The 288,358-nt window shown below is 38.6% G+C and overlaps 1 protein-coding gene across 2 annotated transcripts; it reads left to right on the top strand.

Annotated features, from left to right (window-relative positions):
• Positions 1-143,649: 143,649 nt before the first annotated feature.
• CHRM3 (cholinergic receptor muscarinic 3) lies at positions 143,650-274,318 on the top strand. Of its 2 annotated transcripts, none has more exons than XM_068409416.1 (2): positions 143,650-143,747; positions 272,497-274,318. In XM_068409416.1, the coding sequence occupies exons 1-2, from the start codon at positions 143,650-143,652 to the stop codon at positions 274,316-274,318; spliced, it is 1,920 nt and encodes a 639-aa protein (XP_068265517.1). The 2 variants fall into 2 exon arrangements, with proteins under 2 accessions (XP_068265517.1, XP_068265525.1); XM_068409424.1 differs by having other exon boundaries at positions 143,681-143,751.
• The last annotated feature ends 14,040 nt before the right edge of the window (positions 274,319-288,358 follow it).

Here is a 288,358-nt window from a genome sequence, read left to right as displayed (position 1 = left end):
GCATGACTGAAGGAGCTCTGCAGTTCCATAATAGCTATATTACCACCTCAGAAAATTTTTAAACTCTTTAGCTTAGACAGCAGATGGACACAATACTGTCTAATTTTCACAGAGTTAGTGCTATGGGATTTCCCATTTGCTGTTCCTATTAATCTGCTCTCTTTAGTTAAAATTCAGAGAAAGGAGACAAGTACAGTTATCTGACCGCAGAGACAGGCTGGCCACCCAAGAGAGTTTAAACCTTATAATAACTCTACTCAATGGGGATGAATTGGGGAAGTTTTAAGTTTCTGTCATTCATGGATTTGAAGCGGCAGTGCTTTAAAACTTTGGCATTACCATTATGCCGTGAAAATCTAGATAGATATTATTTTCAGTTTCCACAAGACAGTAGAAGTTGTATGATAGTGAGGGACTGGGAGCCTGGAGGCAATGGCAGATGTGAGATAATGAGAAGTGGTGTTGAAGTAGTTCACTATCATGTATTCCTGACTTGGACATGTGTAAGCATTCACACAGGCACCTCTCAAAGAGGGAGAAATACCAAGATTTGGCTCCTGGAAGTCTTTGTATATAATCTTAATATGAGGCCGTCATGGTAGGCCAGAGATGTATCTCAATGCACTTGTGAGTTTGTAAACTGCTGACTACTAATGAATCATTTATGCAAAGGGTTTCATCTTTTGCCCTCTGAAAAATGGAGCCGCTGAACTGCTTCAGCGCACCCCGCCTCCCCCCCCCTCCCTCTCCCTGCCCAGCCAAGAATTTGCTTTATTCTGTGACAGTTTATTCCATGGGGTGTTGATCACAAGGTAGGTCAAGTGATGATATTGTTTTCTGGGTGTTCAGCCAGAGGAAGTAGTTTGGAAGTGGGTTTCCAGTTTCCCAGCCATCTGTTAAAGCTTTTTTCTTGAAGCTGTTTGTTATTTCTGAGGCTGCAGTGTATTTCTCACTCAGCTATAAGGCTGTAGTAGTCAAAGATTTCCCCAAGCCAGGTTGCTGAAAAATTCTTCAGTGACAAATTCAAGTCACAGTGACACACTGCTATGTGTCAGTACAGCAGGTGTTTCACCATTAATGTGATCTGCAGTCAGTACCACAAGTATGTCACAGGAGAGAAGTGAATCATGTAGGTTGGAGAAAAAATGAGTGAGCATGGGTGACTGTGGACTAAGGCATTTGGGAGCTCTTGTACAGGGGAAGAAAGGCAAAATCAGGGTTGATATTGGAATATTATAGACTTTCTTTATACAAAGACATGGTATTTTTAATCACATAACAGATCAGAAGTGAAATGTTTTCTCCCTTACAGTCAGGGATAGTACATTAGCAGGCAATTTTCTAGGTCATGTTGATCGTAGTGACAGGGCAGTTTTGAATTAGGTAGATTTGCCAGTGCTCTTCTGCCCAATAGCGTTGCCATAATCAGGGTGGAAAGAATTCCTCCATATGCTCACACAAATTGGGTCCATTTTTTTTGTCTGTTTATGAGTCTGCTCTGTGCAAAAGGGATTCCTGTGCTCTGCCTCAGTTGCAGACCACTTCTCCACCAGCAGCGCAGTAGTCTGGCAAGCCAGCAGAAAGGGTGAGAACGTGGGCAGCAATTGCCAGACCATCGCGGTCCATTAATTTTACCTTGATTATACTTTGGCCCATGATTAATACAGGTCATTGCTGCCTGGTCACATTGTAGATCATGCTGAATATTGTACAATGTCAAGTACAACTCCTCTGAGTCATTTTGACTCCATGGCTTAAACAATCATTGTTTAAACAGGGTAAGGAAACTGTTTATTTTAAAAATGTTTCCAAGAAGTCCTAATCCCCTTTTGGGGTAAATGGAAGAGTTTCTGCTATGAGATTACTTTTAGCTGTAGCAAGCAGTCAGGTTGAATACTGAAAAGGAAACAGAAAATATAATTTAAGAGCTGTTCTTCTTTCTCAGCATGTAAAGTGACAAAATTTCTTTGGATTGGGTAGATTTGCTCTTTAACCCAAGGGCTGGGTGAAACATATTTGCGGGTCAAGAGATGAGTTGATCAGACAGAAAATGTTTTCTCAGGAGAAGACTTTGGACCACGAGTGCTTAGAAGCAGCCTAGCTCAATGCCTGCACATCCACAAAACTTGTCACTGTGGTAGGAGCATCACTGGGTAAGAAGGGGGAAATCTTTAGCTTAGGATAGATCATCCATTCACCATACAAGGTAGCACCACATGCTTTGTTCTAGGGAGTTTTGAACATTGTTGAGGTCATTTCCCTGGAGACTGTCCCAACCATCCATCTCTTCTGGTTTGCGTTGCTTCCAGATCATGGTTACACCTTGTGTAACCAGCTAGCATCCACCTGAGCAAGAACTGTAGCCTTGCTGTCACATCCTTTTTCCTTCCTTAGCAAGCATCCCTCTTTCTGTCCTAATTGCAAGTCAGATGTTTTCTTTCTCCATATGTTTGGTATCACATGGTATAGCTTCAATGGGAGGGTCCAGTGCTTGTGTCTCACAAAAGGAAGAGTTGCATGTGAGTGACTTGGGAGATGTCTGTCCTGTAGCTGTGCCCTCTGCTGTCACCACGCGGACCACTGAGCAGCCCTCCAAGTGTTATGCTTTGTCCTGGGGTTTTCAGGGGAACTGAAGTTACCTCTGCTTTGCCTGAAAGCATTTGACTATAAAATGCAGAAACCCTGGAGCTACCTCAGGAATAGCTGGGCCGTCTGTGCAGCAAGGGCAGGAGCACAGCCGGGAGCAACAGTCTCTGTGTACCTTGTTCCTGTTCATGATTCAAAGCCTTTGGAAAAAAACCCTGCCAAGGAGAACATTATAGTCTCAAGCTTAAATGTGTTCTTGGGAAGTCAGAAATTGAACCCACAGGTTCAGTTCCTTGCTGCCTCTGAGGAATACTGTTTGGCCTGACTGACAATTATAAACCCTGTGCATGCATTTTTCTTTCAAACCTAAGTCTGTATTTACATGCCTTTTCCTACTTGATTGAGTATAATGTATTTGTTTGACAGAAGATGATTCAGTTTGGTCTTTGTTTTGTCAGAAGAAAAATCTTGAACAATAGTAATTCAGGTTAAACCCCCCAAAATTAATTAAATCTGTTGGCTTCACAATTTTATTTAAAAGACAAAAGATTTATAATTCTGAGCTTTTGTGTTTATATAAGAAACAATGCAAGAGGATTGAAAGCTGAGTCACTTCAAGACATAAAGCAAATAAAATTATTTGCTCACAAAGTCACAACAAATAATATTAAAAAACAAAACAAAACAAAAAAACCAAAAAACAACCAAAACCAAACCCAACCCAAAACCCTTCGTGTGTAATCTTAGTAGAGGTTATATTCTTGAGAGTTGTTTGTTTACTGGCACCTTCTTTCAGGAGTAATGACATAAATGTATGTGTATGTAAGTACAGTTCTGCAACCCCTACTTCTTGTTCCAGGATTGCAGGAGTCTGACAGGAGCTTCCATAAATGGTGACTGCTCTTCTCATCAGTTTTAAGTACATGTGCATAGATGTAACATGTCTTCAGAAGCTGAAAATTCCCTTCTTGTTGTCATGTGCAGTTATGTGAGAGGCTTTTTAGTCATAGGACCAGATAATAGCTTTCTTGCAGTGGTGAGCAAGTGGGAGTAGGAGCAACAGATCTCCTTTCACTGCAAGTGCTGCATAATTACATTTAAAATGATGGAATGAGTAAAGGCTAAGTTGTCTGGGCATATATGCATATGTATAGGTTAATATTGGTACAGTAGTTGCACTTCTTAGATCTTTATTCTTTTTATATGTGTTTGCAAGAATACGAAAATTGCATTCATTAATTTGTCAATAATTACTTTCTACCAATACGCCAAAAAGTAACAATGGAAAGCTCTCCCTGCTGTACCTAATTCTATATACAAAGTACTTGAATAATTTGACCACAGAAGCTGTTCCACTCTCTCATGTACATATATTCTTCATTGCCTTGATATCTCAGGGAATTTTGTTCTTGCGTGGAAGTAAACAAAAATGTTCCGTCTTTGCTATTTTAAGCAACAAGTGGAAACTTTCATGGGTGAAACAAAGAGTTGAAATGTAAACTGAAACAGCTTTCAAGCTGAAGTTCAATTTTGGGGTTATAAACTGCTTTTGTAAGACTTCACTGTAGCTTCATTGCTTCTTTCGGATATGAATATGGTTGCAAAACACTGCTAGCATCTCCCTGAGGTAACAGGAGGGGGTGAATGCTTGTCTAAGACTGAGGAGCTAGAAACCTTCACTCTTTCATTCAAAATCTCTGTTGGCTTCTGTGGTGGGAACAGAATAATGAGAAAAGCATTTGCCTAAAAACTTTAACTGCCTGCTGTGTTCTGCTTCATCTTTCCTTCATCTGCTTTTTGGTCTCTTCTAGCTGCTTTGTACATCTAGTGTCTAGAAAAACTGCTCTCACCCAAACCTCTCTTTAGGTGCTGTTATGTTATAAATGTATCTTTTTGTTTCTGTTTTCAAATTTTTGCAGGATGTTGCCTTTTTACCCACTGTCAAAATATGAATTGTAACTACTGGTATGCCTTTTCTCAACTCTTATTTTTGATTTGCATTTAACTGAGGATAAAGTGCCTGCAATTGCATGTCAAGTTTGGTATCCTGCTCTGCCACAGAGATAACAGCCAACTAGAGATACTAATCGGTGGTAGGAGAGTCGTAAAACAATCATACAAAGCTCATAATGATGCCAATTTGTCACTTTGGATACTGAATAGCCTTTTCTGGGGTGCCAGTGTAGATCTGTGAGAAATAAGTTGAACATCCTTTTGATCATCAGATGCTTAACTGAGATGAATGAAGCTGGAATCGATTCAAATGTTGTGCCCAGTCCTTTCCCAGCAGCATGCTCAAGGAAAATATGTGCTGAATTCTTCCTCTATAGGAGCCAATAGAAATTAATGAATTCACCTCTACAGAAACAGGGTCCAATTAAATTTATTATGTTAGACTGAATTTTTTCCTGGTACCTATATAAAAAAAACGTAAGAGGAAAAGCTAGTGGGTCTTACTATCCAGGTATATGAGCATTGTTAGTGCAGCTCCAGTTGCTTAAATCTTTCAGATTTGCAGCATCTGCACAAGAACTGAGATGGAATGGTGGGGTGTTTGGGGTGTTTCTTCTTTTTCTTTTTTTCCTTTCTTAGCCTCCTGTTAAATTAGTCTTAAGAGAAGTGTTTATCTTTTCTAAAGTAGTCTTTTTCCTTTGCTGTTTTGAACTCTGAAACTATGATTGACTACAAGGCAATAATACCTGGATTAAAGTTCAGTTTATTTTGAGCCTAAGGCTATAGTGTCAGTACTAGAGGAGCCTGAATCAAAACATTCAGTTTTTGGAAGATGCCCCCACTTTAACATGGTTTGAATTTTCTGTGGCATGGACCTTTTATCTTTAATTCTGTTGTTTCTTCAAGTTCTATTTTAATTTATTACCATTTGGAAAAGTGAAAAACTGCACCAGGTGAGCTAAAGATTTATTGGCTTAAATTATTTTTGTGAACAGTGGAATGCTTCCTTTGTCTTGCATAGCTGGTTTAAGCAATGTTTATTTTTATTATTAGCAGAAATCATTTTGAGTTGGAGCAAATATGAAGTACTGTGTAATCTGAGCTATAAACTTACTGTACAGAATGTGTCTCAACAAATACTGACAAATGTTATGTTTTAATAATCCATTCTGATGTGTACTTTAGAAATTATTGACACTATTATCATTTCAATAAGGTTTTTCAATGAAACATGTGACATGGGTAATTCTATGTTTCCATACCTCATTCTAGTTTATGAACTGGGCTAAATTATACTATAAGCGTATTTATGCTAGTCTAATAATATCCATGTATGTTGAGGAGATGAAATGGTAGCAGGCAGGAGGAATGCTGTTGCTGTAAGCAGACTGAGTGTGGTTGAAGCATAAAGCTTGCTGCTACAGCTGAACCTTTTAAGACTGCAAGGATCTCCTCACTCTTGAAGCATAGCAGTCTCTGAGGCAATACATAGGAAATGTAAAAATGTACACATATGCAGTATGACAGTTTAGGATAGGAGGTGATGCATTTAAACTGCAGGCATGATACAGTTGTCAAAAATGAAGTTTTTCTGCTAGTTCAAGGTTAAGGCTCATCCCTACGAATGACATCAGATATCTGGTTACAGATGAACAAAGAACTGGTTTTGAAAGTATAACTCAAAGTTTCCACCTATGTAATGGTTCTTACTAACAGGCTTGTGGCGTTTTGGTGCAGTACTGACACCCATGAATGGTGATTTCCATAAAGATACCATTGCATGTACACTGCTTAGTTCTCTTCACTCAAACACCTATCTAATGCAAACTGTGTCTTCTTGTTGCCCTACCACGGCTTATGTCTATGACATCTGAGAATTTGTCGCACCTTTTGCATGGTGTGGAGTACCTAGCTTAGTTTTACTGTATAATGTTTTACATAATTGCACTTCATCAATGTATGAATTTGTTAAACACTTTGGAATGCTATGAAAGCATTCAAGCTTTCATGTATCTTAAAAAATTCTAGTTTTAAAAGGAATTCACAGGTGAGATATTGTGAAGTCAGTGAGATATTTCCATCCAGTTTATGTATACTATTCTTTCTTCTGAAGACTAGATGACGCTGGCTTCAGATAGGTGGTATCATTTGTTAATACACATTAGAAAAGAGCTTGAGATTTTTCCTCAATATTTCCCCACTCATACACATCTCTCTTGTTACTGTATAGTTATATTGATTGTTGTTTTGCTAGAAAATATTTTTACTTGGCATGACTACCATTGTTTTTCCCCTCCTTGGCTATGGTAGACTATTTTTGTTTATTCTATTAAAAGCATAAACAAAGGTTACATCACTATATGGTAATCTTCTCACATGTACACACATCTATCTTAAAATAAATTGTTAGTGTACCTTGCTTTTAATTTTCAGTGTTTTTTCATGAAAAGCTGGTTAGTTTCAAACTGTGTATTTCCTTAAAAAGATGTATACCCATTAATAGAAAAGGTGATGTAATTTTTGAGAAATAGAATATGGTAAGTTGAAAAGACATATTTCTTATATTTTGGAAAAATATATCAGAAAAAAATAATTTAAGGTTTCTTTTTTTTTTGAAATGTATGCTTTTAACTTATTGAATTAGTTTCCTGTGAAATATTAAATCATTATGCCAGTTTCAGATATTCATGGGAAAACTTGAAAATATTGAGTAGAGTCTCTCTTCAACTGAGACTATGGCCAACATCTGGAACTACCTCCAAAGGTGCTTGTATCAAAAGATAGCAGGTTTGTTTAGTTTACTTGAAATTATGTTGAAATTTAGTGCTCTTAGAAGTAATTTTAAAGTGATACTTTTGATTTATGGATGATCTTTAAAAGATACATTTAGGAGACGTTTCATTTATTGGATAGAATGGAAAGGAGATACTTGCAGGTTTTGCTTGTTTCTTTAGTGCCTCTAATTGTGTTCATGGTCTAATGTAAGTCTAGTCAACTTTTTTTGTCTGAAATATTTCTTGGAATAAATTAAATTTATAACTTATTCTGAAATTTTGTAGAGGAAGAGGGAGGTGTGATTAATCAGGAAAAATTGAAATGAATTATGTCAGTTTAGTTGAGATTGACATTTTAATCTCTATCTGAGTAATTGCGATATATTACGAGTGTTGCTGCTCTGCCTCCTGTACTGGCTTTTATCTGTATAATGCATGGCAATTGTTAGCATGTGTTGTGTCCTGGCTTGTTCAGAAATTAAAGCTGACCCAAACTAAAATGTCTCCACTATTTTCTAAAAAGTGCTTATTTTACAAAAGTTAGTTCTTCTTTGTTTGTTTTTCAAACTCATCCTGGAGGTGAATTCAACTTTAACTAGTTCTGTTAGTCCACTCTGTGCCTATGTAGGGTACTTAAGGTGTACTAATGGAAAGCCTGCAAGATAAGGGGCTTAGCTTTCAGCCAATGGGGGGCGGGGTGGGGGGGTGTGCAGACCCCTAATTCCCGCAATGTTTTTTAATGTTACTGTTTCTTTGAATAATACTGCTTTATGCCACTATTTTCAGTCTCTAGTGAAAGACTGTATGCCATGGAAGTAATGAGCACTTATAGTGCAGCTCGGAAAGAATTCAGGAATCTCTGTCTAAAGAAATTTGTACCTTGCTTATTAAGTGACAGAGGCCTAAAATGTCTTGGTACTCTAATATTTCCACCACTATACACGAAAAAGTGAAACAGCATGTGGAAGGCTCTTTACCCACTAGTGCTAAGTGGTTTGGGAAGGGAGGAATAAAAAACCCCAATGTTGTCTGCAGTGAATGAGTGTGAACTGGAGGGAAAATAAAAGCATTAGGAAGCTTTCTGATTGTTGGCCTTTCTCTGTAAATCGAAGGAGAGCATTTCTTCTGTTGACTCCTTCAGACTTACTGAAGCTCTAGGTGGCCCCAGTCACCCTTGAGATTTCTGACTGCCCTGGTAAAGGCTTAAAAAGAGCTGGCTGAGACTGCCACTGAGAAGTCACCCCAGCCTGTGCAGCCAAGAATGGAAGGAAGGTCATGCAAAGGGAAACCGTGCGAGGAGCCCGAGGATCACATCACCTGCTTGAGGAGGAAAGACATAAGACCAGTCCCCTGTAACAGCCTGAAATGTTGAAAGCTGTTCCTTTGCTGGGAGGTACCTTACCTCTACTGAATGGAAGTCAGCAGAAGCAGCATGACTTTTGCAGTCCATTGGCCCTCATTGGGAAGGGAGAGAGCAGCTTCTGTTCCTTGCTTCCAGGACAGTTTATACGTTATTTCTAGTGAGTCCTAATATAAAATGCGTAAGCAGTCCTGGAAGCAAAGAATGGAAGTTGCTTTGGAATGGAAATGTGCTCATCGCTTTACTGCACTAACTACATTATCAATAAAGCATATGCTAAATGGATTAAGAATAGGCTGCCATCTCAAAAGTGTCTCTTCAAAAAGAAGCCTGTCCATCTCTTCAGAGCTTAAAATAATTTTTGTTAGTGATCTAGAAACAAAGATGAAATCATTGACAATTATGCTGTCTACACATTTTATCAAAACAGTGAACAACTATGACAGTGAAATTAGAGGAATTATACAGTAGAAGCAGCCATTTTCTAAAATCAAGGAAGACAGACCCCAGTCATGGGGCTGGGAATCACAGCCTGAAGCACTTGGACTTTGAAAGGGCCAGTAACTGAATTTGGGTCCCCTAGGTGGTGCTGTAGAAGAAAATGCTAGTCATACTCATATATTCATTTTACATATATATATATATATATATATACACACACACTGGTGCAGATTGGTGAGGCTGACCCTAGACAGTGTACCCTTTTGGTATTCGTATCAAAAATAAGTATTAAGGAAGAAGGAAGAAACGATTGAAAAGAATGCATGAACAAAGAGTTAGGAGAAATGCCCCTGAATAAAAAACTTCAGAGCTCAGTTTGGTAACCAAATCAAAGCTTGGAAGTTGACACAATAATAGTGCAGAGGAATTTTGAGGACAGAAAGCCAAGAATTAAAGCATTCTCTGCTTTAGCACTACAGACAGATGCAGGATGACTGAGAAGGAAGTCCAGATTTTAGCGTCAGGAGGGACAAGTTACCAGAATCTGTGGAGGTTCTCAGCACCCAGCACTCCTCATCCCACCTCCATTTCGTGCTGGCAGGTCTTCTCTGGCAAGCTAACACTAGCAGAGTTAAATACAGCAGCATAAACGATTGAAATGAGATTTGCAAGGTACAGGAGATCAGAAAAAATCTTTGTCTAAATATATAGTATCTTCTGGCCTTAAGTCTGATTAAATGTTCTTATACCTCAAAGGAATGTTCTTGGCGTTTTACAGTTAAATTGACTATTGACCACTGTTGTGATAGGACAAGGGGTAATGGTTTTAAACTAAAACAGGGTAGATTTAGACTAGATTTAAGGAAGCATTTTTTGCGATGAGGGTGGTGAAACACTAGAACAGGTTGCCCAGGGAAGTGGTAGATGTCCCATCCCTGGAGATATTCAAGGTCAGGTTGGACGGGGCTCTGAGCAACCTGATCTAGTTGAAGATGTCCCTGCTTATTGCAGGGGGGTTGGACTAGGTGACCTTTAAAGGTCCCTTCCAACCCAAACTATTATTATGATTAATTTGTCTATGCAGGAATTGTATAACAGCCTTACTAACAAAGTGGTTTTGGTTAAAAATGTAGTTCAGTTGCATTGCATTGGTTAGCATCACTATTGGGCACATTCTTTAGTGCTTCCAGTATCTCTGTCTGATCACAGATCACTTACTTTCTGATTATGTCCTCATGACATATGATTGAGTTCATCTTACAGAACAATTGCTACTACTACCACAAAATAAAAGGAAAAAAATACACCTGCTTCTGGAAAGCTTTGATTCAGTTTAAGTCTATATTTCTTTTTGCCTTGTGTTTATATCTTGGAAATGATACAAAAAATCCTCCTATTTGAGCATTTTTTTAAAAACATTTTTCAGAAAAGGTAAAAATTTGCATTTTTGTCTCTGCACAGTCTATGTATTGAGATGTTTCTAAAAAAGTGATATTACTGGCATTGAGTATTTTTTATAAGCCTTTGAGTACTGCTTGTTAAAGGGAATTACTCAAAGTATTTCTTCTAAACTAGTATCTTCTTGTGGAAATTAAGCTCTCAGAGTTTACTTTGTAGAGTATTTTGGTTTTGTGCTGAAGCTCTACCTTCAACTATTTGAACAGAAATTTGGGAAGTTCTATTTAAAGTGGGGAAACATTTCTTGATGACATTTAAAACTAATAAAATTCATCTTTACAAATCTGTGTGCCCCCTCCCTCCTGCTTTAACAAATTGTGTAGCAGAAATACTTCACCGTAACGTTTGATTTCTCATGGAACGGTAATTCAAAGGAAGACCTGATGAATACCCTAATCTGAACCCTTACTGCCACGGTTCAGAAGAACTGAAGATAATGACACATTAACCTCGGTGTGATAGTTGTTTTGGAGAACTCTGGGGGAATCATTCTTTCACCTTGCACTAATAATCAGAATATGTTTAATTTAAGGTTTCCTTCCAAGAATCTGTGATTAATTTGTATATTAATGGCTAAGTAAGGATTGAAATTGCCTAAGGCTTAAATAATTTCTATTCACTTAAAGAAGATTCAGTCAGGAAAGATTCCCTATGCTTTAAGACCACAAAAATATTTTAAAAATTTAATGAGATTTCATTAAAAATGCTGATGTTTCAGTTGCTTCTGATATTGCCCTAGTAGTAAACTACTTGCCTAAAGAATATTTCAATAATGTTATTAGCAGTAGGTGTGTGGGGTTTTTGGTTGTTTTTCTTAGTTAAACTTCCCAAACCACTGCTGCTTCTTCTCCTCATCACAACAACCTTAAATGGGAGAGGCAGAGCAGAGGGAATCTGTCTTGGTCTGTATCCACTAGCAATGCCTTTTTTCCAACTGCATGTGCACAAATGCTGCCAGGGACTTTTCATTCAACACTGAGCAGCTGAGAATGGCCACTTCCTTACAACTTGTCTGATGAAGGAGCTGGAGTTCTTCAAGAAGAAAACCACTATTTACTTTACCTTCATCAGTTCCCATTCAGCATCTCTGAATAGATGGGTGGCCTCTGGACAATTGAAAAGAAAACGTCAAAATGCAGCTGTCTGTCTGCTTTGTCTCTATTATATCATTCAAGTAATTTTTTAAAAATAAGGACTCAAAAATTAATTCCAGTAACATGAATTCAGTAGCTGTTTTGAGTATGTTAGTAAAAAAGAAATCTTGTTCCACTAAAGGAAAGAAGGTTGAGACTGTTATCTTTCAGCACTGATGACGCTGCAATATTGTTAGTACTCTTCTTTTTATACTCTTCTGACCTGTGGAAGGGAGAAAGATAAAGGGAAGGTAAGGTAAGGCTTGTGTGCTCATGTGTGCCTCATGGTTTGTTCTATCACTATGATATTAATGTCTGTGTGTTTGTGTGGTTTTTTTTTGGTTTTTTTTTTTTTTTTTTTGTCCAGGAAACAATGTTGTATATCTATTGGAAGCAGACTTCCATAGGATTTTGAAATTTATCTTTTTTTTTTTTCTCTTCTACCTCACATGCAGTGCATTTCCGGAGATCTGTACATGTGCGTGATCAAAGAACTTATTTTTGCATTATTTTCTGTTCAACAGTTAAATCTTTCTTGCTGATCATTCTTAGGTCTTTTATGAGCTTTTTTTTCCAGCTGTCTGACTGTCTGCACCATGAATTTCTTAAAGTTCTTGCATGGTGAAATGCTGAGAGAAATCTTGTATCATGAATTTGAATGGTAGTAAGGCAGAACGTCAGAATCCCAGGATTTTCTCTCGAGTACTCTGTGTTGCTCCTAGGAAAAACAGCTCTCAAACTAAAAGTTTCCACTTGAGTTCTGTGGTAGTGCTTTGAACTGCATGCTGCTCTCACCTCCCAGACATTTGCTTCTCCAGTGAACTACTTAGAACCCAGCTGATCTGTGCTTGACTATCTTTGCAAGCCTTATAACTATTTGTGGCTTCAAAATCTTGAGGTCTGTGGCGCTGCTGCAGCTGCTGTCAACAATTTTTTCCCCTATTTTGTTGCATACCTGCAGTTGGCAATCCATGCTGTCACTTTCTCATTTACTCTGTAGTAGGTTCAAAAGAAAAAAAAAAAGAATGGAATATTTTTGGCCTGGTTGTTATGCTAAGTGTCACTTACCTATGGTAACATACTGTCATTTAAAAAAAGAAAAAAAAAGGCAATTCACTCCTTCTTCCGTAGCATAAAAGCTTTTAGTAAATGGAACGTGGGATGGGCTGGAAGCCAGGAGACTGGGTGCACTTGTCTATCTTCTGCTAACTGAGGTTGCTTGTTCTGGGCAGTTCTCAATCCCTATTGACCCAAGCCTCTGGTTTCATTTTTAATGTTGATGTAACTAGCATTTTGTATGTATTTAACTGATGCTGTACTCAATCATTTTAGTGAGTGAGTGAAACACGGTTCAAATCTCAGCTGTTTATCACACATTGATCTCATAATACTTACGGCATGAATATGCAAAATACATATTCAGTGTATATGTTAACATCTGACTTCCTTAGTAGGGCACAGTTTTGCTTCAGAGACGACCAAGTAACTCAGGAACCACAATATTGGACCTGCCATTGTCCTGTGGCAATACAGTGTTATGACTAGTGGCACAGAAAAGTGTGTGCAGAAAGGATGTCGTAAGGAAAAAAAAAAAAAATCCTATGCTAGCTGTTAGCTATGAGTGCCTTCAGGAGCCCATGGTGCAGCCAGCCGTGTTGTCTGTTCCTCTTGCAGCTTCTCCATTACCACGGGAGGCAGAGAGCGATCTAAAAGATCATGTGTTCATATCCTCCTGATCCGCTATGTGAAAGGAATAGTGCAGGATGGGCATTTATTATGAAAACTGTAATAGCATATGCAGTACTTCTGCTCCTGTGCATTATACATTTTCTTATTAGAAATTTGTGAGCGTGTCTCCCCTCTCCTCATCATGCTACTTGCTATATTAAAGATTTCATAGTAATAGAAGTGGTGTAGAAATAGAAGTCTGTACGTATAAACAGATTAGTAATGGATTTTAGTAAAAAAAAATTTTTTTTAAACTTTAGTTCTACTCTTGATCACTTAGTGCTTTCTGCCATATGCTGCTGCATAAAGACAAGTAGAATTACTAAAAGGGAAGATCTGCAGGAAGGTGGTACTTATTTGTGTTTTACTGACCCAGTAGCTGCTTGCTAGCATGCAATTAAGGAAAGAACACCAAATCAGATGTCAGTTTATTACAGAAATATGAGTAATATAGCACTTGAAATATTTGTGCTATTAGCTTCATATAAAAGCTCAAAGATCTGCTTGATTTTATTTATGTACTTGAGACTGATGAAAAATGGGATTGTGAAGCATGTGGGTGCAACCTCTGTAGTGATGCCTGAACACAATGGTGTCTGAGAACCAGTCTGCAACAAGGAAATCCCAGTTTCCATTTAGGGGGGGAAAATACAGTAAGAATATTCTAGATTTCTGACAACAATAATAGATTTCTGACATAATGGCATTATCTAACTTTCAATCCAAAACATGCATAGCATCTAACCCAAAGAAGCAAACAGAAGCAAGGCAAAGGAAAAAGTCTTTGGAGGAATCTCCAAAATGCAAAGTTTGCTTGAAAGGAGCAGTGTGAAGTAGAGGGCAGAGAGGCATGCATACTGGCATAAGTAGTATTTTCTCTTTGGACAGAGAGGCTGGATTTGTAAGATGGTTATGCTTCTCACAAAACAGAGCAGAAAAGAACATAATGTACCTAAAAAAAGAAACAGAAGTATACATAACCTGCAAAATGAAGTGATTTGTTTAATAAACTACATCCCGTAGTTGGAATAATTTCCTTGAACATGATGGAACATGGGTGTTGCTTATATATTTGACACTGAAACATGAATTATTAGAAAGCTGAAGTTGAAGCAGCTGAAGGTAAAAGCTAATCATATGTGTGCACAAGTAAAAGTTATGTGGTATAGTAGCTAAATCGAATTTGTAGTTGACAGAGAAAGCAGTACATTTGATGGCTGAAAGCAGGTGGAGACTACAACAATGTGAGTATATACAGCAGTTTAAGTATAATGCTGGAGAGGACATCAGGAGCCTACTTAGTTCCTCTATTTTCTGGTGACATCTGATTCTGTAAGTAGGGATGTTTTATATAAAAGTAAATTTAAAAACAAACAAACAAAACAAAAATAAATGAATGAATATAAGGGCATTGCACCACAGAAGAAAAAAGAGTAAATATACTGTGACTGAAGATAACATCAGTTAAACCTCATAGCTACAAATGATAATGCACATAATGGTGAAAGAGGGCCATTTCAAAAGCCACCAGTCTTAGACCTTAAGAAGGGGCTGGGGGATGAAAGAGCAACCAAACAGAAAAAGTATTAAGTATCTTCAGCTTCACTGTAGAGGTAAATGTGAATGCTTTAGGATGGTGCTCTGATCAGGAGGAGTTGCACATAAGGTCACATTTTTTTTGTGTCCAGAGGTTTTCCAGAGTTGGTCCCTACTGTGCTGCTGTGGTGAGGCTGACTGGAGGCTGTGTCCTCAGCAGCGCACACAGACCCTTGCCCTCCTTCCTGAGGTTGGTCTTCTCCTATGTGTTGGTTTGGCAGCTGCGTTGCAGTTTCATCCCAAGGGATCCAACTCTGTGTTGCTCTCTGTCACCACTTACTAAAAGTACTATCTGAGACTTGTGGATATAAAACACCAAGCTGTGAATACAACTGCAGTGTCATAAAGAATGTGTATATATACTGTCCGGTAAAGGTTGATGTACAGCTCCATTGGTGTGAATCACAGAAGCACCAGTTATATCAACTTGAGAATACTTTTTCTCCTACTGGAGAGCTGGAAGCTTTGCTACACTGGCAGACTTCCACAAGTTTGCGTTTGTGTTATCTGGGAAAAGGGCAAGGGGCAAACTGCAAGTTCCTTCTGCTTTCCTAAAGTAGCAGGTGAGATACTGACTACATTGGCTATGTCCCAAAGGCCACTAGCAGAAATCAACAGAAAAATAAGGTATCGATCAATTTCATTACTACTTATTTACTGACATTTCACCCTAGGCTGCCTAGGGTTGAGGAAAGGAGGATGCACTTACTATCTGTTTTCTAGAAAAGGCCAAACCAGAGCAATAGCGAGAATCTTTCATAAGAACTGCACCAGGCAAACAGGGTAGGAGTCGGTGGTATCGGGTGCCCAGAAGTGCTTACAACAAGGGAACTCTGCAGTTGATCTGTGCCTGTTGACAACAGGTAAAAGCAATAGTTCAATATAGCTTTCTCTTGGCTTCTTTCTGAGTTTTGTGAAGAGGGGTTCTGAGCTGCATTTGCATTAAATAATAGCTGTTATTTCAAAATTATCTCCCAATTGTAGAAACTGAAACTTATTAAAAAATCCAGATGTTTTTTATTATGGCTTAATCATTTATTATTTCTTATTGATGATAAATCAGAATTCTTAACATGGGTCTTATTTTAGCCTTGTTAAAGGAAAGGAAAATAAAATGTTTTGACCTCAGTTTGTGCGTGGTAACTACTGGGGCTTCTGGGAAGGTTCCTAGCTTTTGCATGTGTATGTGTGTCCTGCTTTCCTGAGGATCACAAAATCAAGGAGTTACTTAAGAGGAAGACTCTTGAGTGTGTATTTCTGGGTGCCTGGTGAGAGAAGCCTGATGTTCATTTTTTGATATTTGGTAGAAGGATCCACACTTCTTCTCCAGGAATATGGTAGCAAGGTCTATTTGGATGTGGTGTGTTTTTTGGGGCGGAGGGAAGGGGGGGCACCAACAACGAAAAACCACGCTCTCAATTGTTGTGTTAAAAATGTGACTCACGGGTTTAACATTGATTTTAAAAATACCTTGAAGGATATGGATTAATTCATTAGTGTTGGTGATTACATCTCCCTAAACCTTTCCAACCAGTTATATACTTCCTGACTAGAGTGAGAAACTTTATTTTCTTGTTGGTCTTCTGATCTAACTGAGCAGATGGCAAAATAACAATGTTGATTAAACAAACAATTCGGTGTTTATAAACTAGGTTTTGCTACACTTTCTTTGTAGGACCCAAATATTTGGCCCAAGGACTGCGCCTTAATGAGTTACTGTAGGTCAGCTGAGCTGCATTTTCCTTTGAGCTCCTTGCAAATTTAAAGTGTGAACCTGGTTAATGACTGTGGGTTACCTAACGTGCAGCATCTGAGTAAGCCAAGAGAGGGAAAATTTATGTCAGAGGTCTTTTGGAATCACTACCCAACCACATCTGACTGCAAATAAAATTTTTTTTCAACTCTGTCACACAGAGTGTTTCTGCCCTGGAGAGCGTGTTGATCCCCTGAGTCACTGATCTTGAATAATTACAAAACAAATCTTTGTCTACTTGATTTAAATAGTTGGAAAGGCCTGTGTCTGTAAAGAAACTTGCTTAAGGTTAAATTTTTAAATCTTTAAAATTTGTGTAGCTTAAAATGCATTTTGTTAGACTAAATATCTTAAACTGTAGGCAGATGAGTGTATGCAGGTGATTCCACAAATTTAATTCAAATCAGTTTTAATTCCTATTTTCAGTAAAAAGGATTTGACTATCTTTTATTGATGAATCTGATGTGTTTATAGCATGCAGGCAGCAGCTGGGTAGTTGGAAATAGGTGAGTAGTTCTCTGTGTTATGTTACAGGTAAAGATTGGAGCTTTTTGCACTCTTCAAACTTTGTCACTAAAATTAAAAACAAAAAACCCTCAAATCTTTCCATTCTGCACTGGAGTGGAAGCAGCAGCTGTTGAAATGTTGAAAGACTTCTGTAATCAGGCATAGGCAAGCATTTGATTGAGCCTCACAGTGCTTACATATGGGAGTCAGGAAACTTTGGTACCTATCCTTGCCTGAGGGACCCTAATGTAGTATCAAGCAATTCCTCTCACCAGGGAGCTATTACTTGAGGGGCAGCGGATGGGGTATCACCATACCACTTCTCTCCCCTTTACCCCCCCCTTTTTTTTTTTTTATTAAAAGAAATATTACTCCGCTCTTGTGAGTCCCCACCTGGAGTATTGTGTTCAGCTCTGGGGCCCCCAGCATAAGAAGGACATGGAGCTGTTGGAATGAGTCCAGAGGAGGGCCACAAAGATGATCAGAGGGCTGGAGCACCTCTCCTATGAAGACAGGCTGAGAGAGTTGGGGCTGTTCAGCCTGAAGAAGAGAAGGCTCCAGGGAGACCTTCTAGCAGCCTTCCAGTACCTAAAGGGGGCCTACAGGAAAGTGGTAGAGGGGCTTTTTACAAGGGCAAGTAGTGATAGGACGAGGGGGAACGGTTTTAAACTGAAAGAGGGTAGATTTAGATTAGATCTTAGGAAGAAATTCTTTACTGTGAGGGTGGTGAGACACTGGAACAGGTTGCCCAGAGAAGTTGTGGCTGCCCCTTCCCTGGCAGTGTTTAAGGCCAGGCTGGATGGGGCTTTGAGCAACCTGGTCTAGTGGAAGGTGTCCCTGCCTGTGGGAGGGGGATTGGAACTAAATGATCTTTAAGGTCCCTTCCAACCCAAACCATTCTATGATTCTGTATATTGGTGGTTATATAAATTGGTGGATATATTGAAGATCTATGAGGAGTTAAGAGAGGAGACTGGTGGTGTTTTGCCATTGTTGGACAACTAAGGTACGTATGGAATCGGAGGTTGGGCATTTAAGAATGTTTGCTTGTGAAAAATCTAAATCCCATAGGGGCTCAGGGACTAGAGAGGATATTTGAAGGCTGCTGCTTTCAACCTATGTACCTAAACTTATTCTAGACCATTTGTTGATCTGGGCCTACCTACCTAATAGGACCAAGCATAAAAACCTTTCCTAAATGATAGGAAAAAAAGATTTGTTTAAACATCTTGCTTAAAACAGGTATCCCTTGTGGAGGAACTCTTAATACAAACCAGTATATCATGACGCTTTTTAAGTGTACTTCAGGATGCAACAATCATACTTCAGTAAAAAAATGTGATGGGTTGCAGAAGCTGGAAATAACAACTCTGTATAACTTGCTAAGGACTTCTTAGGCCTGCACTGTCTGTCCTCCTTACCCCTCAGTTCAGTTTGTACATGTAGATAAAGTCGCCTGAGGGGGGGAGAAAAAAAATCAGTAAAACTTACTATAATTGTTGTTTTTCCAAGGGTTGATTTCATATATATTCATTGAAAATTAAAAATTCAAGCTCTACAGAGGCAGAAAAAAATTACAATATTTAGTGTGAATTCAGGTTACATAGTATTTTTAGAAAAAATGTAAAATAAAAAAAACACACTAACTCTCTAACCTGGGGAACAGGGCTTAATTCACCATCAAGTTCTTTGGATTCATCAGTATGTTAAATTTAATGAATAATTACTTAAATATAAAAAAAATAAATTATTAATTTTAAAACCTATTAAGAGCAGTCTTAATTAAATGTAAATATGCAGACTGACTTTACAAGTGACATATCAAGGTGTGGCAGCATGTAATTGAAAATTTTGTTGTTAACACTGAAACTGAAGATTAAGTTTTTCATAGATTCAGATTACAAAGAACTTTATTCAAAAGTCAGTTTGGAAGAGGACATAATGTTTTAAAGCTAAGTTAAGTTTTTGACTTAAAATTTCCAAAGTATGTAATGCATATCAACATTTTAAAAATAAAATTATTGAAAATAAATGCCAGGTTATGGAGCACTTTAAAATGTATTTTTTTTAATTCTGATTACAAATGAACCCCCACACACACTTCAAAAAGTGTCAAAAAAAGAGATCTTTTGAAATTCAATGCCAGCATGGTGAAAGTGATTTTTGTGAAGCATTTTGATTTCAATAAAGTAGCATTCTTTGGTAGATAATTGTTCAATTGTAGTTTTTTCCAACTAGCTCTTGTATAAAGTGGCTTGTTTTTGCACTTCTTATTTGTGCACGTTTTATTTTTGTACGGCACATTTCCATTTCATCTTAGGACCTTTATAAAGATTAAGCTTTATAGAGCCCTTTTCTGCAGATATTATCCCCGTTACACAGGAAGGTAAGCAAATACAGAGGAAGGTTAATCGAATTGCCCTGCTGCCGTATGTGAGTATTGAAGCTGGAACTACAATTGGGGAATGATCATTCCCAAGTCAGTACTTTAATCTAATATAGCACAGGAGTCTTTCCTCTAGTATTGTAACCTTAGAAAAAAGAAGGGCAGAAAACACAAATTTAATAAGATCTTAAAATTAAGCTCTAAGGTACTGCTTTTCATCCTATTAAAACTGTTTTCCTCTTTATACGTTGTTTCCAATAACAGCCTTCTTTCCTTCATGCCATAGCAGGTAAAATAAATAGGACCAGCTGTGGCAAATAGGAACCTCGCTGTTCATTTTAGGGACCAGAGTTTTAGCTGATCATACATCTTGGTTATGTTTGTCTATGTATTTGAATAAGTGGTAGGGCACAGATTTTTATGGGCCTTTAGAAACTTAGCCTCACAATGAAGACCACTTTAAAACTGTTCATGTGACTAACGAAGGAGGTTGCCTTGTACTGATAGCAATGACTTTGTGGTATTGACTGTTTAAACAAAATGTGTATGGTCGCTGTCCTCATGGAAGTAAATCCCTGACGCTTTGAAAAGCCCTACAAGTGATCTGTGACATGTATGGGTGGTTGACTTCTACCAGAGTAGTTTGGGTATTTGTTATAGCTTTAACTCCTGTTCGGTGTTCTTGTTCTGCTTAAATTAGGATTGAAAGTTGAGATCTGGTCATAAAGTAGATTGCATGATTTTCTGATTCTGGAAGAATTATTTAGTTAAAGCCTTTACTTTCTTACTCTAATTTGAGTTTCTGTGAATCACTTAGTTTGGCGATCCTGTTGGACTTGTAGTGGAGATGGAGGTAAGCAGTGCTGGCATGGGGCTCATTTAATGCCAAACCACTCAAATACAAGGTTGTACAAGGAGAAAGGGGGAGCACAGTAAGGAGGGGGGGCTTTGACCCTTCCTTGGAAGGGATCCTCATGCATGCAGTATAGCAGCCCCAGCCACAGGTACAGTGCTGCCTTTCACGGAGCCTGTTTAAGGGCAGCCTTTGGGCTTTCAGGGAGGGAGGGAAAAACTTGTTAGTGGTTGAGAAAAGGACGTGCTTGAGATATCCTTTCTTCCTGTGCTCGTGGAGCTGCACAGCACTCTCTCTGCTAACGAGAAGCAAGGCTATGGATACGTTGCACCCTTTGCCAGAGTGATTCCTTTGTAATTCTGTGTTTCAGCTGCTCATTATCCTGAGCATTTAGCACAATATGTTTATGGAAAATTTAAGACTTTTATGTGGTAGTGGAGGGGCAACAATCTTTCTTTCTTCAGGAGGGTGTTTTAACAAGAAGCATTTTTTTTGTCAAAGCAAATGTCCAACTCCTTTATTACTTTTCTGGGACTGTTTTTAGATTAGCATAGCTTGGTTTTAAACTGCATGTCAAAAAATTATTTACCACAGCATCTGTAAAATGTTCTGGGGACCTTGGCAAATACCTGATAGTTTAGGTTCGTGTCCAGATACTGGGTCCTATCCCAAAAATAGTTTTGTGATAAATGGATGAAAACTGCTACAGGTAAGCATGCAAAGAAAAAGAATTCAAGTTGAATTGATTTTGTTGGTTTTGAGAAGTGTCTTTTTAGTAGATTTCTTTTATGAAAGATGTTGCCAGAGCTCCTGTTGCAGATAAACTTGTTTATTTGGGACTACAGTTTTAATGCAGGAGCAAAATTTATGTGTTTCCTTTTTCTTCCTAAAACTTTCAGAAATATAACAAAGCTGTAATACTTCTGTCCTTTCTCTAAAAAAACTGAAGAGACAGCGAAGTCCAAATGTATTTGATTACTGTATGGGTATGATAAAGTAGGCTAACTTTTCTCCATGAGAGGGAGGTATCCAGGGCTCTTTTCCTTGCCTCTAAGGAAAAAATAAGGAAAACATCTTTCTATACAAACATGGTGACTCTATGTACTAGGGAATAAGGGAATGTACTTTGCCATTGACAAGCTGCAAGTTCAGGACCTTATTTACGCTATGGTAGTGTGTTTGTCTGTATCTATAATTCCCCTCTAGTCCCAGTGTCTCTTGAAAGTTTGACTTTTTTGTGTAAATATTTGCAATGTCTGCAACCAGGAGCAGCTCTGTTATTCCCTGGCAATGGGAATACTAAACCTCTATGATTTTTTTCTGTTTTGCAGAGGCAAATGATGCACAATACCAGTTGAATGTTCATTGTTAAAGATATAGAAAAATGAAAGTATATTCAGATACTATGAAATACTCTGGGAAGTATTAACTTTTAAAATCATTTTATTGAAACTCCACAGATTATTCCTAACAAGTGCTTTTGAACTGTATTTTGAGGGCTGTGGTAGAGCTGGGCCGCGATGTGAGACTGCAGCTATTAGGCCCTTCTGTTACCTTGGAATACTGGTAACTTTTTCTAGTCTGTAAAAGCCACCTCTGGTTTTAGCTGTGCTTCTCTGGTTTTTGAGAAGCTTCAAGTAAAGGACTGATGTGACAATTCCCTACTCCCCTGCAATATGAGTTTTACTTACCCATGCTGAAGGAGGTGGGGTAAGCAACCTGGTTGTTCCTTGCAAACCATTTGTGGAGTAAAGGCAGGCACTAGTGTTGGTTGTCCTGGGCACTTCAGGCTGAAGCCATACCACCGCACCTGCTGTACATTGATCTCTCTGTAGCAGCTGGTGAACTTTTCTAGTTCAAAGGTTCAGAGAAGAATTTAGGCACTTACATATTCTTTTTACCATTAAGCTGAATATGATCTAGCCAATTTTGTAAAAGTCCAAGGCTCATGTTCGTGTTTGAGGAAAACTTTTCCCTTGCCTCTGCTTTCCTCCTGCAGCGATTCCAGTGGCTGATGTCACTCCCTTCAAAGGGAGGGAGAGAGTTGCACTGAGAAATGTAGCGATCATTTATGTCCTGGGCTGTTTCTCCAAGAAAACACAGACCTATATGTCTTGTACATACTGTACAATAGAGAGAAACTGGGTTGGTGTTACAAACATCTTTGAGTTGCTGGTCAGCACCTCCCATAAATAATACAGAATTTGGAGGGGTGTATAAGTTTCCTGTTCACAAGAGATCACTAACAGCTTGCTATTTTTTGTCTGATCGTTGACTAAAATTTTGCAGTTGTCTCTGAAGAAATATATTGTGGGGAAAAAATATTAATGGAAAACTCCAGAACAAACCTGTCTGACTTTAAAGAATGAGGCACAAAGACCAGGCTACGTGCAATAGCTAGGAGTGCACGAACCATACTTTCTCTGTACTCAAAAGGAGTTATCTGCTGTCAAGAAGGCCATTGTATTTTGAGAATGAAATTGTGAAGTAGTTTAAAAACACAAGACAAATATAAACAAGATAATTGACTCTATTAGGCTATTTGTGAAATAATACTTTGGAGGTATGCTGCTATGCAATTAAAACTGTGTCCTCATAGATATGGAAAAGATGTAAAAGTTGGAGAGGAGAAGCTTTCATTTTCTTCTGCAAGCCCCAGGAGAGGGCTGAGGCACTGATCTCACTTGCGGTTACCTGTCTGGTCTTTGGGCTCAGCCCCAGTTGCAAACTGCTGCAGGATACCTGGGCAGTGAGGAGGGGCTGGGGTATGGAGAAACTCAGCAGGCAGATGGCCCTCTTCTCCATCCGCCCACCTCTGCTACAACCATGATCTTTGCTAGCCAAGCATTCCTGTGGCTTTGGTTTGTTGACAGTGTCTGCTGTAACCGAGAGGGCTGGAGTTACTCCCCACTTTCTGGGCAGCTTGCTTTCTCCCCCCCCACCCTAAGCTGCTATCAGTGGTGCCGTGATCTCCTGGAAGCACCTTCAGGCACATCCAGAAGGGGATGAGACTGACCTTGGGAGGGGGAAAGGCCTTGGAAAAGCTCTGTCAAGCGCAGTGGGAAGGGTGGGAGGGAGGGAGGGAAACACCAACACATGAGCCCCTGCCTGGCACCATGTTGCTTGTTCTTGGTCTCCAGGGCTAGAAATTGGGAAATAATACCTAAAGTTGAAGGATTTGGGCATTTTCATTCACACCAGAGTCTGCTGGACTTCAGTGTTCACTCTCTGGTTTCTTGGAGAAAGCCCCCTTTTGGCTGAGCCTGTCTGTAAATACTGACCTGTTGTCTTTGTTGGGGGGTGGCTGGGTGGGGTGACTGCAGGAGCAGAGCAGAGCTGTGCTGATCAGTGATCTCACCTGAGATGTGTTTACTAAGCAGGCTGGGCATAGCAGGTGGTTAGTGGTTCCTCTCTTGCTCATGACACCCAGCAGCAGATGGGGGGCAGCCACTTGACACCTTGGGGTGCCCAGCTGCAGCCCCTCCCCATTGGCTCAGTGTTCCCCTGCCCAGGCAGTGTGTATGTTCCACATCGTGGCTGCCTTTCTTGGTGTGGCGACTGACACTGCTATTGGCTTTGTCGCTTTTCCTGCCCACCCAAGATCAATCTAGCTGGTCTGAGCCGAGGCCTCAGTGCTCTGAACAGGGCCTGGCCCTCAGGTGGGCTTTGCTCTGAGGTGTGCAGGAGAAAGCCCAACAGTGCAGTAGAAAGTCCTCTGAGCTGCAGGTGCTCCCAGGAGGAGGGGGAAGAAAAAAATCACAGTTTTGAATCCTCTTTGTATTGGGTAGCATTTTCCCCCTCACCCCCTTTGTTCTGTGTCTTCAGGTCACTGTATGTCTGTCAGGTCTCCCTCAGTGTCAGAGCAGAGGCTGCGGGACACGACTGTCCCTCTTACAGGCATCAGGACCAACCCAGTATGAGCTCTGCAGCAGTTCTGTTTGAGCTGGTCTGAGGTGTCTGAATAATAAATCCCAAGAAGAGTCTCATGTACTTGAATGTAAAACACCTGGACATCTTTTTTTTCCCCTCACATTATAATCCCTTTGGCCATGTGCTTTTTCTTTCTCTCTCATCTTTTTTCCTCTCTCTGTTTTTCTCTTTCTTGCTTTTACCTTTGCATGCTGGCAGCAAAACTACTTTTTTTAAAAAAAAAAATATTTCTTAAATGACTGGTTGCAGAGGCTGTGTAGGCACACAGGCCAACAGGGAGCCCTTCGAAGGAGCCTGGCCCCATTGGCTTAGGGTGGGAGGAGATGCCTGTGCCTGGTGTGGAGGCAGAACCTAGTGAAGAGGGCTGTCCTCTCACACTGACACCCTCTGAGCTTTGGCCACTTTGGAGGTGTCTCCCCCAGGCAGGAGCTGGGGGTCACCTAGGAAGAAGCAGGTTGGGGTCTCTGCAGCACCTGCGACTGAGGTGGCACATCCAACAGCAAGGGCAGGTGCGGGTGCTATGGCCTTTCCCTGCTTGCTGTGCCCTGGGAGGTGAGGAACAAGCAACAGCGTGTCCTTATACCTTCACTTCTGTAGCCTTTTTCCTCCTTCCCTGCCTCATGAATTTAATCTGCACCTGTAGGCTCTTTCTGAAGACTGGTGATAGTATACTTCTTGTTTTGAGGGAAGAAAGAAATATTATTTTTTTTTCTTTCAGTTGTGTATAGAAAGCCTAAGCACACATACCTGCTAATTTTGGTGTCCCAGACTCGAAAATTCAGGTGTTCAGCGTGCCAGAAGGGTCACTAACTATAACTGAGGCTGTGCACTCATTATTGTATCAACTACTCCAATATCCTGAATTCTTGGGGCTAGTCTAACATCAGCTATCACTACCAACTTTCTCACAGTTCTTGCCTGAGAATTTAGCTGGTTTTATTTTCTGCTTTTTTCCAAAGCATCACAAATTGAGCTTCTGCAGGCTGATAGGTTTCTTCAGTGGCTTCTTCTGTTGTTCCAGTTTTACAAATGAGGACCTGAAGCACAAAGTGATAAACATCCACAATTTTTAGAGGTCAAATGCATAGGTGCCTTGGTGCTTCTAGTGCTGAGTATTTAAAGGTCTTATTTTATCTGCTATTGAGTGTTGTATGTGTCTGCAAATCCAACAACATAAGGTTTTCAGGGATTGTTTTTCACTTTCTAACTTGTAGAATGCAACAGTATCATAATCAAGCTTAACTTTAGAGTACCTGAACATACACTGACCATTATTGTTTTCTAGGGTTTGCATATAAATGTAACTATTTTTTCTATTATTTTTCTATAGGTTTCACGACCTGTAGAGGCGGTCAAATTTAACTAAACTTACAGCTAATCCATGTTCAAGAGTAAGAATTAAACTGAAACTTTAGGGTATTGATTTTTTTTTTTAAATAATTAAACTAGAATATTACTATAGGTAAACTAAACTATTATTTTCACTAACTGAACTAATTCTAATTTTAGTAACTAAAACTAAAAAGTGAACATTAAAGAGCTAAACAATATGTAAGGCTTGAAAAAAATCAGTGTTGCTACTTTGTATTGGATTTTAACACAAGGGTTCTGTTTGTTATAAGTTTGTTACCATAGAAGTATAAACTGAAAGGTAGCAATGATGACTTAGTGTAATATGTTATGTTAAATAAACTTGTCCTGTTAGCACTGCATGCAAGGCTTCACTTACATTACAGTAAGCTGTTTTCTGCTGCATTTACAATTCTGCCATACAAATAAATTAAGGGATCTCATGACAGTATGATTTACTTTCTCCATGCAAACTGAAAGATGTTAATATTTTTAAGCATATTTACTTGGAAGCAGTTGCATAAAATTTTCTGTTGGGGCACCATCAAACCTACCATCTAAGAAAGGAAGTAGATGAAAGTCAGTCTTATCTTCTTGTTCCTGTACTTAAAGGGTGGGCAAATATTAAATATTGTATTTAGAACTCAGTGCTATTGCAAACAATATTGGATAAGCTTTTAAAATATATTCCTGTCCTGCAATAACAGATGAACAGCCACAAAATGAAATACATTAAAAGAGCCAGTACAATCACACACAAAGCTTTGACTATTTGGTTTTTCTATGTTGTACAAATGTATTCTTTCAGAAATCAGTGAATTTGTTTCAGCTTTGGTTGAGCTGAACAGGTGCAGCTGAGTGAATGATTTGACCTGTGATATTGGTGGTGGTGGTGGTGATAGATAAGCTGTGAGGGGAAAAACTGAGTCTGAACTTCCAGTCCCAGGATAATTTGCAGGGCTGATAAATTGTGGGGTGAGGGCAGGGAAGAAGTATTGCTGTTTAGATAAAGGAGCAGATTTTGTCTGCACTCCAGGTACAAAGGCCATGGAACATCACAGTCCAGTCTGTTTTTATATAATATTTTCATTAAGATACTTATTTCCGACATGATACAGGTATAACTCCTGTGAACATCTGTTCCTTTAAAAAAAAAAAAGCGTGGAGTATTATTTCATTTCATGTAAGGATAGAGCTGGTAGAATGAATTTGAAATATCTTGATGAAAGTGTTTGGAGTTAAGCTCTTCCTCTTTCTACCCTTTTTCACTAAAAGCTGTTTGACAAAACACAGGGTAACCTATTGTTTTTGTAAACACTGCCTCCTTTGGTTGCTCAACCTGATGCAGTTCCCATTCATTAGGACCTGTCAGCCCGGGTCATGGGAGGAGAGGGCTGCTACTCCTGCACACAGCTGACATCCTTCCTCTGCAGTACATCTTATGGCAAAGTCTCCCCCTCCATAAGGGCACGTGCCATCAGGCATTCTGAGCCACCAAATTCAACACCATTTGAAATTATAAACTGCCAAGATAAAACATTTGCAGGATTTCTAGTTATTTATCTGATAAATTAAAAAAATATTTGTAAGTAATGTAACCCTTTTATCTGCAGAAGCTTCCTCACTTACAGAAAATGGTATATACATGGCTTCCATGATGGTATTAAGCATTCATACTTCTATTTCCAGTATGCATAGAAGCACAAGAGAAATGCAAGCTCTGCTGTGCTCAGTTGATTGTGCTGCTTACATCCACACTTAGCTTTTTATGTTCTTCCCAGCTGGACATGTTTCTCGGTTACAACTTTGTGTTTTGTGCATCTGTGGTGTGATGCTGTCGGTTTCAAGGTCCTGTGTGCTGTTCAGTCTTTTTTCAAAGAATTTCCTCTAGTGTTCAGGTTTGTTTTAATGCTGTAGAAGGCAGCAGAGTGGGTGGGACTACTGCCCATGGAAACTAAGTGTTGGTATTTGGAAAAACTAGATATTATGATAGTTTTAAATAATTGGGGGAATGGGAACAGGAGGGGGCACTACTTTTATGCCCTCTAGCAGATCACTGAAAATGTTACTCTTATTAACTATTTGCTTACATTTCTCCTTCTCTCATTTTTAATATTTTTCCTGTGGAGTGGGGGAATAAACTTGCAATTCTGTAAACTACTTCTCTCAACTGTATACCCTACTTAATACTTAAATGCTGATTCTATGTTTTCTTTTTTCCAGAGTGAGACTCCCATTATGTTTCAATGGAACAAAAACTTGCAAAGAATACCGATAAATAAAAATAACCGAATCTCACAAGAAAACTGAGAAATTACTGAAGTGTGATTTAAATGTATCTAACCTAGTGCATCTGCTTTGTCTGAAAGCATGTTAGAAGTATAATAGTTTTGATTACTGTAGCAAAGTTATATTACTATAAATTGTTTTTAAAAGAAATACTTTTTAGTTTATATAAAGGCTCTTATGTAATTAAAAATTGACTATTTGGCTATGGTAAAAAATTTTTTCATTTGATATATCGATTTAGTAGTCATCATTAATATTATGTTGAAGATTTTTTTGGTAGGAAACAAGTCATGCGAAATATGTAGGGCTGAATATCAGGTAATAATCGGGTAAACCAACCCACCAAAAAAACAACCAACAAAAGAAAAAGTAAGCAATGATGTGTAATTGAGAAAGACGCTACATTTTAGTGTTTTGAGCTGGACACAACGATGACTTACCTGGGAAATTACAAGTTATCTGCAAGCAGTTGCTGCAGATTTGAAATTTCACTAGAAAATACTGTTATTTTGCCGTTTCTAGTGAAGGTAAGCTGAAATTACTTGTGTAGTGTGTCTGCAGCTCTGTAAGCTGTAATTCAAATATAAATTGATGTTACCTGATGTCTCTTTATAGTTTCTCTGTCAGTAGAAAACCTAACTGAAAGCAGAACTTGATACTTTATTGCTGTTTGGCAAAATATTAATGAACTTGTAGGAAGCCTTTATGCATTTATCAGATAATGCTTACAAAAATCTCTGAATCTGACAAACATAGAAGACTTTGAAAGAGCAATGTAGACAAATTGGTTTTCTGGAATTGAGTCTGTCTGTCTCGAGTCTATCTCTCTTAAGTCTGTCTGTGTGTCCATGGACTCCTAGGAGGGTGTGGGGCTGCAGGTGGTCCGGGCCATCTCTGAAAGCCCTGGGAGGTGTCTCACTTCACAGAATCACAGAATCAACCAGGTTGGAAGAGACCTCTGGGATCATCAAGTCCAACCGCTGCCCTTACACCACCCTGTCAACTAGACCATGGCACTAAGTGCCATGTCCAGTCTTTTCTTAAACACATCCAGAGATGGTGACTCCACCACCTCCCTGGGCAGCCCATTCCAATGTCTAATGACCCTTTCTGAAAAGAAATTCTTCCTAATGTCCAACCTGAACCTCCCCTGGCGAAGCTTGAAGCTATGTCCTCTTGTCCTATTGCTAGTTGCCCGGGAGAAGAGACCAACTCCCACTCCACTACAACCTCCCTTCAGGTAGTTGTAGACTGCAATAAGGTCACCTCTGAGCCTCCTCTTCTCCAGGCTAAACAACCCCAGCTCCCTCAACCGTTCCTCGTAGGTCAGACCCTCCAGACCCTTCACCAGCTTGGTCGCCCTCCTCTGGACTCGCTCCAACACCTCAACATCTTTCTTGAAGTGCGGGGCCCAGAACTGGACACAGTATTCAAGGTGCAGCCTCACCAGTGCCGAGTACAGAGGGACAATCACTTCCCTAGACTGGCTGGCTACACTATTCCTAATAGAGGCCAGGATGCCATTGGCCTTAGGATCATTGAACAGTTTGGGTTGGAAGGGACCTTTGAAAGGTCATCTAGTCCAACTTCCTCTGCAATGAGCAGGAGTATCTTAGGTAACACCAGGTGCATACAGTCAGGTAACAGAAATGGCTCTTAGATGTCTATCTTATTTAACAGACCTGTAGACACCTAAATATAGGTGTGGGAATCTCAAAGTGGGCCTAGCACCAGGAGCTTGAAATTTTTCATTACAGCGTAAAGCAAGAATATTTTGCTTTTTCTTCTCCTTAAAAACCATTGCACAAGGTCAAGTTTTCTGTCAGTGTTTCTGAATGCGAATACATTTGTATAGATTTATCACTGACATTTTTTCTTGATTTTTTGTTTCCTTTTTTATGAGCAAAATTTGGACTGCAGTTTGTGTCATCAATGTGAAAACACAGAAACTTTGACCCAAGGCATCTCCCACCTAGATCAGAATCCCCCTTATGTACTTTACTTTGACATCTACTTGTGTGAAGTTTTTTCTTTCACTGTTTAGCTTATGATTTTATACTTTCAGAAGAATTAAAGGGGAAAAACTATCATTTTTCATTACTTCATTTAATCTCATTATCACTATTAAACTGTCAGTACTTAATGAAAAGTTTTCTTCTTGCACTGGATGACTTTAGAATATGTGTTCCTTTATCCAAGTTGGGCATATTTCTGTGCATGTGTGGTTTTTTTTTTCCAAAGTAAATTCTTCCATCACCTTGCTCATTTTTGTTGCTCTGACCTATCTGTAGCAGTTTTCCAGCCACATCTCTAATGGAGACAAGCTTCAGCTATCCTAGTATGGGTGGGATCGAAATATACTTATATATGAAGGGTTCCATTTTTAAACTTTATGATGTTTTTGTGGTTTAAAATTATACTGGCTGTTCTGTGGTCCTGTTGCATACCATTCAGGCTTCATTTTGCATTAATTTCCTCCAGGGCTCTTATTACTTTTGCTTTTCAACTTCTCCTTCTATACTAAGTTATTATAAGGACCCTCAGGTAGGAAAGACCTGGTAATGCTAGAAAACAAAAGAGCAGAGAAACAGAGGTCAGCCCTACCTGGGGAGCAAGAAAAGGTTTTTGTTACTGGGGAGCTGTTAAAATCTCTAAGACAGACACACAGGCATGGAGAGCAAGGTTTTTGCTATTGCTGTAGTTTCTTTCATATCTAAGTCACTATTAAAGACTTTATTGTTAAGAAATAGTCTAGTTTTGTAATATTGCCTTTAAGTTTTGCATAAGTACTGAATATGTAAGTATTCAATTTAATTGTTTTTTTTTTTTTTCTGGAAAAGGCCAAATACAAGTACTAGGAAATGTAATAACTTTTTTTTTTTTTGGTAAATATTAGCCAATGGACTTTTTCAGTCCAAACAGTATGCATTAAAAAAAAATCTGTTATTGGTACGTAACTTATTGACATAGTAAATATGTTGTCTGGACAACTACCTAGTGTCAGTGTCTGGACGACCACCTAGTGTCTGGACTACTACAGTGTTCTGGGGCCCCCAACATAAGAAGGACAGGGAGCTGTTGGAATGAGTCCAGAGGAGGGCCACGAAGATGATCAGAGGGCTAGAGCACCTGATCCACCACCTATGAAGAGAGGCTGAGAGAGTTGGGGCTGTTCAGCCTGAAGAGAAGGCTCCAGGGAGACCTTCTAGCAGCCTTCCAGTACCTGAAGGGAGCCTACAGGAAAGTGGGAGAAGGGCTTTTTACAAGGGCATTTAGTGACAGGACGAGGGGGAACAGTTTTAAACTGAAAAAGGGTAGATTTAGATTACATATTAGGAAGAAATTTTTTACTGTGAGGGTGGTGAGACACTGGAACAGGTTACCAAGAGAAGCTGTGGATGCCCCCTCCCTGGCAGTGTTCAAAGCCAGGTTGGATGGTGCTTTGAGCAACCTGGTCTAGTGGAAGTTGTCCCTGCCTGTGGGAGGGGGATTGGAACTAAATGATCTTTAAGGTCCCTTCTAACCCAAACCATTCTATGATTCTATAAAAGTTTTATGGTGTCTATAGATAATGTTAAGATGAAGTGAGATGGTAAGGAATTTACCAGACTTTCATTTCACTGTATAAAGGAACTATAGGTTGTTTTTATTGGGTTTTGTTTTGTGGTTTTTTTTTTTTTTTGGTTGCTTGGTGGTTTTGTTTTTTTGGTGTTTTTTTTTTTTTTTTTTTACACTTTTTAGAAAGTATAACCATTTATTTGTAATATTTTAACCTAGAAAAGAGAATTTTGGTGAATTCCCTAGGGAGATGCTTACTATCTGCATGATTCTTATAACTTTTCAGCCCTTTTCCCTAACTGTTACTTCTGGTAGAATATCGGTACCTGATGAAAAGGTAAGACAGCTACTTAATCTATGTAAAGCTATAAAACTACGTTTCTGTCAAAATATCCAAGGTAATCCATGTCCAGAAGTGATTTTAATTTCTAAATATGGTTTTTACTTTGTTGTTTACAGTTGAATTCGGTGTTGCAGCTGGTGGCAGAATGTTCCATGGAGTTCTGCCTCTTTGTGACTTTCAGTTAATGTTTTGGTTACACATGGAAAATATCCCTGGATTTGGGTTTGGTCCTATAGGGCACGCTGATAGCCCAGGATGCTCCTTTCCTGTGCAGAGAGCAGAAGCAGGGGATATAAGGACTCAAAGAAGAGTGCATGATCTAAACTGGGAATCAGGCAGGGAGAAAACAAAAATAGTAAAAAAGTGTGTTCGTTTGTAAAATTCCTTGATAGATACTGCAGAGGTTTTCGTGTGACTGACTTAAAAATTACTCCTGTGATAGCAGCTCAGCAGAGACAGCCTTTGTGCATGTCTGCTGGGAGGGGGCTGGGGCACACTTTTACCCTCCTACTTATCACTCCTGTCAGGGAAAGTTATCTTGTGCACTGTATTTGAATCACATACAGGTACTGGAGGAAGAAATTTCCTCTGTGGCTTAAGCAGCCTTTTAGATGCTGTTACTCATCCCTGCCTGAGCCAGTGGTAAACTCTTGTTTCTCTTAATTCTGGCTTTGTTTGAATTATAGAGTGTATAACAATACATCTTGTTGAAAAAATAAGTGAGCGTGCATCCAAAATCTTTAGAGGACTCTATTACCCAAAATATAATTTTTACCATGTCAACATCAGGCTAGACAGTTCACTTAGATTTTTTTTTTTTTTAAAAAAATTATTTTTTATTGTTCTTAAAACATCACCTTTCCCATTTCTCCTCAACTGATCATGTGAAGCAGTTTTCAGGAAGGTGCTGCATGTGGGTGCAATCCTCCACAAAGTGCTAGGAGGAACTGTGGGTGACTGCACCACCAGTATCCCACTTCTCGCTGCCCCTGAGGGCACAGGGCTGCTGCTGTCCCTGCAGTTACAGATGGGATGCTTCAGAGTTAGGTGGAAAATGGCTGTAGATGTTAATGATATTTGGCTGCCAGAATCTCTTAGACCACTTCTAAAATTTTAAGCTGTGATTGAAAGTTTTCTTGGGAAGACACTTTCCCTAAATACTCATTTCTTATCAGCTGAAGGAAAGTGGGTCTTCATTGCACTGGTTTTTGAAGCTGAAAGGATCAGATTTGACTGGAAGTATTTGTTCTACATAAAATATGTAATCATAAAATTCTGAAGGATGATGCTGTCTGTATAGTATATACCAGTCTTTTTGAAATTGATTCTGTTGACATATCTGATCTGTTCATAATGCCTTTATTTTGTAATCTTATCAAGTGCTCTGGTGTATTATTTTTATACTTCATACTTCATGTAATATTAGGCTGAAGCATTTACCATAAACTTCTGATCTGATTCAACAACATATATTCCTATTATTTTCTCAATATATTATTTTTGCTTTACATTTACATTCTAGGAAATTGCAGATTGAATGGAAGAAAGCTCTCCTGTTCATCGCTGTGACCTGTGTAAACAGCTAGCAGATAGGCTTTGATATCTGGGTGCAAGTCTAACGTTGCAACAACAACAGGACCAGTTAGCCTTAATCCGAGGTTTCAGGATGGGGAGACGCTGCAGGGAAAGGTGTGTTTTAGACACACGGGCTAGTGGGAGGCAGGGTAGTGTTCACGAAGGACAAGCCCCTTCTCCTGTTCATCCTTTCTGTTAAGTCCACTGGTGATTCAATATAATGAATAAGTAAATACTAAAACTATATAATGACACTCTTTTTATTAATAAACCAAATGCACCCTGTTCAGAAGTCAAATTTCAAAATTACTACTGGAAGAATGATGTCAAATATGACATTCATCTGAAGCAGAACAATTAGGGTTGGGTGTTTTGGTTTTTTTTTCTAATAATTATGTAAATAATATATATTATAAAAGTGGTGAAACAGGGAAAGAACAAAATGGCTGGGTACTGCTTCTGATGATGTGCTAAACTGTTAGCCTGGTGATGAGGGCGGTCATGCTAGACGTAGTAGACTCAGATTCAACTCACTTTTTTTGTCTAAGGATACTTGAACACACAACTCCCCTCTCTGAAGAAAGTGCTCTGTTAACCAGGCTAGAAATAACTCAGAAATAAGGTCAGTTGTGCTGCTCTGTATACAAAATCAAACATTCAGGGGAGCAGGGACTGGAACCAGATGTCTCATTTCCCAAGTGACTAATCTAGCCACCAGGCTAGAGTTCCACTTTCTCTTTACCCCTCCTTTCCTCCATTTACACACAGTTTATACACGGGAGACAGTTCCAGTTGGCCTGTAGCATTAGAAATTATCACATTGGCATATAGTTTTGCACAGGGTATAGTTGGACCATGCCTAATTCAAGTCCAGAAGGGAGTGATTAGCCAAAAGATATTTTGGTAGGTCAAGCACCAGGACCTGCATGGCTTATTATAGAGACAAAGTGTTATTATTTTATTTGCCTTATCTGAGGAATTTTTGTGCCCTTGAGGGTTGCCTCAAGGAGCCAAGAGACCATCAATTCCAGTCTGTACTGAAAAGTATATGAGGAAATGGCCTCCTGAGCTGCATTAGGAGGAGTGTTGTCTGCAGGTTGAAGGAGGTAATCCTTCCCCTCTACTCAGCACTGGTGAGGCTACATCAGCAGTGCTGGGTTCAGTTCTGGGCTCCCCAGTACAAGAGAGATGTGGACATACTGGAGCAAGTCCAGCACAGGGCCACGAAGATGAGTAGGGGACTGTGTGTGGAGAGGGTGAGAGAGCTGGGGACTGTTCACCCTGGAGAAGAGAAGGCTCAGGGGGATCTCATCAATGTATACAAATATCTGAAGGGAGGGAATGAAGAGGAGGGAACAGAGACTCTTTTCAGTGGTGCCCTGTGACAAGAGGCAGTGGGCACAAACTAGAACACCAAAGTTCATCTCTGAACATCAAGAAACATCTTATTACTGTGAGGGTGACTAAGCACTGGCTTCTCTGGTTGCCCAGAGAACTTGTGGAGGCTCCGTCCTTAGAGACATTAAAAATCTTACTGGACACAGTCCTGGACTACTTGCTTTAGCTGACCTTGCTTGAGCAGGGGGGTTGGACTAGGCAATCCCCAGAGGCCTCTTCTGACTTAAGATTTTTCTGTGAAAAGTATGTAGTTCTGTTATCTTTTTACTCGCACATACTCATTGACCATATAAACATCATGTACCTAGGTTTCTTACTTTGTCAGATTAAGATACAGAATCTATAAAAAAACCAAAAAAAACAAACAAACAAAACCCAAAAGAAAACCCCCAAAAACGAAATCCTGAAAAAAGGTAAAACAGAAATGAAGTCTTCCCTTAAATTCATAGGTGACAGAAGCCAATTAGACTGATGATATTAGTATGATTACATAAAGCACAAGGAACTTTTGGACTGTTGATAAACTCTGAAGAGTTGTTTGAAATGAAATTTCTTTAACAAATGCTTATTTTAACTTGTGTTGATTTATACTTTCTTTTGGGATAAGGGATTAGATGGCAGAAGAATCTATCCTTTGAGTCTGAAAACCATATGTGGGTGACTTGAACCATTGTTTTCCTTATCTAGACAGAATAATCCTTGGGAAAAAAAAAATCTTTGTGAGAAAAGGTAAAAAAAAAAAATGTGAAAACAGTAACATTTCAGTGTTAAACTGATGACTTTTGAGTCCCAGAATACTGCAGCAGTAAGGAGCAGCACATAAAGATGTGGTCCTCCATCCCAGCACACAATCACTGGGAATTTTGGTATGTAGTTTGAAGAGGGAAAGCTCTAGTGACTTTTTTTTTTCCTGAACCCACTTATCTCCCTGATGTTGAGTGCTATTAAACCAGCGATTATAAACAAGGCTTCAACAGAGAAAAACATAAATTAATTTTCATTAATATATTCAATGAAAGATAAGATTTTAATAGATTTTCTTAAAAAAATTTAAATGTAAAGCACATCTTGCTAAAATTCTGAGCCTCCTTGTTCCAGTGTGGTGTTGGGAACCCACTTCTACTTTGGAGAGTCTCAGTACGTTCATATCTCCATGATCAGGTCTTCCATGGCTAACTTAAAATGCAACTGGTATCAATGGAAAGCTCTTTGTTTACTTTCAGTTGGAGCTGGATAGTGTCTCTAATGATCATAGGTTTTGCCTGGAAAATAGTAGTACGTATGATATTTCCATATGCATCTATCTATGGTTGAAGTGGCTTGATCCCTCTGACACTGCATGTTCCGTGTTTATGTTCAAAACCAGGCAGGCTGGGGCTGTGCATGTGTTAAAGGTTTGGGGGTCATTCCTCTTGGCAGTTCCTTGGTGGCTCACCTGCACCTACTGCTTGTCCCAGTGCGTGGTTGCCTCAGTTGTGATGGAGAATGGCTCAAGGGACTGTGCAATGAACTATAACAAGGCATGGCTGGAGGCCAAGAACAGACATTGCTTAGGGATATGGTTTAGTGGTGGACTTGGCAGTGTTAGGTTAATGGTTGGACTCGATGATCTTAAAGATCCTTTCCAACCAAAATGATTCTACGATTTTTACAGAGCTGTTTTCAACCTTCGTCACTTCCCTGCCCTGGATCACTGCCTGCCCCCCCCCCCCCCCAGCCCCAGACGCTTGAATTGGCACGAGCGCTGCAGTGGCCGAGCGGCTGGCAGGCAGGGCTGCCTCATGCCCGTGTTGCTTCCAGGGGAAAGGGCTCTGCAGCCTACACATGGAAAGGCAGACACTAGGCCTTGTATGCCATAGGGAATCAAGTGAAGAAATATTGTATTTCTGAATGCAGTTTGAAAGCTGTGTGTATATATTAAGTCTGTATGATCAATAACCGTATTTCTAAAAGTTGTCATTTTAGTCATTTGTACAAAATTTGAAATGTCATGCTGTGGAGCCTTGAGTTTTCTGTGACTCTGAATATGTTCCAACACCTTCCTGTGTAACTGAGCAATTATTTTTGCCTTTCACAATTGTATTTTCCATTCTTCCAGTGGAAATTTCTGTACTTCATAAAACAGCAGGCCGTGGAATTCAGACCAACAACAGAGCAAGGTGTGAGTCCCAAAAATCATCTTTCAAATCCCTTTCTTTTAAAATCTCTTCCTCCCATTTGATTAAAGTGAATCCTTTGCAATTATTAGGTAAGACAGCCTGGGTAAACTTGACATTGTAACTTGCAGAAAAAGTCGGTCATGAAGACATACCTTGAAGGGGTTGGTTAATATTTGATTATAATAGACAGTGCTTGTAAATTTGACTCAATCTGTTAGCCAGTTTATTAGTAAATGAGACAGCACATACTGAAGATCAGAGTGGCAAGTTGTGTCACTTCAAACTTTTTATGACATTTAATATTAATTTGTAAAAAGAAAAAGCTAAATCCTCATTTATACTACATTCCAAAGGAGGAATGTCCTTATGGCTTTTCTTTTTACCTCCTTTCAAAGAATCTGTTCCTTCCTTTATCATGACTGAAGGAAACAAATTGTGTCATTTTAATAGCTATCAACAAGCAGGCTGGGACAGCATAGTTGCTGCTTGTTCACACTTGCTGCTTTCTTTTCAGTCCTTTATGGTGATTATTTTCTTGTGTTCATTAATGATAAACCTAATGAAAAGTTGATTTTTTTAAAAGTTGAACTGAGAAAGGGAAAAATTATGCATTCTGTATTTTATTACAAGAAGTTTAGAAACAGGCAGAAGATGTGCATGAGTATATGGGGAAGAAAGTGAGCACAGGTGCTAAACTGAAGAAAATTACTATATTCACGTATTAATTTTCTACTACCCAGAAGCTGACTATTGAGGGACTCCCAAGCTCTTATGTATCACAGTAAGCAATTTTGATTGCCAACAAAGATTTATTTTGTCAATTGTTTTTAATATCTGTATAAAACAAACAAAAAAGGGAACATTCAAGAGCTGGAATATGTTAGCTAAGTTAGTTAATTTATATTGCCTCAATACGTATAATTCTATTACTACAAAGTAAAATAAAATAGTGGGCAACAGCTGAACAAGCAGCACAAGCATAGAGGAGAGCTTCTCTATGCCTATATTACCTGTTAGTTGCAAAATAAAATAGGATGAACAAAATTAGTAAAATAGCAACATTTGAATTACTGAAGTTTCTCTTTGTAGATTAAGGGAATTGAAAGTGATGGCCCTGTTTGACATCAGTTTGATGAGTCAATGCTTTTGTTTCGAGCTAATTTAATTTCAGTGGTTGAAAATAGTTTAAGACAATTCCATGTTTTCCTTTCCTTTTTTCCTTTTGTTGTTGATTTTCCTGCCTCCATGCTCTTGAGAGCTGTTTAATTATTTCCACTGAAATAATCTGACTAAATATTTTCTTCAATTTTTTTTTTGTTTGATAAGTTTCAACTTTGCTGGAAGGTGTAGATGCAAAACTGAAAATTAGTTTCAGCCTAACCTAATTCAAGATAGTTTCTTCTTTGACTATGTCCACAGAATATTATTATAGTTCAACAAAATATTTGATGATCGCTTCCTGAGATTCATTTCAACTTCCTTGAACTGCATTTTCCATAAGAGAATGTAGCTTGATATTTTGGTTAATTTTCAACAGTAGCTACTTCTGAACTTAATTTTCAGTTAGTTTAACAAATGGAAACTAAACAATTTTATCTGGAATATGAAGGAATATTTATTATTTCAGTCAAAGAATTCAGGTTATTTAAATATTTCTGAATGGTCTTCTGTTGTACAAAATTTTTTTCAACATATAGAAATGTTACCACATTAGAAACAGGAATAGTTATGATTTATTCTGCAACCTTGAATAATTTTACATTTAGCATTCCAGCTAATTTCCTTTCTAACATTTATTTTCCTGGTAAGCTGCTTTGAACATGTTTCTTCAGTGATTTTAATCTTCCCTTAGCAATTGGTAATACCTTAATTCTTCAAGTTGTTCACACATGCGTTTTACTGTCTCTAAGGAGAAAAAGCTGTGCAAGAAGTATCCATTGTTAGTTTTGATGTACCCTGACAAATACAGAAAATTAGTGTCTGCAACTCGTTGGTCCTCCCAAGGGAAGGATTCTTGGAGTTGCTTAACAACTCCCCTGTCCAGCTGTTCCTTTTCAAACCTCTGCAGCTGTTTATCCCTCAGCAGGGCTGCTTGGACTGTTAGGTGATACTGGAAGTGATCATTGCACTGATGGGGTTCATTGTTTATCTGAAAACAGGGAAGCCAGGCAGCAGCAGACTTCTTAAATCCGCTTCTTTTCTGGAACAGGGGGCTTGTGGAGCTTCTCCCCAACGCAAGGTGCAGCCTGACCTCCTGAAATGCTTTGCCTTACTTTCTCTCCCTGAAGTCACTTTCAGTCTCTCCTTTGGCGTTGTCTCTGAGCATACAGATAATTCTTTAAATGAATAATTCCATTGGCTTTGGTAGGATAAGTTGAATATGTAAATCTAGACACACTTGAATACTCTATTGAATCAGGGACCAGATTTTTCATAATCTTCTCTTTATTTTTAATCTGAATGAGTGGGTCAGTCTCAGGAACCAGATGTCTTACTTTCAGAGCTCTGTGCTTTGTCAGTTGTGATCAGCCCATATTTTTTTTTTTACCAACATTTATTTGATGTTTTTTTCTTCTGGTCTGTGGAAAATAATGACATTCTTACTGTGTTAACAGCTCTTTTAAAGAAGGCGTAAGTAATAAACCCACCGAATGAACAATAGGTGTATCTCAGCAGTACAGCTTTGGGAAATTGCAAAGTAATTTTTAAATTTCCTTTGAGATAAAGACAATTAATTCTGAGGCTTTTCTTTGTACGTGCATCTTGTGTAGTGAGGATAAATTACAATAAGTGAGCAAGGTATTTACCATGACTTCTCTGTGTTGTGCATGCCAGGGCTCCTGGTATTACTGGAAAATGACAGGCTGTGTTAAGTGGTGTGTAATGTATTGAAGAAACTCTTTTTAAGCTTAGAGTGGAATATTCTGAGTGTACATGTTTCCTTGACCTAAGAGATGTCTAAATCGTAATTACAGGGAAATGCCCTCCAAATGGCATTATTTCCAATTATATGCAAGTTTTGTTTCCTTTCTTACTTTTCTGGAAATTTTTAGAAAGTTTAATATTAGCTTGTTAGCGTTTTGAGGAGGCGTAAGTGTATCCTGGAATAAAGTACATGTTTTCATGTAACTTGGTGTTACATGCAGCCTATACCATGTAAACATACAGAATCCAACCAATCATTTAAAATTATTCTTAATATTTACAGTATCAGCAAAGGTTGGCTAGAAGCTCTTAAGAGTGAAGTAATTGCCTGACTTTCATAATATTAGGTTCTGTTAAGGCTGCCACAGTAAGTTGGCCAATATTGCATAGCCACAATATTTGTATTTAGAAAAGGAAACACTCACTTTTTCAGAGTGAGAACGAAAGTTGATTAATTTAAAGTGGTGCAGTAGCCAGTGGTCCTTTTCTAGTCTTTGGTGCATTTATTTTCACGATGTTATTGGGAGGTCACGGATCCTAGTAGGACTCCAGCTGTAACACAGATATGAGGTACAGTGACCATAGGAAAAATTTAAAGATTAATAGGTGCTTAAAACCTGTTTCAAGAGATGAATACTTTTGAAATCAAGAACTACCATTTTATAACACCTTATTTTTTTTCTCTTCAGTTGTTAAGCAAGTGGTAAAAACCTGGCTTGTTACATCCTGAATTGACAGAGCAAGTTGCAAAAGAAAGAACAAAGAAATGGAAACTTCTGAATACCTGCTAGGACTAATTGCAGGGTATTTTCTGAATTCAGATTTGTAAGCAATTCAGTGAAAGTTGTGATGCTTTTTATATTGTATTAGTGTCCTGGTTTCATGGGGATAAAATTTATAGAATCATGTTTCTGTTACATTTCGTTTCAGTTTGTGGCCAGCCATGGTGATCAAGGCCATTAGCAGTTAAATCCAGGGCAGCTGACCCAGGCTGGCCCATAGGTGTATTCTATAACATTACTAGTCATGTTCCCTATAAATGGGAAAGCTTGCTGGGGATGGTGGGGACTCTTTTTGCTCTGCTCTCTTCTCCCCTCCCTCTTCCTCCTTCGCCTCTCTTCTCAATGATTGCTGTCCCTGGAGTGACTTGCCAGCACTCTGTGGGCTAAGTATAATTTTGTATCTTTTGTATTAGCATTGATATTGGTTTCCTTATTTTATTAAATCTGTTTAAATTTTAACCCATGAGTCTCCTTCCTTTTCCCAGTTCCCTTCCTTGGTCAGGGAAGGGACACTGGGTGATAGAACAACTGCTTTTTGTTTAGCCCTGGGTGTGGGCTAAACAGAGACAACTAGTTTCTTAATCAAGATGCTGTGTTGTACCAAGTCTTAATAAAAACAAGGTTACAGTGGTAATGTACTTAACCAAGTCTGTAATCTTAAGTTTGACAAAAGTAATGTTCCAAAAACTCATATTGAGTAAACATTAATTGTATTAACTTCCATTACCACTTTTGATTAATTTATCACTGTTTCTGTTATTGTCTAGCAAAATCATAATACCTGTAGTTTTTTTTGGTTTGCTCACTAACCTTGCTAAATATTTGTACCATAGCTTTCTGTGAGTCTTCTGGAATTGTTGCTGGAATTCCAAGTGGCAGACTACTTCTTGGCCAGATCTTGTAAAATTTTTGGAAGGTAATAGTTTGAATTTGCTGATGAAAAGTACCAATTTGTAGCTGCTGCTTAACATTCTTCTTACATATTCTCACACTAGCAAATATATATTAAATAAATATTGCCTGACTTTGAGCTACGTATTGGTAACTTTTGCCATTTGTCTCTTACTGATTGTTAAAGTACTAATATTTTATAAAAAAGTAGTTTTACTTTTATTCCACATCGTAAAGAATGCTGGATCATGTGTTGTCACTCAAAAGTTTCTCACTATGTCTGTACTGTATGTACAGTAACCCATATGTACTTCCTGGAGGAGTAGCCCATCATTGGAAAGGTTTTTTCAATTATAAATAAAATATTTTATTAAATTTGGTCCTTTTTAGTAGAATTAGTTTTACTCTTAAAATCGGGCCTGGAATTGGTCACATTCTTAAAGATAAAAATATCCACAAGCACATCCTCTTTTCACAGCTGCATGAAGGAAACTAGTTAACTATTATTTTAACATTTTAATGTATTTATATAGCATTTCACATTTCACAGATTTTCAGGAACAAGTTGTAATGGACAGTTTTCCCAGTGTATTTCATTAACTCATAAATACACCAGCTTATCGTTATCTCTTTCTTCCTTAAGGAGTTAAAGTTCACATCTAAATTTTGTGGAATAATGGGAAAATCTATTTTTTGTGCAACTTTATTTCTTACATTGATTCTTGCATGAGATTTCTGATAAGGGCAGACAGGGTTTTATCCATATAACCAGTCACATACATTTTTGAAAGTGTGTTCTAAGAAAGAGGCCTGCTGTTCAACCTCATCTTTCATTTGCTGTTTCTGTAAAGCACCTCTGAGTGATCTTGAGCTTAAAATGTTTGATCCCATGTGCTGTCCTTTTCTCTCTTTTCTGTCTCTTTTGGGGGTTTCTGATGTCTTTGAGTGTTATTGTATATTTCCATGCATTTCTTCATTTTCCTCTTTCAGATTTGAATCTAGTTCTTTCCTATATCTCTAATTCATGCCTTTCCTTCATGCTTTCCCTGTCATTTTAGTATGTATTTCTCCTGGATTGTTCATTAGATTTTTTTTTTTTTAAGGCACTGTGATCAATCAATCAATGAATTACATTAAATCTTTCTTACAAAAGTCTTTTCCCTTTCTGAATACCTGTCATTAATTCACAAAATGTTCCAAGACATTCTTGCTTATGTATAAACCGTACAATTCTTATTTGTATTTGCAATTCTAATAAGCTTGTCATTGTCCTTTTTATCACCATTTGGGAGTTTTGCTGAAAGAGTATATTCATGTACTAATCTTCTGTCTTTAAAATCTACATTGAATTCTATTATGAGGCAGAATTAAAATAATTTTGGCAATCTTAGTCCAGTCTTTTCTTGAATTTCTGTCCCATAATAAAGCATAATGCAGAATAATTGTCCTATTCTGCTTCAGTTGATTTGAGTGTCAGGGATATACAGGGTGTCAGGGTCGAGGCTGAAGTGCATAAAAGCTTGCTCAGCACATCACTACTGTTTGTCTTACTATATTAAATTACTTTAATATATTTCTTGAGATCATTTAAAGTAAAAAGGAAACATTAAGCTAAACTCTTCATGATGAGAAATACAGGCACAAATCATCCCATCTTTATGCTGTCATATAAATCCCCAGAACCATGAAAAACCATTTCCTTGGTTTTCACTATGTATTCATCTTTTTGGACTAGATTCTTAAACTGTAACATTAAACTTGATAACTCATTTTGGTCATTATATGACCTGTTAATGTTTGCATTGTTTCACATTTTTTCATATTATTCAGGACTTATAAGTATAAAATATGTATACATTCTTATAATATGAAATGTAATACTTTACTTACTAAATCTCCTTTGCAATGCAGTAGTCTTGTTTAAATGCCATCATCCTGGGTAAGTATAAAATGATTAGTCTGTATTGGCAATTCATTTAGTTTTACATCTTTATTATGCACTTCTATGTAATGAACCAGTTAAGCATGTCTTGTTATCTGAACTCACAGAGCAAAACAGATCAACCTTTTATTTGTTGGTGACTAATCCTGATGCTTTCTCACTGTTATACTGTACTTACAACATTGTTTTCTAATGATGCAAAGTATAATTATAAATATCAGAAAATGTTGAAGCATGCTGCAGTTGTTAATGATGGAGATACTGAAGTCTTGATAACATTCATATGACAAAGACAAGTATCTACTAAATTACAAAGGGAGAAAATAAAGACCCAAGAGGGTAGATGGCATCTTCCAGGTCCTTCCTGTAAGAGCAGCTGATTCCCACTCCTATGTATGCTGGTGAGCTGGTTACTAAAGGAGGAAATGTTATAAACAGTGTGACAGCGTAAATTGCACTAGTTTTCTTCACAGCTAAAATACAGAAGAGGGAAGTGACACCTGTGCAGAGGACACACTCTTAAAAGCTCCTCTGTTTTATCTCAGGTGACAGAATCTAATCAGAGGAGTTCATTCTTGCATGTATGTTCTCTTTAGCTTCTGTGTCCTGGCTTTTTTCAGCCCACCTGATTTACCCAACTTGCTCATATGGGCTAGAAACCTTGACTTTTCATTCCATTGTCTTCTATTTGAAGTGTGGATTTGGGATTTCTAGGGAAAAAGGTATTGGATTTGGATTCTGCCCCCCCCCCCCAGTAAATTCCAGAGACTGCCCATGCAATTCAGAAATTTCAGTAGCTGAAAAGTAAAACACTCTTTTATTTTCTTCTGTGATATATGCCACTAAAGATTTTTATTACTGTTACGTCCCAAATTATCCTTTTGTTACTCCAAATAGGTATATTTATATGACTAAATAGAAATTAAATGTGATTTTCTCCACAATGAAATCTACTCGGTGACAAATATATTTCTCTGACACTGGTCCAGTGCCATCAAGAGAATGATGTAAATGGATGATTGTAGATGGTTCTGAATGTTACGGTCATTATTAAAGTATTACTGAAGGAAGGGTAGTGTTAAATGGCATTCTGGTAGTAAACTTTATTTTCTGGATATATTTTTCTCTCATCACTAAATGAAGTATTTGAAAGGGCCTACGCCATGGCTGGCAACCTTAACCTTTCATTAACAGGATTTTCAACAGTTTATTTCCTTGCTGATTTTTCTTTTAATCAGAAAGAAAAATACTCGTATTAGTCAGTAGTCAAGTTGGCAGCTATGATTATTATTTTAACTTAATGTGTCTAAGAACAAGCAAAGGGTAACCTGTGACTAAGTAATTCTTTTCCTTAATTTATAATAAAAGAGGTTTTTACGGTCATTCATGGAAGTATGTGGAATATTTTATGATAGAGCTGATCAGAAAACAAATCACATATGTGGAGCGTATTTTAAATGCATGTTGATTATTCTAACGTTAAGCAAAGAAGGGAGGCCTGGTGTGTGCCATGTGGTTGACCCTTTTCATCTCCCCTGTCTACAACCAAGCTCTTGTCTCTTTAAGGAGGCCATTGATATTTTAGAAGAGCTTTTGTGAAGCTAATGTGAATAACTGTCTTTTAGGTTACAAAAAAAGCAACAGAAAAGGAAGGATGTGTTAAGAAAACTGCCACAGATTAAGTAATTGTCTTTTTATAAAATAATTCTGTAACTTGGGATCGGTTCCTTCCTCTGCCTGAAAGGTATTTCCTCCCTGGGACGGTGCAGTGACTGTGAGGCTATAGGAAATTTAGGTGTTTTTAAAGGCTGACTACAGTTGGCAGTCCTCTCAATTTCTGCAGGTCACGCTGTTCCCATTATTGCGCTCTTTGCAAAGGGGAAAGGAAAAATAGGGTTTTTTTTGGGGTACGCAAGTGGGAGGAGCTGTTCCAGGGACATTTGGGCAGGTGTCTCTTGTCTCCCATGATGGCAAGTGGAGCCTGGGTGCTCACAGAGAGCCTATTCCCCATCCCTCCTCCCTGGTGTGTCAGCACACATGTTACAGCAGAGGTGCGCAGGAGGTTGGCAGGCAGCCCCTCTCAGGTTCTTTCCACTGCCTGACCACATTGCATGACACCCCGCACCCCCTTTTTTTTTTCTCTCACTGTCCCATCCCTTTAATCTTTGCTTCTTATCTTCCTGAGTTTGCAGTTTTTCTTTTTGGCTTTTATTGGAATTATTTTTTCCCATCCAGAGGGCTTCTTGGTTTCAATTCTAGCCTGGCTTAGGTTCAGCTAGACCCTAGTTCAGTTTTTTTTTGGCTGCTGGGGTTTCCTGATAACCCCTAGTATAGATAGGGCTGACAGCATGCCCTGTTTCCTATCCTGTCTGCAGACCTGCAGGTGATCTCTGTGGCCTGGCGATCAGCCCTGCCTGCAGAAAGCCGGTGCTTTTTTGATCCCAGGGGTTATACATTAAGTCTGCTCTAAAGGTGTTCAAAGGCAGGACTGCACTCCTGAGTTTGTGCATTTCAAAGACATTAGCTGGATTTGTCAGTCTTAAGAAATACTGCTCAGTTTGCGGGGCTATGTTTTGGTGATAGACAACTTCATATGTGAAACGCTGCAGCTTCCCTGCACTCCGTTGAGGCAGGATACCTGTCACTGCAGAGTGGCTAAATATTGTGGGGTTTGGAGCACTTAAAACTCCATCATTACTTATGGTAGGGATTTGCTGTAAGCCACATAGACAAATACATCTTGCATTCAGAGTTGAGAAAAATTATTCCTAGTTGGGTAGGTACCCTAAATAATAATAATAATAATAATAATAATTAAAATAAATTATTACACATTCTCAGTTCAAACCTGCAGTTTCAGAATTGTGGTCCAACATCACTGCAGTAGATAATGCCTAGGAAAAAATGGCCCAAGTGATTAAAGGCAAATGATTGTCAGAAACTTATAAAGAAGGGAAGAAAAAAAAAAAAAGGAAGCATACTATTTAGACTACAATAATATAAATTTGAACTGCAGCGTGTGGATACATTCCTTCAGACAGCTGGAGCGGACACAATTTTTTATTCTGAAAGAGGTACCACAGCCAAAACCAGGAACAGTTACTTTTTTCTTTTCCCCAGAAAAAGAGGAAAACCAAATTTTTTTTCTCTCCTGGTCAAACTGTTTTCTTTTTACTTATTCCAAACTGTATTTTTAACATACAAATGATGCCAGAACACATATAATATTTATGTATAATACTAAGACTGATTGCGTTATTATTAAGAATTGTCACCAGTAAGAGACGTTCATGATAATCCAGCATGGGTTTAAATGCATGAATCTGTGCCATTCTGTAAGTGTACACACTATGTGAAATGGAGTGCAAATATGATAATGCTGTTATCATTTGTGGCTGTTACTATGCTGTACAGACATATGTGAAAATGAAGTTAGGTCAGAAGTATGATGGTATTAGTAGAAACTGTCTGAGCTTGTCTGAATGTAGACACATTAATCATTTGTGGTTTCTTATTCTGTGCATATTGCATATGAAGAGACTGGGTTTGAAGTTATGTTTCACCTACACTTCTGTTTATAATAATATTATTTGCATTCTCTTTATCAAGGGACTTATTTCAGAAAATGTTAATTCTTAGATGTTCTTCCAAAGCGAGCTGATCATTCTTTGTTCTCTGAAAATACAGATGGAGCAGAAAGACGTACATGGTGCTTATTTAGGTGTTGTTGCATTTTCCCTTAAAAGATACAAATTGTAGCTGTAGATCATTGGTTGTGGTGTGGTGTTTTTTTTGTTTGAGATAAGAAACTGAAAAAGTGTCACTCATATAAAAACAACAGTTCTTTGTGTTTGTTCCATCCACAACAATAAACACAAAGTATTAAAAGATACTGCAGCTCTTATTTAGAGTCTTAGCAGCTACTGTAAACATCCTCTTCACGTTCCATGTTTTTTTTTCTTCTCAAATGTGTAAAGTTTCCTTTTGCAGGAAGAGGGATAATGGCTATCTCATTTTAGCCTAGGACTATCCATATGCTTATCTTTTTGAACTGTTTTCCATAGCATTGTGTTTAAAAAAACCTTTTCCATTTGAATAGCTTGTTGGTTTGTGTGTTGTTTTGTTTCTTTCCCCCAAAAAAGTTTGTTCGTTCTTCTTGAGGAAATTTAGGTTGTCTAGAGTAACTCTTTTCAGTGAACTAGCAATGCACAAAAAAATCTAGTGTCAAGTGCTACCCACACTCATGCCTGGCTCTGCTTTTCTAAAGAGAGCTTTAGCAGTGATGCTGAGGCTAGTACTTTTTTTGGGGCATGTATACACATTATTTTACTTCTAGCAGGCGTTTCGATATCTTGTTCTGGCCACCAAAGGGATTGGATTTTATACAGTATCTGAGAAATTTACATTGGAGAAAGTCTTGTCAAAATGGAAACATTCTTGCCAAATATCCATGCTAACAAATGAGTATTTCTGATTGGAAAGACTTTGACGAGTTATGATTTTTTTCCTCAACAGCTTCCTGCAAGAGTTCAAAACTTTCTGTTCCAGTATGTGCAAAATGTAGTTGCCAGCCCTCTCCTGTGAAGTGCAAATGTGCAAAAACTAATCCTGAGAATAGTACTTCTGCTTCTACATAGTAGGGAACTTTTGGTTTGTTTTAAGAAACTTTTTTCCTCTGCTTTCTTTTTGTGCTTCTTTGTATTTCTGCTCATAGTGGAGTATACTTCTGCAAGTTAAAACAGGGAATGTCCCCCTCCATTCTATTTCATTTGTATATAACGCCTCATGAATTTTAATTTCCTAGTGAAATTTATTTCCAAATGCGACTTGAAAACACATTTCTTCTTTGCCTTTCAACTTAATATTTCTTCTTACCTTTGATGTATTTTTTAATTCTGCAATTTTATTATTTAACACCTGAGATCATGCTGGAGTACAATTTCTGAGAAGCCCATATATAGACATGCACACTGTTTAAAGCTGGTTAGAAATTTTCTCAAAGTGGACAAACAGCAAATATCTTTTGAAAGTGCAAATTGATTGAGCCTAAACATTTTGTTTTAAATACCTGGGTCGAGAGAACTCTGCCAGTTTGAAGGGAGGAGTCTGATGAGAACCCGGTAGCGTCAGGAGCCGTGGCTTTCTTCAAGATAGACAAAAGCAAAGTTTTGGGAAAAAAATTAAAAAAAAAAAAGAGCGTAATTTTATTATTGAATGAACAGTTAATAGTGATAGAAAAAGAAATCACTATTTCTAGCTCCTTGTTCCTGGTTCCTCAGAAATACCATAAAACTGATAAGAAATCCACTCACAATTCTGATTCCACAGACCTGGGCCCTTTAGCTCAAATAGCTCAAGGGACTCGAAAAGTCCAATTTTGTATGTGCTAAGCAACGCACACATGAAACAGAAGAGAGGAGTGAACTCTGTTAAACAAAGATTAATATTTGGCATTGAGCCCATGCTCCTGAAAGCACCGTTTGCCTGATCCGTCTGGGATCAATGGTGAGTACCATTCTAAAGCAGTGGCAAAATATCGATTTAGTCCTAAGATTCTCCGAGCCACAGAAAGGTCTCCAAGAGGAGTTGTGGCTTACAGCTGGCTGAATTTCATTCTTAGGAGTTACTGTATATCAGAACAGATCAGTGTTCATTGCAAATGGGTCCCTTGCTTCTCGAAAATGCCAGCAAATGGTAATTTTGCTATTTATCTGGGATATCTTTTGCCTTCATTGTTTACTAAATATCAGAACTAAAGAAAAAAACCCTTACAATACCTGCTTAGAATATAGTTACAGGAAGTGACACCTGACTTTCTCAAAGGCAGGTAGTAAAAATACTATTGTTGTGGTCCTCCTCCCTGAGAGAGGACTTTTCTGCAGCGCTCCTGATACATCTATATGCACAGTGTTCTGCCATGTGAAAATAATTGAATTAACCGTAAATAAGCAGTGTAGCCTTGTCAGATGTGTTCTCTGCTTAGGTTAAATGCTGCTTCTTAGCAGTCCTAATTGGAGCATTGCACTAATATTAACTGAACTGCCTTCTTCATATTAGTGACCTGGCACTTTCGATTCAACTCAGTTTCGCTGAGTTTAGACCTTTGGGTTTCTGTACAGTTCAGGATATTTTCCAGTTATCTTTCTGTGAGAAATAATTAAACATTCAAAATTATGTCCTCTGTATTTTTTCTATCATTAGGAGTATGCCCTGTATACATCAGTGGGTTTTTGAAGATGCAACAGTATTGCATGCCCGAAAGTAAAACAAACAAACAAAAGGTAATTACACCTTTCCTAGATTTCTTCTTTTGTATTTTTACTATCTACTTCAAATCCTGCTTTAAAATGTATCTTTTTGACCAGTATGAGAAACAGCTGAGGGGCTGTCAGTCAAATGAGGTTACTTCATCTGTCAGAAGACATTAACAAGGGAAATTCAAATATGTAGTTCTGCATATTACATCTTCTGGAAATGTGTAAGTATATATTTGAGTGGATAAAGCTACAGCACATTTTGTGAAACTATATGGGATTTTTAATATATTTACATTGTGTTAATCCTGGATTTATCATCTAGAACCTGAGCCAAGAGACCAAAGACTAAAACTATCTTCCTCAAGAAGATCCAGAACACTGTGAAAACGTAACTTATATTTTATGTGGCTTTGGGACGACTTCCTTAGAAAAGTAGGCTAAAAAGTTGAGCTTTTTTTTTTTCTTTTAAACCTTGGATTTGTTTTAATGTTTCAGTAACTTGCTATAGCTGTAAATATTTCTGTACACATACAAAGTCAATTCTTTAAAGATTCTTATTCATGATTTAGGTTTAATCAGATTTGCCTTCTAGCCATAACTTCAGATGAGAAACCCATCTTTCCTTTCTCAAAATTTATATTTTGTTTTAGCTCTTAACATTTAGAAAGTTGCAAGACAGTTCCAGCTGGCAGGACTTGATGTTGTGGTGCAGCTCAGGAAAATACATCCAGGACTTATCTACCTGATTATCTTCTGTTTAGGTACTGAAAAAGTGCCTTACTTAACTAAGCCATGTGCAGATGTTTATGTACTACGTGACACCCCGGTGATTCCATAAAGTGGCATTCTACACATGGCAATTAGCAACATATCCCTTATAACTGGCAGGTGGTTGAGACAGCGTAGGCTGCCTAATAATCACTTGTCAACGTGCCAGTTGGGGGAATTGTGATCAGGTGCCCTGATAATCTTCATGTGCTGTCAAATTGCAGGGTCAAAGAAAGCTTTTTCTCAGAATTTCCTTCTCTGTCATGGTCCAGAGTTGTGTAGGGACAGCCTCTCTGGAGGAAGAGAGGAAAACTGCTGATTGTTCGCATTACATTATTGTAGTGGACAGAGGACGCCCTCTGAATGTGAAGCAAAACATAGGTTAGGTAAACTGGAGATATTAGGAAAAGATATTTTAGGTGTCCTTTCAGTGTACTAAGGAGTGAGCAATAACTGTATATCCTAGCTTGACAGCAACTAGAAGTAAAAGAGACTTAAAGCAAGATAATTATTTTCCTAAAAGTAGCAGAGAGGCTTGATATCACACCCATGCTTATACCAAAGAATCCTTCATCCTAAAGATGGTCTTGGAGAAACATTAATAGTTGTCGTGCTAGGTATGCAGGGGCCCAATAACAGTACTCTGTGTTCATCCTCTGGGAAGGTATATAATGAAGACCCTAATAGCTTAAGCCAGGCCATAAAAAGGTTGGTAGATCATAAGTCTGTCTTTCCAAATGCTGTATTAAGGGCGCACTAATTTATAGCACGTAACATTATCTAATGGTTCTGCTCATAAATGCAAATCTTTATTATGGTTTCAGTAGCTTCATCATTTTAGACACTAACTTATGCCTCCCTTTGATGCAGCCAGATAATTTGAATTACACCATTAGCAGGAGAAAGTGTTTCTATGCCAAAACCTCTTGCCGATCAGCATTCCTTATATCATCCTTCTACTTTACTGCTGTTCTGCATGACATTTCTGTATGTATTTCTGCTGAATCTCTCTAACTTTTTACTTTCATAATGGCTTACCATTTAATTAAGTTAGCTGGCTGAATATAAACAGAACCAGTGATGATGGATAGCATCTATACAGAAGTTAAAAATATTTTTGCCATAACTCATTAAAGCAGCTACTTAAGTTCATGTTAAGTGTAAGGGGAACGTGGGTGGGAAGGGCTGTGGAAATTGGTTGGCTTACAGGATGGAATGAAATTATTATCCTTCTTCAGAGAAGAACTTTTACAGTAAAGACTACCATTTTGATCTTAAAGGTCCTTTCCAACCAAAACGATTCTATGATTCTATGATTTTGGGCAATTTAGGGAATTTTTGTAATTAATTTCTATTGGAGGGGGAGGGAAAAATTCTTGAAATACTTCATTTACTGAAGATGGTGATGTATATTATTAAAAGGTCCAAAGCGGCTGAAATACTCAATCAGGAAGAAGTGATATTTAAAATCAGGCTTAGCATTGCCCAGTGAGTGTACTTTAGCAAGCTTCACCTTCTTGAGGTCAGTTCTGGTGAAATTAAATTTAGCTTTAGTGCTGCCTTTGTCACATAGAGCTACCCTTGATCAATACAGCGAGGGCTGGACCAGTGTGGGAGTGCCTCTTCAAAATAAAATTCACAGTTCCTTTGGGTACTTGTGCTATGGAACTTTTTTTTTTTTTTTTTTTTTTTTTTTGCTGTGAACAATTAGCTTAAAAATTGTGTGATGCTTCTTTCATCTAGCCTTAGGTCAATACTGATCTGACTTAATTTTGAAACTAATGAGCTTATTAGAGACTACAGTATTTCATAGTTGATCTCTAAAACTATTCATTGTCAAAAAGTTTTGGTTTTTTTTTTTGATTTTGTTTTAATATATGACAATTAACATTTATCAGAAAACTGAAAGAGAGAAGTTCTCTTGTGGAAGGTTTTTCAGTTACTGTGGTATGGTGGATAGCAGGATCTGTGTGATGTGCCCGCTTGAGAGAGAATTAAAGTCCTACGGCTCATCATATGGTGGTAAAATTATTTTAATGAGAGGAAAAGAAACAAAGGAAAAAATAGCGGTTTTTTAGCGTTTCTATCAATTTGCCCCAAGCAGCAGTACTTTCTTATTCCCACATAACTATTTTTAAGAGGCTCTTCTGTGTTTAAAACAACATTTATTTTTGAAAGAATGTTAAGTATTAGACTTCGTTAACACGTGGCATATTTTCCACCTCCTTGCTGTAGTAAACTACTGTAGTAGTACTGTTTAGTGTTTAGCCTTTATTCTGCTTGAATTGATGTGATTACTCTGAAAGGCTTGACAGTTATGAGTCCTTTATTCCAAACTGCAGTTCAGACAAAGTTCATAAATCTTAATGTGTCCCGAATGGTGGAAGGATGGCAATTGTTCATGTGCCAGGATAATTAGGAATAATTTATTTTCCAAGAATCTACCCCCATGTATTCAGTTAAACCCATTCTCTACGAAATTTAAACTGTAAAGCTTCTAGAAGACCTGTACACCAAAAGATGACAATCCTTCTTTAATTGTCAGAGAAAAAACAGAAAGATCATTGGATCACAAACATAAGCATTGTGAAGATCTACGGAAGAGTGTTTTGCTGTGATTAATAAAGTGTCAAGTTGAGCACTAATTGCAATGTTACCAATTTCATGATACAGCAGTTATAGCAGGTTGACAAAGCTGAAAAGACACAATAAAGTTAACAAAGTTAAGAAAAAACAAGTTCAAAGGATAGGGCAAACTCATCTATGTGCGACTTTGATGTTTGATACTATTTCCCTGTGGGAGTGTTCAAAGCCAGTAGCCTTGGGACTGACTTGCTTGAGCCTCGCTCTGTCAGCTCTGCTTTTTTCTTTCCTCATGGAGCAATATTTTGGCTTTGCAAAATAAATTGGCTTAAAAGAATTGTTTATATTTCAAAACTTGTTTAGTAACTAGCAACTTTGCTGAGAAGCAAAGCAGCTCTAAGGAGCCCAGCTATCTTAGAAATCTGGCTGCTTGGGTGGATTGACAAATAGTAATTTTTAGAAGCTGTGCTTAATTGATAGTAGGCAGATTCTTTGTTTACGTAATTCTACATTGATAAAATCTAGTAACAGGTAAAAAGCTAAAAACTGCTTTTATCCAGGTTATATATTTGAATTTCTATGAATAGAATTGCTAATGACTCTTGGATATAATTTCTGTCACTAACAGATCTGCTTTTCGTCCCATGCCTTTCCCTGTTCCACAAAAACAGTCATGCAGCAGGATTCGTGGCATGGTATTTTCTGGTTTTCTCCTCTGCACATAAAAGTGGTTTATAGTTAGAAGGCAATGAGCACAGTGCCAGGCATCTAGCTCCTATTCACATGTGACTAGAAGAAAATAATGAAACTAATTTGATTCCATGTAAATCAGTTTCTTTAAAGAACAAAAGAACATTTATTGCTTTTTGCATGGATTTAACATTTGTCTTTTAATGAAAAAATAATTTTGTTCTGCTTCAATATTTCAGTCCTTTTATCCATCACCAGCTGCGTATGCATTAGTGTTTGTTTCTGATCAGTGGTGTGGTTTTAAAGCAAATTCCCTGTTGGTCCCTACTTACTGTCTACTTAGTGCATGTTGCTTCATTATGTGGTTTTGACAAGCATGAACTGGCTTCTCAGAGGAAGTTAAACCTGAAGTCCTGTTTCAGATCCACACCAATGGAGCTTATCCTGGTCTCTTTTCTACATTGGGTAATTACATGATTTGGATTATAAAATTTTTGCATTCTTAAATCTGGCTTATAATTTTTAAGGCAGGTAAAACAGAAAACATAGTGAATTGTGCTTCATAGTTGTTTTTTTTTCCCGCTTTTAGTAGTTTGCTTTTAAATTCATATTTAAATTAACTGCCTTTTTTTTTTTTTCTTTTTCCTGTTTGGCAATTTTATCTTTTGATTCTTACAACATTTTCCTAGTGCTGAGTTTTGAGGTGTTCCCTCTACGTGGAAAGCATTTCTAAAGAGAATAAAGTTTTCTTTAAAATTCACAATGGTATAGGCAACTATTTATATTTTTAAAAAAGTAAACATATAATTAGTCGGCTGTTTGAAAGTATTCTAAAGGAAATTTTTTTTTTTTCTGTCTATATATTTTGAAAATTGGAAACTGAAGCTTCAGTTTATACTGGTTCAGAAATGGCATAGATATTTAGTCTTTTTTGTTAGCGTTTGATTAGTTGTAAAGCATATGTAAACTTGAAAATTAATTGGTAGGCTAACTGTAGAAGTAAAACTATAACACAGCAATAAAAGAAGTCCTTTAAGAAGACAGAACAAGCATCTTTCTTTCCTTTGATTTATGAAAGCAATTGAAATACGCTACAGTATTATCCTCAACACTTACTATATCTAATAGACAATTAATTTAAACTTGTTTAAGAAAGTGCAGGGAAGGAATGAAAGGGTTGGGCTACCATTAAGGGATGATGTGAGCACCAAGTACAGTGGATCAGAAATGAATCAGCAATTTGCCATTTAAAGGCAAACATCTGATGTGATCTACAGCTTTTATACACTTGGAGCTGATACTTGATATAAACATTGTAAGGGATTATTGCTAGCACTGGTTGAAAACCAAAAAGATTGCTTTTAAGAAAACACTTTCAAAATTGTGGTTTTGTTCCAATGAGGAAACAACAAATGAAAAGTCTCCATTTTGTCTTGATAAAAAAGATAATGGATGAACTTTCTCCCTCCTCCTCCTCCTCCCCATTGGATGTGGCGTGCTGGTTGGGACCCCCAGCTTCACTGAAGTCCTTGTTCTGGGCTTTGTGTGGCGGGTCTTGCTCTTCCCTGCAAGCCTACATTCTTGATCTTTTGAGAAACATTCTTCATGAAAACATGTGTACAGGGACGCTTCCCAGCAAAGAATGTAAGAGTTCAAAAGTATCGTCTCAGCCTTAACGTATTCAGTCATGTGCTTCCTGTCCCGGTCAGTGTTACGTTGGTGTACTTGGTTGTGGTTTACATGAATTACAGATTTGAGAGTCTTCTCCAAATTCCTAGTGGACAAATCTCTACATCAGGAAAAGAGAATGTCATTATAAAGATGTTTCTGTTGGGAATTACTAGGACATGGTTTTTGTGTTTTGTTTTGTTTTTTTTTTTGTTCGTGGACTTATACCTCTTTTCGTCTTCTCTTCTATCCTTGCCGCACTCTGGGTGGAAGAAGCAGTTAGAAAACTTCCACAAGTACCGAAGCAGGAGAGGGCATGGCTTTAACACTTGACGGACTGAGATGGTCTGGTAGTATAAAACAAGCAAACACAAGTGTGTTTTGGGATGATGTGCACATCTGACATGAAATCAAGCAAAAGTAAAATAAAAGTAGATTTTCCAAATAGATTGCAACAGTGTGTTTGACAGGCAATGTTATAAAAAAAAATATGGTTGGTTTGGGGAGGAGATGGGAAATGTCCATACTGTTTCTTCAGAAAGGGTCACCTTGCCATCAGAGCAGGTGGGTAGCCTGTTTGCAGCAGTGCTCTGTGTGCGCGTTACGGTTCAGCAGCTGTAAACTGACAGCTGAAAAGTCACCGTAAGGAAATCCTTCCAGTTCTGACCCGTCTGCTCTCTGTTGAGTGGTGGCATTTTCTAGCACATGAGCAAGTCTCTGGACAATAGCTGGTTTATTAGACTGTGCTTTTAGGGCTTTTACCTGTCATGGCTTGTGTCGGGAGGGAGACAGCACTCTATTTCAATAAGCATCGCATGATTCTTTCTCTCTGCTTTGCAAATATTTTTAAACTGGCTTTGCTAATCTTGCTTATTTCTTTAAGACTGATATATCCTCTGAGTTATTTCTACTTGGCTGCTTTTGTCTGCAGCTTGTTGGTTCTGTTTTTCCCATGATAGACTCGGCGTATCAGTGTGCTCTACTAAATGTGTTTTGTGGCAATATACCATCTGTATGGCCAGCTGGCCTCTCCTGTGTCACGGGGGCACCATGTGCCTATTGCTAAAGCAGTCCCCTACTCAGGCTTCTACTGTGGCTGCTTCTGCTCGCCCCCTCAGGCAGCTTCTCCAGTTTTCCTTCAAAGAAGGGCAACCATGAGTATTTGTTAGTAACACAGACATAGCCTTACACTGTAGGACCTGGGAGAAGTTGTTAGCTTCTGGGTCCATGTGTCACCCTAGCCACGTCCTCTCACTTTATGCACCTCTTGTCCTCTTCTCCCTAGATGCTCAGGCCTAAAGACAACGAAAAAACTTTCTGAGCAGTCCCCTGGCTGGGCAATGAGGTGCCAGGGTGGCCAGGTATGATACCAGGGATGCCTTGCAGATCTGGGACTACCAAGGCTGACAGGGCTTCCTGGGTAGCCATGGGCAGGGCATGGTCCTGGGGAAGGCACTACAAAACAAAGGATCCCTCTCTGGATGTGTGTTGGTGCTGGGTGCCTTTCTGTCCCGTGCAGCGGCAATAAGAGATCACTCCTCGAGCTGCCACTTCAGAACCACGGTTTATGTTCACAAAGGCAAATGTAAACCTGAAGTGAAATGCGTCTTAAAGGTCCAAGATAGGCTCTTTCCTACAAAGAGAGTATGTTTCTAGTACGCTTATCTGAAGACTCGGTTTGGGAATGAGTGGCATGTAGGGCTTGCTTCTGCTGTGAATCCCTCTGCTAATAGTAGTCCTGTTATGCTCTTACCATGTACCACTCTCCTTCTGAATTAAAAAATAAACATACTCATTCTGAGTAGTACAGCAACAGTTAATCGTAGTAATCCTGAGGGGTTCTGTGTTTTACCTGTAAGCTGCACAGTGTGTTGTGACAGTGTCCTTTATTTAGTTACATGGTTACTCCATGCCTCAGCCATGAGCTACTACAAGAAAATACAAGTACAGAATAATTTAAAACATGGTTTGGTGTAGTCCAGGGGATTGACACCAAAGTGAGAGAAAAAGCTCTCTGCATCCCTACCTCTGCTACCAGTTGGTAAGGGGATTTCAAGGAAGTTAATATCTGTTCCTCATTCCCTTCCTGAGATTCACTCCTGAAGATTTTCAGGAAGTGCAATGTAATTTATAGATCTTTTATAAAGGGAAACCCTGCTTGCTGACTTCAGGCTGTAACTTCTAGAGAACAAATAATTTCTGTTGTATGGGATATTGACAGTGTCTTATTATTGAATGGTTAGAGGTTCAAAGAACAATTTTGATGACTGTGGTGTAGCTTGATTTATGACTGTCAGTAGAGTAACTGGAAAACTTCTCATAAATTTAGATTCTTTTCCTATTACTAATATTTTCATATGCAGCATGGAAACAAGTCTATTGGCATAAATCTGTGCAGAAAGAATTATAATGTATTAGACATGACAGAAAATGGGGGAAAAATACAGGGACAAAAGAAGAAAAACTTTCTACAAAGCAACATGATTCAAAATAAAATAGATATGAAATGCAGCATTAAACAGTAAAAATACAGAAAGCTCCATCTGTTATCTTGTATTTGGAAGGCTGAACCCCCTGTCTTGTGTACTGCCGATAACTGTCCATCAAACATTATTGATGGCTCTAGAATGGGTGAAGACTGATTCACTATGTTTAATTGCTACTTTACAAATAGCCGAGTGCAAAGTAATAATAAAAATACTGGTCAGATAATGCAGCAACAAATATGCTATGTGAGATTTTTTGCAAATGAGAAACACTTCTAAGTTCTTATTTTCCTTGGAGACTCAGGAGCTGTTCTGCTTTTTTAATAAGCATTTTTTAAAAATAATTCTGGATTGTCACATCACTTATATTGACACAAATCTGGAGGAAGAGACATGCCTTGGAGCACCTCTCTGCCTTGGTAGGCAGAGACCACAGATTTGCTGAATAAACTTTTTCCCAAATTCAAATTGGTTTTGATTGCAAAATACATATTTTTACCCTTACTTTTAGTCTTTGAATTCTTAACTGTGACTTCAGCTCCTCCAGCATAAATTGTCATGGTTATGCAAAAGCACCTGGAGGTACCATAAGTTCATGCACTGGAATGGAGCAGAGCAGGTTTATGTTTTCTTGGCTTTTTGTCCCTGGAGCTGAGGTCTGTTCCCTGTTGCTTTCGGACAAAAACAGGGAAAGTTGAAGGTGATTCAATACGTGAAGGCTTCCTGTAGCTCTAACATACATCTGCATTTCTGACATGAAAGTGTTGGGTCCCTTCACTCCCTTCCTTTGCCCATCCTTTTTGGTTCATTTCCTTTAGTTCTTTCTGCTATCCTAAACCTAGTTTATTCCAGTTGGACATCAAAGTAATAAAGCAGAAATGAATCATCCATGCATCTGATGAGATAAAGACATCTTAACATGAAGTTTTATTTTAATTGCCTTTTATGGAGCACAAGGGAATTCTAAATAGCCAAATGAGCTTTCTGTAGACATCTGTGATTAGTAAAACTGGCTGTACCCAGACAATGATGAACCAGAGAAAACTTACATTTTGACAATTGAAAAAGGAAAATAATATAAATGAAATCTCGTTTTTCATGTTATTTGGCTACATGCCAAAGCATTTTAAGTGCTTCAGAATTGGTCAACACGTTTACAGCAGGATGCAATAATAAACATTTAAAAATATTAATTTAAATTTCCACCTTTTTCAGAAGCCAAAATACATGTTTAAAAAAAATGGGAATCCCTTTTAGGGAGATTTGATGAATCCGAATCCAGGTACAACCTGATTAAGCCAGGTTCTTGATATAATTGCTATAACCTGATAGGCTCTCACACACCTGAATCCTCTTCAAAGGTGGAGTATGAAGTAGTTAAGGGACTTTATCAGGGCCTTGCAGGAATGGTACGTAGAAGCAAGGAATGGATTGTCTTCCTGGTGAAAGGCAGTCTGGTACCATAATCACTACAGCGTCTGTTGACACTGCTGTCTTTGAAAGCAGATCTCTTCCTGACACTCTCCTGGTATAAACAGGTGACTCCAAGGATGTGATATGTCCAGATTTAATTTAGGTATCTCTAGCCAAGCAATGAACTGAAAAATTGGTAAATTACCTGTGAGACATTAGCAGATTTCAGAGAAAATTGTACAGCTACAGCTGTAGATGAAGGTGGCTTTGTACAGTGATACCTGGTAGGTCCTTTTCACATCTTAAAATCAAAGTTTAAAGGATTTTATAGACCTGTCTGATTCTTTGTCTTTAGGAAACACAGATGACTTTTTTATTTTTTGTTGATATATGGGTATGTGCAACTGGAGTTGTCTGTCCAGCCATAACTTCATAAACCCTTTATGATATGCAGGGTCATTTAAATACTTTTATCTGGAAACCCAGAGTAGCTGTAATAATTGAAGAAGAAAAAAGTTTTTTCAGTGCTCACTACAGAGATACACCTTAGAGAGTGCTTATATTTTAGGGAAGAAAGATTGTAAAAGCTCTACAGTGGAGCAGACAGACATTACTTGTTCAGGCCTAACAATGATGAGGAATGCTTAAGCTGAAAATATGTCTGAGAATCAATCTCTCTTAAGAGGGTGTTATTCTTCCTGCCCGGAGCTGCATCTTAAGTTTGTTTCTTTTCTCTGTGACCATTTCCTTTATCCTTTTCCATACGTGATATCCACGTGCAACCGCTGTGCTTGTACCACTCCTGCCTTCCCTCTGTCTGTATCCTCTTGAGAGCCAGCATTTCAGAAAAAAAGAAACATACAAACTGTTTATTCATTCATTCAGCCCTTTCCTGCCTCATCCATGTTTGCAAAACGAGCAGGAAGCTATTTGTGCCTGGTGACTCACCATCAGATTTTACGAGGGGATTATGCTGAACATCACTGATTCACACACTCTCAGCTTTGTCGGAGGTCAATGTCTTGGCAGCATTCCCCTGTAAATACCATACAAGTACCGAGTTGTTGTTCTTGAGAGCTTTAAGTCATTTCTGCCTTCCATGGTAGCGACTGCGTGTCTTGTTCAGAACAATTGCCAACAGGGGATGAAGTGACAAATTCTGTCTCGGTATTGAATAGAGAAATTTCCTGATATTCAGTTGGTGCACGGGTACCTGGTCAGCAGCAGCCTCCTCCCCTTCACTCTGAAGTGTGCACTGATTTTTACTTTTCTTAATTCAAAGAGCTGTTGAGATGAACACGTAAAATCTGGTTAGATATTGTTCATGGCCTTTCACCTTGTAATTCTCCTCCCCTCTTACCACGTGGTTGCCTTCTGCCCCCTTATAACTATTCTTGCATTTTCTGTTGCCTTCCTTCAGGGTGCTGTTCTTTAAGGTCTCTTAGCTTAAGGAGCTATCAGCTCCTTGAAATCAGGGAGATTCCCATGAATTTAAGAGTTAGGCTACAGAATCCAGCTGGGGATTTGACATTTACTTGTTTGTATTTCTTTACCAATTTCTGCATATTTATGGGCACATACACATGATGCAGCTGTAGTAAGCTGTGTATTCAGTAGCATATGGGGAGGTCCAAGAGGTAGTCCTGCAAGCAGTAACACCACTGCCTAATTAACTTTGTTTTCCTGAGCCGTACCAATGACGTAGTACTTAATTTCTTGCAGAATGAGCCATTGTACAGATTGTACACAAGATCTTGAAAAGGAAAAGGTCAGTTGAAGGCTTACCAGCAATGGAAAACAAGAAAGGTCCCATAGGGTTGATACAAGTTTGAAGATATTCTTCTTTATATTGTAGTCATTTACAGATTTTAAAAGAGTTAACTTGCTTATTTTACTTTTAAAATGCTTTGAGAGTCTTGGAATATTAAGATATATTAAGCCTGTATTTCTGCTTGTGATTGCCCCGACCCATATGCAGGACCTTGTACTTGGCGTTGTTGAACTTCGTGGGGTTTGCACAGGCCCAGCTCTCAAGCCTGTCAAGGTCCCTCTGGATGGCATCCCTTCCCTCCAGCGTGTCGACCACACCGCACAGCTTGGTGTCATCGGCAAACTTGCTGAGGGCGCACTCAGCCCCACTGTCCATGTTGCTGACAAAGATGTTAAACAGGACCAGTCCCAATACCGACCCCTGAGGAACGCCACTTGTCACTGGTGTCCACTTGGACATTGTACCGTTGACTGTAACTCTTTGAGTGCGACCATCCAGCCAATTCTTTATCCACCGAGTGGTCCATCCGTCAAGTCCATGTCTCCAATTTAGAGACAAGGATGTCATGCGGGACAGTGTCAAATGCTTTGCACAAGTCCAGGTAGATGACATCAGTTGCTCTTCCCCTATCCACCAGTGTTGTAACCCCGTCATAGAAGGCCACCAAATTAGTCAGGCATGATTTGCCCTTGGTGAAGCCGTGTTGGCTGTCACCAGTCACCTCCTTGATTTCTGTGTGCCTCAGTATAGTTTCCAGGAGGATCTGCTCCATGATCTTGCCAGGCACAGAGGTGAGACTGACTGGCCTGTAGTTCCTGTCAATAAAGCCTCTGTACATAGGAGAATACTAACAGATGGATCATTCTTCTTCCTTCTTCACAGCAATGGGGTTTTCGCTTTGTGACATGTTTTCTTACAGAGGAATAAAAATGTGCTTTGTAAGCTCTGTTATGTACCCTTCTCACATATATGCAGAGTAAATTTATCCATTATGAAAATATTGCTATTAATTTTGGCTGCTTTATAGACTAGTACATAACATCTTTTTTTCCCTAATACAGGAATGTTCAATTAGATCTGGAATTTAAAACAGTTTGTCCTGTAAGCAAAGAAAATAATTAAGCTTTATTTCTTGTGGATTTGTTTTGTCTTATGCCATCTGCATCTTCCTATCACAAATATATCATTCCTTCTGCCTCTGGTCACATCCTTTATCATGGTCTCATTGGATTATCTTCAGTTCTGATCAGTCTCCCTATTGTACCCCTGGTTTTCCCAGTTTTTCCTTTTTTTCTTTTTTTTTTTTTTTTTTTCCCTTCCCCTTCCCTCTCCTCTCTCTGAGTGGACAGAATTCAGAAAGCATGGTGCTAGAACAGGACTGCAAATGTGCCTGGTGTCAGCAGGTGGAATGGCTGCAAGGCAAAACAGATTAAGGCTGAGTTTTTCTTGCCCTTTTGTTTTTGTAGACATTCTTTCATTGCTAGTGTCTCTTTCCACTGCCTAGTCATCCTGAAACTTGTAGAAACTTCACAACTTGGAGACTCACGTTTGCGTTCCATTTTAGAGAGTTTTCACTGAAAATTGTAAAAAAAAAAAAAAAAAAAAAAAAAAAAAAAAAAAAAGCCCACCTTGTAAAGAGGATGTTTCTTCATTTTATATTATCATGATTTAGTTGTAGCTGATGTTACAAAAATTGATTAACCTGACAGTAGAACTGCTGATTCAGGTGAATATATATTTCATTGCAGAGCATCTGAGTGGCAAGGTTTGATGAAGGTATAAACTTATATGGGATAGTGAGGGAAGCTGTAAAGAATCGTAGGGTGATTTTAGGAGATGGAGATAATACTGTACACAGAAGCCACCACCCCATGTGGCTCAGTGATTTTGTCAAGTTGCTGGAAGCTGAGAAAAAGGTGGCATGTGCTTGGGGATCACTGATATTACTGCCTGGGCGTTTGCTTTTGGCCACTGTTGGAAATGACAGTCTGAGCTCCTTGAACACCTTTCTGAGGCAGTGCCGTACTCTTATGTTCCTACAAGTTTCTGAAAAGACAATGTGTTTAAAAAGCCAGAAGAGCTGTTTCAAGCGTGACAAATAAGTAAGGAAAGGAAAAGCATGAAAGGAAAGAAAAACAAACCACCTATGCATAAATTGTACTTGGGAAGAAACAACTATAATATGGGGAATTTGTGATGTAGTTCATATTTTACATGAAATAAAATGTGTAAGCCTGTCTTTCTTATCAGAAAGTCTTCAGCTGTCTCGCTTCAGTGGCCTGTGCTCTGGTTTATAAAGGAAGATGTTAGCATCTTTGGGAGAAGCAAATGTTTTCAGGTCACTGGGCAGGAAAATCTTTAGTTTGGCTGGATGTACAAAGTGAACTTCAGCACAAATTCCACAAGATGAGATTAAAATAATACATTTACAATTACTGCCTTTAGAATCTTTTGGAGGAACAAAATCTGTTACAAAAATGGTTTGTTTTGCCTGGAAAGAGATGATTGTTAATGTTTGTTGACTTATCGTGGTCACTATCTAAAATATAAACACAATTGCCTGTCACCAGAGTGTCTGAGGAATTGCTGGTTAACTCTACTGGGAGGGAAAAGTCAGTGTGTTTCAGATCTCACCCTGTCAGAATTGTCATTTACTGTTGCAATTACAGATGTGGATAGTATTGATCTTTATTGATTTCATTGGGATATATTGAAAGAAATCTCCACGTAGGTAATCAATATTTCTCTCTCTCTCTCTTTCCACCACGCCCTTTTCTGTCAGCAAGTTCGCTGATGACACAAAACTGGGAGGAGTGGCTGACACAATGGAAGGCTGCGCAGCCATTCAGAGAGACCTGGACAGGCTGGAGAGTTGGGCGGGGAGAAATTTAATGAAATATAACAAGGGCAAGTGTAGAGTCCTGCATCTGGGCAAGAACAACCCCATGTACCAGTACAAGTTGGGGGCAGAGCTGTTGGAGAGCAGCGTAGGGGAAAGGGACCTGGGGGTCCTAGTGGACAGCAGGATGACCATGAGCCAGCAGTGTGCCCTTGTGGCCAAGAAGGCCAATGGCATCCTGGGCTGTATTAGAAGGGGTGTAGTTAGCAGGTCGAGAGAGATTCTCCTCCCCCTCTACTCTGCCCTGGTGAGGCCGCATCTGGAATATTGTGTCCAGTTCTGGGCCCCTCAGTTCAAGAAGGACAGGGAACTGCTAGAGAGAGTCCAGCGCAGAGCCACGAAGATGATTAAGGGAGTGGAACATCTCCCTTATGAGGAGAGGCTGAGGGAGCTGGGTCTCTTTAGCTTGGAGAAGACTGAGGGGTGACCTCATTAATGTTTATAAATATGTAAAGGGCAAGTGTCAAGAGGATGGAGCCAGGCTCTTCTCAGTGACATCCCTTGACAGGACAAGGGGCAATGGGTGCAAGCTGGAACACAGGAGGTTCCACATAAATATGAGGAAAAACTTCTTTACGGTGAGGGTGACCGAACACTGGAACAGGCTGCCCAGAGAGGTTGTGGAGTCTCCTTCTCTGGAGACATTCAAAACCCGCCTGGACGCGTTCCTGTGTGATATGGTCTAGGCAATCCTGCTCCGGCAGGGGGATTGGACTAGATGATCTTTTGAGGTCCCTTCCAATCCCTAACATTCTGTGATTCTTTTTCTTCCCTCCCCAGGCATCTTACCTGTAGAAGCCAGTCTCAGAGGTAACCCTAAGGTTGTAATGGTTCTGGCATGTATTTCCTCATCAGCTTTGTTCAGGATAGTTGAACATCTCATTGTTTTCATTAATCCATGGGTGATTTGCTTTAAAAGCAAATGGGTTTTTTTTAGAAAGGAGCGCCCAGTCTTCAGCTCCTCTGTCTCTCTGTGTATAATTGTTACATTGTTCAATTGGTGAAAATAAGAAATCTACCATCTTGATTTAGCTTTTTCTTCTTTAGAAGACTCCTTGGGATTTTTTTGGTAGTTACAGCAAAATTATCCCTTCTGAGGCAGCAATCGTATCACTCGGACTCATTTTACTTTGTTTACCTCTCATATACTTTCATCTGCCTGATTTTGGACTACAGATTTTAAACCTAAAAAGCTGTCTAGTGAAGTCATGCTTATTACAGTAAAAAGTATTAAGCTTACTCTTAAACTTACTTAATGTAATCTGCATTTCCTCTCAGTCTCTAGTTTTGTCACGTTTACAGTTTATGCCAATAGGATTTGGATGGAGAAAATAGAAGATTTGAACTTAGTACTGTAATTTTCTTACAGCTAGGCATCGGACATTTTGGTTGAAAACTTTATAAGCTTAATGTGATATTTCTATTTTGAATGTCTGAAATTTGCTCCTGAACTTGAAATTTGATAATGTAGCAATGCATGTTCTATGAGTACTTAAAAGATTTATAGGAATTTCAGATGTAGCCTTCTAATTATTTACAGTGGAAAATAGGGTTGAATTTGATGCCCTTCTTCTATATTATCTTATTTTTGCGTTATTGATGTACTGTATGGAATACTGTGGTATTTGAAATCTTAATTTCCTGTAGCTTACGTGACTTTTTTTTTTGAAGCAAATTGCAAAATGAATGGACACAAAGTGCAACAGGCTTTCTGTCAAGACTGTCTGGGAAGAACATCATATTTCTATTAAGAAAAAAAAACAGTGGTAGCAAAATACTAGTGAAAATGAAGCACTTATAGAATCGTTTAGGTTGGAAAAGACCCTTAAGACCAAGTCCAACCATTAACCTAACACTGCCAAGTCCACCACTAAACTATATTCCACATGCTGATCTCTTCAAGCCTGGTTACCAGGCGAGGAAATAAAGTCAGCATTTGGGCAGGGTGTTCTGGAGTTTCCTCAGAGCATAAATTTGCAATGACTAAAACATCCTTTCTGGGTCTTTGAAAGCAGAAAAAGTCAGTTGGCATAGAAATCTGTAGCCCAATTGGTGGAATTAGTGAAGTTATAATCCACTTAAAAAAGAGGTTGAGGAGTTGTTTTATTTTGACAGTACAAATATTGCTGTCTCTTAAGCACAAGCATTTGTACCTGTTTCATCTACAGAAAAGATATGGGATAAAGAGGAATTTCAAAGGAAGGTGTTCTACTGAAGTCTAACAAGACTAAAAAGTATGATTTCTCTTTCCGTTTGTATTTCTAATTCATGATCTAATGAAACAAAAAAAGAATGATACAGTTCTTCAGACATCTACCTGAAGTTTATGAAGTGATTATCCCTCCATATATATAGCATGCTCTTGCTTGCCTTTTGGAAGCTTTTTTTAACTGAAGGTTATCCTTTAGGTCATAGCTTTTATAGGTTTAGTATAAGCCTTTAATCTTTCTTTAATGATTTTTGTGTGTAACTTATTCTCATAATTATTACTAATAAAGCTACCACATAGTGAAAGTCAGTACATCCTTGTAGTATCAGAAATCTTTATCTTATTTGTTTACATCTTATTAGCAGCAAAAATACTGTCTGTCTCTTCTTATTTCCCCAAAAAGGACCCTCCTAGACGGTATAGTAGCACAGAGGAAGAGTAGTATAGAGAAAGAATATTCAGATTTGGCTAACAACATCTTGGTCAGGGAAGCGGTATTAATTTTGAGGGAAAAGGTTGCTGATTTTTTTTTTTCCTCTTGTTTTTTGTTGCCTGGGGTTAACTTACAATAAGAATTATACTAAAACAGTAATAAAAATGGGGTTTTAAACATTGTTTAACACCACTCATAAAAATCAGTAATATAACTTGACTGTCTGGGGTTTGTACAATATGTACTTATGCCTTAATAACAGAAGACATCTGCTGAATTAATTTGCTCAGCAATTTAAAGAGCTACGTATATTGTGAACTGATGGATATTCTCTGTTACCTGAAAGCCTTTTGAACTTCGTACATCTTATTCATTACAGCAAAATTACTTGTTCTTTAGTGATTTTACTATACGATATTTTCACAGGAAAATAAATGTAATGAAACTTTCTAACTCTACTTCTCCGTCTCTTGTGATTTTTCCTCCTGCTTTCAGGATGCTACTTCTAATACAGTTCTAACAATGAGAAGAAAATTTGCTGACTATGCCTCTGGTATTTCCATTATTTTTTTGGTCCTTTGGAGGAAAAAGCTCTGACAAATGGGATAGCTGGCTCCCTTCCCCAAGAGACAGTGATTTTCCTGGTTCCTATATTCCCTGATTTGAGGTTCAAACCTTCCCTCTCCCAAAACCTGCCACTCTAAACGGGCAGCCTGTGAATTGCTTAGAGCATCACTAGCAAGTTTCAGGGTAAAGCAACACTTCAAATGTTCAGTGACTCATCCATGTACAAGGCAGGTAAGGTACAGTATTGATACTTTTTAACTTCTTCTCAACCAGTTTAAAACTGTGTTTTCTCCAGTGCTATCTGCTGCATCCTTTGAGAAGCACCTATATGTTTCTAGCTTAAACCTCTAACTGTAAGTCTTCAGAGCAACAAGTACATGACCATAAGGGAATCACAACTAATGAACACTAGACAAACATGTAACATCAAAAGTTGCCAAGTGAAGACAACTAATATGAAGGCCATGAATGCAAAGGCAGTTGAACAGTTTTATTTATAAGACCATGATTTAACATCAGTCTGTGCACTGCATAATGGTCGATTACTGACTGCTTAAATTACCTTATATAGTGAGACTTCATCCTGTAATCCACAGACTCTGAAATGGCTGCTTGCTTTCTCCCACATCTTAAATTTTATCATTGCTCCCAATAAACTAGGATTATTTCCATATTTTGTAATCTCAATCAGCTTTTATAGTGGGTATTTGCTGCACGAAGTTAGGTGTCCTACATACCAGTGAAGAGAAGGATGAATGACCCTTCTGAGGAGGTTAAAAAGAGTCTGTCATCTCATCACTTCTGAGTCCAAGTCCACGTTGCTGGTGTGACATGCATTAAGGAGGAGGTGCCATTAAGCTGTTCCAACCTCATTTCTTCTGGCCAGCTTTTATTACAATATAATATAGGTGGTATTTCAAGCTTTGTTTATTTTTTCCACAAGTGATGATATGGCTAGCATATTTAGAGTTTTGTTGTTAATTAACACCAGTTCATTAAAGGATTAGTTCTGGGGGTGCATGCTAAGCACAACTGCATTGCTGCTGTGTGAGGGTAAGTTGACCAAGGGAACCATATTCTGTTCTTAGGCTCCATCCAGTAGTCAATCCTGGATAAGGATTCTTTCCTGGATAAAGAGTAATTTTCTTTTGATCTTGTTTTTTTGTTGTTTTTTTTTTGTGTGTGTTTTGTTTTTTTTTTTTTTTTAATGAACTGTTATTGCTAGATGGTAGAACATCTGCTCAAACCATCAATTCTGACTTTATTCATTGCCCTCCTACTTTATTCATGTCTCACACAGGCAAAAGTAATGAAATAACAGTACAGAAAAAGCTGGGTTTGGTTTTAACTGTTGTGTAGCACAACAGGCTGCACAGGAACTTCTGCAGTTTCCCAAAATATTATTTGGTTCATAGAATATGAAGATACATATACTTTCTTTGCCAAGCAATATCAGTGGCTGTTCACAGAATTTAAATGTGTTGAGAAGCAGTATTTTTGCATGTGACATCTCCTTTCTGTTGCTGATATGGTAAACATATTCTGGTGGGTCAGCCATTTTCTGCAAGGCAGGAAAGAAATACGAAGCTATTCCTCTAGCATAAAAAGAAGAAATAGGTAGTTGACAGGGACAGAGCACAGTTGTTCCTGACATCCATTGGTCAAGAATCTGTTAGAGACTGTATACTGCCATGAAAGTTAATCCTGCAGCATCTGTACCTCATAGAAAGGAAGTGCACCACTGTGCTGGAGAACGACTGTCACATTTTCATTCCATATTTGTTCAGAACAGAGCTCTCTCACAGGAGGCACATTAGCCCTATTTCTTCACCTGATGTCCTGCTAATGGAAGAGGGCGAGTGACAAGGGAAGTTCATGGACTGATTTAGGAGGAAAGTCTTTTTAAAATGACACAGCTTTTAAAAATTATACTCAGATGATATTAAATGCGTAGTTTATTACCATGCATATAAGAAATGATATCCAGAACCTGCTGATATAAACTGACATGTTGATTTGTCTGTTCTGTTCCTGTACAGCAGCAACAGGTATTTTTCCCACAAAGAGCTTAAAAAAACATGCAGACAAATATCGACATAGCATTGTGAGGCTTCATGCAGATCTGAAGTACACGCATAAACGGAGACCATGGTTTGAACAGGAAATCAAGAACAAAATGTTCATCCAAATACTTCTGAAAAATACTCAACAGAAATAATAGGTACCACTGGCAACTATGTGGAGTCCTACCTAAATTTCAAACCAAATTGACACTCTTATTTCTAGTAACAAATTACTGATTTTTATTTTAAAATAAATTACAATAAAATAATAAATAATTTTATATACATCACAGTGTTGAAGTGTTGAGGCAAATAACCTTAAATTCATTGCAAACACTGAATGAAGATGTAGTAAGATGGGGGATCATTATAGAGAAGAAAGCAAAGAAAGATGCAAGAGAAGTGTAAATTATGTTTCACAGTTTTACTTGCTCTACTACAAGCAGTAGTCACTGTTCAGAGATCACAGGTGAATAGTCCTCCCTTCCAGAGACTGAAAATCTGTTGTTTGAAAAGTTAGTATCAGCCAATTCTATGTGAAAATTCAGAATTTTTTTGAACAATGCATGCTGCCAGATGCACTTTTAATTAACTGTGTTCTGAATGCTGCTTGATTACATTTATTTTTTGGACCTTTTTTCTTTTTGGAAAATAGCATTTTAATGGAAAATCATATTCTTTGGCCTCTGAGTAGTAGATTATTTGTTGTAAGCATAAGCTGAATTGGTTACACTTTGAAAATAGGTCAGTTGCTAGTAGAGTTTGTATGACTAAAAAGCACTTTATCAGTACTCATTAGACATTGTGGTTATAAGGTCTCACTATTAAAACAAATTTGAGAGTTTCAAGCAATAATATGCTACTCCACAGTTTTTAAATATTGCATATTCATAACATTAAACAAAGTTTGATTAAAAAAACAGTTACAATAGTTGCTGGGGGCCAAAATATTTCGTCAGTTGGATATGATCCAGTTTTGTTCATTATAAGGGGATAAATGCATCCAGTTTCTCTTCCTGCTGTAAACAATTAATATATTGTTATTCTTCAGTGTGTTATAATAATCAATTGGCCTTTAGCCTGCAGTTGGTGCAGATCTTAGCATAACTAAACCTAATGAGAGGTTTTAATTTAAATCAAGAAAACTGTATAAATAGCAATCAGTTTGAATATAGTCAATGATTTAAAACGAGCTGTACCTTGAATCTTTTATCCCAAAAGCTCTTCAGCACTTGTATGCATTTATGCAGTGTGTCCATCCTGGTTTGCACAGTGTGTAGCTGGCAGCAGTGTTGGGTTTTGGTGTTTTCTTTTTGTTACATTATACCATGTAGTACCCATGGGTTTGACTAATTTAAAAAAAGAAAGAACAAGGGTTGAAAATTATGCTTAGAATTAGAGGTACAGGCACACAAAATGTCTCCTCTGTGATACGCTTTGATGAGTGAAAATTAACGTATCCAACAATGAACTATGTATCCAATACTAAATATGTATTTTGGCTCGGAGGGGTGCATGCAGAGTAGCAGAGGCAGTCACTGCATGAATGAGCACACACCACTGTGCCCTGGCAGGTGAGCAACACTGGGACAGGCTTGTATAACCTGACCGTAAAGTGTGTGCGAGTGACTCATGAATTTTATTGGTACAAGCCAAGCCATTTGCAGTTAGCTGTTCGAGATTAGCCTTTCACTCATCGTGAAAAACACGCAAAATACCTCTGGTTTGTAATTAGTTTTCAGTGCAGGTTGCTTGTTAGGAAAAGAACAATGCTTGCAAACTACTTCTGTCAATAATCACTTCCTTCAAAGCAACTTTTCTAATTGATGAAACCAGTTGCTAATTCATGTTCCATCTGGATACTTATATAGTTGCATAGGACACTCACAAAATTGCCCTTTTTTTAAAAGGTCTTTTGTGGAGATGGCAGTGAGACATACATAGAGTCTAAAACTGTCTCTGTGTTTCTGAGAAGTGAATCTGTGATAAAATTTTTACTTCATACTTGGAGACTGTTTGAGTGTTTTTGTATTCTACTGGCCTTAAAAACTCTGCTTTCAGAACAGGCTGCCCTTCATGCTGGAGATGGTTACTGGTGCCAGTCCCTGTGCCTGTGCTGGGGCACTGCTGACCTTGCGGGGGCTGGCTGCAGGGATGTGCGGTGCCTATATAATGCTGATGGGAAACCGCTGTTTTTCATGTAGTTGTATGTGCGACTGTAATTTCAAACAGGTGTTTTGTGTCCAGCAGTGAAGGCACAAATAAACTCTTATTGTCTACCTGCGCCACTTAAGTGCTGGGAACAGATCAAGACTCTGGCTATAATGAGCAGATTTTTAGTTGTTTGCATTTCAGGTGTTTTGTAACTTTCACTAACATTTAGTAGCTTCCTTAAAAAACCTCTGTATTGTGAATACTACCTTATTTGGTTTCGTGTGTACTCAAAAAAAAAAAATTATGTTCATCTTTGCAAGGTTTATTTTTCTCTCATATTCTTAAAGTATTTGCAAACGTCAAAGTCTTTTTATGGCTTTTAATTTTATGAGTAGTCAAAATACCACAGGAAGGCCAAAACTTGTATTGTTTTGGCTCTAAAGATGTCTTCTTGAAGGATTAATGTGGTTAGCAGAATGTATAAACACAGTTTCCAGCTTTTTAAGTTGTTCCTTAAAGCATCCTTAAGAGCAGCTTGGGAATCTAGTCCTGCAAGACAAAGCCCTCAATCGTATGATTGAATGGTGGTCAGGGGCTTCTGTTAAAATGTTTCAGTAACTTTGCACTTCACAGCAGTAAGTCAGTTCTCTTGCATTTGAGACACAGTGATTGATCATGTGTATGTAACTAGTCCATTGATGTATAAAATAGACAGCATTTACTTTAACATCAAGTTTACCTCAAGTTATGTAATTGTTTAAGCAAAGGTGTAGTTATTCAGAAATTATAATGTGACTGCAGCAGTTATCTGACCAGGTCCTGTTTGTTGTGCGCATTGATGGCTTTCTACATCCTACAGCTTTGTGAAAATTCTGGGGAAGATACTGCTTTAGTGGAAAGGGGAGCATGTATTGATATAAAAAAAAGTGTCTTGGAGTTCTGACATTAATTTTATATCTTTTAAAGGACAGAACTAGGAGAGTGGAAAATTGTCTTCTCACAGTTCTCTTAAAAAAAATATGAAAAACCTCCAAACTGTTAAGATTTTTTTCTAGTTTTGGTGTTATTGTTCTTTGTGGGGGGGGTGTTGGGTTTTTTTTTGGTCCTTTAATCACCTGGAAGGAAGTCATTCCATGAAGTCTAAACCTGTTCAAGGAGCAATGTAGGGGAAAAACTAATTATCAGATTATCCACCTGACTGTTTTGGCACCGGCAGGCTGATGCCCTTTTGTAAGTTCAGAGCTGGAAATTATGAAAAGAAAGTCACTTGAATAGAATAACAAATACATCGTTCTACCTAAATAAGCTACAGGAAGAGCTTATCATACAGATGTTAGTTCTTGCCGTCTTTGAGGAAAAAAAAGATAATATTCTGTAAAAGACCCCAAAAATCAATTCTGTTCCACTTTTTTCACATTTTATTTGAATTTAACTTTGTCTTTAGAAAGCCTTAAATTTTAGAAGTTTGTATGGCATAATACATTGACATAGCAAAGCTGTGAACTTGCAATAGTAACATATTCATATAAATACTGTCTTCACTGATTAAAAAGCTTCTTAAAACAAGGGTGCAGTTTGACATGCGTTTCAGTAGTAGCAGTGGCAGGTTAAGCAGTTTATCTTCTCTCCTCTGTGCCTACCCCTGCGCTACCTCATCCATTGTGCCAGCATTGTGGGTTTTGTAGCCAAGTGGTGAACTGAGCGGACAGACCTACTTTTTTTAAAAAAAAAAAAAAAGTTTTTGACAAGTTATTTTTGAGTTGGACCATTTCCCCAATCTTGTTCACTTGTGCTGAAAAGACAGCGGAGATGTGAGAAGTAGCACCAATAAGTAACCTGGTGTAGAATCTGCTTAAAGTTGCCGATTGTCGGAACAAAGCCTGACTATACTTGAAAATAAGTAATTTTGTCCTTTGAAAGAGCATTAGAAATGAGTACAGAAAAGTATTTAGAAGAACATGCGCATCAAAAACTGTTATATGTGAGTAGAATGCCTTTTCCTAAGTATATTTTTTTTGACTTTCATGCAGATCTCCACCATGATAAAATATTCTCATGTTTAGGACAATTGAGAATTTATTTCCTTGTAAAATAAATATGGATAAGAGTTGGTTATAGTAGATTTGTGTGATGACATTTTCTACTCATTCAGTTTTTGTAAATTTACGTATCACTTGGCTGAGCCTCTAATTCAGCATTTCTAATGGGTTTTTAGAGAAGAAAGGCAGACCAGAAAGATTAAATATTTGGAAGGGTTGTGTAGCTGCCCTTAAGCTATTAACAGAATTTAGATATAGAATTTCAGCAGAAGGGGGCAATAGAAAAGTGTGATTGATAGCAGACAAAAATAATATGTGGAAAAGGGTCAGAAAATTATATTCATGTTACCTAAGCTTTTCTTATTATAGGTGAAGAGAAAATCAATTCCCTAGCTTTTAAGATCTGTGCAGTTCTATCGAAAATGCAAAACTCCACTTCAGAGAGATCTTTGAAATCTCATTCTGTATCAGATGAAAAGTGTGTTTTGGAACTCCCCACTTTCAAAATGTTCCATGAAAGAGGAACCACCGTGCTGGGGTCACGCTTTCACTTTAGTCTTGACTTTCTTTTAACCTAAGATTTGACATTAAATATAGCTGAAGTAAAAAACCTCTTTTGAAAGGAAATATTTAAAACTGAAACTATTGAAATGGCATGCTACAAGAGTGGTAGAACTCTCCCAATTAAAAAAACCAAATCCAAACAAACCCAAATTTGTCAAATTTTCAGTTTGAGCCAGTGTTTGTGTTTAAGTGGCTGCACTTTTTGGGAATTTGGAGGAATCATGAAAGCATGGTTCTGTAAAAAAATGTTTTCAAGAAGTTCTACTAAGGATTTATTGGAAGAAAACAAGATTGATGAAAATTGCCGACATTATACGTTAATCAGTGAAACTCCATCAGCTTTTACCTGAGCGCTATATAGCCCCTTGGCCTGGAGCCCGCCTCTCTTGCCTTTCTGCCCATCATCTGTGTTTAAAAATGCAACTTTGAGATCAGATCCTTAGATGAGCTTTGTATCACCCTGGCCTTCATGTTTAGTGAAACAGAAACAAAGAATTAGTAGGAATACGTTGCTGTTGATGGGATGATGGGTGTTCCTTGTCCTGTGTGCGCTCCTAACCCAAGTTAAGTGACGTACCTTGTGTCAGAGCTGCTGGCATTGTCAGCTGCCTGCCGACGTGTGTGCCAGGCGGCTGGCCCAGCCAGGCTGCCCGCTCACATGCGACGCTCTTCCCTGTGATGTACCTTTGTAGTTAATTTTGGCGTGTGGATTTTATGCTTTGGTGGAAGATGCACTTTAAAATCCTGCATAAAAGAAATAAAAAGGAAAATGAAATAGCACTTGAAAATAAAACTGTCAGCATTAAACAACAATGAATAAAAGATCTGAATCCTGAAAAGTCAGCTGAAAGCGTAAAAAACTGCAGAAGAACTGCAAATGAAGTGTCTGAGTAAAATACATTGCAGTGGTTGTAAGAGAAGCTCTTGCTGGATGGTGATGATGTGCAACAGGCTCTTTTCTAACTGTCTTTTTAAAAATATGCTTTAAAGAGCAGTGAAATTGTATTTTAAATAGGAATGCCCAGTTTTCACTATTTCAATGTCTGATGATCTTTTGTGTGTTTTGTTTTTGGTTTTGTGTTTTTTTTTTGTTTTGTTTTGTTGTTTTGTTTTTTTTTGTTGTTGTTTGTGGTTTTGTTTTGTTTTGTTTGTTTGTTTTTTTTTAATATCTTGAGGGTTATGGCAAAAGCTTTCATCAGTGTGTGGTATAATGGGCTACCAGTTGGATGATTCACAGCCATCTGAAACATGATATATACTCCTTCTCTTCCTTGTCCATGGTAAGTTTTGTTCCTGTACATACCTATTAAATACTTGACTTCAGAGAAGGAATTAAAAGCTTGCAGTGACCTGCACTGGATGTCGTTCCCATTGTTTTCATATGGACTAGCCTAGAGTTGTTAATTTACGGAATACATAAAACCCAGTTCTTTTTCTTAAGCTATTTAAGGATGTTTTAAAAACTTCAAAAAATATTTGCACAAAATTTTTCTCTTTTGGATGATTTTGGAGCTGTGCAAAGATCCCAATACACAGCTTGAAATGTTACCTTTCCCTTCAGCTTGAAAGCATCTTCACCTCTGTGTGAAGTGTCTTAGTTCAAATTAGATTCCAGCCAAATGTTCTTCTTGATAGCACACATAGCACAACGTATTTAAGAACAAAATGACTGTAACTATGTTACAAATATAATTCAAAACACAAAAGGGGAAAAAGTGAATTGGAGAAAATATTTAGAAAGAAGAGTTTTCAGTTTTATTTTTACACTGCTTCTATGTTTTCTGCCTAGAAATAATCTGATTATAGTATCTGTGAGCAATGTTAAGTATTGTATAAACAATAATATTAAAAGCAAGGCTCCTCAGAGTGTAACTGAACTATCACTTCTGATTTACAGTGTCCAGACATGCAATAATGAGATCCAAAGCACTAATTGCTCATTTGGCTAAACGCGTTGACAAACCAAATTTGGATTTCCAAATGTTCCACTGACGGCTCTTTAGTACACCAGAAATATCATCCCAGTCTCCTGTCCAGATATCAGGTTAAGCATTTGAGGTTAAAATCCCTACTGTCTTGCTCTTCTCCTTTTTAAGGGTTTTGACATGGCTTTTATGCCAAAGTTTATTTGTGAATGGTATTGAATTTTCTGGAATAGTTGCTTAGCCATTGTTAAAATCTGTCTGTAAATGTTTGTTACCTTAAGTCTGTGTCTAGGGTTCAAGTTAGAAAAGATATGACATGCCAGCATGAAAGGTATCTTTCCTTTTTTACTCCTGTTCCAGATTTCAGAGTCCTTAGAAGTATACAGAAGTAGTGTGAACAACAGAGAGATGCAAGCATTGAGAACAGAACAGGCAAATTAATGGCATTAACCAAAGCCATTCTTATGATATGCTTATGTACTGTAATGGAGTAAGACAGAGGCAATACAGTTTTCAGAGGTGTGTTTGCACTTGATAATGGAAAAATGTGTTTAAATATCCCATATAAATACAGATACATATCAGCAAAACTGGTTACTATTATTTCTAGTGGAAGTAGGTATTTACACAGTGAAATAGACAGACACGTAGCACATCTTTTTCATCCTTTGGAGGGCATCTTCTACCTGCCTCTCTGTTACCAGTTTTATCTGGCTTTACATTTCAAATGCTATATCTCCCAGCTACTAACCATACAACTCTGAAACCAAGGAGCCAGATAAATAGCAAAGAAAACATCACCTCACTTGTTTCCCCTGACAAATTACTGAGAAAAAAAAAAAAAGATACTGTTTGATGGGTTATCTAGCACCTGTTGATTCTACGAGTCAGTTCCTCAGGTATTCATTGGGTTCTGCATTGTTCCCTAACCAGGCTTTTTATTTGCCGAATTAGCCGATTTGCTTCAAAGACTTGACCTTTTCTTTTCTCATCTTCCTTATCAGCAATGTGCCATACATTTCTGAGCCTGTTTTTGCATCCTGAATGTGCACTGATTCATGATGAAATTAAGGGCTTTGTGACAGGTCTAGTGGAAGAACTAACTTCTTTAAATAGGGAAAAGAATGTCTATCCCATATGTGTAAACACTGAGGATTTTGTCTCCTTTTCCAGAGGTCTGCTACACCACATTTTACTGCAGTTATTCCCTGTGTCTACCAGCCTGAGAACAGAATTCAGTCCACAGTGTTTTCTTTGTGGTCAAATTAAAAAAAAAAGTGTGACGATGTCTTAAATTGTTTAAGAAATGCCATTTTACGTTTCCTTGACAATTAAAAAAACACTGCTTGCTTTGGCAGTCTGTTTGTCAGGATTGTTCCTCTTTGCAGTCAAACTCTTCAAGCAAAGAGGACCTGTGTGTGTGAAAGGGCATTTTCATCCCCCTCTCACTGTTTTATGTACTCAAGACTCACATAGGCTCTCAAAAGCCCAGTGAGTTACCCCACTGCTTCTCTCTAACCAGATTAAAGCTAAGGTGTACATCAGGAAGTAAACTGAATGTCACCACAGATGATGTGAAACCCTAGAGGATTTTCTACCCTTACTACAGTAGCTTGCAGAATGATATCTGGTGACTAAATAAGCCTTACTTATAAAATTCAAACTCTACAACAAAAGAAACAATATTCAAAAGAGTAACAATTTAGAATCTGTAAAATAATAATGATGATAATAGTTCCAGTTTGTTCCCAAATCCTATATTCCATTAGCTAGACCAGGGAAACCTACTACAGAAAGATACGTTAAGATGATGAAGTCAGGCTTTTAGAGGAGATGGTGGGATATGAGAATTTATGTGAAAGGGAAATGGAATCTCTTACAAGGAAGGAGTACTGAAAATGCAAAATTATACATCATCCTGTAGTTACTGAGTGTCTTCTGAACCTTCATTCTGCATTTGACCAGCTGATATCAACTTTGGCAGTTTTTTGTGGCTGGAAAGCAGTCAACTCCACAGAGATTAAAAAACAAAAACAAAACCAAAAAAAACCAACAATAAAAAGTGGAAAATCTTAATTGTCTCCTATATATTGAGAAACATCATATGGTATTTTAATATTAAAAGGATTCTTTTAAAGATAGGGACTGTGTAAAGTCAGCACAGGATGACAAAGAAACAATAAAGAGCAGAAGCCAGGTACTGTTTAGGAGATATTTATGATAATTAAAAAGAGAATATATAAAACATTAAAGGTCAGGACACCTACAAACAAGATAAGTGGTTCAGACCGTATGTTAAGTTATATGAATAATGAAGGAATTTTCAGTACATAATCGCATTGACTTACTTGGAAGCCCCCCTGAAAATGAGTCTGGGAAGCTCAGTAAAAAAACTGTAGCAGGTATCCTGAAATCCTAATACTTACCAGCTGTATTTTCTGAGTGTTATAGACAACAACTTGTAGGGACAGCATCAGCAACTGCTAGGTAGTGTTACAGTTCTATTACCTGACTTAGAAAAAAACACAAGAAGAAGAAAGATGGAGAAAGTCTAGCCCTGGATCTCAATTTCTCAACTCAAAACAATCTGTCAAAAACCATGTACTGAAACCTCCTATACCAACACTAAGTAATGGAAGGCTTGTGTTTTGGATATTTCTGCTTCCGAACTCATTTCAGCCTCTCTGTGCTAATGTCTTGTCGCAGTTTACAGATAGTGTTGTAACTGAAGTGCTCCATTTTAACTGTAAATCATTATTAATAAGTATTAAAAAAACTCAATTTTTGTTATTTCCAGTGCTTTCTCCTTGTTGTGGATATGTAGGGTTCTCTAGACTGCCACTGATTTTGCTTAGGGTGTTGCTCCATCGGAGTTCACACAGATGCATTCACTGAACCTGGGTCCATCCTGCCATGCCACCTGCTAGCCAATCTGTCCGAACACATCACAGGCTTCGTTTGGGTGCCAGAATAAATGGCATAGCATGTACACTGAGAGAATCAAAAAGCAGCATGCATTATTTATGGAAGTAATCACAATCCTACTGAGATATATCCTGAACTGAGATGCCTGCAGCTAATAAACAGAAACAAAGGAATAACTTTCAGTGTTTGTCTCAAAAATTCCTGGCTTTGGTGAATTTAAACTAGGTTTGTAGTGCTGCCTCAGTACATTCAAATAAAGTAAGAACTCCCCTTTGCCTTTTACTTTCATTTTCATGCATTTCTCTGCGCTTCATTTTCAAGCTGATATTGTGATCCAGAAGGACTGCACTATGTCAAGAGTCTTGAATAAATTATGCCACAGAAGCTTCAAAAGCTACAGAGAAACTAGCCTCAGAGTTAAGTATTGGTTAAAAGAAAGCTCAGTAACCTAAGAGGCATTGCTGCTGATGTTCTGTCTACTAATGATTTTTCTATAGGTAGGGACTCTTGACTAATGATTCTCTATCAGCATATCCTGATTGATGAACCAGTCAATGGGTCGGTGCATCATTTTATTTCCTCTTAAAGAGCATCCTTCTAATGTGAGTGTGATAGGATTTGGCTTTGAATGAACTGCTGCAAGCAATTTCTTTATCTGAATGGAGACAGGAAAATATTTTCACTTTCTATAGGTTTGAATTTGTGCATAGTTTTCTTCTGAATTCTTAAATTATTTGTGCCAAGTAACTACCTCTGTGGGCTTTTTGCATTTAAAAAAAATAGTAAATGAGTAAAGTTTCTTGGAATGAGAGGAGGCTCTGTGGTAACATTACTGTTGTGTTTAAATTCTAAACTCTTTAACTGCACCAGGCTCTCAAAGAAAGTCCTGGGTTTAAAGCTCCAGCAAACTTGCTTGAAAATATATCCAATGAATTAATATTTAATTTTTAGCCTTTCTCCTGTGCTACTGTAAAAAAGCAATGGCAGCCATTTTCTACAAAAGACTAAGGGCTTGCCAGTTTTACTAGTGTAAAAAAAGCCACATGCAAATACTAGTAAACTGATTATTTGGTTTTGTCCTTAGAATGTTAATCTATTTTTTTTTCCTCATTAACTATTAGTGATATAAGAATATACTGCGAGTGCTTCAGATGTGTTTGGTATTTTTATTCTCCTGCTATGAAGGTAAAGTTTCCAATGGAAAACCAGTATACAGTACAGAACTATCCAACCCATTATCAGTTTGATAGGGGAGGATCCTGGAAAGCTGGAAGGGTTTAAATGGCATGCGATCTAGGAGGGCCATAACAGTGATCAACTGCCTTTGGTTCCCTAGCAGCACTAGCTCCTCCTCTCAAAGTTAGACCTTGTTGAGCTGCAGAAAATTAGCGCGACTAACACAGTGAGAGATCTTTTTGAAGGGAGAGGTGACTTTATTTTAGATAATCCATGATCTAGTTGATTTTACCTATTTGTGTTCTCACACTGCCATGCTCACAGAACTGAAATACGTGTCCAGGCGATCTGGCCAGCATCATTTGTGTGCAAGTCTGGAGGCCAGGAGATGCCAGCAGTTCTGTCCTCACACCTCTCTTGGCTTTCTTTTGGTTGGTGGCGACAGATGAATTTTGGGGAAGCTCTTTTGTATGATATAGGACCCAACAGTTGCTATATTTTGATTGTTCACCTCAGAATTGTGATTACTTTAGCCTCTGTAAGTGTTAGGCAGATCTGCTGCTCAGTGCTTGTGTGTTCTCCTTTCATGTTTCTCAGGGCGGCTGGGCTGGCAGGAGGAGGCACATGACATCACTGCATGTGGCGTCGCCTCTCCTGCTTGCTTACACTTCTGACCTGCACAGCAGCCTGGTTTACAGTGTAATTAATTACAGAGTTTTAATTTTGTATACCTGGCTTGAGAAAATATGCTAAATGCTTACTATGAAAATTGAGGACCTTAAAGTTACCTAGGATTAAGCACCCAAAAATGTGCCTAGAAAATGGAACTTTAGTTCTTTTTAAGAAAAACTAAATATATCCCTCTCCTGTTTGGTGGACATTGACTGCTGGAGTCAGATGGTGCTTCTCGTGTCCCTGAGAAGCTTGAGCTTGATAACTCCTGGAGTTTCTCACAGAAAGGATTCAATAGAGACTTCTGAAAAAAAAAAAAAATAAAAGTAGTATGCTGCTTAGAGCAATCAGTAATTTTTTCTTTATTCCTTCATAGTTAGCAGGCAAAGTTCCTTTCTGAATGCTTATCATTTTGGAGCTTTTGGAGGTTTATGTTACATAAATATATATGTTGGAACTAGATTTTTATATGAGCTTAATTCTGAAATAAACAATATTGAGATATTTAAAATCTATGTGGCCTCAACTGTGGGAGAGGAAAGCAGGCCTTTGATTATCAGAGTAAATAATATTTAAAAAAAACCCACTTTTTTAAAAAGACTGAATTACATTTTTTTTCCCAGTTATCTGAATACTTAGAATACTCATGAGTATTCATAAAACCCAGGGACTGGTGGCTGTAAGGCCTTTGGGAGGTCTCCTCCCTCTCCAGGCAGGACGATTACCCATGCTGATGAGGGCAGCTGTGGCTCTGCCCTTGCTAGGGGTGGCTGCCCATCCTCTCTGCTCCTGGTCCCTACTCACACCGGGGGTTATTCTGTGCCATGAACCCACCTTGGCACCTGGGGAACGTCATGATGTTTCTATTGGCCCAGACCTCAAGAGTGTAAAGGTCTTTCCAGCTAGAGACTCTGACATCAGCCATGTCAGGACTCCTCCTAATTTACTGTCAGTTGTGTATTTGCCAGTGAGACGTCTTTGGCAACCAGCAGGTCACTGATGAAAGCATTGAACAATATAGGCCACTGAAATTTACCTTTACAATGAGGTCTGGATTCATTTTTCATTTTATTTTTAATTATTTTCAACATACCAGTCCCATCATATAATTTACCTAATAGCAGAGAACTGTTATAAGGACATGTGCCCGAATTAAGCATAATCATTTGAAGACTCGTTCAAAAAGTAGCTTCGCAAAGCACAACATAGAAAACAGGTAAGTATCACTGCAGTCTGTGACTTCCAACTGAACAAATGCATATGGTATCTATATCTCCTCTAACTTTGATTATTCTCTTAGCCACCATCAGCAATATGAGAAATGGGGAAAAGGGGAAACTGGTAGAAAATAACATAGCTTCTGAAAAGCAATTTACATTTCTCAGCTCGGGGAAACAAAATGTAGGCTTTTGAAAGGACTAATGAAGTGCTTGAGAAGGGGAGGAATAAGATTCATAAGTATAATTCATGCTGTTACAGCACGCATCCACAGTTCAATTCTGCATTCATTGCTTTTAGATGAGCTCTATATTAAATCTGAGTAAATGCATTCAGAAATTCAGATAAGACTTTTTTCTTTTCCTATTGTCAGTAAAAGCATCTAGATATTGATAATTTGTTAGCTTCGAGAGAACTGTCTCATTGAAATCAGAACTGTTGGTAGAAAACTAGATCAGTGCAGATTTTTACAAGTAGATCAGTTGTACTTTCTGATGGAATAACTACTGTTTGTAGATAGCATTCACCTTTTCAGGCTCTCTGGTTACACTGAAATGCTATTGGATGCCCTTCTTTACCAGAGAATTAACAGTTAAGTTGGAGTAAACCAGCATAAAATCCTCAAAACTTTAAGGAACATCTTTTGTGGTGTTGCTTTTGACAAAAGCAACTTAATCTTTAATATCCTTCTCTGTTAAGTTTAAGGTCCGCTTTTCATAAAGCCATGCTACACTTCCCCTTACCAGCTTTCCTCTCATTTTATTTCCCTTTGTATTATACTGTTTTCTACAGCTTTACATAAACATGTCTTTTGACTGTATTTTATGAGTTGCGTGCATTTTACAGTGGTTTGTAGCAACTAATTAGTGCTATAAATTTCTGTGGGTAAGCATTTCCCTTGGCAAATTTTAATTTTTCTGCTAAATTATTTGCTTAAATGCTGCAGTGAATACAATTGGTATCAAAAGTCGTTCTTTGCCATGCTAATGTTAAGGATATAATAATTTAGATTCATCAGAATACTGATTTGGAATAACTGGTACCACTGGCTTAGTGAGACATGAGATTTATTATTCTAAGCATTAATATATGCTGTTATATCTCAATGTTAATTTGCGGTATGTCATTAACTGATGTCTTTTTTGTGTGGTGTATATGTGTATATAGACATGCACACATAGAAAAAGATTAAAGAATAGTTTAAATTATACAGAGACACTGTTTGGGGGGGGGAAAAAAGGATCATCCTCTTGAGAGAGATGAGCAAATTTGGAAAGTAATTTCTTTCCTTTAAATTAAAACCTATACTATTTTCTTAAATTGCATGCTTTATCTGTTCTGATGCATGTTCCGAATCTATTACTGTGCATCTCTTATTACACAAATCTTTATAATAAAGGTAGGATTAATCTGATGTCTCTCAGTTGTCAATGGGGAGAGGCAGGCAACTCCAGAAGACAATTCCTCTCTTACATCTATCTTAGATACTTATCTTAGAAGGGGATATATTACCCTCTGGAGTTGGTTGTGCACACAATATTGTTATTTCCTATTTTAAAAACAGACCAAGATAAGCATGAAGAGCTCAATGCTTCCTATAGTTCTTTTTATTTTGTTGGAGCTATAGTGATTGTGTCTCTGGAGTGACCACACTTGTTCAAGTAGATTCTACATTTTGAGTACACAAAGGCTCTTTCAAAATGATAGAAACTTTCAGGCTGGAAGATACAGTACTTTAACCACTGTTATTATGTAGCACAATAAAAAAAAGGTCTTCAGTTATACTAGTATGTAATCCAAATTGCTGGTGTTCTTCAGGTCTTTTGTTTGCTTGGTGGTTCAACTTTCACAGAAATAACACACTTGCCGCCTTTTTATATGTAAGCAGAATGTTCAATTTATTAAAACTAGGAGTTTGTTTGCAAAAAAAAAATAAGAAGCAGCGAGACATTTTGAACCATTTTCTACTTTTTCTATTTGTTACTGGAAGAGAGTAATGTATATCCATAATATCAATCATTTAACTAGTTTGTGCATATAATTTCTCTTATATTGAGTCCTGTGTCACCTCTTTTCTAGAAAATCTTAGTCCTTCCTGTTATTTTATTCTTGGTTTTTTACTATTTTTTTCTGTTTCTGTACTAACTGAACTAATAAAAATCTTTGCCTCTGTTAGATTCTTTTGTCTTACACAGGATCAACTGTAAAAACAGAGCAATGCTTCGGCATAGTGTCAAACTAGAATCCTGCCTATGCTTACTCATTATAGTAGCTTTTATCCAAATACTTTTTAATTGTAGTGTCTCTGCCATGTCTCTTGCCAGTTGGCAAGAGCTTTACCTGTTTAACATGTTTACTCATCTGTAGTTTTCCATGGATTACAGAGTCTTCATTTCCTCTCCTAAGTGAAATGGGTGTTGTGGTGCTCCGTAATATAGTCAGTGTTTCACCACAGCAATGTGGGCATTTGAGTGGTGTGGAAATTATTTCCCATTGGAGAATATATAGCTTTATTCAGGACTTAATGCTTACAGTCTGAGTTTCATCTTTAGCCAAGTGAAATTAATGGCTTGACTTGGTGTAATACAAGACCTTCTTGCATAGTGCTAATTAACCAATGCTGTGCATTAAAGCTGAAACCTTTTGGATAAGAAGTAACAGCAACATTTCAGTCATTTGAACTAATAAAAGAAAATGTGCAGTTTGGGGTTACCCTGACCAGATTTCAGCTTGTATTACACCCTGTGTAATAACCTTTTTACTATATTTCAATTACATAGTCTGCCATTCTTTAATTCTTCCTCTAAGCTTTTTTGTTGCTTGGCACAGTTTGAGCAGCTGCTGTGTTCCCTCCTCCAGGTGGCTTTGCTTCAAATGCCTGGAAAAAAATGATTCCACTTAGAAATAGGTAACACCACAGTAAAATATAAGAGGTATTTAAAATATCTCATGGTCTACTTTTTCCTTCCTGAAAGATTGTTGATATTCTGGCTTTACTATATTAGAAGAAGGAAAGAGCATTTTTCATGTTAGGAAAATCATTTAATTGCTTTATAGGCTGCCCAGCTATGTAGCTATCAAAGAGTGGCTGAAGGCTTTTGAGGGAGGGTTTGTGGGTGTGATTATACTCAGGGGAGAGGAAGAAAGGGAAGGATCTGCCTCAAAGTGGTGAATCCTGTGAGAATTGAGGCATCAAACAAGCTTTCTGACAAGAGCCTGAAGCAACACATTAGCATCTACAGCAGGTGATGCCAATGAGTCTGAAAAGCTCAGATGAAATGAATGCAGGTGTTGGTGTTAGAAAATCAGGTCTCTAAAGAATAGTGCTCATAACTATCAAGGGATTGTTCTTGCCAAAAGAAGTCTGGAGATAATTTAAATTGCAGTGCAACTCGACTTTGTGTTGACTCCAAGCAAGGTCATAAAATAGTCACGCATATAATTTAGTTCTGAATGTGAGTCAGCTATGGAGCAGGAATACTCTTAGACTTCATTTGCTTGGAAAATTTACATACTTCAGCTGATTCAAGTACAAGCTCACCATATTTGTTAAAGATCTAGTACAAATTTTTAAACCAGGACTAGAGCCTAACTGAGGAGAAACGATTCAAAATAGATTTTTTTTTTTTTACTGAGAAGTTTGCCAGTTCTCTGTCCTGTGCACACTAAGGAAGAACAGCTCTTTCAAATCAATAAATGGAAACCTTGGAGCGTATGTACAGGGCACTATTTAAATCCTTTTTTTCAAATATGTTAACTTTTTGAGTAAGCAAGATGGGTTATTCTTAAAATAAAAGGAAAAAAAAAGTGTTCTTGTAAGATTTAGGAACTTCTTGTCCGTTGTGTTTGGGTGTAATCTAGTTGGTCAAGACAGAGAACCTTTAGCCATTTTTAAAAGGATGTGTCTTTGGAAGGGGTGACTTCATTTCTGTGTTTAGAATGGATGTGGTGACTCTACATAGGGCGATGTTGTCCAGTGCTCCCAGCCTTTTGTGGATGACAGATGAGAGAAGGAAGGAGCTTGTAACTGATGCTATCCATGGGAGGGCTGTGTGCATCCTCTGCCATTACGTATGTCTATAATCCTGAGCCATTCATAAGATAAGGGCTAATTCAGCTGTTCCCGAAGAGTCATTGTTATTTCAGAAGATAAATAATGCTGTCATATTATCATCACTTCACTGAGTATTATGAGACTGCTAACATTGACTTCCCCTCGATTTGGTTAAAGACAGCTATAAACCTTGCTTGTAAACTGTGTTTTGCGCAGCTGTTTTTATACCACATTTCTGTGAGCTGTATCATTGTCGACAGAGTTTTTGATTGTTTGACTTTTATTTTTACTCCCAGTGTTCTGTGAACTTTGGATTGAATTCATGATTATAAGCTGTCTGATTACTGATAAGCTCCTAACTATTTGAAGGACTGAAATAAAGCTCTCTTACTTTTCCTCTGCCTCTCCTCTCCCTTTCATTAAATTAGTCATGTAGGAGAAGAAAGCCAAAGCAATACACTAATATTCATGTGCAAAGAAATTTGTCATAATCTGGTTATGCTGTTGCTAAGAATGCTTTAACTTGTCCAAGGTATGTGATACAATGCACTTAAAAAGCTGCCTGTGTTCAGTCTGAACTAAATTATTGGCTAACTGGACATTTGTCAAACTTGATGGACTATGTAACTATATTATTTTTTCAAATACTTTCATTAATCCTTACGGTTTTGGTTTCCTGGTGTGATAGGTGAAAAAAATCAACTAAGTGGAGAAATGTTTTTGTGACAGCATGGTTGACCATCCCAGCCAAGACAGCACTGAACGAGTAGACTTGAGAAAGGCACGTTCTGCACTGAAGCAGAACGTGCTCCCCCTTTCCCTTGTCCTCCATATCTGATCCCCAGGCAGCATAGGTGTCACTAACTTCCAGCAATATTTTGCCCATCCCCACCAGTTCTCAGGAACTGGGAGATTCCAGGAAGTTTTTGAAAACTGAGTTTTTTGTAAGTTCCCAAACTCATGTCAACATTTTCCAACATCCCAAAATAAGGTTAAATTCTGTGAATGCTTTTTTCCCCCTCACTAACTAAATCCATTCTGCTTTTCCAAGAAACTAATTTTAAAACTATGTTGTTTTTTTCCAAAGGGGATTTTTGTGTTATGCCAACTAAAAACAATAAAACATCACCTTTCCCCCTCATTTAATATGGGTAGTGATTCCAGTGCAACTAACCCATTATCCATGACTAGCTATTACAGTGTGGGTCTTCATGTGCCACCCAGTTTATGTGAGGAATTGCACTAAGCATAAGAAGGAAGAGCTTCAAAGTTCCTCTGCTGTGGCAAAAGAATTTTGCTCCCAAATATATGAGCATCTGTTGGCTGTGACTCACTTAATTTCTGCAGAAATCATACTCCCCCGACTCAGCTGGGAGGGTGGTGGTGGTTGTGCCCTGGCACAAGGTCATTAGGAAAAGTTGTTGCTTCAGAGGGTCTCCAGGTGGAGGATAAAGGAAGGGACAGGCATTCAGGGAAACAAAAGGCGAGGATAAAACAAGGCTGGCCATCTTGAAACTGTAGTTGCACAGCAGTAGCTAACATTGAGGTTTCAAAGGGAAGCCCCATGTCAGAGTGTCATTTTATGACTTTGGGACTTGCTGCTGTTCAGACGTGAAATAGCGCAGTTAAGAAAATTATTGACAAGTTAGAGAAGCGGACTGTTCCAGAAGGTTACTTCACTTCTGTGATATCCACAGAAAGTTTGTTAGAGCTCTTTTGCAGTCTCTTAAAGTTCTGCAGATCCCTGAGATCTGGGGAAAATACATCTTGTGGCCTACCATGGTGAGTGATAAACTAGCATTATGTCTATGTTTTCACTGCAGTTGTGGGGCTTGTCCTCTACTTATGGATACTTATATGGATAAATTAAAATTCATAACCCAGGAAAAGAATAGGTGAGGTTAATTTAAGACATCTGTGACACGGTGGGAAAAGACCATCAAGTCAGCTTAGTAGCTAGTTTGTGTGCTCTTACACTTTTTGGAGATGTAAAGAAAATAGAGCAAAAATCAGGAATAATCGGGAGAGGTGGGGGACGTGGAGGGCATTGCAGAGAAAGAAAAAGTGCAGATGTAGTTTGAAATAAAGTATCTTTTGTTTGGAAGTTGGAAAGTTTCTGCTGTTCAAGGCTTTCTGCTACTTGCCTCTCAGGGTGGGAGTGCTTCTTTGGAAATCTCTTCCTTAGAAAGTAGGTCAAGCAGCTTCTCTCACTGTGGTGTTTTGTTTATGAGGGAAAGGGCAAAATGAAAATAATTTACTAGCAATGCTTGAGAACTGTCACCATCTACTCCTTGACAGAATGCAGATGGCAGTAAGTCGCGTGTTAGGGTACAAGTTAAATTAGCAGTATTAATTAGCTGTCTGAGCTCTCTGTTTATTGTTTTTCCTGCCGCGAGTCTCTTCTAGACACGTCTTGCCAGTCACACAAAATATAATCAAAGCAGTTGACTCTACTGTATGTATATTTACTTATCTCTGGTTTATAATCTGCTTGTTCAAATGTACAAACTGCTCTGATTAACTCTGCTTGGTTAATCTGGCCCAAGTGGTGGTGTTTGTGTCAACCTTTTTGTGTTTCAAGATGAAGATTTTATCATGCAATTTAATTTGAAAAGTAAAAAGTATGTGGACTAATATTGACTGGTACAGGAGTGATTTTCAGGACTTGAAACAGAGGAGAAACTGGCAGCGTATCAAACTTACAATCTGTAAATTCATCAAATTTAGATCGAGTGGGGAATGTGGAGATATTTTTGAATTATGCAGCTATTCAGCTTTTTCTTTAGTAAAAGTCTGTAAATGTTTTCCTTATAATTTGGTCTTCAAACTGTGTCAAGTTTGATCTAGGATAATGCTATTTTTAATAGGGTCAAGAGAGCAGTTATTAACCTTAGTAAGGTGTTTTGGACTGTCTCGGTCAATTGAAAATCAGTTTGGATGTAACCTTTTGTCTTTGTTTAGCCCACACCCAGGCCTAAACAATAACAGTTTTTGTCTCACCCAACGTCCCTTCCCCGACCAAAAAAGGGAATTGGGAAAAGGAGGCAGACTCGTGTGTTTGAAGTTAAACAGATTTAATAAAATAAAGAAACCAATATTAACAATAACAGAAAACACACAAAATTATACGTAGCTACAGATTTGCAGCAGGTTGTTCCAGGAATAGCAATCGTTGGGAATGAGAAGGAGTAAGGCTAGAAGAGAAGAGAGCAAAAAGAGCCCTGCTCCTCCCCAGCAAGACCTCCCTTTTATAGTGAACTTGATGTTAATGATATAGAATACACGTGTGGTCCAGCCTGGGTCAGCTGCCCTTGACCACCATGGCTGGCCACAAACTGAAACAAAATCTAACAGAAACTTGCTTCTATAAATTTTATCCCATGAAGCCAGTACACCTTTATTTCTGGAAATGAACTCTTCTCATGTTGCTTGCAGAAGGAATTACAGCAGTGCATAGTGGAGGGTACAATACGATATAACATCTAGCACTTGGTTGTCCGAATGCACTGAAATCTCTGCCTGTCCCAGCACTAGCAAAAGGAAAGCTGTTGGTTTCACCATGCATCAGCTGTAATGCTGACATGGTTTGTTATCTTCCCTCAGCCCACCATCTCCTTGCTTTTTTTCAGAGGAGGGGGTCAGCTCTCTGCCGGTGTGCCTGCCCCAGGTCTGATCCTGGGCTGCAGTGGCGAGTATAGCTGCGTCACCCAGCAGAGGCAGCGGGATGGGAAGCCGGTCCTGACATGTTCAATGCCAGTGCAGCTTAATGCACCGCAGCAACAAAAGAGGTTAAGTGGTGCCTCAAAGGCATGATTTGTAACCTGGCTTTCTACACAGGGGCGGGTGCCTGGGCTAGGTCTCACCGGTGCTGCAGACGTGGCACTGCTGTGCAGTGCAGCGCCCCTCCCCTGTTTGCCACCAATGCCTGATTGCTTGTGTCCCTCGCTCCTCAGTTCATTCAGAGCTTGTTGGTGGGAAAGGGGCAAAGTTTTCAGTACTTCAAGTACTCTTTGTAAGTCCTGATTGGACTTGGGTTTGTTTCCAAATTTAGTGATTTGGCAAAATAATGATTAAATTGACATCCAAATGAGGTTTACAGCGGGATTCAATACAAATAGAAATTTTACCCTTTTTTTTTTTTAAATAGACCTCTTCAATAGTTACTTAGCTCTGTAGGAGGGCATGAATAACTGCTGATGAGTTGGTTAAGTCTCTGCTTTATCTGCGTGTCTGCTTTTATACAGGCCTCTTCAGTCACTACAGTGCTTATTTCTTCTTGCTTGTGAAAGAGATTGCAGGTTGGGTTTTTCTCCCTGTTTACTAGTGGGTTTATTATGAGTTCAAAACTGACTATTGCTTTGTTTGCTGACACCAGTTGCTTTTCAAACTGTTTTGGCTTCTGTTGAGGTGGTGGTGCTGTTTTGGGAGGTTTTGTTGTTTTGTTTTTGTTTTTGTTTTTTTTTTTCTCTTGCTATCATTATCCTTGAAAGACAATAGTGAAGAACAATGCTCATTAAACAGAAGAGTAATTTTTACACAAGACCAAATGGTATAAACTATGTATAAATGTAGTTTAGGGGTTAGAAGGGAAGCTCTGCATCATTAGGGCAGTTGGACTCTGCAGCAGCTCTGAAATATAAATAATGAATTTAATAAATCTATTAAATGGATCATATGACCCTTTGATATCGAGCGCCTCAGTACCTGAAGCTCACCTTACTAGTTCCATACGTATACAATCAGTGGCTCTTGGAAACGGGGTGGCCCTTAGATGCATAACTGCTTCAGTAACTTATCAGAGACCAGTAAGACATGGTGGCATAGCAACATAACAGGACTGCTTCAGTGTCAGCTAAATCTAATCGGGTCTGAAGAATGGCGTTGTGTATCCATATGGGATCCTCCTTAGAACAAGCAAATGTAGAACTTCCTAGCTGCAGCTCTTTTACAGAGCAGCTACTGGTGTCAGGAAAAGCAGAACAGAGAGTGTGGTACCTTGAACTGAGTCTTTTTCTGCAGGCTGTCAGGGCTCAGTAATCTAATCTGTTGTGTTGATGATAACTGATAGAGTTAAGCACCACAGGGTAGGGCCAAAAAGGAAGTTACAAACAGATGTCTCAGAGCTCTGGGGAAGTATATTGAAATCATCCTTCTGGACGGTGTGTATCTCAACTGCTGGAGTGACTGAAATGGCTGGGAATGTTTCAGCACCTGAAAGGTATGTTACAAGAGTCTTAGCACAAAAAAAATGAACAGATCTGGATGTTAAAAAGCAAGATGTTAAAATATGTTAAAAAATGCCTTTTCTTACAGCTTTGAAGCACTCTTGCATCTGACAAAAACCTTCATGGGATTGACAAGTATCTCCTTCCTGCTCATGCCTGCCCTTTCTTGTGCAGGCAGTTCCCTTTCTCCTCAGCTAATCCTTCACTTAATAGTGAAGCTGAATGCACTGATGAAATTGTTCTCTTTCTCTTTATTTTTTGACTGTGCCTTGTGTTTAAGTCCTCCCCTCCTCTTCCCCGGCCCCAGTTATTTTCTCAGACTCTGGAACATTTAAGACTCATTTTTAACATGAAGACTCTGTTCTCCCACTTGAAGATTTGTCAGCTTTCTGAACTCTGGCCACTCCTACAGCCACAGCAGAAGATAATTCCTCTGTAGCATGAGACTGCCAGTTGAATGGAATCCATAGAGACAATTAATTAATTTACTCATTAGCTTTTCTTTCATCCTGATGGGGCACAAATTATTCCCTCTGCCTTTGCTATGTTCTTTCTCACATCTGGAGGCTGTACTTCACAGAATCACAGAATCACAGAATGTTAGGGATTGGAAGGGACCTCGAAAGATCATCTAGTCCAATCCCCCTGCCAGGGCAGGATTGCCTAGACCATATCACACAGGAACGCGTCCAGGCGGGTTTTGAATGTCTCCAGAGAAGGAGACTCCACAACCTCTCTGGGCAGCCTGTTCCAGTGTTCAGTCGCCCTTACAGTAAAGAAGTTTTTCCTCAAATTTAAGTGGAACCTCCTGTGCTCCAGCTTGCACCCATTGCCCCTTGTCCTGTCAAGGGATGTCACTGAGAAGAGCCTGGCTCCATCCTCTTGACACTTGCCCTTTACATATTTATAAACATTAATGAGGTCACCCCTCAGTCTCCTCTTCTCTAAGCTAAAGAGACCCAGCTCCCTCAGCCTCTCCTCATAAGGGAGATGTTCCACCCCCTTAATCATCTTCGTGGCTCTGCGCTGGACTCTCTCTAGCAGTTCCCTGTCCTTCTTGAACTGAGGGGCCCAGAACTGGACACAATACTCCAGATGCGGCCTCACCAGGGCAGAGTAGAGGGGGAGGAGAACCTCTCTCGACCTGCTAACCACACCCCTTCTAATACACCCCAGGATGCCATTGGCCTTCTTGGCCACAAGGGCACACTGCTGGCTCATGGTCATCCTGTTGTCCACTAGGACCCCCAGGTCCCTTTCCCCTACGCTGCTCTCCAACAGCTCTGCCCCCAACTTGTACTGGTACATGGGGTTGTTCTTGCCCAGATGCAGGACTCTACACTTGCCCTTGTTATATTTCATTAAATTTCTCCCCGCCCAACTCTCCAGCCTGTCCAGGTCTCTCTGAATGGCTGCGCAGCCTTCCGGCATCTCAGCCACTCCTCCCAGTTTTGTGTCATCAGCGAACTTGCTGACAGCGCACTCTAATCCCTCATCCAAGTCATTAATGAATATATTGAATAGAACTGGTCCCAGAATCGACCCTTGCGGAACTCCGCTAGACACAGACCTCCAACTGGACTCTGTCCCGCTGACCACTACTCTCTGGCTTCTTTCCTTCAGCCAGTTCACAATCCACCTCACTACCCGATTATCCAGACCACACTTGCATGACTTGAGGTTACTTTATGGCAGTTCTTTCTTTCCGGACAGGTTAGGCCCTGCAGACCTGTTCCCCCTGCCCTCTGCCAGATCCCAGGATGGTGGGTCTGTCCCTGCCTTGGCCCAGGTAGGTGGGAGAAATGCTGTGTCCCAAGGATTGGCATGAACTGCCACGTGGAGCCTGCTTCTCAGGATCCTGTCCCTACCTTTCCTCTCAGCTGCAAGACTTTGGGCCCTGCTGTGCAGATCCAAGAGGTCTATGCAGCCTGTGGCTCAGCCATGTATTGTTTGATCCTTTCAGCAAGGAGCCCAGAGCCTTGAACCAGGTTTCTCAATTGCTGTTTCCCACCAAACCTGGTAAAACAAGTGAGGATTTTGGTGAAGGAAAAGGTGGGGATATTATGTGCACTAGCAGTGGCTGAAAACAGTGAAAACTTTTCTAATTAGTCTTTTCCTACTTTTTTTTTTAAATTTACTTTTATGTTTTAATACAATGGTGTTGAAGATGCTGAGGTGCTCTCAGGTGCAGTGTTGGAAGCATTACAACTTCATGTGCTGCAAAATCAAGACAGTATGTTGTTGATCTGTTAGCTTCAAGTTCCTATTCTCAGAGTTTTAAAATGTCATTGAAACAACAATTTGCTAAGATATGCTAGCACTGCTTTACAGAGCTGTGACATTTTGCATTATAAAATACTCATCCCTCTAGGCTGATAACCAGTGCAGAGGTTGTCACTCAAGATACAGACTACAGTATGTAAAAACGTTATTTAAATTGTTTCAGATGTATTTGAGCAAGAGTTATAAAACGTGCTAACATTAATTTGTGATCTTGAAATTAAAAACAGATTTGTTTTCAAATAAAATTGGTGCATTGTGGAAGATTCACATTTCAGAATATCTGATCATAATAATAGGATACAATAATAATTTAATTTTTCTCATCTGAAAAGTAAATTAATATTTAGGCACACAAGTGGTCCTGATCTCTTTTTTTCTTCCCCAATCCTATCCTAGAAGCACTGAGTCTACAGTAATTTTCTGTACTCTGCAAATGCAACTTATTTTTTTGTCTGCGGCTTGACACAGTGTAATTTTAACACTGAAATGTTAATAGCATTTTCAGAGGAATAATTCATATGGTTCTATTGCTTATGTCACTGTCAAAAAGCAAAGAAATTTGCCAGACCTAGGTGGTTGTTAAAAGGCAGTGTAAGCTTGAACAACTTTGTGAAGGGCACACGTGTCCTTCATGGTGCAGAACCCTGCCCGCTGGACAAGAATTGAGGACTTCCTTCAGGTTTTCAGTTTCTGCCCTTCTTTTTGGTTTTGGCGGCAATGGATGATATTGCTGAACTTTGAATGCTCACGGTACTTTCTGCGAAATCATTTTCTCATGCTTGGCCCATTTAGGAGCATACCTGAGCCATGACCGGGCTGGGAGACCTCTCTGACCCTATTAAGGTGCTGTAGAACAACTTGTCTACTGGGATAGTTTTACCTGCCCCAGTGAAATGATTGTGTTAGTTTTAAATTGTGCTTTGCTCTTGTTTTTAGTATAGACTCATGTTTTCGGGCCATAATCTGGCTCTTTCTGTACTGTGGCTTTCTGAATTTCAGCGGAACTGTTCATGTGTTTAAAATAAAACATGTGCCTAAGTGCTCTGGTGGCTGGGGGCCAGAGCACTCAACACGTTGCAGGGCTGAGCCCTAAGTGCGTGCTGCTTTAATGTATAGTCTTTTCTAACCCAGGATAAATCGGGATTAACTCTATAGGAAATGTTACAGTACTGTGAGGATTCAGAAGATACCTCGCTATGTGGAGGGTAGCTCGGGCTCCTAGCAAATACAAGCGCAAAAGAAGCAACGCCTGTGGCGTAATGCTTTTTTAAGTTGTCGTCAAATGAGATGCTTTTTGTGGCTAATGAATTGGTCAGTTAATTTTCTCATCACCGTGTTCGAACTTGTTCCTGCTGTTGAACACTAGTCTCATCTTTTCACACTTTGTTGAAGATGGCATTAACTTTCCTGTTATAAAGGCTTTAAACACCTTCACGCTAATGTCAAATAAATGGAATTTGTGGTTTAATCTGTGCATGGAGTACGTTATTGCTGCTGAGGAAGCAGAGGGAGGCAGGTAGGAGATCTCCATTTTTTGTCTTTTGTTCCCATTAGACCACAGAGGCATTCCAGGGTCCTTATCAGCAAAGCAATTTGTGTGGTTTTTTCCATGGTGATAATGACATAAAGTGTGATGTAGTTCAGACATGCCTTTTGGCAAATATTATTTGGTAACTAAGTCTTCAACACGTAATTTTATGCATATTCTATTTTTCTATCTATTTCTGTGAGGGAACATTTTCTGTTTGGGGGATAATTGAAAGACATACTTTCTATTTGTTTTTTAATTACTTTCATTTGAATAAAAATCTGGGTTATTTTGCTTTGGATAAGATACTTGAAGATAAGAAAGGTGAAGGGTGACGTTAACTAGTGTATGGTTAAATTTTGTTTGTTAATCACTGAACTCTGGGTGGCAGGTTCTGTTGTGTAGTTGTCCGGTTTACTCTTCTGCTTTTATTCTTCTTTCTTTTTTCAATCAGTTAGTTTTACATAAATTGTTCCACAGCATACTGAAGGGCTTTTTTGAACTGTTGGTTTCCAGAGGATATTTATTCCCTTATGCTTGCCAATGCTGGCCTGTTTCAAATCTGATTAGGTTGAACAGGTTGGCTCCAGTGCTCAGGAATCTTGGGAGGAACATTTCAAATGCTACTCAAGCAAAGTTCAAGAATTGTGTTTACTGAGTCAGTAAAGCATGGAAAAGGGGCAAGGGGCTTTCCAGTCTCCTGAGGGGGGGATCTCTCTGCTTGGTGACAGAAGATGAAATTATGCGTGTAGGACAAAAATAAAATGGAGTGTATGGAGCTAGTAAAGCTTAAAAATATGAAAGCCAAAATACATAAACAAAGGGCTGGAAGTGGGGCAGGCCTGGGGCTGGGAGTTGCAGAATGCGCCATGATAGAGGGTCACAGTTGAACATCTAGAGTTTGGGGGGTTTTCCCAAAATAACCAAAAAAACCAAAAAAAAACCCAACCAACCAAACAAAAAAAATTGTACAGTCTCAACTGTGGTGATGGAGAGGTATAAATAAGACTGAAAATACACTGGCAATTCAGAGTGGTTGCAATGGGTTCTCTGTATAAGAATCACAGACGGTTTTAGTTCTGTGTAGGGGGCTATTTATCCCCCCTTCCACAATTACAGTTTAGTCCTCAGATGCACTTACATACGGTCAAACATTTTTATTTCTTAAACTTGCCTTGGCTACTGTGGCTGATAAATTGTCCTGCTGAGCGCTACTGCTGTCTGCGAGCTAGTGTGAAGTGGCTCAACACCGTTTATTCCCCTACCTATTGCAGCTGGTTATTTCCAAGCAAGTTTAATTGTGTGTTTCTAGTCAAAACACATGCTGGCATCTGCTAAGTTCAAAGTGCTTATGGTGAATGAAAATAAACGAAGCGTAAAGTTTGCCACTTTTCTTCAGATATTGTACATAGTGAAATAACAACTGTTAAGCCAGGTTTTGTGCTTTTTTGTATTCTCTGAAACATTTGATACTTGCCAATCATACCTATTTCTTCACAGTAGTTCTGAAGCCCATTACTTAGCTTTTTCTCCCTCTGTTCCTTTTTTCAGCAGAGATCAAGTCCCGTCTCTCTACAAATTTTTTTAAATTTTATTTATTTCACTGAATTAATGGGGAAAAAAAAGTCACATACATGAAGTCCAGCAATCTTGTGAGAAAACTTATATTGTAGAGTGCCAATAAAAATAGATGAAGAAAAATGGTTCAGAATCTAAAACAAACAAAAGGTCCAAAAAGGTATTTATTGGACCTTATGCTGCTTGATGGATGTATGTGACTTCCATGCTTTCCAAAATCTACAGGTTAGGAGGTAACAGAGAAACACATTCCTTTGTCTAGGGAGATCTTCCTGTATGCTACTCAGACAATATGTAGATAGTCCTTAAAAGATGTTATACTCAGCATGAAGAGAAGTTGGCGTAGAAGTATGCAGAAAACAGAAAGAGCTAATATTGTTATGCTCAGACTCTTGCACTTTTTTGGGAAAAAAAAAAAAGCACAGGCTACTTTAAGGTGAAAAGAACCTCTGGAGGTACCTTGTTCAGTCCACTGCTCAAGTCACAGCTAACTTCATAGTTTGGCTGGGCTGTACTGTGAGCCTTGGTCACTCAGGTTTTGAAAACGTCCAAGGGTGGGGCCTCCCACGCTCCCTGGCTTCTGGTGTTGCCTCTGCTCAGCCTCCTGGTCCCAGCATGGTGTTTCGGAGTTCCTCTGGCTACTGGCACCTCCAGGAGGCAGAGAGACAAGTCAGCTTCTGCCTGTGGAGAACCATATGAAGCCTGTTAGATGGAGAGAACAGAGCTTTTTAGCACAAATACAAGGATCTCAGAGATGAGAAAACAAAAATGCTCCTTTAAGATTTGAAAAAGCAAAATAGTAGATGGAATAAGCAGATTTCTTGCACTTCTGGTAGCAAGTGCTGTTGCTTTGATTAAAGTCTGGAAGGAATACACTGCTACCTTACTAGAAAGGAATGTTCACATTCTTCAAAGGGAAAACAAAATTGCATCATCTTTAATTATGATGGAGAAGAAGAGCTTTCTAAACAGCAAAATCTTTGCAGAATACCATAAATTGTGCTAAGTGATGTCTTTCAAAATTGCAATAAAATATGACTAAGTAGAGCATAGCTCCATCTTCACTAGCAGTATGTCTTTGCTAAGTGGGTTATCACTGCCAATAGTGAAAAATTGCTCTGTCACAAGCCATTGTAACTCACTGTGGTACTAAAATATGTTTCTTACTGAACTACCTTCAAACATCCTACAAGACATTTCAGGATACGTGGTACTGCAGTAGTGGTTTTACATAATACAAGGAAATAATAAGCTTTTTCATGTTGTATGGATGTTTATGATTTGAAAAGCCAATATTTATTACCATTAAAGGATATGTTGTCGAGAAAGAGTAAGCTTTTGTGGATATAAGTAATCCTACAAAAGACTGATTAGAAGGATTACCAATTGCCTTCTTTTTATGGAGCATAATGACAGACTTCAGATGTGTTTTCTACTGAGCTCCCTCTGAAGGAGCTCAGCAACCAAAAGATAATGATGTCAGAAAGCAGTTTGTGTTTTCGCTCGATTAGCTCATGTCACTTTTGTCTCTTTTCTGAATTTGCTTTAAAATCCTGCTAAATCCGTCCATTACTCTGTACATGCCTCAACCCTCTTTGTCAAATCATAGAGGATGATGCTTATGAAAGCATCTTGCTGAATCATCTGGAGTGTCTCTGGGGTTTCTCTGGCTATAGCACGGCAGCGTGCTGAGCCCAGGGAGGACGGGGCTTAAGGCAGGGAAAGGCCCATCCCTCGGAGGGAAGAGGGCTGCCCCCAAGGGACATCCCTCCTTGGTGGCCACTGGGCAAAGCCTCTAGTCATGTACGAGCAGATTATTATACTGTGTGGCCACCCAAATGCATGGTCATAGCCAGGGTCTTGTTTTGCCTGTCCTGGAAAGATAACTCAGAGGCTGCTCGTGACTCTGGGTGCTTTGGGAAGGATATTTGTTTTACTCTTCCCAGCAAATCGCACCATGAACTGTCTCCCGCACTTAAAACAATTTAGATGCCTGTTCTGAAATGGTATAAGCAAGTGTTCCTTTGATAGCCACCCATCCAGGAACGTTAGCAGAAAGCAGTTTTGTAGTAGCCTAGATTTGTAATAAAAGTCACAAAAATTTGTAAGGGGGCTCCTTGTTGCTCTGCATCGGAGCACTTGAGCAAGTTACAGTCCTTGTGTGTCCAGTGATGGCTATAAGCCTACTGTTTTTTCCTTACGGTGCTTCTCGGTGATCTGCTCACCTCCAGAGGGAGAAGAAGTATGGATATGTGACGGTAGAGAGAAGAGGGAAATCTTGTTTAAGGTTTGAAGTGATACCTCAGTGAAGTTTGAGAGTCTGACTAAATGCAAACCTTTGATGAAGTGAATCTGTATTTGGTCAAGTCCTTGTGCTGCAGTTATTTTACAGACCTTTAAGTTTTTCCTTTTGTACAGTAAACCAGCACTAAAATCTAAACTAAAAGTAAACGCAAAAGAAAAAAAAAAATCTATCCTCTAGAATATTGTTCCAGGCAGCACAAAAGGACGGATAACATTACGTAGTGGCATCTGAAGTTTCCTTTTTTCCCCACTGGTTTCTGTGTTTTATGTCTTTCATTGCTATTTCTCTATGAGAATAACAGGCATAAAAGTTTTCTAACAATGTATCAGCAGCATGTTCTGATTTCTGTATACTGAAGATGTGTCTTCTACCAGGTGTTTCAGGGGAAAAAAAAAAAAAGAAGTAATTTTGATAATCTATTTAATGTTTTTCATAATAAATCACTTTGAGAGCCAAAACCGATATCTCTAATACCGGTTAGTCTAACAACACCTAGAATTAAACTATTTTATCCTTTGATAAGTTACCTGTAATAGTTCACAAAGTGCTGTATCCTAGTTTGTCATTTTCTGCTGCAGAACAATAAGTATTGACGAAGTGGTGAATGCTTATAAAGCCTTTTCATGGCATGCTGTCTTTAATGAGAATCTTGCAATCTGCAGCTGGGATCAGGATAATATATTGCCTGTGACTAAGCGTTATGGAAACTTTCAGACTTGCTTAGGATCAAAGGATTCAAAGCTTTTAACTCCGTGTGATTGTTACCTTGTTGATTATAGACATATGTACACATTCATGTTACATAGAAGTGAGTTCATGTGTCACACTTAAATGAGGTACTAAGCAGGAACTGGGACATCCAGCACAAAAAATGTCCTAATTCCTTGGTGAAGGGTAGCTCAGAAATTGAGAGCTGGCGCAGCTGTTGTCTGGAAGGAGGCATGGCAGCACTCCAGCCTCCTGCCTGAACTTTCGATTCGTGTCGAGCAATGCAGAAAGTGGCTCAGGTCTCTTACAACTCGGAGTGTTACAGCAGAGAGGCTGTATAGGAAACGCTTTAGACCTGGGAACTAGTTACAGGAGCACTTCTGCAGTCTGTTCTGGAAAAAGTGGAGGAGGAGAAGTGCCCGTATGTATAGGTACAAGTGAAAAGGAGTGGGGAGGAAGGAATATTCAGCTCAGTGAAACTCCTACAGATGAAAAGTCCCCGTCCTTGCATACTGATTTGCATATTTAACAACACTCCATAACAATAACTGTCAAAAGAAAAGTTGGAGGAACTTAATAGACTATTTCGACTATAGATAAGGGACGCTATGAGGGTGATGCAAAATCACTGTCCCAGGACAGAGAAGAAGTCTGTATACAAAGCCTGGCTTAAAATTCATCCTTCACCCCTGAGATGTGTGGGGCCAGCCACGATTTACAGCCCAGCAATGAGCACTTCACCTCCTGAGGCTCTGCAGCCACCAGCCTTTGGGCAGCCACGCACTGACTCTCTCCCCTCTCTTCTCCAAAGCCCTTGAGGATGCCTTCCCTCAGGAGCAGCCCAGCACAGCTGCTTCGTGTGATGTGCTGAAAGGTATCCAGGAGAGGGCAAGGGAGCTACAACAAATAAAAGGCAGGCTCAGAGGGAAGCCTGGAGCCTGCTCTTCACATTCACTTAGCAGAAAACAGTAGGTCCTTGGCCCTCCTACCTCTAATGAGTCGGGCTGATGGGTAGAAATGATGCTCTCTCCCATCCTTTTCTTATCCCTCACCTCTGCTGCAGTCCTCTTCATCAAAGGTAATCTTGCAACCACACACTTAAAAAACAAAAGCAAACTTTGTCTTTTAACTCCTGTTCAGTCTCCCTGCTTCATCTTTTTTACATGGTATTAGAAAGCAAATAGTCTCTTCCATGCCAGTTTTTCCTTTCCTTTTTGTGTTTGTTTGTGTGTGTGTGTGTAACTTTCTTCCAAGCCTAGCGCTGATCTTCAGCAGGCTCTCTCTGGAATCCCAGAGATGAAAAGCGTATGCCAGGCAGCCAAGCACCATCTCTCTCTTTCAGAAACATCTTCCTTTGAAAAGGGGCAGTGGCTTTTCTCCTATAGCCTGTGCATTAACTCTAACACCCTTTCCTCCTCGAGGCCTTTGCCTTTCCTATCGTTGAGGCCATTAATTGATTTCTGGTGTCTGTTCTATTAATCCAGGGACCTTGTCAGTGTTGCAGTGGTGCCTGGGCACTTCTCTACAGGCTATGACATCCAGGCTGACTTTCGTCTGGATGCCATCCCTGACTTTCATTTTCTTCTCCGGGTAGTCAGAGAGCTGTGCCAGACAGCACAGATATTTTTATTGTAACTTAGTATAGAAGGGAGTATCGTGGTAAGATAGATCTAGAACAATCTTTGTGACAGTTTATTCCGACATCCAGACACACTGGTCCTGGATCTTTCTTGAAATAATTTTCTTGAGTTATTTTTTAAAATAAAAAATTATTTTTTTCATTTAAAGCATTGCCTGTTGTATTATTGTGGATTTTTTTTATTACTTTCTAGGCAGTTAAGCACTAGACTTTGAGTTGACTTTGTCTTCCATCATATCGGTATTTTACTGTGTTTTATTATTTACATATGCAGTTTGGTTTGCTAGTGTAACAAGCTTTGAAAGTAGCATTCAAAAGATAATTAGTAAGATTTGCTCATACAATTGCTCATCTTGACCGTGTTTATAAATGTTGTGTAATAGTGTCTGCAGTAACAGGGAACCCCAGTCAGCAACTCAAGAGGTACTTTCTGATCCTGCAAAATTAATGACTGAAACTCAGTAATATTTTCTGCATTGCACTGACAATATGTGCCAAGATTCTTTGTAAGAAAAGAAAAAGATGTTGATTTGTGTGGCATAGCTAATCTCAGAAGTACTGAAGCATGCTCATCTTTGAGTTTGCTCCCCATCCTCCTAGGCTGACTGTCACGAGAAATAATTCACTGAAATTTTCTGTTTAGGCAATGACAATGAATTACAGCATTGGGCTGTTCAAAGTCTTATATCTCCAATACTGAAATGAGTGCACAGATGAGTCAATAAAATGCTCTATCATATTAATAATTTATTATAGGGATAATTATACAGGAAATAAAAGGGACAGAGAAGGCCATCATCTACTTGCATAATTTCTGAACACTGAGAGATGTATTGTATGCCTGATGGAGGTTCTTAATGCTGTTTAAGAAACATTGGCCTGTAACTATGCAGAACACCTTAGAGAACTATTAACACAGCCCATAAAATACTGAGAGACTAGTTACTTATTAAAGGCCTGAACATCAGGGAGAAATAGTGAAGCTCTAAAAGTTTTAGTTGGGCTGAACAGTAAAGTTTTAATTAAAAAAAAATGTTTAAGTCATTTAACGTTAACAAGTAGCCTTGTCAATATCTTGCATGCTTTTTCACCGGTACATTTTTCATGCCCATATATGACTTTTGGAGGATCAGAATAATGAGGACAGAACAAGATCCTCTCTTCTAGAAATGTGGAACAAACTTTCTGTTAGCTTCCATAGATCCAGTTTTCATTCTGGCATCTTCCTGCAGACTGAAAAATAATGCATGAATCAATAAAAAGTCCTGTTGTACCTGTAAAATATCCTTATTTGCATTCTAAGTGAACATGAGGATCATTCACAGATTGAAGCCAGGAGAGAGCATTGAAATCATACAAATTCTCGGGCTGTAGCAATATCCTCAGTTGATTTCAGTTGAACTAGAGATACTATTTAATTCTAGATGCTTGTTCTTTTTGGGTTGCCTATACTATGAGAATAATTTCTCTAGAGAAATTACCCACAGTACCAAAATTAAGCATATGTGGCAAGTCCTGGTCACTGAATCTGATCTCTTTCATTTCAGGCCAACAAAACAGGTGGGTTAGTATAACTCATTTTTCATTTTCATTATAGATCATGTTTCCCAGTGCTCTGTGTCATGTTTTAAAACCAGTCACTGGAAGCAATGTGCCCTCATTTCTTCAAGCCTTGCTGAAGCCCTGTGACTGAACTTATGTTTTTGTTATGTGGAACTGAACTTGTTACAACAACAGGAGACACAACAGGCTCTCTAGGCACATTTTTCTTACAAGATCTCACCAGACACCTGGTAATGAATTACTGGGGCAACTCTCTGTCCTGCAGGCAAAGAAGAGCAAGGATGCATGATTACCTTAGGCTGTTCCCCTCACGTCCCCTTTCCTTCTCTTTAGGCTCCCTTGCCCTCCCCTGGATACCTTCAGGCCATCACACCAAGCAGCTGTGCTGGGCTGCTCCTGAGGGAAGGCATCCCCAGGGGCTTTGTGGGAGAGAGTCAGTGCATGGCTGCCCAAAGGCTGGTGACTGAAGAGCCTCAGGAGGTGAAGTGCTCACTGCTGGGCTGTAAATCGTGGCTGGCCCCACGCATCTCAGGGGTGAAGGATGAATTTTAAGCCAGGCTTTGTATACAGGCTTCTTCTCTGTCCTGGGACACTGATTTTGCATCTCCCTTGTAGTTTTCCTTACGCTATGGTAGAAATTCTCTATTAGGTTCCTTGGACTTTTCTTTTGAGAATTAATGCTTATGTAGTGTTGTTAAATATGCAAAGTAGTACAAGACAAAGCTTTCAGTTACTTCCACTGCATGCCATTGCCAGCCTTTTAATAAGTAATTTAAACCATTCTCATTTGAGTGGTTTTTGGTTGGTTGGTTGTTTTTTTGGGAAGAATGTTTATTGTATCTCCCTGAAGAGGTTAGGGAATTAAGGTTATTGCCACTAACTTTTGTTTTAATTTTTGTCTTAAAGGATAAAAGCTTCATCCAATGTAGAGATACTTTAATGCAGATAAGCAGACTTTTGAAGCACAATAGACATTTAAAATGTGATTTAAAAAATTCTTTACCATTATAAGAGCAGCTCTGATGGAATCATGGAAATATGGGGGGGGAGAATCTCTCCTGTTTCATATGATATACCTAGACTGAGCTTATTTACATGTATTTTATAAGAAATAATTGAATTAGCCACTGTAGAGGGTGTTCCCTTAGACATGTAATAAAGCATTCTCTTTGAAGAACGAGAATCAAAGCAGTTGGTTTGAAGCATTGTAGTCTCTGTGCTCAGGAACATAAATGCTGACTTGTGCCTTGTTTAGATTAGGCTGCATGACCTCCTCCTAGCCAGTCAGCATGGCGGGAGGGAGCATTTGCTCTGGGGTGGGGAAGAGTCCCTTTTCCTTTTAAAATCCCCCAAACCCAAACTTCTCTCTCAAATGGACATCTCCTTACTGTCAGTGCTCATGGCTGAGTTTTTTGTTTACGTGGACAGGGTTCATCCCCATTCACAGCTCCAAAAAAGGGCTCTCTTACTCCTTAAAACGAGTGATGTTTTCAAAGAACTGCTCCCTCTTAGGATGTATTTCAGAGGCTGTTGCTTTGCATTTGTGGGGAGAGCCGACAGCATGTGCTTTCCTGGATGAGAGTAGAGGCTTCTGGGGTGGCTGCTCTCGGGGCTCCTGCAAGCTGCACGTTGAGCGGGGAGGTTTGGTCAGGGGACGGGGGACTGGTGTGAAGCAGAAACCCTGCGGCACATGCGTGTGCCCTGCTCGCAGCACTGGCTGCGCCGCTGCATCGCGCCAGCTGCTGTGTGCCACACCACTTACTGATGTCGAGGTAGCCTCTGATTGCTCTCTGGAGACAGATGCATTCAAACCCCAGGAGACAAAGAACGTTTCTAAGGGTGGGGTTTTTTTTCCTTTTTTTTTTTTCCTCCTTTCTCTTTTTTTTTCCCTGGAAGCTGAAAAGTGAGTGTGAAGCGCTTTTGATGAAAAGCTGCTGGATGGAAACCCAAACACATCATATGGGACAAGCTGTTGAAGAGATGAGAGCTCTCCTAATGTTCAGTAGTCAGGGTTAGTTTGAGGGAGTGACAGTTCCCTTTGATGTCTTGGGCTCCAAATATTTAAGGAGAGTGTTGCAGGAAAGGAGTAGGAGGCCGGTAATGTGCTACTTCATTCTGAAATCGTAAGCTGTGCAAAGAAAACCTTGAAACTGTAAGAGTTAAGAAAGAAAAAAGTTCATGCCTCAGGAGAGAGATTATGAGTCCTAAGAAGCTGAAAATCAGGTAATTCTGTGGTTTGATGTTTTGATCTGCATATCATTTTATCTTTTGTGCTAATTCACTCAAGCACATGTGGGCTTTGGGTTGCTGGGAAGGTTTTAATTAGAAACATGCTGAACAGATTAACAGTAGTTGGAAATATTTGAAAACTATATTTTTGCAGTGATTTTGAAAGAAGGCAAGATGTTTACTGTTACAGTCCCTCTCCATCTTCCCTTCCCTTTACAACTGGTGTTTGAATGCTGAAAAGTTAGTGATTGATAGATCGCATTTCAAATCTAGTTGCGTGCACTTACCACAACATTTTGCTAACCTTAGAAAAGATTTTAGTGGATAATTTCATAGTGGGTAATTTAGGATGGCCTGTGTTGAACACAGGTGATGATTCCATATCAGGTCTGCCTGTTCCAAGCCGTGTTGCTGGGAAAGGGAAGGGATCCTACGGTTCCTGCTTTGATACCAAAACTGTATCAGTTTTCAAATTATCCATTTTTGTAATGGTATCATAGCTCAATTCTATCACTTTAGCTGATCAGAGCAAGAACTCTAATTAAAGCACCGCATGATCTTTGAAGTAATTAATTACTTGATATATATTTTCTCTCTTTTCTTTAAGAAGCCCTCATTTTGTACATGGTATGACCATTAATACTTTTTCACATCAGGAAAAGTGATCTGCTAAAATTTTTCCTCCTCTTCAGAAAGAGTGAGGAAGTGGCTTAAAATATTTCAGAAGAACCAGCAGATTTTCCAGACCTCTCAGTCTGGCAGTGCAGATATATATGCATTTCCAGTGAAATGCTCTTTGAACAGTGATAGCATAAGGTATGCAAGCCACAGAAGTCACATTAAACTATCAAAATGATTCTTACTAGGACTCTGGTAGTGTTTGTGCTGTCTTGATGGCAAAGAAGGAATTTTCATGTTAGATCACCCACCAGTAGCTCCATAAAAGAAATACAGGGTGACAAGGCTGGCTGAGTGTTAAAGATAACAATCTCCATCTCTACTCTGTTTAACAGTCTTATTTCAGTGGAGTCATACCAGTGTAATTCTGGGATAGTGAAGTGGAGAATCTGTCCTCAAGCACATTTGTTTGTTCTGAGCATACAAGCAGTTCTCTGCCTTCTGTTTTATTACAAGAAAAGTGCACTGTAACATCTACTTGGTGATGGTGCTAATCAGAGAGTTTATTGGCTCCCTTCAGGGGCTCTATCTAGCACACTAAATTTGTATTTCTCATATGAAAGGCCAAATCTTTCTAAGTGCAGGCAACGTATCGGTGTACATAGGATTTCCTCGCAGCCTGCCCCAGCATTTCCCACATTCTGTGAAATCGCAGAATGGTTTGGGTTGGAAGAGACCTTTAAGGTAATTTAGTCCAACCCTCCTGCCTTGGGCAGGGATATATTTTACTAGATCAGGTTGCTCAAAGCTCTATCCAACATGACCTTGAACACTTCCAATGATGTCTGGTCCAAGAGGCTCTCAGGACAGCAGGAGGTGGAAGGACCCTCTCCCTTCTAGGGTGGGGCAGAAAAGAGGATGGTAAATGTAAAAGCATGTAGTAAAATCAAAACACCTTACTGTAGTAACAGTATTAGTTGTGATCATCAGGCTATGGGCTATTCTGAGGTGACTCGCTATTGTTTGGACTTGTAATTTGATTTGGGCGAGTGTCTGAGTAAGAACTCTGTACTGATCCAGCAGACATCTTCATTCATCATAATAGTACCCACGAGATGTAGCTGAGTCACCAAGCTGGGTTATTTTTTCTAACGTGCATCTGTGTTTTATTTGATTATAAAGTCCAGATCCTCCTGCTTTTTGTTACAGGCTTTTTATCTTACTCTGGTCGTGTCAAAATCAATTTGTAATTCTGTGCTGTACACATGAAATTAGTTTTAATTTGCTATGTGTTTCCAAGGGTGACTGACATTTAATATTTTGTTCTTAGGGTCTCATTAGTACTGTGTACCCATAATCTATTCTATGGGTGTAATGACAGAGGGTAAGTGAGCTATTGAACAGCATCCATCTGTCCACTTAGTGAATGGCCAGAGGGAAAGACAGAGGAAAAAAATAGATGGATAATTGTCAGCATTTCTGTATTTGTAGTTTAGAAAAGTCAAATACACTACTGTGGGTTTGCTGTGAGCTTCAAGGATTTTGGCCCTCTATGACCCAGAAGCTGCTTCTTAGTAGTAATTCGTACACACCAAGTGACGAGAAAATCATGGCAAAACCTGTAGAGGCAGAACTGATTTTCAAGCACGAGAGCAATTGCTACACTGTGAAAGAAGTAGTGCCTTTTTTGTCCCTAATCTTTAATCTGGTAACTGCGAGCCCATCCCTTATCTGTGCTGTAGTCAATACACATGTGGGTGCATGCCACTTATGGCCATCCATTGGCTTTATTTTTGCTGTCCTATGAGTGACTTGTCTCGGGGGTTTTGAAGGCCTGTATGGTTCTGTAAACCTGGTGTCAACTGAAGTTATAGAAGAAAGTTTATTTTTTCTTCTGTTTTTTTGTGTGGCCACTGAAGTAGCTGTCTGCTTTGTCTCCAGACTTTAATGAGCCTGGAGGAAGGGTGGGAAGAGAATAAGGCAGAGCAAAAGGAGAAGAGGACAGCACACAGGAGAAGAAGCAAGTGGAAGTGTCCAGGAGAAAAAGGAATGTAGCAGCAGTAGTGGTGCAATGTAGCACAAAGGAAGATCAACTGGAAGTAGCATTTGTGTGTGCTGCCAGAAGTATTTATTAACAAAGTTCTGTAAAGTCTTTATGAAACCTACCCATCGCTTTTCTCTTTGGCTAGGCCTTTGCCCTTGTTCTCATCCTGGAAAGATGCTGTAAGTATTTCCAGTGCACTTTGAATTAATATAGAAGAAATGAAGATCTACAGCAGTAATTGGTAGAGAAAACAAAAATGCTATATTTTGTATTTAAGGAAAAAAGCAATCAGTACTGAGACCTTATTCATTTTGCTAGAACATCATCAGATGTAACTATATACTTCTCAAGTATTTTTCAATTAGCTTATTATTAAGCTGTAGTGAGTAAGTTGCTGCTTACTGCAATTTACTGCATTGAGGTATTTTGAACAGCTTCGCTTTTCAGTGTAGTGACTAAGATTGGTTGGAGATTTTTCCCAGGAAGGCAAGTTTGCTTTGTATTTGTCATCTTATATTTTTATTAAAAATACACTATTTTGGTTGTTTTTATCTGGAAAAATTAATGTCTGTTCACTAAAATAACAGTGATTTCTACTAAATATAAGGACAGAATGGATTAGAAAAAGCCTTTCATTCTGTCAACATAAATATTTACTTTAAAATCTTTGGGATGGTTTTCAATAATGGATGTTTTAACTGTGGATGATAAGAATTTAATCTGAGCATAGAATTGTATTTTTAAAAGTATATATAAACTAATGGCTATTATTCAGGTACAAAAAATGTCCCTAATGGCATAAGTCATGTAAACCTAATATGTTGAATTGCGTACCAGAGGTTGCTTCTACAGTTTGTATAGACATACGAGTTGTAAGGTAACTTTGGTTTCCATAAGAAGTTCATCTCACATTGAGATGAAAAACCCAGTCAATCGCAGTTACAGCAGTTGCATAACAGTTACTCATAGAAATACCATTATATGATCTCATGGCTACTTTAGCAGTTGGTTTGAAAGGGTAAGTTGACTAAATTCCAAACCTAGAAGGAATAGCATCTCAAAAATAGAGCAATAATGTTTTAATGGTGAGGTGCTACGTATAAGACATGCCACTACTGATAAATGTTACAGTGCTGAGACTGCTTCCCACTTCTAATTTTTTGCACTTACAGCCTTGTACCCCATTAACTTCCTGTGAGAGAGTGAGGGATAGAGGAAATGAGAGTGAAATTGTGACTTCCAGAAATGTTATGTCTTCCGCAAACTTCTGTCAAACTTACCTGAAAAGATTTCTTTATTTGAGTTCATGTTTAACAAGAAATATTGGTTCACAGAGAAGCGTTTCAGTTTAAACTTCGTTTCTTAAATGTCAAAAGAAAGTTACCATTTTTTTTGCAGGTAAGACGTTTGGAGAACTTTCTGTTGCCAGAAACAAACTTCACAGTCTTGGCTTGTTAGCAAGATTATTTAACCTATAACTCAAGTAAACAAACCTAGGAGTAGTCAGTACAATCAGCATAAATACCTTAGGAAAAGAAGCAAAGAAAGAAAAATGCAATGAACTGATTCTGAGATAACAGAAACCTGTGGGAAAGTAGGTAAAGAGAATGATGACTTATTGTAAAGCAAAGTGTTTCAAACCTCTTTTGTCCTAGAGAATTGAGAGTAATGGTGAATGGGGCAAAGTCCAACTGGCGGCCTGTCACTAGCGGTGTTCCCCAGGGCTCAGTTCTGGGGCCGGTGCTGTTCAATATCTTTATAGATGATCTAGACATAGGGATTGAGTGCACCCTCAGTAAATTTGCAGATGACACCAAGCTGGGTGACAGTGTCAATCTGCTGGAGGGTAGGAAGGCCCTACAGAGGGATCTGGACAGGTTAGATAGATGGGCCAAGACCAACGGCATGAGGTTAAACAAGAACAAGTGCCGGGTCTTACACTTTGGCCACAACAACCCCATGCAGCGCTACAGGCTGGGGGAAGAGTGGTTAGAGAGCGGCCCGACGGAAAGAGACCTGGGGGTGCTGATCGACAGCCGGCTAAACATGAGCCAGCAGTGTGCCCAGGTGGCCAAGAAGGCCAATGGCATCCTGGCCTCTATTAGGAATAGTGTAGCCAGCCGGTCTAGGGAAGTGATCGTCCCTCTCTACTCGGCACTGGTGAGGCTGCATCTTGAATACTGTGTCCAGTTCTGGGCCCCGCACTTCAAGAAAGATGTTGAGGTGTTGGAGGGAGTCCAGAGGAGGGCGACCAAGCTGGTGAAGGGTCTGGAGGGTCTGACCTACGAGGAACGGCTGAGGGAGCTGGGGTTGTTTAGCCTGGAGAAGAGGAGGCTCAGAGGTGACCTTATTGCAGTCTACAACTACCTGAAAGTGGGAGTCGGCCTCTTCTCCCAGGCAACTAGCAATAGGACAAGAGGACATAGCCTCAAGCTTCGCCAGGGGAGGTTCAGGTTGGACATTAGGAAGCATGTCTTCTCAGAAAGGGTCATTAGACATTGGAATGGTCTGCCCAGGGAGGTGGTGGAGTCACCATCTCTGGATGTGTTTAAGAAAAGACTGGACATGGCACTTAGTGCCATGGTCTAGTTGACATGATGGTGTCAGGGCAACAGTTGGACTCGATGATCCCAGAGGTCTCTTCTAGCCTGATTGATTCTGTGATTCTGTAATTATTTCAGGATAATCACTTTTTTTCACACTGTGATGTAATTCATGTGAATTGTCTTGGTGGTTTTGCTTTTCTTTGTTTCTTTAGGAAAAAAAGCAACCTGCAAGGTTTTTTTCCTCTGACCTTTCATTGGATTCCTTTTTAAAAATCTATTATTTCCTTCGTCATGTTTTTCTCTACCTCTGTCACATAAAATTCCCCTACCTCACTCATTAGAGTTGAGGTGCCTATTGTGGTTACGCAAGAGCAGGACAAATGGTAAGGGCAGAAGAAAGAGCAGATTGTACTGTTAGATTGCACAGTTATTTATGCCAGGGCAAAGGACACATAGAGGATTGCTTTCCAGAACAACTGCTCTTATCTAGACTTTTTACAGTGCTTTTGAAGTTGCGTCTGGTGCTTATAGTGTCTGTCGTCACTGAGCCTTTGACTTTCAGCAGTCCGTGTGACCTGCTGTAGTACAACATTTTCTCATTTGGGGAAATGTTATTCTGCACTGCAAAGGGGTTACATATGTTTTCCTTACATTTGATCCTGCTATGAATTCTTGCTTTTGTTATGTACGTTTCCCTGTCCTTTTTATAGAAAACTTTTAAAGTAAGTTTTATTTTATCACACTGAATTAATGTAGAGCTTGTACTTAAAGAAATTGTAAAATTATATTAGAATTTATATTTAGATATATCTATATATTTACATATTCTGTAGAAAATGTATTTAGATATATGATAAATAACCAGTAATAGTTGCATGCAATATTTACCCTCAGAATGTTTTATAGCATTATATTAATTAACCAGCAGTAGTAAAACATTGATTGTATCTGTACAAATCTTAAAACAGAACAAACAAAAAACCCTCCGCATACTTTCATTTGACAATTTTTAGCAAGCAGCGGAAACTGCAGGAATCTGCCATAAATACCTGCATCTTGCTATTAAATTTCTCCAGTATGCTTTTAATTTCTACTCCCTTTGTATAGGTATTAGTTTTACTTTCTATATAAAATATAAAGATTATATCTTTATAATATAAAATATATCTTGATAATTTTCCTATATTATATAATTTATGTATTTATATGTATATAACTTATAATCTTTATATTACAAGGATATAATATGTCTTTATATTAGGAAATGTCTTTGTATTAGGAAATTATTACAAAGAGAGAGAAAGAACAATTAATAGTATGTGTCCTGTTAGTCTGAAACAAGCCAGTTGTATTCCTTTTCAAGCACCTGCAAAAAAAAATGTAAGGACTCATGTGTCTCTTCCTTTTCTCATCTCAGAAATAGGCTAGGCTTTTTGACCAGTCACACTCAGCTCCTCTCATGCCTCGTATAAGAAAATTGTACAGTTAGAAAGTTCAGTATTGTATTAGAATCATCTTTCTATATGAGAAATGGCATCACTGTTTATTGTGAAGCTGGTTTGGTTGTGTATAGGAACTGGCCATCCTTATATGTAGACACCTCCCATTTATGTTAATGGCATATGAAAATAGAAAAGGAACACAATAAAAAATACATACTTAACATTCAAAAGTTAAAATTTTTCTTTCCTTATTTACGTGCAGTAATTTTATCAGAAAGTATTATCTCCTGAAAACAAGAAATGCTGTTGGTATCAGCAATTTTTCCTTATAAATTTAAGTCTCGGTGAAAACAGCTGTTCAAAATTATTCTCCCCAATGGTCTAAACATCTGGGAAAATGTGTGAAGGGATGAGAGGATGGAAAGGAAAGGTCTGTCTCCAAAGTTTGCTCCCCATACAGAGGAGTGAAATATGGTGGACAGGCTATCAGTTACACGAGAGTGTGCTTTAGCTTTTATGCTGCTGAACCCCTCTGGTGCCTGAGCTGACTTTAATATAGTTTGGTCACTTATCGCCAGACTTCCTGACCTGAAGCAAGTCTGCTTACTGCATTTTAGCCCATCACAGCAATTATATCACTTGAGAGTTCAGCTAAGCTTGTCAAGCTTGTCTGCTATATTTAAGCAGAAGACAAGAAGGACAGGAGATAGGAAAACATGGGAGTGAGGATCAAGTGCTGCATGAACAAAAAAAAAGAATGAGGCAATAAGAATCTTAAATCTGTGTTTAACATATTCAGCCCATTTGCCCATATTGAACATGTTTAGCATTGGCATCCTGACAGGGTACCAGGCTGTTTTTACCATCACCTTTTGGACTCCAGAGCCAGTATTTGCTGTTGCAGATTCAGGGGATCTTGGCTCTTCCAAAATTATATAGCTGCTGCTTTGATACCTCCTCCTTCAAGGAGGAAGGTATCAAACATCGCTATCCTATCCAGCTAAGAATCAAAATGAATTTGTAGTAATGAAATGTTAAGTCTGTCTTTTTTGGTTTGTTTTGTTTCCTGCTCCAACATTTTAGGCCATCAGTATCCTAGCTTGTAACTTCAGTCTGTATAAGCCAGCGTCACCATGAGAGTCACAAAGTGAACAAAGACTAAAAATCTACCTAATTCTTAAAATCTCTCTTGAATAAGGGGCTTTAACAAGTCTTTATATAGACAAGATATATGCCAGATTTTCTCATGCACGTACAGAGGTGCATGACCATTTTTTGGTCAAAGAGTGCACACCACTAAAACAAAGACACAGATTCTGTCTTTTTAGCTTAGAATATTTCTTCATTTTTTCTTCCAAGTTTTAGAAAGAAATAAAGACAACTTCGAACATAGATGTGCTGTCTTACCAAAAAGGAAACCCCGTTTCAGCTGCACTGTCTTCAGCTGAAGTGGGTATCGGTCTCTTCTCATTGTTCCTCAAGTAGCTTTCAGTGGGCGAGTTTATACAAATATAAATGGTATTCTTATAGTCACATAACAGCAAGGATTTTGACTCTGCAGTTCAGCAGAGTCACAAGCAAATATGAAATGTCACACACTCTATTATAGTAACTGTCTAATGTGACTGTATATACAGATATCTTGTTTACATTTTCCATAACCCAAGAGTAATTGTGGGAGGAGGGTGGCTGACAGAAACTAACTGTGTCCTTTCAGTGATTGTTGGTCTACTGAGAGTTTTAGTTTAGTTCAAGAGTGCACCTTTGGAGCAAATCTCCTGATCTGCTGTTTTGGTCATGTTGCAAAGCCATCTTGGTGCATGCAAAGTAGGTGCCTGTAGTGAAACTAAACTGGAAGAAAAATGCAGTTTAGCAGCCAAGATTATAAGTAAAGGATTTTGGAGATTCTGTATATTTCATGTGCTTTAATTCACTGTAACCTCTTTCTCAAAATGCTTCACTTGTGCCTTTGAATCTCTCCACTGAGCAAGGAAGCAGAAAACTCTTGATAATGGGTCTACGGTCCTTGATTTCAGCCCGAAGTTAGTCCAAACTCAAATGCGGCATGTTTTCAGTATTTCTAAATGGTGATCAGCATGTGAAATACAGAGATTAAAAATAAAAAACCACAACCAAAAAAACAAAACAAACCAACCCCCAAACCAAACAAACATTAGTATTAATCTAGGCTTATTTACTTTTTGCTTTTAAATAATGCTTTTCAATATCTTGTTTCTTGCTAATGTAACAGAAAGCAGAATTAGCTTTTCTCTGTCTCCAAGCCTTCTACTCTTTGTTGAATGACTTTCAGAATTGATTTTGGTATAGAAAACAAAAGGGCTCTTATGTTATTTTTTTTGAATGATGGATTCATTTCATGTTAATATCAAGAACATCATCCCATTATGAAGCCTTTCATTTTAGAAATATTCTGAAGCTAATTTTAAAAATCTATATGATTCCCAGTCTTTATTTCTGGGGCTTCAGGGTAGTGTTGTCTGGAAACAAACAAACAAAAAAATTATGGGACACTTTGAAATCTTAAATGTTCTCTTATTCCCTTTATCCATTGTCTTTGGTTTGAAATTTGGGTTTATTCCATCTGAAAACCAATTATGGGAGCAATTGTTTCAAGCCTTGTTGTAAGAGAAATAAAAATTGTAATCAGTCTTGAAGCATCTATATCTATTCCGAGACGACAAAACCTCTTATCTAAGTTTTGATATATGCAGGATTAAAGACTATAAAACCTCTTATCGGAGTTTTGATATAATATATGTAGGATTACGAATATTTGTTGCCATGCTTTGTGGCCTGCTTATCAGCATTTGCTAAGGATGCATTGTTCAGATACAACTCCACACTCTGGGCTTAATTTCAGACTACAGATTTGAAATGCAAAAAGGTAAATCCTGCAGTGTTTAAATGTATTAAATGTAAATAAGAGAACTTGACAAGGCAGATTAAATTCAGCAAATAATTTGCTTCTGTGATCTAATTTTGGATTTATTTGGAAAAAATGCTATGTATTTAGAAAAGAAAGAAGTCAACATACTTAAAGGAAGGATCTATGTAGAAGCTATGGTGACATTTTTATTTTTTCTCATTTCTAATAAGAAGGATACTGAGTAAGTAGGATAGTGAATAAGGAGTGTGAAATCACTTGGTGCTTTTTTCTAAGTTTTGGTTGAAATAATGTGTATTTCACCACTGAGGACTGTCTGGAACACGTGTCTGTCTAAAACATTGTCTTGGGCATCTTATTTACATTACAGACCAAAGACAACATTCTCTATCTGGGATTTTTTCAGAGTAACAGTAAACGGGCAGATGGAATATATGTGCTTCTGCTTGTCTCTTCTGACCTTTCTAAAATTTTAAGGCTGCTGAAGGTATTTATATGAACTAATTAGGTGACATTTATATGAACTAAAGGTGACATTTAGATATGACATGCTAAATGAAGATATTATCAAAAAACCCTTAACTTATGTTGAAAACCTGTTAGTATTTTCATTTGTGTCTCTATAGGCAGTGCGGGAAGATCCTGAAATAGGTTGCAGTCTCTGTTACATTGATATGTATATTTATTCAGTGAGCTTCCTCAGAATTTACACTGGTCTGACATTAGCCAGAGCGAATTTCAGTCTCAAAAAGATCCCAGGCGGGACTCCAAACTCTTCCTTTTGAACTCTTGAGATGATGTAAACTCACCAACTTCCCTAAGTTGATATGAATTTATATTCTGTCTTTTTGCCTTACGAGTGAAGATTTTTTTATATGTAAGAGTATTAACATGTCATATCGAGCTGTTAGGTGTAAGTATACAATATATACTGCAGAGCCTTTCATGTTAATTCATTGTAGTCAGCAGTGGGTGTGACAGTGAGGTTTTACTAATGTAAAGAGATTAAAAAGTAAACTGTACCGACACCGCCTGATTAATTTGCTCTGATGTGGCAGCAGCAGAAGTGGGGACTGGTCTGGCATCTCAGGGCTCCTCATCTGCTGGTTCTTCCCCAGCACCCTCTTTACTCCACTGGCTCACTGCAGGGGCTCCTGCTGGCTTTGCTAAAAGTTGAGCTGAACATGAAATGCAGGTTAGCTAAGTTTTATTGGAGTGCACGTTCTGGCCAATGGTTATAAAACTGAAGCGAGTGAAAATGGGAGAGGAAGAGGCAAAGTACATGTAAATTATGCCATAAGGGAAGATCTCCTGTCATTCTCAAGCAGATTACTCTGTTTCGGAAAAGCAATGCCAATATTAAAGATGACACATGGTGACATCTGATTTATACCGTAACTTTTATTGTATCTTTACATCGTATGTGTATATATAAAAAGAGATATAAAATGTATGAATTCTCTGCTTCGGTTCGTCTAAAGTTCAGGAAGACAGAAAGAGCTGTCATTTCAAAGAAATACTTCTTCAGTTCAGATGTGCACCGAGAGCACAGTGTATATCCTATCAAAGGGGTAATCCCACATACTATTTTCTGTGTTTCTCAAGTGTTTTCAAATGTATAATTAACTTTTACAGCTGTTCCCAAAGCTCACAGCTCTTCCTATCTTGTCTATTTTTCCTCTTGTGCAGCCAAACCAGAGCACTGGAGGGACATAGGGGAACTAGTGACAGCTCAGGGGTAATCAGTCAGGTGCCTCCTTTAGGAGTTTGGGGAAGGTTGTCAGCAGCAAAACAATGTCAAGATGGGGAATGATGCTTTTGAGTGTTACTTGCTCTTACAGTTTCAGGTTTTTCCCAGCTCTAACAAAATGGAAAATTGATTCTAGGGAGCATTTTGAATGCAATAATTTTTGGATAATTCTCTTTTGCCAAGTTTTCTCTTTGCTGAGTTTACTGTTGGGAAATTCTTCACATCTTGGAGTATTCTCATCATTAATAGGAATTTGCACATTGTCAGAGATATATAACCTTGCAGTACAATTACACATGAAGCAATATTAGAGCAGCATTAAGAGCTTGAAATATGACCACCACTACGTGGAAAGTCAGATATAAGCATGAAGAATAGAATTAGTAAATTCTTTGCCCATACAGAAATGTCTAAATAATGATGTGTTTTCAAACTAAGCCTTCAATTTCTATTAGATATGAGAATTCCATTGTCTGTCTGGTTTTAAGGAGTTATTCTCTGTCACCTCTTGGTTAGGACACTCTGTCCCCACATCCGCCTGCCAGCAGATAGAAACTGGAAACTGTTCAGTATGGTTTTGGGTTTTTGTTTTTTTTTCTTACAGACAATTTCTCTCTCATTAATCCACTCTGTTGGCACAGCCAGCATATAACCAGTCAAGACAGAAAAGAAAAAAAAAAAAAGTTTAGCTACTCTCCATATCCTTATCTAATTGAAATGATACATGGCATAACTTAAATTTCAGTAACAGCTGCAGTCAAAGATTTTTTGCTAAGCATGGCTGACACACAAATGTTTAATGGACTAGATTTTATTTTGTTCATCAGAAATATGTATCTCGCTCTAACAAAAGGCTCAAAGGATTTTGCCAGGATGTAGTCATGTGACTAAATGTTGTTCTCTATTTAATACCTAAGCAGGTCTTAGTTGCTTATTTTTTTTGTTTTGAAACTACATTTAGGTTGTGTAGTCTTGCCAAGGCAGAAGTTGACACCAACTCGGAATGCCCAAATTTCAGTTTAGTTGGGGTGCCAAATAGCTGTTAATAATGGCTTTTGGATTTGAGGAATTTAGCAGATTGTTTTTAATGATCCATGCTCGTTTACCGACTTTGCAACTTAATATGTTTCATTTCACAAAACCCGAAAAAAGACAGTAAAGTTAATTGGAACCTTGTTAGATTTTTCATGTATAACTTTTTTTTTAAATGCACTGGAAATGAGAATGAATAGTTTCCTCATTACAAAAAATTGCTATGATCTAACATCCTTCTTACCAACACATCTTTATGAAGTATACAATTATATATGTTATGTCCATAATATATGTTTCAAAGTTTTAGTTAAAAGGGGTTAAGATAATCATTGAATGCAACAATAATCAGTGAAGCATTGACTGTTAATTAGGCTTTTATACAAAATAAACTTCAGTAGAACAAGAGGAACTTACTGAACTGCAATTTTTCATAACTGTTAAAAGTTATTTCTTAGGTAATGTATGCTATTAAATATGCTGTTCTGAAGGTAATACTGCATTATTAAATACATGTATCTAGTACAATTTGATAGATTCATTACTTTAGCAACTGTGCTACTTGTGAAAATACTACATAAGCCATGTAGTTGATGTTTTTAAAGGCTTAATCCAGGGGCATATATGAGATTTGTTGGAACAGTGAGGGGATGTGCATAAGTACTTTCCATCCATAGTTATGCTCAGAAGCAGCCAAGAACCAGTGCAGCTCTTAGACCAAGCCTCTGACTTGTTCTGATTTATTCTGGCTGATGTAACAGTTAGGCTAGTTTCAAGTCCAAAAAGTAAAATGTGAACTAGAAATTTCCCAGCCAGCCATTAAGGCAAGTCTTGGGAGATTTCTGCTTAGGGGAAAAAAAAATAAGGTATATAGTACAGTATAGTACTATTACTTCATTACCTTTCATTCTTTTTAAAATGATGGAGAAGCAAAGAAAAGGGCCATGGAATTTGAGGTGATATAAAGATTTTAATGTACTTTTTGATCTGATTCTCATCATTCCTGTAATATTTTCCCACTTGCAATATTTTTCCACTTGCAAGTGATGCATGCAGTCCAATTTTGTGGCAATAAAATCTTTTAACACAACAATCTATCATAAGTCTTGGCGTGCATAACACGTGAAGGATAATTCTGTTAGATCAGTATCAAACAGAGTAGGTGGGGTTTTTTTATCCTCTCTCAGCTATCAAGCTTACTTGTCATTATCTATGTGAATGAATCTCAAAGAAAAGCTTTTAAAATACTTCTTGAAATAGCTATTTCTTTACTTCGTGCATGTATATGGCATTCAACGTTTGAATCAGCTGTTACAAGTCAACAGGGTCAAGACTGGCATTTAGTGTCCACTAAAGGTGATTCAAATGCTCAACTCAAGACAAGAAAAAACAGGTTCACTAGTCATTTGAGAAATATCCTGGGTAAATTTTCAGAATTAATGTTCATGATGGTCTTCAGATACTATCTTTCTAATTTTCAAAATGGCATGGTATCAAACGCAGTGCTTCACAATTTAGCTCAAAAAATCTTCTGCTTTGAGGCGAAGGTGTAAAGTTGGCATGGTTTATTGATTTGAAAAAGGGAATGGGCTTCTTCCTTCTGGTTTGAAAGGAAAAGTTAGTTTACATTAGATTCATCCGGAAATCATAGTACACAAATTATTTTGCCAGTTATAAGACTTGTCCATCATGCTTCTCATGGAAATGATCCTGGTGAAGCGCACATAAGGTCAGGTGTTTAATAATCCCAGTGAAGTATATCTATAGTTTGTTAACATAGAGATCTCTTCCAACTGATGTTACTTCTAATTCAACCTGAATTTAAGAGTTTTAATTGGATACTCTTCTGTATTTAATCATGAACAATAATTAGGCAATTGCTAATTATTTCCTAGCCATTCCCATCTTCTGTGGATATGATGGTTCTAGAGTGTCAATGTGAGTTATTAACAATAGTTAATACTATTAACTATTAAGAATAGTAATAATGGTACCAATAGGTAACATTGCTTCTACAGTAAACAAGGGATAGACCTTCTGAGCAAGTAGTTTCTGCATTGTTTCTTAATTGTACAGTTTCAGTTTCTGCAGAGATAGATGGTGAACTTTAAGAACTCTGAATAATTCGTTTGTCTCCAGTAACGTCATGTGAAGGCAAGGATACTCTGTGGTCTCAGCAGCACTGACAACTTCAAAGCAGTATTAATCTTGGGTTTCACAATACAGATGTCCAGCTATGCTGAAATCTGGTATTTTCTGCCTGTCACATGTTCCTGTGTTACCACAAAACTGTTTGTGCAGCTATGTGGTGAAACAGATTGGAAAACTGATTTGTCTTTTTTTCTTGAGAAAGGTAGAAAAAGGAAAGGAGATTGCCAAGAGATTGTCTAATGTTTTATATCATAAACTGTAGTTTAAATCTTTCCGTACGCATACAGAGAGATTACTTACTAGTTATAGTCTCCATTTGAGAAAAGCAAAATAAGTTACAAGATTTAAAGCATCGTTCAGAAGCATTTTGCAGTTGGCTGTAGAATAGAGTGTGTGAAGTTAAAAGCTGGGATAAGTGCTGCAAGTACGTTTCTCCTGATACAAAGATGTAACTGTCCTATTGTGAATAACTCTGCTGCTGCCATTTAATAGTAAAGCTGCTGTTAACCCAAACTGACAAAAAAATGGCTTCAGATGTGGAACGGTACCAGCAAAAGTGAAAGTGAATCACAAAATCACAGAATCAACCAGGTTGGAAGAGACCTCTGGGATCATCGAGTCCAACCGTTGCCCTGACACCACCCTGTCAACTAGACCATGGCACTAAGTGCCATGTCCAGTCTTTTCTTAAACACATCCAGAGATGGTGACTCCACCACCTCCCTGGGCAGCCCATTCCAATGTCTAATAATCCTTTCTGGAAAGAAATTCTTCCTAATGTCCAACCTGAACCTCCCCTGGCGCAGCTTGATACCCTTCAAAGCTTTGTAGTGCTGATAAAAATGTTAATACCTTAGGTACTAGCAATTATCACTTTCTTTTATAAAGAGAAAAAAAAATCCATTATTAAATAGAGATGTTTCTAACTTCAGCATCTCAGGCTGTACTTTCATAGTCATTAACAATTGATCTGTGCCCTACAGGATCACCCAGAAATACAGGTATAATCTGCACCAAGAAGAGGCAAAACTCTTATTTGTTTCTGTTCAAATTTATCAACCTGTGTGATAGGGAATTTCTACCACCTTTATCCTTCTATGCATTACAGTACATCAGAACAGTACAGCCAGCATGTAGGAGCAAAGTGAAACACACAGAAGTGAAAGCAGAAGGTTAAACATATTAGCCTAAGACAATTCTAGTCCTGAAATGAGCATTCGCAATTTGTGGAGTTGGTTGCTTAGCAAAAGTCAACATCAAACATGTAGCTCTGAGAGAGGCAAGTAAGAGTGCTGCATGAAATGAAAAAGAGAAAAATAGTTAATGACTGTTGCAGTGGAGGAAAGGCTGGGTGCTAAGGCAAGCTGTGTCAGTGCCATGTTTTTCTCAGGTTCATTTCAATACTTTGGTATGATCTGTTATAGCTGGTATTTGCCTGTTGATCCCACTTCAGAAAGCAAATTACCATCATGCCTTTTTCCTGCAAAGCTCGATTGATACTGTTATTCTGTGAAAAATGGAGAAGCTGCTACTTGTAGTCATGTTCTCCATTCTGGAGAACTGGAATTAAGAGACCAAATGATGCGCCTTGCCAGAATCTGTAACAGAGCAGGCATTTCACCTTTATAAAATCTGTAAAAAGAGAAGACAGTATTTTCCTAACATGCTCCTTGACATGCACAGTGCTGTGGAACATAAAAAGATTTCTTATGAGCCAGTCAGGCAGAGGAGGAATAAATCTTTTTTCTATACTATTTGAAATGGATTTGAAAAGCTGATGCTAGGAATTAAAAATCCATCACTTTCATCAAAAACAATCATAGCAATAGTATCAACAGATACTATCGAGTCATCAGTAACATCATATCAATTTTCAATAGAGATCAGTCATACCACTGGTAGCTTCTGGTTAAGTGCTTTAATATACTTTAAATGCAAAAAAATCAGTCCACTGATATCAGAAGTGGACTTGCTTGTGTCAAACAAAATTTCTGACATACACTTCTTGTATGCTTGAAGTGTCTTAATTTACGTTCACTTCGAAATTTCAGAATTTGAATGTTGATTTTCTTCTGGAAATAGCATTGGAGGTAAATGTGAATGACAAGCATTTTTGCACAGGATTTGCATTGCTACTTACTCTAGATATGGTTGGGAAGAGTTTTGTTTTGTTTTCAAAAGATTTAATTGCATGAAATAGAAGAAAATGCACAAGAGTGATTATGATACTAATCCAGTTCAGATGCTAAAAGGTCTTTGGGACAGACGTTGTCAGAAAGTTTATTCTGGCCTAACTCTGTTGATGAGTTTTATTCTGCAGCCATTAAAATATGGAGTGTACTGCATTTAAGCTACCTGAAGTATTCATCATCTAACCAGAGAACTTAAAGCAGATCAGAGGAACTAAATCTTAAGTAAAATATGAAAAAAAATGGAGGTAGGTAGTCAATTCTTCTCTAGATGTTCTTCTGCTTGACAGTTACCAAAACCTAGTCATCTTTCTAATGGTGTGAAGCTTCTGGCTCTAGTTTGGCTATCTCTAGGGAAGTAATGCTAAAGTTGCATGAACAATTATATGTTTTTAATCTTAATCTGTTTACAGAAAAAAACATTTTTTATATTTTTGATTGCCAGCAGTGCTGCCAGCCAAAAGGTTGTCAATAGCTAGGAAGAACTGAGTACGCTTAACATACTTTTCCAGTTTTGTGTATGGCCTAGTTCCTTAACTTCCTCATGGTTGTTAGCAGTTAGTAAGGATGTTACCTTAGTGTCCACATAAGAACTGTTCCTACCAGCAGATGCACTCTTCGGGATGGGATGAAAGGTACTCTTCTCTGTGTTTATTGTCTGTTTAGAAGGAGATTCTTCCACCTCTCTGGCCAAGTCAGACTTCAAACAGTTTTCCTTTCCCTGATGTTTTTTTTTTCTGTGAACTCACTAAAGTGTGTTCGCTTAAATTTCCCAGAATTGCCCAACTCTAATCAGAATAATGAAGCAGGCCCCCCAAAATCATGGAGTTGGCTTTGAAAATGAGAAAATAGATAATGGGATGTGACGTTATCTTTTTATGTGTTGGATTGGTGTTTGTCTACAGCTATGAGGCTTAGATTTATTTTATTTTCATGTTTGTGAATAAAAATGGAAATATTTAACCAAGGGCATAACTGTATAAATCTGTGGCCTAAAACAAGAAGAGAAATGTCAGAAGACTCTCAGACTAGGTTAGCTAGGTGGTTGGCAAGTTCAGAGCTTTCTGCTGTTTTCTGATTCTTCGCAAGTTTTTTTCAGACCAACTCATCTGATTTTTATAACTTGCTTTGGAAAGAAATCGTCTCAAGCATTTTAATGACACCTGGTAGTTCTTTCTGACCCACCTGGGTGTTTTGCTCGTGCTGAGGAGCCTTTCCTTGCCAAGATATACCAGTTCCTAGATTTACATTTTCTGTGAATATGAGAGAATTCTTGGAAAGTGAAATATCTTGTCAAGATTTATCATGTTATCGTCTGAGGAAGCAGATATATTCCCTGTAACTCGGATTATATCCCCTTGTCTTCATTATTAATTTTCCAAGCAAGACTGAAAAAAAAGAATCCCAGGAATTGACACTTCAGCTTGTTTTAGTTTCTTCATTGTTTTTTTTAACGAGTGAAAGCAAATAGCATATCTAGTTTTCTATTCAAGTGTTATATTATAAAATATTAGTAATCTGTAAATATTCATGAATAAATTTCACAATTCTTGGACTTGCTTTTCTCTTTGCTGTGCTTATATCAACACTGATTCACAGAGTTTTTCCTTACAAGCTTTCATAGTTGTAGTTCACAACTTACAGTGTGCTTCATTACCAGGTTCATGCCCTCCTTACCATACTTTGTAAGGGACATATGCAGAGATAAATATCTCCAACCTATATACTGGAAAAGTAAATTAGAGCAGAGGTAATGCATTTCCTTATCTCTCTCTCTCTCCATGGCACTTTTAGGGCATCCTTTTGAAATAGGTCCAAATTCTAAGTGTCCTTTTTACTCCCTATTTGAAGGCAAAGGAAGGCTCTGCTCTGCTCTTGTTACCTTGGACATGACGGTGGTGGGTTTCCATGTCCTGACTGAGTTAGAGGCCACCTCTTGCCTTTCTAAGGGCACTTGGCAGTGGAAGCTGTCTGAGGATGAAAGCAATATGTTTGTTTTTTCTTGTTTTGAGATTGCTGTTTGCAAGATGTCTCCAGCTCCTTTATGGTGTTTACTTGCCTCTGCTTCCACCTTCGCTCTCCTCCAAAATCTCCATGAAAAGTCTCATTCAGAATGCGAAAGGTTAAAGTATAAATCAACAAAATAGACTGTGACAAAAGAATTCAAAACGCACCATTTAAACATCTTAAACTTCCAAACTACTGTGGCACTGATGCAGCAGTTAAGATAATACTTGTTACTGAAAAAAGCTCATCAAGAGGTATCAAGAAATTGCTAAAAGAGAGAAATGGCTTAAAGAAATGAGATCTAGTGAGAACAAGAAAAAGGAACGGAGAATATCTCAGTAACAGGGAGAGACAGCGGGGAAAGGTATGAAAATGAAAAGGAGATTTTAGAGGCTGAAGGATGCTAGAGGCACCCACAAAAAAAATCCTACAGCTCAAGAAAAAGTAAGTAAAAAGATTGAAATTGTGTTTACAGAAGTGGAAGGGAAAGTAAGGCAAAGAGGGAAAGAAAGATGAAAGAAAACACAGACTTCGTTATCGCATTTGTATTACTATATTATAAGCTAGTTTCTTTTTTTAAATGTAGCATGAAATTTGATATAGTGGGGTTCAGACTGCTGCTTGCTTTTCTTTTCAAAGCATTCTTTGAATATGATATCCTACTTAATTTGGGGAGAGAAAGGGGAGTATTGTTGCTACATTTCCTTACCACAGTGGGCTGGTCAGCAACCAGGTTGGTCATGGGTTTGGTGTGAGCATCCTCATGGGAGAGACCCACTTGATCAGGTGTGCTACAAAACACAATCAGAGGGAATAAAAAGCAGAGAGTTGCAGAGAAAATGTTGGATCTGAAATCAAAACACTTTTCTCAACAAAGGCTCGGGTAGCTTGTAATACTGCAAGCAAACACCTATAGAACCGAGGGGGTGGGGGGGTGGTGGGATTTTTTTGGTGGTTCTTTTGAGAATAAAAGCCAGGTTTTGTCATCAGTTACAATGCATGTAGAAGTCACCTATGTTTTGTGTTGACTCTTGTACAAAAATCAGAGAACTTTTTCTCCCTACAATGCATTTTATAACATTCCTTTTGTTTATATAGCTACTGGACTACTTCAGCTGTCTCTTTAAAAAACACTGTCCTTTTCTGTTTACTTATGTTGTTTTTTGACTTCTTATACTACTTCAGAAAAAAAAAATAGAAAAAAAAGACTCAAAAAACAAACCCACAACAACAAAAAAAACCACTCAAAATTCTATTTAAAAAAAAGTCTGTCATTGAGTAAAATACTCGGCATTTTAGACTGCCATAACTTTTGAGCCTGGCTAGTAACACTATCCTTTCATCTTATCTTCTAAGAGCTGGAATAAGATTTGATAAATACATAGAGGTAGTCTTTAAGCTGCCAGGAATTAATGATCATCCCACGGGTGCTTGGAACAGGAAAGATTCCAAAGAAATTGTCATCCTTTATAGGAAAATACTTGGTAAATCATCCTGTATGCTACTTTTTATTAGATTAAGTATATAATGAGAAAACTTTTTCGGATCCAAAACTTTGATTCCCTTTGAATTGTGACTTCAAAGCAAAGTTATCTGATTGTTTTAGAGATGAGGAGTAAAATATTGGTGGGAATGCTGGTTCAAGGAGAGTACATGGATTATGGACAGTCTCTTCCTTTGAGCTCCATGTATATCTCTGGGGAATTTGTAACAAGACAAATTACCCAAGGCAAAGTGTGCTAAGGCTGTTTTGGTTTTATTTTAACTGCCTGCCTCAGTTTCTCCATTCATCTCTACTAGCTTTTGAGGCAATGACCTTCCTTCAGTCTGGATCTGCTACAGCTAATACATAGCAGATACTGTGTAAAAGTAGGTAACAGAGGATGCTTCTGCTCTAGTGATGCTCCCAGGGTAGATAATGCACTGTGCTTAGCTTCTCTGTGATTGCTCTCTCTCACTTGATGATGTTCACATCAGTCACAGAGACAAGAGAAGGAGGACAGAGATTACAACTAGAAGTGTTAAGATCCGGTTTTCCACAAATGAGACTATGGAACAGTCTCCTGTAGATGTTTAGTTTGGTTTAATTTGTCCAGGTTTGAAACACACTTGGCAAAAAAATAGAAAATGTACAAATTTCCACACAGGGTAGACAATAATTTGCTCATTACTCTCTGGGATATTTGCTTACTCTAACCTTTGCTTTCTGTACTAGCTGTTCCTGTCAGGAACATGAATGAATGAGGTTCTTATATATTTAGTGAATCTAAAATAATTTTATGCAAACTGCTTATTTTGGATCTATGAACTGTGGAATTCAGAAGCAGTTCCCTAGAAATACATACTTTTATTAGGTTTCAACAAATCTTATAAAGTATGCAAAAACAGCTGAAGAGAGTATAGTTTAAGAAGTGTCTTTTTAAAAATAGCTACACATTTATAGGTATTATTTCTCATAGTTGAACAAAAACTTGTCTTGAATTTTTAAAATATGTTGTTAATCTGTCCATTTCACTGTTCATTTATTACCTTGTTTGTAAACCAGATAAGGTATCTTGTGAACAGTAAAGGTAAGTGTCCCCAGGCACAAGCGAAAGAAAAAAAAACACACCTGTTAATTTTGTAAAATAAAACACAAGACTAATGCAAAGGAAAAATAAATTATTCCCATCACATTTACCATCCCAGCTATTCATAATGTCCCAGAATTTAGCTACATATATCTTGCTGTGGTAACAAGAAAGTTATGTATTTTCCGTGTTAAAATATGTTTAGGTATTGTTAGCAAACATGCTGTCCATCATTAGTTACTCACTAATATTCATCTCTTACTTCAAACACTCTTGTAAATCATTTGATCAGGATACAACTCTGCAGGGACTGTCAACTATTCTGTCACATCACATGGTTCCTCCACCGTTTTTCCTTCTTGGATGATAATCACAGGATGCAAATGGCAAGTTCTTCCAAGGTATTTTCTAACATCTGGTTCTTGATGGGCTCCTCAAGCAGCTGGGCTAGACACACTGGAAGAACTTCTGAGCTACTCTCATAATGAAGTGTCTTCCTGGGCTCTTAAATGCAGTATGCCCTCCAAGTGTCCTTCAGATGTGAAATGATCTGCGTGTATGTCTTGCCAGAGAGTCCAAAGATGCAGATTATTATACAGCTGCAAACTGCAAATGTATGGTGAAAATCAAATGTGCTGCATAACCATAAGGCATGTGGACAGTTGTGTAGTCTGTTGTGATGGCTGCTGTGTTTCACATCAGCATGTAAAAAGCCAAAACACCCGAGTTGTAGCAAATAATTTTGCAAATTTTTGGAGTAACAAGGATCCAAGTAGAGGCAAAGGGAAAGAAAGTTTAGATGTTTTGATTTAAAATTGGAAATGAAAATTTGCTTTATGTGGCTTTTGTCTGTATGCTAATTTTTCTCTTTTTGGTAGGTATTCTTAGGCTGTAGTTCTATACTACAAATAGATAACCAGGGGCTTTTTATAGCCTGGTGGGCTTTCAGGCACCCCGAAGGAGAGCGTTTACCTATAAGTACAACTCAACTGCATCTTTTCTATAGTATGGAGTTTCAATTTCAAGTAAATGTGATGCTTAATATTCAAGATTGCAAAACATCTACCAGCCTAGTATGTTAACAATGGTAACAGGAAACCTAAAAATAGAGAGCATATCTTTTTGTCAATTAAATTAAATTGTTGTTATCTAACCACAAAAGTGGACTTGACAGCTATTTGTAAAGTACCTGCTTTCTGTTTTTTGTCATTGATTGTTGTCTTAGATAATCAAGATTTTTGTCTTGATAACTGCTTGCCAGAATAAAAAAAAAAAAAAAAACAGATAAAACTTGGTGAAGTTTAGATATCACATTAAAAAAAAAGTTGAAAAAATATGGGGATAAAACCAAAAACACATCTCACTTGAACAACTATTTTCCAAAATGCTTTTGATGTTTTTTCAAAATGCAACATTTTTCTGCATAAGTTTATACCTGATTATAGCTAAAACTCTGAAAGATCAAAAAATCATTTCAATTTGAATAAGTGTATAAAACTGGAATACTTTTAATTTCTGCTTGGGCTCTATTTGAAGAATTAACCTGGATTCTTTGAATTCCTTTGGCAATAAAAAACCCCTTTAAGTAGTCTTCAAAATTTCAACATTAATAGTACATTAATCTAAAATACCTTCTTGTAAAGAGGAACTTGTTTTTTATTGATGCAGGTGAAAAAGATGAAATCAGAGAAGTTACAGATAATGCATTAGGAGGAATTAGACCATTTTCTCATTGTACTTTTTCATTCCCTTGCTATAATGTTAGTATTTGAAGATATGTCAACCTGAGGTAGGAATTTGCTATTTTTCTCATTTCTGAACAAGTAAAAGAACTTTTCTGTAATAACAAATAAGGGTTTTCATTATTAAAATTCTTACAAGATTTCAGTTAGACTTTTCTCTGGTCAGGTGGAAAAAACACTCCTCAGAATCATTTGAGGTATTATAATGATGTAGAGTTTAAATTTCTTTCTTTTGTTTTGTTTTATTACTTGTTCTGTGTCTATATTTTTCTCTTTATGTTATAGATTTGCAAAAAGGTTTTTTGGACCTTTTTATCTTTTGACTTAAATTCTTACAGATACAGAATTCCCAAGTAACTGATCTTCTGATCCTGTGACTAGAAAATTAAAGTCAGTAGGTACAATTAATCTGGATATAAGAAACTTCAGTGGTTCCCTGGCAGAAGAAAATCTAATTTCCTTTCAGTGGACGAGCTACAGCTCAACATATTTTTCTGATATGACTTGCAGTGCAATGTTCTGGAATGTCCCACTGTGGAGCGTGTAGCAATCTTGCCATCTTACCAATTCTTGTAGGAGAATTCAGCAAACTAGTTTCTTAAACTGAGAGAGAGAGGTAGATTGGAGAGTGTATAGGTAATGCACTATAAGTTATGGGGAAAATGTTCCTATATGTAAGAAAGGCGAGGAAAGAGAAATAAAGAAAAGTGTAGGTGAAAATTTCTCTGTGAGGCTTTGTTTTGGAGCACCTGTTTCATTCCTCTGTTACTCTGGGACTAAACCTGGCATGAGACGTGCTGGTCTTTTTGAAGAGCCCAGGAGAAGTGCTGTGCTGTACAAACTGGTTGATACTGGCTTGCAGGGTGCATGGTGCAGCAGGATTATTTCAGCAAAGCCTACAAATTCCTTCCAACAGTACAATGCAAATTCAAGATCACTCTAAACTCTCTGCTCCTGGCAATATTTGGTTCGTTGTTTGTTGAGTTGGTTTTTTTTTCCTCCCCTAAAAGCTTTAGCATTTAAGAGTGAATAAGTATAAATGCTTTGCATAGATTTATTGCCAAATTATATCAGCATCACCTTTTAAGAAACAGTGATCGTGACTTTTCATCTTCAGTGAGGTGCATTCAAAAGTGGAGAAGAGTGACTTCTTTCCTTGTACAACTTCCTTTGGAGTTGAGCTTTGGGTTGAGTAGAGTAGTTGGGTTGGAGCAGCTTTAATTAATAATTGAGATTACTGACAGGCAAGGATACGGGCAATAACCTGTCACTCCAGAGCAACAGAGTATGTTGATGGTGAGCTATTTTTCTAGTAACCCCATGTGAATTTAAGGGTTTTTTAATAATCTCAGACTTGTGAGAAGAAACTAAGGTAAAGCCCAGCAAATCTGCCCTGTCATTTAGTAAGTAAATACTGTTGCACCGTTAGAAGAACCAGAAATAAACTATGAAAGATACTTGCTCAGAGTGGAGTTCCCCCCCTTCCCCTAAACAAAGTACATGCTTATTCATTAAAGGGTAAATCTTAGAGAAAAGGTCGTGTCTAAATTAAACAGCCATGGATTGGTTGCACATTGATTTACTGGAGAGAGTATCATGAGTCTACAAAGTCATTTGAATGTTAGACAGTTGTGAAAAGATAGGCTTCTTGTAAGTAAAAACAATTGTCAAAGTCATGTCCATTAGAAAATTCTGTTCTCTACACCAGAGCAAATCTCTGTCTCAGGTAACACCATTGCTTTGAAATGCACCTCATTTAAATTTGCAAGTAAACAACCAACAGCCACTCTCACTGCCTGAAATAAGACGACAATTCCACCTGGTTGAAGGCTTACCCCACGTGGGAGCTTGCATTGCTGCACCCTTACTCTTACCCATCATGCACTCCCGTACTCTGCTTTCTTCTCTGTCAGAGCACAGGGTGGTATGCTTTTAAATAGGTGACATTTTTACATCTAACGCAAATATAACAGTTTGAGCCATCAACACACTTTTCATAATTTCACACTGCTTTTTGAATTTACAAGCTTATTAAAATGTTCCCAGTTGTTCCTTTTGTTTGCTGGGCTGACAAAGAGCTATTCTTATACTGTGTAACCATACAAATAACGGGGCCTTGAAAAGTTCACTTGTTTGAACTTACATGGTAGGGAAAAAAGTTTCGTAGATGGAATTTATTAATCTGCTGCAAGGTAGAAAGGCTGTCCTTGAAAATGACTAGCTATTCAAGTATAACCATCCTGTTATTTGAACTGATATTCCCATTAAATTAGCTCCTGTCATGGTTTGACATGGCTTCCCATAAGAAAACTGTACTACTTAAAGGAATAGATGACATCAGAAGTAGTTTCATCAGTGCTTTGCCAGGCTTTCTTCCAGAATAGGACCAATATTGAGCAATTAGGAATGCTTCCTTCTCTTTTTACCTTGTTTTTGCATCATGGGGGTTGACACTGGATTTCTTTAGTTGACTTAGTGTAGAATGAGATTATGACATCATTTGTAAACTGGAAAAAAAGCACATACAGACAATTTATTTTTTAAAGAGATGAATAACCATAGGAATAGGATAAGATTCAGAGTTGAAGCAGCTTGCGTTCCTGTCTGTGAGCAATATATTTACTTGGCTGGCAGCACTGTTTAAAAAAAGTAGGAGGGCATGAATTACTGCCTCAATACCTGTTGGAGCTGAGCTATGATGTAGCAAGGTGTACAGAGGATGGGAAGATGTCTGCAGGACCACCGAGACCCCTATGCTGAAATAAAGGAGGCATGACTGGTGCTGAATGGGTGGTATCGTAGCTTTGTGCTCTCAGAATAATCCGGTCAATGGAAGGACAGTCTTTTTTTCCCTGTATAAAGGTGGTTGAGGGATGCGTTATCTTTGGAACAAGGATGGAATTTGGAGCAGACATGCAGAATAACATCTTGCTCTCCAGTCTGCTTCAGGGCTCAGTTCAACAACATGCTGTCCTTGGTAAAGTTCATGGCAAAGCCAAAGTTTAGCTATGAATCATGAAACCAACTGATATCTCCACTGATATATGTTTACAGAGGTTGGGGGTGTTATGATAGAAAACCAGAAACGTTAACTATTCCTGTACATGACGTCAAACTTGTTTTCTCATTATATGTTCTTAATGCTTAGATTTCTGTTCAGAAATGTTGTCAACTAAACAATAGCCAAACAAATCGGGTAGAAATATAGGAATTGCTGAGTAAGCTGTGTTGCTTTGACAGACTTGATATAAGCTTTAGAAGTTTAGTTTAGCAATCAACAGATTTCAGACCATTTTCAGATGGCTGTGAAGACTGTGATATTTGCTGTCTTGGAAAATCTTCAGAACTTGATTGTATCACTGCTTTATAAGATGAAAAAGGCTAGATTTTTAGTTTTGCGTGGAATCCAAAGTTATCTGTCTTGATGTTGGATGTTTAATCTAAATTAGCCATTGGGCCTTTTCCTGTGATCATGGAGACAGACTGCTGCAAGGGGTGATTCACATCAGACTAAAATAAGTAGTTAAGTTACGTGGTATCAACAGCCCTCTTCAGGACATTTCCTACGTCTCTGCGAAACTGAGCTGTAGGGATATTGCTGAAGGAAAAGATGCAGTGTTTTTTTAGAATTAATGCAGTTATCATTTTCATGACACTGGAGTGGTATTATTCCACTTGAAGTCAGTTAATTCAGAAGTTACATGTACTGGCCCATTTTCTGCGAGAAAAAAAACAACACAGTAAGTTCTGTTGGTATTCTGCATTGGCGTTTCATTATACTAGTGCAAGATCGCTATCTGAGCTCAACCTTGGGGGTTTTAACTCCAGCTTTGAAATTATTCCTCTTACTGCATTTAGAAAAATAGCTGGGCTTTCCATCTCATTTTCTATAATGTCAGCAAGATACATAATTTCTGTAATTTTATTTTTAGCTTGTAATAAATCAGGACCTTACTTGACTCATGAACCCCATGAAGATGATCACAGAATTTTCATCTGTAAAGTCTTTATTACGCAATTTAAAATCTTATCCCAGTGAGAGCCCTTGGTTGGGCTCATTGTATGCTAATGTTGTGTTGCCTTCCAGAGGCAGCAACTGTCATAAGGGAATGTTGCTAAAGATCTTAATTGTCTCAATACATCTTGGTGTGCTTTAATGTCTCTAAATTAATTATGCAATTTAGTACTGTTATTAAGTCTTAAATTGCATTACTTCAGCAGAAACATAAAGCTGACGTGATTGTGTGCCATAGGAATGGAAGCACCTGTGTTTTTAAGGATTATCCCCCAACATGGCAATTATTCTGTAAATATCTAGTTCATAAGGTTCGTATAGCATTTTGCTTATATGCTCCTGGGGGCCACTGAAGACCTTACATGTAACTTATGACTTACAATAAAAAGCCAAAAGCCACAATTACAAGATCTCTCAGAGACTGTAAGAAATGAAGGCCATTTCCAATAGCTTAAGTGCCTGTTGAAGCAGAAAATATGTTAAAACATATTTGTAGGAAATACACTGTACCCCATATTCCAGGGAAAGTCAGTAATAAACAACACCAAATTCCTGCTAATCTAACCTGGGGACTTTTCTTCTTACCTTCAAATTTGTCTATTGGCTTAAAGTTTGTGTTTGTTGGATTTTTTTGGGGGTGGTTTGTTGTTGTTGTTGTTTGGGTTTTCTTTACAGAACCTAGATAGGTACTTGAAAATTTTAGTATTGCTGGCACACGTCACTTTGACATTGGTCTGATATGGTTAACCTTTCCTTGAAGAGGAAAATGGGCTTTCAGTATACTCTCACCTCTGCCTGTAAAGGGAAAGAAAACAGATACGAATCGTCTCCCCAGTTTCTGATATATTTTATTTTTCTTAAATATTTAAAAATCTAAGTCGCCTCCACTCATATCATCTATCAAAAAAACCCATTATTTTCTTTGCTTCCCAAAGCATCACTGTGAAAACAGTATATACAGGAAGACCAGAATTGTTATGCTTTAGGGCACATCACTTCTACTGTGAATGTATAGAAACAATACTACTGCTCTTTGATTTAAATTGAAATAGAGAAGGAAATATGTATAGGCAAAAAACATGGTTATCCCAGCTAGAAGATGCAACTGGGGTTGCTATCAGTTCTCAAGGGAAATGTGTACTTTTATATTTTGTCTAGATGACAGCACTTCCATTACTATAATGACTTGTAAAATCACGGAATAGCAAAGCAGCACTGCAACGCAGGAGTGCTTATAGTGAATCAGCCAGAAGTGCCTGTCCTTATGATACTGCCCGTGGAAGTCAAAGCCTACAATACAGTGCACAGAGCTTCTCATCTGCACCAATTCTCTGTCCTGGTAGGGTATATGTCATTCTATTCCTTTCATAGATACATATCATTAGAGCTTAATCTCGTATATCGCCGACTGAGTTTATATACGTTGGGAGTTACTTACAGTATTTTTCTCGTATGAACTCATCTGAGTAAACGTATATCAACAACAACTGTTGATTACTACTGCCCTCAGCCGTAATCAGTTGCAAGCTTTTTCCAGTACTCGGAATTAAATAAATCCTGTGCAAAGCCAAACCTGTATTATCTGAGCAGAAGAGTTAAATGGTGATAGGAGAGCCATTGGCTTATTTCCCCTGGGCTGTCTGTCTAGTTTTAGTAAAGTATTGGCATTGGGATGACATAGTATACTTTGTAATTTTGTGAATCTGATTTGTTGATTAAATTGTGAATTTAATGACAGAATGTAGCACGACACAAGGGTTTCATGTCAGGGTTGTTATCTTCCCACATATAATTACTTTCTTTTTTTTTTCCTCCGCAGGTCTCTCCACTAGCTGAAAGCTGTTTAGCTTTTTAGTTTGTATAAACATTCAAACAAAATTTAAGATATTGATAAGGAAAAAAATGGCTGAGCTGCTTTTTCCAATACTGAAGTTATGTATACTAATTCAGTGCAAAATTAGTAACAGATCTTTAACTTTAGCTGTACAGAAAGCCACACTGCAAGTGATCTACAGAGGTTAACAGATTTTCAGAGATGAGCAAAGGTGTGTTACAGTCCCAAAGCTTACTTACGATGTTCCCCCGTAGGGGGTCAGGAGTATGTCCCTGCAGTGAGCGCTTCTCTCAGCTTTTGCTCCTCAGCCCCAGTGCCTGTGTGGTTGATCAGTTACACAGAAAAATAGTAAGCAATAAGTTGCATTATTAGCAATGAGAAGTTCCAGCTAAAATCAGCAGCTTTGCCTACACTGGTTTGTGTTATGCTAGATGTTTCTGTAGTCTGTAAATGATATATAAGTACATGTATTCAGTCAGGGGCTTTACTACAATTAGGCTTTCATATAAGGAAGTGCAGACCTCCATGTTATGCACTGAGACCTCAAATGGGCAACCTGTCCCTTTGAACGCTGGCATCAAAGACAGCAGCAGCTGCCAGACCCTGCAAAACTGCCTTTGCTGGATAGCAGAAGCACCCCGATAAAGTCTGGGGTTGTGATCCACGCCAATTAGTTGGGTATTTCACACTGTGTGGAGCTGTAGCCTGTGGGAGTTACATTCGAACCTAGTACACCCGAAGAGCAACACTTTGGGGCACAGCTCCACGGACCAGAGCAGCAGAGCTGCTGCTGAGTCACTTCCATTGTGGCGCAGAGGGACGAGCACAGGGGCTGTGGTCAGTCCATGGCAGCTCCTCCCTGCCACTCCGTCATCCTTGCGGTGTTCCCTGCTTCAGCCTGGGGCCTCCACAGGCTGCCGTCCTTCAGGATGAACCTGCTCCAGCCTGAGCTCTCTGTGGGCCACAGGTCCTTCAGGGCATGTCCACCTTCTCCTGTGTGGACTGCCAGGCTGTGTTCTGCCTTTTCTGAAACACGCTTTCCCCGAGGCACCACCATCGTGGCTCGGGGGCTCAGCTGTGCCCGGCATGGGGCAGCCCCGGCCTCCCCTCGCAGAGGCCGCCCTGCAGCTGCCCCCGCCAGCACCTGGGCACGGACATCCAAAGCAGGGGTAAATCCAAGGCCCGTTAACTGATTTTATTTCATCATTTAAAGTGACATTTGCACTGGAGGTTATGTCAGTGCTGTCATGTTTGCCAGTGTCTCCAGGGTGTGCAGGAGTGTCTCCCTTCCCTTCCTGAGGATGCCATTTGTGCCGCTCCCTCCAGGTGCCTGGGAATAGCTGCAGACACAGGAGATGGTGCTGATGCCTCCAGGGTCCTGCCCCCGGGCCCGGGATGCCACCTGCTCCACAAGGAGCAGAAATTCAGGCTGAAGACAGGCTGATGCCCACAGGCCGGGCCATCAGCCCCGCAGGGCCACTGTGGGGGCTGGCGGGTTTAGGGCTGGTGGCTTTATGGGTGGGGTGGCCCTGGCCTCAGGTCATGCCTTCACCCCGTGGCAGTTTTAAAATGATCGGTTCCTTTCGGAGCTGTAAAGATTTAAAATTACTCTTTAATTTGAAAGAAGGAAAAAAAGAGATTTATTTTCTTCAGCTCCACAAATAGATTTAGTGAAACTTCTTGCATAAAGAGGTTTAATTCCAGTAGATGCAATTACAGCTGTTGTGTCTGTAACTATTGGGTGTGGAAGGAGTTGAACATTTAATATTTTACTACCTTTTTTCTTTGCCCAGAGACATGGTTTTATATGTTTGAATATGAAAGCTGCATTGCGGTCACTGTCTGGATTCATTTAGAGGGTTGTTTAAGGTTTGTATATACGTGCTGTTGACTTTCTTTTGATGTAGAAGGGTGGATTTTGGGAGGTGAGTGTGGGAGATTATTGCACCTCTTGTCAACAGCTTATCTTTTCTCTATGCTTATAAACATCTTCTTTAACCCCATAATTTCTCATCAGAAGTTTCATTAAGACAATTGTTGGGTAATTTTGTGTAGACTTTATACAAAATGGAGTTTAGAAAGAAACTCATGATTACTGAAGTTTTCCTCTATGGCCTAGAAGGCATAGTTAGGAAAGACCAAATTATGGGACATTTCCTACCTGGGTACCCCAGTGAACAGGCAGCACATTTCCATTAACAGACTTACCATCCCTTTTCAGGAAAGTCTGTCTGCTTCCAACTGATAAAGCAGCTTATTACTCACAGCACATTCAACTGCCTCATATGATAATTCAAAACTTTACTTATGCTTTCCCACTCTCTCAGATTTGACACACCAGACACGTATCTTGTGTTCATAAGTCACACCCAAATATTTCCCGAAATATTGAAATTTCTAATGTTTTGTGTGGCTTTTTAATATATTTTCCTGTTTAATCAGTGACACTGAAAACCACAGGAGGGGGAAACATTTTTCTCAGTTGCAGTGACAGGTGGAGAAAAGGCTCTCACTAAGGAGGTCATGAATATCTTAAAACTTTTGAATAACAGTTAATAGTGAAACTGTGTGGAAGAAACAGAGCAGTATATTTGCTCAGGACACCTTTTTCAGATAAGGTTGCCTTCCATGCGAAGGGATACGTGTTTTTTCCATGCATATGTATAGTGGAGCCTAATCTCACTCTGAATGGCTGAATTGGATCAGAATATTTATAGACTAAACAGTGGATGAAAGGAATTTGTAAAAACTGTTGTCACAGATACCAATTTATGATCATGAGAAGTGAACACTCAAGATGTTCAAACCAGATTTAGATGTGCTGTGTAATGGAAGGAGGACATGAAATACTCCTAAGGCTTACTTCATCTCATCCTAGGGCAAACCACTAAAATACATGAGCTCCATTGAATGGTCCTTTGATGTGGCAGCTTTTCCTGTGTTAACTGCGCGGAGTCTGTACAGCTCAGAGGTAGATGCCTATAACTGTAAAGATATCTAAAGTTAAGTGGGGCCACTTTCTAAATTATTAATGCTTATAACTGTAATACCATATAGTGAGCTTCCTGGTTTGGTCTGTTTAGCCATGATTATCTTGTAGTGTCATGTAAAATTATACATGACATTTAAAAAACTTTGGTTAAAAAAAAAAAAATCTTTGTTTTCTTAAAAACAGAGTTTCTGGAAGTTAAGCACCTGCAAGCACCTGAAGGAATCAAAATCTAAGAGAGATTCTAATAAATTCTCACATTTTAAAAAGCTTTTGTGATTATATATCAGATACATAGAAAATATAAGTAATAAAGAACAGTTAAACTGAAGTACTCTGCTGGTAGTTGTTTTTCCCTGATGTTTTCCTTTTTCCTAACAGCTTGTGCTGCTGATTATATTCAGGCACTGTAGTGCACTTAGGAGATGCTTTGTACGTAACTGAACTGAGTTGAACACTTTTACACTGAGCAGATCTAATTGAATATTTCTAAAATAGCCACTCAACTTTGCCAATAAAATGCTGAAGTCACTATTCCAGGGTGAAACAAATGCGATATGTCTAGACTGAACAATTTTTGAGCTACGAGACTACCGAATTAAAATCGTACCCGAAATGTCTGGATTTTGTTTTACCATATGTTATGACCTGGTCGCAACTAGTTCATAAATCCCTTGGAGTAAATTAAGGTGAAACGACACCAAATAACTGGTATGAAATTAAGAACAATTTATTAATACAGGGAAAGTTGCATGGTTGTAGGTGTCTTGGGTTTCTAAAGGCATTGAGAAAAGACAGAAAAGGAAAAAGAAAAAGAGAAAGAGGATAGAGACTATGAGAGAGAGGAAAAGAGAGATCACCACCCTTGGATCCAGCGATGTAAGTTGTCTGTAGAGTCGGTAAGTTGCTTGCAGAGTTGCTCCTCCGGTAAATCGCTTGCAGGATCGGTCCTCAGGTGGCGGGCGGGAGTGCGCACCAGCATCCCAAGCGAGAAGGTCTAAATACTTCAGGTCATTTGCATGCGAGATAGGAGAGGGTGGTAACATCCCTCTTGTCTCCCCCCCTCCGCTCGCTTCCCATGCTAATTGGGACGCCTGCGCTTTGTAGTCTTAGATTGTTCTCGAAATGAGTCTGTGGTCCCCCAAGGGGTGTCTGGTGGTCATGATCCCAGCTAGTTGTGGTGTCCGCTGTATGACCCCGCTTCTGCACAAGCGTGGTTGAGGCCTTGCAAAGTTGTTGCACATGTAGGCTGGCCCCAAGGAAAAGATACCATCCTGCCTCCGCAGCACTTATCTCTTCCTTCAGCCAGAGTTGTAAATCACAGCAATTAAGGCACAGCAGGGGTATTGTTCTGTTCCCAAGGCCCTTATCTCTTGCCAGACTTGCAGGCCTCTGTAGTACACATACCCTCCTCCAGCCAGAGTTGTCAAACAAGTTGTTTAAGGCATACAAACTCTGTCCATCACACCATACTCCTCAGAACTTCAAAACAAAATGAAAACTTCTAACACAGTTATTCAGCAGCTGAAATAGATTTGGCTGAGTCAGTGCTATGAATTGACATTTCTTCATTAAGAACATTAAATTAAGGATGCTAATAAAATTGTTGTTTTCAGTCATCCTCAAAATATAAAAGTTGAGCAAGTTGAATGAAGTGTTGTGTGACATGAAATTTGTCCTTTTATTTTGGCCTTATGGAATTCCTGCTACAACCTCAGAAATGCAGAAGATGATTCGGTTCAGTGGGGACTTAGTTGACATTTGCACAGTATAGGAAGAATTTATCTTTATAGCTAGTGTTTAGAACAGACACAGGACATAATTTATCTTTCAAGTCAAAGTTGGTAAAATGAGCCTGTGCCTCCTTCTTCCATCTCATTTATTGGGATATTCTAGAACTGTTCTTCCTTAATGTAGCCTTTTGAAGCAGTTAAATGTTTATTGATAGTGCTAATTTTTGAGATATCTAATTAGAAAGCTGTACATTTCTGTAGTACCTCAACTTTTCAAAATCCATACCAAACTTCTGACCTGTGCTGTCTGGGAGCTGAGTCAGCAGCTTGTGCTTAGAAACTGGCTTGATTCGTTTTGTCAACAGTACAAGAAAAATCTCTTTTTATAAACAGACTGTTTCTTTAAGGTAAAAAACAAACCCTAAGAATGTGAAAATAAATAAACAACTACAACAAAAAACCCTGTTCCCAGCAAAAAATTCTGTTGAACTAGGTGTAGCATGTTTTCCTCTCATATCAGTGCAGAGGTGCTTTTCAGGTGTATAAACATTGCAGTTGCAATCTCTTTCCATCCGGCTTTGATCTTGCCTTGGTCCAGAATTATTCTCACCTCTTTCTAATGAGATCCAGTGAAGGAAGTGTAAGGCAGAGACACCTCTTTCAGCTTGCAGACTTTTATATACCTGAAGCTCAAGAATCAAAAGATTTTCTGCCCCTTTAAAATCTACTGGAAATAGAAGCTGCAGGGCTGATACTGTAATATGCCTTTTCTCATTATTTTTGTAAAGTCATCAGGATTATATCCATAAAACTATTAAAGTGCCTTTTATCTGTGTGGGTACACCTATAGGCATTTTTGAGGATGATAAAGGTGATGTGTTGTAGTGTTGATTTATTTTTTAATAGATCCTTTAGACAAGAAAATAAAAATATGCAACTAAGTCTCTCCGTTTTTTGCGACCTTTGTTTTCCTTCCAGGAAGACAAAAATTGACCAAAGTTCATTTAAAAAAAAAAAAAAGGACCCATAAGATCACCTTTATCTGTTGATAAACACTCAGGTGAAATACCCACCTTATTATGTATGAAGTCCATGAAATTTCTTTCTGATAGTAAGAAACCTACTTTGTGATACGCCTCTGTATGAACACAGGAAATCAATTTCTCAGTGCAGAGTCAATGTGTGCAGATTCATCTTAGCAAGTAAACAATGCAGAAATTACTATATCCAGAGTTTTGCTTTCTGCAAAAGTAGTTATTTTATTTAAAGGCCTTTCTGACACTCTAGTCTCAAGTGAGTTTTTATCAAAAATAAATAAAGAGCTGAAGGCCGCACACAGGTGCACTTCTTGTTTTAAACAGGGATTCTCATGAATATAGGGAAGGAATCATACAAGTCATAAAATATGATCTTCAGTTCTGTGCCTGGAACACAGAGCGCCCACCTGTCCAGTCAGCAGCATCTTTTAAGGTATTGTAATCACAGATGTATTTGTAATATCACAAATCTCAGTCCCCTCCTCTACATAATGTGCCCCTGTGTGCAGAGCCTACCTAACTCAAGTTCCTTGATTGTGCTGCCTCCCAAACCATGCTGGAGCTGAAATCCTGCTAGGACTGGTCTAACAGTTTAACAGCAAAGATCGAGTGCCAATGCCTAGAAGCACTCCGCAAATTAAATTTTCTAGCATAGACATAGCAATTGAGGTCGGAGGTGGTTGATGTTGGATTGAGTAGGTCCAGGTTTCATGCTGATAACTGGGATGGGGTTTTGGGGAGTTTGTTGGTTTGGGGGTGGGTTTTTTTTGGACAAGTATCCAAGAAAGAATAAAGAAGGACTAATGAACTGTATCAGCACAGAAGAATGGTTCAAACCATTGTTTCCCAGTTGTAAAATACAAATCAACCGTGTTTCCATTTTCCCTGATTTGATCCCGGGTATTTCAGGGGATAGCAGTCACATTTTATGATATCTATTACAAGTCCACGCTTATATTAACTATAAGCATCTACCTCCAAATGCTTTGTGTCCAATAGCAGCCTTTCTCCCTTTTCTAAAAGAATCAAATTGAACTAAGGTGGAAAGGTATGTGGGGACAAAACTTGGACGTGGTTGCTTCAAATGGACCTTGATGTTCTGCTTTTCATAAAGAGTAGAGTTTATTAGTTTTGTAGCTGAATATACAAACAGCACAGGCTTATTTGAGGAGTCTTGGTTTATTGTAAATTAAGGCAATGAATTCCAAAACTCTGAGTCACTACCTGCGTTGTTAGGGGACTAAAACTGGTTTCTTGATAGTAATGGCATAAAATTAAAATATAGTAGAAAATTACTGGGAAGAAATTTCTTTATTGAGAATAGCTTGAAAAGCTAATTTAATAACGAATTAGTTTATTGCTAACTAAAAACATAATAACTTGATAAGAGGGAAATTATTCAGCATTATTAAAATTCCAGTTTTAATTGTCAGAAACTATAATTCCTCAACTAAAAGGAGGCTCAACTAACCAAAAAGAGGCTTCCCTTTTCAATTGTTTTGCAGTCTTAAAAGTGTAAAAGTGACTTAAAACTGGCTTTGGTCGTGAAGCAGATTTTTTTAAATTATTATTCTGAATGGGTAATGCGAATGAGAAATGCTTTTCATCCTTTATACTTTCTGTATAAAAAATAATTGAACAATTAATTTTTAAGTGTTTTAAGTGGTTTTAAGTGTAATTCTCATTGTTCTTTCATGGGTGACAGTATGTAAGAGTTCCACAAAGGACCTTTAAGGATCTCAATTAAACAATAATTGGTACATGCTCTGCAAATGGTAGTTTTAATAGATGAGTGAATTACTCAGGTGTGGATTCACTGCTGCGTCACTGGAATGAAGTACTAAAACCAGAGCTGCTGTTTTGAAAAGTGTAGAACCATCCTTCCTGAGCCAAAAGATCGAGCTGTGTCACCAAAGACTCCACGATGTCCTTACAGAGCTTCTGCGTCACTTTACAGAGTGAAAGCCCGTTCCAGGCGGGAGGCGGTTAAATGATGCGCGTGAGCTCCCTGGCTGCTCCTTGCCTCTTTCTGAGAGTTTTGCTGTCTTTGCTCGGTGACCTTCAGTGCAGGCGCGTTTCCTTGTGCTGTGCTTCCTGTGCAGCCTGTCTGGGAGCAGTGGCAGGAACAGAGCGTTTGACTAGTGGTGTAACGGCTCAGCAAAAATGCCTAGGGAAAGAAATGCTTCAGAAAGTGGATTTGGAGTGGTTATCTCTCATCTAAACATTGATCTGGGCTGAAAGGGTATCAAAGCCTGCTCTTTTGAAAGGGTTTGCCACACTGACGTGTCCAGGCTCCTTCCAGTTAAGAATTGCATGGCAGTGTTTGTAAGACAGATAATGCATATTCCTTCTTTCCTGGCTGTATTTCATCTGGTCTGCTTCCTTTCCACTCATTCTCACAAATACAGCCTCTCTTCATTTTGTGTAAGGTTCTGTTCAGATTCGCTTCCACTGTAATGCATTGTGCTTCTTGGCTGTGCAGAGTTAGTGGAGGGAACGGCTGTCTTCCAGGAGAGTGTTTTTGCAGAGGAGGGAGAGATATTCGTGATTAATGGCATATGAGAGCTGCGTTAGAAGTGCTGTGTTGGCGTGCGGCAACGTACATGGGTAGTAAATGTGTGTTTTCTTCCATTCTGAAAATGAATTGGAATATAGTCTCAGTCTTGTTTGTTAATAATCTCAGCCTTGTTGTTGTTGTTTTGGTTTTGGTTGTTTTTCCTGAGAAACTGAGCGTTCAGCATAGCCAGTGTGTTCTCTTTCCAGTCTGCTGTCTCCTTTTTATAACACCTGGGAGTGAAATCCCTTGGCATGCTGGTAAAGGCTGAGACACTGAGAAAACACATGGAGCATCTGTTGATTCAGAATCACTCTTCTGTGTTTAAGTTATTCAAAGGGGTCTTGCAGCCTTAGGCTGCAATAGCACACAATAAATGGGATAATAATGGTACGTAGGTCCAGTTGGCACTAATTATGTATAATGAAACAGAACAATGGTGGTCAGTGGCTAATCCTTCTCCTACACTTCTGACTTCAGGAATTTACAACTTTTGCAGAGGAAAGCATGTTATTTAGGTTTTAATTATTGATATTTTTTCTTCCTGTACAGTTGTGTCAACTTTTAAAAGCAACAGTATATTCAATACAGCTGAAAATATAATGTATGGAATATATTAGGGGCTTTATTTTTCTAGCTTTTTACATTTTTTATATGAAAATTAATATTCCAAACCAGCTTTCTTAATTGGTTAGTTTGCGAGACTGCATTATTTGGGGAAGAAAAGGAGAGCCCAGTTCTTAGTTCAGTTCCTGGGGTCTGGGCAGGCTCAGCATCCCATCTCTCTCTGTGCCTGGAGGTGCCAATTCCCAGGCACAAGCAGCCAAGCTCCCTTGCTGACTCAGCTGCAGACTTATTTGTGTTGTCTTGGAGAGACTGTTATCTTCACTCCAATTTAGTACTGGGTGTGAAAAATAATCTGAAAATACTGTGATCATACATAGCCCTTTGAGGGTAGTTGTCAGCAGCCTAAAGGTTTGTCAGTACCATCTTATTACCACTGCTCCAGATCTGTGTTACACATGCACGCTTGAGTTGTTCTATTTTCAGTAGGTCTCTAAGATTTGAAAAAAGAAAAATTAAAAAAAAAAAAATTATTCAGCGATAGAAAGTATTAATAGCTTTTGTCTTCTCTTGGTCCAAAAGAGGCCTTTTGGCTTATATCTCTTATGTATCTGTAATGTATTTTAATAATTCTTCCTCCATCTTTTGTTTTGTCCACAGCCTACATGCTGACACACTACCAGTTTTGTTTCCAAAAGAAGAGTTCGTGGAGCTACACAGTGCCTAATCCAACTAACCGCTTTGATGTTCCCCACTGGACTACGTAGGTAAAATTCAAAGAAACATAGATGTTCACATTATATTTTTCCAAGTATTCAGCATATTGGGAAACAGCTGATTTTTGGTAACAATGCTCGCTTTGTGAAGTCAGGGTCTTTTGGAATTTATGGACTACAAAATCATTTATTAAGGCCCTCCAACTTTCCAATGTGTTTTATCATCAACAGACACACAACTGTAGACTGTCATATGTCACAATGTGTTTGTATTTTAAGTTGTGGGTGCTGGGAACACTGTGATGCCTATCATTCCTGTAGGCATACCTGAACTAACTTTAATAGCAGCTGCAGTGGTACAGATCTCAGCTTAGGCACAAAACCCAGCAGAGGAATTGAATAAATTCTCAAGCAGTTGGCAAACCTTGAGCTTCTTGTTATTACAACTGCACAGCTAGCAGAATAAGAGCTAGCCAGGGTAAGAGCTGGGCTGAACACATTTATGTGAATGAACCTCTATGCTTGTCTTAAGAAGAGTAGAGCAGTATCATGGTATTGGTAAACAGGAGAAAGGCGCCTTCAGGTTATTCCTGTTGATCATCTTGAGCTTCTGCACAAAGCCTGAAGTTTTCCATGAGTTTCAGACAAAATAAAAAATGTAGCCGATATTCCACCTTCAGGATTTCCCTAGAGAATAATTCTTGCTACAGTAGAGGTGAGAAACCAACAAGGTGAATTCAGTTTCTTGAAAAGAGTGTTTTCCCTTCTGGTTTTGATACGTTAGCTAGGTTTAAATTCAACAAGTCATTTTCCTCTGCGAGAGTAAACCTAGATAAAGAACTAAATTGTTCTGATAAAATTGCCAGCATTCATTATCACTTGACTACTTTCTCCCTTGTATGTTATGCTGTTTTATGTCTCAGTTGCGGTGGCATTTAAAATAATTTACATTAATTGGTAGGCTGCAGTGTTTATGTCTACGTTATAGTTGGTGTTTCTTTTACATTCCTTACACATTTCTGTAAAACTTCCGCCTCAGTTTGCATTTCTAATTTTGTGGAAATGAACTGTAAACGTGGATATGGAGCACTGGTGTAGATGGCCTGTATTTACACATGCTGGCACACTTTCCTTACAGAGAAAACAGCTCTTCTCACAAATAAAGCTAATGGATTGCTTTAGATTTACACTACACTGTCATGCTACCTCTTAAGGGACTATATGTATAAAGAAATAGTAAAATAATGTGCTTTACTGCGCACAAATGTGCCATGCATTAAAGAGAGTTTGTCAGTTCATCTGAATACGTTACATTAGTCAAGAGGAGCAGCATCATTTTGCATAGCAAAGGTACATTAGCTAGGCTGTTTGGGCTGTCAGAATCTTAAAATCTTGCCTCAAATGCAAGGGTAATGGTTACTATGACATGCATTTGTCATTTAACACAAGTAATGCTTACTCTTTAGTAGCTTTTAGCAAAGTATAGATGTCTGCAAAGGTTGTGGTACAGGTCGGCTGTCTAATACAAAGTGCAAATTCTAACACAATTGGTGTAACTTTCAAGTGTAAACTAGATAATGTCTGATCTAAGAAGAGCCAGAGGAAATGTCTTTTCTTAGCAGGTTTGTACAGCAGTATATTCATGTCGATTATTTAAAAAAATTAATGTGTTAATATTCATTCATATTTGTTTCATATAGTTATAAATGTGATTAAAAATATTTTTTCTGCATTTAAATATCTACCTGAAACTGTGTGATACTGATAAAATCTAACTCAGTCAGAAGTTTAACTCCAGAGCGTTGATGTTTGTTTTATCGAGTAGTGACACAGAAATATTTGCTTCTATACATTATCCCTTGAAAAATAATTCAAGCTCTTAATCCAAAGCTAATGAGAACTTGTAATTTTATCTATTTATCTATCTATTTATTTATAGATTTTGGTAGTAGGTTAGAGCAGAAGAGTAGCTTTGACAAAAAGAATAACCAATTCAAAGCATATGTAATTTGTGACTATAGCTGTTATGAGTTCATGCTGTAAGCAGTTGCACAATCAGCCAAATCTAACAGTGCTTACTTGCTTAGTCCCTTTGAAGTGACTTGGCTTGACATTGTTTCAGGAGAAGCATCACAGATTAGACCATTGTATATCTGTGGTTGGCGTGTTGAGTTAATGGTTCATCCAGGAGGATGGGGTACTATTATGCTTTAAAAAGATGGTTAATGGCCAAAATTAATCTTCTAGAGAGAATTTCCTCTTTGTCTTTAGTTATTTAACTGAGTCTATGCAGTAGCTCTTGATGGTGAGGAGGGCACATAGACTGGTGTTCAATTTATTCATTCATAGTTGCTTATTTATTTGTAAATAGATTATTTTAATTACTTGGAGGAAAAAAGGTGACACAAACTGGTCATTTGTCAGTTGCATCCTGAAAGAAAGTGTAATTTTTATACTAGAATTACATTTTTTAAGGGTTTGTGATTTAAAAGAAAGATGGAAATATTTATGTATTTAAATTTAAGTATGCAAAATATAATTACTCTCAGCTGAAACTCCCTCAAGAGTATAGTGTAAACAATTCTTCTTTCATTACATGCATTAAAAACTCAAGGGGAGTGATTATGGCCGAGTTCCATTCCTTCTGAAAAAACATAACTTTTCTCAACAAAGATCTTTCAGTACCTTTTTTTGGATGGAAGACTATTAGTTTTTGGAATTATAAATTTCTATTTCCTCTGGCATTTTAAAAAAATCTTGGGTTTTCTTGCCACGTACTTCACCAGACTGATCATGTTTAACTTGTGAGGGCTGACTAGTTTGCAGCAGTAGGTGGTATGTGATATACAGACTTCAGGAAGAGCATGATATGCATAACCACTTCAAAGGAAATACATTATAAATAAAATACATTTCTCTGGGGGCTTACAAAACCATTCTGTTTATAATTTAAATTACATTAAGCTAAATAAAATAGTACAGTAAAACCCTCAAGGGAAAAATACTTCATTTAAGTTTGAACATTACATTACTTCCATTAATTGGAAGTATTTTACTCTCTCTCTCTAATAGTTTATTTTTCATTGAATATATATAATTAAAAGTATTGTCATTATAACAGGAGTCAATCTTTCCCATTTTGTGTTCCAAGCCCTTCTGGTTAGTAGATCACTATAGTTTTATTTTCCTGCCTTCCTTCATTTCTCACTGCTTTATTCCTGGTAACTAACCCTCTGAGCGTCAGTGTATAACAGAAGATTACTATCGCTGTGTCACGCATGTTCAACTTAATCAAACTCATACTGGAACTGAGACTGTCAACCAGCCTGAAGTTTTGTATTGAAACCACAGAGTGTAAGACTTTTCTGTTGGAATATTTTAGGTCTGCTCGTCCAAACCATGCACCTTGCTTCTTCCAGGGTGCTCACAGGGGTAACTGTTGAGCAGAGGCTGCAACACAAGCAAGAGGATCCATTTGTCTCTCTACTGTATAAATGTAACTTGGAGGCAGAAAGAAGAGGCTGTACATACATGCATACATGCATGTGTGTGTATTTTGTGTATCTACATATTTAAGGTCATATATGTTTGTGCATGTGTGTGCATGTGATTTGCTGGTATACATATGGTTTCCTTTCTTTTCTTGCTATAAATTTATGCCTATTCAGTTTCATATGGGAACCTGATAGGATATTCCACTTTAAGTCGTATGAAGATAATATGACTTCCAGGAGAGGGTGCCTAGGAAAATATTGGAAAACCTCAGTGAGCTATCTAATTGTAGGAGTGATTTATTCCACCTTCCTTTTTCACACCGTGACAAGAGACCATACAGGCTGAACTAAATCAGGTTATCATTCTTAACAGCATGGAAGGCAGTAAATCTGTAGTGCTGAGCTCCTCTAATATCGACAGCTTTGCAATATGGGTATCTGTAGAAATAGTCTAAGCACATATAAGCTTACAGAAGCTGAAACAGGTTGTATAATAGAAGCAGGCTAGTCCCATATGCAATACTTATTCCCACTTTAGAGTCAGCTTTAAACCAGCCACTAACTTCAAGTTAATCCCCATTTAAGGTCTAAAACAAGCTCTGTGTTTCATATAAATTCATTTCAAGCGATTAAAAATATTTGTCCCATGGGAAAGTAAATCTGTAACAGCTAAATATTAACAATATTGAAATATAAAAAAGAAAGAAGCCATGCACAAATTTCCCCTAACTTATAAAATGTTTGCTTTTTTTTTTTTAAAGAGCACTTTCAAAAGGCAATAGTAATTAAAACTAATGCTGAACTGAGTAAAAACTTTGTTGACCTGAGAGTTTCATGTTAGACTGAGTAAACCTTGCAGGGGAAAAAGGTAGTACCAAAATATCAAAGCTTAGACATATTTCCTATTGACTCAGAACCTAAAAGTATTATGAACAAAGTAAGAAGACTTAGTCACAAAAGTCTAAAGAAATTACTTCTTCAATATATTTTCTGTGATTTTCATTAATGCTTAAGTTCACAGTTTCATTGTATATCCTTAGGAAACATTTATTTTTCCTTTCTGCTTTATAAGATTCTTTTTTTTTTTTTCCAGTATTATTATCTGTGTTTTAAAACTAGCTTTTGTTCCTACTATAAACAGTTGCCATGTGATTAAATAATAAAGGTAATGAACTCTGTAATGAAATACCAAATGTGCTATACTGTGGCAAGTAGGAATTGATCTGAGTTTTTCTGTGTTGTTTTTAACTTTCTCCAAATTGGGGGTACTGGTGAATGAAAACCTGGATGTGAGCTGGCAACGTGTGCTCTCAGCCCAGAAGGCCAACTGTAACCTGGGCTGCATCAAAAGAAGTGTGACGAGCAGGTTGAAAGAGGTCATTCTGCCCCTCTACTCCTCTCTCCTGAGTTCCCACCTGGAGTACTGGGTCCAGCTCTGGGGCCCTCAGCACAGGAAAGACATGGACCTGTTGGAGAGGGTACAGAGGAGGGCCATGAAGATAATCAGAAGGAAGTAACATGTCTCCTATGAGGAGAGGCTGAGAGAGTTGGGATTGTTCAGCCTGGAAAAGAGAAGGCTCCGAGAAGACCTTACTGCGGCCTTTCAGTACTTAAAGGGGGCTTATAAGAAAGATGGGGACAGACTTTTTAGTAGGGCCTGTAGTGGTAGGACAAGGGGTAATGGTTTCAAACTAAAAGAGGGTAGATTTAGACTAGATATAAGGAAGAAATTTTTTACAATGAGGGTGGTGAAACACTGGAACAGGTTGCCCAGAGAGGTGGTAGAAGCCCCATCCCTGACACATTCAAGGCCAGGTTGGATGGGGCTCTGAGCAACCTGATCTAGTTGAAGATGTCCCTGCTTATTGCCGGGGGGTTGGACTAGATGACCTTTAAAAGTCCCTTCCAACCCAAACCATCCTATGATTCTATGAAACTTATTCAAAAATAGTTTTCATTATGCAATTAAATTACACCATGATTAATTCATTTTTTTCCTTTCTTGTCTTCTACCCGTTTCCACCAACCTTAAAGTTAATAGAGAATAATTTTATTTTTTTAATAAATGTATGTGCATATATTACCACATATTTTGTTTAGCTCTCTGGCTGGGATGGATGTGGTGGGCTGAATAAAAAGATAGTTCCTCATTAAAAATCTGAAAGTGTTGTGCAACAGAAATCCATTTTTCTGTAGGCAAATGTATGCTTGTATCTCTAACTAAAACTCAACATGCGAAGGTAGTTCAGGTCCTACTCTCAGGGCTGACTGCTTGATCATAACAAAGAAACAAAAGCCCTTGGAGAAATTCAGGTTGGTAGCAATCACTGGAGAGGTGGGGTGTGAGGGCAGCAGTCTCCCCATCCCCTTCCCTGGCTCCCACTGCAGCTGCGTCCCCTTTGTGTTGCTGCTCCTCTCTAGCTAGACCCACAGTACATGAGGTGACAGTCACATTCTTCTTGTAATACCTCACGCACAAGGACTTAAGGAAGAACTTTTATTCATTATCATAGTGATATAATTTTAGGATTTTGCTGAAATGTCTACATGTAGTTGTCATAAAGGTGCATAGCTAAAGCTGCGAGGTAACTGGTGTTTCCTTTAACAAGGAACGGCATATGTACATATGATAACACCTTGCCTGGTCTGTTTTTCTAGTTACATTGCTCTGAACAACAATCTCATCTCACATTTGTGCCTTTCATATTGTGTCTCATGATGCTATAGCACTGTCTTGAAATATCCCCTCAAAATCATACTCTTTTTTTATTTTTATTTTGAACACTGTGATGAGCAAGTGAAAATGAAAGATTGCAGTACTAAAGTCAGGCATACTTCAGGATGTGTTACGTTAGTTAAACATATAAAAATGTTTTTAACACACATATATAATGTAAAACTGTGTTTATATAGATGTTAGACATCTCTTTCTTGTTTTCTTATTTAGCCTATGAGTTTTCTGGGGAGTGTATTGTGTTTGATGTGTTGGTGGCTGCTATCAACATACAAATAATAAAAGATATCATAGTGGAGGTGTCAGTCCAACTTTGAAGCAGAGAATGTAGGGGGAAAGGAAATGATCCAAACAAAGAAGCCACATTTGTACTTCTTCCCTGGGATTTTTCAAACTTTTTCTGTTTTAGACATCAGAAGAATAAGTGATTATAAAACTGAGCTATGTTCAGTTCTTGGGCACAGTGTATCCCTTGTGCATGAAAGCTAGGGGGGTTCACAGTCACCTCTAGCAAGATGGTCACTGATGATTTGCCTGGTGCTGGGTAAATTACAAAGCTTGTGCTTTCATGCCAGTGCATATCTTCTGAAAAATGCTTGCATTATATTGGGATACTGTTGCAGAGCTGTTCCTACCAAGCAAGGTGCCAAGGGCCAATTTCCCAAGGTATAGTGACTCTCAGCGTTGGCCCCTGTATTGTTTTAAATCTAACTTAATGCAGTTGTTTGCATGTGACAAAAAAAAAAGATTCCTCAATGTTCAAAGCATTTTAAAATCTCAGTTTGTTCAGTGAGGATTTTCAATAGGTGACTTTGACTGAAGCTCATTGTTTCAGAACAAATTAAGCAGGTCCTAACTTAGGCATGCAGCATGCACTGATACAGTGTGCATGAGAGAAGAGTTAGAATCACATTCACTGCAACCTGTAATTACTTTGTTGGTGAGTTCGTAAAACTTAATAGAAATGAAGTGTTTAATAGAAATGAAGAAATTAATAGTGTGCCCCTACATTTTTCTATGGAAGATATTCCATCTCTTATGTTAACTTATATTGCAGGTTGACTGTGTTGACAGACTGACACTAAGGAATGGAGCTTGTGAAAGATTGTGTCCTAGGTGTAAAATGAATGATTCACTATGATTCTTCAATTTCAAACTTTTCTCAAAATTAATTCATTAAAGGATTCCTTTAATTATTTAAAAGAATTGTTGTTGCTTTGATGCTTATCTTAAAGTGAAGCGAAAAGTATTTTCAACAACAGCACAACAAATTTGCAGTGTCACACTGTGGCCCAAGGGATGCCCAAGACAAGGTATTACAGCCCTTGGGAAAGATAGAGAAGTTGTACGACCGAGAGCAGAGCTTTCTGTGGCATGGTGACAAGGACTCAGACTCAGTAACTCAAATGTCCTCTGCTTCTATTTGTAACCGGCAGTCTGCCCAAGCATTTTCAAGATTTGTTTCAGTTTGTGCTCACTTTTTAGCATTTGCCTCCTAGATTTTTCTACTGCTCTGTGACATCTGAGGAGTCTGATGACCAGAGTCTCAAATTCTTGTGTCTAATCATTGACCGTTTCCTACGTAATCGCTAGGTGACAGAGCTGCAGACAACACAGCTTACAAGAGAGGACTTTTCAGCCTGATTTCTGATTATCAGGTGACCTCTAGGCACCGCTCTGTACCACTTCATCTAAGCTTATTGCAGCCCTGGTGTGACTGTGAAAAGGGTTTTGAACAGCTAGAGGCTCAAGTGCACTGAAAAACTTGCACTGGGCTGCTCATCAGCTGGCATTTACCAACTTGACTGACTTGTAAAAGAAAACTTGAGAAGCAACGTTTTGACACACAATTTTTCAGTGACATTTGTTTTAAATGGATAGAATGTCCGTCTTCAAAAGTACTGAGCCAGATCTTCAGGCTGTGTTACTCTGAATAATTTTTAGAAGTATATCTTCCCTTCTGAAACGTTAGCAGACATTGCATGGTTAATAAGAACTACGTGAACTTAAAGGTGTCTGAGGAAAGAAGCAACAGGTGTTTTGTGTCAGTCTTTTTTTCATATGGGGAACATCAAGTTGAAGATTGGCTGCGATATACTTTATTGTTTTATTTCTCTATCCACAGAAAATGAGTTGCACTGTATACCAAGGTATTACCTAGCACATCTTGGGGAGAGGATGCGGACTCTTAAGTTTCTGGTCTTTTGTTTGCCCAAGCCAGTGCCTCTTCAATGAGCTGCATTTCTACTTTCTCCACACTGCATCCATTCCTAGTGATTCCTTTTCCTCTAAATAGCAGCCGATAGATAATAATTATTATTATCTATTATTTTTATGCATCTTTTTGTGGAACTATTTGGATTCGATGCCTAAAACACAGTCAGGATTAATAAAGATTTAAAGTACTGACAAATCCATTTTCATGTTACTCTTTTTGGGGAAAACTCAGAAACCTAAGGACTATCAATCCATACATCCCTTTTTCTCTCTAGCCAACATGTTTTGCATTAACAGGGGTTCTATTAGCAATTTTTTGGTTATCTGTAATTTCTGAATTGGCCTTTGAGACAAACTGTGCCAAGTAGCTACCAAAAATTTATAGGGTTGTGTAATGCATTAGATGTCATTAAATGTTTAAATTAGATCCCTAGTGCACACATGTACAATTATTGCTACTTGTAATATGTATCGACAGCTTTAGCTCTACAAATTTAAGCTCAAGCTCTGAAGTAGCTACTGTAATTAATTTGCTCAAACCGTTTTCTCAGTACACGTTGGGATTTGTTGGAGAGGGTTGATAATTAGTGGGATATTTGCAGAGGTTTCTTCCTCTGTTCAAAGATAGTTTTAAATTTTATTTCAGTGGTTTCAGTGAGTCTGATTAGCTTTTGGCAATTTAAAGAAATGAAAAGAGCAAATCTTGAACTGGGAAGAAATACCTGTATTCTTCTGGGCCCTGATTTCTGCTAACACTGCCTGCAGAGTAAAACAATTCTACAGGACAGTGTCTATCACTTATACTAAAATAGAGAATCAAGGAAATAAAGCTTCAAAACCTTCAAGACAAGAAGGTAGGGAGCTGCCTGGAAAACAGAAATATCTTTAGAAAAATGATTTCAAGTTGCTAGGACTTATTTTTAAGGGTGGGGGGAGAGAGAGAAAAAAGATGTTATATTTAATAACACTTAGAGGAGATAGGACTTCATCTTTTAGAAGTCTTGTGGAGGACCCCTGCATGCTAAGCTACACAGAATTTAATCTACCTCTGGAAGATGAAAGGATGAGGTGAGCCTGCCAGAATTTAAGCCTCTGCTTCCAGGGAGTCTAGGTTTTTCTACCTTAGTGATTAGATCTCAAAGCTACTTTCTCTGGCTATAAATCCCTTTAAATCATTGCTTTAAAGAATTGTAAACAAAGTGACTGTATCTCCATTTGTTTGTTTTGTATGTATGCATTTGTTTATTTGTTACATTTGCCCTTATGGTTACAAGTTTAAACCAGTGGAATCCTGTTGTTCTACTTTTCTGAGGCTTAAATAAGCATATGATAGTGGAAATACAGAGAAACAGGTCACTGCTCTTGGTCTCCTATTAACTTAATAGTTAAAAAAGGCTGGACTTTGTATTCAGAGTTTTATATATAAAGCAGTATTTTTTTAAACAAATATAATAGTGTTGTATACAATTAATATGAATGAAAGCATCTTTTTTCTTGAAATTTATGATGAAATATCATAGCACATATTTTCATTTTAGTGACAGTCTGTACATTCCCTATCATCACAAGGTGACTTTTTAAGTTAAACAGGATCAGATATATCAAATGTTTTTGCATGAAAGTTTTTTTATTTTAAAATGATATTTATTTTTTTCATTGACTCTTGACAAGAACTGGTATGGTTCCCCAGGAGGGGGGTTCACCAGCTACGACTGATCAGATCGCAGCCCTCCTTGGTCAGCCCTGCCCAGGTGGCACAGATCAGAGCTCCCTAAAAACTCCATGGTCAGCCCCAACCATTAGGGTTAGAGCCCCCTAAAAATAATTTCCCTCCCAGTGCACTCGGGAGCAGGTGTTCCCATCCCCTGTGAAAGGTTCTTAGTTGATCCTGGAGATGAAGATAAAACACAAACGAGGCATGGTATTGATTCACAGTTGGCTATGTTTACTTGGAGGATGATATTCTATAAGTGGACAACGATATTTCGTGAAAGAGGAGGAAAGACATGGAAAAGAAACCAAGAGCAGAAGGAAAAATAAGATGAGATTACGGACAGTATAGCAAGGATAGGATAGTCACCACCCAGGATCCAGTGGCATCCCGCAGGTCCTCTCTTTGTCTTCGGTGTTCGGTCTTCTGGTGGTGGTCTGGCCCCGTGTCTTGGGGCTGGTCTTCCTTTATACCATGTAGGTAAGGGAGTGGGTTTCATCGTCTTGACAATGGTGTCTTGGCACCAGTCTGATTACAGTTTTGCATATGTGCATTTGTCTCGTGCTGTTTATGCACCTTAGGTCTAGCTCATCACTCAGCCTTCGCGTGGTCGTCTGTAGTAAACAGGATGTTCTTGGTGGGCTGCTCGATCAGCCCCGACAAAGGTCGGCGACTGATAAGCAGAAGAGCGGTGTGCTGCATCAACAAGCTTGTGGATTCCACAGTTCCGCTGTCTTATCAGTCAAGCTGGCGCACACAAGCAAACTTTGAGACAATCACTTTACATTTCAGTCTCTCATAACTCTGAATTTTTCATATAGCATGATACAAATAACCTAAACAGTGACTTGTTGCATCTAGGAATGAATTGTTTCTGTGAGCTATCTAGTTATATCAATTTTCAGAACACCATCAAAGATTTTCCCACGTAAAAGCATACAGAATAAGTGAGACTTCAATGTTTTGGTGTCAGTACTGCTTCCTTTCCAGCTCTTTTCAGTGGTCTTGGGTGTTAGTGAACTATACGTTTAGATTTTTATGTTTTCAACCTTTGTGATTGCTGTCGTGGATGGAAAGCACATGCCAAATAATAACCAGATCTTTATTTTTCATTAATTAAATATAAAAATGTATATAAGAAAATAAAGGAGAGTACAAATTGATTAATGGTTTGTTTTTATAAGACAGATGGAATAGCACCATCTTCGTGAAAATTGCGTGGAGAAGTAATTAGGTTGTGGGTTTCTGGAAGTGTCTAAAGGAGGTTAAACTTTCAACAAGAAGTTTTAGATTATTTTTTTAGAATAAAATAACCTATTTCTGGGAGTTTCCTGACCCAGAATGCCAAACTTACTAGATGTCGGTAATGGCTGTAAACTCAGTTGTAAGTGAGGACTGGGTCAGAAAGGAGAAGCACGTGGTTTCTGAGCTTTGTGCCAGTGGGAGGGACATGAACCCAGGATTTTTCTGCCCCATTTACAGGAGCTGAGTAGCAGCAGCAGCAACAGTATTGCACTGGGAAAAGCTGTGCATTACTTCATTTCTCACCTTTCTGCAGATGTATGAAAAGCAGAGTGGTCAAGATATTCCACCTTATCTATTTTTCATCAGAAAAAAACAAGTACAATCAGCTCTTTTATGTGTGCAAACACACCTCTTGGAAAAACACGGGCATCTGGCTGACAGTGACTGAATAGGGTTATACACATGTTTCACAAATGTAATAGACCAAGGAAGCAGAACATTTATATGATACTGTTAATCTCAGAGTAATACAGGTGACTTTTATCTGCAAGTTCTGATATGTCTGGATAGGAAGCATGGATAAACTGTAGGAGACTGCCAGCTCAGATCAGATCTCAGCAGGCAACGACTTGAGAGCACAGTTGTCTGAAGGCAGGCATGGCTCTCTCTTATCCCCAGGTGCAGATGCCTGTATCAAGGTATCTGTTACCATGCTTAGCGCTCCACAGAGGTATATGACAAGTGGGCAGGAGTGGATATGGTCTAAGCTTCAATATGATTTTAAAGGAGTTTAACTAATTGTCATAGATTAGTATTGCAAGGAAGAAATTCTACAAAATCAACATGATGGACATGTGATCTGTTCAAAGCATGACTTCTTAGAGCAGACTGCCTTAGAACAAGCTGGCAGGTGATACAAAGGATAAGGTTGCTGTAGCACAAAAATGACATGACGTGAAAGTACAGCTCTCTAATGACAATATGATTTCATTATTCCATTTTAATAGTTGAAAAGTAAATTCTGGTGTAATATTCTTCAAAAGTCACTAGAATAGAAATTTTTAGTAACAACACTATGCTCAAGGTCCTTCCTGATCTCTACACTCAGGATCAGTCACTCTAAATGTATGATTTATTTAATTTTTTTAATAAAATATTTCCTGTTACAAGGGCTGAAACAGGAAAACAGTAGAACATACATTGAAACTCTTAATCAGGGGTTGTTTAGAGACTTTTCTAAATTTGGATCATAATACACACTCTTACCTAGTAAGCAGTAGGGTTTGGAAACACAAAGTACATCTTGTTTTATAGTGGACATGTTGGTTGCTTGCTAGATGCTGTTCTCCATCACTTTTAATGCTGTCCTTCCCATAGCAATATTGTAATGACTTTTGGATATGAATTGATCACTTATCACATATGCAAAGAAACACATCCAGTATTGTGCTCTGTTGTGGAAGGGGTTTCCTGAAGCATTCACACTGCTAGGGAAGGATAAAAAGTGTTGAGGCAAGGTTATGCTTGTTCTTTGTTTCTGTGGGAATTCATTCCTTGTGTTCTGGCTAATTTCTAGGAAAACTTTCTCTACTTCCCATGTGATCAGTATCCCTGAGAAATTTCTATTATGCCAAAGAAGTAAAGTCATATGTTTGTAAAAAGACCAAGTCCCTAGAGGACAATTTGAAATATTATTCCCAAGTGGATCAGCCTGAACAATGCATTGCCAAAATTTAATCATGTTTAGAGACCTGCTCATTAAGTAATACTGCCATTAGTGTTCATGACATTTTTGTTGTGCAGCTGAAAATATTATGCAGTATTCTTTTCTATTCACTATTGCATGCTATGTAACAGTAAAGTCCTCTCTTTGGTTCTGCATGAAGTTTACTCTGTAAATTGCTTTCCTTCAAACACAAAACTTCTGCCATCTTGTCTCTTCCTTCCTAGTCAGTCTGAATAGGGACAGGTTAAGGGAATTTGTCACAGTGGAAGCAGTGGAAGAGCTTCAGTAAACTGGTGAGCAAATAGATTAACTCTCACTGAACTCCGTTGCTGCTCATGAGCGTGTAGGAGGGAGATACTTTGAATGAAGGAGAAAATTGCTTGGTTTTCACACATGGAGAGGCATCAGAAATCTCCACCTTACTCAAGATATCTTATATGTCTAGGAAAAATCTCTGATATACTACAAATGCTGCTGCCACTCACTCAGCCATTAGGAAGCCTTCCACTAAATTTTAACCTTCGATGAGGTGGAGAAGAAATATAATATTTGTAAAAACAAAGAATTAACCAAGTGATATTTTACATTTATATCAGTTCTATTTGTTGCTGTTTCTGTTGGAGCAAGGTTACCTTTTAAATAAGCAAAATACTAACTCTAGCTTCTCATCCCTTGAAAATGAAACAATATCTAAAAAGTACCTTCATAAAAGTATCATCAACATGATATCATACTTGTATCTTGTGAATCTGTGCAACACTTTTATTCAGTCTGCAGGCCAAATGACTATTGCTATCTCTTAGTCCACTAACTTTGAGGATTCAGGTAGTCAAAATAAGCTCCTTCCATCTTCCATGCTTTAATCTTCCATGTTTTATTACTGGTAGCTGAGACTCTTTGAACTTACTGTCAGTCCATTATTATTCATTGCCTACTTATGAGGTCTTCAATTATACCTACGCTTTTCACAGGTGCTACCAAAGAAATCTTAATATAATAGGTTTCAGAGCTAGCTAAAGCTACATACCTTCAAATGCTAGGAGTATTTTATGAAAGTTCAGAACCATATTCAGCCTAAATATGTATACAGATTTATATTTTTTAAGTAAAGAAAGAAATAAATCTGAATGATTTTAATTCTATGTAGGTAGTGTATCAAAGAATAGAGCTAATGAGTGGATGGCAGTGTTGTCCGTAGATAAAATAGGAACAACCTGGTTTCAATGAAATTTTCTTGGGGGAAGCAGGAGGAGGGAGTGAGAGCACAGATTCAGAAAGCACCATCAGGAGTATGAAAAAATTGGCCCACCTCAGAAAAAAACAATTGCTTGAGGCACTCACACTGGAGTGGTTTAGTCTGGAGAAGAGAAGGCTTCAAAGAGACCTTATTGTGATGTTTCAGTACTTAAAGGAGTTTATAGGAAAGATGGAGAGAGTCTTTTTACCAGGGCCTATAGTGATAAGACAAGGGGTAACGGTTTTAAATTAAAAAAGGTAGATTTAGATTAGATATAAGGAAGAAATTATTTAATATAAGGGAAGGTGAGACACTGGAACAGGATTCCCAGAGAAGCTGTGGATGCCCTATCCTTGGAAATGTCCAAGGTCAGATTGGATGGGGCTTTGAGCAACCTGTTCTAGTGAAAGGTGTCCCTGCCCATGACAGGGGGGCTGGACTAGATGACCTTGAAAAGTCCCTTCCAACCCAAACCGTTCTGTGATTCTGTGATTCATCTTGTGGTTCTACGTAGGAGACAGTCTTTGCTTTAAACCAGTCAAGTGGAAGGTTTGAATCGATATCTCTGTATTATCACGTAAAATCTCCAGACCTTGTGTTAGTAGATATTCTGGTAAATATAAGTCTGTGTATCCTATTTATACTTTTAAAAAATTAAATTCCACTTCTCTCCTAATGAAGAACATAAAAATGCAACCGTGATCTCTCAAATGTTTTTGGGTGTGTGAGGACATTTTCCGATAAGATCTACTTGGGTATGCATTTTTGTTTTCAAAGGTGGTCTCAGCACAGGAAAGAACATTTTACTTTCTTTTCCCAGTTTTCTGATTTAAAGAGTGGACACAATAATATCTTTTTATGAACTCTCAGAGAACTCCAGAGAATGTTGAGTCATGTGCTACTACATTTGCTTGTATTACCCTAATTCTAGTTAAGAAATGTGTTCTTGGATCTGTATAATGATTTTGACCTGCATCCCATTTTGTCTTTTGAGAGAAACATTATAATCACCAGTCTGCTTTACCCCCAATCTAAGGTGATTTCATAGACCCTTTGTGAGGGCTTAATATGAAACTGTATCCCCCGATTGCTCTGTTTCTGTGTGAGCCATTTTCAGACTTTCCTCACACACCAAGGATACTGCACTTATGTAATGCAGCAAACCCTCCTGATCTGCCAAGGTTTTAAGACCAAGCCCTTCAGTTTCTCCAGAAATTTTCAGATGGGCTCAAGATAAATTTTTAAATCTGTATTGTTAAGCTCATTTAAAGCACAGCTCTTCCTGTTACACTAGGGAAAAACACTGGCTGCATTTCAAAGTTTAAAACATATGTTAGCATTTCTTAGCTTTTCTATTCCTGTTCTTACTTTTCTCTTTCATCATTTTAATGTAGATATGCTAAATGGATTAGCATGTGCTCACTACAAATCAAAACCTTCGCAAAGGGGACCCTGTATCTGTGGACTTCTGTGAGGAATATTGATAACCTTCTGCGGCCCATGTTTTCAGCCCTATTTTCCATCTTTTCAGTTCTGTCAGCCACAGAGATGACTGGGAAATATAGTTAACAGAAGCATTGCTATCTTATTCCCAAGTCACCACCCTGCTTTGTTTTTTTTAATCTTATATAGAGTAATCTATCCTAACTTGAAAACTCTGTGTGGACAGGGACAAAAAGAAATGTGAAAGTAGCAGATTAGTTTTTTTTTAAAAAAAAAAGATGAACAAGAAGAAATTTTGCTTTAATTTTTTCCCTTTGGTAGAGAGAGCTGTAATGTTTTAAATCTCATTTTCTTAATGTCCTAATCCCTGGGACTGTGAAGAAGTTTTCCTCTGACTTTTTTTCTTTAAGATTTTTTTATATATATAAATAGAGCTATTTGAAAGGTGTTGTCAGAGTCTATCTTTCTGTGCTTGCAGAGAGATTCCAGGAACAAGAGGACAGTTCCCAAAAGACCGTATCTCTATTTAACCGGAGTTAAGGCTAGTTACACCAGTGATTAGATTAGCCTATCACACATACTTTTCTTTCCAGATTAATTTCCTGCATGATTTTCATCTGGTTTAGATAACAGTTAAATTATGTTTGTAGAACTTCTAATCCATGACTATGAAATATTTTCCTAAATAATACATTATGCCAGCACCTAATCAAAGTAGCTGAGCCAAGGATGGATCCAATGGCACACTGATTTTGGAGGAGTAGCGAAGAAAGTGGGGAACTGCCTTGATTTTCCCCCTGCTTAGCATAAACAGGTGCTGAAAGAGTCAAAGATCTGATACTCTGGGCAGCATAACCTCTTCCAGATTTTGCAGAAATTAAGAAAACTCAATCATAAATTCTATGTTTGATACAGATTTTACTCCAGACCAAGCTGGAACCTCCAGAGAGTGTTGGATTCCTCCTCATACCTGGTTCCCACTATATCTGCCCATACATTTTTGTCTCCTCTGAGCAACGCGCATTTCCATTTCTCCTTGGCCCACATGAACATGATTGGCTTGGGTTATCCTTGCTGTCATTGACCCCTTCAGGAATGAACTGCTTTAATATCTTTGAGGGTCTGTACTGAAATATGTGAAGTGAGGAAAACTATTGTTGGAGCCAGGTCTCCATGTGGTGGAGCAACTGGGACAGTTAGGATAAACAAATGAGTCTAAATAAGTTCATGATTTAAAATGGCAGTAATCTAAGTTATCAGAAAAAAACATCACTTCTCTCTCATATACGTTTGATTTCTTGGATTATTTCTTTGTTTTGCTGCCAGTCACTATTAAATGTAGTTTGTCCTTATGCCTGTATTCCACTGCTTTTATTATAATTTAGTAATGAATGGCATTTGCAAATTTGTAGTACTAGCCATTAATGGGAAAGAATGGAAAGAAATAACTTAATGATGTGAGACAGCATAGTCATCTGTAGGTAGCAGGAGTAGATTTATGATATATTCCAAATTCCAAGACAAAGCTCAGTTTCCAAGGCTTCTGGGTGGGATTTCAGATCAAACCATATTTGCTTTGGTTATGTTTATAGGGAGATTTCTGGAGTAATTGTATCTTATATGTGAAACTCAGAAGATGTCTTAAGATCTAGACTCTGCAATACCACGGAGGAAACTAAATGACAACTTGCTGCAAACGAAAATAGCTATAGTTTACACATACCTAGTATTTCTCATCAAAGTAAAAAACATCTAACTTGATGCCTAGTAGTCTAATAAAGCACAGCATATTTGGTGTTCCTGCCAAACAGTTCTGTCATATAGGTGACTCTTCACTTTCCTGCAGTAAAGTTGTATTGCTGTTGAATTTCCTGCTTGACTAAACTGATCTCCTTCTATGACAAGGTGACCCGCTTACTGGATGAAGGAAAGGCTGTGGATTTTGTCTACCTAGACTTTAGTAAAGCCTTTGACACCGTTTCCTACAGCATTCTCCTGGAGAAAATGGCGGAAAAGAACCTGGGGGTGTTGATCGACAGCTGGTTGAATATGAACCAGCAGTGTGCCCAGGTGGCTAAGAAGGCCAACAGCATCCTGACTTGTATCAGAAATAGTGTGACCAGCAGGACTAGGGAAGCAATCGTCTCCCTCTGTTCAGCACCGGTGAGGCCGCACCTTGAATATCACGTTCAGTTTTGGGCCCCTCACTACGTGAAAGACATTGAGGTGCTGGAGCGAGTCCAAAGAAGGGCAGTGAAGCTGGTGAAGGGTCTAGAGCACAAGTCGTATGAGGAGCAGCTGAGGGAACTGGGGTTGTTCAGTCTAGAGACAAGGAGGCTGAGGGGAGACCTTATTGCTGTCTACAACTACCTGAAAGGAGGTTGTAGTGAGGTGGGTGTCAGTGTCTTCTCCCAAGTAACAAGCAATAGGACAAGAGGAAATGGCCTCAAGTTGTGCCAGGGGAGGTTTAGATTGGATATCAGGAAAAATTTCTTCATGGAAAGGGTTATCAAGCATTGGAACAGGCTGCCCAGGGAAGTGGTGGAGTCACCATCCCTGGAGGTATTTAAAAGACGAGTAGATGTGGTGCTTAGGGATGTTGTTTAGTGGTGGACTTGGCAGTGCTAGGTTAATGGTTGGACTTGATGATCTTAAAGGTCCTTTCCAACCTAAACAAGTCTATGATTCTAATTATTATTAATTATATAGGAAAAAATTGTTATAATGTTTTGTGTGGTTTTTTTTCTTAAAATGCACAATAAACTAAGTAAAAATTAGAATAATATTCTATAAAATTTCATAAGTGTAAACTACAAATTTCTATCTGTAAAGAAATTGGCAAAACTGGTAAAAGGCTGGTGGTATCATTTTACAACAATTGTGTCTCTGAATAATTTTTTGACATATTTTTCATGTGTTCAAGGGGAAGAGAGTAATAGAGTAATTGTCCCATTCTGCCACCTGCAAACACATCTCAAGAGAGACATAAACTCCTGCAACATTGTAAGGTCTGGAAGTAGGACAGTAAGGGGCAGCATTTGCTGGTACTGCAGATGACTGCAGAACTACAAAGTGCCTAAAGCCAGCTTGCATTTCCCAAGGAGTTATTTGGACCTCTGGTACTTAGTCTTGTTTTTAGCCTTATTTCCTGGTAGAGTTCATGGAATCTATAATTCGCTCTGGTGCTCTTTGTGTGAAGCTCCTTGGAGGAATGAAAGCTACCCCAGAGAGCAATCGTGAGAGCCTTGGTGGCAGCACTGAGAACAGTGGCCTCCCCAGAGATGCCGTCCTCTCAGTAAATAGTATGCATTGTTCCTGCAGTGCAATAGTGTGCGTTGTTCCTGCATACATGAGAACATCCTTAGATCTCATTTTTGTTTAGAGATTAATTGGTTCCGTTTTGCCAAGCTTCTTGGTTGATGCCATTGATATTTAAAGTAAGGAGAACTAGAGCATTGATAAAAAATTATATGTATAGTTCATCTCAAAGATCAATTTAAAATTTTTGAATTAGTAGTTTTTCCTTCTTCGCTTTCAATTAACAAGGTGAAAAGAACATGGTGGCATCATGAAAAGTCCTGTAAAATTTATATTGATCTGTTTTCAAAATAGGCCATGGAGTTTTTATCTACCAGACTATGATAAACTGATGGCTATATCTACAGTGTAATCACTCAAGATAATGTGCCTTGTATAAACATCTCACAGGTTGGCTTAGAATTGCTGGATCTGGGATAATTAGAGAGTTCCATTCAAGTTAGCAGCCTGCGTATCTACCCAACTTCTCAGACAGGCTGTGCAGTCAGTTTTTTAACTGACCTTGGGCTTCATGTTGCGCAGCTGTCATTAACCTTTGGTATCATAAAACTAAAATCTCTTTGCCCATGTAACTGTTAAAGCTTCTAGATTTTTAGTTGAACAGGGAATGCAAAATGGACTGTCAGTATTGGTCTTTGCATTGATTTTATGGGGCACATGCACTCACCATTTCACCAATGAGTTTTTGGCCAAATAGTTTCAGTTATTGTTCAGCTTAGACATTAGAACTGAAAATGATAATAAAATACTTTTGCATATTTTGGTTATTCTCGAACTTTATAGCTATGCTTAAAGGTAGATGCAAGATGAATAAATATCCCTTAAGAGTCTTTAGTGTGGTAATATGCTGGATTCCTTTTAATTTAAAGTAGCGAGCTCTGCAAACCATACTGACATTGGCCATGTTGGATTTTAAATTATGCTGATTACTCTGCAGTGCCTCAATCCATGAAAGTACTTGCAAGCTTCTCTTATGCTTGCTTTGGCTCTGAAAAGCCAAGTCCAGGGAATATATAGCAAGGCCTGATGTTTATCTTTCATATATACATGTAAAATGTCAAAGCCACTCTGAGTGCAGCCAGAATACATTTTTAATTAGGGTCTGCAACCTCAAACTATAAAAGGTGAACCACGTTCTCATATCTGCCCAGAGTGCACATCTGAGTTGTTCCAGCAGGAAACCCAGGCTTAGTAGAAGATGGCTCTTCTGGAGTTTTCAAGCTTCACAGGCTTGATTTTGCCAGCTAATCAGCTAAGCAGCAATGACAGAAACTCTGCGCCTGCTAACATGATTCAGAGTTGTGTTGCAGCAGGAAGTTGCTCTGTGATCTATGCACCTCCAGAGAAATGAATTTTCCTGGTTTTTGGTCTGTATGCACATGCTGGTTGCTTTTCTGTCTGGCTGATGAGGACTGTGGTTTGGTACGTGGTTGGTGTGCGCAAGGTGCAGCCTTGCATCTTCACTACCCCTGCCTAGTCCCCTTTGGAAGAAGCTGTCCCTTTGTGATATATGCAGCGCTTTATGCAGTCATGTGGGCAAATAAATTCTCTGTGAGTTCGCCTCATAATCCTATGCCATGATATGGTTAAGCAGATTTTGCATGCATAGATTCATAGAATCATTTTGGTTGGAAAGGACCTTTAAGATCATCAAGTCCAACCATTAACCTAGCACTGCCAAGTCCACCACTAAACAACATCCCTAAGCACCACATCTACTCGTCTTTTAAATACCTCCAGGGATGGTGACTCCACCACTTCCCTGGGCAGCCTGTTCCAATGCTTGATAACCCTTTCCATGAAGAAATTTTTCCTGATATCCAATCTAAACCTCCCCTGGCACAACTTGAGGCCATTTCCTCTTGTCCTATTGCTTGTTACTTGGGAGAAGACACTGACACCCACCTCGCTACAACCTCCTTTCAGGTAGTTGTAGACAGCAATAAGGTCTCCCCTCAGCCTTCTTTTCTCTAGACTAAACAACCCCGGTTCCCTCAGCTGCTCCTCATAAGACTTGCTCTCCAGACCCTTCACCAGCTTCGTTGGAGCAAGTCCAGAGGAGGGCCACAAAGATCATCAGAGGGCTGGAGCACCTCTCCTATGAAGACAGGCTGAGAGAGTTGGGGTTGTTCAGCCTGGAGAAGAGAACGCTCTGGGGAGACCTCATAGCAACCTTCCAGTACCTGAAGGGAGCCTACAGGAAAGCGGGAGAGAGACTTTTGACAAGGCCAAGGAGTGATAGGACGAGAGGGAATGGTTTAAGCTGAAAGAGGGTAGATTTAGGTTAGATATTTGGAAGAAATTTTTTACTGTGAGGGTGGTGAGACATTGGAACAGGTTGCCCAGAGAAGCTGTGGCTGCCCCCTCCCTGGCAGTGTTCAAAGCCAGGTTGGATGGGGCTTTGAGCAACCTGGTGTAGTGGAAAGGTGTCCTTGCCCATGGCAGGGGGGTTGGAACTAGATGCTCTTTAAGGTCCCTTCCAACCCAAACCATTCTATGATTCTGTGAATTTAATAATAAAATATATGCTGAACTTGGCTTCAGCATAAGGGGGAATTCCTGCATGGCCTTTTTCAAATTAGAAGAACATCTGTTTGATTTATTTGGCCTTTTGTGTTTATTTTTTGAGGTTTTGGGGTATTTTTTTAAGCATTCTCAGAGACACTTAACTCTTCTAGTTCCATCTTTTGTGTATGTGTCATCAAGACAGGCTATTTATCTTCTGCCTCTGTTGATAGAACAGCTGTTGATACCAAATAACCTCTCACTTTACAAATTCAATTTCTGAGGAACATATTTACCCCTTTCACTCTCATTAAATGGGAATAAAACACTTGTATATTTCTCCCTGGGTGAAAATAAGGGAAAACTGTGGTCTTAAAACAAAATTGATACTTAAAGCAATCTTGTCTCTACTGATCTTTCCTGCTCTCCCATCTCAAATTTCAAATTAAAAATTCAATAACCCAGATGTATTTATATAACATTACAACATTTTTAAACTTAAGAAAACAAAAACTAAACCACTGTTTTGCTGGACTTTGATGAAGGGTAAACTTGGCCTAAACATTGCATTTGAGGCAGGTTTTTTTTTTGGTTGTTTGTCTGATTTTGTTTGTTAGGATTTATTGTGTGCTGATATTATATAAACACATCTAAGTTATTGCATTATTTTATTTTAACTGGAGAGCAGCAGGAACCAGGAGGCAGAAAACATCTCTGGAATGAGAAACGCAACCAAGAGGACTCAGGTGTCAGTAGCGGGTGTCAGCAGGGCACTGGGCATGAGCACAATGTTCGAATCATGCTCCTGCAGGACAGGACTGGTACATCACGATGTGGCTGTGTCCACGCTTGTGCAAGGATCTGGCATGTTTCAGTCCCTTAGATGCCATTCAGCATAACCTGCTCTGGATTGAAAACATAGAAATTTAAAAAGAAAAATAGACTTTACAAAACTGTGTGATGTACCTGCAGAACTCACCATCAGAAAGCGTTTCAAGATACAAAGTAGTTATGTTTTCCTGTATTTTGCATGTTACAAACAACCTGTTGAAACTACCTTATAAGATGTTCCGTGAGCCATTTACAATAGGTCTTCCTTGGTTCTAATAATAACCACTTTTTTCTAAATCAGTGCAGGGCTTACAATTGGTATGACCTCTTACCACCCTTGCTTTTGTTTATGGTCGTTAATTTTATATTATTATTACCTATCTTTTTTTTTGGCATAAAAGAAAACACAGAGGGCAAGAAAATAACAATATATCAACAATTATGAATTTCCTGGGTTTTATATTCATTCATCTTACATAGTATGGCAAATTCATTTCTCCTCTGCCCAGAAAATTCAGGACACGATTAAAGTGAGCATACGCAATAAAGGTACTAATCTATGGTAGATTTCTCAAGTAATACTTATTGTTATAATGAAAGTGTATTTCACTGAAACTGAACAGGTATTGCTTAATATGGACAAAGAGAAAGCCAAAACTTAACTCATGAAATTATATGTTGTCTATAATAAGAAAGGTTTAAAATTCCCTAATCTCAGGATTTGTCACATTATATTTAATGTATTCCAGATGCTACAATTAATCTTCAAAAAAAACATATGGAAGAGTTCTGTCTTCTCCAGATCCATCTGTTGGTGTCTTTTCAGTTACTGTTTTGGATCCATGTATATATTTTCAGTTACATGTTTTTGAAGTTATTTATTTATGGATTATTCATAGTTAATTCTATCTTTTGATCGATCACTGGGGGGAAAACTGTGTAATTATCATTTGCTTGGAGTGAACCCATGCTTTCTGCTCCCAGGGAGTGTCCCAACAACAGGGGTGAAGTGCTGCCGTTGGGGCTCCTCCAGCAGTGCTGCCAGCAGAGCCCTCTTTTGCCTAAAGCACCAAAGCTCAGCAGTGCCTGCAGAGCTAGAGCCTGGTGACCTTCAGAGAGCATGGGGCTCCCCTCACCTCTGAATAACTTGAATATTTTCATGTAAATGCGAAGATTTGCAGTTTATATCATCTGTGTTTTTTTCTGCAGAAGGTTTGGCGACTCCTCTAAAATCCTGACCCCAGGGCAAGGTGTCAGAGAAAGCCAAAGGAAGGGCTGTGTGCTACTTCCTCTCTTTACATGTTTTGGGGGTTTGGTTTTTGGAGAGGCAGTTTTGTTTCTTCAGGGGGGTTGTGGGATTGTTCTTTTTTTCCCCTTTAGGGCATCATTTTGAACTAAGTAGCACATAATGAAACAAAGTTATTGAATTCTGTGTAGTGTCTCTATAACTTCAGTCAAGCATGGTTTTAATAACTGCAAACTGATGCCAAAATATTAATGGGTTTAAAGGATTTCATACTCGCAGGTCTTCAGGAGAGTAATTTAAAGTTTTTATTTTTCTTTGGGTATTTTTTTGTTCTTTTTAAAAGCTTTTCATCTTCAAATATCAGTGTGATTCCTACTTTTGATACATTTGAAGGGGTTTTATGCTTTGTCAGCTATCATGAAAAATGAGGGTTTTTTAAATGACCTGATTATCCCTATACAACATTGTTCATACAGGGAAGGAAGAGGAGTAGGAATGACAGCAGCATAACAACTGAGAGAAAAAAGAGAGAGGGCTAAAAGATGTCGACTAAAATCCTTACAGTTAAGGCTCCATGATAATTGAGGTTGAATTGTTTCAATGTCTGTACCTAACTTGAAATCTCAGTAAATAGGATGGAAGTTTTCTTTAAGGAATGATCAATATTTCACTTATTTGACTTCCCCAAAAAGTCTCTTGTTTCTGCAGAGTTTTAAGATTGATGATACCTTTGCATGTTGAATCTCCAAGGAGTGTTGCAGCAATGAATGCTTGTCTCTCTGCCACCGGGCTGTGGCAGAAGGGCTTTAGCTCATGCCTGAGGGAGATTTCTTTGCATGGTGACACTTGACATTATCAGTCATTATCACGGCTTGGTGGGAAATGCATCTTTTTTCTGAGTGCCCCTAGGTTTGCTCCCAGTTGCAAGGGTTTTGTCTGCACATTATTTATTGGTGTTACCTTCTTCTTTAGAAATAATGTGCCTTCCACCTCTCAGGTTAGCTTGAGACCACTCTCTATACATTTCACCAAAAATTGTATTGACTGTAGAAAATCAAAGGTTCCTTCTTAATTGCCATAGGTAGCTTGTAAATGTGGTGAGGGCATCCCCACCCCAGAGCTGCTCTGCCCCAGCAGCTCTCCTCAACAGAGTAGTCTCAGCAGGGGAGCAGAGGCAGGACCTCTGTCCCTGCCCCTAGGCTGGCCCTGTGCTGTGGTCCCTGCTCTCACACTGGCCCTACTATTTGTGAGACTGCAGGAGGCTGCAAGGGGCTGACCAGCCTGAACGCTAATCGCTTCAGGCTGAGGGGTGGGGGGCTGCAGCAGCCTACACTCCAATTAAAGTGCTCCATAATTTGGGCTACGTTTCCTCCATCCCCTCCCTGAAAGTGCAGTCCCTCTCTCCTACACACGTGTTTCTTGAAGACCCTTCTTGGTCCTTTCATGCAGGAGGAGTGAATTTGAATATGGCTGTGGCTGTGGTATTTACTCTTCCACCTTCTTGTGCTCCATAAACTGGGTAATGAAATCCGGAGCTTCCCTTTTCCTGGAGATTGTCTGTAAACTTACATTTTTACTATGTTCTAAAGTAACAATTTTTTTAATTTAAGTGACTTCTGGTTGCTCACAGTGTTTTCATGACTGACAGAGTATTTTATGAATCACAGGCCATAAATTGTGCATAATGTGCAAGGACTACTTCTTAAGCTGCCCTGAAACCATCCATCACATACCGATGTTTTAGGTGTCACGTTGGGAGCTTGGGGTGCTTTTCGCATGGTAGCTTTGTCCTACTTTTTCAACTTTAGGAACATGTAACACTACATGGTTAGAGACCCCATTTCAGCTTCAAGAGGGGACTGCTTTTACAGTCCCTGTGCATTCAGCTCTTCTATGTGAGCCTGTGGCCCTTTTTTCCCTGAGTTACAACTGAATGATCAGATCTTTAAGGCTTAAACTGTGTTTAATGCCAATCTCTAAAAGTAAATTTGGAATCATTTTACATTCAAATAAAGATAGTGCAGTCCTACAAACAGTGATTAGTTTCCAGCTCACTCCTCTGGTTCACCAGCATCAGTGCTGGTTCAGAGACAGAGTACATGGCTAGTGACTTGAGGAACAGCAAGCCTGTGGTTGCCTTGATTTAAATGAATTGTAACTGCTGTGCAGCCACACTAGAAATTTATATTCTGAAGTTACAGAAAGCTGACAGACCAAGTGATCTGTTGCCAAAGACAAATCCCATTTCTGCTTCCCTATTTACAAGGTTCAAAGAAATGTGACATAATTTGTCCCTTGTCTTATTTCTAAAGATAGAGGTAGATTTCCCTTGCACAGGACATATCACAGAGTACAGCAATGAATGGGTGTGTCACCATTTATTTTTTTACGCTCCAGAAAGAGTGAGGCATCCTTTGTTCCTGATAAATCCTGAGTTCTGGGATTGAATGAACGGATGAAGCTCAATCTGGGCTTTCAGTGAGGACCATTAGTATTATCGCTGCACAGGTTCGGGAAGCAAACATCGGTTTACATGTGAATATAGAGTAAAAGGTGATGATACCTACTTTGCACATGGCTATGTCACTTGATTCAAAGTATTCATATGTTTCTGGGAAAGTGTGTAATTTTCCGTCTCTTGGGTTTGATTTGAAGCCTGACTTATATATACAAAATCTATGAGAAAATTTATATTTTCTTCATTTTCTGTTTAAAAGAAGACTTAGTGCCAAAACAGAATTTCGTCACCATTTTTGTATTGGTTGATAAGTATCTGCAGAACCACTGGGTGTTCTAAGATTACTAATACAAAATAGTAAAGATTCTGCAGCAGAGAATGAATATTGGTCAGTTTTCTCAGCAGAGACAATGGGAGGATATTCCTTCCTCATTTCATCTCTTCCAAGGAAGTGATGCAGATCGTCTTTTTACCACAGAGAACTCGATGTTGTGTGCTGTTGCTTTGTTGTCACAAGAATTGTGCGTGCGTGTATATATACGTAACTATGATTCATGAGTACCAGCCCTACCGTTTTGTCTCATTGGCTAGCAAAATTTCCAGAGATGAACATCAGTTTAGTCTTCAATGCATAGTAAAAGCAATAGTACCCACATTTGATGCATGTGACTGAGAATTGAGGTAGTTGCTTGTGCTGGTTGGATTTGTAGTTGTGTTCAGATTGACAGAAAGAAGTGCAATCCCTCATGACCTCCCAGCTGTTTCAGAAAGAGCCTACTTAATGAAACACTTTACCATGGTATTTGCTGTGTTCTGAATTTATTCCTTAGACTTAGCAGAGAGATTACTTCTTAAATAAAGGTAAATGTATCTATTTATCCCTAACCACTGATCTTAACGGTACTACAAGTGGTCATAAAGAGCAACCATAGAACCACTTGTGCCTTCACATTAATGCCAGGATAATCTTTATTTTACTGCTGCATCTTAGCACTTACTGCAAGGATTCAATTCCTCTCAATTTATGCAAGCATGGCGGATGATTTAGCTGTATCGCAGTGCATGTTATTTATCTGCTAAACTTTATTTCTCATGAGATAATGACAAAATATTTACTTTACTTTTGTTCATGTTATATTTCCATAAGTGTTGGCACTCGAATCCTATGGTTATATATCCAAAAGCTTTATTTCAATTTTTTGAAATACTGGTCATCATAACTACTTTTTTTAAACTTTTTTTCCTGTGGCTTCTTTTTCCTGACTTAAAGGTAATGCAGTTAATATAATCTGAAAAATAACCATTGTCTCAGTGTTGCTGATTGCTGTGACAGGATATGAAAGTAATATTAGCTGTCTTTTTTTCTAGTACAGTATTAATGGATCCTAAAATGCAAACCTTTTCCAAATGGAATAGCTGATGCAAAATGCTGCAGCTCAAAAAAGGAGACTGTCCAAAAGGTCAAAACAGGCATGACTACATCCAGGAGCAGAAGCCTCATGGCTTTGCAGGAAAGTGCAGAAGGTAGCACTGGCTGCTTTGGTTGATAATATACATACTTCTGACAAAATAAAACTTGAGGTTTTGCTGTTTCCTTCTGTCCTTGATCCAGAGGTTTTGCTGACTGTCCAGGAGACACAAGTGGGCATGGATGGAATTTCCTGTGGGATGTCATGATTTCACTCTTCTGAGAAATCTCAGTGTTTACTCATTAGAGTGCTGTGGTTTTTGCTGATCCATAAGCTACATTGATAGAAGTGTTTCTTAGGGTCTTCTTTTCATGAACTGGGTTTTCGTTATTTTACTAAATTTAAGAGATGGGAAAATAGCAAACAGAGTAAATAGATTTTCTTTTCATATTGAGAACTTAAAGTCCATTTGAGAGATTTCTCTCACGGGAGAAAATTTGGGAAGTTATGCCAATCCTTTCATAATAACTTGAATTACATTTGCATAAACATTATACTTTTACAGAATTGTTCAAAAGAGAACTCTGGATATTTTAAATTTCATAGTACTCATTTATATGGCTCAGAAGCAATAACATTACATTTCCTATACTAGTAAAGATAATAGGTATAGCACTCTAAGTTCATGGCTTGCTCCTCAGTTGTCCTTTTGGTCCTATAATATTTGCCATTTCTCTAACACATAGCTATCCATACGCAGTCTCTAGATTAGATCTGAAGTAAGCTGATTTTTGTCAAGCCACTGGGTAATTCTGACCACTTCGTCTGACAATTTTAGTACTGTACCATGGCAGCTGACCTATGTAAGTCAGAAAATCCTCTATTACCAGCATATGGAAAAATGTCTTGGAGCACTCTTTCAGCACATGCCTGTTAAAGGTAAGAGAGGGAAACGCTTGCTTTCTGTGTATTAAAAATGTAATAACTGTTACATGGAATTAGGAGATGAGCTCTGTTTTCATTCTGGCTTTGTCAAGGCTTTGAAGGAAGCAGCCGAGTCACCCTGTTGTGGCATCCCATCATTTTTGTGTAGAAAACACACTATTGTCATTGCACTGTTCTTCTTCGATCCAGAAGGAAATTTGTGACAGGATCTTCCTGAAAGCTCTTACACTTAATACATAAATTACATAAATACATAAAATATTACATCTGTGGATGTAATATTTTAGTGGAGCAAAACTATGAATTCCTTGTAATAAGGGGTTTTGTCTGTACAAAATACTTAGCAGCAGCAGTACTCAGTGTGTTCTTGGTGCTTTTATTTCAGCTGAAAGACCAGCATTTTCTCTTAGTGTGTCTGCTGAAACAAGGCAGTATGTTTTTCTTCATCATATTTAGTGTTACATGAGGAGTAGATAATCCTCAATTCAAGCAGGTAAGCCTGAAAGGGTTTTCATCTGATTGTCTTTAGTGAAAAATCTTTTCTTCAAGTGCTTTCTTTTTGTTGGTGGTGTTTTTTTTAATAAACAGTTTGTATTATCAGTACAACAGGAGGGTATTTTTTGTCTAGCATGACAGACGTTCTGGCTGGCTGACCCGTCAGTTTGGTGTAAGATGTAGCAAGAAAAATAATAAATTCTGATCCAGTCAACAATGTGATTATGAATCATTCTTGTCTTGTAATAAATTAACGTCCTCTGTAGGAAGCATCATTTCATAAGCAAAACCAGATTGCAGAAAACTGCTCCAGCACAAACATATGCTCTTAAATAGCCATTGCATCATCCAGGAAACTCACAATGGCAATCCTTTCCAATTAGAGATTAAGGCAGTCAGTTAATCAACTGGCTTTTGCATTAGAGATCTCCTTATCGTATGCTTTGCCAAAGATTTCAGTCAAGAATAGGTTTCAAAACTTAGCATATGGTTTGCATAAATGATTGATGTTCTTGTGATGCTCCTCTCTCAGGAAAAAAGGCACTAGTTTCTGCAACAAGACTGAGAACGCTTTGTTTTATGGTTTCTAGTTTTTCATCAGCTCTGTAGCCTGGGAAATACAGAGCATACTGTGAATACTTCCGAGTATTCGCAGTAATCCTCGTATCTCATTCTGAGGTCATTAGAGCTCCTGGTCTTTTCTGAGTAGTCTTCTGAAAGAATAAGGTGGAGAATAAAATGTTTTCTTCTACCTGAGAGACAAGTTTGCTGCACAGTTCAGCAAGGAGAAAGTGTAGATGGTGCTGAAATTGCCAGCTCACTACCTCAACCATCTCAGTGATTGTCTTCAGTGCCTGATGGTCTTGATAACAACAGCTGACAGGCTTTGGGCCCGTTCTAAAACTTGTACTTTAGGCCAAACATTCTTAGGTACTTGCTTTTTTAAACCATATTTTCACTTTTCCCAGTTATGATTATATGCCATATTAAGGTCTTTTATAAAGATTTTCAAAGACTCCAAATTCTCCTTTCATTTACCTTTGTTAAAGCATAGGCAGAAATCTCTGGTGAAAGCAGACTAAGACAGGCTTTTACATTAGGAGCATTATAAGATACATCGCGTAATGCCATTTGTGCTGATATGATTTTGTTAGATGAGTAAAACTGAGGAGAGTGAAAGCCAAATCCATATCAAGTCAGAAACACTAATATTTCAGGGAATTGTACTATGCACTGCATATTAAAAGAATAAATGTTTTTTCATATAAAGAGCACTGCACATTGTAATTTTTAGAACTCCCCCTTACATGAGTAGTGCTTTCCTGTTCATTGTAAAGACAGACTTAATGTTTTAAATGGTGGTATTGGGGAGAAGATGAATAAAGGTCATTCTGCAAGGTATTTCATTTGAGAAAGGCAAAAAGAAAGGAAACATGTTTGGTGGTTTGGGTTTTTTTCTCTCCTTGTTAGACGTTTGCAGATGGAATTGCATTACTGGAGTGATCTATTTTAAAAACAATACATAAGTGCAGTTCCTTTACTGCCCTACCCACCAAGGGATCTTCTGGTTTTTTTCCTCCTGAAATTGAGCAAGGTACCTGCTGTCAGGACCAAATCACCTGTCAGAAGGTAGGTACTCTTTTCCAAAACCAGTATCTTCCCTCCACCCTGGGTCACATATCATGCATATGCTCATGCAATAAGCTGGTCAAATGCAAATTCTAATCAAATTTTCTCCTCCCTCACTGTAATGATTTATGATGCGTATTCTCTAATATTAAAAAAGTATTGTCACAATGAAGCACAGCTCAGAGCCTCTTTATCATATTGCCTATGAAATATGATATTACTAACCAAAATTATGGCCCTAGGAATTCTTGCAAGTATCCCATCCATTTCAATAGAAGAAAAAGCAGTTGTGTCAATAGCCTGGCTGCCCTGCCCACTAAATCCTCTTGATATTTCTGTATCTGAGCCAAGATTTGGAAGGGAGATGACACAGGGAAAGAATAGATAGGCTAGGATAGCAAAACATGTTCCTGTCTCTGTAACCTGCTAGAATATGGCTAAAAGAGTCTTCCAGATGGTATGATGTTATTAAAATACATAGAAAATAAAATTGCCTAAACTCCTGAGCTCGTGTGCTGTGGAGGAGCACAGTGCAGTAACACAACATCTAGGTATCGCAGCTCCATTCATTTGTTCTTGTACTCACAGTGAAGCCTGGGGACATGCAATTTTACAGAAATTATTGAAGATCCTCATGACTTGATTAGGAAAACAGGTCAGAGCTTCCTAGACCCCATCTCAATTCCTCTTCACTGGTGCTGAACTAGGCTCTGAGTGTATGCTCGCTCAGCACTGTTTTCTCATCCCTCTGAAGTTTCTCTCACTGATTACTTCTCACAGCTTACCATTCCTGCTAATTAGGTGACAATTTAGTAATTGATTTGTAGGTGTTTGCTAATTAAAGTTAATCATGAATGCACACTTGTAATTTTGTCTCATTTCAAAGGAGTGTGATCACAGCCAATGAAAAGAGGGCAGGAGGGAATGATTCAATGTCTGTGCATAATTTTCTTGAAAACCATGTAAATGCTTTTCAGATTTTTCAAATGCTGTAGATTCATCTACCAGTTGAGCTGAAAATGCTGCTGATACTGAACAGAGAATTGGTTCTTTGGTGAAAAGCCTACCTGAATGGCTAAAAGCTAAGGACTGGTAATCCTCAGACAAATCTCCAGGAGTATCAAGCACATGTAATGCAACCTGTGGTGACATAAGTGAGAGCTGAACTGTTCAAAATTTGGCAGCATTGGCCTTCGTACTTATATTTCTGTACCAGTATTTATCTTCATTCCCCCACCTGCAGGTTATCCTGTAGGTATAAAACATTGGAGAGTGTTAGTCTAACGTTAGTCTGGAAGTGACTGTGGATGTCCTCTCCTTTTTTAAGCGTCAGCTGGTGAATATATCAAAGGTGGGTTTTGCAAGGCGTCCACTGAGAGAGCAGTGAACATAACCTAAGTGGATGTCTTCCTTGTCTTTATGCCAGTTAATTTGAACTCTTTCTTTATGTGGGGTTCTAGACAATCATATTTGCATCTAAATCTTACTATGTCTTATTCCTGGTGCAATTATATGTGAAATTGGATTAACAATGTAGTTGTCCATGCCTTTTAGTCTCCCCTGGACTTCCCGAAGAATTGAACTCTCCTGATGGTCTTTTGGAAATAAAAGGGATAAAGGATATATGAAGTATTGCCTGCTTTTCCCTGCATATCAGGAAAAGATGATTCTGAATTCAGTTGAGAAGGATTAAATACATTTGGAGCTGGAAAAAAATCATCTTAGTGTAAGGAAATATGGGCTTTGCAGTTCCACTGTGGACATGGCCATGAATAGCAGTGCTGAAGCAGAGAGCCGCAGTGAGGGTGCGACTGTAAAGGGGGTGTGAGATGGTGAAAGTGCAGAGCCGCAGCAGGGAAGGCCACCTTGTTATCTCCTGACCTGGAAACAGGTCATAACTTATTTCCCTGTTCTAAAGGAAATAAATGGGTTAGGAAGTTCACTTTCACTGGCAGCCAGCCAGACATAAGTATAGCGTGGGAAACCACTTGCATGGAACTGAGCAGCTGTGGATTAGTTTCTCACACGTGAAGGGGGCCTGAAGTGCGTTATTTGGCGCCTTTGCTATGCTCCCACCACCTTTGCTGCATGTCCTGCTTTTCTCACCCCTGGGTGCATAGTGCCAAAGCAGGTGCCCCTTTCTCACCACCCGGGAGCTGTCATGAAGTGTTTGTAAGACGTGTTTCATTTGAAACTGAAGTGTGCTAACGTGCTTCAGAGAGCTCAACTTCAGCGAAGGCAGTGCAGGTGCTTTGCTGAGCAGTATCTTACAAATTGCAGGTATGCATCATAGGCCCATTTGTTTTCCAGAGGTTTTGCGTTTTGGGTTGTTTTTTTCCCCCCTTTTTGTTATACCTCTTAGCAACATCATTAGATTTGTTCATCTGTTTGTACAGCTTACATTCACTGATCCCAGTCCTGCCCTGGCTCTGTGCTGGACTGCAGCCAGGCGCTGTTGTAGGACAGGACTCAGGGTTAGCAATCATCTTCGGTTTGCACCAGCTTTCTGTTGTGGAGCTGCTTCAGGGGTGAGTAGTAACATGAAAGTAATGATATATAGGCTTTAAGCACACGACAGGTCAAAGGACCAGGAGGGCAACTAGTGAGTTTAATCCTGCGAAATTGCCAAGGGTTGCTGCATTCCTGGCTGCAGCTAATCCATTGTAAAGTGCCTGAGCTGCTCCTCCAGCAGGTCTGTTCAGATGCCTCCCTCAAGCTAATTTGCACAAAGTGTACCTAAACAATGGCTCAAAGAGGAGAAAGGACAGAGACATGAAGAATAGGAAGAGGTTTTTCAAATTGGTTTGTGCTACATGTCTATGATGAGTTGCTCTGTGCTACTTTGGTGATGCAGAACAGCCTTAAAGCTGTTGCAACAAGATGTTTTTTCTGGATTTACTGCTTCACCAGAGCAGTACGAAACAACTGGAGTGTAAGGATGAATCAGTCCTGTTTATTTAATTTTGTTTTGCATACTTGAGCTTTACAGCAACATTATTAATAGTTAAAACTCAAGAAACATTCATCTTTGTTTATAGCAGAAGCTGAAATAATTTGAGAAAAAACGATATTTTCCTCTGATCTTCTTCAACTTTTTCAATTAAACCTCATTTGAATTTTGAATCTCTTGAGACTCATTCCTCATTATCTTTTCTCAGGGTTGTGTGTGTGTGTCATTTCCCCAGAGCTGAACTCTCCAGGGCTAAGAGTCACTTTGCATATTCTTTAAATATGAGGCAATAAAAAAGAAATGCATTGGACAAATAGAAAGGAAGAACAATGCAGTAAAAGTAAAGTCATCACCATGTGCAGTTATAATTATTGAGTGTTACCTTCTTGTGTATCTCTGCTTTACCTTGGATATCCTTTTACTTACTTTTCTGTGCATACATTGTACTTAACTGTAACTTAACTACACATTGGACCAGTTCTTCAGCAAATAGACTCTGCCGATGACGGAGAAACTGGACTTTAACAGTGTACGTGTTGTGAGTCCTGACAAAGACTTTGGATGGTTTTCATTGAGTTCAAAGATTACTTCAGCAATTTAAACTGTGGAAATGAAATCTTAAAATCTGGTCAAAATGATCAGCTGGATTCTTTAGTAGCTCCTTAGAAAGTTTTGGTTCAGTGCAGATCTTCTCTTGGGCCGAAGAGTTTGGCATTTTCCTTTGCATTACATGTATTGCTCCACTACTTCTTACAGCAACAAATGACAGCTAAATCTAGAGCATCTCTCTTCTTGATTGCCTTTGATTAGTAATTTTCTAAGGCAGTAGCTTTATAAACCAAAAGTTGAAAGTTGGGCTTCACATATTTGTGTTCAAATGGAAAGACCTTGTCTCTACCTCCTGCCAGTTTCTAGGGGTTATATTTATTCATTTTCAGCCGTCTCTAGAGAAAAAACTTAAGATCATAAACACCTAAAACTGAAATGCAATGAAATTCAGTAAAATATAATTTCTTGTAACACATCAAGTATTTTTCCACTATAGATGGAAAAATATATTTCCTTCACCGTCCTGATGAAATTTGTGGAAGGGTCTATAATAATAATAAGGGTCTTACAACTTACAGCCAGAGCCAGTCTCCCTTTATTGCAAAAGAAGGGTCCACAGAGTTTATCCTGCAATGTTATGAACAATTCTCCCTTCTACCAAAGAGAACTCAACATACATCTATCTCTCGAGGTCTGTCTGCAAAACATAGGTGCCAGCTCAGGGGCTCTTGTATGGCGGATGCTTTACTCTAATGCACTGTGCTCCAGAATGCACAGAATGATGGATACGCAGTGTTTGCAGGGGGAGCAGAGTAGAAGTCACATAGATCAAAAAAAGCCGTACATTCTCTGCTGGAAATCAAATCACACTGATTTTTTTTTTCAAAACAACTAAAGTAAGTTGTACACTGTTTATTTACCTGTGGATTTTTAAAATGTGATTTTAAGTGAAATACAGCATATTCACATTGAAAATATATTGAACTTAAGTTGAAATTTGGATCTCATGGCTTTTGGTGTTTGTGGTTATCCACTTAGTTATTAAGAGCAAATTCTAATGGGGAATAATCCCGTTATGACATTCTGACACTGAAAACAGTAATTCCATTGCTTCATTAAGCAGGTACCAATAAGTTGTTTCCCATCTGAAATATTTTTCCTAAGTCATATTATTGCAAACATCTGAAATAAATATACCCAGCAAATCTGATTTTTCTTAAAACTGCCAGTGCATAAACACACCTGGATAGACACCCTACTACCACTCCTTTTTTATTGGGTTCTACTACTTAGAATGCCATTAAAGTTAGTTTTAAAGAATGCATCATTTTGACTCATTAGAGAAAAGGCACCCTCAACGACTTTAGAAGAATCCATGCAAATTTTAGAATTTGTGTGTATGTATAGCTGCCTCGCAATTTCACGTCATCTTCTGCAAAGTTAGAGGTAATCATTTCGTAGTAAAGTTTATCTGTATGTACCCGTGGACACAAAAAGTTCACTTTTTTGTAGTTCAAAAGTTTAGCTCAGTTTAGCTTGCTTATAAGCAACAGGATTCGTGTTTGCTTAAAGAAAAGTAAAGAGGCTTTAGAGATATCCAGGATGGGTTTTGCCACTTATTTCTTTGAAGCCAGAACATCACCTTTTGTTTCACTTTTCAGTTTCCCGCTCAGTGAACTTGCCCAGCCTCTGGGTTCCCAGCATCAGCCTTCTCCGCATTGTGCATCCCCAGGAGTGGCTGCTTACAGGCTCACCTCCAGCAGTGCTGTCCCCATCCCTCCTGGCTCTGCCCCTGGGAGGCCTCGGCACCTGCATTTCATGGGGTCTCACTGGCATGGTTTGGGGGATGCTGTGAAGGCGAGGGGTTTGCACAGCTGCCAGGCCATCTGGCTGGGAAGGAGGGTGTCATGTGACTGCTTTGAGGCTGAGGGTGTGCAGCTGGGTTTTAAACAAAATCCTTTCAGCCTGAGGATCACTGACACGAAGCCTTCCAGGTTTGCTTTGGAGCCAGGTTTGAGCATGTGGGTGGAATTTTTAAGCATATTTATTTGATAAGGCTGTAGTTTCCAGGTACCGAAAGCACCCATTCGTTGTCAGCTCCTGCTTTCCTTCACTACGAAGTGGCTGGCCTGCTTGGGAGAGCCATGCTGCGGGTGGCTGCAGAGGCACCACTGGTGCTTCCACTCAGGCTACCAAAACACTTTGAAATCAGGTATTCATTTAATAGCTCCGGGACATGTGTGGAATTGGCATAAAGCTGCCCTGGTTTCCTTCTCATCATGAGGTAAAGCACCCAGTGCTGCAAAGTGAAATCCAAGCTCCTTACTAGTGCAAGAAAGTGTCCTGGTCTGCTAAGTCGATACAGAGCAGCCTGGTTTGCACTGAGCAGAGATACTAGAGCAGCAGCAGCTTGTTTTTTATTTTTGTGTTCAATTCTAGCTCTCCAGGGGCCTGCTTCAAAAGCTGGTGAAGCCTCTCAGAGGCTCCATGGGTTTAGGCTGAAGTAAAATAAGCAATATCTTGCTGTTTTTCAGTTCCGGAGGAGTGAGTGCCAAAATACACCTTTTAAAAGGATAACTTGAAGTTGAAAAGTTGCCTGCTTTCTCACGTATGACACTTTTAACTTGCTCTAGTATTGTGAATTCTTTACATTTCCTCAGGTAAATCTGAGGAGATTTTGTCCTTTTTCCCTTGATGTTCATTGTAGGACTTATACTGTAAACTGTAAAAAGACTTTGGTAGTTAATTCAGTTTGTGGCTCTGCATTAACAGGACCATAATGACTTTATTTCTTATTCGGAGTCAAAGTTGTCATGGGTGTTACCAGACTTAAGGTCTCTAAAAGCACAGAAGCAGTAGTAAATTTGCTGTACAACTCCATGGATTTTGAAAATGGGGTTGAAACAACCTAATAAAATGAATATGCGCTATTTTCTGTGAAAACGTGCTTTTTTTTTTTTTAATGCTTGATAATAGTTTTATTCAAGAGCTTGAGTCCAAGAACATTCTTTGAACACAGCTATAATTGCTTATGAATATTCCAATTATGGAGAAGGCAGTGGTAAATCATCTTGTCTTCATAGAGAAAGAGGAGTGTCGTCGTGTGATGAAGGCTGTGGGTGGGTAGTCAGGACTGCAGAATCTGAAATACTCTTTTTTGCCATTGACTTTCTGTTTGACTTTCAGCAGTCATTGGTACTTTTCTTGCTTCGATTCTTCTAAATAAGTTGATAATAGAAACAGTCAGCTTAGAGGGATATGTAATATTTGCAAAATGCTTTTCAGCTCTTAGCAGAAAAATGCAAAGATAAAACAAAATTAATTTATTAACTTGGTAATTATAGTTTTCTTCTTTTACTTGTGATATTCTAAAATGAAAAGAAAGTTATTTTTCAATGGTTTCTTGATGTAACATTGCTAATCAAAAGATATTTGAGTGGTCTTATTGGTATGCAGATACTGACACAACAAAAAGTAATACATCTATTTATATATTAAGTTCTGGATTCTTCTTTCTTTTTTAATAGCCCATTTTGGTTATTATTGAAGTAAGAGCAAACTTAGTTTAATTGTCTATTGCCTTCAATGGAGAGTTCAATAACATCAAAATTAGAATAGCAGAAAACTTGGGGGCTTTCAGGATGTTATTCAAAAATAATTTAATACTCTGTGACCAAAGGAGTTTTGAAAAGGGTTTTCAGTTTTTGGCAATTGCCTCTTTGTTTTCCTCAATTAAATATGATTGGATGTATCTTACATTTCAGTAGGTTTAGCTGGATTTTGTGCTGCTTTGAATTATTTGTAAAGCTTCAAATGGAAACACAGAGTCTAGGTAGTACTGACTAGAAAAAAAAATTACACATAATATCCACAATAAACTTATTAGAACTACACAGAATTCTAGTAGAGCTTGAAATACAGGTGAAAAATACACAATTTTTACTGTGTTTTCTTCAACGTAAGCTGTGTGACAGTCACCAGTTCAGAGGAAGAATGACTAAACAGCACTGATTGCTAGTTATGTCGCTCTTATTAGGGATATTCTGATCTCCTATTGGGAGAAAGAGATGGGGAAGAAGAAAAACCCCCTACACAACCCTGTCAGAGTGACCCCGAGTGCAGTGCTTGAACTCCTCTCTCCAGGGATGCGGAAGCTTTTGAAATTTGGGTTCTTTATTTCTTGCCATCTTCTTTTTTAATCTCTTTATAATTGTTAGGTTGATGTGATCAATATTTCTTCTATACATTTTCTAAGATAGATGTGGTTTTAATTAATGCCACGTAGATTAATCCAGGAGCTTCCTATCATGAAGCCATTATCTATGAAAACATGAGGCTCACTTGATATTCAGAAGAGCACACGGTGAAATTTGTACTAGATACTCCTCTCTGGTACGCATAGCCAGTGAGGAAAATTTTCCTTATGTTTTCTAGCCACAGTATACTTTGTGCTTGATGTGTGGGTGCTTTGTGTTGGTTATCTCCTACTCTTCAACTCTTACTGCCCGAAGTTTACTGCTCGTGTCTTAAGTGAATTTGGTGCCTTAAGTCAATTAAGTTTGTCCACCGATGTGTGACTTTATCTCTTGCTTTATCGAACACCCTGCAAAAACCTAATGAGGTAGTTGCAGGTGAAGCAGTGCAAACATCCCCCCAAGATATTGGCTGAATTATTAAAAGCAATGCTTAAATGATGGTTTTGTCCTTCTTTAGAGTAATAAAAACACTTAGGACAAGATCTGCAATATATTTCCTACACTGAAGTAATTTTAAAACATCCTCCAAAATTTATATAACATTTTGAGGAAGGAGTGTATCTTCTGTGTCTTTGAGTGTTATGGATAATATCAGTTATGGTAAACCATGAAATATCATTTAGAGCTCCAGAAAGTAAAATGCCCTAGATCCTTTAGCCTGAGAGAGGAAAAAAAAATCATTAATCATCTAGGAGATTCCTTAAGATACAGAAGCACACCATGTTACGAGAGTGAGAGAGATGTCAATTAACCATATTTACTGTGTTTTTGTGGTGGATTGTTACTTACTGAATTGCATTGAAGCAGTAATAAAACATGAAAATGGTGAGATCAATTCCAAACCCTTTTATTGTGCATTTCTTTGGTTGTAGTCATGTGTTTCAGCTGACATCCACTTGGTAAAAGGAGCTGCTGCTTTCCCTTGTACCCCAAGCTGTGAGCTCAGCACCACTTTGTGAAATACAGTTTGTGAGTCAAATGTAGGTTTCCTACGTAAGAATTATTGATGTGTCTCTGAAAGTAGGATTTATATCTTTGGGCTCTGTCAGACAAGAGGAGGAGATGTGTCCTGAGCACTTTCACCCAAAGACAGAAGGCATTCGCGAGGCCAATGGTAACAGCTGCGACATGGAAAGAAAATGCCAGAGCTCATAGCCTGCAGTGATGGCATTTTAGCACCTAACATACACTCGGTGGCAAAAAAAAAAATCAGTAACCATGTGCAGACCTTTATGGCAGCCCCTGAGAGATCATGGCCATCATATCTAACTGTGCAGTGCCATGTCTGTGATAGATGTGTGGCGTCCCTAGCCCTCCCAGGAGTCTGGGCTGTTGATATAGGGAAAGCATTACTGCCTTCCTCTCAGCATGGACTCGTATGCCAGACGTGCATGCAGTAATCTTGGTGGAGAGAGGAGGTTATTTTGTGCTCATAGTCTCTGATAAAGGCAATTAATGTGAAAACTGTTTCTTTTGTGTCTATAGAAAAATAAAAAGGTTACCTCTGAGTGTTAACCTTGTGTTAACTTGTATTATGTGAAGATACACTACCAAAATATATGGACTCAGAGACAAAAAGTACAAATCCTATACATAAGAATTTATAAAAAAATAAAACCTAATTTTTTGTCATACGGTAGACACATGACTTCACAAAGGTACATGTAATGAACCTCTTCTGCATTCCTTTGTTGTTCATTGTTAATTAAAGAAATAATGAAGCTATTGATACTGTTGTATTCTGAATTGATGATTTGAGACGAACAGGTTTGATGATGTAGCTTCAGATTTTTTTCCAAGAAGATAATGCGTTACTTTTATGTGCAATAAAGAGACAATATTTAATACCTCTTTAGTTATAGTTATCATAAAAAGTTAGAATTTTTAACATCAAATGGTCAAAAGAGAACCTCTTCTCCTACCCCTTATTCCAGCTTCAGTCCTGCTATTTCCTCCTAAACCTGTACAGTTTAGATCACATGTAGACACCCTGACCCTTAGCAAGGTTGTGCTACTGGTAGGTCACTGCACAGCAGTTAGGTATAAGCTGACTTGTTAATCAATTTCTGTATGGCGTATACATACATACATATATACGTATATGTGTGCACTTCTAGTATTTTGCTAAGATAAAATGCTGTTTCTAGAATTGATGACTATATTAAAATTCACTTTTTCTTTTGTTTCACTAGAGTACAGTTAGTGATATTTCATTCTTCTGAAACTATTAAGGTACAATAAAATCACTTTTACAAAAAAAACAAAATGGGGAAAATGTCTCCACATTCATTTAAAAATGCCTTGAATTAGCTCCTTCAGGGCAATGCAAATAATTCTGGCTCTGTTTTTAAGAACATTTCTTTGCAATAATTTCCAAAGAAACTTATGTAGAGTGATTGAGTTAATGACAAGAAACAAATTTGGAAAAATTTCCAGAAAAATAGAAACTGTGGGAGCACAAACAATAATGGTGCTGCCACCCTAATCACTGTGGACAGAAAAAAGTGCTTTAAGGAAAACATGTTTCATGCTAACATAATACATATGTAATTTCCCTCATTTATGTGGAGAAAATCAGATAAACTGATGCAATCTGTAAATCCAAAATTAAAATCACGTGTAAAATAAATTTGGACAATTTATCTGTTGGACTAAGTGTGCTTTTCTCTAAAAAGGGTATGAATAAACCCAGCACATAACCTGTTTTATACATAACAGATGTTATGTTGAAACTATCCATCCTCTGCAGAGTTTGTTTCACAGTTAAGTACATGACCTGTTTGTCATTTTTCATATGTCATGAGTTCATGTTGTTTAGCTCTGTCAAATCAAATGTGAGATTATGGATTTTTCCTAGCTTTTCTAGAGTCTGGTGTAAAGGACTTGCTTGTCAAACTATCCAGTGGACACCATGGCAACATTCAGCACATGTGAAAATGAGAGAAAGTGAAGTCAGCAGCAGAGGAATTGCAGGGACAACAAAATATCTCCAAATTTAGTGAGGACCTGTTGAAGCAAACCTTCATAACTGCATGTTTTCCTAATACTGGGCAAAACTGTTGGTGAAAGGTAAGTAAATACACATATAGTTACATGAGTTTGCATCAGTTTAGGACCCTTCTTAACTCGCCTGAATTCATGCTTCAAAATCCCAACTCTTTCACACAGACAGAACTAATAGAGGTATGAAATTAAGCACATTTTAAGCACCTCTTGTTCTTTCTCAGGGGTTTTTCTCAAGTCTCTAACAGAGATGCAGACTGTTAATATTTTTTCTCTAGATGAAGCCCATGCTTGTGACCCAGTTTTGCCCATTTGTAGTGGAGAGCAGAGTACTGCTTGGCCCACTGACATGACGCAGCGTTCATCAGCAAAGTAGCCACAGAGTCTGTGCTGAGTCCCCACCGAAGCCCAGCCAGAGGAGCACTCCTTCCAACAGGTGGAAGCATCTTCTGGACAGAAGATAAGTGCATGCTGCTTGTCTGTGAGATAAGCAATGCCTCTCAGTCCATTGGAAGGGCAAATAGCATGTATTTTTGACCAAATGAAAAAGTCAGGTCATTATTGCAGGAGGAGGGGGAGTGGGTGTTGTCAGAGCTGTTATGTGGAGCAGAAGATAAGACATATGGGTACAGGAGAACTATTATGGTAGGAGGAATCAGTGGGAAGAGAACGGGGTAGGAAAAAGAAATCATTTTATGTTGATAATGCCTCTCTCTGTTACCTGACCTAGGAATGCTCGTCCTAGGTCCTCGATCCTGAAGAGGATATTTGTTTAGTGGCAGTTTCTCTAGTCCCACATTATTGATATAATGCAGTCAAGCCTCTCTAAAGTATTGATTTTGAAGGTAAACATTACAGAAATATAATACCTGTAAGCAGTGACGTTGAGTAACAGTCATGTGTAGCCAGCCTGAAGCATTGCTAAGCCTACATAGACTTTTGCACTGCAAGCACACTGGGACCTACATCTGTTCAGAAGTCCCTGCATGTGTTCTCTGCAAACTCCCTTTTTGGAGGGTTTCCAAGAAAACAGGTACAGAGTTTCTCTTTCTTCGTGCTTAGGAATGAACTTTTTAGTTTGGAGGTTGAAATTGTACCTAATACCCCGTTCCCATAGAGATGTTCCTAGGACAGTCCTTAGAAATAAACCTGGCTTCCTCCACCTCTCTCTGAAGAGTTTTGATAGAGCCTTTATCCATGTGTTTTATCTTCATGTTCTTTGAACAGAATGATCCTGTTTTCACTACAAGCTTTTTCTTTCTGAAATACTGCGATCAGCAAGTCAATCTCAGTCACTCTGAAAAGGATCATTACTTATTCATTAATTATGAATTATTCATAATTCATTACACATTACTTAACCTTCAAAAGCAAGTAGGAGGTCACACAACAATAGGACTTTGTGCATGTGACTTATTTACAAAAGCTGGTAAGAAAAAATAGGAATGTATGTTCCCTCCAAGTTTGTTAGCTCCATATCTGACAAGGAGTAAAGACCTTTCCTGCCTTCAGGCTCCCTGTATTATCCCTGGTCAAGCTGTCAGCTTTTGCTATCATTGCCCTGGAAGCCTTGAACTGTTCACTCTGCTTCTGGCTCCGCCAGTTTCCCAAAGCCCCGAAAGGTTTAATATTCCCTCATCTCTCTGTCCTTTGCCTTGGCAGTTGTGTCATGGGTTGGACAGCGCCAAGGAGCTGTTCCTGTGTGGCTGTTGGATTGGCATTTATTATTTGCTTGGGTGATCCTAAGTAGCTTCATTGCTTTTCTTTCTCTGTTTGAAAACCTGTAACATTTAATTCCATAGCAATTTGCTTTGATTGCAAACACACAGAGGTTGGCACCAAATTCAGAAAATACGCAGTGTATTCTCATAACTATTCAGTGTTTCCTTGTTCAGCTTGGCATTGCACTCTGCCTCAATAGAAAAAGGTAAATTTGAAGATGGCCTTAAAGGTATTGTTAACAAAGAATAAAGAAAGAGAGAAAGAGAGAAAGAGAGGAAGGAAGGAAGGAAGGAAGGAAGGAAGGAAGGAAGGAAGGAAGGAAGGAAGGAAGGAAGGAAGAAACACTCCTGCTGTCTAGATAGAAGGAATGTCTTCTACCAAAACAGTCAAGTGAATGGCAATGAGGGAAGGCTTCTCAACTCTGGCTATGGTTTACTGAGATTGTTAAACAGCCGTATACCAGTCATATACCAGTCATTTAAGGCCAGGTTGGATGAGGCTTTGAGCAACCTGTTCTAGAGGAAAGGTGTCCCTGCCCATGGCAAGGGGGTTGGAACTAGATGATCTTTATGGTCCCTTCCAACCCAAACCATTCTATGATTCTATGATTCTATGTTAGAAGAATCTCCTTTAAAAAAATAAAAGAAAAAAATGTGGAGGATGAACTGAAAGGGAAGGTCAGTGAAAAGCAGAGAAGCTGGGAAGTCTCAGGGAGATTGCTGCAAGGAGCTGGGGTTCTCTTTGACACTCTCAGAAAGCCAAACCTTCGTCAGCTGTGAGAGAAGTTAGTCATGTACATCTCTGTCTTTTTTTGTTTGTTTGTTTTTGTCCCTAGAACAAATATGTCCTCATTTAACATTCAGAAATAATTAAATTTCACCAAGTTATTCTTGTGCTGATCTAAAACACTTTAAGGAGTAAGTAACTTTCTCAATGATGTATAAGACATCAAATGATAGAGGATCTGTTGCTTCTTTCAATGGTTTTCCTAGTGGATGACTATAGTCCATAACAATGTGTGCATTTTGCTTGTTTCTAGACATTTATTTCAGCTTCAGACCACTAACTCCAGTGCTCTTCTTTGACAGAATGAAGATCTTTTTAGTATTTTCTTTTTTTGATAGCATGTATACACTAAATAGATTAAGGGTCAGTTTTCTTTTGAGTAAAGTAGATAAAATACCATTTGGAAAAAAAATAGCTCTCTCTTCTGCAGCTACTCTTAATTTTCTTTCTTTTACAACATTTCCATCAGAATTGCATGTATTTGTTTATTATAAATTCTCCCAATTTTACCTGCAGAGCTAACATTACCGCCTCCCTATATATCTGTGTATACACATCACTTGTTCATATGGCTTATTGATCTTATAACCCTTTTCTGAAAGCATTGCTCTAGGAGCATCTCTTAGTCTGCTTGAACCGATAGGTCTTTGTCATATTCACTACTTTCTAGGTTGGGTACCTGCCCAGTAAATAAAGACCACCTTTAAAATAATTTGTCATGCAGATCCTGAAACAAGAGCCTTCCAGACCAAACGTTCCCCCAGAGGAGTTCCACAGACTTCTGTGGGATTTTCTGTGGGGTCAGAGATTTCCCTTCATGTAGCTGATTACAGAAACAGGCCTTACCCTAGGAAATTGTATCCATGTGTCCTTTACCATTAATTTGCTTGCAGTCTTATGTATAATATGACTCTTTTGCTTCTCTGCTGTGAAAATCATCTGGTGACACCAAAAGGAAAAGAAAACCCATACTATTGCCAAAATTTTTGTTAATTTTACATTGTGAGTTGTCATTGCTGTTTGTTAAAAAGATTTTATGTGCAGCCTGATTTTCACTGCCTCGTCTCTGTGTGCTTAGGGCAGAGAAAACATGTCAGCAAATATTGAACAGCAAAGCTGTATTATGACTGACAGTTATCCTAATTCTTTGAGATACAGTAGTATCAGTAAAGTAACGTCTGTTCAAGAATGAAGTGCCTAATTTCACTTTGTTTTGATTGCAGAGCTGATTTGGTTCTGTCAAAGAGTGATGGTTGTCATCATTTTTAAGGCAGGTGTCACATGTGCTTTATCTTTTAGTTCTGTGGTCCAAAATTGCAAATAACTGATTTTCTGTGGCATGGTCATTTCTAAATATAATTATGTAACAGCACAAATAGAAGAACAAATCAGTGGGTCGTCTATCTCAGATGCGTCCAGCAGAACCTGTTCCCAAATGCCTCTTGACCTGCCAAGGAAGCTCCCAGGAGCTCCAGGGCAACCCTGTGGGCAAAAAGAGGGTCCAGAGAGCCCAGCCAGCTGTTGTCGGAGGCTACCTGTGGTCTTCAGCTATGCTTGCACGTTTGGCAGGCTTGTCTCTGCCCCTCTACTTAGTGGATGTCCGCTCTGAATCTCTGCCACCACCCTTCACCTCAGTCTTAACTTCACATCTCTCCCAAATGCTTCTATCCTGGTCATGCTCATCTAAATTTATTTGTCTTTTCTGCTTGAGCTATCCCTTTCTTACTGCCCTCTTCTTCCCCCTTGTCCCATCTCAGCCTCTTGTTCTCTCTTTCCCGTCGCAAAACTAACATTTGCCGTGATTGCATTGCTCACACCGCTCATTTTTTGTACCACTTTCCCCTCTGGTATCTATATTGTTTACCTCATCTATAAACTCTTCAGGATAGCTATGGTCTTTTGCTGTGTATCATCTCTGCATACTACAAAATCCTATGAGGCTCATCTTTTGCCCGGTTTTAGGCACTACTGTAGTAAACTTGATTAATAATACTAACACCTACCATAATGTACTTGGTTTATAACTGTACTATGAAGGAAAATTACTTCCTCACCCAGCTACTAGTCGTACTTTGTATTTTGTCTACTGTAACTGCAGATACATGTTTCCCTCTATAATATAGTTTAATATCCTAAATTTTTCTGGGCTGAAATTGTAACACTGATCTATCTATTAGGTTTTTTAAGCCAAGGGAGTCCAGCTAGTTTGACCTCACTGAAGTTCATCAGATTGCCCCTGAATCAGGTAGAATAGCTTGTCTGATCATAAGAATGTTATTTAATTGTTAGTATTACTACAATGCCCAGGAGCTTTCTTGCACAAAGTGCAATAAAAATACTGAAAAATACTGTCCCACTGGCTTACAATTGAATACAGGGAAACAATGAAGAACTACTCACTGTGCCTACACCAGATGCACGATCCGTATACGTTGTCTGGTTTTTTTGGAAGTCATTATTTTGGAGGAAAACTTTAGAGAGACATTTGGAGGAGCATAAGCAGGGGTGTTTTTATGATTTCTTTTATGCTGCCTCAAGTGTTTGAGGACTTAATCTATCAGGGTACTAGATTGGCTCCAGAAACCTTAAAAAATTGTAACATTAGCTAGGAAAAAATGTTTCATGTTCCTTTCCAAAGCACTGAAGAGCTGTGGGCTCACACAGACCCAGTGTGATATAGCACATCTTTGTGCTCTAAATTATGGTGAAATTGGGCCTGGCATAAATGCAACCCAAAACTAAGTGAGCTGGTAAGGCTGCCTTTGAAGATACCTCAGCAGCTGCATTTACCACTTGTTGAGAACAAAGAAGCAGAATCTATGCACTGGTACAGTTACTAGCATTGTATGCATGTTACCCACACCTGTGTACCTCTGCAAATGCTACGGAATGTAATGGGTCTTGGTAACCTATCTTTTATATGCTCTGTTAGCAATCCTAGTCATGTCTGTTCCCTGCATGAATACTCTTATCGCATCAGGGTAGTCTCACACATTCATTTGTTGCATTTTTAGTCTTTTGTTGTTAAAATAACACGGTTGTGGTTTTCTGCAGCAAGCCATTACAGTACTGATTTCTCGTATTACTGTGGGTTTTTTTAAGAAGAGTAGGGAAAATATTCATTTCCTTTGAGCTGAATTACACTGTCATGTGGTCATAATGAAAATACTGAAGTTAATAATTACCAAAAATCCCATCTTTATACAACTGTCTAAGCTAACAAAGCAAATGATGCACCATACCTCACAAATGTTTTCTAGTATTAAAAACCATGAAAGCCTGAAAATAAAATTCTGCCCCAAATATAGAGCTGTATATGTTGTATGTATTACATATACAAGTCTACTCAGAATACTGGTACAAAGGATTGCTTATGGTGTTGGTTACGTCCAGTCGAAATCATGACTTCACTAAGACAAAACCTGATTCTAATCTGAAAGGACATTTCTGTGGTCTACAGCAGCATTGCAATTTCTACAGATGCTTGAGAACTCGTGCAGTAAAATCAGGTTTTCCTGTTGACTGTCAGCTGACCAACCAAACTGGTTGCGAAGCCCTTACTGATAGATATACTGCCCACTTCTGAAACTGAATTCACACCAATATGATTTTCCAAACTGAATCCAAAATCTAGACTTTTGAAGTTCTATAAATTATAAAAATAAGTGATTTTTAGACTGACAACATAAAGTACAGTATATGCAGGTAATTACAGACAGTTGAACACCTGGCACACAGTAGCTGAAGTACACAAAAATTAAATGGAAAACATTTTCACCTACAATGAATTAACAAGAAAAGAAATGGGCCCAAAGATATGAGTTGTCATACTTTTGGAAACATGTTGCAAACATTTTTCCCCTTCCAAATACTTTTCCCTTCCCAAATATTTAAACTTTGCTATTTTTAATAGGGTTCTTATCATTGAAATGAATGAACGCTTTAAAACTTTTAGTTAACATCAGAACTTCTCTCTGAGTCTGGTATTATTCCTTATTTAATTTATTTTTTTAAATAATAGAAAGACAAATTGAAATCTTGATCCAAGCTATGTGGGAGCAGGGTTATTCATAAAACGTCATCTAGAACTCCCTTAAAACTAACTTAGGGAGTTCAGTTGTCTTCTATGGTTAATACACTTGAGAAGATAAATGTAGGGGGCCTGATAAATGCTAGATATCCACAAGACAGTAGCATCATGATTGTTCTAACATACATTTAGTCTAGTATTCATGTCCCCAGTGTTTTCTCATGTAATAGTTAGGCATCTTGTCTAAGCTAGTGGACATCCTAAGAGAGGTGCTTCAGGAATGCGTGGTTCGTCCAGCAACAGGTGGTAATGAAGGCATGTGAGGTGAATAACTCTGCAGAGGAAGGTTTTGTCTGTGAGCCATTTGCTACTGAGGCTGAAGGCCAGACATTACCAGTCTCACTGGATTCCTGTTAATGAATATTTATGTATGTTCCAGTATCCTACTCTATCTGTACTTGCTTAAATACATTCTCTCTGTAATTCCAGTTAGGAAAAATTATCTTTCTACTCTGAAGCTACTATGCTTGTGTTCTCTTGTACAATTAAACTACCACAGCATTATTTATAAACTTTTATGTTTTTAGCTGTTTTATACCAGTTTGCAAAGCTGGAGAAAGTCTCTGGCTCTAATTTCAGTGATAAAGCACCTAAAATGTAGATGTAAATATTTTTCCCGAAGTAATGTAGATAGTTACTGGCTTACGAAAAGTAACCTCTATATATTCAGTCTTAGTTTACTGCTCTAATTGCCAGGGAAAAAAATATACTTCATAATGTTCAATATTCTCAACTCCTCATCCTGTAAGTTTGTAAATACTTCCTGTGCTTAACTTTGACCCATACAAGTAATCACACCAGTTTAAAGCTAATCAAATTTAGAGGAGTTTTGTTATTGTATGTAGCTGTATTTAAATGTTGTAGATAAATCAGATAAAACTTTTTATTGTTTTTGACAATGGTGATTACTATTATTAATTGCCAGGACACATTAAGAAAAAAAATCAAATTGTAGTCTAACCTTTAAAGTACAAACAGTGTGAAACAACTTGAAAAGATACAAAACTTCTGCTGCAGATTTCTTTGACAGCAGGGAGTAATGTCCATACTGTCCTGAGAATAAATCCCCTAACAGGTAGAAGATAAAGAATGTGGGGGGAAAGACCAGGGAAGGAGACAGCTTTGTTGCATCTTTTAAACCAGGTGGCCAGCACTTTGTTCTCAGAACTGTGGTGGGACCGAGATCAAGATAGAAAAAAACCCTCAGTTATTTTCCATTACAATAATACAGGAACAATTAAGTTGTCTGATATTGTATGGAAATGTTCAGAAATGAAAAATGTTGTGAGCTGCAATGTGAGAGGCCCACGTCCTCTCATTCCTGCCTTTGGATATCATTAAACTCTCAGTGAGTCTAATAGACTCACAAACATATCGTCAATCGCACCAAATGACGGCTGTAGGAGAACAAGATTATGGAGAGTCACAGACACAGCTGCAGTGTTCAGGTACCTTAATTGTCCCACCCATGACAAATGCATTGTTTCTTGTAGCATTTAATGGATTAAAATTGTATAGGCATTGCTGAAACATACTAATTATTGTGTTGCAAGAGATCTCTCTTTGATTATTCAGTAGTTTTGGTGTGATGTTTAGTGTTAACGAGAGGATAAAATGAACATGAAATAGTTCACAGGCATTTTACAATTGCCTAAGAAAACTGGAGTGGTCAGGATAGACATCCTCCTCCTTATGTAAGAAAGCACATTGGCAATTAAGCTTTTATAATTAATAGACTATCATATTCTTTTCAAGTTGTCATGCTTGATATTACATTTTGTGTGTTTTCTCAGAAGAATGGAAGTACCTTTCTGCTAGATGGTCCTATAGGCTGGTCAGTTTTGAACTAAATATGCTTCCTTCAATTAAGGTGTCATAGCTGTCTTACTGATTAGACCACGAATCCATCACTTGTTATCCTTTTCTGCTGAAGCTCTGTTTTATACTCAGTGGGAAGACAACATTCTCTTACCCTCATGGTTGTGTATTGTATTGTGGGGTAATAGAAATTTCCCTGCCTTCTATCTGGTGAGAAATAACTCTTTCCAGTACAGCCTGAAAATATGTCTCTAGCATATTTCTAAACTTCCATCTGTCCAGATATACTGATAGTTAGGGCTTCTGAAAAAGGATCTGCCTGTGGTGCTTTTGAGAAGCCCTGACTGGCTTTACGCAGAACAGCTTAAGGGGGTCTCTTGCTTCTCGCAGTAGCAGTATCATGGTTACGAGAAACGTTCTGAACCTTCTGCAAGTGTTAGAATAAAGGCATTTCAGCAAAATGAAAATACATATTCTATTCAAAGCCTTAACTTTGCTTCACACCTTCTGAAGGGTGAGGGATTTGCCTTTATCTGTGGAAGGGGAATGCAAGATCACACTCAGACTGCAAAATTATAACGAAATATTGGCATGCTAGAATAAATCACTGCCACCAATGCTTAAGAACCCTCACTCTGTTCAGCTTAGTTTAGACCTGAAAACTATTTTCCTTGGTAGATATTAGACAGTGTTTCAGTATGCCATGCTATCTGAAATGACAGCTCAATTAGCATTTACTTTCTAATGTGTGTTTTCTGAAAAACCTTTAGGACCAAATTCTGTCCCACACAGTCTTTCTAATTTCAAAGGTCATTAGAATCTGCCTGAATACCTCCTTCTGCTGTTATTCTCTCAGGCCTGGAAAAGGTTAAGAGGCATTTATTGGCTCAGTGAGGCAGATGACTCATAACTTCTGGATCTAAGAGGGGGAAGTGGCTGCCTGAAAAGATAGAATCTAGGGTGTGGGCTCAGAAGTCCCAAAGTAGTCGTCTTAGCAACAGGCTCAATAAAATGAAACAGCATCAACAGAAGTTTTGAGCTGAAGTTTATCTTTCTTTCTTTGTTAATAAAAGCAAATCCCTGAAAGGCACTGGAATAGGATTTTAGGTAGCATGTGTACTTTCTGGAGAGCAAGTGACTAAGGTACCCATTCACAGAAGGGAGCACCGAAGACTAATGCAAAAGGTTTATGCCAGATGAGCGGAGCAAGAACAGAATACTGAACTGATTACACCAGTAAACGTGCATAGCCCAGTTTATACTCTTCTCTTAATTGTTGTGGGTTTTCTTGCAAATATTTTCTTGAATTTTCTTTTTTTATTCTACATTAACTGACACCTGCGTTCTACCTTGGTCTCACTGAAACAGGTACATAGCATGCAGCATGCCTAGAAACAGAAATACACCTCTAGGTTTTTTCTGTGTAGGATAAGAAAGAAATGCATTCAAAGTGAACATAAGAGAAAAATAAGAAAAAAGTAAGCTGAAATAATTTAGCTGTGTTTTCCCTCTGACATTCTGATTTCCCGCATGGAAAAATGTCTCAGTGTATATAATAAAAATAATCTCTTATATGATTATCTCCATGCTACTGCTAAATTCAATTTACCCTTCTTTAAAAGCATCTAGCTGCTGAGCAGACTTTTCTTTCTTTCTGAGCTCAAATCATCTCTTCTGTCTGCAGTCCACATCAGGTTGAATTTTGTTCCTGTTCCATCATAACACTTTTGATGAGATTCTGATTCTCATTATCTTCAGAGGACCAAGTCTAACAGTGCATCTCCTTTTATAAAGTTCATATGTTCCTGCAATCTCATCTCCTCAAGAGACACTGGTTTCTGTTATATTCAACTGATTATGTTTTCCTGACCACAGCTGAAATTCATGTCTGTGTTTAGCAAGTGCTCTCTTTGCTATAGATACATTTTCATTTTGCTAACAAACTTGGAATGTGTGCTTTGCAATAACAGGAATTGCTTCTAATCCCTTGTATTTTTATCTTATTGCTTCAAATGGTTGCTCTGAAATTAAGGTATATGTAAATCTTCCATATCAGTCATCCTCAGTGACATTATCATTATGACCTAACATTGAAAGGTTAGGTAGAGTGAAAGAACATGCAGCAGGGAAGACAAAGCTGTCCCTGAGCCTCTGTTGTGTAATTTGGGGAACAGAGGCAATGGGACTTTGTAGCAGTTCAAAGCCAAAACAATATGGATGCAGGATCTCTGGGCTTTTTATCAATTTAAAAATTCGTGAGCAGATAACAGCAGTGGATGTGTAGCCAGAGCTTATTGTATTCCACTGATACATATTTGCCACAACATTTATGGGTCGTTGGAATGGGAATACATTCTAAGGAACTAGGAACTAGGGATATATTCTAAGAGAGAAAACAAATCTTGCCTTGAATTCACCTAGGGTTTACCAGGAAGTCTGGTGATACTTTAATTTGAGATACATCTCAAGCTCACAATCTGCCCTCATCCTAGTTATCTTTCTTCTCTCTGCTTTTACAGCCCCTGTAAACTTTATTTCTCTAGGCATTCTAGCCCATCTCCTTGTGTTTCTACATACAGTCAATATTAATGTATATGTGATTTTAGAAATGAAGTTTCTGCAACTTGTTTTTGTTCTGTAATTCAATGAGATTTTATGTTAAACTTTGAATTTTATGTAGCTCCTGATGTCTTAAGAGTTTACATTCACAACTTCCATCTGCCAGGCTAACGTAAGAGTGCCATTCCTTCAGTCGTTTTTTTCCAAATTGATTTCTTTTTCTTCTTCAAGAATAACTCAAGTTGCCCTCAGCTGAGTAGTTCTAATTAAGAAATATGAACTGCATTTCATATAGCCACCTCTTCCGCAAAAAAGGATGGAAATTTACACCTAAGTAATCAGTTCATTGCATAATTTTTGCTTAATGTTCCCCTGACAAGTGTCGTAAACGAGACAGTGGCAAACAGGTGCAGTCACTAAAGGGTATGGCTCATGCAAGTGATGTCTGTCAAGCACAGAATTCCTTTTCTAACATTTTCTGAGTGCTTCAGAGTCTTACAGTTAAAGTCAGAAGAAGCTCATTTGTTTTATAAAGACTAAACTTAGAAAACCAAGTGCCAGGGTCCTCTCTTAGGCGATTTTTCATTAATGTGACACAATTAGCTTAACATAAGGCGTCTTTGATTTACATTAGATTGAGAATGGAATCTGTGAGGCAGTGTTTTCTTATGTAGAAAATTAAATAATATCTGAATGCTATTTGTTGCTCTCATCTCCAAAAATTTAATGCTGCAGTATTTCCGTAGCATTCAATGCCACATGGAACTATGTAGACAGCAGACATGTCTATTACATTTACCACTTTTTAGGGTAATTGGCTAAAGTACTCAGTGAAAGAAAAGAAAGCATTAGCACAAAATCTGGGGAGACCTATTAGAATATCCAGTCCATTATTTGCCAAGCCTCAGGTGCACCCCTTTTCACCTTATCTCTGCCCTCTGCACTGTATTCTGTTACAAACACAACAAATACACTCTCACCCTTCCTTGGAACTGCATTGAACAGGAGCGTCTTCCTGAAAGGAGCTTCTTCCTGTCCAGAAAACAGTTTATTCCATTAAAAACACCACTATAATGTCTGCTAAATTTTATAGTCTCTAAACCTCATCATCCAGTCCTTACTTCTTGTGCACATAATGCCACTTAACACTATACTTCTCTTATCCAAAGACTAAATATATCTCCTATATGTCTGCTAAGAAACCACCTGCTGGAGCATCTTTCCCTTGCTGTCTGCATAACACAGTACTGAAAAGAGACATTCAGCACCATAAATCTTTTCTTCCACTATACTGAGGTCATCCCCTGGTGTCACTCAGGTACATTTTCCCATAAAGTTTTATGTCTCCCTCTAATCACCATCACAGTCTGCTCTGCAGCTCAGCGTTGCCTGTGCACCATTCGTTACAACCATACCATACAGCTCACACGGTGGCGTGCTCACAGATAATCTGTCTGCATCAGTCTGGCTGATGCACATTTGGAAGGGAAAGCTGGATTAACATGTCTTACTAAGTTGTGAGTGCTGAAAGGTCAGGCAGCATTCATCTGAGATGAATAACATGCTATGTCAACATTTTTTTATGCATCCTAAATACCGATATCGCTTGTAACAGTTAGTGAGTATTTAGATAACTGTAGTTATCCTGCTGGCTTGCATTTGAGGCAGTAATAGTCCGAGCGTATGATACACTGTGTAACTGGTAAACTTGCTTCTCAGCTCCTGGACACTTGGTAGCAGTGGAATGAGCTTCCCACCATTGGAATATTTTGAGTGTGATGTTACAAACACAGCCAGAGAGAAATCACAGATAAAATCCGTGTCCTACATTGTTGACTATCTACTAAGCAGCAGCACAGGAACTTTTAACATCTGAGTGAAGAAACAATATGTGAATTCTTCTCTCTCCTCTTATTTCACAATCTCCTTCAGGATTTAAAGCTGCCCACTACAAATCTCGCCATTAACTTCATTAGCATGAACTTCAGTAATATACTTCAGTAGGGCCAACTTTGGCCTTTTCAAACAATTGCTAGGGGAAATCCCATGGGACAGGGTACTAGAAGGTAAGGGGTCTCAAGATAGTTGGTTAGCATTCAAGGACTGCTTCTTCCGAGCTCAAGATCAGAGCATCCCAGCAGGTAGGAAGTCAAGGAAGGGTACCAGGAGACCTGCATTGTTAAACACGGAACTGCTGGGCAAACTCAAGTGGAAGAAGAGGGTGTACAGATCATGGAAGGAGGGGCTGGCCACTTGGGAGGAATATAAGTCTGTTGTCAGAGGATGTAGGGAGGCAACTAGGAAAGCTAAGGCCTCCTTGGAATTAAACCTTGCAAGAGAGGTCAAGGACAACAGAAAGGGCTTCTTCAAATACATTGCAGGTAAAACCAACACTAGAGGCAATGTAGGCCCACTGATGAATGAGGTGGGGGCCCTGGAGACAGAGGATAAAAAGAAGGTGGAGTTACTGAATGCCTTCTTTGCCTCTGTCTATACTGCTGGAGGCTGTCCTGAGGAGTCCCGGACCCCTGAGGCCCCAGAAGAAGTCAGGATAGAGGAGGAATCTGTCTTGGTTGATGAGGGCTGGGTCAGGGACCAATTAAGCAACCTGGACGTCCATAAATCTATGGGCCCTGATGGGATACACCCGCGGGTGCTGAGGGAGCTGGCGGAAGTCATTGCTAGGCCACTCTCCATGATCTTTGCTAAGTCGTGGGCAACGGGAGAGGTGCCTGAGGACTGGAGGAAAGCGAAGGTCACTCCCGGGTAACTATAGACCGGTCAGCCTCACCTCCATCCCCGGAAAGGTGATGGAACAACTTGTTCTTGGTGCTGTCTCTAGGCACATCAAGGATAGGGGGATCATTAGGGGCAGTCAACATGGCTTCAACAAGGGGAAGTCATGCTTAACCAACGTGATAGCCTTTTATGAGGACATAACCCGGTGGATAGATGATGGTAAAGCTGTGGATGTGGTCTATCTCGATTTCAGTAAAGCGTTTGACACGGTCTCCCACAGCATCCTTGCAGCTAAACTGAGGAAGTGTGGTCTGGATGATCGGGTAGTGAGGTGGATTGTGAACTGGCTGAAGGAAAGAAGCCAGAGAGTGGTGGTCAATGGGACAGAGTCCAGTTGGAGGCCTGTGTCTAGCGGAGTCCCTCAAGGGTCGGTACAGGGACCAGTACTATTCAATATATTCATTAATGACTTGGATGAGGGAATAGAGTGCACTGTCAGCAAGTTCGCTGATGACACCAAACTGGGAGGAGTGGCTGACACACCGGAAGGCTGCGCAGCCATTCAGAGAGACCTGGACAGGCTGGAGAGTTGGGCTGGGAGAAACTTAATGAAATATAACAAGGACAAGTGTAGAGTCCTGCATCTGGGCAAGAACAACCCCATGTATGAGTACAAGTTGGGGACAGACCTGTTGGAGAGCAGCGTAGGGGAAAGGGACCTCGGGGTCCTAGTAGACAGCAGGATAACCGTGAGCCAGCAGTGTGCCCTTGTGGCCAAGAATGCCAATGGCATCCTGGGGTGTATTAGAAGGGGTGTGGTTAGCAGGTCAAGAGAGGTTCTCCTCCCCCTCTACTCTGCCCTGGTGAGGCCGCATCTGGAATATTGTGTCCAGTTCTGGGCCCCTCAGTTCAAGAAGGACAGGGGACTGCTAGAGAGAGTCCAGCGCAGAGCCACGAAGATGATTAAGGGAGTGGAACATCTCCCTTATGAGGAGAGGCTGAGGGAGCTGGGTCTCTTTAGCTTAGAGAAGACTGAGGGGTGACCTCATTAATGTTTATAAATATGTAAAGGGCAAGTGTCAAGAGGATGGAGCCAGGCTTTTCTCAGTGACATCCCTTGACAGGACAAGGGGCAATGGGTGCAAGCTGGAACACAGGAGGTTCCGCATAAATATGAGGAAAAACTTCTTTACGGTGAGGGTGACCGAACACTGGAACAGGCTGCCCAGAGAGGTTGTGGAGTCTCCTTCTCTGGAGACATTCAAAACCCGCCTGGACGCGTTCCTGTGTGATATGGTCTAGGTAATCCTGTTCCGGCAGGGGGATTGGACTAGATGATCTTTCGAGGACCCTTCCAATCCCTAACATTCTGTGATTCTGTGATTCTGTGATTAAAAGTTATGATGAAAAAGCTGTGTGAGTTTTTTTCTTTACCAGATTTCTGTCACTGTGGTTCAACACTGGGAAAATACCCATGGAGCAGCAGTGACTCAAACACAGGCACTGAGCTGACCTGAGTGAATTCTTGGAGATCTTAGGAAGGAAACTTGGCAGGCAGAAGACTTTGAAGTAGGGAAGCATTTATGCCCATCAGTGTCAAGGTTGCATTATATTGCATTTCAGACCAAGTTTTTTGTTTATTTTCTAGTACAGCCTATTTTAACTTGTTTGTTGTAATGAAGGTGTACACAATAAAATAGTTAGTGTATAAATGTTATGAATAATATTATTTATATAATAAGACATCAAGGAAGGAAACATGCTGACTGAAAGACTGTTGCTGAGTGACCGTATGGTCAACTTTTAAGGAAGAAAAAACAACAGTCTGAACTCACCATACTATCCTGGAAAATATGAGCCTTAAAGTTACTGCAGACAGTCATTCACTGAAGTAGTGGTGGAAAAGTGCATAATTTCTGTCATCCAAACCAAAAATAATCTTTAGAGTATGTGTATCCCACCTATATCAGCTACCCATCATTTCAGCTACTTGACCATTGCTGTCAAAGTGCTACTAGTGCTGAAAAAGGGGTTTAGAAATACACATTAGAAATAACTCTACTCCTGCCAGAGATGTGCTTGAATAGGTTTTCCTAATCAATTGTCTTTACAATGTTTCCTCAGTCGATAGGAACGGAACTCTTCTGAGACCTCTAATGAGATTGGCTAAAGATGCAATGAAAATAACACCCAGAGGGATTGCAAGGGATAACCATTGCAGTTACACAAGTGTCTGTTCCTCCTTTTAAGCAACACAGGGATCGCTGTTGTTTCCCCAAATCAATTCAGAACAATGTGGAAAAGTCCCCACAGGTTCAGACTAACATCTAGTGATTTTCCCGCTTACATCTGGGCACTGTGGAAAAGTGACATCCTAAGACACAGCTCTGCCCAGTTGTGTGCACGCCTATGAACCCAACAGCTTGAAAGAGCACCCAAATCCAGCATGCTGTTCTTTTGCTGCCAGATCCGGCAGATTTCCTGCTGCTCAGCCTGCGGACAGCTGGACTGGGGTCAGTGCAGAAGAACTGCCATCACTGTGGTTACTTTAGTGAAAGTTTATCCATTTGCACCACAGCAGACTGTAGTGGAGGGAAAGAAGTGGTAGTCCTTCTTGTCCTGCCAATAAGATGGCCTTCTCCTGCCTCACTTGTCTTGCCTCAGCCTGTAGAGGGGGTTAAGGCTGCAGGTAGTGGAGTATCTATTAAAATGCTACTTCTGTCTTCTGCACTTAAATGCAGTCGAGGGCTACAGTCATTGACCAGTGAAGTGTTCCAAGCAGTCTTGGCAACAACAATAACATCAAAAAAACAACATTTGTGGTTGCAGCAGGTTGTCTTGCTTCATTGCAATTGCTTGGAATACTCTGGATGTTTTATATCCCTCATTCACGTGAATCGGGACACGCTGCCTCGTTTACAGTCATGGAAAGAATTTGCTTGAGATTGCAGTTGTGATTGTACTTCAACTCTGTATAGAGCTGTTAAAGTCAAACCTTTCGTAATGGTTCATCTTCCACTTCCGTGATGTCAGTCGTGTTGTCTCTGTTGAGTGCCTGTTTTGGTAACCAGCACAGGAACAGAGCTCAAAACTCCTTTAACAGTTTTACAGTTCAGTTCTGTATGGGATCCTATGCTGAAGGGCAAGCAGCACGTGAGTCGTGCTGAGGAGAGTACATCTCATTTTTGTTCATATTTATCCAGTATTTTGCTTTCAGCAATTTAAAAGCAATATAAAGCATAAATCATAGTCTCCTCGCAGTAAACCAGGGCAGTCAGAAGGAGACTGAAAGCAACAAGGGCTAAACGGGGGAAGCAGCACTGCCGATGTTTGCCACAGCTCACTTGAGGGGTTCTGCTCTTCTCCTCCCACTCACTTGCACAATGCAAAGGACAGGTAGAGCAGCAGTTTGGGGAAAATGCAGCCTCAGGATCACAATAAGTGCCGTAGTCTTCAAGTTTCCTCCGTCTCTTGTGATGAGGCTTGTATTTTGTCCTAATATTTTGTGCATTAGCAATTAGCATTTTTTTTCTCCCCTTCTCTCCCTGCGGGATGCTTTCCCAAGAGGAAATTTACTTGATTTTTAAAAAATCTCTCTTGTGGAAAAACAGTGAGAATCAGATGAAAATTAATTACACTGATTTACATCTAAGAAAGAGGAGTGAACCTGACGTTAAGATGCCAGCAAGATGAAGGGATTGTCAGTGAAGTCTTATTTTAGTTCTCCTAAAAACTTAGTTCTCCATTCAGTAAATATGACCAGAAATCTACCCTAGAGAATCAAAATCAGTGTATAATTTCATAAGACCACACTTATGTAGTGAAATACAATCAGGCGTGTATGAAGAAAGAAAGTCGTCTTTAAAAAAATCACCCTCAGGATTTCTGCTTACTGTGTTTTAGATGCAACATTCTGGTCAGGAATAATTTTTGGCTACCTTAAGCTTATCATTTACGCTCCATTTGAAAAGGGGTGGTGAGTCTTATTAATTGGTTTTCACATCAGTGTTTCCATTAAAAAGTTCCTTCCTCCTTTGCATTTTGTTTTTAGTAAAGCAATCGCTTCCTGCCCCAGATATTCGGGGAACTTTCTTGCACTACTTCACAAATGAAAATTGTTTGCTTTTTTTTTTTTAAACCAGTTTAATGCATTTTTCTGGTTAGAAGCGTGTCTAGTAGCATATGAAAAAATAGAAATGCTTGTTCTAAGTTGAAAATACTTATGCTAGGGTAGCTATTGTTTTATGGAAATACTAAAGTAAGATATTTCCGAAACATGAATTTTACAAGTGATTATTTCCTATGTGTATGTTACAACTACTTTTCTGTGTTGAAAGGGCCGAAATCTTGACTCACTGTGTTTAGACTGGGCATTGCAGCCTGTCTCTGGATGGTTCTGCCCTAACATGGCAGCGGGGTGTATCCGTCGCTGTGTGCCCCTTACAAACAAAGTTGGAATCTGACTCATTAAAGGCAGAAAAAACCAGAAATCATCAAGTGAGAACTAATGATGGTGTCAGTTGTAGCTCTTGTGTTCATCCTTCTGTGAAGATAGGTCTGTGCGCTCTGGCAAGTTGGCCATTACACGGACTTCTCAAACAAAGGAACACAGGCCAAGGTGAGGACAGCATTGCTTTGGGAACCAGGTAAGGGGGCCATACTTTGCATGGGATTTAGCCATGTCAGAGTATACTGAGAGAGGATCCTGTACTAAAAGCTTGATCGTGGTTTTGAATAAATCACAAGGAAGGAGCAGTGTTTTGCTCTGCTACCCTGTGAGCAGCCAAAGAGATCATGCCTATGTGAGCCACAAGAGGTACGTAGATGCAATCGAAAGGGGAATTATTTTGCTGGCCCAAAATATCTCTCTGATATGTGAGACGTCCTGCATGTCTCACATATCAGAGGCTAGAACTAGAGAGGCTAAAATGCACCTCACTTTCCCCTGCCAGAGCCCCTTCTTGGTAAGGTCCTTCTGAAGGAAGCCTCAGGTAGCTCAGTAGGATCTTTGTCAAACTGAATCTGTGCATGAACCACTGTAAAACATTAGCACTGTGAAATAAATGCATGCTAGGTATAGACACATCCTTGTCATGGGTGTTTCTCAACCTAAGGAGTATTCACTGAAAGTAGGTAGTAGCAGGAGCAATATTGTGCACTGTGGTAGGCTTTTGAAATATAGTATGCTAGAAATCTGCCAAGTATTTTTGCTGTGGAAAAGAAAAAGTTAGTATGGACAATAGAAAAGCAAACTCACTGAACGTTGATTCAGCGAATAATGGCATATCTTAAAGTTTTGTTTCACACCTACACATTCCCAGGGTAGACACTTAAGTATCACTCAGGATACTTAAAATATTCCAGTATGTGTTCATTGGTTGGGTTAAGATGACAAAAATGACAAATCCAAGGATCTGGGCAATAATTTGAAGGACACTTCCCTGGACTAAGTAGTGTTCTGAACATATAACTAACTAATGGTTGTCTGGTTTAGGTTCTTAGTTGTATAGTATTTCCATGCTCTAGTTTCAAAGTATTTGTTAAAATTTAACATTTATATACAATTTTATTTAGGTTGGTGATTCATTGTCAAAAATTAGTTCCTTTCCTTTGAAATCAGTCTGAGTTTAATTTGTATTCATCCCATTAATATGTTGGCTTAGTGTGTAGTGAGGTAAAACAAGTAGGCTCAAAGCAAAGCTTTTTCTAAGATAGCCCTGGAGAGCTGATAATATGCTAGGAAAGAAGAGGAAAAGATTCAGGAAAACACAAGTTAAAGAACCAAGGCAGATTTAAAGGAAATTCCCTCAGTCAAAGGACTGGTTAATCTTCTGGTAAATGTGACTGGGGAAGTTACCTCTACATAAATGTGTGTTTATATATGTTCTATATATACTATTCACATCTGGCTTTGGAAGTGAAGATTGTCACATGTTTTGACTAGTCCTGACTCAAGTGGAAAACAACTGGTGTGCTAGCTCTGTGGTTCAGAGCCTTGCCTGAGAGTAGGATATTGCAAAACTTCACCTCGCAGTAGACAGGGAATACAGATGTATTGGGCCCTTTTGCAATTTTGAAGTACTCTGTGGTGAAGGACATGCTCATTTTTACTTGGGATGAATAAACGTGTTCATTTTGTGACTACTTAATTCAATACAAAGTTTAGTTGGTAACCTTAGTAATAGTGGAATAATGGTCATATTTTAGAAAACAGTAAAATTCACAGGAAATAGGTTGTTCCCTGGAAATTGTGAATGTTCAGGTTTAGAAAAACAAACATGTAATATTCCGTTAACTATTATGTGTCTTAGAGAAATGAAGGCTAATGAAATAACAGATCTGTTTCATTAGAAGAAAAATACATCAGACGTACAATATCTTTAAAGAACTTAAAAACAATAGTGATCCACTAATTTAATTTCTAGAGTGCTTTTGATGCTTCACAGTAAAAACTTAATTAATATCTCCTTAGGTAGAGGAGGAAATGGGAGCACCTCATTTAATCAGAAAGCCACAGACATTTGACTGATCACGAAGTGAAAGCTTTACCCATAACTTTAAAGAATATTCTCTTTTTGTAGATAGATTTTTAAACGTCATTAAAAGTATGCCTGTGAAGTCCCTGCATTCCCTTATTTTATCTTTAAATATTTGTATCTTGCTTGCGTATTCTCCAGAAAAGGCACAAGTTATACAGTACTATTTTTCAATTAGCTACTTGGCCAGTTTTGCTCACTTCAGATTTTTTAGCAGTATATTAATTTACAAGAGGAAAAAAATTAATCCCATAGAGAAGAATGGAAGTGATTCACTGCCCCAGAAAAAATCTGCTATAAACAATAGTAGGGTGTCTTTCTGTATTATTTCAACAGCTTTGAAATGCGTCACTTTGTAGAATTACTTAATGATTTGTTTTCATCTCTACCAGTAAAAAGCTTTTAGTGTGCTTGACTTCAGTAAAGCTTCTGTTTATTGTTTTGTGGAAAAAAAAACCCTGTACAGTCTCAAGGTATCTAGAACATAGGTGCACAATCCAACAAAAACAAGTTACTTTTAAGAAAAAGAGAATTATCCTTTCAGTGAAATGCTTGGTTTGACTTCATGGAGGAAGCTGTGAGGATGTGGAGCTTTTCGTATTGCCCAGGAGGTATTCTAAATGTGACAACTGAGTAATGAGCAGGAATTTCAAAGGAGAACTGCTCCTATTAAGTTCAAAAGGAATTTACTTGACCTTAAGATTAGTAAAATTGAACCTTGTATTATTTTTATAACATATTTACAAAGAAACTCACTTCCTGCCCGCAGCACAGTGCTGTCTTGTGGTACATTAGTTTCACTTTTGTCTTGCTTGAACTATCTTTAACATTTTTTGCTGTTCACTGCACCTTGATAATGGAATGGGAAGCAAAACCTCCTTCTTGTAGCAGTGGCAGTCATTTTCATTTTTTAATTAAAATTAATTATAGATTAAAAATGCAGCAAATTTATTTTGTGGTTCCTCCACACTCAGGACCATTAGCTAGCATGTGGGTGACGTTGCAGTAGTCCTTCTGCAGAGGTGGCTAGCACAGCAAGAGCTGCTTCAGAAGGGGACTGTGCCTGTGAAGGATTTCCAGGGTGCTGGAACTAGAGTGGAAGACCATTCATAGCTGGCAAATGTGAAGGGCTTTAGTGTAGCCTTCCTTGTGGAGGGGAGCAGGGAATTATATGGGGTTGGAGCTTGGTGTTTATGAATTACATTATTCAATTTCTTAACATTGCCTTCATGATCCAGAAGATAGATTCTATTTCTGTGTTCCTAACATAAAGTTGCATTGTATCTAGAAATTAGAACAACTGTAATGGGGAAATCCTAGCAAATAAATACTGTAAGTAGAAAGAGTAAGTGTACTTTAAAAGACCAAAAAGAGTTTCCACAAATAGATTTATAACTCCCCTTTCACAGTTCCTTGTTCTATCTTTTAGAGAGGCCACTGAACTTTGAGAGTGAAGGTTACATTCAAGAGCATTAGCAATTCTTAATCTCTCTTCTAATTTGCAGAAATCCCAAATATCAAATCAAGAAGGTAATTAAAGACATGATTCCAGTTACAATGAGTTTTTGTACTAAAAGTAACTCAAAAATTGCATAATGAGCCTCCGTTATCTCTCAGAACAAAAGTAGCTAGTCTATCAGGAAAAGATAAACTTCCTCCTGTAAAGTCTTACTCTGCAATACAAGTCTGCAGTTTAAAAATGAAGTTTTAAAGCTCATACATACTTTGGTTGCTTGCTAGTCCTTCCCAGAATGGCACAATGGGTAGTTCTGTTCCCCAGTTTACAGCTGCACATCATGTCAATTTGACAGGCATGAGAATGAGCAGTCTTTCACACTGGTCCTCAAGGGTTTTTATCCTGCCAGGTGTCTCTGTGTGAGCATGTACAGAGCCAAATCAGTAGCCTGTGGTCTCCCCACCACTACATAGTGCTCTAATAGTGTCTCAGACACTCAGTGTCAGATCCAGTGGGCTCCAGCTGTGTGGTCCTTCTCCAAGAGGCATGTCCATTCATGTTTGAAGACAGCAATGCTTATAATGATAAGAAAAAGCAGACTTAATGTGCAGGTAATCCATGATTCCTAGAAGATTCAACATAGCTGTTGAATAAAAAGCTGGATATTTTACAAATTCATATTTTCTTGTATAGAAGAATATTCAATTTAAATACAAATTAGAGACATCAGTATTGTATTTTAGTTCTAGCCACAAAGCACAATTTTGCAAGTGGCTTAGCATTCACAGATACAAAATTTGTTGTACTTACCTTCAGTAATACCTTACCCGTTATTGATATGCACATAAAAGTGTTTGCAAACTTGCTAAACATCTCTTGCAAACTCTTTGTTTCAAAATACATTCTGCTTACTTACGATCCTTACTCGTATTTCTTATCACAAATAAACTCACAGTAGGTTGGAGCTGTGATCCCATATTGTGAACATTTAACTTAGTAATGGGTACATACAGTGCAGTTTACTTCATATTAGTATTGATTCAATTCTTAGCATAAGGCTACTAATATGAAATTACTTTTTCTATCAGCAGTCACTAATCCAATTCTGTTATTGATGCATTTTTGTGTGTCTGCTTTATGATTTATTTGACTTGTTTTTTCTATTAGAAATAGAAACACGACATGTACGGCAGGGGTGAGTTTACTGGGTAGAAGGCAAAGGTTAGTTGATAGCTGGGCAGTCTGCAGCATCTCCCAGGTGGTAAGAAGGGGAGCAGCTGGGGCTCCTTGCTGGGTGGCTCCCACGAAAAGGCTGTTTCCCCTTCCCCCCTTCAAGCTGCAGCTGTCCCTGTCTGGCAGATTATCTGGTATGTGGATATGGAGAAAGCGAATCTGATTTCGAAGTGCGTTACCCTCAGTGGTCAGCCCCCTTTCCTTAAAGACTATGCTTGACTATCACTCTGCTTAAAAAAAATATTCGAATAATGAAAATTAATGAATGGTTATTTTAATTGCTCTTAGTTACAGAATTAGCTTAGATATTGAGTTCTTTTACATTGGAATTGTACTTTTAACAATGAACAATTTTGAAAATCCCACTTAAATTCCTTTTTTGTTTTGATGTTTTCTGCTTTGTCCTTCACTTGTTTCCACTGATGTTCTTTCCTCATACTCCATATCATTCTCCATTTCTTTTCCTTTCTTGTTTCATAGTTCTTACTTTTGAATAGCTATTTGAAAACAATGTTTGTCTGGTAAGACAGTTCATATTTAAATATACTAGTATACTAAAAGTTTTGCTGTGATTGAACACCAGTCCAAAGACTACTGCAAAGTTTAAATACTGCTATATGAAAGGCAGAAAAAGCGTTTCTGAAGAATTCTGAGGGCTTTGAAATGTAGTTTCATTTTCTATCAGAATTGAGCCTCTAAATTCTTCATACAACCCCGTAAAAATAAAACCTGCTTTGAAATGGTTCAGCAAAATCATCTGAAATTTTGATTGATTCTCTAATGTTTATAATTTAACATGCAATGAAAACAACAAAACGCCAAATTGAGGATCACTGCATTTTATTCAGGATATGTTATAGCTGAATATTTCAATACTTTCTTTTAATATTAATCAAAATGTTGGTAACATTGGAATGGATTCAGAAAATTTTTTGACAGTTCATTTAGTAGATTTGATGGATTTGTATATAAATATAATTTGATAGAGTTTTTCAGTTGATGAAAATGGTTTCTTTAGCATTTCTAACTGTTCTTTCTGCTTGAAACTTTGAGACCCCTCGTGTCCTCATTTACAGTGCACATGGTCTTATTTACCCAGTAGACAACGTGTGTCTTAGGTGTTAGTCAATTTACATCCAGAATCCTTACTTTTCTTACTCTGCATAACTATATTTCAGTCCACATCTATCACGTATGCAAAACTAGTGAGGTTTCCCTTCACACAAGTGTATGGAGTACCTCAACTATATACAGATACACTACAGAAAAAACGAAACTTCAGGAGGTACAACGAGGAAGAAAATGGTTTCATTTTCTCACAGCAATGTTCTTACTGGGGACTTTTTTAGTTTTTATTATGGTGTCTTTCATGAGACCTATACTCTGGAGTACTCACTGAATTGAATCACTGGAACAGGGACATTTGAGTTTTAGGGCTTTTCTGCGGCAATATCTGCTTTATGCTTTACCTACAAAAGAGTGAAGAGTGTCACTGTTTATTAAAAAAAGTTTTTGAGTGTTACTGCCTGCTGGAGAAGTCCATGGTGAGAAGAGAAGCCAAGCCAGGAGGGGTGTTTCCACACATGTGGCGATGAGGGAGATGCTTCATCAATCGAGTGAGGAAGGGAGGAGTGTTCCCAACATAGTAGGTAGGTGCAGAAGCTGTCCCTGGGGTTGACTGCAGTGGCACCGCAGCCAGGGACTGAAGGACCAGAGGAAAATGCTTCTACTCACTTCCCCAAGCCTGCAAACCCAAAGGGAAGTCAAATGTTTCTTGTGTACCCTTTTTGCTTCACACCTGTGGGGAACTCAGCTGAAGAGGCGATGTGTCAGTCCCTGACAGGAAAACGTATCATGAGCTGTGTGTGAGGAGCCAGAGGGGATGGATTTGATTCAAAATCAGCTGCAGCAAAGTGTACTTTAATCACTATAAAATCTTGTAATACCATTCTTAGATCCTCAGTTAAAGGAGAATTGAGGGTCTATTAACTTTAGCTTTGTCCAGCTTTCTCTTTGGCAGATCTCAGATACCAGCCAGAGCCATATAAGGCCTTAAAAATAAAAATAGGTCGCAAACGGTTTAGTGTCAAAAGCCATTATATTTGAAAATGCAACCAATATTCAGATCCTTGAAACGTTCCTGTGTCTTATAACTAAGCGCATGCATAAATGAATATATATGTGTATTCATACTTTTTTAATCATTTATGATTGTCTTTCATCGGTAGTATATTCAGAGAGTGAATAACTTACTCTAATTTTTTTGTGAAGTTATTTTCCAACTGTTAGGATCCTTGCCAGTGTGTGTATGTTTTACTGACCTTTCTTTAATTGCCCTGGCATTTCCATTGCAGCATTTAAAAATTGTTATTAGTTTATTTGCTGAGTTGCCAATGCTTGTATTATGTTTGCCACCTACAGAGAACTGCAGTAATACTTGCTGATAATATCACACATTATTCTTAGCTGTACTTTGGCTCAAAGAATAGAGGGGGGCTGGGTGTCTTTTCCCTAGCTTCAGTGTTCGGTTTTTTTCTAGATATAAGTGTTTCACTGAGATACAGTGTCCCTTTCTGCCCAGCAGGCCAGTTTAAAACTCTGAACTTAATGATTTTTCAGTTCAGAGGATAACAATAGCCACTCTGAGTACCATACATGTAAACTGATAGATGCTGCACTGCATGAATAAAAAGTTAATCTCAAGCATACTTTTACAGTTTATTTTCATATTTTTTAATTTTAAAAATATCTCAAGCGTCATGTTAGTTGAACTTCTGTCACACATTAAACAACGCATAGACGTTAAATAGCGGTCTTCTGAAAGGCTGTGTCTGCTGACTTTACTTAGCAGAAATATATTTTGCAAAAAGTAAAATTCTGGTTAACACCTAAATTTCCATAACACTGAGAAGTCTAACAAAAATACTGTAATAGAATAAAGCTTTTTGGATGATGATAGACCCACTTTCCATGTGACTATATTCAGGTTATTTTTTCTCAACTGTATATACCTGCTTTTCTAAAAAATGTAGATGTTATATGTCTGTGGGGTTTCTTTCCCAACTGTACATGTTTTCTTTCTGTTTTTAATTTGACGTTATTTACTATCTGCTTGCATTCTGGTTTGTATCACTATTTCATCAGATGCTGGTGTGTTAAATCATATTTTACCACCATCCAGAGTGGATCTTTGCAAACTTTCTAGAGGAATTTAGTAATCAAAAATCACAGTAATTCAGGGGGATAACAAACATGTGGTATTTAGCTCAAATTGAAATATTTATTTAAGTAGAATCATAGAAATGCTTTCTGCCATGGAGCCACCCACAGTTTATAGGTTCCTATTTTCTATCAAAGTCCATCAGGCGTACACAGCAGGTGGAGAGTACTAATCATCATCTGCTAAGGACTTTCTAACATTTATCAGGGTGTTTTGGAATACCAGTTCCACCACTCTTTGTATTAACCTTAATTTTCCATCTCTATTTTTTTTCTTCTTTTTTTTTTTGCATTGGCACTTTGGTGTCCTCGCAGTCAGGGAGGATCTTTCCTTTCATAGGTAACCTTTTCTAAAACTGAAGATGTGAAATCTACTTATCATTTGAAATCATAGATATGGCACATATATTTAAGATCAGGAAAGTCAATATATTGTGCTTTTGTGGCAATAGTAATACTGTGCACATCACCTGCTCCTTCAAAACACTGTTTCTGGTGGATGCTAGTTAGCTATTCCTCGCAAGCCCCAAAAAGCATATAAAAAGGTCATGATATGTATTGAAAATTTATTTTATTGGGGAAAACTGAAATCTAACATTTCACTATTGGCTGTTGGAGGCAAACAGAACTGAATGAAAATGATCTTGAACATGGACTGTTTTTGTATATTTCTGTATTGTTTAGGACCCTTTGACACTTATGCACCTGGACCAATTTGTTCCAGCTGCTTTACAAAATACAGAGCAAAAGAATGGTGCCTGTACGAAGTCTGGAAATTAACACTGAAACAAATTAATAGAAAAAACAATAGTGATATGGCTTTGCAAATATGTGGTGTGATTTGCTTGTGTGCAAACTTTTAACATAACAGGAATACTGGTGAATCTACACCTAAAACTTGCATCTGGACAGCTGGATGTTCCAAGTGCTGACAACACCTGGAGCATCCAAGTAAGGTATTCAAAAAGGATAACAAAAGAGTCGATACAACTGAGGCACCAAAGAACTGGTTTATAAATATTAACATCACAAATGTGCTTTCTAAGAGGAAAAGAAGACTGCAGGCATTTGAGGGATGTAAGCACAAAAAGAACTGATTAGAATACTCCAAATGGATGTGGCTAGATGCGATGGGATAAATGAAAACGATTTGAATTTGACATGGAAAGGGTTTGTTAGCTATGAGATCTTTAAAGCTGTTTAACAGCCCACTTATACAAATAATAGGAGCTTTATCATATAAGTTTTAAATCCAAGTAAAAAATATATGTTAGAGGATTAATTTTATATAGGCAGAGGAGGAATGAGATGATTTTCTGATAATATTACATCCCTGATTAGTTAACTCCTGAGTAATCAGAACATAATTTTTCTTATGAGAGCTCGTGACCTGTGTCTGGAGGTGCTAGAACAGCCCTGTGAGTTCTGAGGAGTCAAAATGAAGGAGATTTAGATCCAAATCATGTAAGCGTGAGAAGGATCTAGAGCCCAGTTTTCCCTGTCCTTGAATCAGCACCAGGATGCTGTGCAAAAGCAAGCTGCACAGCTGTTACCTTGGTCCACTTGATAAAGCCTGGGTCTCCATGTTGTGTTAGGAGAGATACAGGCACTCATTTATCCATATATATATATTGCTGGGTCTACGTATCTGTCTGAAGTTAAAATCCAAGAGAACTCTCAGCTCAGAGAGGGCACTTCTAGGTACTTTCAAGATTGGGCAAAAATTGACCTTGAGAGTTGACTTATGGGCTAATAACCTCTTGTTCATTATCTAGACTTACAGCATTTTAATTTTCTTCAGATTGTTATCCTCACTTACTCTGATACAAACTAATGGAGAGTCAGAGAATTTTATTTTTCTGAGAAAAAAAGGAAAATAATAATTACAGATGACCTTGTTCCTTAGAAGTAGGCACTTAGTGCTAATATATTTAATATTGCACCTGAGGAAATACTCTTGTGTTGATTCTCAGTACTTGTTCTTATTGGCCAAAACCATGCCTTCCTACATCATGTTAAGTTAGTGAGACAACTTTTCCACTGTAACAGGGTTTTTTTTCGGATCTTTGTATTAAAATGTATTCTGACAGCTCCATGTTTGGCCCCATCACATTTGCTAACTGTTCTCAGTTGCTAAGGCAGTTTTTGCATTTCCTCCCCTGATTTTAAAATGAAAACTTTTGATTCTTCAAGACTTCAGGTTTATTAATGCTTTTTGATCACTTTTCATAGAATCATAAAATGGTTTGGGTTGGAAGAGACCTTAAAGATCATCTAGTTCCAACCCCCCTGCCACATGCACAGACACCTTTCCACTAGACCAGGTTGCTCAAAGCCTCATCCAACCTGGCCTTGAACACTGCCAGGGAGGGGGCAGCCACAGCTTCTCTGGGCAACCTGTTCCAGTGTCTCACCACCCTTACAGTAAAGAATTTCTTCCTAATCTAAATCTACCCTCTTTCGGTTTAAAACCATTCCCCCTCGTCCTGTCACTACTTGTCCTTGTAAAAAGCCCCTCTCACGCTTTCCTGTAGGCCCCCTTCAGGTACTGGAAGGCTGCTAGAAGGTCTCCCCGGAGCCTTTTATTCTCCAGGCTGAAGAGCCCCAACTCTCTCAGCCTGTCTTCATAGGAGAGGTGCTCCAGCCCTCCGATCATCTTTGTAGCCCTCCTCTGGACTCGCTCCAACAGCTCCATGTCCTTTTCACAATATCTATTTACAACGGAATATTAAAAATACAAAGCAAAGTGTTTATACTCGACTGTCATCTTCCTTGAAGTTCTATCTGTACCTCAGCGTAGTATCAAATAATACCAAATTAAAATGAGCCCTGCTATCTTATATGGGTCTAATTTAAAATTTCTGGCGAACTGGGAACTGATACTACATGGTAAATACACACTTTATTTGTAGTTATATGCTATCCAAGTGAACAAAGAGAGAGCATGGTATATTGTATTAGCAGGAAAAGGAGAAAAAAAATATGAGAAGTTAAATGAATGAAGCCTTTACCCAGTTATCTATGTGTTCAGATGAGATTCTCTGGCTTTTAATAAGATAGAGATTCTGATGCTTTTCCTATAGTTGAGACATTTTTAACAGCTCTTTGCTATCAAAGTTTAGGGTCGTATTTCCCCAGAATACCATGTAGATAAGATCTCTCTCTTTTATCCAGACACTAATTTTCATGAAACTTGTAGGCATTTCATACTTCTGAGGTCTTTTCTTCCATATCAAACGTCAATTAAATTGGCAGACAACTCAGTCTTGTAAGAGGAGGATACAAGAAGTCCATATACATACACATAGATACAGTTTGATAGTTATGTCTATGTAAGAAGCAAGGCTAGAAATTACACTAAAAAACCTCCAAAGAGTTCTTACGTGACTTTGGTCCTTGCAAATCCAGTTCTGTCCTTAACGTATTTCTCCTATGTACTAGAGAAAAGCATTGAAGAGAAATAAGAAAAACAAGCAGAATACTTAACCACAAATGATTGTCATATCTGTTCATTACTGAGGCCAGAGTAAGTACCTTGAGAAACTAGTGACAGCATCTAAATGAAGCAGGCATTATTGTGCCATCACTGCAGAATTGCATGGGTTATAATATTCAGCCTAGACATAACTAGGAAACAAGTCCAGGCAGCTTAATTTTTATAAAATTACTTACAATCCAAAACTGTTGGTTGTGCCTATTAAGTGTGAAGTCCAGAAATTATAAGAATTATGGAAATGATGTGATGCTTCTATTTTCCTAATCAATTAAAGCATTGTGTCACTCAAGCTTTGGTCTCAGGCCTTCATCATTACTCAGAGTGGTGTAGCTGCAATGCAGAGCGGTCGTGCAATAAGCCAGCTTACCCTCAAATGCAAAGGTCCTTTCGTTCACTAGATCTCCGTTATTAGTTCAGCTCCACTATATCAACTAGCCCTATGGTCACCCATATTCCTCGTAGGCGTGCTGTGCACACGTCTCTGCCACAGTGCAGAGGAGGGCTGGTACTGAGGTCTTCTTTAAAGTCAGATCTTCCACTGTCTTTCTCTAGTGACTCCTAAGACAAAGAAGTGGGTGTAGGAAGCAGGCAAATTTGCATCTCAGTCTCAATAAAAATGTTCTTCTTTTGCGAATTTGCTTCTGCAATATAGTGGCAGCTCTTTCTATAACAAAAATTCTGAGCTTGTATAATCAAGACAATATAAGTTTTTGAGCTGTGTTTGTTCTGGTAAAACCAAAGCAAAAACTGAAATTCAGTATTTGAAATTAAAATAGAACTGAAAGACGGCCTGATGCTTCACATGAAAGACTCAGCAGCCATACACAGAAGTAATGTTGGTATCTACCACCATGAAGGCAAAAAGTACGCTGTTCCAGTCACTGAGAAGTCCTGTGTTAGCTTAATATACAATGTTATATCCCCCAGAGACACAGACAGCAGTCACTATGAACATCCAGCTTCTTCCAGGAGAGAGTTCACCTGGAAAGGTTTATTTTGAATTAACTTACCTGGGTTTGAGAACAGGGGTCATTGAGTCCCACGTCAGAAACTCTTTCTGCCCCACTGGTGCCCCACTTCTCATGTGGTTCCAGTTTCTTACAGTGCAGGGATGCAGGATGCACATTGGCCAAGAGCTACTGAGGGCCGGTAGGGTGTGAGGTTCAGCTGTAAAGCCTCACAGACTTCAGATCTCAAACTAGCAATGTGTCATGCCCACCTCCTCTTTCTTCCCCCTCCTCTCCTTTGGAAATTCAAACTCTCAAACAGGGACAGATCAAAGGTCCTACCTGTCCTGTCTTTTGTTCTCAGAAGAACTGGTGGGCAAATGTTATTTCTGGGAAACTCTGATATCATGATATTTGGCTTCCATACATAAAAGTCAAAACTTGCATTTAATTATTGTATTGCTTTGAATTAATATGTCCTTAATGTAACATAGAATTTTAATGAGTAATAAAATATAGAGAATGTATAGAAATAAAGTACAGGTATAGCATCTCATATACACTTTATCACATATATTACTTCAGCTGAATGCAAGTTTGATCAAAATGAAACACTGTGTGTTGGAACTAAATTGTTTTGATATGTTTTCAATGATGTAATCAGAGTTATGTTCCAGCAAAACATTTCAAGTCTGACATAACATTTTCTAATGAAAAAGTCTTCCATCAATTATTTTTTCTCTAACCAGCTCTGGCTATTAAGCATTGTTTCTTGTAGGGAGAACATGACATTTGTTTCACATAATTCATACTGATTTCCAGGAGATACAATACCGAGAGATAACTTCAATTAATGTGTGATGCCTCCACTGTGATCTGAATACTGTAATGTTTGCCTCTGTCACCGTGATGCCTTGTGGTAATTGTACTTGCAAAAAAATGGCAAGGCAGGAGCTCTTTAGCTAATACAGAAAGAACATGGTGGTAGAAAGTTCTCTGAGAAGGAGTGGCCATTTTTCTCTCGTTCATCAAACCCAAGCTTCAGGCCACCAACCATATTTCTCATTTGGGGCTTTTTCTTGTGATGAGGATTGAATGAAGGGGTAGGTTGTGTCTGTGATAAAATTTCAACTTCGAATAATCAATTTTTCAGACTCATGTATGTGATTTTGTATGCAAGCTGAGAGTTTTTGCTGGCTGTATTTTTAATAACATTTTTTTATTGGCTGTATTTTAAATAGATATTACTTGATGTGTTGAATTAGCAGAGGAAGGATGAAGGGTAGGGTTACCCAACAGATTTTTAGCTATTTCCCTTGCCAATTTCTAGCAAAATCTAGTGGGCATTTTTGCCAAGAGTCATTCTGAATGAAGCAGAGTACTGGCCCCAGGTCTACGGAGGAAACCAGGCACAGCAAACCACTTTCATAGCTGGCAAGTGTGATGGCAAGCCATAGCTGCTCTTAGACAGACGGGGAAAATGGCAGCATCTCCCACAGAAATGCAGGAGCCATCACATACATGTGGCCTTGGCCAGATCAAAGTTTACTTGTGGTCTAGATCCAAGTGAGAGTCCTCCACCTGAGTAGTTCTGGGTAAAGAGAGAAGTCAAGGCTTCTTTCCTCCGTTGTTAGTTTTGATACCAACCCACCACAGTGGGAAAATAATTTGCAGCTCTAATTTTCAGAAAGAGACACTCTTTAAAAGAAGTCTCAGCATTTATAAAATGTCAGTCCCAGGGGCTATTGATTGTTCAACTAAAAGAAGAAATTACTTTTTCTCAACTGATTCTCTTCACTACGTTATAATTTAGTGTCAGTATTTGCAACATTTTTCACAATTCTGTGATCACTGTCATCAAAAGATCCCGAAAAGCATCCCAGTCCATCAGTTGTATTTCTCCTCTTTGTGGATTCTTTTATGCATAAACACACACACACAAAATTGCTGTGTGACTGGTGTCCTGCCCTAATATTGTGTGCTCGATGCTGCATTGAGAAGGGATGATAGAGCTCACGCTTCTAGAGCACAGCCAAAGGCATCTTTAATCTTTTTTGGTATTTCTGCCATTTTAGTTTTGTTTTCTGTTTACTCTCCTTTTTAGCCCTGAGTGGAAATTGTCCAATATCTCAAATAGTTAAATACCATTAGAAGGATTTACAGCTTTAAATGAAGTGTAACCTCTTTCCTTGTGGCTGTGAATTAACTCAGTTCCAAGATACTGAGGTTTCAAAACATTTTTAAAGTATGAGATGGTAAGACTTCAAACATCATAAGACCTTCTCATTTCCCTAGATGGTCACATTTTACAAATTGTCAGATTCGTCTTGGCTTACTAGCAGAGGATAAGTCCTAGCTGCTTTATTTTAATTCTGCAGTTTTATAGTCCTTTTATATGCCTAAAATTCTGGAGATTAAGAAGAAGGGTCTGAGAAAGGAAAGGTTCAGACATAATTTTCAACAGTTATTTAATTGTACATGCAAATTAGGATGAAAGGTGCAGCTTACTGTCCTACTCGTGCTTAACAAGAGAGATAGCTACAGGGAAACTCACGTTAGGGAATGTCACATTCGTATGTGTCATATTCCTTTCTGCACTTTATCCTATGCTGTTGCAGAGCATTATTCTGTGCCATTAAACAGTTGCTGTGTTCCACCTCAGAAACACACTTCATTTCACTGAATGAAAATTTGTCAAGATAGCAGAGACCATGTCAGGGTAAGAGCACACGGCTGCACCAGCATCTGCGCTGTGTGTGGAGAATATTTGCCCATATGTTCACATGCTGTGGACGTGACTGCGTGTACAAGCATCGTGAGACAAAAACTTGACTGAATATCAACTCTTTTTCCCATTGTAATCACAAGACTTTCTGGGAACTAAAATCCTATTTATATTCTCCTGCATTGCTTTATTATTTGTAAACAGAACAGTAATTTTAATGGATGGCCTAGCTGATTTTTCGCTTTCAACTCCAGGGCATTTCACGCATTTTTTAATCTTGAAAGAGCATATCATTGCACAGATTCATGGTATGCAGTTGATGTTTCTTCCCTCTGAAGAAGTTATGACTCTTTTAACTAAGAATATCAATCTAGTGCAATGCATATTGAGAGACTGGAGTGAAATGTAGTGTGCAAAAAGGGTAGCAACATATTAAATCAAGTCTCATTTTCCATCTGTCTTGGGATGTATAATGGAGAGCAGATTTAAATTATATTTTGACCTTTTTAGAGTTATATTCAAATACTACTGTAACTCCCTTTACATCTGTTTTTATACCATTGTACTGTGCATTTGCTTTTCTTCATAGCTACCCTCCCTTTTTGGGGAGGGGAAATGAGTTGTCTGTTGCTATGTTTATGGGCAGGAGTCATGCTCCTCAGCCTCCAGCATGACTCCACTCCCAAGATGAGTCCCTGTTGTTCTCCTCATAGGTCATCTCTGCTCCTGCTGTGGTCTGTGGTTCCTACTCCCTGAACACAGGAGGCCAGAATTGCACAAGGTATTCCAGACCATCTCCACTAGAATCATAGAATCACAGAATCATTTAGGTTGGAAAAGACCTTTAAGATCATCAGGTCCAACCGTTAACCTACCATTTCCAAGTCCACCACTAAACCATGTACCTAAGCACCACACCTACACATCTTTTAAATACCTCAAGGGATGGTGACTCAACCACTTTCCTGGGCAGGCTGTTCCACTGCTTGACAACCCTTTCGGTGAGGAAATTTTTCCTGATATCCAATCTAAACCTCCCCTGGCACAACTTGAGGCTGCTTCTTCTTGTCCTATCACTTGTTACTTGTGAGAAGAGACCGATAGCCACCTCGCTACAACCTCCTTTCAGGTAGTTTTAGACAGCAATAAGGTCTCCCCTGGGCCTACTTTTCTCCAAACAACCCCAGTTCCCTCAGCCGCTCCTCATCAGACTTGTGCTCTAGACCCCTCACCAGCTTCATTGCCCTTCTTTGGACTTGCTTCAGCACCTCAATATCTTTCTTGTAGTGAGGGGCCCAAAACTGAATACAGTATTCGAGGTGTGGCCTCAACAGAGATATTTTGCTCAGCAAAAAATGTACAGCTACTTCTTCTGTGGTGTAGGTATAACTCTACTTCAGTTTTGAGCATATTTGCTATCTTTAATATCACATATTTCCTTGACCATCCCCTCGATTTCTTTTCCAATTTATTTCTGCTTTGGATATTACATTTTGCCATTTGACTTTTTTCCCATCTCTGGCAAGCAGTGCGCTCCTGTCAGCTTCTATATGTCACATAGCTGCAGCATGCTTTCATTTCCCCTTCTTCCCAGCCATACCGCACTTCTGCATCTCTGCCAGTACAGATGTCTTTGGGCAAAACATCAACCTGTACGACATCAAACTGCAACCATTCTGTCTAGTCTTTCCTGAAGGGAAAGTTTTACAGCTGTAAAATCCTGGTACGTGTGCCATCTTATAGAATAAAGTGAATGGACAAGCAATAATTAACAACATTTAGTGTAGACTAAGTAACATCTATGTCCTTTGTAAATTAAGAAACTTAATCTGTTGCTATCAAAAGGGGAGTGAATAATAGACTATAGTCAACTGCCATAACCCATCAGTAGGGAAAGGACAGCCAAACTCTCTGGAAAATAGGAATGTGTGGGTAGGAGTTTTGGGAAGGAAAGAGGGTTATATTCAGCTTACCTCTGCTGCAGCTTCTAGAGCTCCCTTCCTGCATCAAAATTTCTGTGAGTGGTGAACGATGCTGACAGTACTTTTTTTCAACAGTTACAAGTGAGTTCCTCCCATTTAGTAGGGGAATAACTTGTTGGTTTACAACAACCAAAATGTTTATTATTTGTGTCTCTGCTCAGTGTCACACATCAGAGTTTCCTGACTGGCACACAAATAAGCAGTATTGTTTTGTCCATTTTACAGCATAAGAAATTACCTACCTATGTGAGGGCTTTTCCAAACATCTCTCATTTCCTTAGCTTTTTTTTTTTTGTCTTTTCTTTATGGTGTATTGCTTTAATGGTTTCCACTTATACCATGAAGGGATTTTTGATTTTTATTGGTTTTATCCCTCTTCATAAAATAAGGCATATTATGATGTATTCTTCTATTTGGACAATGTTGGATCAAAGGACTTTTTTTTTCCCCATCTGGTTTAAGCAGGCAATGTCTCTGCTCTGTTCTGTTCTGGGTTCAATTCAACTTTGCTTAGTATTATCTATGAAAGAGGTTGTTAGCCACATCCTTTGGGGTTATTGAAGAAAAAATAGCATGTATGGATAGAACAATTTGTAATGTTGGAACTTAAACTCTATCATACATTTATAAAGAAGCTGTGCAAAAACAATTACAGAAAACTGTTAGGCTCCAAGTTCACAGCAAGTTTTTTCCAGTTGGGCCCAAGTTTCTTCCAGAAGGTGGCCAAATAAACACTGATAGCCAAACCCCAGGGATAAATTTGTGCTGTAGTCAGAGGGGTAGAACTGTGCCTTGGTCAGTGCACTGTCATATGAGGCCCTAAGCACGTAACTCCCCCTTCTGTTGTAAACGTGGCTGTATAACCATCAGCAAATAGTTTAATCCACCCCCCCCTTTACTAACTGGGAGCATTAGCATTTCTCCATCTCACAAGACATTGTGTCTAGAAGAGGTCCAGAGGCTACGGTCATAGTCTCCATATAAACACGTAAGAAAGAGAGAATTTCTATCTGAAAATATTTTTAATCAAAAATGCTGGAGAAATATGTTGATTCTATGCCCTGAAGAGTGAAATAAAGGTGTATAAATTTACCAGACTTCCTAATTCTTATATTCAAATACTAAATTCCTTTAGACAGGGATTTCTATGAAGTCATCTGCATGGTGGTATAGTGCCTTGGAGATCTAGCATCTCATTCTTGGGTTTTTCCATAGGGTCTTTTAAAATGGTGAAAGGTTCTCTCTATATAAGAATATTTACTCTGACTATTCAGGAATTATTATGATGGTTACAGATTAGTCAACTAGATCCCTGTCATGTTTCATAATTTAGTTCCTAATTGGCTTAAATTCTAAAAATGATGGTTATCTAGTTAAACTGGTCATCTACATGGGGTGAGGGAACATGTTGTCAAAAGTCTGTAGGTCCTAGAGAAGTCACCTATGTTTTAAGGTTTTTTTTAAAATAGACCATGCATCTAGGTGACACATACATATTGTTGCTCAATTTTACCCAGCTGAGCTGCTGTTAAAGCTAAATAAAAAAAAATGTGATTCTTTTTATCAGGAGACTGACCTATGAGTCAGCAAGTATGTCTCTGCACAGGAATAAGGGTACATCATTACATTTATTGTCTGAATTGCCTATCTCAGGACAAGACCAACCTCCCTAGTGAAAAAACAGAATGGACAGAGAGGATCTCTCCCAGGACTGCCTGGGGCCTTTGGTCTGCTTTCACTGAGGAGGAAATAGTGTGCTAGATATTTGCTGCCCGTGACACCTGTATTGGTTGTTGCCCCTGCCACAGGGAGACCAAAGATGATACTACAACTATGTGGCATTTCTCAGTCCGTTCATGGGGCAGCTCCTCTTTGCACAGTGCCTTGCAGGAGGTTAAAAACAAAGCTGAGATTCAACCCCAGATTATATAATTGGTTAATAAATAAGAACATAAAAAAGAAACAAGCAGTCGTAAACACACATACGGGGCTTTGTTTCAGAGTCTGTATTTCTTGTTTCTATTGCTAGGATCAATGTAGCTCAAGGAAATTCACATTTGTTTTCTCTGTACATGAGTGGTTCTGACACTTCATGTTGCAAATGTGCATATAACAGCACCTTTATTTAGTGTTAATGTCAACACATACAGTCTCACGGCATCTGTTGAATGCCCCTAGAGTGCTTAGAAATAAGGCTTAAGGGAAAAATCATTCAAACTTCTCCTTCTTCCGAGTGGAACATGGAGCAATCAGACTTGTATGAATCAGATTTATATAGTCCCAGGCAGAAGGTATATACTGCTTTCAGCAAATACTCCACTAATACGATAAGAACATATATAAGAAACAACATTCTATTTATCAAACCTGACTTGAAACTTTACTTTTAAAAAGAGCACTGAGACTTCCTGTTTGCGTGTTTTAAGAAAAAGTGATAGTATTGTCAGCCAATATATAGAGTCCATTTATAACATCTACCAAAATCAGAAGAGGCGTTTTTCAGTGCCTGCTGCTTCTTGAACAGGTACAGAACACAGCCAGACTTTTCCTCAGGGACAGAGGTAGCTGAGGGGCTTCCTCTAAAAGTTTAACACTAAACTAGATTTTTCATAGGGAATTTCATTCTCCTCTGTTAACTTTTCAAATGTAAAATAAAAATAGGGAAAATTTAATTTATAAATTAATAATTTTTCACACTTCATCGTGGTTTTCCAAATGTTTAGAACGGTTTAGAAGAATCCTTCTTAAATGTTGTCTGTCTGGCCCTTTTTTTTCAGCTGAGTTCTGAAAGCAGTACTTTCAGCACTAACTGCTTTTTTTAACTAGCAGAAACTGGACAGCAGTCAGAAACTGTGGGAAATCTAGTTTCCGAATGCCTTCCAACTTTTGCCAGCTAGAAACACAGTATAAAAAGAACAAGAATTGCAAAAGTTATTTTATCCATACAAAAAAACTGAACTAGAATCATAGCAAGAAGAATCTATTAAGTTCAACTTTTAAGAAAATTCATGCTGACTTCTGTGGACTCAAATTCCCATACTGTTTCTTTTAAACTATTCTATTCCTTGAGTTGTAAACAATTGCTTTTAGACATTCATCCAAACGGCAATTAGGATTAGATAATTGCTTAATGCAATGGTCTTCATGTGAAGGGTTGCAATTACTGCACTGAAGTCAATGGCAGAAACTCTGGCTGAATTCCCTTCAAGGGTCTGCAGTGAGTGCACACAGGAGAGGCAGCTGTACTGTCCTTTGGAAAGAGGATCCTTTCTTCTCCATCTGTTCCACTCCCAGCCAACTCTACTTGGCCAGGTCCCTATCATCATTGGGCAGGGAGCACAGATGGCAACCTGTGGATTTTCTCCAAATTAGCTGTAACTAGGGTGGCCCAGATTTCCTGGGACAGGACATATTTTCCCATGTATTTTTGAGTCTTTCATATTTTTGGAAGCTTCAACATGAAGCTGTGAATATTTCAACGGACTCAGAATTTTATTCTCCCCTTTTTGGCTAAATACCATTCCCCTGCTTTAATACGAGAAATGATCTTGTACTGGAGATACCAAGAGAGATGTTGATGTACACTAGAGAATAAGAAGTGCCTACTGTGAGTGTTGTCAAGTGACATCCAAAAAAATCCATGCACTTTGTACAATGCTCTCCTTATAGGTCATAGCACTTTATTTATTAATATAAATCTTCTTAGGTGAAGTGCAGCCTCAGCAATAACCAGTGGTGAACTGAGCTGACTGGAGCAGCTGGAAACCATTCAGGTCCCTCTCCAACAGCTGGAGCTGCTGCAGGCTGCCTGTGCTGGGGCTGGGGCTGCCATGCGAAATGCTGAGAAAACAGGACTTTTTCTCACTGTGTGGGTCAGTCGGGCCCATTTTGGTATCTGGATTGTTGGGCTTTTATTAGGAGTTTTAATAAAACAGTTCCTAGTCTTTGGTTTAGTTTTAAATCTAACAAATGTTGTCCCTTTCTCTACAGTCCCAGTAGCACAGTTTCCTTTATCTGTCCATCTTAGTGACAAGAGGGATCACGCATAATTTAAACTCTGCGCAATGAAAAACACCTGGTCACATTCATGCCTGCCATACGGTCACATCCTGGTGGTTCTGGGCCGGTGCGGAAGGAGCTTCAGGGCTGTATAGAGATAAAAGAATCTATGTGCCTTCGGGGAAATTTCTCAGGGCATGTAAAGGGGAATGGAGGAAGGAGAAAGAAGACCAATATGTAAAGCATCATTAAGAATTTCATCATATGGACAATGACAGTTTTATAGCCTGTTGGAAAACCAGAAAATGGATTTCTCACAAAATCAATAAGCCTTCTAGAAGATGATTCCAAGAGAATAGAGCAGTACATATCAAAGTAATCAAAAAGCTGAAACAGAGGACTATTTAAGCTCTTGGATACAAAGGAACAAGCTGTTAAAAATCAAATGGTCTCAGCTGAGTTTTCTGTATCACTCTACTCTATGAATCTATCCTATTTAATTTTCATCAGATGAAAGGCTGACCATTATTGAAAGGAAAATTTGAGACTAAAATAAAATTTTCTGTAATGCTTGCTCATCGCTATTACAGGAAACTGTTTTAATTAGGTGGGTGAATAGGCAATTAAAAAAGCCCTGAGTAACCTGACTACCAATCAAAGTGGCTTCATGAAGGATTTCCTTAACTTGTCCTGTAGTAAATTTGCCACATTCTTCTGGTATTATCAGATTTTAAATTCAATTCCTTAATAAGGAAGACTTGGCAATATATTTGGTTGCAGAATGGTGTTTTTTCAAGCAGTAAGCTGTAACCCCTCCTGAGGATCACAAAAGCTTTGAGATTGACTGAAAATCTTTAGGAAAAGCTTAAGAGATACTTTCTTAGACAGCTCAGGACTTCTACGGGAGAAATACAGACAACCAAAAAAAAGAGGAGTCAGGTTTTCAAAAAGTTAGAGAAACACTTCTGTACATTATACCATATTTTAAGATTATAGCCTGAGAATTGTTTAAAAACAAAAAAAAAAATCCAAGCAAATAGGTTGTGATTCAGGGACTGTGTGTTTCAAATGAAGTTACGAGGGGTAATATGTCACAGCACCCTTCTGATCCAGGAATCCCTCAGCCTCTGGTGTCCAAGGGCTGGATGTGCTGTTCCAGCAGCCCCTGCTTCTGCCTGCTGTGGGGTGGGCTAACTGAGGGTGAGGTCAGCTAAGGATTTATTCTGATATACAAGTACTTTTTAGTTTGATGATTACTTGAGGAGTGAACCAATTTGCTTAATGTCATTGATGTAAGGAAAAATAAAAGCAGTAACATGTTTGGATGGAAGTGCCCATAGGAAAACATGGGGTGAATCCATTAAGGAGGTAGAAGCACTCCAAAGAGCTGGATAAAGCCCTTAAAGCAACTGAAAAGGAGAACTAGATGGGGAAAAAAACCCCAACTCAACAAGTTTTAGATTTATCTTGCCATACCTAAAGTTCTTTGCTGTATCTGCAAGGTTGGAGAAAAGTAAACCAAAGCAGATCAAAAATGCAGTCATTAATTTTGTGCAGCGTGGAAAGTCTACTTAAGGGGAGACAAGGGGAGACATGTCCAAAACTTGAAAACCATGTGGACAAAGGAGATAAGCTTCCAGTTTCAATTGTCTTGTAGTGGTCTGCAGTCATGCACAGTGGAGTTTCTCACACTTCAGGTCTTCCTACAAAAAGAGTTGGAAAGCTTTTGTGCTTGCATTAATGTAGGATGAAAGCAGATACAAAACCCAGATTTTTCAGGGAACAGTCATTGTCAGTGCTGTTAGTAAGTGTTGTACCATTGTGCCTCCATATAACCTTATCTTACAGTAGATTTTTTTTGTCTTGCTGTTGTCATTGCTGTTGATGTGACTTTGCTTCAGAAGAGTCTTCTGATCCTCACACTGAACATCCCTTGCTGGAGTCCCACTGTGGTTGTATTCAGGGTAATGGGATAGAGAGCAGCCACACCCCAGGGGAGAGGCTGCCACCGTTCCTATCACCTTTGTGGCTGCATCCAGCCCTTACTTACCTATTGCCAGGTAAATATATGGAAGGAGCCAAAGTTGATGTAATTCCTAACTTCACTGCTTGATGACTTAGCTTCAAGTGTGCTATTTTTCTCCTGCAGTAGCTTAGAATTGTGTTACCATCTTATTTGACACTGTAAACTTGTAAGCATTTCTTTTTAGGCTGGGAACTGAAGGTCCCAGCACCTAACCTTTAAAATTCTCTGACTATGAAATCCTGAAGGACTCCCACAGAGTGAGTGTTACAGTAGCATACACCTATTTTAGCTGTTTCTTACTGGAATTTCAGGTGCTGTCTTGTTTACATACGTAATTATCGGATTACTGGTTTTCATCTATCAGGAGCCTGAGAGTCTGCTAATGCAGCTGAATTTTCAAGAGCTGCTGTAGCATATCTAACATCTCTAACCTTTGGACAGAAATATATTTAGTTTTATTATTCAGCTTGAAACGAGATAGATTATTTCAGGTTACTTATCAAGTGTCTGATCTGGATGCTTCTTGAGGGCAGTTTGTTTTAAAGCAAATGCCATGCACGTAAGGCTTTAGGTAGATCACATTAATGATTGATCCGTTGAAAGCCTTGAGCTGTCACTGTTCAGATGCCATATTCCCTACTATGTTCTACAGTTTTCTGTCAAGCACTGGCCTGCACTTTTACTAGTCCCTGATGGTGGGTAGCACTCCTACCCATGCCATGATGCTCTTTGCTGCGATGATCCCAGGGACAGAGAAGGCTGTGCAGCAGCACAGAACAGCCTGCAGGTCTCCACTGTCTTTAAGCATTTGACACATTTAATGCTCAAAGTGTCAGGTGGAGCTGTAAGGGGAAATATAGCCCTGCTAGCCCTGGCCATCCCTTCCTCTCCCTCCAGTGGCCAAACGCCAGTGGCTCAGCAGTCCAATCCAACCACAAATTCACCTCACAGATAGATACATGGAGTTTATCTACAATAGCTCAAATCCTAATGCTGATGCAAGGCGGAAGCTGGAAGGCATAGCTAGGAGTGAAGAGGAGGGTTATCAGCAGCTCGTGCTTAGACTGACTAACGCAACCATGACGTCTCAACCGCAGCGTGAGTGAGATGCACACAGACGAGCAGGTGGAGGAGCTTGTTCTGGAGCTGCACAACTGAGGGCTGGCTGGCTGGAACTAGCTGTCTGATAGCCAACTTTCTCACCTCTGTAGGACATGTGCTCAGGCAGGGACAAGTTCCTGGAGCCTCAGCATGCAGCCTGTTCTCCAGAGTCACATGCCAGACCCCTGTTTATATGGTGTATAGCCACCACAACAGCAGTATAACTTGGTTTTCCAGACCACCATAGCCTAGTACAGTTGGAGCTAGTTACTTGCTAAGACAAAAGGGCAAGTTTGTCAAATTCCACCCAGACAGTCATTTTGGAAGGGAGGGAGGGAGGGAGAAAATTAAAAAACAATCCCCAGGTTTTCCTATAAATCTGATAGAACAAACTGAAGAAAAAAAGAATTTGGTTCTCTTCCAGCTCTGGGAGTTGCAGTGAGACTTAACCTTTTTTTAAGCACCACAGTAGGCCAATCAGCATTTGACAGGATTTCAGAACCACTTCTGTGCTGCTCTGCTGTGGTTTTGTTTTAGCTCTGACTGTGTAGGCTTGCTCTTTTAAGTGCCTCATGTCCCACATTCGCTCTTCAGGGTTCAGAAAATTAGCGCTATACAGCCATCTCTGAAGACTGCCACAGTGGCCTCATATGATTATGAATGAGACCATATTTCTTGCCTTGGTGGGCTGAAGTTTGATTCAATGTTGTTTACGTAGGTTCTAATTCAGTGTTCTAATTCAAGAGAGAGGTTATTAAGTTTTGAGTATGCCATTGAAGCTTGAAAGTACTAACTTTCCAGACACACACCAATATACAAAATTGAGGTGGCGTTGCAACTGAGAATGTAAAACAGCAATGTTGTCATTAACTTAAAACCCAGGATAATAAGTGAAAAAAAGTTCCAAGCCCAAGATAAATGTAAAAAAGCCAAACATGTTAAGATATAGGTAATAACAATTAGATCTTCCAGGAACTTTTGCTGTGCTAATAAATGACAAAGTGCCAGAAGAAACAAAAAGGAAAATGGTAATGGACTTTAACAAGCAATTTACTGAGTCTATAAATATTGCAATAGTTTAATCATTAATAGTATACTTTAGCATAGGAAAAAGTTTATATTTTATATTTTTAAAGTTACTTTTTATTTTTTATTCTGATGTTTGTACTGCTTGCAGTATTGAACAAAGAAGTAATTATCTACCTCGATAAAGACACTATGTGGTAAAATGCAAGAGGATAAGGCCAACAATACTTTCTGGGTAACATTTGGCAAAACTGCTTTTAACTTTTGAATGAGCTTTTTTATACAGTTTCAGTACCTATGAATACAAAATGACAAAACATGCACAACAGAGACTGAAATGAGGCCTGCAGAATAAAGAGAGCCCCTTGCTGTCCTACCTAGTGTCTTAGGCCATCCATCCTTAAGAAAGGCTAACTCTAATCATTTATATGAGGGAGATCAATGGCCTAGAGAGGAGTGTGTTATCAGGAGCCTCCTTTTTCTTTTAGTATGTTGTGGGGTTCAGAGGGTAAATCTCCCAGGTCACCACTCTGAAGCCACTGGGCAGTCCCAAGACTATTTATTCATAGAGGCAGAGGCTGAAAGAGGCTGGCCCAGGAGCAAGTGTTGTTGAGGTGCACAGCTACACTGTGAGATTAAATGCATCATGGGATGTTGTCTCAAGTTTGGTGTCAAAAGGAGTGGTATAAATTAAGCAGATATAAGGCAAATCTCATTGCAAAATCAAGAAATGATAAAGGAATATACAGGAATGTCCAAAACTAAAGTGTATCAGCTTGACTGTCTTTGCTTTTCCTTGAATGACCCTATTCTTTCTATGCGAACAGCTTTCAAATGAACATCTTTCTGGACCCTTTCCCTGCTTCCAGCCTTTCAGTTCTCATTTTCTCTAGGACAACATTTTATTGTACTGACACTTGTTCTTCTTTTCTGTTTGCTCAATCCCCTTTCCACTATTTGAGTTTGCTTCTAATGTCACACTAAATCTTGACTGTCCACCCTTCTGGGCAGCAGCCATTGCTGTATTTGTTAGTGAGTGGCCGCTTGTTGAGACTTGACTGATACAAAGCTCCCACTAAAGGCAGAATGGGTGATGTCTGAGTAAAATCAGATTAACCATTGTTCATAGAATCAGTGAAGACTCAAAGGAAAGATTTGAATATAAAGCAATTCACCTGGTTTTCGTCTCCCTTTTTAACTAGCTTGCAATACAAATTACATTAAGTATCATGTTCTGTGACACCCGTTTATTTCTAAACAAATACATTCTGAGAGTCAGTTTCCTTCTGCAGATGGATGTGTTTGCTTTCCCATTTCCTGTTTATTTTCCCATGTTTCATTTCCTTGAAAATCTGAAGTTTACAGTGTGTGCTATGAGACGAGAACTAATTATAAAACTTAAACAACATAGTGAGAATAGCTGAAAGCCAAAATGCAGTGATAGTAGATCCACTTAGCAAATCATTGATACGTTATTAAAGCCCATTTCAAAGCAGTTCTCTTTATATAAAATACAAATTTTTTTTTGCTTAGCTTTTCTGCTTTATTTACTGGGATACCTGTAAGAACAAGGCCTTTATTTTTCAGTGCAACCCTCAGTTTGCTATTTAAAAAAAAAAAAAAAAAAATCACTAAATTAGTTCTGAGAAAATAATTATAACATGGATAGTGCAATATGTTACATTCATATTATGTTAACATATAAATCTTTTCTTTTGAATGGATCTGTTTATTGTTTTGAAGTATGAAGCACTTTAGATGAGCACAGGTATGTGCCTTTTCAATAAAAAGTCAGGGGCTTCTCAAAGCTTTTCATGGATGGTGGCAGAATTTAAGCAGGTGTCCATGTTGTGCCTGTTGAGCAAGCCAACATTATTCTTCTGACTGTTGCTGGAAAACAGGTGAGTAAGGTCTTATTAGTTTGACGATAGGAGAGTTAGTGAATCTGAATAGTTCCCTGAGCCAGAAATACCTGCCAGGAAGTAGAATGATTTGGTGGAAATTTGTTGAAATATTCAGCCAAAATTCATATCATGAGAGAAAGGAGTGAAATGTGGCTGTATGATTTGTAGTTTAAGGAAAAAAACCCCCACCATTTCACAGCAAAATAGCAAAACATTCTAATAAGCAAATTAGATTATCAAAATCGTCTGTTATGGGCAGCTTATAAGTCTAGCAGTGACATCAAACGAATTTATGCACAATTTTTCATAGATTTTTAAAGTAGGGGCTGAATTTCAGTCTATTTAGAAAGTATTTTAGAACTTTCTTATCATTTTCAGGTTGTTGTATGGTGTTCTAGATTATAACCCCTTATGTCGTTACCTATGTGGTAGTTTCAGTGATAAAAGTGTAGCACTTTGTGCAACTTCTGCTGTGATGTGCCCTGCCCACGTGTTTATTGAGGTAGTACAAAGAACAGTCCATAGCGGGAGACCACTGTTCAATGCAGCACACATTGGTTATAATTTTCTGAATCCATGTGGGTGCAGTGACAAGAACTACAAGTGTCTTCAGCACTACACCATTCTTAATGCAGTTTCTTAGCTTGCTATACTATTATTCTTCCTCTAATAAAGATAATTTTCAAGCCCAATTCGTATAACAAGTTCTTAACTGGCAGGGTCCCTGAGCCCTGGGATTTCTGGCAGGAAAGCCAGCAACATCTCATATGGTGCCAAACAATCCGGATCGTATCCAAGATAATGTATCAGAAGAATACTAAGAGAGTTCTTGGAAACCTGCTTCTATTTACGTTTCCCTTTGTCTTTCCCTGCTGTCAGGCTTTCTGTCATTTAATGTGTGAAATGATGGGGTTAACCATTTAATTATTTTGCTTTATGAAGTTCCCAGCCTATGGATAACTACAAACTAGGAAAGAAAGTTTAGCCAGTAGTTTGTGAATTTGAAAAAGGTGGCATTCAAATGAAAAGGCAATTTGTGATAAATCTAGGCAACCGGTATGGAGGTTATTTTTGAGGTAATACTACATTTGGGCTTAACAAATTTCACTCTTTGCTTGTACCAAGTATATGACATCTTCCAAGCTGTGGAGTTCTGCCACAGCTTCTCATTTTGTTTCGCACACCAGTGCCAGGCAAGAAGGAGGACATAAGTTGTTCAGCACACAGTATTGCTCTGAATAATGACTCCTTTTTTAAAAGTCACCTTTTGTTTGAGGTGGATGGAAAACAAAGGCCAGCTGCAAGGTAATTATAACTTGAAAGTAAATCATGCTGGATTGGGACCCTAGGGTGTTAAATGACTGCCACGATGCTGAAGAAGGTGTACTGGGGCTGTGTGGCAGAAATACTGCAAAAGGAGCCCTGGGCATTCCCATGAGTTTTCCTGGGAATTCATGGGGAGGTACATTCCCACCGTGATGTATTCTGCTGCCACCTGAAATACCAGCACGTCTCAGCCCTCTGTTTCCCTGCAGGCATGAATCCAGAGTAGCCAGGGGACCCAGAGTTGGCAGAGGGGGCAGCAGTGTCTCTCGGTTGGGCTGGATGAAGAATTCAAGTCCATGTGCTCTCTGTGTGCCCTGGGAGGTCCAGCAATTATGGAGTGACTCAGAGTTTCTGAATCAGCAGCTCGGATTTATGCTCATGCATTGAGGTGCATAGGTTTAGGTATCCAGTTTTGGATATGTTGGCACAGGGCTTTACTTCCTCAGCAAACAGGAGCACAGCAGCAGGTCTGCTGGTTTGCATATGATATTTACATAAGTGGAGGTTCACATTTCTGTTTTCCTGAAATGACTGCCATGAATTCGTAGGACTGGCTTACATTAAGCAGTAGGTAATGATCAAGGTAAGAAAAAAAAGAGTAAAACTTGAGTAAATAGGAATGAGGTAAATGAGTTAAATTGGAAAGTGGCAAGAATTAATGTGCCTTGGGAAAAACGACTAAAATGATCTATGGAGAGTGACATTGTTGAGAGCTATTGTAATTATGCAAAGTAGTCAGCAAATCCAGGGAGCTGTCACAATGCTTTATCAAACTGGTTAATTTGCTTTGTCGTTTTTAACGACATGTTCTTCATCTTACATGTCAATACAGGCTTGCAATGCACATTTCCTTCATTGGCAAAGGATGTTTCCTTTGCATTTAGAGCAACTGTTATAATCCACCTACTTCATTGTCAAAAGACTGCTGATAATTTAGAAATAATTAAAAGCTTGTAGAAGAAACATTCATCCTACTGTTCATTTTCTGAAAAGATGAAATTCCTGTTGAAGATTTTCATTCTCTTTTGATTAGCCACTGCCTGTCTCAGCAAAGGTTTTGTGGAATTACTTCAGTACAATCAATACGCAACTTTCAGCCAAGTGTCAGACTGAGAGGTATTTTAATGCTTTTACTGTTTATCAGAAATTAGTATTCTGGGCATTGGTTTCTCACAGGCTTTTTGATCCCTGGAGTCCTTGACTCCCACTATTTATTTATTTATATATTTATTTGTTGTCAATTAAGTTTGTCATTACGTTTACAGTAAATTAACATCACAATGTATGACTATCTTGTTCCTAGCAAAAGTGGAAAATAGGTCAATATACTCAGACTAGCAGCATGTAGAAAATACAGCATATAAATGTAAATGCATTTCTGTGTGGACAAATCAGGAAAGAATCTTTAATGAAAGGATTCCTCAAAATAACTGAAACTTTAGATCTCTGAAGAGCTGGAAATCAGAATTACATGCTGAACTCCCATGTTAAGAGGTCCATTATTAGTGTTCGAATATCAAAAGCTCTGCAAAAATAGGAAATGTCAAAACTGAGGTGACTTGCGCATGTTGATATATAACCTTGATCCTTGACAACCTCACTGCAAAGAGCAGCTCGAGGAAGGGTAACAAGAATATTCCCTTTGAAATGTTAAAGCTCTTCTCACCTCTTCTGCTCTCATTCCCTTTTTTCTCCCCTAGCTTCATCATCCGGTGTGCCCATTCCACATTGATTCTTGTTCTGCTTTAATTTTTCAATTTGTTTAGAAAGAAAACAAAAAATTTCTGTCAAAGTAATGTTTCAAGAGATGGACGAGAGGAGCAGTCAGCTCAGACTGGTGATGCCTCTGTAACCTGCGATGCAGTCTGCCAGGGTCATGCTGTAACACACTCACTTCCAAACTTCAAGATCGTTTCATTTTCCTATGTAGCGCTCCAGCTAGGCAGAGAGTGAAATTGTCTCTTCTTTTGTATTCTCCTCCTCCTTTGTCCTGTTTAGAAAGACAATTCAGAAAATAAGCATTATTTTTACAGGAGTTTTTCAACATTTGTGTGTGAACCACATCATCTAAGCATTGAAGCAACATTGGCACTGTGTGGATTTAATTTAAAAAAAAAAAAAATCTGGCTCCTATTTAGGTATTTCAAAGGCAGCTGAACTCTTTCCAGACGTAGTATTTATTCTGAGTGTGGTGACCATAAAAACCTGGCAACATACTTAAAACTGAGATCAATGTGTCCAAGATATAGCAGGTAATAATTTGGTTAATGTGGCACCAGACAGGTCCTGCAATATCACAGATTTGGGTTTCATCTGCTGCCAGGGTGTTCATAAACTTCCCAACCCCTTTGCCAGGAGGCTCTGGGGAAGAAGAGGGCAAGAAAAGAAGTGAAGCCGCAGCAGAGGAGGAGCAGTGCCTGCAGACCTTTGACTGATCTCCTCCTGGGGCATTCCAAAGAAAATATTTGCATGTCTGTTGGTGACAAACTAACCTACAAGTGTGAATTCTTAGACATTATATGGGAATCTCTGCAGCACAGTTAAATACTTCAAAGTCATCATAGGGTCACTTTGGATATCTTTTTTTGAAGCACAAAACCCATATTTGAACTAGAAAGTGGAAGTCTCCATTTCCAGAAGCAGTATTTGTGCTGAACACTTCAGTACCATTGCCAGAAGAGACGAGTTGCACGTGTCATGCCAGGAAACTTTTTTGGTAATTTAAGAGCCATTAATATGTATCAGTACAATTTTTAAATATGCTGTGATGTCTCTTTCTGTGACCAGAAGCACTATTGCCTAGGATATGAATAGTGAGATTAGTATTCTCTGTATAGCAGACTCTTTGTGTGTAGGGTTTGCATTTAATAAAAGGCAATTACATAAAAGTCTGGGCTGTCATTCTCAATTTTGTACATGACCCTTATGGAAATAAGGAAAAAAAACACCGAATTTTCTATTGTGTTCCCAAGGAGAATTCATAACTAAAAGTGAAAAAATAATTCTTCTTGGAATAAGCCAGTGCAAATAACCATAGGACCTTTCTTTATTTGAACAACACTCCACCAGGTTTCTTTACAAACCTCAATTACAGTTGCTATATTCTATTTTGTTTGCTTTGCCAACCTGTAGAAATAGCTGTCACAGTTTATGAATGCTACAGTATGATAGAAGGTCTGTGTATCCATAAAAATATCCAGTATATGCTGCCTATTTTTTCTACAGACAGCAAAGAAAAGGAAAATGTTAATACCAATCAGTCCTTCTTTATCACCAGAGCTGGGTGTGGATAGTTTTAGAAATGAAAGGAAGTTTAACAATCCAAGGTCCATATTCCTGGTTGTTATCTATAGACAGAAGAGCAGTTAAAAGCATTCATGTAGCTGTCTTCTGTTATTCAATGGTGATTGTATGACCAATTAAAATTAGAAAAGAAATGCTGTATTATTTCAAATTATATGTTTCAGAAACTGTTTACATAAGTATATGATAAGAAATATTCACCTCCATATAGCAGCTTTAAAATTTTGTCTTCCCAGGACATTTGATGTAACTGTGGGTGAGAGAAGGAGAAGGGAAGAAAAGAGTGTATGCAGAAGACTGTAGGGTTTGTATGGGTGTCCTTCCTTGCAAATCAGTTATATGATAAATGCAAAATCAAATACACAGGAGTTAGGAGTATGACTGAGTCTGGAAACCAAACTTTAGCATAATGTCAGGCAGGCGACTGTTTAGGATGTGGTTAGAGGGAAGTAGCTGTAGGCAGCACTTGTACCTTAATGAATTACTGATGAATAATTCTGATAATGAAACAAAACTAATTATTGGTTTGTCACGGCACCTGTAAAATGTAGTTTTTACTTGATGATGCAGACAAGGCTTGACATTGATGAAAATGAATTTAGACTGGAGGGAGCAATGTTTTCAACTATTCAAAATAAATCAGAGCTGGTGCAAGTTGCAGTATTTGTAAGGGAGATGCAAACAGGCATTTTATCACCCAATGTGAACATCAAACCAGGCCATGCTAAGCAGGATTACAGTCTTTTAGCTCCATCTTCCAGAGTCCCATATGTGTGGATATATCCACAGCTATATGTATGCTCATATATCCTTAGTTGTGATTATTCATGCTCGACTTGAGAGTTCAAAGGCTGATCACCTTAGAAGAGTGATTATTCTTCAGCTCGTTAGTATTCAACTTCTGAATGGTCTCTAGGCAGAGCAGAAAAACTAATGGTACCTCCTTTTCTTTTGAAAATGACATGTTTGCAGATTCTTATGGAAATATAATCCACTGGATAATTTCTTTAATTTCCTCCAGTCTTTGCTGCTCTCTAAGGGACAAATCAAGGAAAGGAAAGGTGAATGGGACTATATTTTACCCTAGTTCACATCAGCATAAGCTTGGAGTGACTCCTGACTTTCTAGTGAGGTTGCTCTAAGTTTACACTGATATAAATGAGAAAATAAATTGATCCACAAGATTTGCAATCCCTAAAAATCATTTTAACATTCCAAAACTTTTCCCCACACTACTCTGAAATTTAAAATGCAATTCAAAGGAATTAATGTGGATGTTACAATAACTGCTTCTAGGCTTTCCTTGAAGGTAATTTAATTTCAGTTTAGAAATGTATTATTTTTTATTTAGTTTAGTATTGCTACTTTGGTTTTGGAATCACAGTTTCAGCCCATGTTATTTCAATTTCAGTGATCAGATACTAAGAAATACTGCCTGTCAGACTGCAGTGACCACTTTGCAGCAAACTAACCTGAGGTTCTGCAAGTCCAGATTGTTAATTTCTCTGTAAGCATGCAGTCAGTTCGACTGATAGTGATAAAGAGAACATGAAATATTTTAAACTTTTTGGTGGGTTTTGACCATCAAGCACAAATATGATTGGATTGCTGATTGATATATGCCATTTACATTGGAACCACTGTGTTCATTGCGTACTTCTTGAAGGTATATAGAAGACATCATGTTTTCATATAAAAACAACTTGCTGCTTTCTTTTAATAAAAAACATCTTTGTGTCATGGCTGAGACAGCTGGTTATTTTGATCGTGGCAGTTAAAGTGATGTATTAGAGGATCTGATGTATTATAGGATCTGTTTGTGTTTGCAATGTAAGATTTGACATTTAATGATAATAAAGAAACTTCTGGATTATTTAGCACTTCCTGCTAATAACCAAATGAAGAGTAATGAAAGAACAATTCTTACGGTAAAGTTTGGGGTTCCTACTTCTAATTCGGAACAGGACCTAAATGTAGTGGCGGTTAATAATTATAATAAATGGGAAATTAAGTCAGCACATAAACATTTTAAAAGTTTGTTAGAAAATTGGTTGCGTTTTTTTAATGTTCTGTTGCTTCTGTAGAGGCACGGGAATCTCCTAGGGAGGAGAAGAGGGAGGGAGGATGGGGATGGCAAGAGGTGAAATATGTGTTTCTCAGAAGGTTAAACTGATTAATCAGTTTTAATCACAGCTCAGGAGACTTGTCTTTCCACATCTGAAACCTGAACTCAGAAATGTGTAACTGTGCCTTCTCTGCGCTTCAGACAAAAGCAGAGATGACAGGTTCAACCACCTTCCGTCTTGGAGAAGCACCAGCAGGATTCAGGAAGCTTTTTTAATTTGGCTAGAAGTGTTAGGTCAGTTGTATGTTGAAGGCACAACTGTGTCTGGAGTTATTGCAGACACCAGTCATAGGGTGACCCATCACTGTGGGGAGCTACTGTAGAAACACGGAAGGAAGGGATGGTCTCTCACTGCAACCCAGTTTATGCTCAGAATATCTAATATAATAGCACTATCAATCACAACTGTTCCTTTTTTTTATTTACTATACAGCAATTTAGCTGTGTGATCCAGTGCAGATCTTCATTGCAAAATTTTGCCTAAGTTTTATCTAAATAAAGAAAATCCCACAGAAAAACTCAAACTAGTCAAATGCAACGAAGCTATGACTTTCCAAGAAAGCTTGGCTGGATATGAAACAAACCAGTCTTCTCAGCTGAGAGGAAAGCGTAACTACATTTTTGTAAAGCAAAATTCAGAACTTGTAGACATAGTTCTTTAGTAATTTAAATGAATTAAAAATTATATTTCATTTAAGTTACTACAGAAATTTACGCTCCTAACAAAACTGAATGATTACTCTCGTTTTTGCCTATCACATTTCTGTTTTTTTCTTTTTTTAAATTTCCAATCACTTTTCATTACTGTAAGAAAAAATATTTGAAAGCTGAGCAGGCTTTGGTCGGTTTTGTTTGTTTGTTTTTATTTTATCTTTTACAAGATGGTAATTATACATAGTTTGGATATCTGGAAAATATCATAAATAAGAAAGTGCAATTGTATTGTATCGCCTCATGCATGTAACAGCCCTAATACACATATTGTGCTCTTATCTGGACACTTTTATCTTAGAAACTCAATATGTTTTGCAGGCATACATAAGCTGCTTAAATAGTGTCTAAGATGAAGGCACGTTATAAAAGTAAAATCTATTATTGTAAGAACTGTTACTATTTTGGTAGTCTTTTAGATTAACTGCATTTTCATAAACACATATTTGGGTAACGATTTAACAAAAGTATTCATTTAGGATGAAATAAAGTCTGTTGAGAAGACTAATACAGACTTAGGAAAAAATGTAAGTCAAAGTTTGATGACCTTATTGGGACCTAACTGCTGCATAAACTTTGTGCTACCTTTCTGCTACCTTTCTGCATAGGCATGTTTTCCAATTTGAAAAGATATCATAAAAAGCATGAGTTTTGAAATCGAGTTTGAAATTGAAGAGAGTTTAAAATTGGAATTGTATGTTTTCTTTTGTGTTTTAAATTCAAGAAGTGGAGAAGTCCCTGAAGTGTGGAAAAATCACTGTCTATACAGGATTTCTCTAATGCATTTTTTGCAAGGACAATCTTAGGTATATCAAGTACAGCATTTTTAATACCCTGGCTGTTGCTAAAGTATCTTTATATAGTTATTATTTTGCAATTAGCTTTACTATGTTAGGACCTGCATTAAGACTTAGGGAATAGAATTTGGCTGCTATCAGTTTCCACTTTTCCCAAAAAAGATGTTCCAGGTCTGCTGGAGCTCTGTTGCTTCTTATTGCTTTAGGCTCTACAGCCTCTTAAAACCTGTGGTAAGAAACACTGTGCTGAAACACCACCACAGGTGTTAGGCTTCCCTAAGCTGAGACATCCAGTTCCCCAACTCTGCTCTCCACAGGTTGTGAATTATTCTCTCACTTGCTGCCTGGGGTAGTTTAGGACATATCTACAAGTCTCCTTGGCCATACTTTCCTCACTGACTTCTCTTCCATACACAGATCTAGATTTAAAGGTGGATGGATGCAGAAGCGTCTTCCCTCCTTATCTTCTCAAACAACCCTCCACTTCATAATACAACCTTCTACGCAGGTGGGATGCCCACCTCCAGTGCTTGTGGGAGAAGTCCCTGGTAAGTGCCCAGTATGGTGCTTGGGATTTATGTCACCTATTTGCTAAGTAGGGGAAAATTTAAGCCAGCCCATACCTTGTGGTCAAGTCTCAAACACATTGTGCCATCGCTGAAAGGCACAGGAAAGGCGAAAGTCCACAGGAAAAATCCCTGGGTCCCCACGGAAATCAAGTTAGCTTGAAGGCGGAAAGGCAGAGAACTCTGCCCCAAAATCTTGCACAACGCGTCAAATTTAACTGTTTCTGGCCCTTATCACCTGCAACTTTCTTCCATAACTTCATTTTGCTTACACTAGTGAAAAGCCTTTAGCCCAGTTCTGAGTACAGCCCTCAACCAGAAAATCTAGCAAGCCATACTGAATAACATGTGCTACCATCAGTTATACACTAAAATAGCCAGAAAACAGATTTTATGTTTGAATTCAAGTCCTTTCAGGAAAACACAGAATCATAGAATCATAGAATCGTGTTTGGTTGGAAAGAACCTCTAAGATCATCAAGTCCAACCATTAACCTAGCACTGCCAAGTCCACCACTAAACCATGTCCCTAAGTACCACATCTACATGTCTTTTAAATACCTCCAGGGATGGTGACTCCACAACTTCCTGGGCAGCCTGTTGCAATGTTTGATAACCCTTTCATGAAGAAATTTTTCCTAATATCCAATCTAAAACCTCCTCTGGCACAACTTGAGGCCATTTCCTCTCGTCCTATCATTTGTTACCCAGGACAGAGGCCAAACACCATATACAAAGGAACTTCATACCAAGCCAAATCCATCTGATCTTACAAATGAACAATTGCTAGTTTATCTATTATAAAGAGTATGGTTTACCATGCCCCATATAAAGGCCCTATACAAATTCAATAGAAGGCTGAGGATTGTGTCCATTGTGGGTGTTTACTGAATATATTTAGTAATCACATAAATCCTATTTCATTAGGACTAGAAGAACATTCACTTGGTTTGATTTCACTCACAAACTTCTCTCTTTAAGTTTCTCATATTTCTTCTCTTCCTGAAAAACTTGTCAAAGACTGATAAAATATGTGCCTATGGATATTTTAGATTTTTCATTTAATTCTGTCATGGAATCCCATAATTCCTCACTTCTTGTGCATTTGCCAACTTTTGTAGATAAGATGCCAATGACACCCAAAAGTGACACCTCTGTTATGCCGTCTGTGTTCTGGCATTGGAGATGTGTATATATATATATATACATATATATATATATGTATGCCCTGAGCAAGTATGAGTCAGTGCAGAACGTGCATGTCTGAGACTGGCTGGAGACTCTGTAAATGGCCAGAAGTTCTGCAGGCACTGTTGATTAAAGCAGCATCTCTTTCTTGAATTTTTATTGCTTTTGGGTAGGCACAATGTAGACCTGGGCCTGATGCAAGGCTGATTGCTGCTATATCAACACCATTCACAGATGGAAAATTGCCACTTGCTCTGGCGCAGCGTGGTGAAATCTCTGCAGATGCCACATCCACTTGAAAGGCAACCTGAGTGTCCTGTTGGATACATGGATTTTTGTTATTCTGAGGTGCTGTGTACTTCTAAAACACAATATCCACCCTTGGCTCACAAGAAGAGAGTACGCATAGGGAGGGCAATTAAGCCTGAGGAAAAAGTAGACAGCTTTCTCAGATGCTTTTAGCTGATGTTCAGGCCTAGCTTTCCCACACAATACATGGTTTTGTTGCGTGAAGAGGACTGCAGGACAAAGCATGGAAACACTTGTTCATGAATGTTCAACGCTATAAAAATCATGCAGTATGTTTGCATGAGATGAAGTAGACCCTCCAGCTTAGGTTGTGAGCTGTTTCCTAATACATTTCATATCCTGAAGGCCTCTTCTTGCTTTTCTAATACCTTGCTGAGACGAATCAACCACTTAAAATCTTCTAATACCTGTTTTCAGCATAAGTAGCATTTTACAATTATGTATTTTACCCTTATTGTCAATGAAACTGGTTGTAATTTGCAGAAGAGTCATGCGGAAGAGAGTCACTCCTGATGTGAGTTTCCAGCTCTTCTTTCTGAAAATCCAGTGAAGTTGTTGACCGTACTTTGGGAAATGTTGCAGATCCAAATCACACGCATTGCATTTGAACTTACAACTAATCAGCAGCTGCCCTTAGATACAGGCCAATGTTCACATCAAGTTCACGTCACATTTCATCTCCTGGTAAATCTCTGAAAATAAATGTCATCTAGTCAGTCTACTCATCATGATTTTTCCCATTACAGGTTAGGCTACCATGTGACAATGCCAGTTGATGTCTTAGAAGTAATTTCTCTACCAATTTTGTTCACTCTTGCTGTCTTTGAGAAAAATGGACATAATCCTATAGACTAGCCTGCATACAGTTTAACACCCTGCACTGTTGGTAGTGAACAAAATACATTCCTCTTTCTTTGTTTCACAAATAAACCTTAAAATAAATAGAAAATGTTTTTAAATAGTCTGCTTTAACAGAGAGGATTAGAAATGTAACAGCATTGAACATTTTTTTGTAACTATTATCCACAAGCAAATTCTACTGTTCTACAGCCATCACTATTTGCAGCAGGGTCTTTCAGTTTTTATTTTTCTTCTGTTTGTGAATAGCTTGCTCTTGTAATTGATTCCTGCAGGGATTTTGTATCTCAAACTTTCTTTTTAAAGGATATTTCCAATTAGGCTGGCAGTTTGTTTATATGCTAGGATAAAAGAAGCATGTCATTTTCAGTAGAATAAATCCATTTTTACTTTGTGAAGAAAATCTGTCAAGGAAGTCTAAGATCAAAGTTTTTAACCAAACTGACAACAAAGATGGTCACAAAAGAAAAAGTGTCTTTCTGCAGAGAAGAAAATCTTTTTAAGGATTTGGTCATAAATGTAAAGCCCTCGATATGCAATCTCCGAAGTAAAAAAATGGATTTGTAGATATGTTTGTGATTATTGGTTTGTATATACTGAGAAGAAAACTAGGAATAAATGTTTTTCTTAATGTCATCTATTATTTTACTGTGAAGAACCACAATTAAAGATAAAATTATACACTGTAATGTCACACTTCTAACACTGGGGGAAAAGGCAGGTAGGAGTGAAGGGGTAAAAAAAGTTACCAGACGCTGAGAACTTTGTCCGTGGGTACGCTAATGCAGGAAATCTCTTGTTAATAGCATTTTTTTTAAGGATGAAAATATTTTGCTTAAAATGAGTCATTACTGCAATTTTCTATTTCCAGCATGTATATTTTTCACATAGAAAACACAATAGAGGCTTTACCTTGACACCTAACACATTTCCTTCTTAGTTTCCAAATTTATCTCTGTAGTTTAGAAACAAGTGTACTATGAGCAATTAAAGGTAATCCCTATAAGTAGACTGTTTTCTTTATTGCAATCAGTATGAACTCAGAAAAACTTTGTATTGACCTGCTGCAGTTAGTAATAGTTGTATGCAAATGTCATTTACAACAGAAGACCATCATTCATAAAGTTCTCACTAATGCAGTAGTTTTATTAATGAAAGTGCATTTTAGTAATTGTCTTCAGTATTCTTTTGCTTTAGTTTTAAAGATAAGCTGTATGAAACAGGACTGATACACCTGGAGTTTCAGTATTTCTTTTTAATTACTTTTATTGATTATTCTTTTCTTGACAGGAGCATTTCTTTCTTCATTGAATTTGCAAAGGTCATTTAAATAACCAGTCTCCTAAAGAAAACTCAAGAACTAGTAATTAAAATTAGTCTGTGGTCTAAATCTTTGTATTGACAAACTGACTGAAGTATAACTCAGGGTAAGAACACTTGGTCTTATTGGATTGTTCCACTAGTTCGTTTCCAGACATGGAATCACATCTCTGATGCAGGTCCTCTCCATGTAATCTGGATTTCCAATATTCAGAGGAGACATTACAAGTGAGCTGCGTTGCCCAAAATTACTGCTTTTACATGTGTGTTCCACTGTGGCATGAGGGCTGTCATTTGACCGAGCTGATGCAAAAGCAGAGGTTTCACCCTTTCATAGTCTGCTGCCAACTGGCTGGCCAATGCGTGATTGTAACAGCAGGAGCACGATGAGCCACCACCTGGAGTAGTGTGACTCTTCTGTTTATGCTCTTCCACTTCACTTAAGCGAGATGAACAGTATCTCTGTCTTACTGAGCTAACATCTTCCACCTCTCACTCTCTCCTGATTATCAAGCTGTGGCAGAGACAGGTTTTTCAATAACTTTCCCACTTCTACCAGTCAAATAAAGTTATATATATTTTCTGATTACTTTCCTGAGGTTTGCACAGCAATTTTGTTGTTCAGCCCCAGTTGAGAGAAAAGGACACTTAGAATAAAAAATTTGAGGGAACATGGGATTAAGAGATCATTAAGCACAGATCTTCATCAGTAGACATAGTCTAAAATAATAGTGCCTAGATGTCCCTACTCCTGGTACAGAAGTGCTTTAGCTCTCATTATTATAATTGCTGAGCTCTTACTTCAGCAGAGCTGCATGTTTCAGCCTGGTCATCCTGTGGCACAGGCTTCATCTCTAGCTTTCTAAGCAACAGAAATTTTTATGCTGGATGGAGTCCATGAGCAGTAAGTCATCATTGGTGAGAACAAGTACTCAAATTACTGTTATTAGTACTTTTTGCATGAATGCAAGCAAAACATAATTGACAAAAAAAATAAAGGAAAGAAAGTATTTTTCATGGGGACTGAAAACTGACAAGATCTACAAGCACAAAACGGCACAAAAAAAATGTGATTCATGTGTCAAAAGATGTTGTAGACTTTTTGTATTGTAGATAAGAGACCTTCAGAACATGAAAACTTTAAAACCTGTAATCACATTTTTATAGAGTTTCAGATGTGAATGTTGTGAAGTGAGCTTTTTCCATTACAGTTGCTCCTGATGCACATGACATTTGATCAGGAAAGGTAAATATGTTCTCAGAGTCTATAATAGCAGAGAACAAAAGTCTTTCATTTTTCTGGTGCTGGATTCTTCCATTGTGAAACATTTAGGTGCCAAATAAACTCTTCTCTCAGATTAAATTAAAAAACTATAAATTTTCATAGACTTGTAAAACCTATAGACAGCTAAATCTCGTTGGACCCTCTAGCCCATCTCCTTGCTAATATGAGTTTCCTCCTTACAATACTTTTCTTCTCACTTTGCCAGTTTGATCTGTTTAGTTTGTTAGCCAGTTTAGCATTTTAAGAACTTCCTTCAGAGCTTCTGATGTATCCTAAAGGCTGATAGTTCATGGTGTCAGGAAATCTTCCCTTCTGCTCCCATAAAATTCTGTGCCCTTCTTGTAACACTGTACATAATCCTCCCTTTCTTGGACCTACACTATGATTATTTTTGCCCCCGCTGTCAGGCTATGCATTATTCCTGAGACACATGTGCTTTCTTTGCTGGGAATAATTTCATTGAAGATATAGACACAACCTATGAGAATAATAATATCTCACTGATTCTGATACAATTTCCAAAATTACTTAGTGCCCTTCAACATTTTAAGTGTTTCTCCTGTATTTGTCATTTTGCTTAAACAATATATTTCCTCACTCTCTTCCCATAACTCAAGGGCTCCTATTCCTCAAACTTTTATATTTTTCTTCTTTAATATTTAGTTAGTTTGTAAGTATCTTGTACAGATCAAGTTGGCTGGAACAAAACTCTTCATTACACTGTGGTACGACTGATGTATCTTTCAGCCTTCAGTCTTCTCAATATGAAGTATCACAGAAATGCACGTAATGCTGTGGGTCATGAGGATGTCTAAGGTAAACTGAAATTCACTTATAACTGAAGGATAAAAACATACTTGTATGAAAAAAAAATCTTTAAATCTTGTATTTTTTTTCTTTTGTTCAAACACCAAAACTTCAGTTTAGAACCTTGAAAGAGCTTTCTCCCTTTGCTGCAACATATAATATTACTACTGCTGGAGTAGTGTGAGGCATATAGCTGCCAAATGGGCTTAAAGTGTTGAGGATATCAACTGCTGTAGAATCAGCTATGAAACCCTAAGCCTGAAATCTATTCCTGCTTGTGAAGTTTTCGGTTCACCTGTTAAATGACTACTTAAAATGAGATTAATTCAAAATTAAACAGATCAAAAGATGAAGATGTCTCTCCAAAGCAATTTATTTTTGTAACTTTTCGAAAATTCAGGGTTAATATTATGAACTAACAAGTTAATTTGGATAGTTAATACTTCAAATGAGTATGACCATAAAGTATAGCGATATTGTAAAAATAACTTTCTCAGAAGGATGAGGTTTATCATTCCTTTTCAACTTTATTCCACTAATTTTCTTTTTTCTATATATACTCTGATTCTGTAGTCTCAGATTTGCAAGTGATATTCCATTAGGGAAGTCAAAATCAATTGCATAGACAATTTTTTCGCATAGGCAATTGCACAGGTACTTGCATAGTAAATTTTTTCTGATCAGCACCAGTGGGTTTTCCAAAAGATTGCTACTGGAAAGCAGTCTGGTTGTGCGCAGGGATTATTCCTGCACAAATATGGTAAAGGAGGACAACCAATGCAGTATCCGTTGGCAATGATTCAGTATCCATTTTCTTTCCATTATTTTAGCTCTTGCCCACAATTCATTTGCTGTCTAGCCTTGGGGATTCTGATGCATTAAGAAATGGGACAAAAGAACCTTAATATTTCTAGTGAACCATGTTTTGCTATGAAATTCAGTTCCAACTATCTGTCAAAACTAGATTTGATACATGTACTATAAGTGTGTGCGTTTTATATATAAAATATGCAAAAATACCTGTTTGGATTCAAGAGTTTTCTAATTCAAATACTTAATACCTGGTGTTGTATCCTGACTGGCTGGAAACTTAGAGACAGATAATTTTGGGGTTTTTTTCTGAAAATGTACAATTTCCAAGAAGTAGAAATATTTGCATTAAAACTTTCTGTAAGAGTATTCTCTTGGCAAAAGTCAATATGAATTTTCCAGAGAGATTTTACTCTATAGGCAGTGAGTTAATTTCATTTTCACCTGGACTCAGTATGTCCTGGAAGTTCTTACCTCTGAATAGTGAGTCAGCTGTACCTAGACAGAAATTAAAAATGGAACTTGCAGAGACAGTGCAAAGTGCTACAAGTCATTGTTGTCCACGTCTAAAGGTGCGCCAGAATTAAATATTAGAACATCAGAAGTTCCTGCAGGAAGGGAGAGTTCACATTTCACTTACCTCTGGCTTCTGGTTGCTTAATTGACATTGTTTGTTACAAGTAGAATTTGCAGGCAAAGTTAAATGGTATGTGCTATTGTGATAGAAATACAAGGTATATGCTGATCAAATGTTCTCCTAGAATTTTGTAAAATGTCAGTAACCATTTTTACTCCCAAACAACCATTGCAGTTACCTGTACATCATAGTCTGACAATTATGTGTGTAAAATGGAATTGTTAGCAGGAAAAAAACAGCCAAACTTGCTACATATGGCTGATTCCTTTTTGTGCCAGGGAATCCTGTGTGCAAGCCCACATGGTTAGAAAAGATCTGAGAAACTTCAGGGCTTCTGCTGAAGAGCCCTTGGGGATCTCAGATGGAGATACAGAGGCAGAGGAAAAAGTAAACAAGAAATTGGCAGCAAACCAAGAGGAGTGTTCAAGCAAAGGGGGCAGGCCACCCTCCGCACTTCTGTTGTTGCTTTGGTTTATTTTGTTGTTTCCAGCAAACATCCTTAGCATTTGGCACTCTATAAAAGGAATGGGAAGCTTCTAGCCTTTGTATATGGGATCTCCACTACCGCCTAGAAAATCCTCATTAGCTAAATTAGTATCCATGAAGGAAGGTAGTGAGAAATCTACCCGAGCCTAACTCCTAAGTTTATTCAAAGTAGCAGGTATTTGGGAATTGCAGGTTCTGCTTAGTGTAGTACAGCTGGTGCAATAAAATTAGACAACTCAGGCAACTGCAAGCATAAGTGCGGAGGATCTGGGGATGTAAATTGCTTCTTCCTCAGAGTTGCTGAAGTTATAGTCAAGATTAGGTTATTCCTAATCTTGCACAGGTGCTCAAGGCAAAAAAGGACAGAAGCCTGCAAAAAGCTGATGCCTCCCTATTTGTGCAGAGAGTTGCAGTTCTAGCTGCTGCTCTCTCTGAGTCAGGTGTGTGTGATACCAGCGCTGAGAGAGGTACCAATCGCTTAAAAAGTAACAAGCTGAGCAAGCCCATTATTTCTGACAGCCAATGCACCTTTTGTGCCTGGATAGAGTATAGTCTGGAACAATTTTTCAGGGAGCAAGTAAGGAATCTCAGTGCAAGCCTGCCTCCTCAGCAGGGGAGACAGCTAATTGTGTGCCTACAGGAAAGCACTTAACATTGCAAAGAATTTATTCCTCTCATTCAAAGACACAGAAAACTAATAAATCCTGTAGCAGAAACTCACAGATATATATATTGTAATGCTCACAGAACAGTTGTAGCTGGATGACTACATGTAGCAGATCTTTGGAGTCCTTGATTTCTCTTCCTACTTATTTCCCATTTCATTCATGTCTTATAAAAAACGCTGTGAAAAAACAAAATCTGGTGCATATAAATAGTACAAGAAAATTATGCCAGCCATAAAATTGATAACCATTCTGTTCTAGTTTCATGAATATTCCATAATCACTAAGAAGACATTCTAGAAGAGTTGTGTATGTGTATGTGGGCATATGAATACACATACTCTCACATGCATGTCTTCACTCCTAACTGATATGCCCAGCCTTGATTAACCTGTCCCTGATAATAAACTGCCCTTAGCAGGAGTTCAAGATGTGATCTGAGAGAAAAGAGGCAATCTTGCCCGCAGTCTCTGTAAATGCACATATACATTATAGTGGCATCAGTAGTAATAACTCCCATAATCAATATATTAAACTGTCCTCTCTTTGCTCCTGTTGTGATGTACTTTTAACTTTCCCAAACCTATTTGCTTAAGTAAGTTGGAGTGTGTGTGTGTGTGTATGTGTTTGTATATATGCGTAAATGCACAATATATTGATCCCAGGCAAGGATCAAACTAGTGATCTGTTTTTGGAACTGGAATTGGAAATTGGAAAAGTGAAAGATAAAGCTTGGCGGAGGAATAGGTTTTACTGAGGAATGATGTCGTCTTTCATTGCTTGGGAACAAGCTGATTTAGACTTAATCAGGTTTTTTTAAAAATCATGGACTGATAAATGTACCAAAGTTTGTTTCACAAAGTGCATGAACTACAGCAGTGGGTGCAATGAGGGGCTTTAATACTAAATCTGCAGTTTCTGGAGATGGTCTGGCACTTTTAAAATCTTTATTGTGTAAAGACTTCAAAATAAATTGCTGGGTGAGTAATACACATTCAAATTTTCGAACATGCTGAGTACATTTATTCCCATTAATTTAAACTTAGAAACTAAACCTAAAACCAAAGAATTAATGAAAAAAAAAAAAGGTATGTGGGTACATAACCAACCACAGTCAGTTGTAACTGACTCTCTGATCTCACAAACCTCCAGTGCCGTTTGAACTGCATCCAAATCCTGCCTGAGTATAAGACTGCCCAAATCTGATGCTTTCCTGTCAAATTTTTCTGGGTGACAAAAGCAGGGCCATGTGCTGCTGGCATGAACGTGGCTGTGTTTGTCCCCTTTATGCCCCTTCTGCCTGCAAAAAGAATCATGTCACTTCGGCACTGGCAGCTGCAGAGCCATGCTAGAGGTCCATGATTTGTTCCAGAACATGCTGGAATTACACCTTCATCCTTTAAGTAAAGATATGCCTGTTTCACTTCAAGTCCCTATTTCTGAGACTCAGTAGCCACAAGGGAACAGCTTTGGGCTGTCTGCCTGCCACCAACAGAGGTGGCCAGACACCAGCGCAGGGTTGCCTTGCAGCAGTGAGGTAACAGAAATGTGGCAGTCTGAAGAAAAGGTTTCCTCCTGGATATAAAGCAGAGCTCCAACACCAGGAGCTATCAAGCTGGCAAGGTTGCCAAGTATGGGTGAGCAGGAATTAAAGGGCCTGGCAGTTGCTCTTGGCAGGAAATGTGTTCTGTCAAAAAAAAAAAAAACCTGCCACAATATTTGTAGCATTAACTTACTTTAAAAGGTTATCCGTGTAACACCTTGCTTCATTGCAAATGGTGATCCATGACTTTTATGATGGTGCTTGTTTTAACTCTGCTGGATTTTGTAACAAGGTTTTCAATCCATATGGAACTATTTTTTGTTTGCTTAGTTTGCAGTATTTAGAGATACTAAAAAAATGAAACACAAATTAGCAACTCTTTGAGAGTTTAGGAAGTGAAAAATTAATTACATAGAGTCACTGCACTTGTAAATAATTTGCTATATTTTAGAATACCCTTGCCAATTAAATAAATGCTTTTTTTATTCTACTTGGATAGATCAGCTGAGACACAAAACAGTTAAAAGCCAAGACCTTAAAACAAAGTTTTTGAGTCTGTAGTTTTGATGTTCACCTTGAGCCATCGTTGGTCTTGATGTTCTCGACTTCTAAGCACTTTTCATATACAATAATCAATAGCTCAGGGTGAAAACCAGCCTTAACACCTTTGAAAATGATACCGTGAGGAACTTAGTTTCAAAGTCATACAATCATTGTCAGAACTAAAAAAAAAATGTTGACTGCTAGACTAAATGGTTGACCTGACCCTCAGCAGTGCTAGGAATGCCAGAGGGGAGCACTCCCTCCCTTCTCAAAAGGCCTTGTGGCAGTATCAGAAGTTTAGCCCTAAAATTATCACTTTACCTTCTTTCTCCTTGAAAGGTGAAGAATTCATACCCCAAAAACCTGGGACTTCAGAAAAACTTCATCTCCAACTAGTTATCTGAGGGTTTTAAAGCTTTTGTTTTAATTGTAATCGAAATGAGAATTACGTGAGTATGAGTTATAGTTTAGGACAATACTCATATGACATATACCACATGTTAATGGTTTCTAAAAACATACATGTATAAATAGCATAACCTTATATCTGATTCTGGCACTGGACAGCATCCCAATATTGCCTCTAATGGTTTACTCCTGTATATCCTGTCAGAGATTTCTTTCACATCTTTGGAGTGTTGGTGCTTTAATTCCTTTGATGATGGTTCTTCTGATTCTTCAGATTGATCAAAAATGAGTGCTATTGGATCAATCCTTCAGTTTGGGCATGTATACCATTTAGAGGACCAAGGGAGACCCGCTGTCGTCTTGTAATTCAGTTTGTTCTCCTGAGCCTCCTGCAAAGCCTTTTAGGTCAGTACTGCAATAATGCTTGATGGAAAAATGTCTGAAGCCTGATACAAAGCCTTTTAAGAAAGAGACTTAGAAAAAACTCTACTTTGAACATTTCTAATGAGATTGTGTCTGCACCTCAGCAGAGTAACAGATAACTTCACATCTATAAGCCTTACAGATAGCTGGCCAGAAAGCTTCAGATACAGCATTTTCCACTGCTAAATGTACTTCTCAGGAAACGGAAGACTTTCTCTGGAATATAGCAATTCTACTGAAATTTCAGAATGTAAAAGTGTCTAAATGCATTATGTAGACTACTAATTAATTAACTACTGCTATTTTTAAAATTAAAATATTTAAAACACATTGTGACAGTATCAAAGTAAAATATTTTGACAGTGAAATAATTTTTCTACATTGTAAAAATGAAAATCTGCTTCTTTTCCAAATTAAAAAAAAAATACTTCAGAATTTGAACTATTGGCATTTCATTCCAAATAAAAAAAAGGAACAATTCCTCTGAACAAAAATAAGGTTTTTCACTTGCCCAGTTTTATCCATGGTCTGTCCTGAACTGCTCCAACCATTCTACCAAATGAGTCTTCTTTAAAGCTCTCTCTGCTCAAAGTCATGTTTTCATACAATTTTTACACTGATAAGTCCATATACTTTTTTGCAGTTTCATGAAGAATACTGGGGAAAACTCTGCAACTAGAAAGTTGTTTGTCAAACTACAGTTTTAGAAGTGCAGGTGCATTTTACCCTCCCTTTGCCTGAAGACATTCATTAATTATGGCCTCAAGGATACCTGGAAACCAAATCTACTCCCAGTGGCCTAAGAAAATTACAACTATCTTTAGATGTAGCAAGTATTTTTTCCATAGTTCATAGAGCACCATTTTGAAGCTCTGCCGTCAATCACAAAATTACGTGTAAATTAGATTGTAGATTCTAAAAAGCTTCAGTAGAAATAGGTAATACTGAAAGTCAGAGAGAAAACATTTTCCACACTGAGGTCTGGAAGCAGCCAGACTTCCTGTAAGTTCAAGGGATTTATTTCATTGGAGACATCAATTACATTGGAGATGTGGGACCAATACCTTTCAGGTAAGCCACTGAAGTTATGAGGGAGAGGTTTTTTGTGGTATTTGAGAAAGCTATCATTGACTTGATATGGTTTATTGAATTCTCTGCTCAGTATATCTTTTCATCCTGCAACCATACAATTGCTAAGGAGATTAAAGGACCTCCATCAGGATTCGTGCAGTGGTTGTGTAAGAAGCAGCTGTATTTGGTTCAGATCTCCTTCCATTTGCTATTTTGAGCAAAATTAGTTTGACAGACAAAACAAGATCCTGCTGACCCACAGAGGATGTATGAATGGCAATGAGGATGCAACTACCTCAGCCAACAGGCCAGCACAGAGGGTATTTATAGGGTGAGCTGCAGAGCACTGAGGAGCTAAATGTTTCCCAGTGGTCCAGGTGGTTTCCTGCACTCAGACTGTAATCCCTGACTGCTACACATAGGCCAGGATTAAACCATCTCTATTTGTCCAATGGTGAATTGCAACATGACTGGTTGTCCTCATCATTCTCTAATTACAAAAAGCTGGTGGATATATGCTACCAGTTCTTTTAAGGAAAAAGAAAAAAAGTTAAGTTTGTTCTATATATCCCACATTCACTCAGATCTTGGCCTTGCACAGAAGGTCAAATATCACCCAAGCATATAGAAAGTAATAAGCTTGCAGATCATTATTTTTCCTGCTGGGTAGTTAAAGTGTGGAAAATATAGCAATCAATTTTGGTGCGTTATATCTTTTATGTAGTTTTGATGCAGTTTATTAAAGAATTTTTTCAGAATCCCATTCTGTAAGCTACAATTCTAAACTTGCAGGGAAACAAACACTTCTATATAGGCAAGCATATTTGGAAATTATTGTTTCCTGTTGAGTGCATTTTGAATGAAGACATAAATGCTGTCCTTCATTTACTGTTAGCCAAACTTAATATCATTTTTGCAGAAAAGAACAATTGAAAAATAATCCTTCTTTGCTACTTTAGACTTTATGAACTTATTTGCATCTGTGAGTTATTAGAATAAATCATGAATAAGAACAGTAGGTTTTTATTCCTGTTTTGCATGGATGGAAATGAGCTGAAAGAAAAATAACTGGTCATTACAAATTTGCAGAAAAGTCATATTAACACAGATATAAGGAATGTCCCAAGTTTGTGTATATTTAGAAGAGATTAGGGTGAAGATCTCATGGCAAACAGACAGAAAATGATTTTTAAAAATCAGGATAGTTTGTTATTTAAAAGGCTAAGTCCAAATCTATTAAGAGCATGATAGCGCATAGCAGCCTGGAAGTGAAGAACTCGAGTTATCTAACAGAAGCCTAATGAAGACAGAAGAGTCAGTCCAGGAAGCTTCTGAACACACGGGACTGTCTGCCCTCAGAGCCAGTGGGAGAGTCTCCCATATAAAACCCTTTGCAGATTAGATTTCAGGGCTTTATTGGTTAACAGCAGGCACATATAGAGAGATCTTTGCAGTCCGATAAAAATGAGCTGATTGAGTATCAATTTATTAATCTAGTTGATGGCAACTTTTCACAACGCTGAATGATCTGAATTTCCCCACTAAGTTCACTTGCACTGTCCATGTCCACACTACTGAACATGAGCAAAGGGAGCAGAATCAGGGTCCTGTTGAGTGGCTGTTCTAATCAGGTGCGATAGCATCGCTCGAGGGCTGTGAAAGTATCACTATTCCACTTGGATTTCTCAAATCAAATTTCATCTAGACGTGCAAACTAAGGTTTGATATTTACCTGGCTTCACGGAAAAGGTCACATTAAATAGCTATCTCCTATTAGCTTTAAGGAGTTTTCTTCCACAGGAATGAATATGTCTTATGGAATAATTTCATCTGGGACTTGGGCATCACGGATAGGTAAATGGATTTTGTACCCATTTATAAAAATGAGGGATTAAAGTGACTTGCAGAATGACATACCAGTGACTCCCATTAGGAACAGAGCCCAGTGTAGCCTATTGACTTCTCTAACCATGGAGCATGTGTACATGCACACACAAGGGACTCTGTGCTTAAGTATATACACGGGAAGATGTTTGAATGGGTCTTTTTATTGGAAGTATTGACTTATGAACAGTTTTTTACAAGTTCAAGGAACCAGAATTGTTGGTTGACTTATTTGGAAATTTCTTACATGTTAGAAGAAAAAAAGTAACTTCCTAATTCCTAAAGAAAGACAAATCTGACTAATATGCACCTACTAGACAATTAAGTGATCTGAATTTGCTTGCATTTCAGTTCTATCAATTAAAGTTAAGTGGACATTACAGTGGAAAATTACTTAATAGAAAAATCTGCCTTGAAGAAACCTTCTAATGGAGAAAGTTATTTTTGTAGATTGCCTAGGTTTGCAATAAGACATTCCTATTTAATTATCGATGTAGATTTTTTTTAAAAAACAGTTATGAGTGAAGGTTATAAATATGGATATGAATCAAACTGGGAGATTGGCCAAGTACTTGATGCAGCCAGGAAAATAATGATATATAGTAAAAGGAAAGGGTAGTAAAGGGAAAGCCCCATGGATTCGTTCTCCAGTTACTGCTAAAATGAGGCATTCCCAGAATCCTGCCTGTGTGCGTGCATATCCGTTATCCCCGTACGTTTTATTAGCGGTGCTGATTTTCTCTCCACCTATGTCTTTAGATTATGGCTGGTGCTCCCTACCTCTGACTAGAGTAAGGCACTGTAAGTGCAATCAGCCTGAGATTTGGTTACTCAGATTGATGACTTCCATGTTTGATCTCTTGTTCTTCTGGTTGGCTTGATTTTCTGCCCAGAGTTCAATGAATAAATGAAAAAACCTAGCAATATCACTGACAGTCTCAAGTGAACTCTGACCTGCCATATTGTGAGAGCTGTTACTGGAAGTTACTTTTGTGATATATTTACTGGACAGCATCCCAACCCAGCAGTGCACCTGGATAAATTGCAGCCAACTGGAAGCACAGTGAAGTTAGCACTCAGGAACCTGGAATTGAGATCGCACCCCTGAGACCCAGCCACACGGCTTCTCTTACCTGTTTTTTTTTAGCACACAGAGAAAGTAAAATCCCAGCCTTTCATCTCCTTGGGGTAATGACGGCTCGCAAATGTGTTACTAGCTTCTAGAGATTTTTGTGCGCTGTGTAAGGCACAAAATTCCTGAATCTGTGACCACGAGCTCCCTATAAGCCACACCCCCATCATTCCCTGAAACTCTCCTGTACTAGTGACCTGTATTATGGCTGGAGCTTTAAATTGTCTTCCATTTCTCTCCTCTGATACCAGAATCTCTTTCTCTTCCTTCTTACACTAGGGTTTAGGTGTGCCTCCCATTTCCAGCTGACCTTCTCTTTGGTCCCATGCTGGCAAATGTGCATGTATCCATTTTGTCTTCCTCCAATGGCCAAATTTTGCAGTTTAAGTAATATAAGGCTTGTTGTGATCTTTTTTTTTTAATGTTATGAAATAAGAAGGGGTGAGAGGCTTGCAAATGTGCTGAATTACTCAGATGGAAAAAACAATGTTGAAATTAAAAACAAAGTGTGTTGAAATAAACTCAGTGTGAGATCTTGCAGCACTGGAATTAAGGACAATATTTCCAATTACATCAGCATTTATATTTCCCAGCTCTCACATTTTTACAAGTAGAACACACATTTGTACTTCTACTTCTCAGAAAGCTTTTCCTCTTTTTTTATGAAAGGAAAAGCAAGTATAGATGAGTAGAGAGGCTCTAGTGAAAAATGGATTAATCTAGGTCCTATAATTTGAAATTATTTCTAATAGCAGAAAGCTTTGCGGTTTATTACGCCTTTTTGAATAAGGTCATGGGAGTGAAATAGTAGAAACTTATTTCTGCTGACACTTTGCATCTCAGAAATTGTTTCCGCTGGTACACTAATGAATCTTTTTTCTTTGCCTGTCCGACACAATTTACCTCTGCGTTGGCAGGAAAAGTCACTTCCTCTATGAGTAAATGAGGTGATAAAGGACAGATGAAAGGGCAGAAATGTGCAAGTGCCATCCAAAACCCTCATTTTTGAGTTTTAATATGCTGCAGCTGCAGACATGGAACGTTCCTCTTGCAGTTGAAAGCACAGCCAGCATGGGAATATTGATAGGTTTACATGAATCCTAAAGAGTCACAGCTTATCTGTATTCACTAATAAACTGGAGCTTGGAGGATACTGGACTGTATGGATACATCTTCACCTGGAAACATCGTGAAACAGCAATAGAGATTAGCGGGAGGGTGTTGATGGAAAACAGAGACATTTGGAAAAGAAAGCTCAGATCAAAACAGGCTGCAGTGAGGTTTAATCACGATTCTCCATTCAAAAGCTAAGGTAAATATTAATACATAGCAGAGTGACTGTGATTCAGAACTGTCCCTTGTGGATACATTTGCCCTTTTGAAAGTCTTACCAGTTGTCTGGCAACAATTAATATTATTAAGTGTCAATAATTAAGTTAGTATTACTTCCTTCAAGATCGTGGAATTCCGTATGAATTCATAATTTGTCACTAACCTCAGTAGAAATGCAGATAATTCTGAATCTCTGAAATGGACCACATTTGCTGATTAAGGGTAGGATTTTTGAAAAAGCTACAGACACTGGATGCTAAATGCCTATTCAAAGTCAATAAGTACTTTTTCAGTGATGGATAGGTACCCTAATGCTTTAATTTTCATTAAGCATTTAGTTAGAAAATGTCTTTTTGGCACACAATATTGAGAATGACAGGGAAATCCAGGACCATTTTTGATGATAAATTCACAATACAGCAAAAAATCTAGAAAATCCTGCTGTGTGCTGTATTGATGATTGATCAATTCAGTTAAATCCTTTATATCAGTGGTGTAGACACAAGGTAAATAATAAGAGCATCCTCAGATGCCATTATACCTGGGCTGATGTACCCTAGTTTTTCCCCCTTTCAGTGTTTCAAGCCTGATATAATCGAGTTTGTTACTACTGAAGGTACCCATACACATGATGGCTGGTTCTGACCTAATATAGACCAAATGCACCTTTAAAACCTAAATAAATGAATAAATAAGTAATGTTTTAATGATGCTAAGTAATGTACATCATTGTTTTAAAACAATTGCATTCAGGGACCAGAGCAGTGTTGTTTCTTATTTCTCTGCTCAGAATTGCTAACGTTGGTTTGAGAAATATTCCAGTTTTATGTATCTCTCAAACATTATTTTGGCTGTGCCAATCCTAAGAAGCAGAGGTCCCTCTGGTGTAAGTATTTGGTCTCTGAAAGGAGCCAGCAGCCAATGATTATAGATCCACCTAAGAGCAGGACAGGGATACCGAGCTGCCTCATCTTCGAAAATCCCTTAAACATTGCTTCCAGCTGTTACACCACCACACTACCATGCCGTCGTTTGGCCCCTCTGGTCGAACTATGTTACAGTGACATGGGTCCTCCATGCCTCTTCACAGCTATAGTTCAATTTACTGTTGCCAATTCAAATTAGTCTTCTTGTGCTACAAGGGAAAACAATACATCCTCTTTACATGAGTGAAACTTGTTCTAATGTCTTCTTGCAAGCTCATACTACTGAAACAATTTGGACAGAGTTAAACTGGCAATATAACCAATATTAAAGAGAAGATAAGCGTTTAGGGCAAAGACAGGGTGGACACCCAGTTTACACTGTTTTTTTTATTTTTCTAGAGCTTGAGCATCTTGAATTTTTATGCTCTCAAAAGTCCTCTTCAAGATTTTTAGAAAGAAATATCAAGAGCTCTCTTGGACCAAAACCTAAAATGCTAAAAAATGCTTCCTTTCTGGGAGTTAACACCATCCCTGGAGGTATCTAAAAGATGTGTAGATGTGGTGCTTAGGGACATGATTTAGTGGTGGACTTGGCAGTGCTAGGTTAACGGTTGGACTTGATGATCTTAAAGGTCCTTTTCAACCAAAACGATTCGATGATTCTATGATTCTATGACTAGGGATACCTGTTGTTTTAACTGACCACTGATGTGGTATTCTCATCATCTTGTGGAGTCATGAGGCCATTATGACATAGAAGTTCCTGTGTATAAGCAACTTTGAGCTCTGCTGCACTACCAAGGGAAGCCAAGCAGGGAACAGTGGATGTAGTTTTGTTTGTTTGTTTGTGCCTTTGAGAGCAATACATTGAAGTGCACAGAAGAACTCAGGATGCGGGATCCTTGTAGAAACAAGGATTACAAAAATATCCCACTTTGCTAGAACACTGTGCATAAATATAGCAGCTCAGGCACATTCCTACACTGTTCGGTCTTGCCTGGCTATTGCTGGCAATAATCGTAAAATGCAACAGTGTTTGACCTCTTGAAGACCAAGGGTTTTCAAATGTTAACACAATATTCATATGTTCACTTTCATAATAACAAGGTTTTGTGCCTTACACATCACTTCTGGACTGACCATGAAAATTGTTAGTTATCACTAAAATACGAATGTCACTTAAGAGAAAAGATAAAGAAGCCAATCAGGATGTGGACTCCAGTCTCTTATTGTAATTTCAGCACAGAGCCACTTGAGGAGCCAGCTCCAGTTTCCTTCCACGTGCCTTCTCCCCCTGTATTTCATGTGCATACAGATAAATCCAGACAATGCATTTTCCTTGTGCCCATGGGTTATTAAGATACCATACACTCACTCCGTTTCAGCAACCGCTGCTTCCCAAATAGCAAGGAGCCATTGGGCTCCCAGCGCAGCTGGCACCAAACTGGGTCTGTTAGCTGCCTGCTGGTATCACTGGGGGGGATCAGTGTATCAGATAGGCCACTGCTTCCTTGTGGCCTTTCTTCTGCTACAGCAAATACACTGATGGTGAGAACAGGCCTGGGAACTAGCTGCTTTTCTTTTCTCATCTGTCATTTTTAATATCTTCTTGCTTTACTGAGGAAGAGTTTTTCCCCCCGCCTCCTTTCTCTAATAAACTGATACTGAATCAGAGAGGTTCCGTGCAATGACTATTTCAGGAGCAAAGCACAGTGAATTTGCTCAGACATTTGCTCTGCAGCAGCTGGAGTGGTAGGAAGAAGGACTTGACTCAGAGGGCTCACATGTTTATCTGCCATCACCTGGCCTCAGCTCGCCGCACCAAGTCACTGGCTCCTCCATAACCGCCTGGTCCTCTTTGGAAACCTGGTTCTCTTTTTAGCTCTGTGCTTCATGCTACTGTACCAAGCATCTGCGATCAGATCTCAGTCTCAGCTGAAATGGTGTAAAAACTGAAGTAACTGGGTGAGGGATTTTTTATTATTATTTATTTGTTTAGCACAAGGTGTGGGTTTCCTGAAAGTCTGGGAGGCAGTGTGGCTTCTTCCTTGTCTTCACTAGGTCATCACTGGCACTTTTGACTATCACACATATGAGAAATAAGACATTGATTTGTTTATAATATACGCCAAAACAACTCTGTGCATTCGTATTGCTCTGTAGAATTCTGATATTATTAACAGAACTCTTTGTTCTTCCCTTTCCTACTCTTTGAATTTGTATTTCTGCTGTGAAAAACAAAAATTTAGGTTCTTTAGGATAGAGGCATTTTTTCCAGCAGCTCTCAGGCGATTATTTTTCTTGCTTCATTTTGAATAATTCATCACTGAACATACTTATTTCTGTAAAAGGGGGTTATAAGCCCCAGCTGTTCTTGACCATCTTCACTCCCATTATGCCTGGACACCTCTCCCTAACCATAGCAGTGGTTGTAAGAGCCTCACTTTCCTTCCAGAGTAAGCCCTTGAGGGCTACCATAGGAAGAGGGAGAACTGATGGCAGACAATTGCTGCTCCAACAAATGGAAATGTCTTTTTATTTCAAGTGATTTTGTTGCTACTTTGAGATACAAGAATCCTTATCCCAAAAGGAATGATTGCCTGCATGCCCTCCCTGCTTTCCGTGCTGACTTCAGGTTCCCATAAGAGGCTATCAGATTGCGTCTTAATAAACTTTTTGCCATGCTATGCCTATTCAGTTATTTTACCTTCTGTCATTCCTTCCACTGTATTTTGTAATCCATGTTCCTTTTATCTTTATCCAGATTGTTGTTGATTGTACAGTGAAATTTCATGCAGGGCTCCAGGAGCTTTTAACACCCAAGCACTCACAAGCACATGCAGTTTACACTGATCACTCGCTTCTCTCCTAGAGCCCCAGCCCTAATACAAACCCCAGCTGCACCTTTTCCTCTCCAAAAGACATCCCCTGGCCCACAGGGCAGGTTTTTGTAGAACACAGTGATGCTACAATACAAGCTTCTCTCTGAACATAGGGAACCAACTCACAAGTCCTGCAAACTGGGAACACTGAATTTAAAACATCTCTGGGAGCTGTTGCTCAGGTCATGCAGGCAAACAAGAGGCAGAGCTATACGGGCCCTTCTACAGTAAACCTTTCCTCCTGCAAGAAATGGGGAGGGTAGGGTAACAAGAGCAGAAACTGGGGTTTTCCATTGTCCTTTGCTCTGATGTCCACCAGCAGAAATCCAAAATCCATTTACCTCATCTGGAGTCTGTCCACGGATTGCTGCAGATACTTACCTAATTAAGACTTCTTACTCCTAGGAGCTTTTACCCACATGTAGGACTGCCAAGAAAGGTTAAAAAAAAAACCAATAAACAAAATGCCCTCCTGAATGGCCACCAAATAAGGAAATCTTTTCTGATCTTAAAAAATAATTGGTCACATAGATAGACCGACAGCAACCTGAAAGTACAGCTCACTGGCAAACCAAGTAATAAAAGTGGGGCAGATGGAAGATAAAGGCAGATGAATACAAGGAAATACTTCATGAAGCATTAATGCTTTTGGGGGGGGGCAATGGGACCCGGTGAAACACATGCAGCATGCATCCCTATTCTTAGTTCAAGCGTTAAAATTCCTCTGACCTTTCAGGGCAGGAGATACTTTTTTCTAGGTGCAGATTCTCTTTCTTCTAGCTATCCTCTTCCTTTCTGGAAGTAACATATTCTACTTGCCATTTGAGCAACCCTATCAAAGCTGGGAGAAATATTTTTCTTCTAATTTAGCTAGGACTCCTGATTTTCAGTCTTTTGTTGGTTATCCTGGACTGTAATGGGTTTGCAAAATGTAGGTTTTATAGGCTTGAAAGAGCAAATGCAAACAAGCTTGAGTCCACTTTACCTTCTTATTTTAGAAGCAAAATCCTGTTACTTAGATAGCAACCTTAACAGCTAATGTAATTATATCTCCATGTCTTTTCTATTTGCCGTGTCAGAATGCATGAAGCCTCAGAAACGGCAACAAGGAGGGAGTGCAGAGTGCCCATGAGTGTGTTAGACAGATAATGAGTAGAAAACTTGTAGTGTAGTAGATGAACATATAGTTGCTGAATTTAAAAATGGTTGTTTTTGTTGATGGAATGATTTTAACATTTTAGAAGCATGCAGAGGAAAACTGGCAAAGATACAGTTCAAGATTGTTCATTTTGCAAAACTGCATACACAAAAGATGAGGAATGTCTGTGAGTTACTAAATTCAGCTTCACAGTATCCTTTGAAGATAAGGTGATACGATTTTAAAGATCTGTGCAAGTCACTTCTACTGTAGTGTGTGGAAACCCTGTGACAGAATTAGGAATACACCTGAGTTCCACATTTAACTTACTTCGCTGTGAGTTTTTCCTTTTTCCTCCTCAGCCTTGTGCCTCCTTTACTATATATCTCCTACAACCATAAGGCAAGAGGGTCTTAAAGAAACCCGTGCTCTGCTGTGCAACTGTGATTAATTGCTGGGGCAGGTCCATTCTGCACCCTGAATAAAATCACTGCTTTGTGAATGTGTATTCTTTATACTAGAAACCTGTTTTTTTAAGACTAGTTTCAAAAACTTCAGACTCTTGGGATATATTTCAAGTAGGCAGAGAAGGCAGCTATTCAAGCAAACAAATAAATAGCAACCCAATGAAATGCTAGTAGGAAGAGGACCCTGTCACAAGGGTTACCAACAGGCATTTATGCAGAATAACTCAAAACAAATTTTTCATTAGAACCCCCTCTCTATCAGAATTATTTTCATTGGGCATGTCTCCGTTTATCGTGCTGTGTAACTCAAAAAAGCAAACAGCCAAAAAAAAAAACTCAACCCTGCAAACAAACCCTAAAAAAGATTATAACATTGGAAGATTATTTAATCACTTGTCTGTATCTGAGTAAAGAACAATTGCTTGCATGCACTAAAATCCGCAGTGCCTGCTACCACTGATTTCCCAGAGACTTTACAAATTCCTGGCAGCATGCGCACAGGGGGTTGGAGTTTGGAATGGGCCATTTTGATTAAGTTACAGAATCCCACCGGGACTTTCAGATGTGTCTTATTCCAGGGAAAAAAAAAAAAGTTAAGTTAGGCTACAGCACAAAACAGTCTTCAGTAATTTGGCTGCTAGTTTGATTGAGACCAATATTGGGATGACATGCATTTCTTTTAACTGCTGTCCCTATCAAGGAATAGATATAATTTGATTGGTTATAATTTCCATGTATGAGACATAGGCTTTATGAGAGATTACTTAAGATCTTGTTGCAAAGTCCAGCCTTTTGCTTCTGAATAGCTATTGTGCCACCTAGTGGGTATTAAACTGCACTTTCAAACAAATAGAAAGATTGACTTAAAATATACTGGTGAATAATGAAACATAGTATTTATACTAATATTTCCAGTGCCATATTGAAACTAAGCATTTTCCCTTTTTGTCCATTTACCAAGGTGTTCAATTAAGGTAAAAAATATTCCGTTTCAACTATATAATAGCATTTTGCTTACAATTGTACTTAAGAAATATAGTTTATAAGAAGGGCACATACAGAAATCTTCACCTCCCTGGCAATAGATCCATTCCTTAATAAATTACTAGCACATTTCATATGCTTTTATGCTATGATCAAATTATCAGTTTGAAAGGATATCCCCATATCTCAGATGTTAGGAATTTCCATTCTGTAATACAATTAAATAAATAAATACACTGAAAATGTTATTTTCTGACCAACTATGCCAATTTTCACTTAGAACCAAACTAAAATGCTTTAAAACATTATTATGGTTGCATGATTTAAAGCATTATTTATAAAAAATAATAAGCAATGTGATTAAAACCGTAACATTCTGACACAAAACTTCTCTCATAAAATTTCCTTTTCCGTATAAATACTTGCAGTATCCAAGTATCTATTTAGATTTCATTAGCTAATAGCTATTCCTTAGCAATTTTTCTCCTCTAGCTGAAACCTCTCAATAGTTTTTTTCTCTTTCAGCTTTTTAAGTAAACCATCTGTCCAGTGTGGGAGTGTGGGTTTTGCTGCAGTAGATAGCAATAATATTTCAATCACCAAAGCCAATAGCAATAAATTTCCCTTAATAGAGTGTTTCCTAACATTGTTCAAGTCACTTTATTGAGTCTTATGTAAAATTGCCAAACTATCCATCATCAACAAAAGCTATAGTAGGAGGTCTATATTTTTAACACCTGCGTGCAACGCCATAGTTGCAGTAGAAAATGTAGTGGTCAGCAAAAGTACAATTTAGAACCTTTTAGGATTCTCTCTGACTCAAGAGAACTTTAAAGTCATGTTATTTAACACATTTAAATGATGTATGTTTGCGATCTTTCATATAACAGGACCTGACACCAGGTAAACATGACACCTGGACCAGAGGTTTTGATAACTCTTTGCCAGACCTTGATGTAAACACAAACATTTTTTATTATTTTCCCTAAATAAATAACAAAGCGGAGCTCATCTGCTTTCAGCGGTGTCAAAAAAAATCTGAGATTCAGCTTGAAGTTGACAGAAAATGAAATTATTTCCAAAGAAAAAAAACATAGATTTTGAAAAGGCAGAAAATCAAAACTATGGTTTGAGTTTTTATTTATGCTTTTTAGTTTGGGCTATTTATTTTCCCTCCATGGAAAGGATTTCCAGAAAAAAATATTTTCAATTTTCTGTTTTCAAGGCTTGAGCGCACTTTGTCATTTCATGTTCTTCTTGCAGACAAATGAAATAATTGAGAAGAGTGTGTCAGGTGTCAGGTGAGCTTCTTTAAAGCTCAGTGTCCAGGCTCTCTGTCTTCTTTGATACCTGAAAAATGTTTGTGCTATTTTCCACTTTTCCCTGGTGGTATATTGTGTCAGTGAGCAAACAGTAAAAGCAAAAATGTGTTTATTTTTATAGCATAATCAATTGATTACTGTGTTTTAAAGCAGTTTCGTTAAAGATAGTAAAGAGGTCTGCTAATGAGGTCTGTTGTTCTCTGTAAAGGTTCTTAAGGGCTAATATTCATATTAAATATGGATTTTAAATGCACGCAAGGATTACTAAAAGTAGGACTGGATTACAAATACAGTAAAATTTACTTGTTTTATCTAGCATTGGTAATGAGATCTTCTTGATATTGATTTGCCTCAAACTTGATTTTTTTTAGAGAAGGATGCCATTTTAGTAGAAGAGGAGAAATTCACTTAAAAGGCTTGAAATTTTTTTTCTCTCTATCTAGGCATATCTTTTTCCATGTCTATTCAAGGTATGATAGCATTTAACAACGTTTAGGAGGACAATATAGTTAAGTATAAGAATTCCCATTACTTTATTTCACGTGATCAACATTTTAATGTGATCCTTAAATACCTCATTGGGAGGATCATCTGTGGAGTCAATGGACAGTATTTCATGAAGAGATAGCTGAGTGCACAGTGGCATTTTAGATCATGACTTTGATTCAACATCATAATAGATAACAAAATATTAAGCAATACTATGTAAAAAAGTGTATATAAAATAAAATATTGAAATGAAGTCTCTAAGATGGCTAAGTTTTTAATCAAAGGAAAAAGTATGCACCCCTCACATATAAATGAGATAATTAAGTGGCTGGTATTCTTCTTTCATCTCAATCTAAAATCATGTTTAAATTCAACCTAGTAACCAATGCTGCAGCCAAACCTTCCTGTCCCCAGATACCTGCAAAGTCAGTGAGCTCTCAAAGTGAGTAAAACTCTCAGTATTTTTTGTAATTCTGGCTACGTTTCGGACCACGTCTCTGTTTCCTCCCATATCAATTAGACAGATGGGATGTAATTCTAATAAGGCTTTCTGAAAGAGAAACTGCCTGGAATTTAAATAATTTCCTCTCTTCATAAGAATGCACCTCGTAGATTTAACTATTCGAGCTGATAGTCAATATATACTGTAAACTCAATTAAGCAAGACCTGATTTACTCTGGTTTTCAAGCATTCGAAAATTGTAGACACATCCAAGCTCAGGCTTTTGAAGGTTTCACTTTGTTCTGTATGAGTTGTTCAGACAATACACATTAAGTGCATGTCCCTGAGAAAGAAAAGTACCATTCCTTCAGCAAGTCTGCTGCTGCTACACATGAGAAACCTTCACGGCCCTTAGGCCATATCACAGCTGAGATTAGTAGCTCATTTCTGAAGCGTCTCCCTGGAATCATTTTAGAGGATTTCAAGATAGGATTATTTTGAAACTAAAAGTCATGGTGTGAATGAGTATTGGGTCACTGAGGCTAAAGAACAAGTAAATAACAAATAGCACAGAAACATTTATTCAGTAAATGTGGATATCTGTTAATATCACTGTCCTTTTAACTATGCAGACTAGGATTTATGTTTGTTATATATGGCATATTTGGATTTTTGAAATGGCAACAGGTCCTAGTGGTAACACAGTATTTATTCTTACTTTTGTAGCTGTGGAAATAAGCAGATGTTTCCACTGAAATCACTGGTCATTAAAACACATTAGTATTCGAAGTTACATTTCTATCATAATATGAAAACCCTCGGTGAAGGGTTCATATTACATGAAGTAAGGAGTTTGGAAGAGCAAATATTGTAAGCAAGGCCCACAGTGGATGCTGCAGGTACAGCTGGGCGGTATGAGTGTAAGCCTCTCTGTCCAAGTGAAGGAGATGGTAGATATTTGGCAAAAGCTACTTGGCATATTAAGGCGTAAAAGAGGCTCTTCCCATGGCCCACCTTTAGATACCAAATTTCCCAGCCGTGTTAGGTGGGCAGTCTCAGGTGCTCTCAGCACGGCATCCTTACGCGTCCCAGCTGGAACATTTGAGATATCATCCCCCTGCCTCTCCTTCCCGGGACGGATGCTCCCTTCTCCTGACTGCAGGGCAGCAAGGGAGAAGGATCAGGTAGCTTGGTGCTGTGCATTAGCTGCTCTAAACTCTCATCAGAGTAATGACAACACCACATCTGATTAAAGAAATGAATTCCTAGTTTGCTCATGCTAGACATCACACACTAACAGCAGCAACAGAGTAAGCAAATAATAAGCAAATCTAATTCATTACTCACAAAAGTGATTTTAAAGCACTGACATTAAATCTAGGTAATTTTAGTAAGCATAAGCAAAACATCTTTATGGATGGAAAATAGAAGAGCTTGGGTCGAAGTGTGAGTGGGATATGTTTGGCTGAACTTTATCTATACCAAGTTGATAGCTAATTAATGAGAGTCTTTCCTTGTAACAATATTTGGAATAATGTGGCAAAAGTGTATGTATATATATCTGCAGATATATCTGTGTGTATATATATACACACATATGCATATGTATAAACACACACACGTGTGTATTTGTCTGCAAATATATACATTACTTTCATCTGCAGATATATATACACTTACTTTTGTCACATTTTACATATGACGTATTTGTATGTATATATTATGTGTACATATATACAAAAGTATAAGAGTATATCAGTTATTTGTCTGTACCTACTGTGTACATGTAAGACAGTGGCATGGATATTTCATAATGGGATCAATTTCTATGGCTCTGTATTCTCATTCTGCAAAGATGCAAAATTATATTGAGTGTAATATATTTAATCATCAGTATTAGTAAATCATGGTAAATCTGAGGTCCTGTTCGCTGATAATTGCACTGCGCTTCCTGTTACCACATACACATTCGTAAGGAAACCTCTATCATGTGCTACACTAGCTGCAAGTGATGTGAGCTGCTATATAAAAAATGTAAAACCATGAATGCTAGTGTGAATATATCCATCTTAATTTTTTTCATTTCAAGTTTTTAAAATTCTTTATTGTATTTTGAAAAAGAAACACTATATGTGGTTTGAAAAATAGGTATATGTAATCTTGGGCATAATTTCAGGAAAACTTTAAAATTTATATTTTTTTTTTATTTTGCCAAATATTAGCTTTGAAACAAAGCTTATGTGCTAGTTCAGGTAACTGCATTAGGCATTCTAAAGGCTTGGTTTCTTTATGTTAGAAAACAGGTTTATAATTCACTGCATGGAGTTCTCTGCTGTTTAGGCTAATGTGTATACAATAGCAGTGCAGAGGATAATGGAAAAATAAGGTAAGCAATTTTCTTGTCTGTGCAAACAGATGAGACGTGAAATTCTTCAGCCACAAAGGCTTGCTGGTTTTAAGCTCGCATGCAGCCAAGCCCATAGAGCGCTGTGTGACTTCCCGGAAAATATATCTCAGAGCCCATTGAGGACAGCAAGAAAACAGACTCCTCTGCAAACATGGAGGTTCTGTGTTTGTGAATAGGAAGGTTTAAGGAATGGAAAAAATACGGTAAACTGAAATGTGAAGTTTTCACACAACCGCTGAAATATGAAATAAGCAGAGAGAAATGAAATGCAGTAAAAATGTGTGACAGAACCCTTCCTACTCTCTATTCTATTTTACTTTCTATTTACAGCAATGTGCAGTGAATTAAGCTTTTTCAAAAAATCAGGCTTTTAAATCTGCGCTGTACTCATTTATTGAAATTAATGATAATTTCTGTAGCTGCTTTCCTTCCCTTCCAATGAGTCTTAGTGGGATATGCAATATCTCAGTCACCCTGATGGGGCAGGGAGCAGAGGGGCCTTGGGAAGGTTGTATGTGAAAGTTTGCACAGCCATTGCCTGTACCCTGCCTACACTTTTCCTGAATAATGCTGGGAAGTGTACATTGCCTCAGGTGGTCTCTGGCCTGTACTTTCATAAGCTCTTATAAAAAAGCAGAAACAAGAACAAAAAAATCCAAACCACGGTGAATAGCATCCAGTAATCTTAGCTAAGTAATTATATATTCTTGGCCTAAACATAGTTTCCTTTGTTATTCCCTGGCTTGAAATTGTAATGTAGTGTATCGTACCAACGATTTGTAAACTCTTATCATGGTATATAAACCTGTAATCATTTCACAGTTTGGTTTGTTTGCCTCACTCAGGCTGTGCTGCATTGGTTGTTTTACAAAGATATTTGTGGCTGCTTTCCCACTTGGTGGCACATCATTCTGTTTTCAAGCTTGGCTTGCTGGGCAGGTGCCGATAGGCTACACTGCAGGGCACGCTGTCCTTTTTCTTGGACCCAGGACGCCCTCTCTTGCCCTGTAACACTTCTTATAGAGAAAGCTGAAAATGCATGGCAGTTCTATAAAATGATGGATAACTTAGCTTGCTTTGGCTTCCTAAAGGGAAGAAAATCCAGTTGCACTGATCTGGTATGTTATGGTGGTGGTGGTAGTGATAGATCTTTCTATGCAGATTAACATATGGGTAACACATTTTTTATTTAGTTAAGCAGTTCAATTACAGGAGCTTGTAGAAGAGCCAGAACAACAAAGGACTGTACTCATCATCCTGCTAGCACTTCCATTTTATCAAATAGTCCAGCCAATGTGCGTTTAGGGGACCCTTTAATGCCTGAGGAGTTTAAAAAGCCAGGCTTCAGCTTGCAGGATTGCACTGGGCAGCAGGGAGCTGTTGGTGGGTGGCTCTCAGTCCCTTCTCTTCCTCTGCTACTGGTCTGCTAAGAACTGTGCAGGTTTTCAATGAAACAGTGGCTTAAAGAAATTGCTTTGTGCTTCAGGGATGGGAGAATTGACCTGAGAAATAAATGTTTGGTTCCAGCACTTGCTCAGCCCCTGAAAGACTGCAGCTGAAGTACGGTTTTCCCAGGCTTCCTCATGATGAGTCTTTCGAAGCACAGCATTTCTGAAAGGATTTATTGGTTAATTTACATTGAAACTCCATTTCAAACTCTACAATTAAACAGAATTCACAATCGCTTTATGGACTTAGTGATAGATAGTGCAGCATTTACACATTAATTTTGCAAGATTATTTGTATCTTTTATGTGGTAGCTGTTTTGGACTTCCAAGGCTAACACTTAGTTAGTTTATGGTTGTGTTTTGCAATGAAAATGGGAAGTACTACCAAACTGTCAACTATTTTTATTTCTTAGTAATACTGTTATTTCTACCATCACTTCTAAGTGATGTTGTTTTTTATTCTACGCCCTGTAGTGAAAGTTTCATTTCCTTTATCAGTATCTTCTGCCTGGTTCTTTCTTGTGTATTAGAAGATACTAGCTTGGCTTTTTTTTGTGAAAAAGCAGCATAATAATATCATCACCATCTAAACTTACCTGTCAGACTTCTCAATCAATACTTGACTATGTTGCATGTTACCTTGTAGAGTTTTCACAAGTGTATGTCTGTGGAGGGGGTGCTTTCTGGCTTTCATCCTCTGCTCCCTGTCCCTAATGTCAGTGAAGGAAGGTCTGCACCCTATAACATTAATCATTTCTGGCATATATTTAGCAAATATCATTATTTCAGATCACTCGTACTATTCTGGTTTTGACCTCATCCTATCTGACAGCTCTGAAAAAGATGCCTGCTTCCTACGTAAAGTCTTGCAAGAAAGATGGTTTCCAGCAATCCTGTTTGAGTCAAAGATTTGTTTCCCCACTGTGACTAACCACCCTGGCCCATAAACAGCTGGCAAGAACATTGTCAACACTTGCTTAAGTGGTTGCTCATAAGTGAACTGTGTTTTTGTTTCACCCACACATTGGAAAGGGCAAGCCAAACTTGAATACCGCTTCACTGTCTTCTTCGAAAGAGAACGTTATTGTACATTGGTTTTTCATAGGCCTTCATTTGTGATTTTTGAGCATGTGGGATCTCCATTTTTATAGACATGTAAATGAATGTTGTCTTCGGTCAAGGCAAAGGAGTGAGCTGGTATGAGTGTGCCTGAGGGAGTGTGAATGAAAGCAGGAGCGTGCTTCTCATCCAGACCTCTGCTTGCCTTTTTGCAAATTACTTTCTGCAGATTTTCATGTCAGGCTTGGTGGCCTGAACTACACCAGCTCCATAGTCAGAAGTTGTATATCTTGAGGAAGAAAAAAACCCAAATATGTTGAGTCCCACAGCTTCTCTAATAGATGGCAAGGACATGGTGAAATGGCATCAGAAAAGTTCGTTTAGGTTTTCTTGGGGAAGGAACAATTAAAATGGTAAAAAATATTGAGCATTTTAGAGGATCAGTTTGACTAATTTTCAGAATGGTTTTTTTTCCTGAAATTTCATGCAAACTGCACATTTCTTTCATATGAACTTTGCAAAGAAAACTTGGAAAGTCAAAGTTCTTTGATAAAAGATGATAATGTTAGTTTCAACCTACTTTAAGAAAATCGATGTTGGTTTACAGTTGATAAAATTTTTACCATTTCTCTTTTTAGAAATTGTTCGAGTTGCTCTAAACTTTCAATCTTTCTATCAGGAAAAGAGTTAAATTTAACTGTGTGATTTCCCAGAGCAATATTTACTGTTATTATTATGCTATTATTATGTTCACATCCTGTTTGATACGATGATGAATGCATTAAAAGTGGATTGAATTAGATTAGGATAAGGCAGCATCATTTGTAACCTTGTCTTCCTATTAATAAAGAGAAAAATTAATATCTCATTTATGCTAGATATCAAAATATGAGGGGGTTTGTGTTATTGTGCATGAGCTAAGGGAAGGAATCGTTGGTTTGTTTACTGCATACGTCAAAGAAACTGAACCACTTCAAATCACATAGTGTCTTATGGCTCGCTAACAAAACGAAGTACAGTTCAAGGGGAAACAGAATTTAGAAATTAATTAAAGAACCAAAACCTCCTCTTTTGGGTAAATATTTTGTGTAACACCAGTGCATTGCAATTCTCATTATTATCTCATGCCATAACATATTGACTCTGGAAGGATTCACAGTTAGAAGACAAACTTTTCTCTCTGACAGCGTATTTTGTTCGATATTTACAATCAGTGATGGACTTTTTCATCAGAATTCTCGCTTCTTGATGATACAATTTATTTAGTACAATGAATCTACTCAGTTTACCACAGAAGTTAATGAAATAAGGTAAATGCAAATTCCTACTCTGAGCATGTCTTCATTTTACATAAGTACTTGGGGAAAAGGATTAAGGCTTAATTATGAATCCCTTTCATGCTTTTTTCCTCTTTTCCTAAAGTGTTTAATGATTGTTTTGACATACATCTGCCAAACATTTTTTCATGACTCTAGAGACCATATTTTCAAAGGAAATTTTAACATGTGTTGCTCCAAAGACATTTTGAAGTCATTAGATATACAAAATCCTTAGTCCAAGTTCAAAAATGTGCATGAAAAATGAATAGTGTCATGTGCAAAAAGTGCTAATGAGAACTTTTAGTACCTTTATCGGGTAGCCAAAATGTAGATGAAAATTTAAAGATGTTTGCAGCCTCACAGGTTAGAGCAGCTTGGCACAGTGAGATGATGCTGGCATGTATCTCTATAGTTTAAGGAAAGACAGAACAATGTTTTTGTTTGTTATTAGCTGTAGGTGGAGGCAGCAGAGGCTGGGCTGTGTTTTGCTAGTGCCAGGATAGCACTGGGGACCAGCGCTGATTCAAACTCAGAAGATTTGTGGCTGCATGTGTCTAGCATTTAGTTTTTGAAGGCTCCAGGAATGTGGGCTGTTGCAATGTAAAGTTCAGGGCAGATCCACTTGGGAGTGTTTTAATTAAGAGTTAGGGTTAGGGGGCATTTTAATATTACTGCATGTTCAAATTCTCCTGGGATTTTGGTTCTTCTGTGACTGAATGTTTTTAAGGAAACACGATGTGATTACAGAATCACAGAATCACAGAATGTTAGGGATTGGAAGGGACCTCGAAAGATCATCTAGTCCAATCCCCCTGCCGGGGCAGGATTGCCTAGACCATATCACACAGGAACGCGTCCAGGCGGGTTTTGAATGTCTCCAGAGAAGGAGACTCCACAACCTCTCTGGGCAGCCTGTTCCAGTGTTCAGTCACCCTTACAGTAAAGAAGTTTTTCCTCAAATTTAAGTGGAACCTCCTGTGCTCCAACTTGCACCCATTGCCCCTTGTCCTGTCAAGGGATGTCACTGAGAAGAGCCTGGCTCCATCCTCTTGACACTTGCCCTTTACATATTTATAAACATTAATGAGGTCACCCCTCAGTCTCCTCTTCTCTAAGCTAAAGAGACCCAGCTCCCTCAGCCTCTCCTCATAAGGGAGATGTTCCACTCCCTTAATCATCTTCGTGGCTCTGCGCTGGACTCTCTCTAGCAGTTCCCTGTCCTTCTTGAACTGAGGGGCCCAGAACTGGACACAATACTCCAGATGCGGCCTCACCAGGGCAGAGTAGAGGGGGAGGAGAACCTCTCTCGACCTGCTGACCACACCCCTTCTAATACACCCCAGGATGCCATTGGCCTTCTTGGCCACAAGGGCACACTGCTGGCTCATGGTCATCCTGTTTGGTGGTCATCCATTACTACAAAGAGCTCAGATTAATCACAGCTGTAAGCCGAGTACCACCACATACGTGTTTGACTTGGGATGTGTCACAGGCAGCTTGGCTTTTAAAGACATCTTTCAAAGTGCTAAAGGGATTTTATGTATGAGTATGCGGACGATTATCTATTTACTGTCTTCCTCTGTTCACCTGGGTTTTGTTTGTTTTTTCCCTTCTGCAGACTATGTCAGAGAGCCACAATGATCATGCAAAATAACAGTTCAGCCTCGCCCCTGTTTGCAAATGTGAGCTCCTTCTGGAAGCGAGATTCGCACAGACCGGGACTACTTGATGAAGCAGCGTCGCTCATTGGCAGCTATGATTTCCCTCAGACCACAGAGAGTTTTCCCTTCTCCACTGTGGAATCAACAAACATGTCCCTAAATGCCACAAGCAAAGACCCTCTGGGTGGACACGCTGTCTGGCAAGTAGTTTTGATTGCTTTCCTCACTGGGATCCTTGCATTGGTGACCATCATAGGAAACGTCCTAGTGATTGTTGCATTTAAGGTTAACAAACAACTGAAAACAGTCAACAACTACTTCTTGTTGAGTCTTGCTTGTGCAGATTTGATCATCGGTGTTATTTCCATGAATCTTTACACTACATACATCATCATGGACCACTGGGCTTTGGGAAACTTGGCCTGTGATCTTTGGCTCTCCATTGACTATGTCGCCAGTAATGCCTCTGTCATGAATCTCCTTGTCATAAGTTTTGACAGGTATTTTTCCATCACTAGGCCACTTACGTACAGAGCCAAACGAACAACCAAAAGGGCTGGGGTGATGATTGGTTTAGCATGGATTGTCTCTTTTGTTCTTTGGGCCCCTGCCATCTTGTTCTGGCAGTATTTTGTTGGGGAGAGGACTGTGCCTCCTGATCAATGTTTCATCCAGTTTCTAAGTGTACCAATCATCACTTTTGGCACTGCCATAGCTGCCTTTTACTTGCCAGTCACCATTATGAGTATTTTGTATTGGAGGATCTACAAGGAGACCGAGAAACGCACCAAAGAGTTAGCAGGGCTACAAGCTTCGGGCAGTGAAGCAGAGGCAGCACGCTTCGTACACCAGACAGGCAGCTCCCGGAGCTGCAGCAGCTACGAGCTGCAACGGCAGAGCATGAAACGCTCCACCCGAAGGAAATACAGGCGCTGCCACTTCTGGCTCACAATGAAGAGCTGGGAACCCAACACAGACCAGGGGGACCAAGAGCACAGCAGCAGCGACAGCTGGAACAACAATGATGCTGCTGCCTCCCTTGAAAATTCAGCCTCCTCTGACGAAGAAGACATCGCTGCAGAGACCAGAGCCATCTATTCAATCGTGCTGAAGCTTCCTGGTCACAGCGCCATCCTTAATTCCACGAAACTACCCTCCTCGGAAGATTTGCATGAGTCAGGGGATGAACTGCAGAAATCTGATACGGAATCGAAGGAAAAGAAACCTAAAAAATTGCACCCTCCCAAAAGTGTTCAGGACAGTGGAAATTTCCAGAAGAGCTTTTCTAAGCTTCCAATTCAGCCTGAGTCAGCAGAGACAACCTCAGCTTCCGATGGCCTCTCATCAGTGACCAAGACATCTGCGGCCCTGCCCTTGTCCGTCAAGGAAGCAACCCTGGCAAAAAAGTTTGCCTTGAAGACCAGAAGTCAGATCACAAAGCGAAAACGAATGTCACTTATCAAAGAAAAGAAAGCGGCACAGACACTCAGTGCCATTCTGTTTGCCTTCATCATTACCTGGACCCCATATAACATCATGGTTCTGGTGAACACCTTTTGCAGCTGTATCCCCAAAACTTTCTGGAACCTGGGGTACTGGCTTTGCTACATCAATAGCACGGTGAACCCCGTGTGCTATGCACTGTGTAACAAAACATTCAGAAACACTTTCAAGATGCTACTGCTGTGCCAGTGTGACAAACGAAAACGACGCAAACAGCAGTATCAGCAAAGGCAGTCCGTCATTTTTCATAAGCGGATCCCTAGGGAGGCTTCATAGAATAGTATTTTTTAAACAATAAAAAAAAATAACGAAGGGGGGATGGGACGGGACGGGACAGGACAGGATGGGACAGGATGGGATGAGATGGGATGGGACGGGATGGGATAGGAAGGGATAGGACAGGATAGGACAGGATGGGTTGGGGTGGGAGGGTGGTTCCAGGGTGCTGATTCAAACATTTAAACGTCAAGACGTGAAAGCAGCTGCCAGGCTTATGTATCCTTTTAATAAATCCAGTTTAATATAAAAATCAAGTCTGCATTCAGCAAAAACTAACAAACTTCAACATTTTTATTAAGGAATGAAAGACTTAATAAAGTTTTCCTACAAATTTGCAAGAAGCTGTATAGCAATTATAAACCCATTACTGATCTGCCCAGCTCTTTGATTATAATCAATTCTGGGATCTCAGGTAAGCACATCTAGCTAGCCCAACTCTTCTGTTTCCAAGGAATCCAACAACTTTCAATTCAAGTCACATACAGATGTAGCAAGCTAGCGAAACAGGATTATGAAATTATTTGAGACACTGTTGCAAAATTGCTTCTTGTTGTCCAGGTAGAGCTTCCTGTCTACTTCTCTTCTGGTGTATTGTTAATTGTACCCCTGATTCCTGATTGCCGAGTATCTATGTGTGCAGCTCATGTTATATATATGTGTGTGTATGTGTGTGTATGTATGCATAACATACATTCACACCTCTAAAATACACACATACCAGGAAAAAGGTGATCTATTGCTCTAGGTTTTACAGGGCCCCCCATCATGATTACATATGAGTGAAATTAAAAAAAAATAAAAATCAGAAAGTCATATTATAAATTTATACCTCATTATTTGCCACCTGAAATTCTAGTTTATCTCTGAAACCAAAACATGGTGTCCACATTTCAAATGGAGAGAACCAAAGCATAGCCTGTGAGCCTAACAGTCTACAGAATTTTATAATGGGTCACATGCCCAGTAAAACCTTAATCTTGAGCACAGTATCTCTCCCCAAAACGATCACATCTCTTTAAAAGATACAAAGGTGAAAGGAATTGAAGGCTACATTCAGGGCAGAGTTTGAAGTTATCATTGTAGGGTGTAGAATGGTGAGACCCCACATCTGGGCCGCACAGTGCTGATGCTCAAAGAGAGTAGCTCAGGAACCAGGCGGGCGCAGCCGTTAGCAGGACCCCCGTCCGTTTTTTGCTCGGGCAGATATGCTGCTCTCAGGGCACACACAGACACTGTAACGCCTTGTCTTGAGTTGCACCGTGTGGATGCACCACCCTTCTCAGAGCCAGCTCAGATCCGAGGCACAGTATCTCTACAGCTTCCAATGAAAGTTCGAGTTGTAATTTCTCTCTAAACTTGGTGGAGCCCCCCTGCTTGCACAATCTGCCCAGGTAATCTTCAGATGCAAAGGATTTGTGTAAAACAAATGCTTTATTTTTTTACATGAAGGATACTCACTAAAAAGTGTTTCTTTTCCAGAATCTGTTTTAAAAATCATCAGAAGTGCACATAAATCTGTTTAATGCCAGGTTATTCAGTGTTGTGAAAAACATGGATATTGCCAATTTGTAACCTGGCGATTTTTGATAAAGAAAATTTAAAAAGGGCTTTAATATTTATAGCTTAGACATGACCAGTATTTCCTGGTATTTGTGATGTGATCTGCACCAAACATAGTGTGATTTATAAAAGTCAGAGATCCCCTGGGGAAAGGATTGTACTTTAAACTATTGTTCTAAATCTGATTTAGTTACATGTTGAAAGATAATTTTGTATTCTCCTTTGAACTGACCAAAACTTTTTTTTATTGCTTAGACTCTTATTTTGCTGAAAATAAAACAAAACAAATATCTTCTTTTACAACAGGGCATCAGTGTTGTGGACACAGAACTGATGTAAAAGCTGCTTTTGTATTCAGTGTGAGATGGTGTTTACAGATGATTTTGACAACAGTGGAAATATATTAAATCGTGTCTGTGTATCTGAGCTATTTAATTTTGTGTTATGTTCATATGAAGAAATATTTATACATACTTCACCAAATGTTTTATTTAATGTTGATAAATATTGCTCTTCAATCTTCAGCTGTAGTGTCCTTTTAAAGTGATTCATAAAGGTCTGCTTGAGAAATGAATAGAGTATACCTAGCTTTCTTGTCACTAAAACAAATACTCTTGACATACAAATCTTTCTTTTCTATGAGTTGTTTAAAATGTCTGCCTAAAGGTAAGCTCGTAAATGATATTGCAAGTCTACTGCAAGTACAAGTTTAGTATAAAACATGAAAAAAGTTAAAGCTTCATCTATATGTCAGAAGGGCATTTTGAGCTAAAGATATCCAGAACTGGTTTACCAGTTTGGTAGCCACATACAACCAAAGATTTATAAGGCACCCATGTTGCAAAGAAGATTAATGACCTTTATTTATAGAAAGAAGCATATATTTGGAATATATTCATTACTCAAGTTGACCTAACTAAAGTTTTAACATTTAAATATATATCTATATCTATATATATTGCCATATTATTATCTTCTGATATCTAGAGTAGTGCTGTGCCCCTAATACACGAAATGTGAGAGCGTGTAAGGAAGCCAGAGTTCATCAGGGGGATTTATGGTATATTCATATTGATTTTACAATGGGAAACTATTATTTTTAATGAAATTAAGCTTCCTTGAAAGTGGCTGTCACCACTGTTTACATAATAGGAAGAGTTAAACCCTTGAATTGTTTTAACAGAGAAATAAACAACCTGTCTTTTGATGTGTGAACAGGCTTTAAAATGTTATTTACAGGCATCATAAAATGTGTATGCATACACGTATTGTAGCATAGATCAATTTAGTTATTTATTTAATGGAATATGCACTATAAAATATTAAGAATTTGGCTGTGTTACAAGTACAGTGGGGATCAAATTAATTTGTATTTTATATGTCTTATGTGTTTGCTTTAAACCCATGCACACACAAAAATTTTAGCTATATGCACAAGTGGATATATTATTCATGAACGCAGGCACACATGATAGGTTGCAGAAGAAGAACGATGCAAGACCAAAAGGTACAATCTGACACAGCATGAAGAAGTACAAATGATGTAGTATTTCATGTGTTTTGAGGAAAATTGTCAGGAACATGATAGAAAGCATCATTCCCAGGGTAAACAAACAGCTCAGTCCCATTAACACTCCTCACATGGAAACCGGGCTTTTCAGAGGCCAGGCATCATCCCTATTAATTGCAATAACACAAGATTAGACTCCATATGAAAAGGATCAAAAAATCAGAAGTGATAGCCAGGCAAGAGCCATTAGGTTGTCTGGAGAAAACTTTGTAGAATAGACCGCTATCACTGTCAGCCTCTGAACAGCTCTAAGACAACAGAATACGTTATAATGTATGCTTGGCTTTCTCGATATAAAACTGTGATAGAAGTTTATTGCTTCTGTACCAGTATAGGCTGTGAGAAATGTCTGATCCAAAGATCCAGGGACAGATGTCGTGGTGCGTGAAGCACTTTATCCTACCCCATCGTAACACACTTCCTCCAAATTTAAACTGCAGACCAGTGTGTCACTGTTCTAAAGCTAAACAGTTATAGGAAAGGCCTGAGCAACCTTGCACATGTAAGAAGTGAATATAAGTCCCAAAGTACACTTGCTTTTCCTCTACAGAATGCAAACATCAAAGCAAAAGGAATTTTTTATCTTTTTTCCCTGATCAGCAGCATCAATAATTTTGAGTATGCAGTTATCATCATGCTGCCATATATACGGTAGGGATAGTCATGGAGTATCATGTTAAGCTATTTATAAGCTGCATTTCACTTGCCTGCTTGATCATCTGACTATTTATGCATTCCTATTCAAATTTATATTTGAGATTCCAAACCCTCATTCTCCTCCAAATGACTCCCAGATTCTTTTCATAAAACGTGCTTTACAAGCTTGTCTTCATATCAGGCTTTTTCTTTCCTTTCAAAATATTCCTGTGCAAAGTTAAGCTGCTCTTAGACTATCAGAAGGCACATTACTAGCTCCATCAGTTGTAGTGTTGAGGTCTGATACTTTCTTTTCTAAAGATGTATAAGACTTATCAAAAAGAACTGGAGCAGGATCCACATATTCCAGCTCCTTATTGGCAGAAATGGTCTGTACCACAAGTTGACTGTTCACCAAGCCTGACCTTCTTTGGGGCATCTGTGGATGAGCTGCCCCTAAGGACGTTCTCACAAGCCCCCACTTACTTGAACTTCATCCAGTTCATGAATCATCATGAATTTTAATGCATTTGAAAATTTCTAAGAACGTACATATTCATTGTGGTAACTATGAATATTCTTTGACCCAAGTAAATCTACTGTTCCTTTTCACAACTTGCTCCCAGCTTCTGTGATTTTCTATTTTATATAGTCCTTTTATCTTTTATATATTTAGCAATGCAAAGACCACTGCACTTGCTTCTGGGAGCAGGTCAAAGTGATATATATTTGTAGATTGCTTCTTAGAATCATAGAATCATAGAATGGTTTGTGTTGGAAGGGACCTTAAAGATCATCTAGTTCCAACCCCCCTGCCATGGGCAGGGACACCTTTCCACTAGACCAGGTTGCTCAAAGCCCCATCCAACCTGGCCTTAAACACTGCCAGTTCTTGTTAACCCAAAGGATATGTACAGGTGTCTGGTGGAGTTGAGGTGTTCATAATGATGGCTGTCTTTTCTGTCTCATGAACTGGACTCCCATGATACGCAAGCACTTCTGTTTGGAAGCTTAGCCAAAGCATGTATGACGTTCAGGTTTTCATAGAATTTAAACCCTTATTTATTTAGGATTTTCTTCCTTGTGTCAAGCGTAGATCATTTGTAGGTTCTGCACTTTTCTGCTTCTACTTTTAGGAGCTGCCAGCCAGATACTGGGGAAAACACTTATTTGTAATGTCTGGCATTTTTGTATTTCAGCTTTTAAGGTAAGCAGACAGGGGGTAGCTAATCCAATTGTGCTATTTGTTGGAAACAAGTTGAGTATGAATAGGGATGTTTGGAACTATACACTATGTTTATTCTGTTTCATACACCGTGGCACCACAGTTGGCTGAGATTGACCATCACAGTATTTGATGTCACTGACAGGTTTTCACAGTCTAAACTGGCAAACTCATTAACTGTGCCATACTGGCATTCAGGACTTCAACTGCTTTGCACCACCCCCATTGTACGTTCAAAATATAACATAGATTGTAATTTTTTTTCTCAAGAAAGATTGTTGTAGTTATTTCCAGATACCCCCCTAGATTTGCTTGAGGATTTTTTGCTTAATTTAAATATTAAAATGGCTGGGGGGAGTTTAAATTAGCCCTGACAGAGACTGTTTAATGGAAGAAGTACAGGTAACACAGGAAAACATTAAGATAAGTGCTACTTATTTCATGGCTTATTCCAACATGTATTGTGTGGTAAGCATATTGTACTTATACAGGTCTATGCACTATGTATATCTCAGAAGGATAACATACGTATGACATAGTACTGTGTATGTACATGTAGAGAGATGCATGCACATCTAGAGCAATGTATACAGATGTATATACAAACTTATGCTGAAATTGTCAGCCATGGTAAACATTGCCTTTGATGCCTTCTCAGTTGTGATTGGACAGTGGAACTGTGTTTAAGCCCACTCTGCTTAGCTGCAAGAAAAGTTTCCACAACTTTCCTTAGTGCATATTTTTCCAAATGCATTGTCTTCATTTCTGAGTGTGTTTTCTTTATTGTATTGTGCTCGCTTTTCAGACATCATTACCTAAAAATCTAGAAATGATTTCACTTACTGAGCTATTGCATCAATACTGCGCTAGGCTTAACTCCATTAGCTTAACCAAAATCACTTTGGCTTTACCAAATAGGAAAATAAAGGCCTCTATTTCTAACAGTAGATTCTATCTAATTTCACATAAGAGAAATAGGGGTCCCAAACTCCTATGTTCATGTGAACATCACTGTCAGTTTCTCAACATGGGTGCAGGAATCCAGCCACTATTAAAACAGCTTGAGGCAAATGTCACAAATATATAAAGGCAAAATAAAGCAAGCCACCACTGCGAATTATTTAAGGTGACAAGAACAGCACTCCTCCCATTAGAAAAGAGAGGAAAAAATTATCATCCTCACTCACCCCATCCTATTGCTCTCCCCTTTCTGTTACATAGAATAATACTTTTCATTTGCCAGTCCCACAGACAGAATTGTGCAAGATTTAAAAACCTCGTTTTCCTGGTAGGACTGAGAAATGCACAGTATATCTAGATCATTCACCCAAAAAAACCTTGACTGAGTTTAACTGGGGTGTATGATGCTGGCCTCAGGGAAGGTCTTCCGAAAATGGTGATAAAACCATTCAGCTCAACTGTGCTGAGGAGAGCTGACTTTTTTCCAAGCTAGCAAAGCTATAAAATTTATTTAACTTGGCAGAAAGCGTGGAAAAAAAAAAACAAGATATTTAAAGTTTTTATAGATGTGAACATCCTCCCTGCATAAGGGTGAATAAACACATGAAAACTGTGCCCAAAAAAGTTCAGCCTATGAATGACTCTCTAAGCCAAAAGCACGCATCACCATCAGCTACACTGTTGGCATAGCAGCCTGACACCCCACTAAGGCTTATGTGAAGAGATCCTTATTTTAGCGGTCTAGGACTAAATAACTAGGCATTAATATGAAAGCAGGATTTGTTTGTCTGCGTGTATGTGCGTGCACACATATGCATTTTCCAGAAATTTGATGGGAAATTCTTACTCTCTCCAGGACAAAAGGTATTTAGTGCCCTATCAGGAATGAAAGAACACCTGAAATGCTCTGGTAATCATTACTCGACTGTGGCTAATACTCGGAAAAGCACAGGACATTACAGTACAGAGAGAAATTTATTTTTCAAATCATTCATAGGAGCATAGTTAATTTACTTAAAATACTCAAAAGATCTGAAAACTTTTACGCTGTCATGGAACTGAAGTCTCTGGACGAGAATCTGATTCCTTATGTGGCTTCAAAATATCCAGTCCTCTTGAGGCTATTTTTCTCCTGGATTGAAATCTTTGGGTAACAAAGCAACTGTAGCCACTCCTCAGATACTACCTAGTCTAGAGATGTCAAAGGGATGAGGAAATGGCCTTCATTAATTTGTGCTTAATGAGTACACTTTAAGTATTATTATTGTTGTGGCATAGACCAGTTAACACCATGAGGGTCTGTGCAATATTTCCTGATGCTCAGTACTTTTCTCCACTCATTATTTTTGCTTTTCATACAGATTCAGTCCCCTCCTATAGAATATATCTATTGAATATACCTATTCAATACCCTCTTCCATCAATATAGAAGTATGCCATTTTTAGCACCTGCAAAATTATATTAAATCAGATGTAGAGTTAAGCAGCTTTTTTCCTCCAGTGGTATGAATTTTTCTGATTCAGAAATGCGTTCTGTTTGCTTGCCTCATATCTTCATTTATGTTTGTTTTACAGCTGATTGTTATTAGGACAAATCCTTTCCACTGTTCGGACTGTGGAAGTATCTCTGAATAAATATTTGGCTCCTTTATTCAAGATGAGTGTGGTTTCTGGACCATAGGCTAATCTCAACAAAAACTTCAGTGTATAAGGATGGAAGAGACTTTATCTCCTGCTCTGCCTACACACTTCACTGAATATGATGGAGGGTCCTTTCAGACTTGTTCTCAAAATAGTATAATGGCAGAAGTAGTTGTGCATTTCCCCACAATTATTAGTACTGTCTGAGGAGACTTAAGCTCGTGTGTTTTGCTCCCTGCTGTGAGATAGGAATTATCAGTATGAAGAACTACCGCACCACTGAATGCAAGAGAAGCTTAAACTAATAAGCACATGTGCCATTTTTGTGGTACTCTGTACAATGCGTATTGACTGATGCAGTATCCATTGTTAGAGGTGAAATACAAAGACGACAGATTCACGTCTGCTCTCAGAAGCAAGCTGCATAGGGAAGGATCACTGAAATCGGTATACTCAGTGCACAAAAGTGCCTATTTAAAGGTTAAAGCTTAAAAAAGCATCAATTACCATTCATTGCTTTCTGAAAGAACTAAGACAATTCTAAATATAAAGTGAAGTTTTGCAGTTGTAAGCTGTAGATGTTAGAAGAGGTCGGTGAAGGAGATATAATTTTTTTCACATAAATTGTCCGTGGGTTTCTAGAGATGTCCCCTCACCCAGTGGCCTCTTACCCCAGTTCTTCCTACCTCAGTGTTGACCGGCAGTAGCGGGACTCCTGCCCAGCACAAAGCTGGAAGTGAGCTCCTGCCCCTTCCACACAGCTGGGGGAAGGGTGTGGGCCATGCCAGTCAAGACAAGTTGTTACAAGAAAGTCATAAGCTTCCTGCTTCTATTTGGAGATAACGGGTATTTTTGTGATAGAAATAGAGATAACATTACAGGAACCTGATGAACATATTTTATGTGTTTCCTGATATGTTTTTCTGTTCCTATTACTCGAAAGCTTTCTGTGCTGTTCTTCTGATTATGGAGCAAAACAAGTTCCAGAGACAATATCTGAATATATGTTTTTAAAGTTTGAATATTTTAAATAAATTGATATTTTCCTGTTTTTTTCTGATTTTGAAGTATATGGCAAATTACATGCAGTAATTAAGTGGCTCAGAAATCACTTTCGTAAAAACGGATTTGTAATTTTATTCGTTATCACTGATTTTCTCTAGCCGAAACCAGTGGAGCTGAACTTACTGTAAACTGATGAAATAATTAGAAAGGAGTAGAAAGGAGACCCTCACCTTCTGCTGCATAAAAGACAGTGCTTGAGCATTCACTCAAAGTCTGGTATAAATGGTAGCCATCCATTCAGGTGCCACTCAAAATATTAGTATTTTTTAAATTATTGGCCACGTTGCTCTTTTTTTTGCTAACAGCTGCCTTACTGTGTAGCAATTCTGCTGCTGACTAATTAAATTCTGTGTCTCGGTAAACTCTCAGAAAGAATAATCGGTCCTAGCTCATATTGATGCCAATCTGCAAAAGACTAGCACGTTAATTGGAAGAGTAGAGGTGGATAATGATGGAGAGCAATTGTTCTCCCCAGTAGCAATATTTTAGAGGAACCTTCCCTTTCACAGCTAATAAAAACAAGAGTAAAAGAAGATATACTGAGATAGATTCCAATGCTTTTGTAGGCATCCTCCCCTCTGGAATGACCGCCAGCACTGCAGCCCTGAGGGCAGAAGGTGGATGGCCATGTGTTGGTAGAAAAATGAACGCATTGGCCCAGGTCAGGTGTCCTATGATCTCTCACATTTCTCCTTTCACTGCATGGGTAGCAGCCCAAAATGTGCTGTCAAAACTTGGCTCCCACTGAACTATCACGGTGGAACATTGTGCTCTTAAGAGATTTTGTCCTGCCAAGACGCTTTAACATCTTTTTTTTTTTTTTTTTTTAACCCTCCACATAAACCTAATCAGGTGGCACCTTCCCGTGTGGAACTTTCCTTACAAATATATTATTGTAATCTACAAATTACTTTTACCCTGTATGCCCCTGATAACAATTGCATTAATATAAGCTGATAAACTCATTTCTTTAGTTGCTGCTCGTAGAGAGCCTTGCTAGTTAAGATAAAAAGTAAATTATGTGATATAAAAGTCATATCTGATTGTACGATAATACAGTGTGCCAAGCAGTTGGTGAGGTAAGGTTTACATAACCAGTAGATGTTGCTTGAACTTTTGAAATGTATTTCCATGTTCTTTTTTCCTGTCTGAACCCAATGCAGGGGCAGAACACAGAACAAGCAATTAAGAAAAATTGAATTGTTTTGATTAAAGTAATTTGAGATTAAAAATTGCAAGTGGGGTAAACAATCTAGAGAAAGTGTTTGGAAGTCTTCATCGTGTAGATCCCTTCCTTTGGGGAAACTGTCATTCTCCTCAGCCTGGGAGGACTCTTTGCAGTTGTAGATTTGTAGGAGGAAATTTTGACTCTGTTCATATGCTACAATATTCTTTGGCTGCTATTAATTTGCTTAATGACACAGTCGGTTGCTCAGTGAAATTGCTCTGCGCTCTTAGCAGCTGCGAACACCAGCCTTTTCTGGGGGCTGATCCAAGCTCAGCTCCAGCTGATGGAAAGACTCCCAGTGAGCTTCTGACATGCACATTTTCCCCCAGACAGGCAGGAGGCGGCCAGGCCCCCGCACCACGGCGTGGGGCTGCGCTGCATGGCCTCCCCTCCGTGTCCCAAACCTCCGCCCTCGAGTCCTGCAACCTCCTCTAATCGGACACGAGCCTGCAAAGAAATTCTCTGGCAGAATATAAAGCAAGCACAGCGAGCCATCAGCGGCTGTATATCTCCTTCCAGTTCCCTTCCTCCTTCCTGCTGCCCAAGGACACCATAGTCACACAACAAAAACGGCAGCTTCTAAAATAATTCCCAGCTTAACTGTAAACTGCAGTGGCCTTTATTCCAAATAGCATTAGAGAAAAATGGAAATGAGGATTTGCTCATCTCCGGCCCATTTATGAGTTCTTTTTTTCTTTCTCATTGAAATGATGTATGTATAACATTTATTTGTTTAGAGGAAAGATTGCAGGTTACCAATGCAGCATTCTGATACATATTTTAACATATTCAGTCGCACAAATAGACATCATGGATTTCTTTTTCCTTTCTTCCCAAATCCATCGTGGACAGTTTCAGACTAGCCTCTGGCTCCATGAGTGTCTTCCTGTATTTTTGACAATTGAGCAATTTTCTCACATTTGCCAGTTTGTTCAAATTTCTTCCTTTGTCTGTTTTCTCACTAATGGCTTCTGAATTAGTGTGCTTTTGCCCTTTTGAAGGTGCACAGAGTCTGTTTGCACCAGCTTTAGATTAACTACGCTGTCTTAGGTATCAGGAGCCATCCAGCTGCAGTATGAATCTCCTCTACCTTACCTTATTTTATGGCTTGAATTAGACCCTCAGCATTTTCAATTGTCACACGCTCACAGACAACGGGTTTTCTCCGGTGCTTTTAATCTTCATAAAATTTAATAAAATAATCAAGTTCATATAATTGAGGTGTTACAAATACCAATCCATAATCCATCCTATTACTTTAAAGTACCATATCAAATATATTTTCCCATTAGTTGTGGCAACAAATATCTCAGTGCATAGCCATGACTAGCTATGTAGCCTATAATGAGATCTAATACAAAACAGATATTCTTCAAATATTTCATTAAATAATGTGACCTAATTGATCCTGGCTGAACAGACTTATTATAGCTCAATCCTGCTGTTAAGCCTTCTTCAAAATTCTCATTAGCATGAATGGAAATTCTAGCAAGAGCAGATAAGTCAGTCTCTCTTTATAGGACAGCTAAATAATGCTTTGGTTTTGTATTTCTAGTTAATAAATGTAATCAAATTACTTAACATATAAACACTTAAAGCCTGTTCTGTGCCCTCAGGGACCCCCTTTCACTATCCCAGTGCAGTAAAGCTGCATCTAGCAGGATATATTCCACTAATACAGTCAAAAATATATGGGTGTATGAGACTAAACAGCTTAAAAAAATCATACTGTAAATGATGTGATTGAGTGAAATTGTATGTATATTTTTCAAATCTTCAGAATAGTTGAAGTTTTAACTTATTTCAAATTTTTAAGTTGAAATCTATTCATATTTGGAAATTTTGTACAACCTTGTAAAGTTAAATACTATGTCACTGTAATTTATTTTTGTTGTCATATATTGACACATGCTCATTTATATATGAAGTGTACTGTTTATCAATTGCTTCTAAGGCAGCAATAAAAACATGAAAGTTGTTCTCATTTTCCTGTCACAATTGTGATTTATATCCAGTATTTTCTTACTTTATTTTATTTATATCCAGTATTTTCTTACTTTTCTTACTTTAATACTTTTACTTCTGTTCCTTACTAAAGCAGGTAGCCGTACTGAGTTTTTAGCTGTATGTCTTCTAGTGCTCAGTCAATACATGGGCTATTCTTGCCTGTGCAGCTACGAGAATTTGGGGATACACTGTGCAGAAGCCCTAGGAAGAGATTACCACTTTAGTGCATCACCCCAAGAGGACGTCAGAAAGCGAATGGGAACAAAAAGTCAGAAATCCTTCTCTTTTCCTACCAGTTTTGGTTTTACTTTTTAATTGAAGGGTTCCAACATCATACCACGAGTCCTTTCAAGCCCTTGTAAAGTGAGGGGCATTCAGACCTCTTATGAAAATGAGCATGAGCAGAAGTTATAGAGTACCTTAGAAAATCAGTCGCACTGCTGAGACTTGATTCAGTAAAATAGCTCTTCTCCAGTTCCCCTTCATCTTGCAGGAAATGCTTTAAAACCTTCCTCCACAAGCACAAACCATGGGGTGATTGAAGTACTTCCCCACCTTGTGCACCACGGGATGTGCCAGCAAATTCCCAGCTGTATGGAGTGGTTGCACATGTCCAGCTTTTCCCTCGGTCTCACCCAAAGGCTAGGTGTGTAATAGAGGGCAAATGTATTTTCCATACGTCAAGGAGCACTTGTTGCTACGAAATGCAATCATCTACAGACTTCTGAGTGTCATATCTACAGCCACTGTAGAGCAGAAGGCATGTGAGCAATGGGCATAACTGGAGGAGTTTCCTACAGTGATGCAATTTCTGTTCCTCCTTGCTGACCTGAGGAACATAAATGTAAAGATAACATTGATAATAAAGGAAGATAAAACCAGCAAATTTGAGCAGTAACTCTCCACCCAGATTGGGCATGCTTTCTCAGCTGATATAAACTAACCTATTTATACTGTCAGAGAGAAAAGAAAAGAGGGGGAAGGGGAAGAGAGATACAGCTAACAGAAATGCAAGCTCAGAGGCGGCTGCTGCGGCTGGTGGTGGTGGTGGTGGTGGTGGTGGTGGTTGCTGTTTCTGGTGAGTCTGGGACCCTCTCACAGCGGCTGGTGTGGCTGAAATGGGCTGGGAGGTTTGCTTGGCCCAAGTGTGCAGCATGGTCTTAACCAAGGTCTGGTTATTGGGATGCCAGCAGCGAAAGCCTTAAGTCTTAAGAGCTCTTAAGAGTTATTGGTGCTGCATTCAAACATCAGTTGCTTCAAGTAAGGCTAAGACAGTGATAGCTATAGATTAAAATCCTGGATTAAGGTCTTAAAGATGCTTTTAAGCAGTTTTAAAGTAACCCTGGATTGGGACTACAGCGAATTCCTGATGCAGGCACCTCCGAACTGCATAGTCGAACTCTAGTTCAGAAGCCCTAATATAATTTCTTAAAAACTATTCATTCCTAATTCCCTGAAAACTCTCAGCCTTTTCTTTAATGCAAATGGTTCTGTGCTTCTGTGCTGCACTAGTTATAAATATAATTCAGGCTGCTTTATTAAATAAAACAATAAGCTATCCCCATGACTTGTAACTAGAATAACGTCTGCTGCTTTGGCAGCTAAATACATCTGCCTGTCACAAGAAGAAAATGTAAAAACACAAATCCCTTTCTCCAGCTAGCAAGCTGTTTCCTGATGAGACTTTCAAAATGGAAATTTACTTCTGCTTCATTGTACAAATATCCACATGCTGTGTTTTTCAGCATTTCTGTCAGCCAGCTGATACAACCCTTCACAGCTTTTTAGGTGTGTTACTTAATGCAACTGGATGTGGATTCCACCGAGTTGTTTGTATCTCCTCTGAAGCCATTTATTCTGCCGTGAAGTAGTAAGTCAGCAGGGAAGCATGGGGAAAATTTTTGGCTTATTGAAAATGTTTCCCAGCAAATTTTGTGTTTCTTCTATACAGCTGGGGTAAAACAAAAATAAAAGTAACACAGCTCCTAATGCTGCTCAGACAAAACCTGAGGGTGTATTGCTCAGTCTGTTCCTCAAAGCTTCCACCCACTTTCTTGCAGTTACTTCAGCAAGGATTTGCACTATCATTTAAATACACAGACCTGTGGCTCTGAAATATGATGGATAAGTATCTTTTTTGTAGCT

Source organism: Nyctibius grandis, chromosome 1 (assembly GCF_013368605.1).
Source record: "Nyctibius grandis isolate bNycGra1 chromosome 1, bNycGra1.pri, whole genome shotgun sequence".
NCBI classification, from domain to species: Eukaryota; Metazoa; Chordata; class Aves; order Nyctibiiformes; family Nyctibiidae; genus Nyctibius; species Nyctibius grandis.
This window is presented reverse-complemented; position numbering and strand designations above follow the sequence as displayed.

Bases quoted from the DNA above. Each gene is read 5' to 3' on its own strand.
- CHRM3 (XM_068409416.1), top strand. From the start codon at position 143,650: ATGCTGACACACTACCAGTTTTGTTTCCAAAAGAAGAGTTCGTGGAGC. The intron at 143,748-272,496 runs GTAGGTAAAATT...TCCCTTCTGCAG, and splicing joins GATGTTCCCCACTGGACTAC to ACTATGTCAGAGAGCCACAA.